This window comes from Penicillium oxalicum, chromosome VI (genome assembly GCF_001723175.1).
Source record: "Penicillium oxalicum strain HP7-1 chromosome VI, whole genome shotgun sequence".
Lineage (NCBI taxonomy): Eukaryota > Fungi > Ascomycota > Eurotiomycetes > Eurotiales > Aspergillaceae > Penicillium > Penicillium oxalicum.
Window position 1 is genome coordinate 1 of NC_064655.1, and position 234,916 is coordinate 234,916.

The 234,916-nt window shown below is 47.8% G+C and overlaps 80 protein-coding genes across 80 annotated transcripts; 38 read left to right on the top strand and 42 right to left on the bottom strand.

The window, feature by feature from the left end:
- Nucleotides 1-436: 436 nt before the first annotated feature.
- On the top strand, nucleotides 437-1,549 carry POX_f07332 (uncharacterized protein; the record flags this gene model as incomplete). Its single annotated transcript, XM_050116139.1, has 1 exon — nucleotides 437-1,549. One exon carries the CDS (start codon nucleotides 437-439, stop codon nucleotides 1,547-1,549), a length of 1,113 nt encoding a protein of 370 aa, XP_049966278.1.
- An 8,322-nt stretch (nucleotides 1,550-9,871) lies between these two features.
- On the top strand, nucleotides 9,872-13,318 carry POX_f07333 (uncharacterized protein; the record flags this gene model as incomplete). Its single annotated transcript, XM_050116140.1, has 6 exons — nucleotides 9,872-10,200; nucleotides 10,259-10,508; nucleotides 10,569-10,891; nucleotides 10,953-11,344; nucleotides 11,396-12,291; nucleotides 13,136-13,318. The coding sequence occupies 6 exons, from the start codon at nucleotides 9,872-9,874 to the stop codon at nucleotides 13,316-13,318; spliced, it is 2,373 nt and encodes a 790-aa protein (XP_049966279.1).
- A 708-nt stretch (nucleotides 13,319-14,026) lies between these two features.
- On the bottom strand, nucleotides 14,027-14,257 carry POX_f07335 (uncharacterized protein; the record flags this gene model as incomplete). Its single annotated transcript, XM_050116141.1, has 1 exon — nucleotides 14,027-14,257. The coding sequence occupies one exon, from the start codon at nucleotides 14,255-14,257 to the stop codon at nucleotides 14,027-14,029; it is 231 nt and encodes a 76-aa protein (XP_049966280.1).
- A 3,385-nt stretch (nucleotides 14,258-17,642) lies between these two features.
- POX_f07336 (uncharacterized protein) lies at nucleotides 17,643-20,455 on the top strand (the record flags this gene model as incomplete). The annotated part of the gene is made up of 2 exons (XM_050116142.1): nucleotides 17,643-18,958; nucleotides 19,771-20,455. The coding sequence occupies 2 exons, from the start codon at nucleotides 17,643-17,645 to the stop codon at nucleotides 20,453-20,455; spliced, it is 2,001 nt and encodes a 666-aa protein (XP_049966281.1).
- Nucleotides 20,456-21,178: 723 nt separating this feature from the next.
- On the top strand, nucleotides 21,179-22,752 carry POX_f07338 (Endochitinase B1; the record flags this gene model as incomplete). Its single annotated transcript, XM_050116143.1, has 6 exons — nucleotides 21,179-21,319; nucleotides 21,385-21,759; nucleotides 21,813-21,872; nucleotides 21,928-21,997; nucleotides 22,049-22,584; nucleotides 22,645-22,752. 6 exons carry the CDS (start codon nucleotides 21,179-21,181, stop codon nucleotides 22,750-22,752), a joined length of 1,290 nt encoding a protein of 429 aa, XP_049966282.1.
- Nucleotides 22,753-25,134: 2,382 nt separating this feature from the next.
- Nucleotides 25,135-25,302, bottom strand: POX_f07339 (uncharacterized protein; the record flags this gene model as incomplete). The annotated part of the gene is made up of 1 exon (XM_050116144.1): nucleotides 25,135-25,302. The coding sequence occupies one exon, from the start codon at nucleotides 25,300-25,302 to the stop codon at nucleotides 25,135-25,137; it is 168 nt and encodes a 55-aa protein (XP_049966283.1).
- Nucleotides 25,303-26,919: 1,617 nt separating this feature from the next.
- Nucleotides 26,920-27,724, top strand: POX_f07340 (uncharacterized protein; the record flags this gene model as incomplete). The annotated part of the gene is made up of 2 exons (XM_050116145.1): nucleotides 26,920-27,574; nucleotides 27,624-27,724. The coding sequence occupies 2 exons, from the start codon at nucleotides 26,920-26,922 to the stop codon at nucleotides 27,722-27,724; spliced, it is 756 nt and encodes a 251-aa protein (XP_049966284.1).
- A 1,698-nt stretch (nucleotides 27,725-29,422) lies between these two features.
- On the top strand, nucleotides 29,423-32,114 carry POX_f07341 (uncharacterized protein; the record flags this gene model as incomplete). Its single annotated transcript, XM_050116146.1, has 8 exons — nucleotides 29,423-29,835; nucleotides 29,916-30,013; nucleotides 30,072-30,190; nucleotides 30,242-31,079; nucleotides 31,129-31,315; nucleotides 31,369-31,441; nucleotides 31,490-31,909; nucleotides 31,965-32,114. 8 exons carry the CDS (start codon nucleotides 29,423-29,425, stop codon nucleotides 32,112-32,114), a joined length of 2,298 nt encoding a protein of 765 aa, XP_049966285.1.
- A 1,689-nt stretch (nucleotides 32,115-33,803) lies between these two features.
- On the bottom strand, nucleotides 33,804-34,259 carry POX_f07342 (uncharacterized protein; the record flags this gene model as incomplete). Its single annotated transcript, XM_050116147.1, has 1 exon — nucleotides 33,804-34,259. The coding sequence occupies one exon, from the start codon at nucleotides 34,257-34,259 to the stop codon at nucleotides 33,804-33,806; it is 456 nt and encodes a 151-aa protein (XP_049966286.1).
- A 1,565-nt stretch (nucleotides 34,260-35,824) lies between these two features.
- Nucleotides 35,825-37,645, top strand: POX_f07343 (uncharacterized protein; the record flags this gene model as incomplete). The annotated part of the gene is made up of 1 exon (XM_050116148.1): nucleotides 35,825-37,645. The coding sequence occupies one exon, from the start codon at nucleotides 35,825-35,827 to the stop codon at nucleotides 37,643-37,645; it is 1,821 nt and encodes a 606-aa protein (XP_049966287.1).
- Nucleotides 37,646-43,642: 5,997 nt separating this feature from the next.
- On the bottom strand, nucleotides 43,643-44,701 carry POX_f07344 (uncharacterized protein; the record flags this gene model as incomplete). The annotated part of the gene is made up of 2 exons (XM_050116149.1): nucleotides 43,643-43,895; nucleotides 44,670-44,701. 2 exons carry the CDS (start codon nucleotides 44,699-44,701, stop codon nucleotides 43,643-43,645), a joined length of 285 nt encoding a protein of 94 aa, XP_049966288.1.
- A 1,345-nt stretch (nucleotides 44,702-46,046) lies between these two features.
- Nucleotides 46,047-46,523, bottom strand: POX_f07345 (uncharacterized protein; the record flags this gene model as incomplete). The annotated part of the gene is made up of 1 exon (XM_050116150.1): nucleotides 46,047-46,523. The coding sequence occupies one exon, from the start codon at nucleotides 46,521-46,523 to the stop codon at nucleotides 46,047-46,049; it is 477 nt and encodes a 158-aa protein (XP_049966289.1).
- A 1,037-nt stretch (nucleotides 46,524-47,560) lies between these two features.
- POX_f07346 (uncharacterized protein) lies at nucleotides 47,561-48,085 on the bottom strand (the record flags this gene model as incomplete). The annotated part of the gene is made up of 2 exons (XM_050116151.1): nucleotides 47,561-47,750; nucleotides 47,808-48,085. 2 exons carry the CDS (start codon nucleotides 48,083-48,085, stop codon nucleotides 47,561-47,563), a joined length of 468 nt encoding a protein of 155 aa, XP_049966290.1.
- Nucleotides 48,086-49,569: 1,484 nt separating this feature from the next.
- On the top strand, nucleotides 49,570-51,132 carry POX_f07347 (uncharacterized protein; the record flags this gene model as incomplete). Its single annotated transcript, XM_050116152.1, has 2 exons — nucleotides 49,570-50,324; nucleotides 50,373-51,132. The coding sequence occupies 2 exons, from the start codon at nucleotides 49,570-49,572 to the stop codon at nucleotides 51,130-51,132; spliced, it is 1,515 nt and encodes a 504-aa protein (XP_049966291.1).
- Nucleotides 51,133-55,082: 3,950 nt separating this feature from the next.
- On the top strand, nucleotides 55,083-55,672 carry POX_f07348 (uncharacterized protein; the record flags this gene model as incomplete). The annotated part of the gene is made up of 2 exons (XM_050116153.1): nucleotides 55,083-55,187; nucleotides 55,247-55,672. 2 exons carry the CDS (start codon nucleotides 55,083-55,085, stop codon nucleotides 55,670-55,672), a joined length of 531 nt encoding a protein of 176 aa, XP_049966292.1.
- Nucleotides 55,673-56,202: 530 nt separating this feature from the next.
- On the bottom strand, nucleotides 56,203-57,827 carry POX_f07349 (uncharacterized protein; the record flags this gene model as incomplete). Its single annotated transcript, XM_050116154.1, has 2 exons — nucleotides 56,203-56,238; nucleotides 56,286-57,827. The coding sequence occupies 2 exons, from the start codon at nucleotides 57,825-57,827 to the stop codon at nucleotides 56,203-56,205; spliced, it is 1,578 nt and encodes a 525-aa protein (XP_049966293.1).
- Nucleotides 57,828-58,639: 812 nt separating this feature from the next.
- On the top strand, nucleotides 58,640-59,963 carry POX_f07350 (uncharacterized protein; the record flags this gene model as incomplete). Its single annotated transcript, XM_050116155.1, has 4 exons — nucleotides 58,640-58,873; nucleotides 58,925-59,630; nucleotides 59,677-59,741; nucleotides 59,793-59,963. 4 exons carry the CDS (start codon nucleotides 58,640-58,642, stop codon nucleotides 59,961-59,963), a joined length of 1,176 nt encoding a protein of 391 aa, XP_049966294.1.
- A 2,866-nt stretch (nucleotides 59,964-62,829) lies between these two features.
- POX_f07351 (uncharacterized protein) lies at nucleotides 62,830-63,365 on the bottom strand (the record flags this gene model as incomplete). The annotated part of the gene is made up of 2 exons (XM_050116156.1): nucleotides 62,830-63,168; nucleotides 63,228-63,365. The coding sequence occupies 2 exons, from the start codon at nucleotides 63,363-63,365 to the stop codon at nucleotides 62,830-62,832; spliced, it is 477 nt and encodes a 158-aa protein (XP_049966295.1).
- Nucleotides 63,366-67,989: 4,624 nt separating this feature from the next.
- On the bottom strand, nucleotides 67,990-68,691 carry POX_f07352 (uncharacterized protein; the record flags this gene model as incomplete). The annotated part of the gene is made up of 1 exon (XM_050116157.1): nucleotides 67,990-68,691. The coding sequence occupies one exon, from the start codon at nucleotides 68,689-68,691 to the stop codon at nucleotides 67,990-67,992; it is 702 nt and encodes a 233-aa protein (XP_049966296.1).
- Nucleotides 68,692-69,032: 341 nt separating this feature from the next.
- Nucleotides 69,033-69,425, top strand: POX_f07353 (uncharacterized protein; the record flags this gene model as incomplete). Its single annotated transcript, XM_050116158.1, has 1 exon — nucleotides 69,033-69,425. The coding sequence occupies one exon, from the start codon at nucleotides 69,033-69,035 to the stop codon at nucleotides 69,423-69,425; it is 393 nt and encodes a 130-aa protein (XP_049966297.1).
- Nucleotides 69,426-69,889: 464 nt separating this feature from the next.
- Nucleotides 69,890-70,911, bottom strand: POX_f07354 (uncharacterized protein; the record flags this gene model as incomplete). The annotated part of the gene is made up of 3 exons (XM_050116159.1): nucleotides 69,890-70,096; nucleotides 70,147-70,698; nucleotides 70,756-70,911. 3 exons carry the CDS (start codon nucleotides 70,909-70,911, stop codon nucleotides 69,890-69,892), a joined length of 915 nt encoding a protein of 304 aa, XP_049966298.1.
- Nucleotides 70,912-71,294: 383 nt separating this feature from the next.
- POX_f07355 (uncharacterized protein) lies at nucleotides 71,295-73,668 on the top strand (the record flags this gene model as incomplete). Its single annotated transcript, XM_050116160.1, has 3 exons — nucleotides 71,295-71,709; nucleotides 71,788-72,125; nucleotides 72,184-73,668. 3 exons carry the CDS (start codon nucleotides 71,295-71,297, stop codon nucleotides 73,666-73,668), a joined length of 2,238 nt encoding a protein of 745 aa, XP_049966299.1.
- Nucleotides 73,669-75,457: 1,789 nt separating this feature from the next.
- On the top strand, nucleotides 75,458-76,172 carry POX_f07356 (uncharacterized protein; the record flags this gene model as incomplete). The annotated part of the gene is made up of 5 exons (XM_050116161.1): nucleotides 75,458-75,508; nucleotides 75,559-75,615; nucleotides 75,669-75,725; nucleotides 75,782-75,946; nucleotides 76,002-76,172. 5 exons carry the CDS (start codon nucleotides 75,458-75,460, stop codon nucleotides 76,170-76,172), a joined length of 501 nt encoding a protein of 166 aa, XP_049966300.1.
- A 70-nt stretch (nucleotides 76,173-76,242) lies between these two features.
- POX_f07357 (uncharacterized protein) lies at nucleotides 76,243-77,501 on the bottom strand (the record flags this gene model as incomplete). Its single annotated transcript, XM_050116162.1, has 3 exons — nucleotides 76,243-76,512; nucleotides 76,573-77,034; nucleotides 77,106-77,501. The coding sequence occupies 3 exons, from the start codon at nucleotides 77,499-77,501 to the stop codon at nucleotides 76,243-76,245; spliced, it is 1,128 nt and encodes a 375-aa protein (XP_049966301.1).
- A 1,406-nt stretch (nucleotides 77,502-78,907) lies between these two features.
- Nucleotides 78,908-79,584, top strand: POX_f07358 (uncharacterized protein; the record flags this gene model as incomplete). Its single annotated transcript, XM_050116163.1, has 2 exons — nucleotides 78,908-78,919; nucleotides 78,973-79,584. The coding sequence occupies 2 exons, from the start codon at nucleotides 78,908-78,910 to the stop codon at nucleotides 79,582-79,584; spliced, it is 624 nt and encodes a 207-aa protein (XP_049966302.1).
- Nucleotides 79,585-81,892: 2,308 nt separating this feature from the next.
- On the bottom strand, nucleotides 81,893-82,666 carry POX_f07359 (uncharacterized protein; the record flags this gene model as incomplete). The annotated part of the gene is made up of 1 exon (XM_050116164.1): nucleotides 81,893-82,666. One exon carries the CDS (start codon nucleotides 82,664-82,666, stop codon nucleotides 81,893-81,895), a length of 774 nt encoding a protein of 257 aa, XP_049966303.1.
- Nucleotides 82,667-83,124: 458 nt separating this feature from the next.
- Nucleotides 83,125-84,251, bottom strand: POX_f07360 (uncharacterized protein; the record flags this gene model as incomplete). Its single annotated transcript, XM_050116165.1, has 2 exons — nucleotides 83,125-84,139; nucleotides 84,202-84,251. The coding sequence occupies 2 exons, from the start codon at nucleotides 84,249-84,251 to the stop codon at nucleotides 83,125-83,127; spliced, it is 1,065 nt and encodes a 354-aa protein (XP_049966304.1).
- A 441-nt stretch (nucleotides 84,252-84,692) lies between these two features.
- On the top strand, nucleotides 84,693-85,104 carry POX_f07361 (uncharacterized protein; the record flags this gene model as incomplete). The annotated part of the gene is made up of 2 exons (XM_050116166.1): nucleotides 84,693-84,881; nucleotides 84,940-85,104. 2 exons carry the CDS (start codon nucleotides 84,693-84,695, stop codon nucleotides 85,102-85,104), a joined length of 354 nt encoding a protein of 117 aa, XP_049966305.1.
- Nucleotides 85,105-87,219: 2,115 nt separating this feature from the next.
- POX_f07362 (uncharacterized protein) lies at nucleotides 87,220-87,738 on the bottom strand (the record flags this gene model as incomplete). The annotated part of the gene is made up of 1 exon (XM_050116167.1): nucleotides 87,220-87,738. One exon carries the CDS (start codon nucleotides 87,736-87,738, stop codon nucleotides 87,220-87,222), a length of 519 nt encoding a protein of 172 aa, XP_049966306.1.
- Nucleotides 87,739-88,487: 749 nt separating this feature from the next.
- Nucleotides 88,488-91,569, bottom strand: POX_f07363 (uncharacterized protein; the record flags this gene model as incomplete). The annotated part of the gene is made up of 7 exons (XM_050116168.1): nucleotides 88,488-88,529; nucleotides 88,583-89,357; nucleotides 89,420-89,446; nucleotides 89,509-89,917; nucleotides 89,990-90,218; nucleotides 90,276-90,520; nucleotides 90,573-91,569. The coding sequence occupies 7 exons, from the start codon at nucleotides 91,567-91,569 to the stop codon at nucleotides 88,488-88,490; spliced, it is 2,724 nt and encodes a 907-aa protein (XP_049966307.1).
- A 401-nt stretch (nucleotides 91,570-91,970) lies between these two features.
- POX_f07364 (uncharacterized protein) lies at nucleotides 91,971-92,684 on the top strand (the record flags this gene model as incomplete). Its single annotated transcript, XM_050116169.1, has 2 exons — nucleotides 91,971-92,425; nucleotides 92,480-92,684. 2 exons carry the CDS (start codon nucleotides 91,971-91,973, stop codon nucleotides 92,682-92,684), a joined length of 660 nt encoding a protein of 219 aa, XP_049966308.1.
- A 1,821-nt stretch (nucleotides 92,685-94,505) lies between these two features.
- On the bottom strand, nucleotides 94,506-95,624 carry POX_f07365 (uncharacterized protein; the record flags this gene model as incomplete). Its single annotated transcript, XM_050116170.1, has 2 exons — nucleotides 94,506-95,321; nucleotides 95,376-95,624. The coding sequence occupies 2 exons, from the start codon at nucleotides 95,622-95,624 to the stop codon at nucleotides 94,506-94,508; spliced, it is 1,065 nt and encodes a 354-aa protein (XP_049966309.1).
- Nucleotides 95,625-96,041: 417 nt separating this feature from the next.
- Nucleotides 96,042-97,576, bottom strand: POX_f07366 (uncharacterized protein; the record flags this gene model as incomplete). The annotated part of the gene is made up of 4 exons (XM_050116171.1): nucleotides 96,042-96,185; nucleotides 96,638-96,822; nucleotides 96,888-96,987; nucleotides 97,037-97,576. The coding sequence occupies 4 exons, from the start codon at nucleotides 97,574-97,576 to the stop codon at nucleotides 96,042-96,044; spliced, it is 969 nt and encodes a 322-aa protein (XP_049966310.1).
- A 317-nt stretch (nucleotides 97,577-97,893) lies between these two features.
- Nucleotides 97,894-104,706, top strand: POX_f07367 (uncharacterized protein; the record flags this gene model as incomplete). Its single annotated transcript, XM_050116172.1, has 7 exons — nucleotides 97,894-98,282; nucleotides 100,094-100,118; nucleotides 100,405-101,324; nucleotides 104,036-104,222; nucleotides 104,275-104,374; nucleotides 104,455-104,648; nucleotides 104,695-104,706. 7 exons carry the CDS (start codon nucleotides 97,894-97,896, stop codon nucleotides 104,704-104,706), a joined length of 1,827 nt encoding a protein of 608 aa, XP_049966311.1.
- A 1,673-nt stretch (nucleotides 104,707-106,379) lies between these two features.
- Nucleotides 106,380-106,532, bottom strand: POX_f07368 (uncharacterized protein; the record flags this gene model as incomplete). The annotated part of the gene is made up of 1 exon (XM_050116173.1): nucleotides 106,380-106,532. One exon carries the CDS (start codon nucleotides 106,530-106,532, stop codon nucleotides 106,380-106,382), a length of 153 nt encoding a protein of 50 aa, XP_049966312.1.
- A 2,037-nt stretch (nucleotides 106,533-108,569) lies between these two features.
- POX_f07369 (uncharacterized protein) lies at nucleotides 108,570-109,537 on the bottom strand (the record flags this gene model as incomplete). The annotated part of the gene is made up of 2 exons (XM_050116174.1): nucleotides 108,570-108,657; nucleotides 109,059-109,537. The coding sequence occupies 2 exons, from the start codon at nucleotides 109,535-109,537 to the stop codon at nucleotides 108,570-108,572; spliced, it is 567 nt and encodes a 188-aa protein (XP_049966313.1).
- A 929-nt stretch (nucleotides 109,538-110,466) lies between these two features.
- POX_f07370 (uncharacterized protein) lies at nucleotides 110,467-110,598 on the bottom strand (the record flags this gene model as incomplete). Its single annotated transcript, XM_050116175.1, has 1 exon — nucleotides 110,467-110,598. One exon carries the CDS (start codon nucleotides 110,596-110,598, stop codon nucleotides 110,467-110,469), a length of 132 nt encoding a protein of 43 aa, XP_049966314.1.
- A 981-nt stretch (nucleotides 110,599-111,579) lies between these two features.
- POX_f07371 (uncharacterized protein) lies at nucleotides 111,580-112,206 on the top strand (the record flags this gene model as incomplete). The annotated part of the gene is made up of 1 exon (XM_050116176.1): nucleotides 111,580-112,206. The coding sequence occupies one exon, from the start codon at nucleotides 111,580-111,582 to the stop codon at nucleotides 112,204-112,206; it is 627 nt and encodes a 208-aa protein (XP_049966315.1).
- A 4,171-nt stretch (nucleotides 112,207-116,377) lies between these two features.
- POX_f07372 (uncharacterized protein) lies at nucleotides 116,378-116,947 on the top strand (the record flags this gene model as incomplete). Its single annotated transcript, XM_050116177.1, has 2 exons — nucleotides 116,378-116,664; nucleotides 116,728-116,947. 2 exons carry the CDS (start codon nucleotides 116,378-116,380, stop codon nucleotides 116,945-116,947), a joined length of 507 nt encoding a protein of 168 aa, XP_049966316.1.
- A 1,587-nt stretch (nucleotides 116,948-118,534) lies between these two features.
- POX_f07373 (uncharacterized protein) lies at nucleotides 118,535-119,347 on the bottom strand (the record flags this gene model as incomplete). The annotated part of the gene is made up of 2 exons (XM_050116178.1): nucleotides 118,535-119,106; nucleotides 119,182-119,347. The coding sequence occupies 2 exons, from the start codon at nucleotides 119,345-119,347 to the stop codon at nucleotides 118,535-118,537; spliced, it is 738 nt and encodes a 245-aa protein (XP_049966317.1).
- A 4,146-nt stretch (nucleotides 119,348-123,493) lies between these two features.
- On the top strand, nucleotides 123,494-123,863 carry POX_f07374 (uncharacterized protein; the record flags this gene model as incomplete). Its single annotated transcript, XM_050116179.1, has 2 exons — nucleotides 123,494-123,505; nucleotides 123,558-123,863. The coding sequence occupies 2 exons, from the start codon at nucleotides 123,494-123,496 to the stop codon at nucleotides 123,861-123,863; spliced, it is 318 nt and encodes a 105-aa protein (XP_049966318.1).
- Nucleotides 123,864-125,720: 1,857 nt separating this feature from the next.
- Nucleotides 125,721-126,122, top strand: POX_f07375 (uncharacterized protein; the record flags this gene model as incomplete). Its single annotated transcript, XM_050116180.1, has 1 exon — nucleotides 125,721-126,122. The coding sequence occupies one exon, from the start codon at nucleotides 125,721-125,723 to the stop codon at nucleotides 126,120-126,122; it is 402 nt and encodes a 133-aa protein (XP_049966319.1).
- A 2,635-nt stretch (nucleotides 126,123-128,757) lies between these two features.
- Nucleotides 128,758-129,171, top strand: POX_f07376 (uncharacterized protein; the record flags this gene model as incomplete). Its single annotated transcript, XM_050116181.1, has 1 exon — nucleotides 128,758-129,171. The coding sequence occupies one exon, from the start codon at nucleotides 128,758-128,760 to the stop codon at nucleotides 129,169-129,171; it is 414 nt and encodes a 137-aa protein (XP_049966320.1).
- Nucleotides 129,172-131,497: 2,326 nt separating this feature from the next.
- Nucleotides 131,498-132,729, top strand: POX_f07377 (uncharacterized protein; the record flags this gene model as incomplete). The annotated part of the gene is made up of 2 exons (XM_050116182.1): nucleotides 131,498-132,387; nucleotides 132,447-132,729. 2 exons carry the CDS (start codon nucleotides 131,498-131,500, stop codon nucleotides 132,727-132,729), a joined length of 1,173 nt encoding a protein of 390 aa, XP_049966321.1.
- Nucleotides 132,730-134,737: 2,008 nt separating this feature from the next.
- POX_f07378 (uncharacterized protein) lies at nucleotides 134,738-135,373 on the bottom strand (the record flags this gene model as incomplete). The annotated part of the gene is made up of 1 exon (XM_050116183.1): nucleotides 134,738-135,373. One exon carries the CDS (start codon nucleotides 135,371-135,373, stop codon nucleotides 134,738-134,740), a length of 636 nt encoding a protein of 211 aa, XP_049966322.1.
- Nucleotides 135,374-136,834: 1,461 nt separating this feature from the next.
- On the bottom strand, nucleotides 136,835-137,359 carry POX_f07379 (uncharacterized protein; the record flags this gene model as incomplete). The annotated part of the gene is made up of 1 exon (XM_050116184.1): nucleotides 136,835-137,359. The coding sequence occupies one exon, from the start codon at nucleotides 137,357-137,359 to the stop codon at nucleotides 136,835-136,837; it is 525 nt and encodes a 174-aa protein (XP_049966323.1).
- A 2,534-nt stretch (nucleotides 137,360-139,893) lies between these two features.
- Nucleotides 139,894-140,343, top strand: POX_f07380 (uncharacterized protein; the record flags this gene model as incomplete). The annotated part of the gene is made up of 1 exon (XM_050116185.1): nucleotides 139,894-140,343. One exon carries the CDS (start codon nucleotides 139,894-139,896, stop codon nucleotides 140,341-140,343), a length of 450 nt encoding a protein of 149 aa, XP_049966324.1.
- A 96-nt stretch (nucleotides 140,344-140,439) lies between these two features.
- On the top strand, nucleotides 140,440-141,059 carry POX_f07381 (uncharacterized protein; the record flags this gene model as incomplete). Its single annotated transcript, XM_050116186.1, has 2 exons — nucleotides 140,440-140,506; nucleotides 140,554-141,059. 2 exons carry the CDS (start codon nucleotides 140,440-140,442, stop codon nucleotides 141,057-141,059), a joined length of 573 nt encoding a protein of 190 aa, XP_049966325.1.
- A 1,379-nt stretch (nucleotides 141,060-142,438) lies between these two features.
- Nucleotides 142,439-142,993, top strand: POX_f07382 (uncharacterized protein; the record flags this gene model as incomplete). The annotated part of the gene is made up of 1 exon (XM_050116187.1): nucleotides 142,439-142,993. One exon carries the CDS (start codon nucleotides 142,439-142,441, stop codon nucleotides 142,991-142,993), a length of 555 nt encoding a protein of 184 aa, XP_049966326.1.
- An 18-nt stretch (nucleotides 142,994-143,011) lies between these two features.
- POX_f07383 (uncharacterized protein) lies at nucleotides 143,012-143,619 on the bottom strand (the record flags this gene model as incomplete). The annotated part of the gene is made up of 2 exons (XM_050116188.1): nucleotides 143,012-143,471; nucleotides 143,540-143,619. The coding sequence occupies 2 exons, from the start codon at nucleotides 143,617-143,619 to the stop codon at nucleotides 143,012-143,014; spliced, it is 540 nt and encodes a 179-aa protein (XP_049966327.1).
- An 8,251-nt stretch (nucleotides 143,620-151,870) lies between these two features.
- Nucleotides 151,871-153,264, top strand: POX_f07386 (uncharacterized protein; the record flags this gene model as incomplete). Its single annotated transcript, XM_050116189.1, has 2 exons — nucleotides 151,871-152,275; nucleotides 152,416-153,264. The coding sequence occupies 2 exons, from the start codon at nucleotides 151,871-151,873 to the stop codon at nucleotides 153,262-153,264; spliced, it is 1,254 nt and encodes a 417-aa protein (XP_049966328.1).
- A 1,055-nt stretch (nucleotides 153,265-154,319) lies between these two features.
- POX_f07387 (uncharacterized protein) lies at nucleotides 154,320-154,793 on the top strand (the record flags this gene model as incomplete). Its single annotated transcript, XM_050116190.1, has 1 exon — nucleotides 154,320-154,793. One exon carries the CDS (start codon nucleotides 154,320-154,322, stop codon nucleotides 154,791-154,793), a length of 474 nt encoding a protein of 157 aa, XP_049966329.1.
- A 3,205-nt stretch (nucleotides 154,794-157,998) lies between these two features.
- POX_f07388 (uncharacterized protein) lies at nucleotides 157,999-161,608 on the bottom strand (the record flags this gene model as incomplete). Its single annotated transcript, XM_050116191.1, has 5 exons — nucleotides 157,999-159,519; nucleotides 159,578-159,744; nucleotides 159,798-160,331; nucleotides 160,523-161,133; nucleotides 161,190-161,608. 5 exons carry the CDS (start codon nucleotides 161,606-161,608, stop codon nucleotides 157,999-158,001), a joined length of 3,252 nt encoding a protein of 1,083 aa, XP_049966330.1.
- A 47-nt stretch (nucleotides 161,609-161,655) lies between these two features.
- On the top strand, nucleotides 161,656-163,045 carry POX_f07389 (uncharacterized protein; the record flags this gene model as incomplete). The annotated part of the gene is made up of 3 exons (XM_050116192.1): nucleotides 161,656-161,729; nucleotides 162,229-162,517; nucleotides 162,569-163,045. 3 exons carry the CDS (start codon nucleotides 161,656-161,658, stop codon nucleotides 163,043-163,045), a joined length of 840 nt encoding a protein of 279 aa, XP_049966331.1.
- A 3,442-nt stretch (nucleotides 163,046-166,487) lies between these two features.
- Nucleotides 166,488-167,612, bottom strand: POX_f07390 (uncharacterized protein; the record flags this gene model as incomplete). Its single annotated transcript, XM_050116193.1, has 5 exons — nucleotides 166,488-166,543; nucleotides 166,614-166,788; nucleotides 166,838-166,956; nucleotides 167,014-167,120; nucleotides 167,176-167,612. The coding sequence occupies 5 exons, from the start codon at nucleotides 167,610-167,612 to the stop codon at nucleotides 166,488-166,490; spliced, it is 894 nt and encodes a 297-aa protein (XP_049966332.1).
- A 976-nt stretch (nucleotides 167,613-168,588) lies between these two features.
- On the top strand, nucleotides 168,589-168,943 carry POX_f07391 (uncharacterized protein; the record flags this gene model as incomplete). Its single annotated transcript, XM_050116194.1, has 2 exons — nucleotides 168,589-168,638; nucleotides 168,697-168,943. The coding sequence occupies 2 exons, from the start codon at nucleotides 168,589-168,591 to the stop codon at nucleotides 168,941-168,943; spliced, it is 297 nt and encodes a 98-aa protein (XP_049966333.1).
- A 2,226-nt stretch (nucleotides 168,944-171,169) lies between these two features.
- Nucleotides 171,170-172,102, bottom strand: POX_f07392 (uncharacterized protein; the record flags this gene model as incomplete). Its single annotated transcript, XM_050116195.1, has 2 exons — nucleotides 171,170-171,815; nucleotides 171,870-172,102. The coding sequence occupies 2 exons, from the start codon at nucleotides 172,100-172,102 to the stop codon at nucleotides 171,170-171,172; spliced, it is 879 nt and encodes a 292-aa protein (XP_049966334.1).
- Nucleotides 172,103-172,700: 598 nt separating this feature from the next.
- POX_f07393 (uncharacterized protein) lies at nucleotides 172,701-172,850 on the top strand (the record flags this gene model as incomplete). The annotated part of the gene is made up of 1 exon (XM_050116196.1): nucleotides 172,701-172,850. The coding sequence occupies one exon, from the start codon at nucleotides 172,701-172,703 to the stop codon at nucleotides 172,848-172,850; it is 150 nt and encodes a 49-aa protein (XP_049966335.1).
- A 1,377-nt stretch (nucleotides 172,851-174,227) lies between these two features.
- Nucleotides 174,228-174,518, bottom strand: POX_f07394 (uncharacterized protein; the record flags this gene model as incomplete). The annotated part of the gene is made up of 1 exon (XM_050116197.1): nucleotides 174,228-174,518. The coding sequence occupies one exon, from the start codon at nucleotides 174,516-174,518 to the stop codon at nucleotides 174,228-174,230; it is 291 nt and encodes a 96-aa protein (XP_049966336.1).
- Nucleotides 174,519-175,891: 1,373 nt separating this feature from the next.
- POX_f07395 (uncharacterized protein) lies at nucleotides 175,892-176,068 on the bottom strand (the record flags this gene model as incomplete). The annotated part of the gene is made up of 1 exon (XM_050116198.1): nucleotides 175,892-176,068. The coding sequence occupies one exon, from the start codon at nucleotides 176,066-176,068 to the stop codon at nucleotides 175,892-175,894; it is 177 nt and encodes a 58-aa protein (XP_049966337.1).
- A 1,957-nt stretch (nucleotides 176,069-178,025) lies between these two features.
- POX_f07396 (uncharacterized protein) lies at nucleotides 178,026-179,133 on the bottom strand (the record flags this gene model as incomplete). Its single annotated transcript, XM_050116199.1, has 3 exons — nucleotides 178,026-178,424; nucleotides 178,486-179,016; nucleotides 179,080-179,133. The coding sequence occupies 3 exons, from the start codon at nucleotides 179,131-179,133 to the stop codon at nucleotides 178,026-178,028; spliced, it is 984 nt and encodes a 327-aa protein (XP_049966338.1).
- Nucleotides 179,134-179,962: 829 nt separating this feature from the next.
- Nucleotides 179,963-181,311, bottom strand: POX_f07397 (uncharacterized protein; the record flags this gene model as incomplete). Its single annotated transcript, XM_050116200.1, has 2 exons — nucleotides 179,963-180,534; nucleotides 180,978-181,311. 2 exons carry the CDS (start codon nucleotides 181,309-181,311, stop codon nucleotides 179,963-179,965), a joined length of 906 nt encoding a protein of 301 aa, XP_049966339.1.
- Nucleotides 181,312-181,702: 391 nt separating this feature from the next.
- On the bottom strand, nucleotides 181,703-185,165 carry POX_f07398 (uncharacterized protein; the record flags this gene model as incomplete). Its single annotated transcript, XM_050116201.1, has 3 exons — nucleotides 181,703-183,265; nucleotides 183,533-183,915; nucleotides 184,073-185,165. The coding sequence occupies 3 exons, from the start codon at nucleotides 185,163-185,165 to the stop codon at nucleotides 181,703-181,705; spliced, it is 3,039 nt and encodes a 1,012-aa protein (XP_049966340.1).
- Nucleotides 185,166-189,277: 4,112 nt separating this feature from the next.
- On the bottom strand, nucleotides 189,278-189,974 carry POX_f07399 (uncharacterized protein; the record flags this gene model as incomplete). The annotated part of the gene is made up of 3 exons (XM_050116202.1): nucleotides 189,278-189,565; nucleotides 189,616-189,851; nucleotides 189,902-189,974. The coding sequence occupies 3 exons, from the start codon at nucleotides 189,972-189,974 to the stop codon at nucleotides 189,278-189,280; spliced, it is 597 nt and encodes a 198-aa protein (XP_049966341.1).
- A 710-nt stretch (nucleotides 189,975-190,684) lies between these two features.
- Nucleotides 190,685-190,978, bottom strand: POX_f07400 (uncharacterized protein; the record flags this gene model as incomplete). The annotated part of the gene is made up of 1 exon (XM_050116203.1): nucleotides 190,685-190,978. The coding sequence occupies one exon, from the start codon at nucleotides 190,976-190,978 to the stop codon at nucleotides 190,685-190,687; it is 294 nt and encodes a 97-aa protein (XP_049966342.1).
- Nucleotides 190,979-192,026: 1,048 nt separating this feature from the next.
- POX_f07401 (uncharacterized protein) lies at nucleotides 192,027-192,401 on the top strand (the record flags this gene model as incomplete). Its single annotated transcript, XM_050116204.1, has 2 exons — nucleotides 192,027-192,044; nucleotides 192,096-192,401. The coding sequence occupies 2 exons, from the start codon at nucleotides 192,027-192,029 to the stop codon at nucleotides 192,399-192,401; spliced, it is 324 nt and encodes a 107-aa protein (XP_049966343.1).
- A 1,819-nt stretch (nucleotides 192,402-194,220) lies between these two features.
- On the top strand, nucleotides 194,221-194,607 carry POX_f07402 (uncharacterized protein; the record flags this gene model as incomplete). The annotated part of the gene is made up of 1 exon (XM_050116205.1): nucleotides 194,221-194,607. The coding sequence occupies one exon, from the start codon at nucleotides 194,221-194,223 to the stop codon at nucleotides 194,605-194,607; it is 387 nt and encodes a 128-aa protein (XP_049966344.1).
- Nucleotides 194,608-195,524: 917 nt separating this feature from the next.
- Nucleotides 195,525-196,175, bottom strand: POX_f07403 (uncharacterized protein; the record flags this gene model as incomplete). Its single annotated transcript, XM_050116206.1, has 1 exon — nucleotides 195,525-196,175. One exon carries the CDS (start codon nucleotides 196,173-196,175, stop codon nucleotides 195,525-195,527), a length of 651 nt encoding a protein of 216 aa, XP_049966345.1.
- Nucleotides 196,176-197,531: 1,356 nt separating this feature from the next.
- Nucleotides 197,532-197,975, bottom strand: POX_f07404 (uncharacterized protein; the record flags this gene model as incomplete). Its single annotated transcript, XM_050116207.1, has 1 exon — nucleotides 197,532-197,975. One exon carries the CDS (start codon nucleotides 197,973-197,975, stop codon nucleotides 197,532-197,534), a length of 444 nt encoding a protein of 147 aa, XP_049966346.1.
- Nucleotides 197,976-198,642: 667 nt separating this feature from the next.
- Nucleotides 198,643-199,137, bottom strand: POX_f07405 (uncharacterized protein; the record flags this gene model as incomplete). The annotated part of the gene is made up of 1 exon (XM_050116208.1): nucleotides 198,643-199,137. The coding sequence occupies one exon, from the start codon at nucleotides 199,135-199,137 to the stop codon at nucleotides 198,643-198,645; it is 495 nt and encodes a 164-aa protein (XP_049966347.1).
- A 3,530-nt stretch (nucleotides 199,138-202,667) lies between these two features.
- POX_f07406 (uncharacterized protein) lies at nucleotides 202,668-203,048 on the top strand (the record flags this gene model as incomplete). The annotated part of the gene is made up of 1 exon (XM_050116209.1): nucleotides 202,668-203,048. One exon carries the CDS (start codon nucleotides 202,668-202,670, stop codon nucleotides 203,046-203,048), a length of 381 nt encoding a protein of 126 aa, XP_049966348.1.
- Nucleotides 203,049-205,907: 2,859 nt separating this feature from the next.
- POX_f07407 (uncharacterized protein) lies at nucleotides 205,908-206,303 on the bottom strand (the record flags this gene model as incomplete). Its single annotated transcript, XM_050116210.1, has 1 exon — nucleotides 205,908-206,303. The coding sequence occupies one exon, from the start codon at nucleotides 206,301-206,303 to the stop codon at nucleotides 205,908-205,910; it is 396 nt and encodes a 131-aa protein (XP_049966349.1).
- Nucleotides 206,304-206,685: 382 nt separating this feature from the next.
- POX_f07408 (uncharacterized protein) lies at nucleotides 206,686-207,212 on the bottom strand (the record flags this gene model as incomplete). Its single annotated transcript, XM_050116211.1, has 2 exons — nucleotides 206,686-207,024; nucleotides 207,075-207,212. 2 exons carry the CDS (start codon nucleotides 207,210-207,212, stop codon nucleotides 206,686-206,688), a joined length of 477 nt encoding a protein of 158 aa, XP_049966350.1.
- Nucleotides 207,213-210,679: 3,467 nt separating this feature from the next.
- Nucleotides 210,680-211,165, bottom strand: POX_f07409 (uncharacterized protein; the record flags this gene model as incomplete). The annotated part of the gene is made up of 2 exons (XM_050116212.1): nucleotides 210,680-210,934; nucleotides 211,007-211,165. The coding sequence occupies 2 exons, from the start codon at nucleotides 211,163-211,165 to the stop codon at nucleotides 210,680-210,682; spliced, it is 414 nt and encodes a 137-aa protein (XP_049966351.1).
- Nucleotides 211,166-211,966: 801 nt separating this feature from the next.
- Nucleotides 211,967-212,786, top strand: POX_f07410 (uncharacterized protein; the record flags this gene model as incomplete). Its single annotated transcript, XM_050116213.1, has 2 exons — nucleotides 211,967-212,137; nucleotides 212,211-212,786. 2 exons carry the CDS (start codon nucleotides 211,967-211,969, stop codon nucleotides 212,784-212,786), a joined length of 747 nt encoding a protein of 248 aa, XP_049966352.1.
- A 3,598-nt stretch (nucleotides 212,787-216,384) lies between these two features.
- Nucleotides 216,385-216,723, bottom strand: POX_f07411 (uncharacterized protein; the record flags this gene model as incomplete). The annotated part of the gene is made up of 1 exon (XM_050116214.1): nucleotides 216,385-216,723. One exon carries the CDS (start codon nucleotides 216,721-216,723, stop codon nucleotides 216,385-216,387), a length of 339 nt encoding a protein of 112 aa, XP_049966353.1.
- A 3,269-nt stretch (nucleotides 216,724-219,992) lies between these two features.
- On the top strand, nucleotides 219,993-220,574 carry POX_f07412 (uncharacterized protein; the record flags this gene model as incomplete). Its single annotated transcript, XM_050116215.1, has 1 exon — nucleotides 219,993-220,574. The coding sequence occupies one exon, from the start codon at nucleotides 219,993-219,995 to the stop codon at nucleotides 220,572-220,574; it is 582 nt and encodes a 193-aa protein (XP_049966354.1).
- A 4,373-nt stretch (nucleotides 220,575-224,947) lies between these two features.
- Nucleotides 224,948-226,950, top strand: POX_f07413 (uncharacterized protein; the record flags this gene model as incomplete). The annotated part of the gene is made up of 4 exons (XM_050116216.1): nucleotides 224,948-224,995; nucleotides 225,052-225,443; nucleotides 225,498-226,356; nucleotides 226,405-226,950. 4 exons carry the CDS (start codon nucleotides 224,948-224,950, stop codon nucleotides 226,948-226,950), a joined length of 1,845 nt encoding a protein of 614 aa, XP_049966355.1.
- A 442-nt stretch (nucleotides 226,951-227,392) lies between these two features.
- Nucleotides 227,393-227,919, top strand: POX_f07414 (uncharacterized protein; the record flags this gene model as incomplete). Its single annotated transcript, XM_050116217.1, has 2 exons — nucleotides 227,393-227,530; nucleotides 227,581-227,919. The coding sequence occupies 2 exons, from the start codon at nucleotides 227,393-227,395 to the stop codon at nucleotides 227,917-227,919; spliced, it is 477 nt and encodes a 158-aa protein (XP_049966356.1).
- A 3,763-nt stretch (nucleotides 227,920-231,682) lies between these two features.
- POX_f07415 (uncharacterized protein) lies at nucleotides 231,683-232,251 on the bottom strand (the record flags this gene model as incomplete). Its single annotated transcript, XM_050116218.1, has 2 exons — nucleotides 231,683-232,087; nucleotides 232,147-232,251. 2 exons carry the CDS (start codon nucleotides 232,249-232,251, stop codon nucleotides 231,683-231,685), a joined length of 510 nt encoding a protein of 169 aa, XP_049966357.1.
- Nucleotides 232,252-234,916: the final 2,665 nt, after the last annotated feature.

A 234,916-nucleotide genomic window follows, 5' to 3' on the forward strand; every position in this document is an offset into this window, starting at 1 on the left:
CCCTAACCCCTAACCCTAACCCCTAACCCCTAACCCCTAACCCTAACCCCCTAACCCCTAACCCCTAACCCCTAACCCCTAACCCCTAACCCCTAACCCCTAACCCTAACCCCTAACCCCTAACCCCTAACCCCTAAACCCCTATAAGGATAGTCACGGGACTGAACAGGGCCGAACGGGGGTGCTCACGTGAGCCTTAGCTCACGTGACCGTCCTTCCGGGATCTCACGTGCGGAAGTCTATCTGACCCGCCACGAATTAACTCCACGTCCACGTGATCCGGAAGGCTTAGGCCAGATAACCGCCCCTTCCCCGCGATCCACCTTAGGTACCCCTTTCTGATTACAGTTCGTACTTGGTTTATTAAGTACTTCTATTTTCCCCTCGAGTTACAACATACCGAGCCTACCCAAAGAAAAACTGCATATCAACCGACATGTCGACGAATAACTTGGCCCTTAATGGCGATGAGACTATGCGACAGGCCGTGGATCAATTTCGCACGCGCATGGCAGCCGCTAACCGACAGTTCGTCCAGAACCGTATCTCCGAGATCGACGCCCGTGGCCTGACGGATGAGAAGGACCGAATCAGCCTAATGCAGCGATGGCGCCACTTTGAAGTCCTCGGCCGCGATGATGAGGTTAGCTATATTGGCCCCGATGCGCGTTATAAGAGCAACAAGTTCCGGCAGACACGGGAATTAGCTGCCATACCAGCGCTGTTGGAAGACGATCCTCGTCCGCTCTTTGCCTTGGACGGGATTTACCCGCCATACCTTTGTACGCCGGAAGCTCGCCAGATCTTCCTCGACACTCTCCAGGAAGTATTCCAACGGCAGGCGGAGGCGTGGATGGCCGCTGAAGGCGAGGATCCTGCTTCAATGACGGCAATCCCGCGTTGCGAGGAGCTTGGCTATCTCGTGAAGTATACGCACGAGGTGGAGGATCCGGACTTTCGCCACTCAGGCATCGCTCCCTTCACGGCTGGCCTCGATTTGCTAAGGGCTCGGTTTGAACGCCCACCCTGTATAGACGTAGCGGAGCAGCGGGCCCAGTACTATGCATCTGTGCGCAAGGATTGCACGTGGTTACAGAAGTCGCTGGAGAATGATGACGATTCAGACCTGATCAACAAGGCTAATATCGCGGCCGGACCGGATCTGGATCTAGAGGTACGCGCAGGGGTAGTAACGGGCACCGGCTACGTGGGGGATTATCCGAGATGGCACAGTGCGTACCTCTACTGCCGGAAGCGTCCCGAAGAGGATGTGGATGGGAAGAAGTTACCGGATGAAGATATACCAGACGCCCCTAAGATCCAGGAGTGGGGTTGGCGCGTGGTTTTTATGGAGCACGAGCCGGACATGGCCTTGGATCAGCAGGTGCTCTACGGAAGGAGGCCGCGCTTTGACTCGATTCCGGAGTTTCTAGACTGGTATGCGAGCTGGCCAGACTTCTTGGATGACCGCGAGCTGCTCAGTCTACGCCGCTATGCGAAAGGATGTGAGACAGATTGCGAGTCTGATTGTGAGGATCACAAGTTATAGTAATGAATGAATAGGTATGAGGGATGCCCTCTCGTCTAAATATATACCTTGAAGCTTTGAGATCTCGATCTCGGTCAGGGCAAGGTCCCGTGTGGTTGCAAATTTAGTAGGCAGGTAGACGAGAAGTCGGAGATGCTCTACCAGGTTTCTTTTCTTCTTCGATGCCCCGTCTGAGCCTGGGGTATCCGTACAGATTGATAAGATTAACAAGTCTCCCGCCAACGAAATCGCATAATTCTTGTATACGGCCGTATTCATAAAGATCTCTGCCGCATCAGTACCGATATCACTACAGCCAATCATCTGGAGTGGTCGTCCCTTCAGCTAGTCACGAAATAGGTCATGAAGACCTTGCCTATGGAGGCAGGAGTAGGATAGTCAATTTTCGTATAGCGCTAACGGGCGCAAGATAATCTAATCTATCCCCTGTCCTTAATATGCGCCATCAGATATTTCTTAAAGTGATGCTTGTGGACGAAATAAGGGATACTGGTTGGGTTGTCGATAGATTGCGTACTGTGACGGTCGACAGCGGTCCAAACAAAATTTTTAACGCCGTTCTCGACCGCTTCATCAATGAAACTCTTTCCTTGAACTTCTTCTCCGACATTGCTACCCATAACAGGCTCCAGCTCCAGCACAAAAAGCTTTGGTGTTAGTTAGGCATGCCTTAAGAACCGATGCCGCAGGATAGGCTAGAATTCAAAGATTCTGGTAGGTTGGGGGGGATGGTTATGCTGGTTGTAGGGATACTAGCTGTACTTTGGGATAGCATATCCGTATATACTTATACTTATCACTAATTCGATGAATCCTAAGTCTGTCATCCGAGCCATCAATCGTATCGAATCTCAAGATGGTTCCTATAACTAGCTCTCTGTCTAGGCTTAGAGCAATTTCTTCCGAATCTGATATAAAATCTAGGAATATAAGAGATTCTATGAAAAGGATACTTAGTGTCCCGAGGAGATACGCCAGGAGTGTGTCTCTTATAGTAACGCCTCAATAGGGTGAAATCCTAAGGAGCTTTTATAGCGCGGCCTTTGGGCGTACAGAATTCTGTTTCCTTACCGCTACTGCAATCTGGAGGGTAAATAAAAGTTGATTGTTCATGATCAGACCCGAATAGACCTGTATTTACTCCTAGTGAGATATAGAATAAGTAACACCGAGGAGAATTCCTTATATTCTCACATGAGAGGAGCATCTATTCTGATATCACAATTTGCCTTGTCCGAGAGACGATACATCTTCTTCCCTTCTTTTACCCCGGCCTCCGACCATAACCTCAGTAGGCGCGGCGATAGCGGTTGTGAATATGGTGTGGATAACGATATCCAGTTGAATCTTGCTTCACAGCTAAGCCCAGGTTGCTCCTGGGCTCACCGACCTGTTATAAAGCAGTAGGCAATATTAGTATTCTTATAAGCAGCAGCCGAGGGGCCTTATATATAAAGTATTGTGACGATAACAGGAAAGGAAAGAGGGCTATAGGGGCTAGGAGGGTCGAGGGAATATGAAAACTGACTTAACGGATTGCTAGAGCGGATGATAGCGAGGAGGGAGGAGCAGAGAATAAAAGAGCAGAAGTTCCTTCCGGATTTGAGATACTCTCCAATACCCGCTCCTCGCACATTCCAGATATGAAACGAGGGTTGTGAGACTAGGAGACCGGCTGCTAACGATATAATTGACACTCGCGACCCGAGGCAGCGTACAGCCAGGAACGACAGGTCGACACTTACGCACATCGAGCGGCGCACAGAGAAGTGCTATTAACTTCATAAGAGAAGGTAAATAGGGCGTGACTGAAGAAGGAGATCGTGTCACTCATGACGTTTCCCATGCACGCTAGTGAGGATACTTACGCCGCTCCCGTAGCAAGTAAAACATAAAGGGTTTTCGATAACAGAACCATCCTTTTTAGGTAGAATAACAGGTATTGTTTTTGAATAGGGAAAAAGAATCATGCCTGGCCTTAGTCCTACTCATAGGTCTGGGTATCAGATATAGCCTTATTATTTAGTCCCAGGACTCGAATCGAAAAATACGGTAGCTAGCCGAATCCTGCTCCGTAGAAAAGGGGAAAAAGTTCCGACGTTCAGGGGCCAAGGGCATTAACTTGACAGGAAGAAGTCCAGGGGACCTAGGAGACTGTAAGCGTATAGCGGAATAGACAATAGAAACGGACCTAGATCCATTGCACTGTATCAGATATATTTTGTATCAGTACTTTTGCTTACGCTTCTATTTTCGGAATAACTAGGTTGGAAACGCTATAAGAGTAGGTAGGACTTAACACCAAGTAGTTCACACTAGAGCTTGGATACAGGGACGAGTACACCTGCCTAGCTTTATCTATGGAACTACAAAATTAAATAATAAATACTTTAAATACGGAGTGTTCTGGTCTTGAATTCACGAGAGACATATAGTCGAATCAAAAGCCACTTTTGTTTAAATTACGCATACAATATATCAATAGAGTAACCGGATCAGCATAGTCAAGATACAGCAGGCACATTGAATATACACTGCTATAACACAGGTAAACTTGTTCAACCCTTTTCGTGACTCATTCCCGATCACCGGCCGGGGGGGGGTTCGGAATCGTATAAGCAAGACTTAGTAAACTCAAAATTTGCTTCCTTTGAAGAACATCAATTCTTGCTAATACGCTAAAGCAATTAACTAGTAGCGCGCTAACAAGCATAGCGAAATTACTTTTCCGGGATCGGGTAGTAGCTTCCAATTTAGGAAGCGGGACGGCCCTCCAGCCTGATAATCCGATATCCGTACGCTTAAATTGTAAACGGCTGTTTTCGGGGAAGTTCCGGTTCAAAATTTTATTATATACCTCCGTGGCGGCTTTTGATTACTCCATATACTACATTACAGACGGCCTTATGCCTAGTAATTATGTCCGGAATCTATCACCGTCCCCCCCCTCTCTCTCTTTGTCTCACACACACATATACTCTGACGAAAAGACTGCTTGCTTTGAAGGATAAGATTGAGCCCATCGACAATAGTAATCCACGCCAGGCCCAGCGGAAAATAACATTCCCAGAGGTCGTCGCTAGCAATCACTGTTTTTGCTAGGCATACTACCAGATACCAAACCTGGACCCGGGGCATAGGAACTAATCTGCCTAATTAGTCGCGCTTGACCGTAGAATTGCGGGTGCGCTAGGCATGCAGTAACCGTGCTAGATATAACAAAACAGCCCCAGTTATGAATGCGTAACAAAAATTCCGCCAGTTTTGCGAGTAAGGAACTCCCGCATACAGTCCAACTATATTCAATACCACGCCTTGGAGGCGGGGATGCTTCCGGCGTAAGGAAGACAGGTCCCACATTGCACGAATCAAGTCCATTGTAAAAGCAATCTGCGCCCTCAATCGGGTCTCGAAGAGGGCCAGTCGCCCAGTAGAACGAGGTAACCAGCAGAGTGATTCCACAGACTTCGGAACGCCTTTATTAGAGAGTAACCGGAATCAGTTTTCGAGAATAGTAAGATGAAACGGCAGGAGACGTACCGTTAACAACATAAAAAGTCGAGGCATCACGAGAGGGCAGAGATATACAACACGCCTCTAATTCGAGATGCAAGGCCTCGAGAACAGTATCGTTGGAATCCCGAGCATGCATATTAGGATACGTGCGATAACTTGTGGCCAGAAAGCAGTTGGCCGCCTTATTCCATAGGCGCAAACCACTGTCTCTGTAGGTATTATAGAGAATTTGCCACTCCGAGGATGCAGATACTTAGGCATTTGCACTATAATCGCAAAAGAGACAATTCTTAGTATCCGAACAGGGCCCTAGAGAGTTTAGTAAAGACAGATACAGTCCTCGCTCACTTAAGTAATATATAGACGGCGTAGCTCATCATTCAAATTGTTATCATATAGATCACTAAGGGCCAGTCCATCTATACTAGCTATAACATATTCGCCCGTCTGAAACTAGCGAAGGTAGACTGATTAGTGTGATTCGAAGAGTAAAGAAAGGTTTTTCTTTGGAGTATATCTACAGTATCTCTTAAATATCAGGTCTATAAGGACAGTCACGGGGCTATACGGGGCCGAACGGGGGTACTCACGTGAGTCATGACTCACGTGACCACCCTTCCGGGATCTCATCCTCCCCTACTTAGACTGAACTCGCCCCGAGCTTCAGGGTAACTTAGCCTAAGCTTACTGCTGCTCTGTTCGGTCATATCCGCAGGTTCCCGCCTTGGTGCGTTTATATATACACGGTAAAGTCAAAATAGTAGGGGTTTAACAAAGGAAAAGGTGCAACATCATTTTCGGCCACTCATAACTACTATATACGGCCAATAGTCGCCAAAAGCTCCTATTAGGGCAGTCCGGGGGAACAAAGGATCCCCCGCTATAAGTATAGGTAAATCCCCTCGATCGCTTCTTCTTCTCTTTATCTTTCTTCCTTATCTCTTCTAACACTATCTAGGTTATCCCGTATATTCTAAGACTTTTTCCTAGGCCGGGTAGCTTACTCCGAGTCCGAACTAGACCCTTAAGTAGCTAATAGGTCTTTAGTTCCTCCTTATCCTCTTTCTAAGCTAGTAGTTAATCCTCCTGCTAAGTTCGCTCCTGCCCCTTTATCTCCTCTCGTCCTTAAACTTCCTATACCAGACACTCTATCGAGCCCTCGGTAATCTAAGGACTAGCTTATAAGCGATTAGGAGTTTTTAGAGTCTCGTACTCCTATTCCGTCGTCTTCTCCTAAGCCTTCCCTTAGTAGCTCTATCGAGCGTTAGGTCTAGATTACTTAGTCGCGGATAGCTCCGGTAATAAGAAAGAGGGCTATCGCGGTAAAGTACACTCTGGCCTAGATTTTCGCGTATACGCGTAAGAAGGACTTCGATCCGAATACTGCGCAGACTAATAGGCTATAGACGGGCTTAGATACCCGTAGTAATCCTCTAGGGAGTTAGTTTAAGACTAACTATACGAAGGACTTCTAGACGAATAGCTTACAAGTCCGAGACGTGGACTAGAGGAACGATAACCCGAAGGATTACGGTACCCTTACGAAGGTTCGGGTAGCCTTTACCTAATAGATCGGTAAACAGGCTCCTAACGGTAAGGAATACTAGTTATATAGTAACCTAAATAGTCTATTCGATTCCTGTCGCGTTTTCGGGACTAAGCGAGAGGGTCTATTAGGGGCCGGAGGCTATAGAAATTGCTAATTTAATAGTAACGCGTCCTAGTACTCCTTACAGAGGGATAAGCTCCTCGACCCTTAGGTATAGGAATATTATAATAAGATATATCCCTCCTACGTGCTAGTTAAGGATAAAAAGGTATATTCCCCTTCGTTTATTCCCGATCTCCTTAGCTAACCTTTAGTAGCGCGATCTAAAGGGCAAGAAGCGGGCCCGTAATAACGATAGCGGCGAGGGTAGCTCTAAAAAGAAGAAGGGCTAGGATAATAAGCCTAAGAAGAGGAAGGACAAGGGTAAGGGTAAGGCTAAGGATAATAGTACCTTCTTTAAGAATTCGTGGCTATCTAGTCCCCTAAAGGATCCTTAGGTTTATAACAAGAACGACTTTACGGTCGCGTTAGAGGCCTATAAGGCGATTCTAGAGATGATCGCGGCTTTAGAGAGCGATCTCGAGATCCTAGAGGCGTACCTAGTCGAGAATAGGCAGATTAAGCTCGAGGATAACGATAACGATAATAACGATAATAATAGTAATAGCGACGATAACCCGTTCGTCTCTATTAAGAAGCGTTTAGGGAAGTAATCTCCTTTTCGTGTACTTTTGGCGTTAGTATAGGTAGTTAAATTCGATATGCTTTGTATTAGTATTAGTGCCTCGTAGGGACTACGATAGCAAGAGGTCCGTTAAATAAATCCCGTTCGTCTTAGTCGGCGTCCCGGCTATTCCGAACGTCCCCTAGTAGTAGTCTACTAGATCCTAACGAGTCCGTATCCTAGAGCTCGTCCCTAGATATAGGTACTTAGAGCTCCTCCTAGTCTATCGCGCGTTTCTTAGTCTTTCTGTTTTCCCTATCGATACGTTTACGGCTCCGATCGAGGGCTTCTGTTATAACGTTCTCCTCCCCTATTTTGCTCGGGCGTATACCGTTAGCCCGGTCCGTCAGGAATTAATTCTATTCTTCCTTCGTAAAGGTAGATAAGTCCCTATACGTAGGAGGAGTATTATCCTGTTCGATAATTTTTAGTAGCTCTCGGGGTCGTCTTAGTCGGATCCCCTATCTCTAGAGTACTACTTGTACTGCCTATAATATCTATAGGGCTCCCGGGTCCTTTACGTTAGCTCTAACTAGCCGCGAACTATTAATTAGGTTCTTTAGGACCCGTCCGTTCGGTTCTTCTAGTGTATATATACTAAGTAGGTATACTATAAGGACTTTGAAAGGTCCGAACCACTTACTCTCGAATTTCTGCACTAATTCGTTCCGAACGAGGACCTAATCTCCCTTTTCGAAGCTTATCTTCGTTACCTAGCTATCCCTGATCCTATTAGTCCGGATCGCTCGGGATAGTAGCAGTTTATTCGCTTTGGTGCGGGCGTCGCTTACGTCCTAGAGCTCTTTAGTCCGTCCTACGAATACTAAGGGTTCTTTTGTTAGGTCGTTACCTAGTAAGCGGGGGTAGACCCCGTAAACCAGAAAGAATAGGCTATACCTAGTTACCGCGTATTCCCGGACCTATATAGCTAGGGTCGCCTACGCTAGATATAGGTCCTACGCCTTCGTTAGCTTTCCTATAAGGTACTTTGTTAATATACGGCCGAGTAGACCGTTAAGATTTTCTACTTTCCTGTTTGTATAGGGGTAGTAGGGGGTAGTTAGCTAGTACTAAGTTTTTAGTAGGTTTAGGTAGTAGCTAACCGCACCCGAAAGGAGGTTTAAACTATTATCGGAGAGGATCTCGAGTAGCGCTCTGTAATTCATAAAGATTTCCTCGTGGAGGAAGGTCCTAAGCGCTTCTTCCGTAGCTTCCGGGACGGCCTTAGCCATCGGCCATCCGATCGCGTAGTCGATTACTATAATAATCTATCTATTACCGTTCGGTATTATCGGTAGTTATCCGATAAGGTCAATCCCCTATCTCTAGAAAGGCCTAATCCCTTTAGTTACTAGGTAGTAGGCCGTTTCCCGTTCTAGGGCCTTCTTTAATCCCTAAGAAACCTAGCACTAAGGGCACTCACGTGCCGCGGTCTCTATATCCGCTCTTATCTAGGGCTACTAAGCTCTCGGTCTTAGGACACCGTTTAGGCCCGGCTATCCTAGATATCCGTATTATAAGTATATCTTATTAACTAGATTACCCCTAAACACCGGTTCTAGGTAGGGCACTTTTAGGCTATCTTTATACGTAAAGATTAGTTAGCGGTCGTTAGCGTCTTCCTAGTCTTATATAGAGAGGTAATCCGAGTATACGACGGGCGGAAGCTTATAGGCGCCGAGCTTAACTACCTGGTGTACGAGAAGGAGTTGCTAGCTATTAAAGAGGCCCTACGGCTTTGGGATAAATATATTAATAATAGAACCTAAACGGAAATCGTGACGGACCACGCTAGCCTATAGTACCTATAGACGACCGTTACCTATAGTAAGCGCCTCGCCCGCTAGGTTAGCGAATTTTAGGAGTATAATCTTAAGATCCGATACTATCCGGGCACTAAAGCTATCGTGCCCGACGCCTTAAGCCGACGACCGGATTTTATTGAAAGGTTACCTACTAATATTGCACGAGATCGACCTATATAGAAGGCCGCCCTAATAGCCGTGAACGTAACTATTTAAAAGGTAGCCGAGGATAAATAGTTAGTCGCGACTGTTAACTTCTTAGATACAGGAGTGCTTCCTAATAATAAGCTCCTGTCTAAGGTAGTAACTCGATACTCCATTTAACGATGTGACGGTTAGCAGGCTGCTGGAAATGGCAGCATCTGCCGCCGTTTTACGAGTCTTGCTAACCGTTCGGCGCCTTGGCACGGGGCAATTAATTCCCACGCAGCACCCAACTTATCGCCACGCCGCCGCTCCGTTCCTCACGCTAGCCGTTGCTGCGCGACCCATGTGCAGAATGACCATGATCTGCCAATCTCGACGCCCAATTGTTAGGAGAAGGGAGCCAGAAATGGCTTCCTCCTGCTCCACCACTTTCTTTAAATTCCGAGGTCTGCCATTCCAGCTGTGGCCATTTCAAGTCCCCTTTTGCGTGTCGTCGTCCGTCCTTTTCACGCGGCCGCAAAGGGCAGAACCCTGTCTCCAAGTTTCTTGTATGTCGACAAGCTGCTGCATCACATTTCCTAATGTCTGCTTTGATGGTGTCCCGCTCCCACTCGGCTGGATCTGCTGAGATCATGGACCAGAGCCAGACTGAGGTAGACTCCGATGTGAACACGATCTTTACGGAGAACGGATCTGAGAGCGATCCCACCAGCGATTCTGAGCTTAGCAGCGAGGGCTCAGACGATGAGGAGAGTGGCTCTGATGACGAATTCCACAATGACGAGGGGCAGCTGCCACCAGAACATTACATAGCCGAAGCTCTGAGCTTGGATGTCTCTCAGCTTCGACAGAAGCGATATAGCGATTGCACCCAGGAGAAACTCGATGAAACCACGATGTACTGGAACAGGTAAGCTGTTTGTTCACAAGGAATCTCCCTTCAAATCTGACTGGCCGTCTCCTGGCAGATATTGTGAACACCTCAATCTGGATCCTCAGCAGCAATGGCGATGGATCTCAGATTCTGATGAGACAGTCCGTTTCTTGTATGGATTCTTCGGCTGGCGTTGCGATATTCGACGTGGAAAAAATGGCCGGCATTGCCCAGGGATTGGATACAAAAGCTCACTTGAGTCATTCTGGAAATGGTGGCATCTTGTTCTCAAACAACAGACCGCGTCGGGATTGTCCAAGGAAACAATTGTCAAAGTCCAAGATGTGAGGACTCAGTGTAACCCATCTGCTCTGGACAGGATGTGACTTGCTGACTGATTGCAGATCATTGCGCTTATAGCCACGCAAAAAGGCCTTGAGCTAACACGGCGACCGAAGAAAAACATGTACATTGAAGATGTCGCTGAATTCGCACGCGTGCTTCTAACGACCACCGAGACAACTTTTCTCTGTGGCTGGCAGCGTATTCAAGTCCTTTTCTACTGTCAACTCGCAGCCATCACCGCAAGCCGCCCGGGTGCTCTTTTAGGGCTTCGGTACCGTGACCTTACCCTGACGTTGATCCGAGACCCAGAAGGAGGTCGCCCCAGACTTTTCATATTCCTCACTCCGGAATTCACCAAGAAATTTCTTGGAAAGAAGGCTCCGTGAGTCTGTCCAGCTCTACTATGCTTTATGCTGGGGCGGATTGGCTAATGTGACGAATAGGAATGAGTTCAAAATCCCAGAGATCATCTTTGATCCAACGCTGGTTCTTAGTCCGCATGTTTGCTTGCTGGGCATGCTCTTCCACATCAAAGGCTTCAAGACGCGATCTTTGAACGGACCAGTGTTAGACTGCCCGGAGAATCTCTATCGTCTTCGGGTTCTAGATGGTCTGGGGCAACAACAGCTGGTCTTGAAGGAAGAAATAAAGGATAAATTCGTGTTTTGTCAGGTTGCTCGGGATGTTGACGGTTATCGAATTGACTTGGACAAGCCAATGACATCGTCTATGATACGTTTCCGTATGCGCAGAGTGGGCGAAATCACCGGCATGGAGCAAATCGCAAAGCCATATCTTCTGCGATATGCTGGAGCTAAAGCATTCAATAAGAGTGGTCAGTGTCATCAAGCCCCGTCAACAAGCAAATAACTAACAGCTCAAACAGAAGAGGTGACGGACGCCCTTCAAAACGTCATGTTGCAGCATGCGGATATTCGCACGTTTGTTCGGCACTATGAAGTAGATGTCGATGTTGACGTTCAAGGAATTGTACGGAACACAGGATCACAAACGGCCCTCGTCCGATTTGCTTGTTCCCTAAGTGCGTCGATTGATCCAGATCGGCCCTATAAGCTCTCATCTGAAGAATCTCGATCCATCAACGAGCTCCCGGTAGTTCGTGCAAAGCAGGACAAAGTTGACGAACGGAAACTGAAGTGGGAAGATTGCCATGCCCAATTTGAACTCGCCGAAAACGACCTTCGACTCTCTTCCAATCATCCGGAACAAGCCTTGTCCTCTGAGCATCATCGCTATCTGCAGAAGAGGCTGGAAACCGCCAAAGTGCGAGCAGCGGAAGCCAACCGGAAGAAAAATAGAGCTATTCGCGAACTTCGCAGCGAGAAGCAACGCCAACGGAATAAGCGTGTTCGTGAGAACTTGGAACGATATAAGAACGAACAACCCGTGATTGATCTCGAACGTCAACTACAAGGAAAGTTGGTGGATACCAAAGTTCTAGGGGCACTGGATAATACTGGCTCCTCAAGTCCAGAGTTCATTAGGGTCATTGACACCGTCTTGACTATGCCAGGTGCTACTATAGAGGCGGAATATCAGCGTCGGATCAACGCAATCAACGCGGTGGCCGCTTTTTGTGGCGTGGAAGAAGGTCGCCCTACCCAAAGGCCTAGCCAGTCTCGTCGCCGACAAGCTATTGATGAGATCGATTCTTGCCCTTCCTCCAAGCGTCGAAAGACCCCAATAAAAGACGACATTGAATCAAGACTCCAGGACGCGATGGAGTCAGTGCGGGTCAAGTCTCCCGAAGTCCGGCCTACGGTATGTTTCCTGTGTGTCGGAAATCCCAATCTCCCACTTGAGAAAAGAGTCGCGAAGCATGCGACGCCTGGTTCACTCACACGACATTTTTTGCGAAAGCATGTGAATACTTCTTGGCCAGCTGGGGGGGTTCCGTGTAATGTCTGTGACAATAAGTCCCTCGAGCATAAATCGACACTTGTAAATCATGCGGAGAGGGCCCACGGAACCGTTGTTCGAGGCCGCACCCAGGAGACGCTTGCGAGACAGTTGAATGCTGCAACTTTTGCTCCTAGAGTGGACGGACAATAACACTTTCCCGCGCTCTTGTCTCGCCTTTTGTTTTAAATCTAGCTAATATTTCCCCCTAATATGTCTTCCTTTGCCAGTTTGTCTCCCAGTTTCCCCTTGAACGCAGTGCGAACATCAGCCGTCTACCTTCAGCGGCAATGTGGGACCTTGTACTGTGACGTAGAGCCAATAGTTTTTTTTTCTTTCAATATGCCTTTTCACGCTTCTCGTTTGGCCTTGCCGTCTTCCTGACACTGTCACCCAATATCACTGAACACTGCAAAGGAGTCTGAAGAGCACAGTAAAGTCTCTTTACAGACAGACTAGAGTAGACGTAGACATGAGTTGGTGGATAAAACATACTTTCTTTGTCATAGTTTATTTCCGAAAGGATTCTTACTCTAACACTATAAGGATGTAAATACAGAACACAAAAAATTATTTCATATCACCTGGGACCGTTTTTATTGAGCGGAAAGAACAATTAGGCACCACTAGGTAGCCTCGAGTGACCCGGAAGCGCTCCGGGCACTCTTGGAACAGCCCAGAGCAGCCAGGATCATTGCCGGAACAGCCAGGATCGCTCCCGGAACAGCCAGGATCGCTCCCGGAACAGCCAGGATCGCTCCCGGAACAGCCAGGATCGCTCCCGGAACAGCCAGGATCGCTCCCGGAACAGCCAGGATCGCTCCCGGAACAGCCAGGATCACTCTCGGAGCAGACCCTGAGCACCCCTGGAGTTTCTCTGGGTGATTAAATATGTACCAGCTGAGATATTCAGTGTCCACCATGTACTCAAACTACCGGGTATCTGTGCGGTGATTACATAGGATTCTCTGAATATACGAACCATCGTCCGGTCCGTTGATACATATAATTAAATTGAGATGTGTACTGTAGACCCGTCAGATACCTCTATCACGCCTGATGTCTGTCAACTCGGAAAGCTGCCCTTTTCATTTCACATGAACATCTGCCTGCCATATTGCGCCACCTTGGGTCTTTAACCTTGAGTCTTGGTTGATTTACAGTAAACACCCCCATAATTTCAGTATTTTAGTCAATCAGGATCAACATTCTTTCATTCCATCTTCGCATTGCCCTTTTTTATTTCGTTGCTCTCATCCAGCGGTAAAGCCTTAGTACTTAATTTCCGTACAGGCCATTCCAGTTAATACAGTATTCGTCCTACTCAGATCCGTTACGAGAGGAACGGGTCGGCGATATAAGGAGAGCTAGCCACACGAAACCTCAAGGAGGAACAAAAATGGCAAGCAAACACGCAAAAGGCGGCCGCTCAAAAGCTCACGGAAGAAAGGAAAGCCCAAGCGAAGAAGAACAAGGCCAGAACTATACAGTAGAGGCAAAAAGAAAGCGAAGGAGAAGATACAAGAGTGGGCTAGAAAGAGGCTCATTGAATATAGTATGTGTGTGTGTGTAGTTCATTTACCCACCGTGATAAGGATTATGATTGAGTGGGTTCTTGAACTGCTAAACCCAAATCAGCGTGCTTGTCCCAATAGGCGCCGGCGGTACTTATGCATCGACCCATAAACTCAACTCGATCAGCCAATTTTTCGGCCTGAAGACTCGCCAACCGAAAAGTACGACTTCTGTGGCGCACGAATTGTTGCAAATTGCTGGCGAGATTTTCTTGTCCTTTCTCTGTATTCGGCTGCACGGCCATTCGAGACATTTTAAGGGGTGTGTTTCGGCGAGATAATGTGCAGATGATTAGCAGTCCTCGGGATAAGCGATGCCGGTGTCGTCGCTTGGTTTTGTTAGTTTGTGTTTAGTGCGATCGCTTATTGTCGCCACGATAACAATGTCATCGGGTCTCACCCGCCGGTAGCGGGCAATTTCTCGTTTAAGAGCTTTCTCTAACTGTTTTTCTAATGACAAGCTGATGTCAAATACCAGGATTAGCACGTTGCGAGGATGCCTTGCTGTTTGCCCAGGTAAGCCTCTCAAGTATGTGGACAGCGGACTGGAAGGGTGGGGTCGAACTTATTTACTTACGGCGGACTATAGGGGGCACTTCCCCATAACCCTTTTTTATCAGCAGGTCAGTTCACCGCTTCTTTTGCCGCCCTGGCTGCCCATTTAATATTTCGTATGCACTCTATCTACCGAGTCACACATCTTGAGCGATGGGACCATGACTCACTACAGGCTCGTTGTAGGCAAACTGGCAGACCCTTCTGCAGCCTCATGTATTAGCGTTATGCATACTAAATTGGGGTTTCTAGAGTCGCAATATTGTAATCACCGAGACACGGCCGAGTCAATGAGTATATTAATTGAACATTACCGCCGAATAGAGGCGCCGCTGATCCTGGCTTTTGGGAAAAGGTATATGGTTTGTAACCCTCCACCTAAGCACCTATGAATTCGACTGCTGGAACGGATTCCCGCTCTTTGCCTAGTCCTGTCAAAAATTGCTGAATTGAAGGAGAGGAAACAACTAAACGAGATCGGGGGCCTTAGATCCGTGGGTCAAGAAACAACCGTTGGAAACAAAGTACAGCAACACTCTAATCGCGGCATTATTCACATTTTGCGGTGACCACGCACCAGAACATGCATTTTTTTGTCCACTTTCAAGCACGGAGGGAAACAACCTTTACCAGTGCAATAAAAACAATTCATAAGCTCGCGACTAGATTTCCGCAGTCAGAAAGGATCCACGAGAATTTTTCTCAATTTAGCTGTTGAGAACCTAATATTGTTATTTCAACGACTGAAACGGCGCTGCAACAGAATTATGACCGCTTTTCGTGAGCTGTTCATGACCGGTGATGTTCGTTAGAGGTTTGGTAATCTTCCAATTTTTGTCTAGGACACTCTACGCAATACCAACAGGGTAACAGCTTTTGAGCAATGGCTCCAGGCTGTAATATTCGGGGTGAAGTGGGAGCAAATACAAAAGGGTTCAGTCTCTCGTTCTTTTAAGACCGCTGTCGACCCAATCTTTCAATCCTGCCTGCAAAATCCGCCTTCGAATCACCCCTGCAAATGGCGACTGAGCCTCGTTTCCAACCCCAACCAGGCCACTCTGCTACAAAGCAAAAGTTGTTTCGTCAGAAACAATGCCGGCGAAAATCTAATCTGATGAAAAAAGCTTGTGAATACAGCAAGATTTGTGACGCCGACGTATGCCTCGGCATCCGCCTTCGAGGGACAGGACGAATATTTTGGCTGTCAGCAGATACTGCGGGATTTTGGACTTCTCTTCGCTCACAGGTGGTACGTAGCCAGCTTTTTTCAGGACTGGCTTGAACTAACCTATTAGGGATCTCTCCTTCCACCTCCCTGTCTACTGACAGAGCAGGACTTCGAGAAGTCGAGGTAAAACCAATGGCAATACCGAGGGAAGACAAAGTACTAGTCAAATGTTACGCTCAGGTACGAGAGGAAGATAAACAACCAATGTAGTAGCATTTGACAAAACAAATCAGCATGGGGAAGGAAGAAAAGAAGAAGTGAGAGACGAGAGATGGTGGTTGATATATCTGGAAGATGCCTGACGCACGAGGCATCAACCAAATATGTATCTTACATGCATCACGTATATGAATTGTCACATCAACAAGCTCGGCCAAGACAAATCAGATTGACAAGGCAAATCCAATAGTATGGCTTTCCCAATCGAAAGAAATACAGGAGAAGTTACGGTGACTCAAGCCATTCATTGAAAGGCCTCTCTGTAATCCTACATTGTATAAGATAGTCTTCTCATGACGATGTCCAATCAATCGAAGCTGCTATCCAGCAAGTACGGCTTTTTACACTGAGAATCCCAACTATTACGCGGACGTAAAAGAAAATGATGTGATTTATTTGAATGCTCATTGGTATTAACAAGAATAAGATTTTATATCAGTACCTGCTATACTGGTAAAAAATGACTCTTGGCTTGTTGATGCCCATTGTTCAGCTACAACAGCTTTGGGTCATCGAGGTAGAACGGTCTTCTGCGTGCGCCGAGCATGTATGCGTACAGTAATCCATTTCGGTTATATCGAGAATATCCTGAGTTCCGCAAAGTTCCATGGCTGTGGGCCATTTGATTGTGCTACAGTACCGTTCGAGATCTTGAAAAAAGAACAAAACTAATGTCAATGCAGATATTCGTATTATAAGAATGAATACGAGAAAGATGAAAAATTGAGCACTGACACTGGTTTCGAGCGCACTGTATCGTCAAATTGAGCAGTCAGACGAGCGATCATCTTGTACGTGATATAGTGTTTTGCCTAATCATTCCTATTTGGTCGGGGTCCTTGGTGAAAAGAGAGAGGATGGTGGAGAGAGACGGTGGACCGTGAAAGTGGCTCGGCTCGGCTATTGGGCTACTGGTCATTTCGAACCATCAGTAACAGCTCCCTAGTCTACCTTCAGAGACGTAATCAGGCTATTGACAGTTACAGTCATTCTCGAATTTGCCTTGACCAGTGCAATCTTTAACACTCTTTCTCGGCCCCGCTGCCAAGCTTTTAGCGCGTATCATCTCTATTGGGCTAGACGCATCAAGTTGAAGGCATCACGTTTTCAACGTCACTGTACAAGCTGGGGAAGATCAACCCGGACCGCAACTTAGTGGTGTGGGCCCAATAGATGACCTGCGCTAGAGGCTTGGCAGTGGGACCAGGAAAGAGAGTTAAAGAGTGTAATGGTCAAGGCAATTTCGAGAATGATTGTACTCCTGCAAGCAAGATGTAAAGTTTCTTGGCTTTTGTCCACGGGCAAGGTACTTAACTCGTTGTACAATCGGAGAAGGGAAATAAAGCATCGACGAAGCAAGACTAGTCTCAATCCCACAACTTTTTGGGAGCTTTCCAGCTTCATTATTCCCTGGACAACCTTTGCGCGCGAAAATGAGGCTACACCGCAAACTCTCCCTCAAGATCCGGCGGTGGCATAATGTGATGTCTAGAATTCTGCTGATAGTGGGATGAGTGTTTGTAGGCTCGTTAATATCTGAACTCTCCTTACGCAGCTGTGGGTAAAAGCATAAATACTAAGGAGTCTCTCGTACCTGGATACAATTAACATGCATCCCTAAGTTGGCAATACCCATCATGGTCTCAACGAGATCTGGGGCAGGTGTTTCGAAACCCAAAACTTCCCCAAAGGAAAGTGTAGAGAAGCTGAAAGATGCTGCGAATGGAGACCTCCCACCTGCTAAAGCTCGGGTAGCCAATGAACAAGCAATTGTCAGAGATGCAACAACAGAGGGTGAACGAGGCGCAGACCAAGAGCATTCAGTCGAGACGCAGTCCAAGCCAGAGTTTGACGCGATGGAGGGTATCAGCCACGAGCCCGTTGGCGAGCCACAAGCGGATTCAAACCTGCAGGACGCCTCTGGCAGCGGGTCATCCAGGCCAACAAATGACGCATCCCCAACTGCGTCACGATCTGATACCTCCATGTCTGAACCTTCTGATTCAGATCAAGAGTCGGAGCTTCTCGCAGATTTTGAATCCCTCAGTCTGAAAAGTGGCCCGTCTGGAGTCGTTGATGGCTTCGGCGGAAAGGGAAGAAGCGCTTTCTGCATACTGCGGGATGGGCCACGTAATGCGCCAATTTATCATTTCACGCGAACCAATGGGTTCAATACCCAGGGTTTCAAGAATCTCTCGTACCACCGCATCACCCTTTTGGACTACGAGAATGAAAAGGAAGAGAAGAACTGGGTGTACACAAAAGAAAATGTTCAAGGGATCGTGGGGATTGCTATTGAAGTCAGACCTGATACACGCGAATACAAGCGCAGTCCGCAGGCGTGGGTCAAGATCAGGTGGAAGAATATTAAGCTTGAGCACAAGACGCTACTCATCAAACTTGATCCGGACGACGTCAGCAAGCGCCACTCCTCCTGGATTCCAAAGTCAGACCTTGTCAGGCTGGTAGGCCGCAAGGCAGCAGAATCCAAGATCAGTGAAGCATGGGATAAACAAGAAGAGAAACATCTGAAATCCCTGGGAAACAAGGGCCAAATGGTTGACCGCTCCCCGACCCCATGTCCGCTAGATGCTTTTGTGGCAAAAAGAGAGCAACGGGAAGGGTCACAGGGCCTTTCACCTCCCTACCGCATGACTCCACGTCAAATTGAGCCATTGAACCGTGCTGGACCAAAGAATGTTGGAATTCAGCCCCAAGAAACGGTCACCAAAGAAGAACCCGAAGGAGACACCAACTTGTTCGTTCCACCTGCTTCGCTCGTTACACAGAGCCCCCCATCAAACACCGCTGGCCAAGAAAATGAACAGAAGCAAGCTCAAGGCCCGCTTCAGTTTAACTACGATTCTTTTCTTGAGGGTGTGAAACGAAGAGAGAAATGGCACCGCTTAAGTGAAGAAGATCAGGAGCGGAGATTGGCCGAAGCCGAGGTGAGGTATGATCGCTACAGAGAGATGCGCCTCAGAAAAGGCGACATAGAAGTCGACGATGAGTAGTTTGAGTGGCTTGGGCTAGGAACAATAATCTTGTGTCGCTGGCGATATAGGGTTTTGTTCTAAAATCTTTTTCAGCGAGTTCTTGTCTAGTCTACCAGAATGGAATGATATTGCATTTACTCATAGGCATCGGCAGAATAATGTAAAGGCTACGAAGGGACATTGAACAGAAATTGAATAGCTGATTCAATCCCCCCTGCGAAAGAATGGCGCCAGTAGCTGGGCATCACGTTATAGGTGTCATTCAACTACGAGAAAAGAATCGACTCTCCTTTCGGTTCGATAAGGTGATAGTAATCAGCTTCAGGGCAGTGCGGCAGCATCTCCACGGTGTCACATGGGGGCGATGAAAGAGGTGGCGAACTGCAGGCCAAGCCTGGAAATTGGTTTGTGGATCAGATGGTACGGTTGGGCATTCGATCACGATTAAACTTTGATTATAATTTACCAACGATCGTTCAACGGTCCTGCGATGTACGTCTAGATCGTCGCAAGTGGTGGAAGACGCCGCGAGATCTACGTCCACCGTTGAGATTCTGTTTCCAGAAATTTGAGTGCTCATGGATTATTGAATCTGTGCAGTAAACAGTCACTCACATAAATATCAAGCGTGCAACACATATTCACGCTAAGAGTTCTCAACATAATTTCTTCCCCTCTTCCTGCACAATAGACAAGAAGGCGAGCACTTTCCCGGCATGAACGTACTTCACATTTGGACCATTATTTTTGTCGCTTTTTGTCCTTACAGCAATGCTTATGAGGAACCTCCTGGAATTACAACTTCCAGTAAAAAGCCTATAAAAGTAAGCCGACTCTCCTGGGTAACCACTTTTGGTGGTACAACAAACTCCAGCGGCAAAGGTGTGAATTACTTTGGCAATGTCGGCGACCCATACGGAAGCAACATTATTGACGTGTCAGATGACGTTGCAAATCGATATAAATATGTGCGATTTGAGGGACCTGTCACAGGGGAAGGCTGGACTGTGGTGATCTGGAACAAAATCGGACCCGATGGTTCGCTAGGCGGCTGGTATGGGTATGACTGCAGAAAATTCACTTTGATGCCTGGCCAAATCAGGTACATTGCGATTGATGAAAATTCTCAAGGCGCGTGGGCTGCCGCTCCCGGTGCTTCTATACCGGTTGATACCCTTGGTGGCTACGCTGCGACATGGGGTGAATTTGACTTTGGTTCAGCTATCAACTCCGGTTGGTCAGGGTTCGATGTGTCCGCTATAGCTGCACAGAATGCGGGTCTGCCAGTCCAAGGTATGAAAATATGCGACGTGCTCTCCGGCATCTGCTCTTATATCACTAAGAACGCTGCCATTGTCAATAATGCCTACGTAAGCTCCATTGCTGGAATGGGCGGTATCGGAGGCAATCTTTCACCTGGGCCACTCCGGCTCTTGTGCTCCCCAAGCCCCTGAACTATTGGCTGCAGACTTGACAGTTCACGATACCTGACCTCGTGTCCACCAGGTATGAAGAACGCATGGCGCACTCAATTCCAGGGCAACGCAAGCGCAGGCAAATGAGAGGGTTCCTCAACGGTGAAGGCCCTTTTTAGATAGGTCGCGTGGCTGGTTGGATGGGACATTTCCGCGAACTCTGTTTAGCGCCCTTTGCGACAGTAAATAGTCAGGGCCGCATTGTTTGTTGAGCTCTGAATCCTCAGTTATGCCACGTGTGTACCTGGTTGAATTTTAAGCGTTACTATCGAATTTGGTAGTTGACTTGCTAGTCGTTGGGAAGTTCTTTGGATCGCTATCAATTTCCAACTCGCTTATTTTGGAAGATGTACGAGGGGATGACAATTAGGTATAGAGTGCCATTAGATGTGGCCATTTATGAGTATTAGCCCACGCTGGCCGTGTGAGACGGAACGTTACCGCCTTCAGATAAGATGAGTAGGCTCAGTCGCGATGAAGTGAGGCCATCAAGAAGAATATGGATCGGTCATTGTCTGTAGGCAGTATGCTTTTCCTACCGGGCCTATGGCATTGCTCATTACGCGTTCTTTTACTATAATGAGGTAGTTGTGCCAGATCAGTACTAGATACAATTTTCATGGGATATATATAAGGTCGTCACTCTTTACTTCTCCTATTTAGGCTATCCAATGTTGCGGTTTCGGCCACACGAACTTTAACATGCAGCTGACGCTTCCTTTCATTCTGAGCTTCGGTTGTCTGACGACTGGATCTCTCATTGCTTCTAACAGCATCAATACTACAGGGCTTGATACTCGTGCTGTGACCGGGTATCGCTCTGTTGCATATTTTGTCAATTGGGTCAGTCCATTATTTTAAAAACAGCGTTCCTATGCAACCGAACTCACTGAACACTATTGTGGCAGGGTATTTATGGCCGCGGCTTCAATCCTATGGACCTCCCTGCCGAGAGATTAACGCATGTTCTATACGCTTTTGCCAACATACATCCGAACACTGGGGAAGTATACATGTCAGATTCCTGGGCAGATATTGAGAAGCATTACCCTGGGGACTCCTGGAGTGACACCGGAAATAATGTTTATGGATGCATCAAACAACTGTTCATGTTGAAGAAAAGGAATCGAAGTTTGAAAATTCTCCTGTCTATTGGTGGCTGGACATACTCAAGCAATTTTGCCAGTCCTCTCAGCACAGCTTCAGGCAGAACAACATTTGCCACTTCTGCAACGACCCTGTTGCAAAATCTGGGGTTCGATGGAATCGATATCGATTGGGAAGTATGTTTTGTTCAGATTGTTCCTTGTATAAGAAATATATTAACGACCCGCAGTATCCTGCCAATAGCGCGCAGGCCGACAACATGGTGGCCACGCTTCAAGAGCTGCGCTCCGTACGGGCCCTCATAGGAATCTCAGAATTGTTATACCTTGCTGATTGTGGTATAGTCTTTGGATGCTTACAGCTCAGCCCACGTGAATGGTCACCACTTCTTGATCACCATTGCATCCCCTGCTGGTAAGTCAAATTACCAGTAAACGTCTGTTGGTTTTGCTGACTCCTGGACAGGGCCATCCAACTACCAGAAGTTGCATCTCTCACAAATGAACAAGTACCTAGACTTTTGGAACCTCATGGCCTATGACTACTCCGGCAGCTGGGACACCGCCACAGGACATGATGCTAATATCTACGCGTCGACCGACAACGCTGCCAGCACACCCTTCGACACGGATCAAGCCATTAGTTATTACATTTCCCACGGAGTTCCGGCGAACAAAATTGTGATGGGCATGCCACTTTACGGTCGCTCGTTCATGAACACAGACGGGCCAGGTCAGCCCTTCAATGGAGTGGGCAGCGGCAGCTGGGAGAACGGAGTGTGGGACTACAAGGCGCTGCCTCTGTCTGGTGCGTCTGTCAATTATCTGAACCAGACAGTTGCTAGCTATAGTTACGACTCCTCTCGGCGAATGATGATTAGCTATGACACTCCTCAGGTTGCCCAGAAGAAGGCTGAGTACATCATGTCAAAGGGCCTAGGTGGTGGGATGTGGTGGGAAAGCAGTAGTGACAAGAATGGATCTGACAGCTTGATTACGACGGTACGACCTTCAACCTATCTGCTCACTGATTGGCAACCGTGACTAACCAAACCATTAAAGGTTGTTAGCTCCTTTGGTGGGGCGGGGGCCCTTGACCAGAGCCACAACAAGCTGAACTACCCCATTTCCGAGTATGACAATCTGAAGGCTGGTTTTCCTTCCAGATAAATGCTTTGCTTAAAGCCTTGCACTATGTAAAGGCTCGAACCCATGGTGTGTAGCCATGAGGACTCGTTGAATTGATATCTAGTTTCCCAGTCACAAGCCGTACCTGTAGGTCGCCTTAGGGCCACATCGAGCGGCTCGGCCTAATGTGTCCGGCGTTGTGAGCCTTAAAGCCCATCTGCACCTATACATCCTCGAGGAGTAATCCCCTACCGCCCGTAGGTACACTTATCCAGCTGAAGGAGGCTCGAAGCTTCTAGTATACGTAATAAAATAATTCTCTAGAGTAGCGCAGTGTGGCTTCATACATTATGGGAATCCGGTTTCCACACATTCAAAAGATTATTGGCTTGTCTGGGGTCCATTTCAAATTGAAGATTTGAAACTTGTGTGGCTACGTGAAATAAACTAGGAACAGTGTTTGGGCGCGAAAGCCTGCCAAGGAAGAATTGAAGGCAATGGAGGCAGAAGCTGTTCTTACTGTTACAAGTCAAGGGAAAGACCCTGGATCCAACTGTACCATTCAACGAAAGTAACAAGACTGAGGAAAGAAGGAAGGAAAGATCTATCTGGTTGGGGAAGTTATTGATAGACCGAACATCCCAATCCGGCCATGTTTGCTCCTATCGCCAGTCCTGAGATAAAACATGGGAACTCATCAACCATCCTCCTATTTCTGCCGTCCCCGATTGTCCCATTTGTAACACTTAAACCCCCCGGACTCACCGCAGCACTTGACCACCGTCTCCTTCCACCGCCTCTGCTTCTACCGCTCTCTTTGTCCACCGCTTTGTCTTTTTCCACTATCACCATTCTTTTTTTCACCGCCCTCCTATTTCAACCAGCCAACCCTTGCGCTGGTGAAGGGTACTTGAAAATTCCGGAAGTCGATCATATTCAGTAAACCCAGCTTAACCATCACGCTGACATTTCTAGTCCAGATGTAGGTTTGAGATAGTCCAACTGCACGAAAAGAGGCCGGCGATAGGTCACGGTGAAACTCCAGGTCCGGTCAAAAATCGTGATTGCCGCTTTCTCCGTAACTCGCGAGCACCAAAGTCACTAAGAACAAAGGCTACAAAGATACACGAGGCAGCCACTCTCCAAGCTCCATCAGCAGCGGAAATAGCATGTCTTCCAATCCCGCGTATTATAAAGGTTCCAGAGCGGTCCTCAACTCGCGAATATCAATTTCTTCACTGCCTGACATTTTGCGATCATGCTTTGGAAACTTGAACCTCGCTTCTTAACATCACTTTTTGTCCGATCCTTTCGTGGCTATCATTGTCTCACCGAAACATATGCAACCCAGCACAGAAGGCTCAGCAATGAAATATCAGCGAGCGGAACTGTAAGACCACAAAAATCCGTTTTCTGCAGAGTCACGCTGAACATGAGAAGTTACAACCGGCATCCCTTGAGGGATCTCCTGATACGACCATGCGTTTACTCTTCAAAGGCTATCGACCAGTTTTCAAAAGCCATCCCCTCGGCTGCGAGGTTGAATCCTTGCTACTGCTTAGCCCTCCCCAGCAAATATGTTACTATCAGGACAAGCTCTTTGGAGGATGCATCACGTTCTTGATGGATCGTATCCTTGCAGATTGCTGCAAGCCAACAGCAGGCGAACCTGCATTCACAGCTTATCTCAACACGTCTTTCAAACTGTCTGTTCCGCCAACGACGCCGGTAAGACTACATGCCTGCCCGGTGAAGATTGATGGTCGGAAAATATATTTGAAGGGGTCTCTTCAGATTACTGGGCCATGCGGGAAATGGATTGACACGATTTCAGCCGATGCATTGTTCATCCGACCAAGGTCGGGGGGTGAAATTCTTTGATCTAAGTCTCCGCCACTACTCAGGGCGAGTTACATCAGGCAAATCAATGCACCATCGAAATCAGTTAGACCTGTGCTGTGTGGGAGAGACTTTGTAGGAAGTTGCGGCTAGTGTACTGTATAGGTACTATGATCTTCTAATTGGTCAGAAAAGCTCTCTTGTAGGGGCTTCATCACGTTGTACTACAAATCTCATCGTCATCTTTGATCTCAAAAAAGAATACAACAGGAATGGTCTGTATCAGCTATGAATTACCAAGCATTTACCAGCTAATGAGAGCAGCAGAATCAAACGGAGAAAATGTAGAGATAGGATCAAAAGAGTGATGATTCTGTTGAACTAAACTATCGAGCTTCATGGGGGTTGAAATACCTATAAGAATACCAGTGACTCGGGGGTTACAAATCAGAGGTGGCGCCATACAGTGAAAGTACGTGTAAATCAAGGACTAGGGTATTGTAAACCTGTAGCCCTCAAGATACCGTATAGGTACCTGACGAGTCAATACAGTGCTTGAGAGAGTTTGCCCTCTCCAAATGTTTGCTAGGGCCAGCAGCAGTCATGTGCCTTGAGGGTTTTTTCTCCCGCTCGTGGGTTTTTCCCTCTCTCTTCTTCCTTCTTCCTGAGATAGACTTCCCAATCCCAGTTGTCTCGCCTCCAGATTGCTTCCTTGCCTTGTAGACCTGTAGGTCTATCAGTGCTAATGTCCATTTTCCTGACATCAAGTTACTCTTCTTCACGGGAGACATGCTGTATGTCTAGAAAATAGATGCTCGTTCAAAGACCAGTCCCATTAAACCCTATTTCCGATGTTGGTACTTTCGTAATATATGAGCCACGCCGAAGTTTAATGGTGCAGCATCAATGACTACGTATGTAACCTTGCAGCTATTAATTCACGGTTCCAAGAATAAGTCATGCATATATAACGCTGTGAATACTGGTACCATCTCAAGCACCTGAAACCGCTTAAGTCACCACAAGAGGGTCTCCATTCATAACGTGTAGCCATTGAGAACATTTTTATACCGTACGACCAGGTTTTCTCGAATCAAAACATGCACCATTATGTCATCGCTCCTCATTGAGCTGGCGTTTGACAGCAATCGCCTTCTCTGTCATCTGTTCCAATGTGTCGGGAAGCTCCCCTAAGCGGCGAATTTCATGTTGTATTCCTTTTATTCCTTTTTGAGTCTAACAAAAAAAGGACGTAAAGTATGTCTCCTGCGTTATTTTGCTACGGAGCCTCAGAGACTCAGAACCGAGATATAGTTTGATGAAACAGCCTTTATTCTTGCTATTCAGAAGAATCGAATCAGAAAATATCTCCTGGAGACAATGACTGCGGAGAAGCAGCTGCATCGTTTCTTCGGCTAAAGGAAAAACGCGTTCAGCCAGTATGCAATTGCAAGGCGCCCGCGGCTGTGGAAATCTTTCAATCATCCTTTCCTACCAATCTTGGTTTGTGGCCACAATAAAGTTGTAGCAATCCGGCACTTGGACCCGAGGAAATTTGGGTGGACTCTGGAAGATTTGAACAACGCTTTCGATAGGCTGACAAAATTGTCCATTATTCGCCAAAGGCGATCGGGCCTGGAACGGTCCCAACCCAGAACTGGTGTGAAGCTGCATGCATTAGCGTAAAACAACACTACTCGTACATTCCTATTGATGCGTTGCTGTGGCTGGAAGATATCGAGGATTTGGATGGCTGGTTACGTCCCTGCCAATATTTTGAGACCGTTTCGAGCCAAGGGCGAATCAGTATACCGGAGGCCGCGGAATAGGAGGCCTCCGGTAAAAGGTCAAGTGGGGAACCTTGTCACTGAAGCGAACAACAGGGCGTGAGCGGGTTCGATGTGGTGGGATTAGCTCGAATCTGAGACTGCAAATGCTTCACCTCGGAGTCAAGTTCGACTCTGCGAAGAAAAGCTTTGAGCCGCATCCTCCCATGCCGAGAGTGTCTCGAACTCGGGAATGGTCAAATGGTATCTTGACGTGGCGCAGACACAGTATGCATGTCTCAGTTATGCACTTAAACGGGTCTGCGACAGAGGGACTGGCGGTTGCATACCGCTTATCATTGGCCATAGACCCACAATAAATGACTCGTAAGGGTACGCGCCCGCCCCCGCGCTTTACAAATGAGGGGCTCCAGTCAGCACGCTTGGAAGCCTGCCATTGGGCATTTTAAATTGGGTGAACTTTTGGAATACCCCAGGTAACGACCTATTTATAGTTCTCCTGACCTAAAAAAGCCAATGATTCCCGACTCAGGAGTTGGGGATTTGTTTTCGTTCTGCTTGCCCTGTTTATCGCCTAGACAAAATGGAACTTCACCATAGCAAGGAGAAACAAACATCAGACCTTCAAACTGTCATCACCGCTCGCTTGAGTGACTTTGTTCGTGAACTCCCCGCGATGATTGAAACAGTCCAGTTTGGGAGGCTCCAATTTACAGGTGATGGATATAACGCCCTGGAAAGTGCAAGCCGAGATCTTGCAAAACTTTCAAACACTATTGCCGACGAAGTGAAGGCATTGGGGAAGAGACGGACATCCGCTGTTGTTGCAGAAGGGCGAAAGTTGTTATCCCGTGCGGAATCTACCAAGGCAGAATTAATGAAGAGCCAGAAAAACAGAGGCCAGGTCGTCTTTATCAGAAACATACAGCTGTTCTTCAACCCTCCAGCGTCATCTAAATTGGATTCTCCAGCAGTTCAGAAACGAAAGCAGCTAACCCGCGAGCGCTGTGAAAGACTGAGAAGTCTTGCCCCCAACAAAATGATTTTGTGGGCAGCAGCATTCGCTCCCAGCGTTTGGGATTCAAACGTACTTCAGAAAAGCACGTTCGACTTTGTCGTTGAATTCCTGGAGCCTGGGCATTCACTACAGTGGCCCGCTCACATATACGAAATTTTGAATACATTAGCTGTGGAGCAACCTCTTTGCAACTCATCCGATTTCAGGGAGTTTTTGAATGGTCTGTCCAGTGATTCTTATCTGAATGTTTGGCAGCTAATAGAATCTAGACATGCATCAGAGTGCTGGGGTGTACCAAACCATTCCACATTCAAGTTCTCAAGAAGGGCAGACACTGCAATCAGATGTGCCTGGCGTCGACGGCAAGTAATCCTGCAAATATTCTTCACAAACTGATGCTTATGATTAAACAGAAGGGGCCCAGGAAGTCATTGAGCGAGCATTTCTTGTCCCTCATTCCAAGTTAGACAAACTCTTAAAGCTCCATCCCCAATTCGCAGCTCGTCATAGCATTATCCTCACTATTCCTATCGCGGACCGAGTTGCAACAGTTCTTATTTCGATACCGCGTGAAGATGCCATTCGATTTGGCTGGGAGTCGTCATTGCCAGTGATCTTCAACTCAAACCCTCAACATGCTTTCGTCCAATCAACATCAGCTCGACCAACATTGCCTCAATTTGGTGATTGATGGGTACGAGCCCCATCCATATCCCAGCTTTCCGAAGTGCTTCCCATTCGACCGCGCCTGTTGACCCATTTTTAACCCTTATACAATCAAAGAACTTGGAGGATGTCGGTGGGCGAAATATAATCAAACGCTCTGTTGGCCACCCATCAAAGAACCGGAGAGTGTAAGACATCCAGCTACTGTCATATTCCATTTTGGATTCTTCAAAGTCATTTCCAAACTAAGTGAAAAAGGACATTAGCTCGCTCCCTATTTCAAGCAGCATCAATGAAAACTCACGTGTTTGACAGCTTCCGCGGCGAGTTTCACCTTGTCGTTCGCGATTTCTTGGGATATTGGCACATATTTGGTTGCCATAGCCAGCTGATGTTGACTTCCTAGCTAAGCATATAGTCTGAGTTGGTCTGCATTCATAAAATGGTATAAAATCCACACATTACAGTTCGTACTTACCTTGAGCACAGTCAATAATCGCTCTGGCGTGCCTTCAGTTATTGTAGAGGTGGTGTGGAAATGAGACACCAGGTCGCGGGGGACGTTGATCGACACGAAAAGGGTTGTAGTTGGCGGACTGCAGGCTTGTAAAGGTGATAGGACACTTGTACTGTTTTGCTCTCTTATTCTGGCGGTTCTTCCTTCCACGTTGGGTTCAGGGAACGGAGACAAGCGGGTGTGAGAGAGTGAGGGGTGTTGTCCATTAAAATCATGTGACTTGGAGGGGTTTATCGTGCCCAATATAACGTCCAACACCAAGATCATGTGATTTCGAGTTGGCTTATCAAACATTTCAAAAAGGCACAGAAGAAATTTGCCTACCTGACTTCTTTATGGCAAAGCAAAACATAAATTGGGTGAATTTCCAAATATACCCTACTTTAAACGGTATTAGCGAATGCTAGGATCGCTCCCGGATTTGCTCTCATTCTGCGGCTGCGAATACGGCTATATCATCCAAAGGCATAAATTAGGTAAACTCCTAATATCACCCGACTTCCCACAACCAATCATTAGCTAAGATTGGTATATGAACCACCCCCTCGCTCAAATCGGCGTGAGGTCTTCGCACATTTCTGTACAGATGAGGTCTAGCCATATCCGACGAAAGATAATTGGAGAGCTATGGCAGATATTGCGTCCTAGTTCATGCACATTGCTGCATGTACTAACTGCAAAGACAGGAAAATGAGATGTTTGAGACGTTTTATTCAGAATGGAGAGTGAGATATAGGCATGGGCAACTAAGGCTACCACCATATAAGAAGTGGCAATACCTCGGATCATCACCTACTTTTCTGTTAATCATTGACACTTCAGTCTCTTAGAATACCTCATACCAGTTTGCTACACCTTATCCCTCAGTCTTTTAACGTCACAAAAATGCAGTTAAGCAAGAATCTGTCCTCCTCCCAGCAAGCCTTAACGACGCCCCCAGATAGCCCGACGAAGGAAACAGCTACGTCTCAAGCTATCGTGGAGAATCTGAAGCATCTCTTTGTTGTGTTTCTTGAAAAGGTGCTCGATCTTACCAATCAGGAACCTCCAAACACTCCTGTCTCCTTGGACCAGTCTCCACCAGGCCCCGACATGGTCCGGCGGGTGCTGGAATGTGCTTCAGCTGAGCTTTCCATGGCAAATAAGCCTGCTCAGTCTTCTTCCGCAAGCGATGAACAGGAAAATGTTCCTAGGTCAGATGGGTTTGATCTTAAACATCCCATCTGTACAACACCAGAGGACTTCCAGTCGTTTGAGAAGTGGGCATCTACACCCCAATTTAAGACAGTCACGGAAACGTATGTCACCATCCCTCTACCCAATCGATCTTCTTCCTTCTGTCTCTTTTCCTTCCAGAGAGTATCTAACGCGGGTATAGATGGGACAAAGACGCTTGTAAATACAAGATCGCCGAACTGGTGGAGACCAGCGGTGGTGTGGACGACTATGCTGGATATACATTCGTTCTCCGTGAACGTGTGGGCACGTAATGTCTTTGCCTAGCGGACAGAGACCATACTAATATTATAATTAGAACGAAATTCCGAGGAGGTGACGCCGTACATAGACATCAAATCGGAAGGCCTGCGTGACATCCTGCGTATGGTGCTGCACGATGTTAAGGCTATTAGTCTGATGGAGGACAAGCCATCGGTAATTGAGACAGAGTCTTATTTCCACAAGAGAACGCTGACGTGGATTTAGATCGAGCAAAACGTCCTATTTCATTTCCTCCCGGAGCTCGACAGATGCGCGGAGAACATGGACAACAGTTCGGACCACAGATCGGCAGCGGCACAGCATCTCCGTTTGCTCATCAACCACCTTAAGCAATCATATGCAGCTATCTCACAGCGTCTCTCGTCAATGTTGCAGCACGGTCATATTACTTATGACCTTCTTTGGGCGCTTTTCAAGCCTGGCTGCTATGTTTATACCACATGCCTTGGCACAAAGGAGCCGCGATGTGTCAGATTCGACGCGGGGGAGGATATAACACAAAATAACGAGACGTGGTGGAATCTCGAATGCCGATTCATTGATTATGACGGAGTCAAGTTCGGCGAGGCCGGAATATTTCTGCGTGTGGCAAAGTTCCGGGGGTCAAAGCCGATCGAGAGCCTTGAGGCCTTCCCTCTCCACTACCATCCAAGGCACGAGCAAGCCATGAAAGACTTGGTTGAAAGAGGCCAAAAATTTCGGGATTTAGCCGGCTCGCACACTCGGCACTGTAAGGGTAGCGCGTTCTTTATGAACAAGGGAAAGGCTATCAAAGTCAATATTAACAGTCGAGTCGCAGTAGACGCCGCATTTTTTCATGAAATGCAGCCAAACTACTCACGACCGTCACTCCGCGATCTAGGGGTCAAGGACAAGGGTGGGATTGCAGTTTTCGATATAGGTGCTAAACTTATGGAGGACCGCGAGCGAGAGAAGGAGAGGATGCAAGGAGACGGTTTGGATGTACAAAAGCTAAGCAAGACCGATTTCTTGGTCGCCTGCCCAACAGTATGCTGTTTCAGCTTCAAGGAGAAAATGTTCTGTATGTGAGACGACTGACAATGTTTGGCGTTTGACTAATGTGATTCCAGTGGAGTGCGCAGTCGGTGCTCTTGGGGACGTGGATTGGTCACCTGAGTCGTTCGACTGCCTCAAGATCCCTTCAGAGACCAAGACCATCCTCTTGTCCTTGGCGAAAACCCGCCTAGGGATGATACCTACGATGCCGTTCGACGACGTAATTGATGGAAAGGGCCAAGGATTCAACATTCTTCTAAAGTATGTCGGCAAAGAGTCTATGCTATCAAGACTTCCAACCTAACTCGTGCTAGTGGCCCACCAGGAGTCGGAAAGACTTTCACGGTTGAGGCAACCTCGGAGTATTTCAAGTTCCCACTCTATTCGGTATGAACTATCTAGCTAGGCTGATTTTGGCGTCACTGATTTTTCCAGATATCCGTAGGCGAACTCGTTGTCGACCACGGAGATTTCAATGTGCTTGAGCAACAACTTGAAACAGTATTCAAGATCGCCAAACACTTTAACGCCATTCTTCTCTTGGATGAGGCAGACGCGTTCATGGAGCAGCTTACATCTTACCACGATACCCACAATCAACTAGTGACCATTTTTCTCCGAAAGCTGGAATATCATCAAGGAATTCTTTTCTTGACTTCTAATCGGGGTATCCAGTTTGATGACGCAATTCTTAGCCGGATCCATTTGATCATTGGGTATAAGAAATTGACGAGAGAGTTTCGCAGAGATCTCTGGTCAACTTTTCTGTCCAAGGCATGTACGATGCAAGGACCTGCTGTTATTGAGGAGCACGAACTCCGACGATTGGAGTCTTTAGCTCTGAATGGACGAGAGGTGGGTGTCCCAGCGCTACACTGAACATCTTACTTGCTGACTGATCATGAACCAGATCAAAAACATCGCAGCAATTGCACACGCTCTCGCTGAGGCTGACGTCAACCAGGTGAACTACAAATACTTGGAGTTAGCTGCCGAATCAAATAAGAAATTTTCAAAGGAATTTGGCAGAGAGAGGCCTGCCGATGGAATGTATGTCTAACAGCATACCTGGGAAAGTCATGTGGATACTCTGGTTCCTCAAGGTTGTCGAGCGGTTGGGCGCTTATCGCAATATTTTCGGTTAGCACATGACAATCCATAATATGGGTGCTGTTCATAGTTGAATCAAGGTTTTCATACGATTCATTGCCTCACACAGAGTCAAGTACGAGAGCCAGAATTGGACGATCAGTTCGTCATTGTCAACGCATATAGAAGCGTCTAGGTCTTGAGGCAATGTAGAGGGAGTGGGAAAACGGGCGTCGAGGACATGGTTGATTCACGAGGATTCGGGCTGAAAGTGCTTTCATGCTTCATTTCATGCATACTTGAATTGCTAATCCAATAAATTAAGCACATTGCTTTACGTTATACAAAGACGTTTCGAATCTCTCGTCTCTGGTTGACATAGTCGTCGTTTTACCGCTCGTGATCGCTTTGAAGTTGGCCGCCATTTCAATGAGAAGCGATGAAAGTCGATAATCAACGCCCGTCCAAGCTCTTTATTCCACGGGACATTATCACGCCGAAGGTCTTCGTGGATGATTCCCAAAGCTCTTATTTCCTTGTTTGATTTGTGAATGTCCCGGAGAAGCTCAGGCGTTAGCTCCATCGATGCTGTACTTTCTCCGCCCCAGCCCATCACGAGCATATGGCGAATCTCTCCAGCCCCGTGAAGAAAATAAATTTTCGCCAAGTCGATTGTACCTAGGAAAACAGGCACAGCAGACCCTTGCACCTTCCACAGAATTCGGTATACCTCCGCTTCGCCGGAGACTTCTTTCCACAGCGCCGATGTGGTTCCTTTTCCGATAACGGTGTAGCCATATACGACACAAGTAAGTTTGAACGGCGCACCGTACGCTCCGCAACCTCCAAGGGGTGTACATCGGTCAATGTTTTCGTCCAATTGTGCTTTTAGTAAACGTACCAAATCTTCGGAGGTAATCGGATGCTACGGATCATCTTTGCTTCGACGATAGAGCATCACATTTGGACATCAGTCGTCCAAAAGACCGCCAGACTACAACCCGAGTAAACATCGCTGGGTGCAAAATTGTGCATCGCGTTAGCGGGACTAGCTATCTCGGCTTTTATCATCATCTGCGTCTCTTTGTCGAGCCACGCGTTGGGCAGATAGAGAAGACGGAACATAACTAAAGGTTCGTTTGCGGCGTGTTGCTGGGTTCGAATCGGGGTCGGGTGATTGTGACGACTGTGAGTAATGCCGTATACCCGACGGTGCACAGCTGGCCTGAGACCTTGTGAGCACCCTACGACCTGTTGCTGTTAGAGAATCCGGCGGAGATGACGGCGGTTCATAAGATGAACCGGATTCCGGACTCGTGTACTGCAATGTTGTACTATCGGAGTTCGGAAAGGTCTGCGGCAGTTCTGCTTGGAGAATTTAAGAACGAGTGTGGTCAAAACTAGTCGTCCAAAGAGGAAGCCCTGGTCGTATGGAATTTCGCCATTCCTGGCCACGCACAGGTGAGCGAAAGGCCATCAAACACAGACATAGTGTTCTTGCAACAGAAGTTTTCGGTTGTTGGAAACTATTTTCAACTTCTGCATTCAACTCGCAGTTAGGGTCACATAAGAAGTAGTAGAGCGTGCTAGGTGTATCACGTGGAACATGAAGTAGGACACGAGCAATCCCGTTTGTCACATAGGAATATTCGAGTCCCTCCTAAATCATCTCGTGATATTCCTGGACAAGAGCGGAGCAGACAAGTCGCTCTGCATTGTACCTCAACTTCGCTTCCTGGTTTGTCGGTATCTTGTTTAATCTGACCATATCCTTCCATAAGTCCATTAGTCGGAGCCCCATACGAAAGGTAGCGACAGAAAGCTTGTGAGGCGGCTTATGCTCGACAGATATAAGGAGAGTCGTAGTGTTGCCGTCGACACGATGGATACAGAACTGATCAGGTCTAGGGTGGTGTACATTTGACGATTGGCTCGCACCCGCTTCAATAGTTCCGTTCTCGTTTAAGGAGTTCGTATGATTGCTGAACTGGATTCCATCGCCAAGGCCGAACTCGTCGCGAGCAGCGGGGAGTTTGCACAACTCGGTAATTATGTCGTGGACATGCTCTTCCACGGCAAAGCGCTCATAGGCCTCGAGTTCTTGCTCGCTGCTCATAGGCTTCCGACAAAGTCGTCGGCCTAGTCCTTCTAGCTCAGGCAGAGATGAGAACAAATGAGGCGCCCCCCCCTAGTGTCAACTGAAGGTAGTTATAGACGGACCTGTAGAGCTCTGACTGTTGTGCTGGGCAGTCTGCCCAGTATTCCAACCGTGTCGGGCAATATTTCCCCGTGGGAAGGGGTATTTTCCCCGTAGTCGAGCGAGATGGTGTCTCGACTCTCAGCGGTCGGGAGAGCAGGTCATGGGAATGACGTGGTTTAATCTTGAATACCGATTCCTTGACTATGACGGAGTTAAGTTCGGCGAGGCCGGAATCTTTCTGCGTGTGCTAAAGTTCCGGGGGTCAAAGCCGATCGCGACTCTTGAGGCTTACCCTCTCTGTTACTATCCGAGTCACGAGCAGGTCCGAAAAGACCTAGTCGAGAGAGGCCAAAGGTTTCGAGATTTAGCTGGCTCGCACGTTTAGCACTATAAAGGCAGCGCATTCTTTATAAACAAAGGGAAGATTGTCAAAATCAACATCAACAGCCGCGTAGTAGTAGACGCCGCATTTTTCTATAAAATATAGCTAAACTACTCCCGACCGTTACTCCGCGATATAGGGGTCAAAGACAATAATAGCATTGCGGTTATTAACATCGGTGCGATGCTTATGGAGGACTGCGAGCGAGAGAAGGAGAGAATGCGAGGAGACGGTGTGGATGCACAAAAGCTAAGCGAGACCGATCTCTTAGTCGCCTGCTTCATTAAAGGAAGCGGTCATATTGATCAGCTCGCCTCCTTGTCAGGACTGCATCATGTTCAAGGACGAAGTCAATAAGTTCTTTGGATTGTCTTTACAATTATTTGCGGTACTTTGACTTTATTAGAGTTATTATCTTATGGCCTTCTAAATCGCTACACAGATATTTACGGGCTTTCGAAGAACTTACACAAGCGGCTGTCTTGTTCATAAGCGCCTGGGAGCCGATGATTCTAAACAAAGAACACTTCTCGTGAAAGTTATTTGCAGTGCTAAATACCTAGGCTCCATTTAGGTCACCTCCATATTAATTTTCCATCACTTAGATCAGAATTTCGCCGTCAAATTCTAAATGAAGCGCTCGTGGTTGTCGTAAGGGTCGCAAATAAATCGTTGCGGCTTGTATTGGACAAGCCGTCGTCAAGGCGGAAGCAGATGTCGTTAGCGACTGTGGCACTGTTGCATTTTCCCGAGCTCTGTTGTGTTTGGCCTAGGGAGATCGATGCGGCATACATACGCCCCGCGACACCCTTTTGGTACCGTTTTTACGATGGCGACACTGCGTTTAGCCATCTCCCTGGAAGCTAATCATCGACCTGATGTAGAGGAGCCTCGCATAGAAAGGCCCGATGATCGGAAGCCTGGATATTCAATATTAATGGCTCTGTGCAAACTAGACAAACAGAGATTATGCAAGTATGTGTTGTCCAAACCCGGGCGGGGTAAAACACAAGACTTGTACTGATATAAATACGTTGAGCGACTCGATCCGAATCTCATTTCCTTCCTATCATAATAACACCGAGCAAGCAACGCAACAATGGGTCGTATTTGGATCGCAGATATACCTCGCCCAGAGTTAACCAATGTTGAGAAGATCGGGCCATCCATCATGAATGTGGAGCATTTGTCTTCTTATAATTGGATCGAATCGTCCAGCCCCACTATTGCTGTCCCCGGCTGCCCGCCTCTTTGGTCTCCACCCAAAACCCCCAAGAAAGTGCCCAAAGACTCTGGGCTCAGTTACATTGCTCAAAACGCGTTTCGCCATCCTGAAAGTTCGCTTGAGCCACTTTTTCGCTCGTTGTACATTGAAAATCCTTCATACAACATACACCAAGTTGACTTGATAACTGATCGAAACAACGTCCGCAAACTTCTGGCGTTCATCAATCCAAATCTCACTAAAAATGGACTGGAGCCTTTTACCATTGATATTGAGATCACAAGCAATACAGCAATTTTTTGCCGGGCAGAAACGGAAACACATACATTCATTGGGCCACACGATTTCAGAGGTTACGGTCACGAGTTTGAGAAAGCTTTCACCACAACTCAAGTATCCGGTAGCACTGGACATCATCGGATTATCTCCTACAACTTCGGTGGTTTGAAATTCATAGTACGCTACGAAACAGACGCATATGTTGATGAAGTTTCAAAACCTCAGTCTCAAAGTGTGGATTCGGAAAATGAGAATTTCCTGAACATGATGAAAAACCTGTCTCTATCGCGACCCGAAAATCACTCTCGTCTTCCCATCGAAACCCAATTAGTGATTCAGGAAGAAGGAAAACAGGTACCAATCAAATCAACTCTTGAGATCAAAACGCGTGTTTCCCATAAGCCTATCAACATCCAAGAAGTTCTTCCACAGCTATGGGTATCGCAAACCCCCAATCTTGTCCGTGCCTATCACAATGGGGGCATATTTGGACCGCCGGAAGTCAAAGACGTCACTCATGAGATTGCTGAATGGGAAGAAAACCATGCTAATGACCTTTGGAGATTGGTTGTATTGGTCAAGGAAATCATTAGAGTAGTGAGAGAGAACGATGGGAATGCTGTCCTTAAATATGACGGTCGAAGTGATAGCCTTGCGGTTTGGACCAGAGAAGGGAGCAGAATGTTACCGGATGATCTTTATTTGAAACTCGGTGATGAGACTGGATCGACTCAGGCTGTTGAATCGAATTCTCGGAAAACAACACTCAAAATTGGGGATACTTTCTACAATGTTGACATCTCGGCGATACCATACTTATCATCCTTTGTCAGGTTTCAACGCCTTGCCCAGCCGCAAAATACGAAATTCGTCCATGGCGATATTGCTTTGTTTGATATTGCTCTCAAGGGCCTGGAATCAGGCTATCGGCAATGTTTCCGCTCTTTACGAGGAGATATCCCCCAGTATCACTCTCTCTGTGAAACATATGACTTCCTTGGGGTCGACGTACTTGCCGGACAGTCAATTGATAATATTTTTGCCGATTTGAAGGCCTGCAAAACCGATTACGAACTCGAAAATAAGCGTTATCGAGCTGTAAGGGGCGATAAATCTCGAGCACGAGACGCGGCATTTCGACTTTTATTCCTGATAATACGCAGCGAATTCAGTGATGAAAAGAAAGATCCTGCGAAAGTTTACAACGCCGTGTTATTCGTTGTCTCACATCCAGGCACCTTCAAACAGGGCACGAGAGTTGCGGTGCGGTCAGTTTTTGAGGAGCGGTTTGTCGTGTCCAGGAAGCAAAGATGCCAATTAGATCGTTGGCACAAGGGAGTTACTATCAACTCTTCAGGCGACGAGAACACGACCGAGGATGAATCTCCTGAGCTATATTTTTCTGATGAGTCTTAAGCCAAGACAATTCGGGCGAATATTTCTTTGACTAGGGTGCCAGGAATTTGTGGTTTTGTGCCATAAGTGTGGTCGAGGCACATCTACTACTCACTTATCATACTCCTTCTATTACACTTTCTTGCCGCACGACCTAATATTCTCACGAGTGAAGCACAAATTGTATGTTCGTCATTTTGCTTATATTTGATTGACCCTAAATTTATCCTCAGGATATCTTGCTATCTACTTGTGGAACTTGCTCCATTCGATGGATTGTGGCGTTTAAGCTCCAAGTACACTACGTTCAGTCATCTCCTTGGAACCCAATCACGACCCGATGCAGAGAGACTCACATGTAGAAGGGGGGCCACTGGCCCCGCTAGCCTTCTCCCCCTAGCAACATCTCCCTCCCCTCCAAGAAGGTACTACCGTACTAGTACGGCTGAAATCGATTGATGAAATGAAATGGAATTGCTTCATACATAAATACTCTTCGCATCGTGAAGTGCCTTGACAATCGGGAGACATTTCAGTGGGGAGAAGATTCCAGACCACGAAAGACACATGATCAAATTCACGGACATTGCTCCAGTATGCTGAGTTAGCGTCCTGAACCAATCCCATTGAAGCAGCCCCAAAACGGCGACACATCCTTGGTAGCCACTGATCAATTCATTTAAACTCATGCTGCTCACTTCTTCCGATGCTCCTGTATATAATGATGCCTCGAGTTTAATTTATACAGTATTTCCGAAAATCAGTATCAACCCCTACACTCTTTGATTGTTTCTCGAACCCCAATACCAAAAAAAGCTGAACTAAATTTGGAATACGCCACGTCAGCCTCAATAGTTTTGGATATGCATAGCTTCAATTACCGGACTACCATCATAGCGGGAATTATGTTTATTACCTGTCTGTCACATCAGTGCCCAATGTCTTAGGTCTTCAGGGCCACATTGGCGTTTCTTGAGCGCCTGCGCTTCGCCGAGTCCGGATTATCTCCGGCATGTGTCGATTCAAGAAGATCCGGAGGAGCAGCAGCATGGAAAAAGGAAGAAAAGTCTGGATAACTCTGGAAACAGTTCAGCATGTCCACGTATATCAACAATTCTCTCCAGGCTAGCTTATCCCAACCATCGATGCCTATCTCAGCCACCAGTGAAGCTAAACCCGCTAAATCTAGTGGTGACGAACCGATCATAGTTCATGAGCTACGCGATGTACCCGTGGAGAAGTCTACCGAGTGGCAGCGGTCACGGGTAAGCAATAAGACTTGCCTGCACAACTTCAAGAAAGCATGTGATGTGGAAATTAGTGCTGCTCGGCGGGTCGCGTCTGACATCGGTCTTTGGGTGAAGAGACGCAGAGAAATCACTTACTGTACGGCAGCCTACGGAAGAAGACTTATTGTAGGCTGACTCAATTTCCAATCGATGTATTGCTATGCGGATGTTCATTCTCGAACTGATAAGTCATTATGTGAGCCCAACCCTCATAGCTATCGTTTCTGTTACAGATCAATCGAAAGGAGATCAATTCGGTACCGAGGACGAAGTAACAAGACTGGGGAAAGAAGGAAGGAAAGATCTGTCTGGTGGGTGAAGTTGTTGATAAACCCAAACATCCCCACCCGGTCATGTTTGCTCCCAACACCAGTCTTGATATCAATCCGACTAACTCATCAACCATCCTTCCAATCCTATCGTCTTCAATCGTCTTACGCGTAACAGTTTCAGGGTAACTACTTTAGGCTATAAGTACATATCCATCATATTTGACTGTACTTTCGCATAATTTCGTAGCCGGTAAAGGCCAAAGAACAATCAAATGAATCTAACGATCAGACAGTTGGTATCGCAGTATATCAGGCTCGGTTGCGCCTTGCACTGGTGCCTCATCACTGATATTGGCAGCGTTTCATTTCAGGGCCTACACAATCAAGCAAGCTTTGAAGTAAGGAGTCAATAGATTGACACCTTCTCTATTGCTGTTGCATACAGTAGATTTCGAAAACAGATTACCCCTAAGACACACACGCTTTCTTTCCCAGCGCCCCACTCCGACCGCACTAGACTGTATTAGGTCAGGAACAGTCCCACCATTTTTGCTTCTAAATATCTCTGGTGGATTACTACAATTACAGTACTGTAATTGCAAGTTCCGGCATTAGGCAGAAATCCGGGGGGGATATAAGGAACTCAGATACACCCGTACCTCTTTGTCCCTCCACACTCCTACTCTTACAGTACTACCCCTCACTGAGCTAGCCGTCAATGCCCATTATTAACTTTGAGCACCGAACCCGGACTTCTTTCTTCTTTTCCCGAAAACAGTCACTCACCTCGCACGATAGCTGGACCGCACAGAACGTCAATTTACCCGCAGGAAGAATGCCTTGCACGTGTCGTTTAGGCAGCTCACATCCTCTATATTCTCACAAAAAGCCGAAACCATGAGGAGCTACCTAAAGCTGAGCACAATCTGGAATACGGCAGTCATATAGATAACTCGAGCGATCACGAGACAGACTACGAGACAGAGAAGAATATGATTTTGTCAGGTACTCGAGATTCTACTCGCCAGAAATTCCTGGACTATATTGCGCAGCTACTATCGCCATATAAGGGATAGGATGGAGTTACTACAACGGCGATACGGGAAGGAGAAGACGGAGTTGAGGTTGATATTACAAGAAACGATAGTTTTCTTTCGGATAAAGATAGTAAGATTATAGGTTACTGCAATATATTAGAGGAATATCTAGATAGTAGAACTAGAGGTATATAGCATACTTCAATTCTCGGTCGTAAAATTTTGAGTTTTTGATGACTTAACGGCTAAAATAGGGATTAATACAACTACAAACTCCCCAACCGATTTCGAGCTAAAGGTAATAGACTATATATCCCGCCGGATCGATCATTAGGTTAAGGATTTCCGAGAATCTCTACAAACTATCCATAATTGTCCTAACTAGAGTTCTCAGCCATAGTTTAGGCAGGAGGCTACAATAAAAGCTTAGACGACCATAACGGATCTTACACTCAAATTTAATACTAATAAGGAAGCCGTCAAATCTAGATCCTTAATAGTTCAACAAGCTTACAACTGTCTCAACTTAACTCAACTCCGATAGTTATTATCGGACTCCTTTGGGATCTAGGGTAGCCTAAGACTCTAGAGCAAGTTAAACTTTATCGCTAGGCCGCTAGTCGACTGCCGATTATTAGGATTAATAGCCGCCTATAAGCTATAGTTACGGAAATATAGGATCTTACTAGTTTCCATTAAATCGAAGATAGCACTAGACGCTAAATACAGGCTTAGAATATCCAAGGCATAGGAACGACTTAGGCTAGGCTCCATTCCTAAACACGTGATAAGGATACTTAATTCCTTAAGCAAGAGGTTTAAAAAAGCCTATACAGAGAAATTTTCTCTGTATACTAAGATACAGCTAGTAACGCATTACGAGGAGAGATACGCGCTTAGGCCTACATTAGACTACTTTAGATACAGTAAGAAGACTTGCTTGCTCTATAAAACCTTTCTTCGCTCGCTACCGAGTCTAATTGCTACACATAGAAGGCATAGTGTTTGTTATCCTGCCTAGGCTATACCGGGCTCAAATTCAGGTACTATAGAAGCCGCCGTCGAGCGGTTAGAGAAGAGCCTCGTAGTTCGCATTCGAGGACTTCTCAATAATTTAAACAACCCCGGACAGAGAGGGCTCGCTACTAATATTATGCAATCCGGTATAGTGTCAAATTTTTCACGCTTTACTCTTGAAGAATAGCAGCAGAGAACGCAGAATATACGGCTGTTTGAGAAGAAAGAAAAGATCAAGCATAATGAATTACTCATTCTATGAGTTTACATATTATTATTTTAGAGAGCGATTAATAACTAACTAATAATAACTCAAACAGTGAAGGAATTGTCCCTACTACAAAATCGCGATATCGCCCACTCGAGAATTTCGAACCTCAATATTACTATGCGATATATAACACGAGCCCAGGGATTCAATGTGTACAGTGTCAAAGCACTTACTATTACTCCAAAGACTGCGAGAGAAGTGACTTTCGCTCACATAGCCTTCTCTGCAAACAGTTCGCTACTCAACTTGATAGGCCCTCTCCGGGACACAAAAGGGCCATATACTTTCCAGCTAAGAGAGAGAATCCATCTTTGATATAGATCCCATATCGACGTCGACACGACGAGGACGGTATCAAATAGACACAGGTTAATCCGTATCCCTACCTTAGAACTAATCAACCGGTTAAAGGGATAATACACATCGAACATAACCCGGTACGATATCGAAACCTAGGCGCCGGATTTACAGACTAGGCCCTATACAAAGAAGGATACTATATCTCTTTGCTATATCGTGAGGCCTATTTAAAGGACGGGTCAGCCACAAATAGAAGTATATTAGCTTCTTTAAGAGCGTCCTATACGTCCACCCTCTCACATGAATATCGCGGTCCTATAATTACCATACGAGAAGTTCCCTATGAGGACTATACCGATATAACACTAGCCGACTTCCGACATCTAGTGGATGACTTAATAAGCTACCGAAGCACGAATATCAGGGAAAGCGTCCCGGATCTGCTACACCGCGCCCCAACAACGGTCCGCGGCGTAAAGATCTGCTACCACGGCGAAATAAAGCTTCATGCTTCAGAGCCTTTTGTTTCTATCAATATCACCCGCGCAAACCAGATATCCCTAGGCAGCGGATCCCTCTCACCGATATCTGTCTGCCTTAGTATAGCTATACGGCTTTAGAAGGACCCGGACACTAAGTTCTGCGATGACCCGCCCGGATAGGAAGGGGGTATAACGGCAGACAGTAATCCTAATATTACGTTCTTGATGATAGAAACTAATACATCCAAAGACGAGTAGGGCTAGGCGCTAATATACTAGAATAGTGAGATAGGGAATGTTTGGGCTGTTCGGGAAGATAGGCAGGATCTGGCTATGAATGATATCGCAATAAAATGCCATTTTGCGAGGCGCAAACTGCAGCGTATATTCGAAGACGTAATGGAATCGGGCTCGAGCTTAGTAGATAGGCAGAGGATCTTGGATTTCATTACTTAGGACAATATAGTTACTTATTAGGACGAGACTGGCGAGCATTAGCAATTTGGCTCGTAGGAAAAAAATAGACTCTACTGCAGGATAATAATCCAAGATCTTATCAATGAGAGTCTCAAATTAGGGTTCAATACTATAATTGAAACAGACATCGTGACTGTAGTCTAGTGGATCTGGACTATAGAAAACAATCGAAAAATTTAGTGTTAAGACCATTTAGGAGACATGAGGAGAGACAAGGATCTATTATTAGAAAAGGCTTATATACGCTATGGCTTACTGTACTCCGGATGGGTATGGTTTCAAACGGTACGACCCAAGAAGCGGAAGCATCTGAGGGGTAATCTCCCTCGAATTCTGCCTAATGCCGGAACTTGCAATTACAGTACTGTAATTGTAGTAATCCACCAGAGATATTTAGAAGCAAAAATGGTGGGACTGTTCCTGACCTAATACAGTCTAGTGCGGTCGGAGTGGGGCGCTGGGAAAGAAAGTGTGTGTGTCTTAGGGGTAATCTGTTTTCGAAATCTACTGTAAAAACTTTTCGTCCACGCTGCTCTATTTGGTATGGGACAATTCACTTGCTTACAACGCTGATAATACCTCATAATCAACTACAGGATGTCTCACACACGGCCACAAGCCTACAATCTACCGCGAGAAGGAGGGTTGGCAAGAGACTTCGAATTCCAAAGCTAGAGAGGAGGAAGAGAAAGGAAGTGAGAGAGAGGAAGAAAAAGAAAACGAAAACCCGTCGCGGTCTCCATCGCGCCTTCCTCCACTACCCGTTCCTTCCTATCTCATGTTTTCTGCTGAAAACATCGACACCTCGTAGTCCGGGAATCTAGCGCAACTGCCCGCCTACCACTTCTGCTTGGGATGTGTACATGCGATGTGTCACAGGATGACGCAGTCCCCCGAATACTGGCCCCCAACTCCAGGTACTCCGTTAACATTGCCAGCGTAACTAGTATAGGTGTTCCCCTTCGAGTCACGATATCCCATACCAGCTTGCCCTGCAAGAGGTCGAGCCATTGGGAAATATCCACTGTTTCCCAGGTTGGGCGTATTTTTCTGTTGGGCAGACGCCAGCAAATCTTGAAACTCTGGGTTTGGTTTGATATTGTTGATATTGTCTTCGGGCATTGTGCTAAGGTCTAGACGTCAGTCACCACTATAGACCCAGATGAACACACAAACCTTGTCTGACTAGTCCGGTGTTCGGTGCACTATGACAGACCTCGTGCAATGATCACCAGGAGGTGTTATACTGCCTCCTCACTCTAATGGATACTCCCGCCTTTTATATTTGCCACTGATTTAAACCGACACCCATTTGACATCTAAACTGCCACGTATACTGCATATAAGAAGGCGCCAACTACGTCAATTCTGATACGACTAGATGTGCTACCCAATAATTTCACGTCTCCTGTCTACCCCGCAGACAACTCGTCCCACATCTCATTCGCTCTATCTTTACAGAGGATCGCAAAGAGCGTCCAGGAGTTTGGGTTATCTTCTCTAGTCTGTACCGGAGGAAAACGGAAGTTTTTATATTTGAAATTTGATGGATACCGTACCTGGCCATAGCTAATCGACTGTCTGGGCACCAAGCTCCCCCATCAGTACCACCACGTTCACTCATACCAGAGCCGCAGTTGCCAAATACTGTGTCTCGATTTCTACAATGATACCAGGAATATCCTCCCAACCTCTTGCGAACACCTTCTCTATCTGGCCATTCAGCAGCGAAACTGCGATCCTGATTGAAAATGCCCTGTGGGCTTAGTCGAGTTCAAAATCGAGAGAAGATAAGGTACCTACATATAAGAGAGTGTACCCATGGGTTGGCCGGGTGATGGTGGACTTCTACAGAATTCCCTGTCAGCTGCGAAATACATAGAAAGGTCGGAGAACATACCTATGTGCAACGACAAGCTTTAGGTTACCCATTCTTGCATCCGTTCGAATTTCTTGGGCCACTAAGCATTGTTGCAGTGTCGGCCCCTCTAGAGATATGAGAGATCCTTCCCGGAGTGCACAACGGGTCACGGCTGTAGCGTGTCTGGGCCATTGTTAGATTATTTTGTGCCAGCTATGTTAATGACTTACAGCGGCACTCCTTGTGGTGAAAATGACTGCCATTCAACACAAAAGTTGTACGTCAAGTCAGCCACAAGTCCAGGCGAACTCGTGCTCACGTCCACGATTTGCCTAACTGATGTTGCTGATAAAACTAAGCGTGAGTGAGGCGTTATGAACACGATGAGAATGGGGCATGTTTTTTGAGGCCTCATAAAGGCCGAAGTGGACTTTTACCTTTCTGGTGACTCACAAAGGTCCTACACTCAGGCACATTTCGGCATGTCTGTTGAACCTGGAAAGCGTCGAGGATCTTGGCAAGGGTCTTCTGATGCACTGATGAATTCCGAAGACGATCAATGTTGCGTGCCTCGATCTCTAAGCTGACTCTCGTGCAATGCTCAAGCAACTTCCCGCGTAGTAGATGGCAGAGAAGTATAACCTTGTCTTTGTGTCATCAGCTTTTAGAATCCAGTCAGGAATAATCATCGTACCTCTTTTCAACATGCGCCGAGGATTCATCAAATTTACATCCTCTGGCCACCATTCTGGTCTTGGACCAGAGTATTTCAATTCTGGCTCAAACAGTCCAATCCATATATATGCCAAATCTCCACAGATATCGTACGTGAAATCGCTGAGCCAATCTTCGTAGGATCTGGCTGGGGAGGGTTGATTATGTTGAAACGAAGGAGAGCTCATCTCGGATACACAGAAAATTGAGGAGTCTTTCGTTTGATAGATTGTACTTATATAGCCCTTGATTTGCATTGCTGTTGTTCATTCCAATTGCTCATGTAGGCGCCTAACCTGGTGCTTTGATCAATCATCCCTTAATGGTGCTTGTTGCTTCGCTAGTGGTAACACATCTCCGGCAATATTCGGCCTCCCATTATCTTTGACTAACTAGACCCAATCACAAGCCTTTGAATGTGACAAGGGAATGGACGAGGTTTGTTTTTCAGGTGCAACTCAACCACACTAGATTAGCTTTTCAGGTTGTTTCCAATCTGGTACAAACCATGTTACGATTTCATGTATAAGCCCTGGTCTATGTAAGTCTGCGGAAGCAAGCTAAAACACTAAGAACTAGTAGTCGGTGGAGCGAATGAATCAAAGCTCTCGGTCTTGGTTGTTGTTGGTGGTGTGTGACCTAACATAGGAGAAGGAGAAGGCAAAATAACGTATCATTTGTGGAGCATTATTTGGAGAAGACCTAACTAGGCACATATTGCTTCTCCAGCTTCAGATGGGACGACGGGGTAATCGCGGCTCGCAGTCCAGCCACCACCTGCTCCAACTCCTCAAGGCGTCGATTCTGCTCCTGAACCTTCCCAACCAGTTCCTTGAATTCGTTATGAACACTACCTTTATCATTTGCCTGTGACAGGGTTTCACTAGGGAAAGCATCATGGCAACGATCGACAACCGCAGCGGGTAAACGGTTATCGTGAACACCTACAGTAATCCAGGGATTGACTAGCGTAGAGGAAACGCGGCTAATATCTTCAGTATGTCGATGCAGACGGCGTAGGTGTTCTCGTAGGTTCTCCTGCCGCGTAAATCCGTTCCCAGAACCACGACTGCAGTCCGTGTAGGGACATATATTCGTGGTTCCCGTGTTGGCGTGTTTTCTATGAACCTCACGCTGATGGCGTAAGAGACCACCGTGGTATGTGAAGCCTTGACTCATGTTGCAGCCAGGCTTGTTACACATGTGAGGACGATCATGTTTATCCATATGTTTACCAAAGAAGATCGGATGTTAGCATCAGGAACTTGTCAGACAGCGATAAAACGACGCAGAACTACCCACTTCCAGTCACGACGGTGGAACGTCCGCGGTATTAACTGACAGTCCTGATGGTCGCAATAAATTTGGCCGTCCGCGTTCCTGGGAACGGTGCGGGCGTGCAAGCGCTGACGCTTGTCGTCCATATCGATTATGTTTAATTGCTTGTTAATCCAGCGCCCCACGGAAGATAGCGGGCAGCTAGCACAGCTTCACGTAACTTAGAAATGGGTATTAGGACTGTCGTGCCAAGGTACACTCAACTCAACTCACGATAGTATAACAGGCCGGATATGCTGGCGAGACTCAACAGTTTGGTCCAGGTGGTTCTGGGTGGTGCTTGAGGGTTAAATATGTCCCCGTTTTTGCGGTCTCTCACAATGTCTATACAAGGTGACGTTGACTAGCCTCCCTGTGGTTAATAGGCCTGTCCAAAAGCATGAGTTTAAATTCAACCGAATATAGTACCTTTACACCAGACTACCAATGGGCTCGATCAAGGTAAGGATCCTCTTACTGGTACATTCGGGTTAAGGGTTTAACCTACACAATTTACTTTTACAAGGATGCGAAGCATTTCCCCTTTCCTAATTTGCTTTGACGACAAACAATCCCAGGGCACGAGTTGTTTCGCCCCATAAATCTTCACCTGTAATTCGAAGACGTGTCGAATGGGTCGAGGTTTCCTATGAATCCACGATCCATCACGGATAACACCTCCGTTTCCACTAAGATATACCACCAAAAAGAGGTCAGGGGCATGGACAGTGCTGTGATTGTACATAATGCCGCAAAATATTTGAACTCCCTTATTTCACGCAATACAGCAATATTCTTCAACCTTGGCTAACACAAACTATTAGATTCATGATGATCCAGATGATAGATTTCTTCATGATGACTCACAAACATTTCGAATTTTTGGCTGTTCTCACATGTCATATTGACGGAGTGACCGAGGGCGGGGCGTTCGAGAGAGGAATCTTGCTCGCTCCTAGAGCAACAATCATCCCCCTGGTACAGATTGGGATGTTGGGAGGTATCGAGGGAAGCTCGATAATATCACTATCCATGCTATTGTTGGATTTTGACGTCTCCCTCCGCTCTTGCTTTGTAGGGTCTCTAACTCTGCGGTCCTTCTAGGTGAGCAGACGGCACTAAAGGGGTTGAGCTCTGTAGGCTTACTTCCATATTATATATTCAGCTTGACTAGTACCCCTATTTACATTAACCTTTGATTTTAATGAGTTATCTGGCTTGCAGATAGGGTGAATGGTTGGTTCATATGCGGTGGCTTCAGCCTGCACATATGGAGTTCTGGTATCAGGAGTCTTTCGGCTAGAGTCATCGATAGGCCCTTGCTCATCTTCTCCATCCCATGAAGAATCGTCATCGCTGTGAGAGGAAATCAAGGACTGTATCCAATTAGGAAGTAGAAGATAGACATTAGGAAGACAATTCATGATAAAGCCGTGCAGACGTAGGTGAGAGGTTAAAGTTGAAGATAAGCAGATGTTGGTAGAGCCTTTCAATGAGAGGTACACTGTATTTAAATATTTATTTCCACCAACATTCGTTTTCTATGATTTCTGAATGACTTGAGACATAAAATTGGCGTTGAAACTGCGTTCGATGAATTTCGACAAAAGAAACTCAATTCGTAAAAACATTTTCCCCAAGTTCCTGGACTTCCTCTTCAAAGTGCTCACAGATACCACAATACCTAGTTATATGCCCACAATGACATCTTGAGTCAATAAAGTCCTGTGTTGTCTCGCATTGGCAACACCACGTTCTCGGTTTCTTCTGCACCCTGGGCTGCTTTTTTCGCGGCCGATTCTTCATGTGTTCTAATAACCTCGCAGTTGCCGCCGCTAAGTCTTTGTAGTCCGATTCGCAGTTCGAGTCGGCTTCAATTACAGGGCTTCCAACCTGCTCTGCCTTTCTTGGTGGGTCAGCGCCTTCATTTTTCTCCTTTTTCGAAACATGGGCGAATTGGTTGTTGATTTCGTCGTCACTCTTGCGCTTCAAAATCAACGGTTGTTCAGGGGCCAAAGAGAGGGCACGTCCAGCAGAGGGATATGCTTCTGCTCGGTTATTTGCTGAACCAGACATAGGTATCTAGAGTGCGAGTATTAAATTAAGTACTGGCCTGACTCAAAGGGTGTTATAGACTTGCTCACGAGCGAGGATGTAATTTTGACAATCCCGGGATATTGAAAAGCGGCGACGGAAAAGTAGGAGACAGGCTTAATGGCATGTAAGTACACTTATTGCAGCAGCAGTGATAAATACATCCTTTCTGTGCCAATCTTTCTATTCATCACCTAGCCATTTAAGCCGCTCCTCAAAGTAGGGAAAGACACACGCGGGAGGTCTACCTCCAGGCCCTTCTGCTTGCGTATTCGCGCAATTATTTGCAGTAAACGTGTTGAAAGCCGAGTACTTTTCCATATTCAAGACCATGCTTATGTATTGCTAACCTAGTCACCTAGGTATAGATCTGAATTTCCGTTTGGATCACAGGCCTGTTCGTTTGATGTGGTCGTCTGTGGAGGTGGGATCCTTGTGGGCTAGTCGAGGGGGACTGAGCTTAATTTTCCGCCTTAAAACTTAACCAAAGCTTGCTGGAACTTATGCTGTGGATGGAGGACATGAGCAAGTGTAGCTTGAAAACATAGTGTCACTATCTTGGATTGACGTTAGTCGAAGAGCGACCGAAGGACAGGCGAGATTGCCTAAATCTAGTTGTGGAACCGTGCGCGACTGTATGTAAGGTTTCAAATACGGAGCACATTATTCCTGACTAGGTTCCGAAGGGTTCGCGCAGCCCCTTGGAAATCGTTTCTGGTTAGCGCCCTGCGTGACCAACCTGACCACCGTCTGTCTGCCTTACGGCCCTCCCTCTGAGAACACCTTTTCAGCCTTTCTCTACATCTTAACTACGATGCCTCTCCAGCAGGGAAAAGACCAACCCTCATCTACTCGCAAAGATAAAGGCTTTAAGCGACTCACGAATGGTCAAGTCATTGAGTTCCTAAGGACCCTCCCGGAGAATCATCCCTTTGCCGTCCCGGAAAACGACGAGAAGCGGAAGTTCCTTCGACAGCTTTATGTGCCGCTTCGTGACTTATTCAGTACCACCACAACTTCTTCTCGTGCAAATCGTACCAGAGTGCTGGCAATCAGTCATCTTGAAGTACTTAAAAGTCTGCACGCTCGATTCCCGGATTTTGAGGCAGACCCTTTGGAGTTCTGGGAAAGACTTACTGAAGCACTGCCGCAATACAGTGAAGATGGGGCCGACAACAGAGCGAAAATTTTCCTGGAGAGTGCGGTCCAGTTGGACACCAACATCCAGGAGCAGCTCATACTTCAAAGATTTGTGTCTCTCGCCGCTTACAGGCTTTTCCAAAGAGCAATTCCCACATCAGGCACTCGCATCATGCCAGAAACCCTGAAGCGATTTCTGATTCACGTGGGCATATGGAGCTCCGATTGTGGCGATCAGGATCTCTGCAAATACGGAGAAATCATCAAACGCGGCCAAAGACACGAACGCTTCTGCCAGATACTTATGGCTAGTCAATCAACCGATGAGGATACACCGGGCAATAATGCGAGACGCGAGACTGGGGTAAAATGGGAATATGACAATGAAACCTATGGCCCTCTGTTCTTCTCCTCTATTCCAGACACCATGTAAGCATCAATCTGACGGTGCGATTCATCATTACTAACAGGTTTTAGCTGGGATGAAAAGGGTCTCCTCGGAGAAGACTATAAGATCAGTATAAAACATCTTCGGCAAATTAAAGTCCAGGAGAAGTCCAGAGAGGCAAATGCCTCACATATGGCAAAAGTCCTGCTAGATTTCCACACAGAGTTTGTCTGGGTCAACGAAGTATCTCCCAGCTCGCCCAGGAAGAGGAGGGAAGGTGAACCGCGAAAAGCGGCAACCAGAGGAAAAAGACGAAGAGCTGAATTTCTAGAACCCTCCTTCACAGCCGCTACTACTCACCAGCAGGATGTCCGACCACCAGGAGAGCCCATAATCCAGCCTCGGCTCTCTGCAGAGCAAATACGTGAGGGATGTTGCCAGACCAACGTGGGACTTTATTCGACCTCTACGTGGCGAGCCTCAGAGATCAGACATCCTGATACAGGCCCATCTCGTCTGCCTGGAATCACGCAGCATGAACGGGGGGCCACTGGCATCGCGCCTGGTCGAGCTAGATTGGAAGATGAACAGTCGCGATTCGACACACTAGTTTCGGCAGCATGCTCCACAGACCCTGCTGAACAATTACAGGAAGGGGCCGGCAGAGTGACTACTGCGGACTTCATTCCGCCACTTGCACAATCCCAAGAAACTCTCCTTGACATTACAGCCCTTGATTTCGTTGTTCCCTTGCTTGACGTGGCCGATCTCGAATTTGTTGACCCACAGTCATCCATGTTTGCACAGCTTCATTCTTTCGAACAAGATATTTCCCTTGTCCCTAATTGAATATGATAACGTATGATGGAAACCGTCTCATCGATTAATAATCTTCTTGACTTTCCATACTAGATACAAGACATTTCCCTCGGAGATCTCCACGCGGACGTTCTTTGAGATGCACATCTTTGTTCCGATTACCAGGGGATAACTTCGATTCCCATCTCTAATGCTACAACCCTTACTCGGGAAAATTGGGATCAGTTCCCCCTCTTTGACTTCCCATCCCGAGTGTGATGTCCGAAAGGCAGCAACGCTAGAATCCTGCAATTATCAGCCCCGACTCTCGCTCGGGAAAGGACGTAGAGACAAACCTGTGCGAGCTGTTGTAGAATCTGTCGTAGTTTCGTTTCCGAACATTGTTCTACAAGGCTGAAGCGTGGGGAATGTTTCCATTCTGCATTTGGATTGGCCACCAGCCAGCTCTTCAGCTCCTCCACAACCGTTCTTTCAAGAGGTTGAAGATCATGCTGAAGAACTCCGGGGCTTTCGGGCCCGCTCATAGAAGTAGGTGGAGGGAGACGAAATCCTATGTCGTATAAGCATGTCTTTCTAAGAGACACTACGCTCGCCATAACATACAGGAAGTCTCAAATGCGCTTGGAAGATGAGTATATTCCGCGCTAATGCGAGACGATGACTGTATTGCCAGATCAGGAACACTGTGAGCGAGTAAATCAATGTGAATTTTTAGTGGGTGATAACCCAAAATCCTCACCTTAGAACACCTGTATTTGCACCATATATCATCGGGACCTTAAAAGTCTCGAAGAAGGAGCAACAAGTTTTGAGTCATGAAGAATGATGGGCCAAATCTGAAATGCTCAACATTGTGGCTGGCCTAGAAGAGGGGTTTTCGAGTGTCCCGCGTTTTATCACGTGCACTGGGAGAGTTGTTGTAATGCAACAGGAAGGTGGATCCCGGAGGCAGGAGATACTATCTCCCGCCTAGATTAGTCATGTTTTGAGCCCATGCAAGTTGCCAGTTTGCGGTTGATGACTATGTTGAGTCATCTTCCTGGAAGCCAATCATTGGTCCGATGTACGGAGAAGAGAGCCTCGCCTATAGAAAGGCCAGAGCTGTTACAACCAGGAAGAGATTCAGGGTCAACTTGTGCCATTCGACGAGAGTGTCTAAGCTGGAGATGAAAAGGAAGAAATGAGGGTGCGTCAGAAGGAGAGGATTTAAGTAAACAGCAAACAGGCAAACATCCCAAACCCCCAACCAGATACCTGAGGCACCAGCCCCATGGAATGAAGCTATTCCCAAACTTCGAAGTCGCACTCGTCTAGTCGTCACAAGAGCCAGCTTGCTTTGTACCCACGAGCATCACTTTCCGGCCCTCGGAAAAAATGCTAACACAGCTAGTATCAATTGATTGAACAATACCGAATTGACTCCTACCAAAATCCTCTTTGGCATACTGAAAAGCCTTGACAATAGGGAAGTCAAACAGCATTCTGCTCTAGTAGTGCTACGAGTTGCCAACTGGTCACTGTGATTGAGTGTTGAACAGGGGAATAACTTAGTACCTTGTTGTAATAGGGGAAAGATCCAAATTTGACTGAGAGGTTTTGTTGTGCTCATACTTCTATTTTTGGAGCAAAGGGGCCTATGACAAATTTGAATTATGATTTCGGATCGGCGAACGATATTTTGAATCACGTTGCAATCAGCCTGCACTGCATTGAATTGCGAGCGTTTCGAGAGTAGTGGAAAACGTCTATATGTCATTTGTTTGTGCCATGATGCATCAAAGAAAGAATATGAAAGATTTAGAGAGGTCGACTCAAGTATAAGAGGGTCATCCATTAGTGTCAACTTGTAAGCGCTAGGCTCATCTTACAATTGTTAGTTGCAGTCTGCTCCACTAACAATGTGATACGGAGGTAGTGCAGGCGCATATTCCCATGAGGATGGCTCGCTCTATTGGTGACCCAGTCTCTAGGCGGAGTATTGTAACTATGGAGGAACTCACGATCTTGAGAAGCAAAATTGCTATTAGCACGTGATCAACCAGCCCATAAAATAGAGACACGGTTGAACGGTCAATAATTTTGGTCAAGTCTCTATATGACTACAAATTACCTGGATAATTCACAGCGAGCAGATTTGAACAAATTCATATCTTGTTAACCTACATATCAGTAGTTGAGATGGTAATTCATCTTTTGAAAAACTTTCGAAGGTACTCTAGCAGCGAAGATGAGCTACGTCGCATGATAAGGGTAGGTCAGTAGACATCTGCTAGCACTGTCAGCTTTCTTATCTGTTCGAGCTGCTTACAGTAACGTTATCCAATATTCTAGAGAGCCTTACTTCCAGTTAGTTATTTATAGTAACGATGAATCATTTACTCACTTCTTAGCGTTCATACAGGACGATATGACATGACAGGGGTTTTCGGGGCAGGCAATCAATTTAAGCCTATCGTAATTCAGATTAGGTAATTATCTTTTGAGTGCATAAAGCAGAATCGTTTTCGAATATGGTAGTACATAGCAGTGCCAGGCCAGGAAAGCCTAATTCGCAGATGACTAGTAGTCAGACTATTGCTAGGCGCGGAACTCTAGCTCTAGGCATAACTCGGAGGTGGTTGAAAAACAATTTCAACAAAAGTCCATATGGACGACCAGGGAACCTGTTATCACAGGGTTTGTAGATGGGCGGTGGAAAGCAGAGGGCGGTAGCAAGTAGAGGGTGGTGGGACTAGATTTAACAATGCCAGCCCACGTCTTATTGGCGGCCGTTGAATTCGGTGTCAAAATTTGCTGAAGCTGACATTTCAAGCTTAGCGTAGGAGATATCTTATACGCGTTTGTATTGTAGCCTAGCGAGATCGCTAATGGGATCCTGCTCCCCCACCGCTGCCCGGAAGCGAGCATTGGCCGGATATGACCGCTCACCTCGCTTTCCTCTTGGAGAGCTCAATGGATTGCTAATCCGTTTCCTAGCCGTCCACACGACTACACGTCCCACTTGTTGGCCCATCCTCTCCTGCTGGCCACCGTTCAACGTTCACCGTTCACCACCTTCATTTCCACCGCCCTCGCCATAAACCATTAGAAAATGGCTCCATGATCCGGTAAAATGCTTAAAATCCGATAATTCAATTATTAATTCAGCAGTCCATCACAATCCAACAAAGTACAGCTTTTCTGAGATTGGTGGTCTGAGAGTATGTGGATGTAGTTTATTGCCGAATCTAGCCTAGTGGGGACTTTCAACCAATTTAACCAAGGGGATACGTCACCCGGCGGTGAAAGAGAGGATGATGAAAGAGAGTCGGAGGGGATATATGGAAAATAATGTGGATCAGGCGAAACGGCAGTAAAAGAGGCTTGTGGGTGCCTCAAAATAAGGATCGGTCAGCGTAGAAATGCTCTGACAATATTACTGTTTGATAGATTTGTCTCCATCAGGTCATTTGGCCCATATGGGCTCCATAGCTTAGATAGATCCTTTCACCTCCAGAGTTTTTTCCAACACGAAAGAAGTTCATCTTTGGCAAGGATGTTTTTCAGTATTTGTGCGAACCGCATGGAGTAGAGTCCTTGTTCACCGCTGGTGAGGCTCTGCCCGACCCATCGCATCACCACAGTTCACCAGCCTCATACCTGTCGCATAGTATTGATCACCAAATTTCGCTATATCCAATGTCTCAGCTTCGATATTATAATGGCGCAATCAAGACACATACTAAGCTTAACACTTCGCCGCGTTTACCATTATGATCACCTTTACCACTGAGACTTCGGGAGGCAAGATGGTGAGGGCTCCAATTTCGGCGATGTTAGGATTTCAACGGGCTGTGAAGCCGCAGAAATTGAGATCAACAATGAGCATCGGGCAGTTGTTCATATATTTCCAAGAATGTTTACTTATAAAAGGGTCCTAACACAAGGATTGCAATATTGTTTTTCCATTAGAGTGAAAAGCTTAGGTTTCGATCACAGAGATGGAAACCAAAGAGGAAGTACCGGTAGTCCAAGAATTTTGCGAAACCCATCCCGACGCGAATGATCATCAGCCATCGGAAGCCGCGCCTTCAGATATCACAACGGTAAGTTTTAGATGCCTCAACGTGAGTCCTGAAGAAGAAGTTCTGACTAACAGCAACAGCTTAACCTACTTCAAACTAATGACCAACACACTCTGATGATACGGCCATTCCAGTCTGTCCTGGATACGCTGGATAAGCTGGAGCGCGACGACCCGAGGCTAGCTTTCCAGGCAGCGAGGCTGGTGGGGCTGTTTCGGCGGTTGTGGGAGTCTTGTGTCACCAAGCATGTGGACGTGCAGGGACTCGAAAATACAAATGCGGCTCTCAGAGCTGAGAATGTCCAATTGAGCCAAGAGGAGGGACGGTTGAAAAAGCGCGAGGAAGAACAAGCTACTCGCCTCGCATCCTTCCATGAGGGCATGGAGCACGCCAGAGAACAAATGCTCGAGGCACTAAAGAACTGGAATATGTACGTGTCCAGCGACGTGAGGTTGGCTTCGCAAGAAATTTCGGCGAATGAGTTATGCAGTGGCGCACGACACTGATTGATGAGGGTCCCTTACTGTATTCATAATACTGTCTATGACTTTTAACATAGCTCTTTTGCGAAAGGCAGCAAGAAGATTGCAACATAGAGAGGTTCAATAATGCTGATGGAATAGTAACATCGAGTCCCCCGTCGTTTATCGTATAAGCTTTATGTATATCTCTGTCGCCCGAAAGGTATATTACCGACGTCAGAGCTATATTACTTTTGAATTGATTCATTGTTGGCACTCTCCACCTAGATGCTTATTTAGATGTTCCGCAGTCTGCGCTCCGTGCGCAAAGACGCACTTCGAATCAGATGTGGGGTTTAAATGGAGCAAACTTAGAGCAAATATTTCGGGCTTAGTAATGATTTATAACCGATAACGTAATTCCCGCATGACCGGGTCACCCGGTTGAGCGGGTCACCTACCCCCATCAGAATATTTCAAGATCTATTATCTCAACCAACACCCATTAATTCAACTAAATATAGCGATTTTTACATGTATTAATCCTGTGGCCAATTTCCCTACACCCACTACACCTAGGCGGGGCCCTGGTAGGTGGTGGATTTGCCTGACTAGGCAATTCGCCCTGCACATGCGATACTACCCTATTAGCTTCTACCGGCTGGTTTAGCTGTTTAATTAGCTGTAGGCCCTCTTCGACGCTTAGACCCCCTTCGCAGGGTATCTTCCTATTCGACCGATTGCGCTTCTTGACGATTCTCTCGTTCGCTATGCGTAGATTCGCGTTCTCCTGCGCAAGCAATGCAGTGTTATATAGCGCTTCGCTATGGCCCTTGATAATCCGATCTAATAGAGCATTTGATGGGCTCGGAGGGCTTTTCGACCGCTGCTTTAATAGATCTTTGAGCATTGAAGCTTGCTTATGTAGCTGAACGACGGTTCGAGGCGTTTTTTGCGTGAATTGGCTAGATCTGCTGCTTGGCCGGCTGCTTGGTGGCGTAGGTGTTCGTAGGGAGATATTGAGCTTCGAAAGCACTCTTTCTGCATCGACTGGCACTAGGCCACTAGCTGCAAAGCTATTCTGAATGATAGATAGCTTTTGGAAGGCTTCTAGCCGCGCGTGTTGGTAGTTTTCTAAGAAATCGCACTTGTCGATATGGTTGTATCCCGTACGCGCAAGATCGCTGACAAAACGGCTATACGCCCTCTTAATAACTGCAAAGCAGCCAACATCTAGTGGTTGTAGTAGATGCGACGAATGTGAAGGCATACAAAGAGGTATAATATCGTTTTCTGCGCAGATTCGGTCGAATTGGGGCGTAAGGTGGCTACCATGGCCGTCAAGAATTAGTAGACGAAACCGGCCGCGTATACGCGAATTCGTTGATGGAATAAAGATCTTTTGTAGCCAGCGTAGGCTAATCTCATCGGTAGTCCAGCCGTTATCAGAGACCTCAAATCGCCAGTCTTTTGGTAGGTTATCGAACCAACTAGCAATAGCAACTTTGCCCTTAAAGATTATGCATGGCGGTAGCGAATAGCCATCTGCGCAGATTGCTTCGATAGCAGTAACCCATTCACGATTTCCTGGCTGCAAAAGACGTCTCCGACCGTAGAATTCAGCTCGCGTAACCACTTTCTGCGAAGATATAAGGCCCATTGCGAAGCCTGTCTCATCGAAGTTGTAGATATCCTCCGGTTGTATCCCGTTCTCGTCAATCACGTTTTTTACGGTCGCAAACCAGGCTCGTAGGGCTTTTGGGTCTTCGTTTAATGCGCGCTGGTAGTCGTATCGTACCGAGAAACGTGTTCGAAGCTCATCGCGACGTTCAACAAACTGAGATGGCCAATTCTTTCCAACAGTAGGCGGAGGCTGGCTACCGCGTGCAGCTAGTAGGATATTCGCCATCTCTCCAATAGTAGCAGGTCTAGGCGCTGCTCCACGTGAATCCATAGATATTATCCATTGTGTAAGTGCATCCTCTTCTAATTGCGTCAATTTATAGCGATTTGGGCGCTTATCAACACGTGCAATTCGGCCGTCGGCGCGTGCTTGTAGTGTAGAGAAGGGTATTTCGTATAGCTTCGCTGCCGCGCGAAGAGAGGTGATACGGCCATCTTTGATATCGGAAAGGGCTAGCAAAACCTTGCCCTCCTGATTAGCCAATTTCTGCGAGGATTCAGAGCGAATTGGTGGCATAGTAGGTGGTTGAATTTAGTATGTAGGTAAGAAGACGCGATTTTGGATGGGGTGACCCGCTCAACCGGGTGACCCGGTCATGCGGGAATTACGTTAATGACTCGCCATCGAATTTGTATTAAGAAGGAATTTGAGGGCAAACGACAATCAAGTGGGAGCAAACTTGGAGAAAATACTTAGGAGTTAGTAATCATCTATAACAGGCACTGAAAAAATCTGTATTAAGAGGCAAGAAGTTGAGGGCCAACGACAATGAGATGGAGACATTGTTACTGATGCCGCTCGTTATTTCCACGAAACAAATAACGTGCACCTGCAGTAACCTTTTTCCAGGCGTCAGACTGAAGACGTTTCACAGCAGATATTTGAGGATACTTGTTATATGATCTAGGGTCTATATTTGGGACAATCATCAGTCCTCGCGCATCCAGTCTCCCTGTATTTAGACAGACGTGATCGCCCTCACACCGGTACAGACTACGAAAATGTCCTTAGCAGGATCAAGAGTCCACCGGTGGTTTTCTCATATATCCATTCCCGAGGCTTATGCGCTTTGCGTGGCTCTGTTGTTTATTGCTTGGCTACTCTACTCGGTTTGGCGGCATGGTTGGTCCTGGTGTCGGGAGGAACACCGGCAGGATCGACGCAAATGGCGCCTCAGACTAGCGAAACTCTGGTGGCGGCGTTTCTCTTACTCCATGTTGCAAATGCTCACGTGGGTTGACATCCCCACATGGAGCCAAGCCAGCGTACTGGCTATGATGCTTGCGGGAAACATCGTTGCTTTGTCTTTCAGGGCCACATCTTGGACCATGGTCCAAAATCGAGCAGGGTGGCTGGCGGTTATCAACATCGCTCCGCTTTGTACAGGACTCAACTTCGGACTTCCGTCTGATCTGTTCTACGTCGACCGGCATTCTTTCGCCTGGTTTCATCGATGGACGGGACGTATCTTCGTCTTTCATTCCCTCCTCCACGGTATCTCGGCCGCCTCGAGGGTTCATCTCTCTGTCGTTACATCTCCCCGATATCTCCTCCCAATTCTGGTAAGCTACATCTAAACTCCAAATGCAGCCTCTACTAAATGACTCTCGCAGGCAGGGGTTTGTTTCATTCTGATCATTCCCGCCAGCTGGCCAGCTCTTCAAAGACGCCATACCCAGGTTGCTTTAAAGATTCACTACATTCTGGGGATTTGGGGCGTCAGTGCCTTAGGATACCACCTCATCGAGCGAAAGTCTCAGGGACGTTGGTATTTGCTGGGAGCAATCTGCCTTTGGGTGATCGTCAGCGGTGTCACGGGTGGATTTAGCCTAATTTCGAACAGGCCGTGGACTCATGATCGACCGGATATCCGTATGAGTGCGTCCAGTGGGCTGTTGTGGCTAGAACTCAAGCTGTTGCCACGCTGGAAAATCCGCCCAGGGCAATATCTGCAGCTATGGATGCCACGAGCTGGGCCGAGAGCCTGGATCCACCTCCCTCTCCTTTACGTGGTCATATGCCACAATGACGATACGCACAATATTGTCCGCATGGTTACTCGGCCTCACACGGGTCTCATGCAATCCCTGTACGAAAGAAGCCGGGTGTCCTCGAGCAGCTTCCACCTTCCCACCACCGTGCTTGGTCCGTACGGGCGTCCCGTAGATCTGTTGGAATATGGTACCGTCGTGATGGTGGTCGAAGATATCGGGTTTTTCCGAGTACTTTCATATATCGAGATGTTGGTGGAGGCCAGTCGTCAGCGGAAAGCGTTAGTCCGAAAACTAGAGATTCTCTGGCAGGATGATGCGGTTGCAGGTAGGTCATTTTCAAGGTATACGGAATTTGAGCTAATCACATACAGCTTATCCTCCCTGGGTCAAGAAGTGGAGACAAGAGATTCTGAAAGCAGATTTCCGTGGCTTCAAGGTCCGTATTCGAGCCAAGAGTCAGTTAAGCATAGGCTGATTCCTTTCTCAGATTTTACAGTTCAAAATCTTTTGCGGCGAGACCACATCTAACGATGATCTGCCGACCTCGTACCGAGAAGAAGATCGGCTTTGCTTTTATCGTCATTCAGTGGACATAGGGAAAGAGATGAAGTGCTACATAAGAGAACGACGGGGGGATATGGTCGTGGCCGGTGAGTGACGGTCGTGACTGACTAGGTTCCGCTGGCAAAGCAGATCTCTCTAATGCGTGTCATGCAGTGTGTGCGGGGGAAAAGATGCGCGAGTCAGTGAGGGATTGCGTGCAGCCCCATGTTGGCAGCAATCTTAGATTATTGACCTTTGACCTGGGGCCGAGTCGTGTGTGGTCTGAACATCACGCAGCCAATTGGCCGGTCTCAGCAGACACAGCAGCCGTGGGATGACCAGTCTCCAGTTTCCGTCAGTGTCCTGAACGAGAATAAACAATATTCAAGAATGTTTTTACACCTCGCTCCAGGCATTCACAGAACATGAATAGGGCGATGGAAACAACATCAGAGCTTAAATGTCAGGAAAATGGTGATCGGCATCGTATTGACTTAAACAGTACCTCTGAGGTTTCGAGGATCTGGTATTCGGTATGGAGATTACGCGGACTTTTCGCCACCTTTCGCAACCTCAGACATATATCTTCTAGGTCACAGGTATTCTCGAGGGTATTTTAACCCCCTCGACCCCTGCAGTATCAAAGGTCGAGAATCAACACTCTTTTGCATCTCTTCGTATTTCCCCTTATTGATTCCGTTGTCTTTCGCCGGCCAGTAAATCCACTGCATTACCATAGCTATACAGAGCATCCCTGATATTAATTGATAGGGTTAGCCCTCCTTTCTTGTCATTTTCCAAACTACACAAAAGCTTAAGCACTCAGGATCCTCACTAATTTCCACTGAGTATCATAATCCACAAGCTCCTCTTTTTTCCGTCATAATGTCAATCTGCTGGAAGTTCCGGAATGGCTACCGCCGGTGTATCCACCTCGTACTATAGAGCTTACACCTCATCCGCCGGGGAGAACAGATGCCGATCGCTGGAAAACTGATCGGGTCACTAAAGTGCTTTCTGTGGTAAAAGACAGATCGGCGGCCGTGGCGGATCTGGGACCGAAGTGCATCAATTGACGACCGTTGTGGTTTGTGGTCCATCATCCTCATGTGGCCGGAAAAGGGTAACTGTGGGTGGGCTCTTTTCTGAACATGATGGTAGCCGTTCCCTTGCCGTTCTGAGCCTGTGTCCGTTAGAAAGTTTGATCAATCGCGAAAACCCAGGAAGATAGAGGCCATATAACTATAGTACCTGCTGTTGATCCACAAAGTGGTACTTAGAAACCAACGCATAACGGAAACAAAGGAGGGATCATAGAGAATTAACTGATTTAGACGATGTGGGAAATGAGACTATTAGTATCTAATCCGTCCTCTAGGGGCGAGGACGAAGACCAGACAGAATTAGACTCTACCAAGGGTAGATCATGCCAATCAATCGAGTACGGAAGACTTAGTGATGATTGAGGAAGCCCTTGGCGTATAGGCAAGTTCTCCCCTTCGGACAAACGGATGGGTTGTTCAAACAGTTGTAGGGTTTCATTCTTAACGTTATAGTGAAGCTTTCATGGTGATGAAGGAGAGAGCTAGGGACAACCAGGTGGTTCAATTGCTCTTACCAGTGTACGGTTTCACCGACACCGTACCAACTGAAATTCAACATTCTCATGAGGCTTGCGAAAGGGACTTAACATCTCGTTTAAACAGCTACGCAGGTCGCACTTGGTTTTACCTTTACCAGGAGATTTATTAGTTAAATTAACACTGTCACCGAATTTGAAGAGTAAAGTAGTAGAGACGACCGCTAACTAGTCTCTTGCGATATTCACTGACTAGTCCCTTGAGATATCTCGAGTTCTCCTCAAATCGCGCGATGCTAGGGAATGAAAGGTTGTTGAACTAGTTGTTTTCGTTGAGAAATGTCTGCCTAACCTAAAGGGACAAGCATCGATGCACAAGTCAAATTGTAAAGTTCTCCACTATGTTCTTAACAATATACCGTGGTTCAAGCATAGATAATGCTCTCACGGAACACGGAAACAAACAGCTTTTCTCAATTTCCGTCCGATAGTAATTCGATTCCAGAATAGGGCGAATGATCAATTGAAAGCGATAGTTGGCGTGCTCTCCAAAAGTAGCCTGAGACAGGACATCCTCAATCTGCTCGCGCGTCCGCCGTAAATTCCCGAGTAACGATTCTATGCGGGGAAGGAAAAATAGATATTGCGCCAAGACCTCCCCGGTAGCAGCATGAAGTTTGCTAAGTCGAAACTCCAGCCACTGAAAGTCATCTAAGAGCAGGAAAGTAGAGATGTAGAGAAACAGATCGTCGGCACATGTATGAGGGCACAATAGGTCTGGACCTGTCCAGAACGAGTAGCGACCGGCTGAAGTACCTGCTTCAAAGAAACATTCCACACGTGTGGACGTTGCGATAGTTGGGGCATAAAAGGCTTGCCTATTATATGGAAGGATGGTATCGTGACTGTCATTGTCGGATCCAATGGATGGTGGTGCGCTAGGTATATCATCGAATTCCGCCCAGAGAGACTCAAGATCGATATCGAATGGCTCGATCAAGAGGCGGTCCTCAGAAACCGAGTCCATTATGCTCAAGAATATGACGATAGTCTCTAACTGAGATGCAGAGGGGTTATAGGTTATATAGGAATGCAGTATACTATAACATTAATAAAAACGCAGTGTGAAATTGATATCACTTTCGTTAGCCTGATATAGCGTGATCCTTTAAAATAGCATATCTAAGGAAACTGGAATTTAGATAGGTGAGAATACTTATGAGAAGATTGTGCAAAGTCTACTTTCTGCTATCGTATCATTGTCCACCGTCGTAAATCAGTATAATTAACCGTTTAAAGTATTCACCCACCTCTAGGTTTTCTAATACGCGCCTCCTACCTAGTACTGCTCCACGGAAACACGTTGCAATACTCGCGCTCAGTCTTCCGTTAGCGCGGTCGATCAACGGGTGATCAACGGGACTCGCAGTGATTTAAGCACCCTGACCACCGCATCCTGCACGGAATCGAACGCTTCTTGGCGGTCCCACAACACCAGCTCCTGGTCGGCGCAAGCCTGGTACAATCGATTGTTCGCGTGGATCAGCCAACCGTTCTCGGCTTGCAGCCGTCGCTGCTCCTCCTCCAAACGGATCTTACGCGCCGAATCGATCACGTAAGACTCCCACAGAAAAAGATAGAGATCAAAGAATTCCATTGTTGCGGACGTAAGCGGAGGATTCTCGTCCAGAATTCGTTTTATTTCTTCCATAAGAGACAATTTCATGCCACGAGGTACTGCCTATACCCCGTTAGTGGCCTCGGGGAATTATACTTCACGGAAAGATCTTACCTACTTACCCTGATTCTATGTGGAGCACTCAGCGTCTTGTCTCTGGTTTGCTGCTCATTTGTGACTTGGGAGTCGTTTGCTTCAGAGTCGTCTCGTCTTCTCTTGCACGGGCGGTCGCCTCCAGCGACCGAGGTAGGGGCATCCATCGTATGATTATTTGCATGTAACCCTGGTCGAGTAGTATAGGATAGCTAGGTTTGTGATTATTTTGACCGCTTTATATTCCCGCTCAAAAGTTCTACTCAATCGATCGCCAGAAAGGTGGCAACTTATCTGCGCAGTGGTTCACCAGAATTTCACCGGATACTCATAATTTAAAATAGTCCCGCACATACAGGTGTTCAACAGAAAAGCTCGGCGTAGTCACATAACTCTGTAGGTGCAATTATTTTTTTCAGTTTGAGGATGTATAGTGTACAACCCACGTTTAACGTGCGAGGCTAGTTGGAATAAGAGGTAGCGTTGTAGAATTGAGGCTCATAACCGTCTACGAAAGAGTCAAGTATTCTGGGTAGGGATGTGCCTATCGCAGTAGCATTCATCGGTGAAAAGATCTTGATCACTATTACTGAATGACCATTCCCGGCTAGGCCACAATCAAAAATCGTAAGGTGACTCCATCAAGCCACTACTCGGGCATGGGGCAAGGTACAGGGCGCCATTGCCCAAGAAGCCCCCCCAGGTACCCAAATCCGTTAACTCGATCAGTACGAAGTCCAGGTATGCATCAGGTGCTTGAGATTCCTTCAACGGATCTCGACGTCGAACCAAGAAGCGCTAGGCCTCGTAGCGATCGTCGTGCGAGAAATTAATGCCAGCACCTCCAGAGACGGTATACCTTCCGGGCCGAATGCCCAGGTTACGAACGATACAAACTCCATGGCCTCGGCCAAGTCCGGAAGAAGCGTGCTGTTTTGAAGGGAGGCTATGTGAGTCGAGTAGGACAGGTCGTAGAAAATGTCATGGGCCTGGTACCGGGCGACTGGGTTATCGCCCTGGAAGCAGACTTCAGGCGTGCGAACGCTAGAAGAGCTTGGCCGCTCCGTTTCCGATAGAAGAGCTCTGATCGCTCGTGCGAGGCTCTGGTGCAGTCTCTCAGGTCCGCTAAACCGTAGATGCAATAACCGTAGCTGGGATCCTTGCCGAACTGACTCAAAACATAATTGCTATTGAAGTTAATACATCACTTCCGGGTAATTCTAATAGAAGCAACTCACGGCAGCTCTCAGACACAGTGATAGTGCTAAGGATGTGACTTGGCGCTGGTCAATCACGCGACCCAAGTTCCCGACCCGGCCTGGGGTAACATCTTGATCTTCCTCAAATAGTCGATTGTCATCTACTGGCGCCAGTTGCCGTTCATATATCGGTATATAAATGGCTCTAGAGTGGTATAGTGCGCATGCATGCCTTCCACAAAGGCTGAACCCTGGGGTGGGAAATTCAATATATGCAAACGAAGCCTCCGTGGCCCATGGAAGGACAGGAGAAACTCACTGATGGCATTTGCATGTCCGTCGTCTTCTTGGAGGAAATCGAAACAACCCTCCAAAGAGTCGAGCTGTATTCTAACGTAATCCACGGTTAACCTGGTCACCCACCCAAAATCGCGTCTCTACCACTACACACTCCTCTTGATCAGGTAGCCATGCCACCAAAGCGCTCTGAATCCTGGCAGAAATTAGCCAACTAGGAGGGCAAGATCCTACTAGCCCTCCAGGGTGTTAAAAAGGGACAAATCAAATCTCTACGCGCCGCAGCGAAGCTATACGATATACCGTTCTCTATATTACAGCTACGGGCTACAGGCGTGTCCTCACGCGTCGATATACACCACCATCGCCAGAAACTGACTCAACTCGAAGAGGATTCGCTTACTAAGTGGATCCTCTCTATAGACTCTCGTGGAGCAGCGCCTAGGCCCTTTACCGTACGAGAAATAGCGAATATCCTACTCGCTGCGCGTGGCGAGACCCCTCCGACTATAGTAGGCATAAATTGGCTATCAACCTTTATTAATCGTCGTGATGAGCTCCGCTCGCGCTTCTCGAGACGCTACGACTACTAGCGCGCCCTAAATAAAGACCCAAAATCGCTACGAGAGTGGTTTGCGACCGTATAACGTATTATCGATAAGAATGGTATCTAATCGGAGGATATCTATAACTTCGATGAGACTGGATTCGCGATAGGCCTTATATCGTCGCAGAAGGTAGTTACGAGAGCGGAATACTACGGTCGGCGAGGTATTCTATAGCCAGGAAATCGCGAATAGGTTACTGCTGTTGAAGCAATCTGCGCAGATGGCTATTCGCTACCGCTATGCGTGATCTTTAAAGGCAAAGTCGCTATTGCGGGTTGGTTTGATAACCTACTAAAAGACTAGCGGATCGAGGTCTCGAATAATAGCTAGACTACCGATGAGATAGGCCTTCGCTGGCTACAAAAGCACTTTATCCTACACACGAATTCGCGCGTCCGAGGCCGTTTTCGGTTATTAATTCTTGACGGCCACGGGAGCTATCTTGTACCCTAATTCGACCAAATATGCGCGGAAAACAATATTATTCCTCTTTGTATGCCTTCGTATTTATCGTATCTACTACAACTACTTGATGTTAGATGCTTTGCAGTTATTAAGCGTGCGTACGGTCGCTTTATAGGCGATCTTGCGCCTTGCGGATATAACTATATCGACAAGTTCGATTTTTTGGATAATTACTAACGCGCGCGGCTAGAGGCCTTCTAATAGCTAGCTATTATTCAGAATAGCTTCGTGGCTAGTGGCCTAGTACTAGTCGATACAGAAAGAGTACTTTCGAAGCTTAATATCTCTCTACGAACGCCTACACTAGCAAGCAGCCGGCCAAGTAGTAGATCTAGCTAATTCACGCCAAGAACACCTAGAACCGTCGTTTAGCTATAAAAGTAAGCTTCGATGCTCAAAGATCTATTAAAGCAGCGGTCGAATAGCCCTCCGAGCCTATCAAAGATCATACTAGATTAGATTATTAAGGGCCACTGCATAGCGCTATATAACACCGCGCTACTAGCGCAAGAAAACGCAGATCTACTCGTAGTAAATAAGAAGGTAGTGAAGAAGCGTACTCGGTCGACTAAGTAGATACCTTACGGAGAGGGTCTTACGGTCGAAGAGGGCCTACAGCTAGTTGCGCAGCCAGATTTACTAGCGGAAGCACCTACGGTAGAATCGCATGGGCAGGGCGAATTGCCTATTCAGGCAGACCAATCAGCAAAGAGGGCTCTGCCTAGGTGTAGTGGGTGTAGGGAGATTGGCCACAGGATCAATTCATGTAAAAATCGGTACATTTAAATTAATTAATGCGTCTTGGTTAAGATATCCTGATTCAAAAATTACTAATGGCGGTGGGTGACCAGGTTAACCGTGTGACCAGGTTAACCGTGGATTACGTTACTTGGCGCCTTTGATAACAAGACAAGTAAGCGAAACTTAGTCGCTATCTGCAATTAGTCAGTTACACTGCGATTGATGAGAACGAAAGAAAACTGACTCAAAGGTACGAAGGCTATGCGGTTCGAGGCATAAGAAAATTCGCGAGATTTGTCGCTCTAGGTCGTGCAAGAATTGTTGATGGGCGTCTGCATCGCTCATGGCATCAGGCGAACACCCATTCATGCCAGTCATCCGGAAGATATTACAGTATGCACACGGGCTAAAGCGGACTAACTGAATTAGTGCCGGGATACAAAGATGCCTCGTATGCCGTAAGCAATATTGAGCCCGGCCGGGGTCGTGATGGAGGAAAAAAGAGTTGACGTCGAGCACATTGAGCGCCCATTCGCTTGCAGCACGGAGAGTAATGGACCGGTAGATTACCGGAGTTAAGATCGCGTGAAGTCGGCGAGATACCCGGCCGACAGCATGCAAACTGTTCGGTGGCAACTAGCTAGGTAAGACTGGAGTAGGGCAGGAATATCAAAGATGAGCACTGTTACAAAAGCAGCAATTTGATAAAAAATTTCTCCTGGCAATATGTCCAGCATTTCGTAATAGTCAAGCTCGTGAGCTCGGGGATATTCAAATTTGCGACAGCCTATCGTTCACCAAAGAGGCTAAACTTGCTAGGCTCTATAGAGAATAAATACTAGATGACGCCTCCTGTGCTAGAAGATGCGAACTTAATCATAGTGGCGGTTGAACACAGCCATAGATAACGCGGAGTACCAAGATTACGGTGCGATTTCAACGAGCACAACCGCTTCAGCGGCTAAGCATGTCTGGTTTTTAGTCGGTGGTTGAATATGTACATAAGTCACCAGAATAAATCTCGTTTAAGTAAACTAATGACTGCTATCTAGGCAACAATAAACCACACTGGATTAACGGCTTAGGGTGCAAACTCTCAACGGTGAAAGGTTGAGACTATCCCTCAAGGCCGGCCGCGGTTCTTAAACCCTATTATCTAGACTATCCGTTCTTGCCCTTTATATTCATTATTTACATCATCGTTGTCTACGCTTCGATGAAGATAATCGTGTTAAGAAAAAGGAATAAAAATCACGGAAATTGTTTTTTTAAGCTCATACGTGGGATTTGCTCTGTTGCGGTTTGACCATCGGTAAATGTATAAAGAGGCAATATACCTTACTGCAAATAACCATCTTGCTGTTTCCGAATAAACATGATTGGCAGGTCTCTATCACGACCAGCGACTATCATCATTGACTAACCTGTAAATCGAGAACGAGAGAGCACAGGAAAGTTTGCAGAACCACCTCGGGCGCCATTCAAAGTGAGCTCTGTAGAATAGCTTGAGAGTATCTGGCAACACTATAGGCCAACGCTATGTGCATCACGTAGAGGCTGGGCTGCCATTCTGAGACAAGGCGCGTTCGCTCCAAGGGACGGAGGAGGTAAAACACGGCACCCATTGTATTCACCACAGCCATACGACCAAAAGCAATTGCCAGTGCGGGGGTAGCACTTGGGGCTTCGGTGAACGAGTGGATTATCGGAACCAAGGCAAGGATGCCAAGCGAGGTACAGTAATATGGAAACCGTACCCGAATCATAGTAATGCTGGGGTCGTACGCGAAGATATCCACCAAGCTTCCCACGAAAACAAGACTGAACATAGCCAGATATCCTAACTGTAGCAAAGGCTGAGTAGGGAATAGAAGAACCACGGTGGGTAGGGTGGTAGTCCAAATCAGGAGCAGGACACCTCCAAATTCTAACTTTTGCCAGTAAGCCGCGTAATCCCTCTGGATGCAGGCAATCAGTCGATAGGATAGAGACAATAAGCACCAGCCGATCACACCGATAGCGAAGAAGATCACAGAGAGTGCCTTCACGATATCGGCAGGCGTAGACGGGAAATTGAATATCAGGTACTGGATAGCGAAAAGAGAAAAATATGACACTCCAAAAATGTCGATAAGGCTAATAACCAGGCAGTCACGTAGATTTTCACTTTGTGCGTGAGACATTTTTGCCAGAAACTAAGAGCAATGCTTTTTAGGACGATAGTTGAGCGATCGACAACCTTTTATATTGCTAGGGCTATAGGATGCTCAGGACCTGTTCAACCTAATCTTTAGATTTCCTTCTGACCATCTGGCAATGCCGACTGTCTAGTCCAGAGAAGGAAAAGCGTGACGTGGAGTGCGCCCTCGCAGCCTCAGAAAATAGCCTGTATCGGACACCATCCCATCAAGTAATAGCAGCGGATATCGGTGAAGCTGAGGTTGCGTTCCATCGACTATTTAACCTGACTGTTTGAATAAACAAGAGAGCTCGAAAACATGCGCATTCTATTCTCTTCTTCACAATGGATGGAATTGTGGAAGTCGTCCGCCAGATCGGTAGACAGCAGGGCGAGAATGCTTACTACCGTGCTTGTTACGGCCTTCTCAAACGCCTACAAGAACTGATCGAACAGGCATCAGAAGAATTGCTCCGACATCAGCAGTCAGGTCTACAAGGTTCGCCAAGCCAGAGCTCTGATCATGCTTACAAAATCCTCCGGGAACTGCAAGAGTCGACGTTTGATCTGGTTGACCAGGCCTGTGATGCTCAGTCATCTTGTGAGGAGTTTTGCCCGATCGATCACCGGTTTTCTGCTCGCCATGTCTTCCCCCGCCGTGATCCTAGTCCGGTGGACCATTTACTTGTGGAACCGTTGAGCTTACACAGGACTGAGAATCCGGAATTGCCTTTCTAGCGTGAAGCTCCGCGGTGCGAGGCGTCGTCGGTCGGTCCTGTCAAAGGCTGGCGTCAAGGATAGTGGGTAGTAAAATACACCCTGAATAGTCTAGTTTCATTTGTGTCGTGATTTCTTTATTTGTAATAGGGGATTCTTGACACTCCGAGAATCGGTGGTTTTAGCCCCGTCTCCCTACTCAAGTAAGCAAGGACACCCTAACATGTCCTTGCAGCATCCGCTCTTTTCTTCTTCAACTGAATTCAACTCATCTTTTTGAATTGGGTCCCCTTGGTAGACTAGCCCTATTCTTGCAAACAATGCCATACGGTATCAGCTTGCTGTTATAGCCGGTAACTTCAGTATCTTCCCCGAATTGGTTGGTAGCACTACATCGAAGAATGCCTTAATGATCAATCGATATCCCGTTTGTACTATTTACTATTTACCATCTACCAGTGCTCGACGGACCTAACGCGGACCCTTCAAATGCAACAACAAACCAAGACAATAATCCACGTAAGCCAGGAGAAGAACGAAAAAGCAACGGCCAGCCAGGTCGCGGCAAAAATACGTACGCCGAGTGACGCGTGGGCACCGAAGCTTCCCAGCACCACTTTGACGGCACCCGTCAGGGTCGTATATATCGCCGTCGTCAGTGCGGAGGCTATGACGATGAAGATCAACCCCACCTAGAAATACTCAGTATCCGCACCATCGTGGCTGCTGTGTTCAAACGTACCGTCGAAGAAAGTACTTGTAGAATCTTGGTCCATCCGCCTTTTCGTTCACGGAACGTAGTCACGAGTCCCACAGCGAAGGAGAGAGCAGTGGCTGTAAAGCCCACGATATAGGCAGAAGTGGCCCACTTGGACAACTTGAGGGACCCGGTGAGACCCTTGGTGTCGTCGCTGGGGAACAGGTCGTTGATCTCCGGAGAAATGGACCTGAAGATGTCCAGTAAATTGAACGAAAACGACGTTGTCGGTCTGGTGCAGTTTGTCGGCCGCGCATCACTAGTCTGTCCCTGGCAATAACCCCAAAGCCCGACCGAATAATACGCAGGCAGATTGACTTTCAGCTCACGGGCAATCGACTCAAGGCGGCTCTGGGCTTGGCTGGCGGCGGTCTCTATTGCGGCCGATGCCTGAGACACACTATCTGCTGCACTGTTCATCGTCTTTGTAGTCTCACTCGCGGCTGTATCTGCAAGACTCGACACATCCGTACCACCAATGCTCAGCGATCGCCGCAGGTCAACTTTTCCGATTGTGGGGAAATCACTTAGATTCACCTACTCGGCGATGTCAGCCTAAAATGTTACACTATAGTGTTAGACCGAAGCACCGACCTTCATAAAGTACAGATCTTTCGGGGACGATGGAGAGGTGCATCCCGCGAACACGACCGCAAGGCAAATAAGTACCCCAGTAGTCAGAGCGAGAGAACCGACAGAGAAGATAAACTCAAGCTTGTTACCAGCGTGAAGACGCATCTTGCTGTACATGACATGGAAAGGAATATGTGTATCGCACGTCTCTGAAAACTCTCAATCGATCCCCCGGTCCTGATTTATAGTGTTTCTCGCACTGGCTGGTGTGTAGGTGCATGCGGGCGCAGAGACCAGATCATTTATGACGCAAAAAAATGAGGGACACAGTGGCGGAAATCTGGGCCCTCAATTATGGCCGGTGTCCATTTCGGAGGAATGGTTTGCCGGTCAAACATTTTCGTATCAATGGTGGAAAACGTTGTCTGTATGCGTGTGCATGGTCCGTGATACGTCGTCTTTCCTGCTTGATAAAATGGCAATGTAATCCCAGTGTTCGCCTAATGGGATTCAGTGCCGACGGCCTCACAGCTATACGAAACGATTGATAATCTATCGTAATGCCCCCTGTATCTCAAGACTATATGGACGAGATTCAGCGTGGCTTGTTTGAATCGCGTCGAAGATGTTTCAAAGCCACTGCGAGGGTCGACATCTCCCGCCTCGTGTTCGAGAGAAGCTTCAAAAAGCAGATGGATAACCAGAAGAATTTCGAGCGGTTTCGACGCATTATGGACATCCAGGGATGCCAGCGATTCATGCAGGACTGCCATGTTCCTGTGCTGATCCCGGCTGCTGACTGGGGCTCCCGCGTTCGCCTGCGGTATTGCGATGGATTACTGGACTGGCTAGACGTGGATATTGATTACCACCTTCACGCGCAGGATCATGAGACGATGATTACAGCCGCGCGAACAAAGCTGGGCCCTACAAACCAATGGTGGATTGTGGATGTCTACGTGTTTGAACAAACAGGTAGGCAAATATTGTGACTCCCCCATAGCTCCAATGACGAATGCATTGCTTAGAGTGGCACGCCGGATGTGCTGATAGGTCATGGCCGCGACGGAAGTGAATCCGCACAGGATATGTTCATTCGCTCCCTCCGAGAACAATATTCCAATGACCGTCGGCCTCCGGACGGCTTGGTCTATGAGCGAATCCGGCGCTATGAAGGATATCTAGAAGATCCCGTCAATCGTTTCGCAGCGAACAATTGGTGGGCCGTGCTGGAGACCATGTGTGGAAGCAAAAAGGCAAAATACCTCCGAGCGTTCTTTAAGCACCCGACGCTACCCCAGAAACTCGATAGGCTTTTACCAATCGAGGGGTTATGGGAGGGTATGCGGATTGGCTTGCTCCACAAAGTGCTTGCCATGCGCTGCGACCAAGTGAGCCTGTCTGCGTCCCGAGAATCATCGTCTGTCCCGGCACTGACGATGCTCACAGGCTATCATGTGTTACTGGGATCGGATATATCAAACTTTTCTAGATCTGGTGGGAGGCAATTACCAGCATCTGCGTCTCATCGACGGCTTGACCGTCCGTCTAATCCAGTCGCGAGTCCCGAAGGTTTCGCCGAGAGACTTCAGGTTCTTGGAGAGTGAACTGGGACAAGGCAACTTGTTTCGTACCATCCCCGCCCATGACCGCCAAGCTGTTTGGGAGCGGTTGATCAATATCGATTTCCCAATCCCCTCTCTCGAGACGTTTTTCAAGGATAGGCTTTACCTCGAGGTAGGACGGAGCGTAATGCAACAGGTGTTCCTGCCTGACCCCAATCGTAAGGTCACCATTGATGAAAGGGTCTATGAGCACTTCGATACGCACATCCCGCTCACCACATCGTACCGACATGAAGCGCTCAAGTCAGATCTCTGGGAGTTCTGGCGGTTCAGTTTTCAGTATGGATTCGAGATGACCGAGCATCGGCGCCGCGTGTCACCTTCTCGGGAGGAAGGCCATGCCAGGCCCACCACGAGTCAACCTTCCACTGAACAGCGTGCATTGCTGTGGCAGCATTTCTTCCGTCTTGTCCGGCAGAGAGGCTATCGTGTCCATGAGCGTCTGGGCATATCAGCAAATTTGCCGCAGGATCTTCCCCCTCTCCCGCACATCCAACCTGTTTTCCCGGAAACGGACATGGAGATTCCAGTAAAGCGCAGGAGCGGGAAACCATACACGGACTCGATCGATGCAGATCGCTTCGCGCTGTCAGCGGAAGCGCTCCAGCAGGCCTGGACATTTCCACGAGTCACAGCAGGCTTTCTTCGCCAGTCAGTCTTCTTTATGTTCTTTTTCTACCTCACTGGAAGCCGGAATGGTCCCGGTGTTCGGATGTGGCCTGAGGGGACTCAGGGCCCTGCTGTCGTCACCTCACTAGGAGTGGAAGGATCCACCGCGGAGCCTACGCCTCGCTTTGCGGCGGCAGAGCCTGTCAACACTCCGCTACCTGATGCTCCCAGTGACCTCCTTATCCAGCAACCACAGCCGACGGTGCCCACCATCGGCCAGAGCATCCTGGTACCTGAAAGCTTTGTGATAGACGTTTCACTAGATGACACCACGTATGAGATACAGCTTCCTCAGGATCCAGACATTTTGACCGAGTTTTTCAATGGCTTGGGAAGAAACTATTTTCATATTTCGAACCCCGCGGAGCACGGAAGAGGAATGAGCACTGACGATTGCTGCCGCTACTACCGTGAGCACCCGGATGGCCGGCTTCACGCAATCATTATGAGCAGGCCCTATCTTCCATACTCCCAGTCCATGCAGGAACCAGGGACTGGACGGCCAGTAGTGGAGACTACTGAGCTTCAAGAGGCCACGGAATGGCTTCAAGATGCGATTGCAACGCTGGGTCGACTGCGCGCTGCAGCCCCCGGGACGGGTCAACCTTCATCTGACGAAGATTGGAGCTCTGAATCGTGACTTGTATGGAGCCATGTGCGTTCAAGCGGCTTAGAAGATTATGCGTGTACCTTCAAAGTCGGAAGTTGCGAGTCTATAACTACATACAGAAGACGTAGTTTGGGCTATTCCATAGCGTCATTACTTCTATTCATATTAGCTTTATCGCAATATACAACCCTTGCGGTGTGTATCAAACATGTATCAAGTTCGTATTCCTTCTCTAATCCAGATTTGCCCTAGCATTTGCCTCGGTCCAGTATATAGAATGCAGGAGGCATACTTTTCACCAGACGTGTCGCGTCATATTTCATCAATATGCGAACTCATTCGGTCCGCTGAAGTAAATTTTACGAGATACGGGTTAGATCGTTAGGTTAATTTGAGATGTCGCTTAAAAACATTCTAGATAGATTCTTCCTAAAAGTGACCGCTTCAAAAGGTTTGGGGTTAGCAAGGCATTCGGCGCTTGCCATAACAAAGCCCAACTAGTTTTCAACACTTCTCACCCGAGTAGACTAGAGGAAAATCCTACCTTGACAGTTACAGTATTCTAATGTGGTCCAAAGGTAATAAAAATGGATTGACTACCGTATTTTCGAATTGACACGTGTATTCTGGCTCCAGGCAGTAAGCCTCCCATCGTTGCCCGTAGTGATGCCCAGACCGTTTCATACATTCAAGGGCACAACACACAACTAGAAGAGTACCCCGGTGTTGTGCCATCTGAGCAATGACACGGCCCACCGGCATCGTAATCCGCCTTTCTGAATGTCAAGTCAGTTGCTGAAGTCTTTGAAAGCGACTAATGTTGTGTGAGGACCTACTTTATCAGACATGTTGATCCCGTCAGCGTTCCTTGAGTACTCGAAGGACTTGGAAGGGAATCACTTGAAGTGGATTGATTAACGGTTGATGTTGAAGTCGTAAGGGCAGAAGAAGGGGTTGACGATAGCGAGCTCGGACTATGAACTGCGGTATTGGTCGAACCGGCAGAGTTGGTCGAACTGGCAGAGTCGGTCGAACTGGCAGAGTCGGTCGAACTGACAATGCTGATTGAGGGCCGGATCAAGGTAATGCTTGCAGTGCTAACCGACGTTACACTGCTTGCACATTCGCAGGCAGGTCCCTGTCGTACTAAGAGAGTCTGTCCATTTTGACCCGATGAAGGACCATGAAAGAGAATTTCCAATTCAGTGCAGACAAAATCTGATCCATTGAGACCTAGACAAGTCAGTACTTGACCTTCAATACTTCGGAAAACTTACAGCTTCTGAAACTAGACTCCACCCGTGAGACACAGTTTGTTGAAAGGTTGTAGTCATTCTGTCTCCCCTCGATACTGAAGCGAATAGAGGGTGTGGAGCCAGAGACGCTTGTCCACGCTTGGAGAAAGTTGCATGTGTGTTCAGAGAACTGGCTGATCTTAAGTTGTGCAAAAGCTTGCGTGGCCAAGGCCACAAGGACGATCTTAAGATACATCAAGGCAGACATGAGCTAGTCTAGAAATTCATCTTTAATGTTCAGAGGCCAGGAACACTCTTTATACGTGGTTTTTCTGAATGGCCGTAACGGGAATCAGTAACATTTAATCAGTCAGTTAAAGTTAAAAGATGCGTATCGGCTCATTTTGTTGAGGCTAGGAATGACAGCATAAAAGTGCGTCAACCTGTAGAGACGGCTGCTGTCATCTGGGGTTCCAGACCACGCCTTCCCAAAGACACTGGCCAAGGACAGTATAAAACCTAGAGCTTTCCATCTAGCTGGGTTTAAATTTGTATTAGGAAGACAGCCAGGAGCGTCAGTTAAAATGATTGTTCTGCAAAAGCTGTTTGCGTTCTTCCTGTTCTTTGCTTTGACGGTAGGCTCCTCACCGGAAGTCATCTGCTCTCCTGTAGCTAACGAAAGCAGCTCGCAGGACCGACTACTGCGGGTCGAAACTCGTACCGGAGTTTGCAGGCGCGGGAGGTACAATAGCCGATACGTGTTTTAATCCTTCCCCTCATTGCTCACCCAGACAGGACTTGACACCGCCGCACTATGCCGCACCATCATTGCCTGCCGGGATTGACACCGACGTAAGTTATCTCTCTTACCACTTTGGGCCCGAAACTGATACTACTGAACTATACAGGAGCAGCCCACATGCTATTATGCTCGCGGAATCGCATATGTCCAGCCGACTGTCAACAATATCCAACACCTTCTAGACGTTGGAGAGCAGAATTGCACGGCAGAAGCTAATGACTGTGTTCGTGTCTCATACCTAAACCAGTCAGGGCTGTTTTTCTGCAACCACGTATGTGACTCATGAACCCGTCAATCACAAGTAGGGCAGAATCTGACTTGCGAAGAATGCTGCTATGATCACCACTAAGTGTCAGAACCTTATCAATCTGGCCTACAAGCTACATTACAGTTGCCAGATTTCGAATTATTACACCTTCGGTATTGTCGGCGGCACAGTCCAGAATGGCTCGGACTCGGTGGGCTACTATTTACGAATCGGTGGCGAGACGCCTTGAATAGGGGAGTGGCTCAACATATATTAACGGGGGAATATGATGGACGGAGTAAAGAGTCTTAGTGCTGAAATTACACTCTGATATCATCCCTGAATGCCCCATCGTAAGCAAGAAAACTGAAGATTGGCTTGAGAGCCTTGTTATTGCCTCTTCTCAGGTCAATCATCAAAGGGTACAAAAATGGCAGCGATGGTTCTTTGTGCAGTTGCAGTCGGTACGTACGGTGATTATCCGATGGATCGATAAAGTTTGCCAGTGTGGGCTCGAGAGGAATTCCAGCGAGACGAAGACCAGTCAAGATCGCGGTGAGGGTGAAGAAATTGTTTAGTCTTAACAGGCGCTGTATTTCTATTAGCCTCAAATGTCGAATGTCGACATCTCTATGTCTCTATGAGCTCACCTTGGCGAGTAAGATCAGTTTCTGGTGGACCGAATCTACAGCAGCGAGCTCCCGGGCATCCTGAGACAGTTGATCCCACGCCTTCCCTAACAAACGGACTGGCCCCGCGTAATCCACCAAATTGGTCACACAGAGCGCTAAGAAGCCTTCCAATGCCGCCTTCGTGAGTCGTGCTGCCACCGCCTTCACAGGATGCTCAGTCATCAACACAAGGAAAGGCATATCCACAGAGAAGTGATCCCCTCGAGCAAACTCAGGACTGGTGCGGAAACGTCGATAACGAACTTCAAGTGCGGACAATCGGACAAGTATGTCCTTGTCCGGCCGGGAGATCAAGCTTTTCAAAGGGTCCAGAATCAATGAAGCGTCGAGTTGAAGGCTTTGATACTCAGGTCCGTTTTCAGCTCTTTCGAGAGCATGGCGAACACTCTGGTGCAGAAAGTAGTCTGTACGCCCAATAGCCTGGGGTGGTTACATGCGTCAGATTGGGAGTGCTGTAAGGAGGGGCATCAATATCCACTTGCCTGTGCGACTTCATGGTATTTTGTGGCTTCATGAGGAAATCGATGCAAAAAAGTAAACAGCGAAAAAGCCAGTCGATCATGGAAGGTTTCAAGGATCACGAGGGATGCGGCGGGTAAGCCTATGACCTGCTCTACCCATGTTTCTAAGCGGATGTTTTTGAACATGACCCAGCTATCTCGTAGGAGCTGCATGGTGACATGCTGTCTATCTTCACCAGGGGAAAAGATCATCCAACTATCACAAGGAGAATCTGTGTGCATGAAGCGATATGGTGGCTTGAGTGGCGATAACTGCGGAATGCCATCCAGATTGTCCATTTCATGAGCCCTGTCTGCTGCCCAATTGCTCAGGGGCCAGGACGCGGAGGGGATCTGAACCGACAAGCGAAATTCTCTCGCATCCATCTTGATTGAAAGTCCTGCTCGACATCTCCAGGGTTGTAGCAAGACACCTCCTTTATCATTGCGGTTTGCCAGATATTTGTGATATATAGCCTGAAGAGGGAAGCGGCGGACGTTGAAAGCAACACCGTTGGCATAACTGCACGACTACAGAGTGTGGCCACCTATGTGGTTATGTAAATGTCAACAGAACTTATCTTTCCACCACTCATATCATGTTCTACTATCTTTTCAACGTCTCTGAGTGCCTGTTGACTGTACCTCATCGTTGGAGAGAGGGATACATCCTGGCGAAAAGCAAAGGCAATGAATAGAATAGACAAGGTCGGGAGTTTTCAACATATATTGAAAATTGTTTTGTGGATTACACCTCACCTCGATCGAGTTCAGTTTAAATGTCAGACATCATCTCTCACATTTTCCCATTACACGTTTGGGCCATTCTCAAAATAATTACGCATTCAGCGCGACGTGCAGTACTTTTGGATGCGATGTCCCGCATCACATTCGTGTGGAGCACTAAGACCTGAGGAACGTGTGATATTGAGTATTAGCTAACTGTAAAACGCATGCGTGGGTATGCCGCAGCCCTGAAACGATGTAAGTGAGGGGAAGGAAAGGAGAGGCCGAGAGAGAAGGTGGTACATCTGGTACATCTCTGAGAGTCTAGAAGGTAACATTCCAATCACTTCGTGGTTCATCAATACTGAAGGCGTCACACGCCTCTACGCACAAGAAGCAGGGAAAAGCAGAAAAGGAGCGCGAGACATCACCTTCCGAGCTCTGACATCTATGGAAAGACGAAGAAGGGGAAAGCAGAAACCAAGGCCTCTTATAGGCCGCAGAAAGGAAGCATCCGGCAAACGCTGGCCCTGGCAACATCCGCGGAGACAACCGCCAGAGGAGGGAATCTCCATCAAATACTGCCATGGGTGCTTGATCCGTAACGCGTGATTTCTATCGATCGAATTCCCCAGTTCAATCTTCTTCGGCTCCGAGTATTACTTAGAGAAGTGGCCTAATTACAAGACTATATGTTGATTTCTCTTCTTGTCTGGATTTAAGACTGCGTCTTAGCAATTATCCGGAGCTACAGATGTAGAGTAGCTCTCTTTTCGTAATTCTTTTACCGGTGGCTATTGCCGCTATTGTAAAGCTATAAGTCTTCAAAAGAGGATAACTTCCGGAGTTCGTGATGCTCCGCATTCAGGTTTGCTCATATAACCTCACCTCTTCTTATCTGCTAATACTTCCTTTCTCTTCCTCCCCTCTATCTCTCCTTGCCTCCAATAAATTTCAGCACATAATTCGCTAACTCGTGACTGTTCTCCTCACCCTGTCGCTTATTATACTATCGTCGAATCTGATGAATTCTGTCGATTCATTATCTATTACAGACCACCACCTCGATGAGTGCTACAGTGGGTTTCATATGGGCTCTTTTTCTTAGCTACAATGACTTACTCAATTATAGAGCCCTATCAACATAGATAGCGAGGGCGACAGTGAAACCGAAACCGAAGACCATATGATATTGGATTCGCCTCCTGCAGGCGTCGTGTTTCGAGACTCTGCTAGCGCGACTCGGGATAACCCCGTTCGTCCCACTAGTCCTAGGGTCAAGGCTGAGACTTCTGCCACGTCTGCGATGAGGAATATTCCTCATGTCCCTGCTTTGTCCAATTTGTTAGCGGAACGTGGAGCTCCCGCGAGCCTCGAGTTGAAAGCTCAGATGCGCCACTATCTTAAGAAGTTCCCTGGGTGCGATGAAGTTACGGAACACCTGCGTGTTGATTTCTCGAAGCCCGCAATCTGTGTCTGTTGCGCTGAGAATATCGCCCGGTTTGGTGCTTACCCAAGTCTGTGCCACTTTCGCGACGGCAGTACCAAGTGCCACAACTGCGCCGCCACCGGAGGGACTTGCTTTCAATTTCCAGAGCCTAAGATAGCAGTCCTACGCCGATTGGTACCATGGGATCCTTTCACTAGGAGCTTCTGGTTCAGTAATAAATTTCCTCGCGTTCCAATTGATATTGGGATGCTTCGGCGATACGTTAATAAGCTTCTGGATTTCTTTGATCTATGAGAGCTGGCTCCTACTTCGTCAGCAGGAAAGCAAAAGCGAGCAGATCGATGGACAAGTCGAGCCACCTAATCACTCCAATAAAAAGACCTCGGGTGCTGAACTCCAGCTCTGATTCCCAACCACAAGATGACGATGTCCAGACCTGTGCCGTTATCAAGACGCATCCTCTACTAGAATCTGAACTCTAGCCTAGGGTAGGGATGCATCTACTGACAAACTCGACTCAGATTGGAGACGAGTTCTCGTCTATATTTCCAAAACTACTTGGCTTACTTATGTATACATGCGTTGCTGATAATTCTCATGTTTATACATGCCTCTCAGGTCAACTCATTTTGACTTTACAGATATAATTTTCCATACATGCTCTGTTGAATGCAAAAAGCCTACATGCAGGTGCCGTGGATCGTCTTAGGCTTATCCTCAACACAACCCCTTAGATCTAAGACGAGGTGCTGCACCTTCGATCTCTTAGATGGTGCTGAGGCTTTCAACCCCATCTGGCTGCAGGGATGATCTAACTAGCGCGGATGCTCTGACCAGGGTCCACGGCAACCATAACGCATCGCTGCCTGTCGGTTTCAAACCAGGGCCACGAGGAATAAGATCTCCAGGCAAACTCCACTTCATTTTCTACTAGTGATGGTCCGTACAACCATCTTATGCTATCTCAGAATTTCCACATTATAACTATCGCACCCCCGAATTAAGCTAGGATATGACTTAAATCTTCTGCGTTGTGTCAATCTTATTGTGATTAAGTGGTAACAGGTGACCCAATAGCCCAAGCAGAATCTGTGCCAATCTCATGTATTTCGATCATGTCTCGTTCTTTTTCTCTCACCATCTCTCTTTCTCTCCTTCCATGCTTAGTATGCTACTATGTTGATATTGTCCCTTCGTACCTGAGCTGGAACAGAATCTTTTAGTTCATCTTGGAATATATGCCTGAGAGTTCCTTGTATTATCATAAAAAAATATCTTGGAAGAAGACTCTTACTGTACTCATCACTTGGGCTAATCAATTGTACATTATTTCTTCTATAAAATCCTGTTCTATAGAGGTAGGGCAAGGGCTTTCTAAAGGTTATTTTCGGAGATTTCCTATCTATCTAGGACAGTAAGATGCTGGGGAATGCCGTGTCCTTAGCATATAATAACTAGAGCTCACTCTTACCTCACCTTCTCCTCTACCACCCCCACACTGAAACAACACGCTCCTCCCACGACGACTTTTCACCCATTAGACCTACGTACTTTGCGTTTCCACGCCATCTTGATTGTCGTTTGCTAACCCACTCATCAACCAGACATAGCGGTTTTCAAGGTACATATGACACAGCTTAACCTTAATAACATACGCTAAAAGATGAGCCACAGATGTCTCTGACGTATACCGTAGACGACATCATCGACGTGTGGGACGATATGAACAACCCACTTCCGTGCTGGCAATGCCTCGGGGAGATTGCACAACTGTCGGGACATATCCTCTGTCAGAACAAGCGAGCGGTACTCACCGCTAGCGGCTGATAGATCACATTCATTTGCTCGGTGTACGTAATCTTGCGCTAAGCTGCGGCTCTGGTGTCGAGACGGATTCAGGGGTAGTTGGAAGAGAGAGACACAACTATCTACATCAATCAATTGACTTTCTGCTTTTGGAGCATAAACGCTGTCCACTTAACTGTGTACACAGAACCTAGCTGGTGATACCAACAACAACCGAATATGTTCCTTTACCAAGCCTCCTTTAACAACTGTGACATCGCCTCTGGCTACCCTCATCCGTGCAGCGAATGCACTCGGTATAAATTCCGCTGTCGGACAATCCCGACTGCCCTTTGCCCAGAAGTATGGTACTTGCTCTATGGTAACCATGACTTCTCTGATCAGCAGATCCGTGATAGGTTGTGGGAGATCGTACAATCATACCAGGAGGGGCCTCAACAGCTTGGGGAGGATGAGGCCTAAGAGCAGGACAGTTGCTAAAGTGATCCAACGATATGAGGGTGTTTTACTTGTTGATTTATGGCCATCCTGGCCATTCTTTTTTTGTGCATATGCCTATCCAACAGAAGATTTAAATACAATATTTAGCAATTCAGGGAGCACACGCACACGTGCACGCTGATTACTTCACTTTTCTCACTACGTTCGTTTCAGGGCATAAGCTAGAGCCTAACGGTGTGTTACAGTAGGAACTCCACAGTACTATACTTGTCTTGACTATACTGGAACACGAAGGTCTGCCAAAAGGTTTCGCCAAAAGAAACTCTAAGTGATTCAATCATTGGATGAACCTCATTCAAATACTTGAAGCTCTTGATACCCATTTCTCCGCCACTAGGACGCCGAATTCCAACAAGGCTCTGCCCTCTGTTGACGTCAAGCCATTCTGTATGTTGTCCGGGAGGAGCCCAACAAGAAGAGGAGCTGCACGTAACCATTTTTGGTATTTAGGGTGGCCCCGCGTCACAATAAAAAGTTCTGAGTTGCGAAATCTCTCTGCAAGAGAGGTTCCACTTCCACGCTGATGCTGTAGCATGTGTCGAATGACGTGCTGAGCGAGTCTTCGCGTCCCGCCCAATATGCGAGACCCTGCTTTGTTGGCGTGGTGACCCTTAGTCTGCACCTTGAATGCCTTTGGCACGAGTTTGTTCATGGCCCCTTTCAGGATTCGATGGCTTCTATGCTCGGCAACCAAATTCCTCCTCGAAGCGGGGATGTTTGGTGACGGGTCTCCCGAAGCGGTGTTGTGTTGTCCTAACCCTGAACTCAGTGCTAAGATCGCTTTGGGTGTCAACCTTGGCCGGCTCTCAATGGTCTGGCTCGTCGTGAGAGGGCAAATAACTGCTGGCAAGGGGTCCAATGATGCTTTTGCACTGACGATACCAGTATCCTTTGCCAGCAGAAGGGCCTTGTCAGGAGAAGGGAATAGTCTCATGTGTTTGGTGGACCTTTCATTGATATCCTCGATGCACTGTCCAGATAATAGGCCTGATTCTTCGTTCTCTGAACGGGCAAGCCCAGATATATCTGCCGAACAGTTCGGCCCCCCCGCACACAAGGGAAGCTCCATGCTACCCAGTTTTTGGATCAATTAGGTACGCAGTGAAATCCTCATAAGGCTGCAGTCGGGCAAGCAAGGATATTAAATGCTCTTGTGGAGGTAATGAGTGTTGAATCCTAGATAAAGTCGCCAGTCATCTAGTGCACACGTATCAAGTAGCTGTGACAAAAGTTTTCAGTCGTGGTCAAGTAGAAATAGCCGGAAGATGAGGCAGAAATAAGCTGAGACAAGGGTACACTTTAACCGCACTGTACTATCTCACTCGGTGGTCTAAATAAAGTGTTGGATTTCTGTGGGATCGAGCGGTGATGGGCTATTAGGTGGTGTGCGTGAGCTTTATTGCGTTTACGTTTTGCGGATTTATTAACATGCGACCCCAGACAAGAAAAATTAACATAATAACTCCACCTTGCCACAATTTTTTGAGGTCTTGGTAGGAGAGATTGAATCACGCCATAGTCCGGCTCTTAACTATCGATTGAGAACCGCGATATTTCTTTTTCGCTTCGATAGTAAGTTGAGTTAGACTCCTCCTCGTGCGATTTAACTTCATTCGAAGCAGTAGATCGCGTCTTATCCTGAAACTTCACAAAATACGCATAAATAAAGGGCTGTAGAATATATACTATGGCAAAGAGGAAACCTGCACCCGATACTGCGCCTAAAGCTGCTCCTAGAGACTTTCCTGGTATCGTTTGCGATGCGCGGGTATTACACATGGTGGGATCATATCCCGCCGGGCTGGAAGGGTTTGCGGTCTGTGACACAGTCTCCGTCCCGCCGACGTCGGGAACTTCCATCCCAGTAGCTGTCTCTGTTGTTATGAGGCTTGAAGAGACTGAATTGATCCACGAGTTGGGCATGCTTGTTGTTTCTGTTCCGGGGTGCCCAGGCACTTTGATCAGAGACGAACCTGTGGAGGGGGTGAGATGAAGGTGGGAATGTGATGGATCGCGCATCGTATCGTACACTGCAGATGTGAAATGCCTCGCACTAGTTTCCGAGGGAAGATCCGTCATTACTGTGGGTCGAATCGTCGTGTCCATATATGGGGGTAGCAGAGTATCTGCACTGGTATAGGTGCTAATGATGCCGAGTAATGTGTCATTTGCCGTGTCATTCTTCGTTTCATAATCTAACATGGAAGCGGCAGACGTTTCCCACGGTGATATGCCGTCGCTAAGACTCTGACCGCTTTGTCCATCTATCTCAATAGCTGTCGATGCTGAAAGAGAACTGTTGACTGTAGAGACAGACGTTGTCGAAAAGTAATTGGACACAGTGTCTGTCGCTTCCTGGTCAATGTCTCCGAAGAGAAATGAGCTGCGGCCTGACGGCTCATTTGTTTTGTCGGAAGGCAAGGGGCTCTGGGATGTCGTTATGCTAATAAGAGCTGCAAGCTGGGAGACTCTTGATCCGATTGATGATTGTGGGGTCTCTTCTGGGCCGCGAGACGAACGAGATCCTTCTTGCAGGTGGTATCTTGAGAAAAGGAGATTAGTATAACAATGTCCCTTCTTGCCTGTCTCGAGAGAGCAACTGACCGAGTCCGGGAAACTTGCAATGAGATAACCGATTTTGAATCCAGATACATGCTGCACTTGTCCAAAGGAAACATGTGCTGACCTCACCAGTCCTCTCAGTGGGGCTCTTTATAGTCGATGTACATAACACGCGTAGAATACTCATCCTAGCAGCTAAGGAACAGGTTGGAATATGATGCAGCGCTATATTATCACGTCAAGATTATTGCATGCTTCTCACAGCTGCGAATGCCGTATTGAAAAATTATTCACGAGAAATCGAAGGATATCAAAGTTGAGGGCGGTCGACCCGCTTTACCGCGGGGTTGTCGGTGGATGGGCCAACACTGCTTTCAAGTGTCTGTCGAAGCAGAGGTGGATATGGTCTTCGCCAACCGATTCTGGATACAGTACTCCAGCTGTATAGTCCAGTTGCCGCCATTTCGTATAAAGTCATGAGAGAATCAGCATTCAAGCAGTGCAGTTGGGATTTCGGCTCCGACCGGAACCCCATGGCTTCCAAATCCAGTCGTGTGCAGAAAGAGCAGCTTCGCAAGCGGCGCAATAATCTTCTGCGACGCCACAATGACTTCTGGCGCCTATATTCGATCAAGAGCTGGTTGATTATGGAGGCGCCCGACGGTCGGGTCTTCACTTACCATTCTCATCCCGATTTGCCCGCTCCCACTCCGCAGGAAATGGTAAGGCATATCATAAACTCCAAAACATGCCAGACTGACAGTCAGGTATTGCCCACAGAGCGAAAGAGACCAGCCTCCTGTCCACAGAACGCCGTTGGATTTCCTCGATGAAGCGGAAGAGCCAGACGAAGAGCCGCGCAACATACCCGCTTCAGAATCCAGCGATGCTATCTGGAGCGCCATATTCTTGTATCTGAATCGCCGTTTCCAAATGGTCATGTAGAAATTGATTCAGTTATCTCGGAATTAAATGATCCGTTCCGAATATTGTATAGTGCTTAGCAGATGCCGGGGGTGTTTCCAGGATTGAATCTCATTATTGGTCCAACATTGGCATGCGGTCAGCAGTGTAACCGCCAAAGTGTACATAAAGTTAGGTCAACTCGTTTCGCCCTTTGGATATCACAGGACTCGTCTTATAACCCTTTTGAGGGAATCCCGAAATGTCTTATAGGCAAGATATTGTGTGGGTGGCATACGGGAAATGTTAGAGTGCTTCCGTAATTAGTGACGCTGCCTATTCTTACATTTTTTCCCTTACCACTAATGCCAAGACCTACTAGGATAGAGGTAGATCGGTTCCGGCATATAAATAATCCCCTGTTGTCTTTCATCCCATGAATGTAAGAACCATCTATGGAAACTAGATCTTTCCAATGGGTATGTATGTAGGTTAAACAGAGTGCTGGACGGGGTCTTAACGATCTAGCTAAGTGGCCCTTTGCCTATGATCCCTATGTCTAACAGGTAGTATAACTAGAGGCTTAATATACTGGAGCATTCAGACTTAGCATACAATGCTCTGGTTATACAGCAGCTCGGGGCCCTTTGGTCAAAATGAACCTGTTTGCTACACCCGCCCTTTTCTGTTTTGTGCCACCCACTTGGGATGACTAACATGCAAAAATATGGAATTGGAAGAGGCGTGGATAGAATGCGACAGGTTCGGCCAGGCTTATTGGTGGTATCCTGCCGTACCTTCGCCTAGGCTTTCTTCTTGTCCCTGCTCATTCGAACGGAGGAGCGAGTAGTACTGGTGGCATATTCGTAAGGAATCTAAAACCAATCAAGTCCAATGGATTGTGAAGCTCGAACCTACTGAATCCAATCCAGCATTACGAGGTTTCAATAATCTATGAAACGGTGAGCCCGAGGATGCCGGATACGCACCCGTTGGTGGGCTGTGAGATGCGGCGCATGCTCTGAATCTCATTAGTATGTACTCCATCCCAAATGTGGAGTGGCTAACCTGGCACTCTGAGTGTGCGGTGAGCATCTTTCGGTGATTGCATCTGTTTACCATCAATAGGAATGCCCAGACTGGCCGGGAACGCTCTAACAGAGTAGGAAGCAATGTTCCGATCTCCTGGAGGCCGGATAGCCAGACCAGCACACTAGTGACGATTAGCAAGCTTTATCACCACGCTAGGGAGCGATTTCATACGACAATCACCATCATCATTAGCCAGATCCAGGTAGACCCTTGACTCATGGTAGATATGGTAGATTGCCGACCGGGCAAAATAAACGGGGCTCTCTGTGTCAGCGTAGCGCTGTTTAAGTACCGGAGAAATACAAATATTAATACATGCCTTGGCCTGCCGGGAACCGCAGGAACTTGATGGCTTTCCATTTACACTCAATAGAAGCCAGGTATCGTCACTCGTTAGCTGAGACTCACCGTACTGCCTAGTTTATTCGACACTCCTAGGCCATAGAGAATCCCTTCAAATCTTCCCTATCCTGTATAAAGATTTATGCACAAGAAGAGCTATTTTTGCAGGGAGGGAGAGCGGAATCTGCACAGCGATCAAGAAATTGAGGCTTTCATCTCACGTATTCACCATGCTACTGTGCACGAGCTTCAGAACCACTCGGCTCTCGGCTCTCAGTCGAAAGTTGCGGTTTTTGACCAAATCCGCACAGCTTACTGCAGTGAACTATTAGGCAGGTCTATTGTAAGATGTTTCGATGTTTCTTTCAATTTACTAGCCAGGATGGACAATCACCTTCGGGAACTTGGGTAGAAAAACGCAAATTATTTACAGACCTGTCATTCTTAGCACATGAATAAGTCTAAATCAAGGCTTTCGGTGACCGTGAGAAGAGTAATATTACATAAGGTAAAGACTTATGCCTCCGTGTTCAAACATTTCCTTAGGTGGAGCTATGACTAGACACTGAAAACCGTAGATTTGAATATCAAGAAGATCTACAAAGGCAAGCTTTAGATGCCGAAGTATAACTAAACCCACGGGTGGAGTAATAACGAATCTGGTCAGTTTAATCTGAAGTCAACTAGGATGTCGTCCCTGTCTAACATTCCACACATGCACATCTAAAGCCACCGTTCCGCCGGCCTCCAGATCCGCGAGATGCTCCATTGTCGCTTCCATTCCTGCTCCGCTTGGGCATCTCGCACGCGCGATTTATCCAGAGCAGCGCGGAGTCGAACAATGATTTCTCGAATGCTGCTCTGGCCAAGTCCACTAGCCCCTAGCTCGAGCATATGCGCTACGGCCAATACATCAGATAAGAGCTCGCCTAGGTTTTCAAAGCATGAGCGGTAAAACTGATTCTCGGTCTCCTGCTGATCTCGCTGGCGCAGCTTCTCGGCCTTCAGCTCTGCGAGTGAGAGCGGATTTCTGGCTTTGGTATTCTGCATCCGCGTGCGAGTCGTCTCTAGAGCCATTGTAGATCCGTTCGCCACTGCAATCTGGTGGTCCAGCGAATTAATCTCCGGGAGGTCATGGCGTATCGGAAGAATGATTGGAATCAGATCCCATGTGAGCGCACGCTTTGGAACGTCAGGTGGCCGACTGTATATACTCGAGGCATCGTCAGCGCTACTATTCATGGTCGCAGTTCCAGTCACAATATATTATAGACGGCGTCGCGGATGCCATCCTAGGTTAATATAGTGCGCAACCCGACGGCTTATTTGTATTTATTCCTTTAGGGCGACTCGAGCGGCTTCGCCACCATGAAACCATGCAGCCACGAGTCAGAAAGGCACTATTACCAGAAGTTGAGGCCCACCCACGTCCACACAAAAAGAGACCCGGCCAATTTTTACACCTACATTACCATCCGGCCCGGACTAGATTCTGGTCCAAATCAACTGTAAAATACTCAAGGGGTATCTCGAAACCAGCTTACCCGTGAATGTACACGTTTTATATCTCTGCCTGTGATCAGAATGGCTCTGTCCTTAACTCGGCTAAGTTATAAACATACAAGTCATGAGTGGAAGCAATGCTTCGTCTTAATAAGGGTGGGGCAGGTTTCGAGTACGAAAAAGAAACCGTTCGTGGCAAAGGAAGACTTTCCCTGTAAATGTGGCTTTCCCATATCTAGACAAGTTTTCTCGGACGGTAGTAGCTCAGTACGTTCAATTAATCTAGAGGCATGAGCAATTTCGATTGAGCGCCGTCCTCATAATTTTCGGGGTAGAATGCCTAAGAAATTGTCCAGACTTGTTCGCCTTTGAGCACAAATCAAAAAAGGCAAGGCTTCGCTCAGTGTCAGTCGCTCATCAACTCCCCTTCGACCAGCGAAGCCAATCACAAGCGACGCTTTTTTTGTTCAAATTTTGGTTTAGAAAAACTAATGGATCTCTTCTTCCCATTGAAACAGTAACAGCTTCGCCTAGGAGGCCAAGAAGCACTGAGATGGTCGACACGGCCGAAAGGAGCATATACCTGCTGCTCCTGGGTGATCTGTTGAACTGATTTGGGGAACCCGCCAATCCGTTGGTGCGAGCTGCCGCTAGACAATTCAATACAAAACTCTTCCGCGAGGCTGTTCACGGTAAACGTAACCTTCTTACGGTAATACCCACAGATGCCACACCCGTCATTCTCGGCCACACGGCCGAGGTTATGGCACGATGAAATGCGCAAAGTGGCATCAGGGAATTCCTTTCCAACGCACCGTAAGATTGTTTGAACTTGCCTTCTTGCGCAGAGGATAGACCCGCGACAGTGAAAGATCCCTCTTTTGTGGATAGGAATTTCGTCTAATTCAAAGAAGAAGGTGGTGGCTAAGAGCGCGCGGACGAGCTCATCCGCCACGGTGAACGGCAACCCGGACATCTCGGTCAAGCTGTCCACATCATCGAGGCGTGGGACTTGTCCACATAGCGCATGGTCCAGGCGGAAGACATCGGGCTGGTTGTACTCAGTAAGGTAGTTGAGAGCTTCATGGAAGCCTTGATGGCCGTCCATGCAGGGCGAAAAGATCGTTGCTCGAATCATGCGCGACAGAGCGCCTTCCATGAACACACCGGGTGTGCCCTGCACATGCTCGTGAGGATCAGAGGCATACCCTGTTCCCACTGAGAGGGCCAGGTCCGGTTTTTTGGTTGAGGGCCAGATGATCGTCGATTCTTTCAGAGCAATAGCGAGGGGATTGTTTGCCCGAACACCGCCGTCTTGCAGGGTGCCAAGGCCAGGAAGGGACTTAGTTCGGAAGAAACTGTAATCCGTCAGCACGTACTTCCACCAAGAGGCCCAAAATTCAGTCAAAGCAGTACGCACAAGGGGGCCGCAACGCTGCACTGCGCTCTAATCCAATGTTAGCTGAGCTATGGACCACGTCCTATCCGGTGAGAGCGGCAGCTACTCACACATCTACAAGAGGTGGATTCTCTGATTCGGATTGAGGAATAAAGAAGATATATGCCGCGTCAGCTTGCCGTTGGCCTAGGCCACGATAGTTGGCCAGGACGCAAGCCTTCCCGTCTGACGTCCGGCTCGCGACCACGGCCACCCGGCAACCGGCAAAATTTGCAGTCGGAACGTCGAAAATACAGCGATTTGGATCAACGGCTTTCTGAAGAACGGACTCTAGTTCAGAACTGTTATACCAACCGCCTCTTAGTATCTGCAGCGTCCATCTGATGATACTGATCCCGCGGAGAAGGGGAGCTGTCGTGGAGGAAGGACGGAAGATCATTCGAGCAAAGCTGGGGAATTTGGCGAAGCTTTCTTCCACGGAAGCATTATTAAGAAACAGATCTATAGCTGATAGTGCACCTGTCTGTTTGTCAGTTTATATCCACTGGCGTGAGGGGGGCTATCAAAAGCTCGCAAACAAAATCTACACACCAACGCTGGTGCCGTTGCAGTAATCCGGGACCTCCGTAATCGACATTCCTTCCAGTCGATTTTCAATTGCTCGCAAGAGACCTAGCTGGATCAAGCCACGAACCCCTCCGCCGTCTAGACTGAAGATGACGGGCCCTTTAGTGGGCGGAAGACGGCGAATCGTCAGCATAAATCTATCCCCGCAGATAGGACACCGAGAGAGATCGGTATGATATTCCGCGGAAGAACTCTTTATGCCGAATATCACGACACAATTATCGCAGATTGTGTGTCTACATGGCATTACATGTTCTGATCGCCGGCACATGCAGAGAAAGCAAACTTTCGTGGATCGGAGTCCGGCCCATTGTCGATAAAAATCCCTCAAGCGCTTCCGTCGTGCAGCGGCGGCGGTGGTAATTGGAGTCAGGCCAGCAAATGCGTGAATGAACTGATAAAGGACACTTTTGCAATCCACATACAGATGGGTGGCCGAGCTCTCATGACATGACTCCCGATAGAGAGCGTTGAACACTAACTCCGGGTGGAAAGCTATCCAGTGTGTCAGCGTTCAGCGGGAATGGGCTGCGGATTAGGGCCTTACGATGCATCTCGGGGGGGTAGGCATCCATTAACAATGCAGAGGCGATGAACTCGGCTGCCTGACTTGCTGAGCAGGCGACATCTCGCGCCTGGCTTAAGAACTCACCAAGACACTCTCCGATGGCTGTGTTTGGCGCTCGACCTGCCCTCGCAAACAACAGACAGTCAAGAACGGGAGGACACCCGCCTTGTGCATGATTGTACAGTCGCAGTGTTTCATGCCAGAGCGCCTGGAGGTGAATGGCTGAGAACTCTAAGCTGTCGGTCTTCTGTGCTTTCTTGACAACCTGAACCTCGTCCAAGAGCAGAAGCCGTAACGGCTCAAAAGCTACCGCATCTGACAGACCCTCGCGGCTTCGAAGGTCTAGCATGCTCACGTGAGGGTGGGAGAACTGAAGACAGGTTTGCGGGATGGCTTCGTTCGCGCCATTGGGGTCCTGGGTCAAGACAATCACCACACGCATCAACTGTGGTACACGTCGGCCGCCCACCGTTAACGCTGGGGGCGGCTGATCAAGCAAACTGCGAGCTCGCTGGATCTCACTCCCAGAACTCACAAACAGACAGAGGATGTGGGTCCAAGGGAAGATGCAGTTTGTGATAATGTCCTGTTGGGCCTCGGCGAGAGTGCGAGTGTTTTGCCCTCTAGGCAAGGCATATCTTTGAAAGTCTGCAGCACAGCCTTTGAGCCACGCTGTGTCGCCTAAGCCATGCAGACTAAAGGGGTTACTCTCGAGTAGAATTGTCGGCGCTGCCGTGTGTGCTGTGGAAGTACTGATGTGTAGCCGGACAAGGCCAGATGGCCCTCTGCGCGTGACGTTGTTCCGAGGAAATAGACCTCGGAGAGCATGCATACGCATGCCATTGCCAGCAAAATAGATGACGGATGGATATTGCTCTTGCGGGTAACTCATTTCTTGAACGATGGCATCAAACCGGCCCGTGTCCACCAGGGACCGCTCTCCGGCACCAGCAACTAGGTCCAGCCAAGCTGCCATTGGGTCCGGTGGGCGACTTCTCTAATACAGAGAGCGACAGGTTGGGACGTGCTTTGGCTTCTAGCATTTATATAATCCCCTAGGGGAGGTGAGACGGTAATATCCTCGACGACCCGCACACCGCACCAGCCACTACCGGCAAGACTAATTGAGGTCACTAGCCGCAGTTTGTGATGTATGATGCAAAGCCGAGTCCAGATGTGCGGAACTGATATCTGTGGCCCTCATGTTTATGCGCCTCGAAATTTGCAAAGGATAAGCCGGATAGGTCTTTGAGCATAATCAATTTCATTGTACTATAAGGACAGCCTGCAGGGCATGTAAACATAAGAAGAACTCTGTCATTCATGGGCTCTCGCAGAGAAGGACTTTAACGTCAGCTGTCCTTGCCCGAAAACACCATGCAAGCCATGGCCTCCAGTCATGAGTCTAGCTCGCCCAGCCTCTCACGACGACGGACCGAGCCGCCAAAGGAAGAAACGCGGGATGATATGAGTATAGTTGAAAGATCTAACACCGTTAACAGCGCCCAAGATACAGAGTACGTGAAAATGCTCAAGGACGAGGCCCAAATGGAAACTGGATACAATATTAGAGTTAGCGCGGCGAACTGGGCTTTACTGGCGGGGTATCTCGTCGTACCAGGCACCTTCGCGTCATTACAAAAATCGAGTCAGGTTGAAGACGCCCTAAGCAACAACAAGGCAGGCCAGGTCGTGATGCATACCATACAAAATCCGCCTTTGCTCGCTATTGCCTGCTTGTTTTTTGTAGGTGCAATCACAGCAATGTACTTCTTGATACGAGTTCGCAAAATTCGAAACTGCTATACGTGGCTCATCAACAAACTTTTTATGTAAGTGGTCCAGCGATGCAACATAACGGAACCAGCGATGCTCACCACAAAAAGGCCAGCTATGCTTAATGCGGCGGCAGGGCTGCTCACTACCCTTATTAACGTCTATACGTCCCGTGGCGGTCACTGGTCTGTGATGTCAATTATCACAACAGTAATCACCGGTCTTACATTTTGCGTTTTCTTTGCCTTGCTGATATTTTACAAGTTCTTCAAGCTGCGAGGTGTCCTTCAGGAGGATAAGAATGGAATAAGATAGAGTGACTTTATAGAGGAGGCTTCTAACAAATCACTGAGACTAGATGGTCTTGCGGAGCAACGAGCAACGAGCAACACACATTTATAGTCTGTGGACACGAATTGCTCGGGACCGCATGCCCTTCAATTTAGTGTATCACTGAATTCATTGAAGAAAAGATCAGTATCCGTAAACCTGGGGAAATCCATCACGTTGCTCCCGTCGGAATCTAGCGTTCATACAAAATCCGGACGGAGACACGTCCGGCTCATTCTTTGAGTCGGCTGTTTGCCCGGTATTTTGTCGGTGTCAGTTTGCTGCAGACTTGGCAGGTTTGGGGATATTCTGTAGCTTCTTTGTAGATTCAAAAGTTCTTATCAGTTTTCTCTCGTCGTTTCCGAACTAGTGAAGACTCCTACCTAGATGTTCAGGGTCTTTCGGCGCTTCAAATTGAAATGCCGGTTCCAGTGCGTTGCTATTCGGTGCGAATTCCATTCCCGAACTGGGATAATAGTCTCCAAGCCAGAGAGCAAATTGCAATGCTCTGGTAAGCTCTCTGGCATGAGAAAACTGAGCTTCCATTGTTGGTGAAGAAGTAAGGAAGAAATTGAGAGGGAAAGCTGTATGGAGGATAAGACTCTCTTTAAATAACGTCTCTGTTATCGACAAATATGATGTCATAGATGATTTTTTTCTACAGAATGGATGTGAAGAAACTCAAACCCTTCGGTTCCTAGGGCCGGGCCCCTCTAGGTGGGGGAACTGCGCTCTCCATCAACATCCTCGATGATCTCAACCATGGACTGGCCCTTCTCCTCTTTTAAGCCAGAATGTATGAAAGTTCAGATGGTTCGAGGTGGTGAGATGGATGGTTTATCGAATATTTCCGATACTCTCGCAGCTATCTTGACTGTGACTGAAATCAGAGTCCTACGCTTGCCAACTTCTGTTGAACCAAGGAATACCGATGCTTAGGAGATGTAGGACGGTCTCCATGAAGATACCCACGTTATGCAAAGAGATTCTGCTGGAATAAGATCATTTAAAGGCGTATTATTGTTGGAGTTCACGTCAGCTCGACCGGCTTTTCCAATCAGCCGGCCGTCAATGTTGGCCTGCGGCTACCACTTCGTGCTCATGACGGGCAATCTTGGGCGGTAATCCCACGGCCTTGTTCTGTATTTACTGTAAGAAATATATTGCCACCGGAATCTTCTTCCAGGAGCCACGGAGTTTTCTAAATATCAGCCCATCTACCCTGGCTGGGCTTAGCGGCGTGAGGGTCATGGAGTTGGTGGTCGGAGCAGCCAACGCTTTTCGTCAATTACTGAGATGGTTGCTTCTGGGTTTACGGTGTCGAGGAATGTCGGTGCTTCATTAAGAAGATGAACTTCTATAGTACATTGACCACGTCTCTGCGGGCGGAGAAATGCTAGAATTAGAAAAGCACCTCTCCGTGGTTAGTGCTCTTACGTCTCTATAAAATCTATCTGTGCGATCGATCTCCTTCTGAATAGCACTTTTCACTAAACCTGGTTCTATCCAGCGCACGGTATTGTTTATGGAGGGCGCGGCCAGCCTCCTATCCTCAAGCAGTGCGTTGACCCCTTGGAGATTTCCTCGCTTGGCTGCGAGAAACAACGGATGCTCTAACCAATTGATTCCCAAGTTGGGATTGAGATGACGGTGCAGTAATAGTGCCCTCACAATCTCCAGATTCCCGTCACGCGCGGCGATACATAGGGCAGTATCCCTAGTCATACAGGTGCGCTCATTGACTAGTAACTGCTCACTTTGCCTCACGAGCAGTTGAACCCCTTCAAGCGCTCCTTTTTCCACTGCCTAACATAGAGGTGGATCTCCGCCTCTCGGATTGATGTTAATGCCGCGGAAGTTGAGAAGCATCTTCAAAGCATCAATTCGTCCCAATTGCACAGCGACTTGCAAAGGAGATCGCCGTCCAGCTAGAATATTCACGTCCACCCCTGGTGTCGCAAGGCAGGCCTGTGAAATTGACGTATCCATTCTCCATACGGCGTGATGTAGAGAGCTCGAGGAATCCCCATACTTGCCGCGACTACCGACGAAGTTAATGTCCACGTCTTTGTGCCCGGGAAACCTTCTGGTGATTTCCGCGAACTGCGAGCGTGAAGCCACCCACAGCGGCGTATTGCCATCCCTGTTGGTAGAATTCGCGTTGATACGTGGATGGCCAAGAAGCAGATCAACGAGCTCCAGGGGTTTCATCCGGACTGCAAGATGAAGCGGCGTGTCACCATTCTGATCATACCTCTCGAGATCGAGGTTCTTCTGCCCGAGGAGTAGCTTGACGGCATTCAGAGACCCATGGGCCATAGCCTGATGTAGTGATAGGTCATCGCTGTCCAAGTTATGCCGGTCGAAGGCTGATAGGCAAGCCGGATCGACCGACATCACCTCTATCATCGAGGCCTTGTTTGCGTGGCAGGCCCAGTCTCTTGGTGAGTAGCCGTGATGATCCTTGATATCTCGGTCTTCTCCATGAGATAACAGCAATTTTGCCACTCTAATTCGGCCCCCGAAAACTACTAGGTGAAGCGGGGTTCGGCCTTGTTCATATCGGATGTTTACGTTAAGCCCGGGCCGCTTTAACACGCTCTCTACGGACGCATAGGTCCCCTATTTGACAGCATACCACAAAGCACTCTCCTGTGCCCGGTTTTGGAGGTTAACTTTCAAATCTGGCTGATTCAGTAGAAGTTTAATCACCTCCCTCGACGAATACTTGATCGCTCTCATCAAGGCAGTTTTCCCCCGGAAGAAGGCGTTAATATTGGCGCCGTACAGCAGTAAATCCTGTGTAAGAGCGCAAATATTGGCTTTAGCCGCTAGATGGAGATGGCTGTTGCGATATTTGACGTTGAACTTGAGAACAAGGGGGCCGCATTCGGTAGCAGAGATCCAGGCATGATCTTGCGACATAGTGTAGTGGGGGTGGAGTTATATAAAAAGTGCTGTATCGTCGGTTGAATACTCGCTGGTGGTGTAAGCGGCCTTATATAGCAATCGATATAGAGTCATGAGAATTGGTGTGCAGTAAACGGGGCTCGGCGTACGACTGTAAAGATCCTATTAATAAACAAAGCTCCTAGGAGGGCTTGGATGGTTTCCAGGGACGCACCAAAGACGCCTGGGGCTTGATAAGGGCCGCTGGGAAACCTTCAGGTGATCCTAGGGACCAAAGTACAGCTCCCTGGAGCCTGTGAATCTCCAGGATCCAGCCAGTGGTCCTGACTCTGGAAAATGGTTATTCGCAAGAATCGGATCTCAGATCGCTTTGAGAAAGCGATCTCGAAAACCCCCTCAGGGCGATTATAACCTATACAGTGTGCTCGAACTTCACTTCTTATCAACTCTCCCGAGACTTCGAACTAGATCAGCGATCACATCGACAAGAACGACTTTGCCATCATCTTGTGTCTCGACGGTCCGTTCCATCGTAACGGCGGGGTCTTCTAGAGCGTGCTTTGTAAGGCCCACTCCCTAGCCAAAGGGCTGTGATCAGAAACGGTGGGATTTTGTCAAATACTTCTAAGTAACTGAGAACCATAAGTTTAGGAAGCATAACAGCCCCTAATATCGAAGGACATGAAGTTCTTATGCGATCTGTCGGTATTCGATCTATCTTGCCTTGTGTGCAATGAGACGCTAAAGGTGAAAAAAAAAGCCATCCGGTCTTCCAGCGATTGTACGCATTTACAGTTCGAAGAGAATACACTAACTTTATCACTGTCTCTTCCTCGTGCATTCCAGAACTTAATGAAAACGCCGACTCAGTCTCGTCCGGTACGGTCGAAAAATTCGACTCTATGGCAAGCGGTCTTATTGGCGACATTCACGAGAGCTTTTAATTCCCCATTTGCCACTGGCAGCTGAAGATACGGACTCTGAGGCTATTTAGCAACCGCTCCTGATGTGGAGTGTATATGACTCACATGAGATAGCTGTTCCGCGTTAAGACTCCTTAGTGCTCTAGGGAGTTCCTGTATAGCGTCGCTCCATGGAAACGGGGGGGGATTCTTTTTCATTAGCCGTTCGACAATGTCCGCTAACGAAAAAAGCTTGATGCTCGCTGCGTCCATTTCTGGAGCTGTGATCTCACAGCTGTGTTCCAGATTTGCTGTCGGGCCCGTGTTAGCGCAACATTCTTCCAAGAAGCGGCCGAATTTCCCCACCGGCACTTACCAATCTTGACTTGACCTGACGGAGTGAGGAGGATGGATTCAGCGGTCAGAGCAGCCAACGCTTTTCCTCGATCACAGAGATACTTGATCCCCACCAAGACCTGCCAGACCTTAGTCATGATCCTTATCCAGTGTCAGAGCTCAACTTACTGGCTTGACGATCGCGGCAATTTCAGCTTCTGTGATCGGACATTGTGAAGCCAAGATGTGATTGACTGAGATCTCCACGGGTTCCCATACTAAGAATGCATCATCTCCATGATAGTAACATTCAAGCAGGCTCAAGAAACTCGGGTGGGAGCTTTGGCTCATTGTTTCAATCAGTGGGGCCACTGGGCCGTTCTGGTTCACCCATTGCTGAATGTTCACGAACTCGGTCTTCTTAGTTATTCGACGGGCAAGGCATAGGCGGTGCCCTTGGAAAACCCCCACGATGGGCTCGTATGTCTGCCAGGGATCCTCGGATACTTGGTGAATCGCATAGTGTGATACGCGGTGATTCAGCCCTATAGCTTGCGAGGCATGACGACCTTCTGCCTCTATGACCACACGTGGAGCAGAGTTCTGACTCAGCATGCCCTTCCAATTAGGTTTGTCTGTATTCCAGACACGCGAGGCACGAAAATCCTGATTTGAATTCATCTCGACGGTGAAGTACGGTGATACATCAACGTGCCGGTTGCTCAGCATGCGTTGCTCAGTGCAGCGCTCTCTTATATATATCCTAACACGAGGAGCTAGCGGAAAAGTCTAGCCCTGCTATCCCAAATGACTAGATACTATGATGTGGATGCGGCCGCGTAGACGCAATTTATTGATGGCCATTAATTACTATTTCCCGGACGACCCACATGTACTTCCACTCGTAGCCTGACCTCATTTAAAGGCGAAGACGATGATATCTAATTATGGCCCAGGGCAGGTGAGTGGGCCCGCCTCAAAGCAAGCATCGTCTATTTATGCGCATGAAACCACCATTCAATGCTTTTGCATACGGTTTGGCAACAATGTCAATGTCCCCTCCAAAGCTTTCGCATTCCTCTAAGAAGACCATTGACCGCGAATTCCATCTTCTGGGTGCTCTTAGAGAGATCCATTCAGACCCAGATACTGTTGCTTTTCTTGACCGTGCCCAGAGTCACATCGGTATGACTCGTGTGTCTAGCCTTCGGGGGCCCTTCCAAAGGTCTCTTATGCATTATGCCGCAATGGGGAACTGCACGGAAATGCTTCGATTTTTATTACGGGAGGGTGCATCGCAAAATGATCCTGATGGAAACAAGCGAACGCCCCTCTCGTGGGCCGCTGAGTACGGTGCACTAAACGCAGCCATAATTCTGGTGCAAAGTGGTGCCAAAGTGAATCAGACGGATGACATGTTCGCAACACCCCTGACGTGGGTCATACAATTTGGGCCAGGAGATCAATCAGCCATAGCCGCATATCTAAAAGAGCATGGAGCAATAGAGAAGGGTTTCAAAAGGCGCTGGATCTGGGCGAAGTTGGGACTGCTAGGAGATCGAGCCAATGGCGGTTTTGCAAAAATATGAAGCTAGAATTGGTCTAACTTGAAGAGTCGCGAGCGTTAGTTCCAGGCATGTCCGAGAGGAGCTATCTAGAGTCAGGAGTAGTAGGGGTTATCAGATTTCCTGAGAAATCCGCGTTCTGTGTATATTGCGTTATAAACAGAAAACAGGAGATCTGTAATTTAGACCTGTTGTGATTTCCATTGGTGCACTATATGGTCCACTTCACTGCGTCCCAATAGAAATCGATCGTTCTCACGTGATTTCGGCACCCATGCTGCAAGACTGCCACACGCTACCGTCTATATTTCCTTGGTGTTAGAATCTAGGGGACGAAGAAGATAAGAGAGAGGGATTATGAGGCTAAGTTCCCTAGAGGCGAAGGAACCTATCTAAGCTATGGAGACAAAACTATCAAACACTTGGGCTATATTATCTTAGCACAACATTGACGGTCATTGAGAAAATATTTTCAGACGAATTCCAATGGTATTCCTTACACCTATTTACCCAGGATATTTCTATGCCTCCATTCATTTTCCCAGTCTTCGCCGAAATTGTTCGACTACAGAAACTCCACCTCATCCCAGACATCCTGTGAAACGTCCTGCCATTCTCCCGACTTCAAGTTTCTGAGCATCTCGTTATCAACAATATCAAACTTGTGGCCTGCCTATCTGCCGCTAGCCAGATATGCACCACGTTGGATATCCGTCAAGGTATCAGTCGACCAACAAATTCGCATGAGAACGAGATGACCGATGGTTATTTCATATTTGATCTTGGATCCAAGGACATATTCATGGGTAGTGAAGTTCCTCAGCACTTGATTTTCCGAACAAGTGGCCCTTCCAGGGACGACTGAAGTCGATTCCTGCTCCGCGTGATCTCCGTTGACCTCCATGTAAGACTACCACTCAAAGTCTCGCTCGATTATATCGAACCGTAGTTCGCTAGGAGTTGTATTGAGTTTGGTGGAGATGAGAGGGTAGCTGTATACTTGCATTGCAACGGGGAGGTCCTTCGGATTCAAGGAGTCACCAATGCAGATAAGCGGAGCGCGAGGCCAGTCCTCCTCAATAAGGTCGCCGAGGATGTCCGACCATGAAGAAAAAAGCATTTCCGGTAACTTTCTAGTAAACAATCTTGCTGTAACTGGCATTTGGAAGGGCAAGTTACCAGCTAGTGTTGACACATTGTTGATTGGTAAGTAATCCCTTGGCCGAAGGAAAGAAGGGAAGATAGAGGGGAGACTGAGGCAAAGCTGAAAGCGAGCTGAGGATCAAGCCTCGAAGCAGCTTTATGCATTTACAGCCATGGGTAAGAGGTGAAAGGCATCGATAAAAACTTTCGAGTACAGAATACGCTTGAGACTCTCAGGCGAGGTTTAGTAAACATCCAACGGTACTGTGCAGTAATGTGTGTGTGTGTGTAAGTCACTACCCTAATTCGTTTCAATTGCACCGCCTTGAGATCCCGGCAGCTTTCACTAAGCGCCCAGGAGCAAGCGGGCACTGCGATGGAAGTAGAAAATGTCCACAAGTCTATATAACACATCAACCCAAATGCATACCCTCATTTCTGAAAATCTAGTCTTCTTCAAGCTGTACCACCAGCTCTTCAACATGTTGTTGCAACTATCAACAGAACTTCTATTCTGGATTTGCTAATACCTCGGCAGGGGCGAGATCCTGAATCTTTGTCTCGTATGTCGCGCAGCTTCTCGGTTATTTCACGACGCGCTATTTCAACAATCCCAGAGCAGCAGACAACCAGCCTTATGGCGTGCTGTAGCTCATGGAAGGGTGGATATTGCTTCGGAGATCATGGCACTCACCAGGCCAGATGTTAATGCCACATATAGGGGGCTTACGGCACTCTGCGTGGCAGCCGAACGACGCGATAAAGCGGCCATTGATTTGCTGTTGCAGCAACCTACAATCAATCCCAATCATTCAGTCTTCCCTTACCTTAAACTTCTTTCTCTTGCAGCGGGAAAGGGGCGACCTTGGTGTGGTGGAGCAATTACTCCGTTTCCCCACGATCGACATCAACCGCCAGGACTCCCGGGGAATGACACCGGCCATGCACGCACTTATGTCTGGTGAATTTTATAACCTGCAGCTTCTACTCATGGATGATCGGACAGATGCGAACATCACCAATATCTGTGGCCAGACGTTACTGCACTTGGCTGCACGCAGGGCCAATGCTGTAGCAATTCAGATCCTGGTGCGCCATGCACGTATCGACGTCAATTGCCGCAACGCAGAGGGTGAAACTCCGCTTCTTTTGGCTGCAAAGCAAACCTGCTGCGATAAGTCCGGCCAGGCAGTCCTTTCCTTACTTGACTCTGCCAACGTCGATATTAATACTCGAGATATTAGCCGTCGAACCCCTCTTTGGTACGCTGCGGAGGGGCACGACGATGATTTGGTGTGCGTCATTCTGCAGAGGTTAGATGTAGACTTCTGCGGCGATCAGGACTCAGTAACTCCGTTGACACTTGCGGTTCGGAGGGGCCGCGAAAGCATTGTGAAACACGTCCTATGCCATCCTAATTTTTCTATCCCGGTGACTGGAGCTGCGGTTTCTCCAATGTGGGATGCATGTCGTTTAGGGAACCTGAATCTCGTCAGGGAGCTCTTGCGCTGGAATGTGATTGATGTCAATCAAATGGGCCCTACGGGAACTAGCCCTCTCCAGGTGGCTATAATAGGGCAACATGTGTCGATCGTTCGCCTTCTCTTAGGCCAGGGAGACCGAGTGTCAGTCAACGACCGGGGACCACAAGAATGGTCAGCGCTTACATTCGCTGCTGCGGCTGGGCACGACGAGATTGTTTCATTGCTACTAGGTAACCCTCATATAGATGTCAACCACACCGACGATCTGGGAAGGCGGCCATTGTGGTGGGCCGTTCATGGAGTGCATTTGAAGACTATACATTTGTTGCGGAGAGATTCTAGTACTTGTATAGCATGGATCGAAATCAGTTTCATCATTTGAACACAGAGATTATTTCCCAAGGGCCCGCTTTCGAGCACGCTAAGCTATATATAGTTAGTTCTGGTTTCATGGGCTGGATCGTATTGAAAGATCAATTCATGGACCATGACTGTTAATATAGAATGACGTCATTTTCCAGTTCGCTCATATGACCATATCCTACTTGGCGACGATATTCGCTACTTTCTATTCAAGTATTATCATGCTCAAGCATATACAGACACGTTCAGGTTTGCCTTCAATATTAGAGACAACAGAGTTGTTCTTTCAACTCTTCTAAGATATGTCCAGATTGACTATATATAGTTACTCTCGTATTTTAGATCATGCCTTGGTTCGGAACGGTAAAATCGAAAAGAGCAAGTAGGCTAATGTTACGTATTATTGTTTCTGAACTTGTTATAAGTCTGTCTAAAGGTCGAGAGTTTTAACCGATCAAGGGCTTGAACTGTATAGCATAATAAAAAAAGGTAGTGATATAATATAGTAAGGGATTTTTGACAGCCTACAGAATTATGTTTATATACTACTTGTGAAATATAGATAGTCACAAGTAGATAAGGCGGAAGTAAACTACTTAATAAAAATATGAAGTATAAGTCGTAACAAGTACTATATATTAGAAAGAAAAAGGTTGTCACTAGTGCTAGGGAAAGAAACTTGAATCAATAGCCCTTGCATCTGGTCGCCACTCGGCCGCACCAGCCTTTTCGAGAATTTTCACCACATCTCCAAATCGTTTGTCCCGCGCTACAGCTAGTGCAGTGCCATATTACCCACGTTCGTTCAGGTTCGCACCGGCATTCATCAACAAGATCACTATCTCTGTATTTCCATACTACGCGGCTCCTAGCAATACGCTACCATAATAGCTGCCAGCTATATTTATATCTGCGCCTCGATCTAGGAGCAACTGCACTAGCTCCACGCTCGTGCGTCGAGCAGCCGCCTAAAGTGCGCAGCCATACCAGGAGAACCCTCCAGCATTAGGATTTGCTCCTTGGTCTAGGAGTGCTCTAGCAATTTCCGAATTCTCCCGCTCAGAAGCCTCGTATAATTAACGGTCCAAAGATCGTTAATCCATGATTTTCTTTGAAGGTTAACTAAAGGCTTTGTAAGAGTATATCCTGATTTTGACTTCTAAACCACATTTTTCGTATTAGTTAACGATAAGATTGAAGTCGTTCGGGATATACAGCACTTACTATACAAGTTTAGGATTATTTGAATTTAGGGTGGGAATTTGAGAAACATAGGAAAAGGGAAGCTTTTTAAGATTTACCTACTTTTGCTGCCCCGCAGCGGGGCAGTATAGAAGGTGAACCTGGGCATCACAGTAGGGCCACACCCGTATTCCTGATACTGCATGTTTTCTGTTTGCCTTATTTGCATTATCAACGTTCTCGAAGCCCTCGAGACCATACCAGATTATTACGGATGCTACATTTAAGCTGCTTTTTTACAGCCGTATGGGAATATCGCCAAGAAAGGGGTTCGAGGGTCGGTTAACTGTAATAGGTATAGCGCAGTTTAAAAGAGACATTGGGAAAGAATCTCAGTGTGAAGGTGGTGAATCTGATTTCGATCCATGCTGTAAGAGGCGTAAATTGAAAATGCTTCTGCGGTGAAAACGGCTGGCCAGGGCCGATATAGATATTGCATTCTTTTCGCCCCACAATATATCCAAAGCTATTCAAAAGTGAGCATTCTGTTTAATGAATTTCTCCAATATAAACAATTGGTGAGAGGCTCCCAGAGTAGACCCTGTAGCACTTCATTTGACCGTCTTGGAATTCCTTTTCAGAACTGCACAAAGATTTGCCAGTCGATATTGAAACACTGTCTCCTGGTGAGAGCGATCTGACCCCAAGGATGCCAGTCTCTGGTGGATCCATTTTGTCTTCATCATACTAATAGGTACAGAGTTCGGCTCAACAGAAGCCGGTAGAGGACTATATAAAAGTTAAATAAGGCTTCGGAAACGAGTTGTCCACTTGGGTCAATACTCACCAGTAGAAAATGGTTGGCCCTCGCTGGAAAAATGATCAAAATCAACGCTACGTTCTTGTTTCGCTGACCTGACCAACGATTTGGTAGTCTTAATTTCTTGGCACTGCAAGCTCCACCAGTGATGATGGGTAGATATCGACGGTATTCGCGGGAGGTAGTACATAGAAGGGCACCATCTGGGTTGGAGCTATCAGTGCTCACATCGGCTTGTCAGAACACCCGACGGCTGAATCACAGCATGGTGCATCATGCCATGTCTGAACACCACTCACGAATCGCACACAAAAAGGTACAGAGCCAGCAAGGGCTTCTTGCCTGCCCACAGTCCGGTCATCACATGGATGGTAGCGAACTTCTGGACCGACCGGACAAGCAACACTCAATCAGCAACCCAGTAAGGAAAGCTATCAGAGGCTCTCCAAAGGCGTTGCTTCTCCCCGTTCTTTGCCAGTTGCCCAACATCTCAACAGTGCTGCTCGTGGGGCAAGAGTGCCATGGGACACGTACTGGCCGATCATGAACTGCGATATCGCAGGCCCAGTGATCATTGCTGAGCATCGCTCCGCCCATCGCGGCTGCAGGCGATCCGACGCTATCCTGCCAGGAATGCCGAACGGCCTATTGCACGATTCGAATATGTCCACCACTCCAACATCCTCTCCTCCCGGGAGTGCTATCTGGATGCTTCATTTGTCTACGCATTCGTGGAGGACTTTCCACTCTCACTCGGACACCTTGTGACCTCCACTATCTTCCCTTCGGAGCTGGAGCTGGGTGCAATTCTCGCTCAGGTCTGCATCAGTTCTAGGGCTTATATGTGGCATTCTTGCTGATCACCCACAGATACTGGCTGGCTTAGAGTTCCTTGGCAACTTTGGACTCGCGCATCAATCTCTACCATGCAATGAGATTCTCCTCGGTTTAGACGGAATGATCAAAATTGGTGAGTACTGCTTGTCTAATGGTTTGTCCTCAGGCGGGAAGCTGCTGACTGCTTGGCTGCATGTCTTGAGACCTGTACAGAATGCTCCCCGCGCGAGTCACATGCACGACATATCGCTGCCATCTCGCCTATGGCCATGTTGCTGATGCAGAAGGGGGAGAAAGGTGCAGGAACCGCCGGGGTACACGACGCGGGTCGATGGCCGGTCGATTCGGACGCTGTCAGTTTCCTATCCGCAGCATCGGTAGCGGGGTCTATTTTCACTTTGCGACAGGTATGTAAGGTATCTGCAGGCTGTGGTTGTCTCTAATCCTCTCCAGCATCCCTGTTAGGGTGTCTGTATCGCAGGACAGAGAACCTGTTGGCTAGGCAGAGAGTTCAAGTCTATGGGGTCTGATTTCAAAGACTGAATCTTGGGGTCCGGGTAGACTCCACTAGTTTCCACAATATATACATGGAGGTTCCCGCGTACCGAATCCCCACAGTCCCACATAACACCTTAAGGGTTGTTACCCTAAGGCGGCGCGGGGTCGATTCGACCGTGAATCGTCTTGAGTCACCACATGTGACTTGCGCTGTGACAATCCCCTCGTGTTAAGACGTCGGCCCGCTTCGGAACTCATTCGATTGGCACGGATACTACTCGTCACTGCAGAGGTAGACTGTATAATGGGAGTCTCGCTCTAGGCCGAATCATCAATCATACCTATCGCCGGGTTCAGGCCCGTTTAGGACATTACTTATCATGTATCAAAAAGGGTGCGATGTTGCAACAGCAACTGGCTAATCTGTAGGCCTCTTGACATGCTACATCCTCTGCCGTTCATGTGGAAGCGGCATTGAATTGTAAATGTGACGCGTCGATTAACAAAGTTATCGATAATGTTGACTTGGCACTGTTGGTGTCTGTTTACGCGATTATGCCAGCGAGCGGGAGTGGGGCGATAAGTTATCACGCGTCGGTGCTTGATAAGCCAGCAGTCCCGGATTAAATTAAGGCCAGGGGTTCAACTTCATTTAGGGAGTTGAACCCAGGTTGAACCCCCCGCACCACGGTCCTGTTTTGCCTTCACCAGCACTCCCTCTCTAGACTTCATTCACGCGTCTATTCGTGACTTACGTGGTTATTTAGCTTAATATTACATTTAGGGTGGCTATCGAGTAATTATATGATGGGCAGACCCTATTTCCTAGGTGTTTAATCAGCACGTAGCTGAAACGATAATCTAGCCTGTGTATACATATATCAATACACTACAACACTGTCAAAGGAGCGCACCAGCCATCACGCGGTTCTACATATAAGGTCTGAAAGAGCTACGCAGTAACGCTGCGTAATATCATATTCGCCTGGAATTGCACAACGTAAATATTGTAGTGGGGGATTTGGTTGCATGTACTTAACGGCGGATGTTCGGTAGTAGGAGATGCCTGAGAGCCTTACCGTCGAGAAAGGTTAACTGGGACCTAGCTTGCGGGATGGATCATCATCACACTTGATCAACAGTTTGGACGGAGGATTCTGGACAGTCTTTACAGTCGGATTCCTTACACTTGCAATGTCACACTCTTTTTGATTCCTGCCTTTGGTACCTGACATCGGATCTCACGATTACCTTGGAGGATTTCAGGACTTGCGTGCTTGTGGGTTTGGTTTGGTTCCTCTATGACTCGACCTGTCTGGTGAGATCAGACTACCGTGAGCATTCCCCTCTTCAATATCTACTTTATCAACAGTATTCGTGTTACGGCGTGGCCGAACAATATTGCGATACCATACTATATATACCGGACTCTGGGCGGTATCCGCAACTGCGGATATTAGTGATTTTTTATGGTCTTCTTGGTTAGTGTCCGCCCAGAACGCTTCCGTAACAATTCGCGCAGAATCAAGTACTGTAAAGCCGTCTAAGCCTACTGAATTGAAAGCCACCCAGGAATAGGAAGTACGGATACTGTAACGGGCCAGAGCCCGATGTTGATCACGTGTGTCACGTGAAGGCTTCTATACTTGGCCCTCGAGACCCCATGTGTTTTTACTTTTCCTTAAGCTTTCGATAGGCAGATTGTCGGCCACGCCCAATTGAATCAAGTTCGGCTTGAGCCCTTCACAGATACCAATATTTAGCCGCACACGACTAGCCCCTACACTCACCATAATGCCTTACTACCGGCTTATCACATTATCTGACTTGAAAAATTTGTAGTTCAAAGCTCAGAGGTAGAAAATTACTCAACGGTGAAGGTGACTATGGGTGGGGCCAAGTGGGCCGGTAGCCCAAGGGGAGGAAGCTGGAACCGTTGAAGCAAGCACCGACTTACTCAGGAATTTGCTAGAACTACAACTTAGGATCCTCGTAGAACAAGATGGCGGCGAAATAGCTGACTGGAGAGTTGATGAATAGAGAGGGATGGTGAATAGAGAGGGATGGTGAATAGAGAGGGATGGTGAATAGAGAGGGATGGTGAATAGAGAGGGATGGTGAATAGAGAGGGATGGTGAATAGAGAGGGATGGTGAATAGAGAGGGATGGTGAATAGAGAGGGATGGTGAATAGAGAGGGATGGTGAATAGAGAGGGATGGTGAATAGAGAGGGATGGTGAATAGAGAGGGATGGTGAATAGAGAGGGATGGTGAATAGAGAGGGATGGTGAATAGAGAGGGATGGTGAATAGAGAGGGATGGTGAATAGAGAGGGATGGTGAATAGAGAGGGATGGTGAATAGAGAGGGATGGTGAATAGAGAGGGATGGTGAATAGAGAGGGATGGTGAATAGAGAGGGGTGGTGAACAGAGGTAGAAGCACAACCGTCACGAATTCGGGCGCCTGCCAGAGCGGACAGTACTAGCGTATCGGAAATTCACTCTAATCCGAATGACTAACGTGGTTGCTTTCTTGCTGCTCCTGAACTTCGCCCTAGGCGGATCGGAAGCTCGTCTCTACTGTATATCAACCGAATAGCCGAGGACAGATTCCTAATCGAGCATCGCTACAACTACTAAGCGTCAATTATCCTAGTCGCAGTCTCGCAGATAGCAAATAGCAGTAACGAGAAGCGCTCTACATGGAGGAGACAGTGTCGAGATGCTATCGCTGCCTATGTCCGTAAGTTTGTGGCGCCTCCACTGGACCCCACACTGACCCCTTGACCGTAAATGATTACCTTGGCGTTGTGGTCGACCCTGCCCTGGTTCGACTCCAACCGTCTCTGGAGGATGGATATGCATAGTCTGTCGCGGAACCAATGGCCTTCTTGTTGAAATCACCTCTTAGCAGCAGCAGCGTGAAAAACTTACAAATAATCTGCAAAGAACTCGGCTAGTTACTAGAAGCAACTACGCCTGCCGACGGGTTTTAAACCAGAACTAAGCCAAATCACCCGAGGACAGATATACGTTGAGTATTTTTACTGCGGCTATTCTACTACTAACGGACTTGGAGTCCTAGCCCCCTAGTCCGCACGAGGGAGTGAATAGCCCCTTAAGTTCGAGAATACGCGATCTCGAGTCTGCTAATAGTGGGCTCCACGATAAGCTAGACAGCCTGCGGACGACGCTTGAAGAGTCTAACAGGGAGAGAGAAGACCTTAAAGGTCGGATAAGTGACCTCGAAAGCGAAATAGAGACGATGCGATCTCAAAATTGCTCAATTAAGGGCGACTTAACACGTACAGCCCATGTCCTCCCGAAGGCTCTCCATTTGTTACAGGCCACTAAGAGGGTGAATATCACGACGAGCGCCGAAAACCCGTCAGTTGCCGCAACGCATTATGACTGGTCACTAGAGATTGGAAGTCGCCCTGTCAGGCTCGCTAGCGTTTTGGATATATAGATAAATTATGTTTTAAACCACGATATCTCTTTCATGTTCTCTATCAGCATCCTCCTTGTACAATACTTCTTTACACTAGTTAGCCCCTTTACGATACCTCAACTCACGCTTTTAAAACTCTAACCGTGATCTTTGAAAACCTTAACTATGATAGCGACGTTGATGGCATCTAAGACTCCATTCGGTTTTGAAAGTCCTCCCACAATTAGATTATCGACACCAAAATGCGCCCTGCTCAGTGACGCGAGAACCCGGCAATAAAAACCGCCGAGATAGGGTCGGAGCGAAACCAAAGCTCTGTCCGTGGTCGCCCACGGTAGACATAGTAAGATTTGGACGAACCGTATCTGCGACTGGGCCGCTATGGGGTCGATAATTTGCCGCATGATGCACAGTATGAGAAGACCTGGGCAGAGGCAACGTGCTCCCATCTGACTTCATGTTGGTCACTAGAAAATTCAGTATTAGCAATGTCGGCAGTCCTGCTGAGCTCAAGCCATCTTCAACCGACTGAGCATCAGTAGACGGCTGGCCTGTCGCGTCGATAGTCAGATTCACCAAACACTAGAGCGCAGTGGGGATTTTTGTATTCATACCTTTCGCTCCACTAGAAATTCCGATAAGGGACGAAAAACTCGGCAGGTTTCGGATTGGCACATGCTTATTGGAGTCTGGGGGTGACGGCGCGTTGGACAGAGAAGGCTCGACAGAACGCTCTAATAGGCGAGATGTTCAGCAACTGCAGCGCTAGTAACTGGCATAAGACATTGACAATCCGTTCTTCCGACGAAGGAGGTCAATAGGTCCTCGAACCATGGAAGAGTGAACGGGAACTAAAAGAATTACTCACCTGGCGCTCCAATCAGGCACTTCGGGCACTTCAGAAATTTCATGCTCTTCAGGCTCTTCAGATACTCCAGGTACTTCGGGCACTTCAGGCACTCCAGGCTCTTCAGGCTCTTCAGGCACCTCAGGAACTTCGGACCTCTCCGGTAGTGCGCGCGTATCTTCCACCATCAAATTAGTCTCGGTCTGTTCTTGAGACGGCTTCGGCTGCTCAGACTGGATCGGGGAGGAAATTCCCGTTGTAAATTCTTCATCGTTGGCATCTCCGTGTGATTGCCGCGAGAAGCTTGCACTGCTGTGACTGTATTGTGAACATGACCGTAGGTCGATAACGTTGCCAACATCATCCAATGATGGACGGAAAGAGTTCTCCGCGTCCACCATGTTCCCCTGTGTATTTTCGAAGCATGATAAGCTTGACTCCACCTCGTCGTTAAGACCATCGGATTTCATAGCCTCCCAGGCTCCCATGATTCGCCTCATAGCCAGGGAGAACTAAGTCGGATCAACTGTTGATTTCTCGCTAGAAGTTGATAAGACAGGCCTGGTCTCCCTAGCATCGTCCGCAGGAGAGGGCTTTCTCTTCTTATAACTAAGGTGACCGAGCCCTAAGAAGTATAGCTTCGTCTGCAAGGAAGAGTAGCTCCGCTATATACCAGTATCTAATTAGTACTTCTCCTCGATAGATTTCTACGATAAGCCCGAATTCTGTTCGAACCAGTCGCCCAAATTGTTAGCTTCATCATCAGTCCACACAACGCCTCGACCGTTTGCTAGGTTCACTATTAGCAAAAAACCCTATACAGATACTTCCGGATTCAACTCACCCTTGCGCTTTTTCCTATTACGTGAACGGGAACACTAGGCGCTCTGTAAGGACACAACGGGCGCAGTATACAAATCGGTAGAACCTTGATAGCTAGCGTCTTGTGAATAAAACGTCCTCAACCGTCTCTGGCACTAAACAAAATGGTTAACCCAGCATATCTAGGTAAAGCAACCGCTAGCGGGAGAACGAACACTAGATAACTGTCTTTCCATCGTGCTATCTGATCCATCGCAAGCCGAATAGCGTCGATCTCTACGCTAACATCACTTGAGTACGACCTCGGATTGATAATTTGACAGGGAATCGTGGAGGTTATTATGTCGTGATCAGACTTCGACAACTTTACTAATACCTTACCTTCGCGGAGGCAAAGCTAGTAGCTCCTATCGTCTTGTGGAACCGGTTCATAGATAGGAGTACGGGCAATCTCGGCCCAGTCTACAGGGATTGTCTCCGTCTCTGCGGCCTTCACGACCTGCGATTGAGGTGTGCTAAAAAAATTGCCAAGCTTATCCGCTTAGACATCGCTAGCAAGTGGCACATCAAACAAGTGCGCCATCAACATATTGGTTTGCAAGACAAGCTAATACGAGCGTAGCAACTCAAGCGTCGAATACAATCGTTTGCCGGATAGCTCAAATTGCCGCAGGCAGATACGGTCTGCAAGGGCATCCGAAATCGACCCGGAGCCTTGCTCACTGTGATTCACCAGCATTTTTGATGGTAGGACGTTGCGGACTCAAAATATCCTTGGAACTTGCCCGAAGGGTAACCTGATAGAATGCCAGCTGCCTTATGCAAGGCACCTTAGGGATGAAAGTGTTGGCAGACGGTAGGAGCGCGTATGAACGTACGCATTAACACGTGACAATCGTTTCATATATCCACCTTGGCATTTTTAGCAAGGTTAGGGGAGAGATCAACCTGTGCCGGGCCGGGCAATACTTGATCGAATACGGATAACGGAAAGTATCGTACGAACCATGGAACCTATATGGGACCTCTAGGCCAAGGGTGGATAGCCCAGAAACGGAGATGAGCACGGGATTGACGGGGCGCGCCGCACGAACCGAACCTATTGAGTCATACGGTCTAAATGGACGACTTGGTCCGAGCTTGACTATCGGCCAGGCCATCACAATGTGACTACGTGATGGGCTCGAGTAGGCCTTGCAATTACTCGCGAGTCCTCGGCTCGCGCTACTCGCGAGTCTTCGGCTCGCGAGTTCGAGTCAGAAAGTCCGGCTCGCGAGCCGTACGACGGTAATACACTAGTAATCGAGCCAATCGAACCGCGAGTTTTTCTGGCTCGCTATATATAATAATAAATTACCGGCTCGATTTTACAATACCGTACGAGCGGGAAGACTCGCGAGCCCTTGACTCGCGAGTTCGAGAGTTCGAGCCAGAAGTGCGAGCCGGCTCGCCGCGAGTAATTGCAAGGTCTAGGCTCGAGATGCCCTTATAGCATATGAGCATAAGTGCAGTGCACATTAGAAGGTGAGAAAATTGAAACATCCAGATACTGTACAAATAGAGAAAACTATTTAGGCTAATAGAACATAAGTGGATCTCCCTTTGCAGTAGTTAATGTATTAACTAACGTAATCCACGGCCGAACCGGACACACGGTCGAGCCGGACACCCACCCCAAAATCGCGTCTTTCTACCACTCTACCTAATTCAACAGCCTACCATGCCACCAATTCGCACTGAATCTTCGCAAAAATCGGCCAATCAGGAGGGCAAGATCCTTTTAGCCCTTGACGATATCAAAAATGGCCGTATCAAATCTATTCGCGCAGCGGCGAAGCTATACGACCTACCAAGTTCTACCCTATGCGATCGCGCTAAGGGTGTGATTGCGCGCGTCGATACACGCCCAAACGGCCATAAATTGACACTATTAGAAGAGGATTCGCTTACTAAATGGATACTCTCTATGGATTCGCGTGGGGCAGCGCCTAGGCCCTCTACTGTTCGAGAGATGGCCAACATCCTTCTTGCAGCGCGTGGAACCAATCCCCTATTAACCGTTGGCGTTAATTGGGCATCAACATTCGTTAAACGGCGTAATGAGCTTCGATCTCGCTACTCAAAGCGATATGACTATCAGCGCGCTCTTAATGAGGATCCAAAGAGTATAAAAGAGTGGTTTTTGATGGTACAACATACAATTGAGGAGAATGGGATTCAACCAGAGGATATCTACAACTTTGATGAGACAGGCTTTGCGATGGGCCTTATATCCTCGCAAAAGGTGATTACGCGCGCTGAATACTACGGTCGGCGATCGATTCTACAGCCTGGTAATCGCGAATAGGTTACTGCGATCGAAGCAATATGCGCTGATGGCTATACGCTGCCGCCCTGCATTATTTTCAAAGGCCAGGTTTATATCGCTAGGTGGTTTGAATTGTCGAATATCCCTAGGGATTGGCGAATCGAAGTATCGAACAATGGCTGGACCACCGATGAAATCGGCCTTCGCTGGCTTCAAAAGCTCTTTATTCCATGCACTGCTTCGCGTGTACGAGGGCGATTTCGGCTATTGATCCTTAACGGCCACGGTAGCTATCTTACACCTCAATTCGATCGAATATGTGCCGAAAACGATATTATACCACTTTGCATGCCTTCGCATTCGTCTCACCTACTACAGCCGCTTGATGTTAGGTGCTTTGCAGTACTCAAGCGTGCGTACGGTCGCTTCGTGAGCGACTTAGCCCGAACAGGCTATAATCATATCGATAAGCTTGATTTTCTTGCAGATTATCCTCGCGCGAGGATAGAAGCTTTTCAGCCGAAGATCGTTCAAAGTAGCTTCGCAGCTACTGGTATCGTACAAGTTAGTGCCGAAAGAGTGCGTTCTAAGCTTAATATATCGCTTCATACGCCTTCGCCACCATCAAGCCGACCAAGCAGCAGATCTAGCCAGTTCACACCAAAAACGCCTCGAACAGTGAAGCAGCTAGAAAAGCAGGCTAGAATGATGAAGGATCTAATAGATCAGCGGTCAAAAAGTCCTCCAAGCCCATACAAATTAGTGGTTGATAGGATTCTTAAAGGCCACTATGAAGCTTTGCATCACACTGCATTGCTATTGAAGGAGAACGCTGATCTACGCGCAGCGAATGAAAAGAAACGTCAAAAACGCACTCGATCAACTAGGCAGATTGCACACGAAGGAGGCCTAACCATCGAAGAAGGCCTACAGCTAGTTCAGCAGCCAATTCAGCTAGTAGAAGCTAATGAGGTAGTATCGCATAAGGAGGTTGATCTGCCTAATCAGCCAGTTCAACCGGCTAGGAGGGCTCCACCTACCTGCAGTGGATGTGGCCAAATTGGCCACAGGATTACTTCATGTAAAAATCGTATTATCTAGTTGAATTGATAGGTGTTGGTTGAGATATTCGATTTTAAAATATTGTAATGGGGGTGGGTGTCCGGCTCGGCCGTGTGTCCGGTTCGGCCGTGGATTACGTTATCCGGCTGTTTGCTGAGTCACATGTGGAGTTCCTTTCGCCGTTTTACCGCTTCGAGCCGGTCTTGAATCGTTCTCCACAGCCAAACGGAGCGATCGGGTTGTGTGTATTGCTGGAGAAGCTGGAGACGTTCATTGAAATCTAGAGTGGTATGAGCAGACTTTCTCCACGTGGTTTATGTGCCTGGGCAACATCTCACCTGAAAATGGTCGCTGCCTCCATAAGACTGTCGTTGAGGTAGGGTTGCTGACCAATCGAGAGTACTCAAGGAGCAGTCGTTGGCTATATTTTAGCGTATGCTGTGCCAAAACCGAGAACGAAGGTGGCTGCCCAGAGGTGGCCTGCTGCCCTCGGTATGTCGCCCTGATAGTCGCGTCTCTTTTCAACAAGGCACGTTGGAGCTTACGTCGAAGATCGTTCTGTTTCCCACGCAGAGATTCTCCTGACCGGAAGATGCGGTATTGTCTGAAGTATGCCCGCGACCTTGCCTTCCAAGACAGCTTCCGGTGGCGAGACAGCCAAGGAAGCAAGTTCCTTTCTTCAGCCTGTGACCACCTGACTGTGTTTTCCCGACTCATCGTGACATAACCATGAAGGGACAAGCTGGTACAAAGGTCTCGCAGAACCACCAGAGAACACGCAGAAAAAGACGGCATTAATAGTGCCGGTGAGGGGGAAGTGGAGGACGTGACATTATATAGCCTGGGAACCGATCTCGAAGAGCAACCGTGGTTTCAACGGACCATACTGGATTTTGGTTTCTGTGTTATAACCCTCCGGCAGTATAGCAGTGGGGACTGGTGTAGATCGACGCCTGCCTCAACGATCGCCTTTGAAGCTAAGACCGTCTGGTGCACTAGGTCTCGAGATTTGAGAGCAAAGACACTGACGACATCGGTGAAATCACTAGACCATTTTTATCATCACCGGCCTCCACGCTCAGTACTGTACCGGATGTAAGTTTCTGAGTCGGTGAAATCTCGGCTAGTCTTAGACGGTCCACGACATGCCAGAAAATACTAACATAGCTTGGCTCCACTACGACAGTCTTGCTGAGAAATACGCATTGCTTTCACCTTGCCCATGCTTGTGTGTAAAGATCAATTTCCCCGTCTCTGCGCCCCCAAATCAAGAAAAAGGTGCATCGAGAAGGTCATAATGATTTCAACGCGATTAGACCATATTAGATTAAGTCTGGATGCAGCTTGGACGATCGATGAACGTGGTAGTTTAAGCGCTTGGTTATCGGCGTCATCGGAGTACAGAGCTAAGAGAGAAATTTTTATAATGCAAATGTTGAATTTTACGAATTGAATACGTTTTCGACTCTTCTTCTTTATAGGCACAAGAACGGAGCCTAGAATATGTAATGCATCCAGAAGGATTTAATGCCATCGTTCGATTTGGAAATTGCGCCGGCGCTACTTCCCGTCCGAGAAGAGACGGACGCTCGTCAGTTCTACTGTGTACTTAACGATACTCCTTGATTTTTATGGCGCACGTCGAAACTCATAGGTGCGTTGCCAACCCGGGGAGTGAGACTGATATTTTCGCCATTCTGGTGATCCTGGCTGGACGAAAAGCTTTAGGCCATTAGGAGGTGAGGACTGGGTGGGTCTCACGAAGAATGCGAGACATCACGATCGCCGATCACTACTGTGACTGGATCGGCCGCTACCGAGCTAGTCGATCGTACTTCTTTTGCGCGCTAGCGTTATGATTGGCTAAGGGAGATACATTATCCTCATTTCATTTCCGAGGTGGGGATGTTTTCGGGCTTCCCCCGTGTGTTCATGATCAGAGTCGTGCGGTATAAGCAGGCACTTCCGGCTTTGGTGGCCGATAAACCTCAATTCAGTACTGTTGAAATTGAGCGATATGAAAAGCTTCACTGCTTAAGAAGCGGTATTCGCCGTGGATATGATCCTGCTCGTAAATAAAGTTACCCTGGTAGCCTCATCGTTTTGGGAGACGTTGAGATTGCAGCGTTCTGATAATGTCTTTGACGGGGACGGCCTCTCTCTGTCCAATAAAAGCGGCTTCATGGCAGAGACTCTTGCCAAACCGAGACTGGCGCCTACCTTTCGAACAGTTCGTATTCATAGAGCCAACAAAATTAGCTCTAACGGGCCAAAATAATATGGTAAAAGCTCAAGGTTGCGGGACGTTAAGAGGATCATGTGCATGGACTGGTTCCGGGCATAGCCGAAGGCTGGGCGCGTTTAACGCGTTCACCTTGTGATCGAGCCTAATATGGCTAGTCATGCCTTCGCAATCCCTGCGCACACGAAAATTTGGATTGGCGACTGTGCATCAGCGGTCCACCGGAAGCTCTCATCAGCAAGCCGTACCAAAGTTCGGGCTTAGAAAAGCAAGCACCCATGCGGTAGAGCGTCGGGGCGCAGTCGCTCGCGTTCAATAACCCGAAGATTACTACAGATGGAGATTCGGTGGTAAAATAGGCAGGGTACCGGTTATGTTAGTTAGCATAGCGTTGAGCCTTCCAAAATTGCCTCAGGCGACTGATGCCGCATCATTCGCCGCTTGGAAACGTTTTGCCAGGGTAAATGAGATGAGACGGTGGACACAGAACCCTCGGTGAAGAGCGTGATACTCAGCGTTTAGTTTATATGAGCACTGCACAGATCTCTATGTCAAGAGGCCGTCTTCTAGAGGTAGATCAGCTTGCTGCCTTGCTCATTATAGGGATGTAGGCTATCGGTAAAAAGAAGTCCGCGAGGCATTGTGATGCTGTAGTCTTTCTGGTGGTCCTTCGAGGCGGATACAGAAACCATGTTCCGGCCCGCATAACTATCGTCTGAGACCTGAGAGGGACTTCCTTAGCTCACTCTAGCTGCATATTTAGCGCCTCAGGGACTAACGTGCTCACACCTATGTCGGCAACTGTTATAAGCAGGGAATCTCCTGGCTTCAATCAATCGCGGCGTTTTCCTGTTGTTGCACTCTGTCCATTCTTTCTATTTGCCTCGTTCTGGGAACAAACACCAAATGGTCGCTCTCCGGAAACGTATTCGAAGCAGTGGAAGATATGCAGATCAGTTCAAGGAGGCGCTTCAACCAAAATCCTCAAGGGCCAGCATTTGGAGCGACCAAGGCTCAGATACGGAATCCGCTGGTGAGGACGAGTCTCATCAGCCCGGCTTTTCGCCAGAGCCGGACGCAGGAGATATCTCAATGACCGACGGAAACGGAGATCAGCCAAACGTCCGTGGAGTATCTCAAGACGTGCTAGCATCAGCCACGGCAGATGAACTGGCTCTGATCGGCATGGCAGAGTAAGGAGACACTCACATCCCCCCACACAAACATGTGCCCCGGCAAGCTAAAGGACATACTAGTATATGGAAGCGTCAAGAGTGTGTGATCAATCGTTGGCGATGGAAAGGCAGCACTGATGAAGCGTTTAGGCATTCCGAACGGTCACTGGAACATCAACATGGGTGGAATGACCACTTTATGCAACAGCTTGCCGAGTTACGGGAGTTGATAGCGAAATCGTGCGCTGACGGGGCGGAACTCACTGCCCGGGTCTCTACGATGGAGGAGAAGCTGCTATGACCATGTCAAAGCAGATGCGGATAATACGGGGACGAGCATGTAGAGTAGGTTGATATGGGTCTGATATAAATCACTGTCGAGGTCCTTCGCAAATTGAAAGACCACAATGTAGCAGTGCAACATAGACGTATCCGGAGCTTTAGCCCTTGCCTTGCCCGACATTTCTCGCAACTATCGCGTCAGTAGCCGTAGACCACGCGAACTACCTAAAGGGTTGATAGTGTTGAGGCACTCCTATAGCGTCTATTTACCTGCCACCACTTGCCTTACCACCAGGACCATATACCAAAGCGTTATTTCTGAGTGACTGTTAAGACGGCTTTATGACTTTGTACAGCAGTCCACGTTAGTCGTTGCAAATCTAGAACAACTAGGTAAAAAACGTCGTTTACCCGAGTAAGGGTATAACGATATGAGCGTGTATATCTCCGTTACGAGTTGGTGCGGTTGGCTGCCCGGTGCGGTAGACGAGTGCCTGAACAGGTGTCTAGGGAACCTCCGGGGCTATTACAGACGGGGAGGCTCCGCTCGGTGTGGGTCAGGATATGCGATCAAGACCATTACCCCTGAGCCCGCTTGTAGGACCTGGACAAACACATCCCTGGTAACGAGCACACGACCCACAATTCCAGGCATTTGACCCTCGAGAATACCAAGTATGATCGATTGTTGCGTGTTTGGGTTGGGGGGGTCCCGGCGGTACTAGTTCTCCGGCACGAAGAAATCCGACGACAGCCATCCCACTTTCTCTGAAGGCAGTAGTCCAATGGTGCTTCTGTCTGGTCCGGAATTTGAGTTTACCCTCGTGTTGGCCCGCTCGGGGGATGTTTGCGCCAGTTATTCTCGCGAGGGGTGCAGTCCAGTCTCAAGCTAGAGGATCGTCAAGATCGCAATTTACACGCTCTGCCGCCGCTGGCCCCACATTCGGTCTTGGCACCTTCAACGATGCGAATCGATCGCGGCTAGACTTCCGCTCTTCCGATACTGTAACTCCAAGCATAGGCCTCCATGATCACCGAGCCCCGAACGTGGGGATCGACGACGCACCCGGACACGAAAGCTTAGCTATTCGAGCCGTTATTATCCAAGGTCGCTCACCCTCGACCGGCAGGCTTATCTGTTTAGTTCCAGGCGGGCGAGCCTTCAGCTTTAGACTTCCAAGACTGCCAGCAAGAGCCCTCGCAGGGCATGCGAACAGCTAGCTAGAGTGTGCTGGTCACCGAGTAGATGCAGTCCGCCTGCCTGTGGATTCCCAGCTCCAATCCTGATTGGCTGTGTGCTGATTTACGTTCCACAGTGAACATGTCGGTGGTTGATTCTAGCGTTTGGATTTTTCCCGCTCATTTACGGAGTACAGGACTAGGGACTGCGCCAATGAGAGGTTTGGTGAGCTAGGATAGCACGGAGGCTTGCTATGGGAACATTGGGAGGGCAAGAGATATCTTTTGAATCAAGCAGCCGAGTCTTAGGCAAAACTAGGAACTGATTCTTTCATTCTTTCAGAATATTTCTCGATTATAATGGAACCCGAGATCCGTTGCAGACGTTATGTTACATGACTCCTTAAGTAGCAGATTTGGAAAATTCTCATGATAGCAAGCCGCAGTGGTCAAACTGAGACGCTGCCTGGGAAGTGTTCATGGATGGGTTGGCTGGCGGCATAGGATGGGAGGGAAGGGACGGAAGGGAGTTCGAACCCAACCTCGCTGGTGGAGCGGTCGAGTTGGTCCAGACATCCTCATATAGCATCGAATCCGGCAGATGCATACCATTCTGCTTATTCTGGAGAGCGTCAAGCGATCTGCCGACCTCGCCAGCCGTCAAGAGTAGACTGTTTTGTGCCTGTTGTAGCACCGGAAAAACCTCATTCCACGCGACCTGGTGCTGATTGGTGGTGCTGGCTGCATCAAGAGCCTGCTTCATCTGGAGCAGCCGCTTCTCCAGTTCGCTTTTCTCATCCAGAGCCTGTTTCCCCTGCGCCCTGAGCTGGTTGATTTGGCCCGTCATGTGGCTCATATCATTGCGCAATTGCTCTAATTTGCGCAATAGTTCCTGTCGTTCTTGGTCCATGTCAGTTCGTTGCTTCTCCGACGCCTCATCAGCCTCGGTGAGAAGCCCTATGCACATCTTGTAGACCTTGTCGGCCGCTGGTCCTTTTGCTTTTGAAGTACCCTAGCAATCGCAAGTCAGACACGGCTCCATCCCGTAAAATGTGACCATGAGCAGTTACCTACCGCCAATCTTTGAAGCTTTGCGACACCAGACGGGACCTGATCTTTGGATCCTGCCGTGGCGGGCGGTAGAACGTGTAGCTCGGATGGAGACGTTGCTAGAAGCGGAGCTTTTCGCGGGCACTGGAGGGGCCGGGATCGTCGGCTTGCGCGACGAGGGTTTCGCCATCCTATATCGACCAGCCAGGGACGGACTTTTTCCTTTCAACGAGGAAACTAGGAGTGAAAGAGATCACGGATCAGAGCAATGGCAGGATATAATTTGATATAAATGGCCCTTTTGAACATTATTCCAGCCCTCGGAAACACCGTTGATAATTCGTATTCTGTAGGACGGCCCTAATATTTGTGAGGCTAAGGGAGCTTTCACCGCCCCACAACTTGGGGTAAAGCTTAAGGCCCACCGCCCACGGGGAGGGCCGGTGGTGAGGTCCGTGTTTTGCCCACTACGCAATTTGCTTTTCGTCGGATCCTCTTTGCCATCATCACCGTTATTACTGTACCCACTTGGAGTAGCTCGTTGCCTGGTCTCCACTGCCGCCAGACGGCGCTGAGATCGCCCCCTGCTAGCTCCGAACTTGTACCTTGGCTGGTAAATCTCGCAGGGGATGTTGCGGTGGAGATAACTGAGGTCGTATCGATGGCACCTCTCCGAGCATGGAGACCGGTGAAAAAGGAAAATACGCTCGGTAGTTGGCCGATTAAAATGATTTTCGGTATACTCACCCTCCGATTCGCTGGTGATAGAATTTATTCGGTTTCAACGGAACGCTACAACGACCGTACTTTTGCGATGACCCACCAGAGCTGATGTGGTTCGGGGCTGGTTGATCATCTCCCAGACCTGCCAGCTACCTTATGGTGGCTAGTGGTCTCTCTCCGCTGATTACTCGGCTTCCTGAGTTTTCCGGAAATTTCACCTCCCCTATGTCTCTAGTCAACAGATAGCGATGGCGCGAGGAGACACCTCGCACAAGCACAGTCCATTAGCGGCCGAGGCGTTGCCCAACCACGCTGCGACGCGGACAGGTCCGAGGCATCGCTTGTTTTTCTTCCCGCCGCCGAAACCACCGGCCATCATTCTTTTCTCACGCGTCGTGCGAGTGCTCCTCCCAAGTACGTTGGAACTCCTGTAGTCCCATTAATTCCATCGCCTACCACTACTAACTCTGTTCACACCAGACATCCAGGTCGCAAGGGTCAAGTCACGCTCAGTCGGACGAGGAGAGTGTACCGAATTCTGGTCGGATGCCTTTGAGTCTCGCAGAAGACCAAAGCCTCCCAGGCGCCGAACCATGAGGGAGACACAAACATCAAAGGATAAACGTCGCGCTTCCAGCATCCAAGCCATTGAAGACAGGCTTCGCACTAAGTGCCGAGAACTGTAAGTGAAGAACCGACAGCTGTCGCTTGAGCTAGCTCTTTTGCGAGCACAATTCGACGAAACACAGCGGCAGCATGAAAAGGCCGGTGCAGATTCTCAAGTGAGAGACGAAAGAATGATAAGCTCTTTACGTCAAGCTCATGTACAAATGATGTCCACGGCCATGGCGCTTCGTGGCCTGTTGGCTGCCCAGTCTAGCCAGCTCGCTCCACAGACGGCTGGTAAATTAAGTAGAAGCTAGCTGAGGAGGAATATTTTATTCCGGTTTCAACAATACTATCCTTCTAGGGGAGCATCGCAATTGCCTCTACATTGAGATCACTCAGGAAGGCTCAAGTTCCGTAGACTCGAACCAGCGCCGATAGCTGTGTAGCGACGGCGCCCCTTTCATCATTCTTCACCACCCTCATAAGATGGACTATTGCCGTGGTGTCGCACGGGTGGCGAGATTGAGGACGTCTGGGAGCTAAATTCCTAGTTGAGGATGCTTTTTCAACGGTCCCACCTTGGTGGTCCTTTGGAGTTACCCCAGCCACTTGAGGGCTGGGGCCTGACGTCAGCGTACTTGGGCTCTACGCCTACTGTAGTGACGGAATATAAAAGGGGCCAAAGGCTCCAACCTTTTGAGAACCAGGATTGCGCTCCCTGTCCACACACTATTGTGTTAGCGGACCAACTGCACATCTCCCTCACGACGTGATGCCCGTGTTGTATCAAGCCATCCCGAGGGCGGCTACCTCATTAATCATAGCGCCGAGGGCGGCTACCTCGTAAATCATTGCGCCGGGGGAGCGACACCTCGTTATCAATGGCGCATCACCTGAGGGCGGCTACCTCTTTAATCATAGCGCCGAGGGCGGCTACCTCGTAAATCATTGCGCCGGGGGAGCGACACCTCGTTATCAATGGCGCATCACCTGAGGGCGGCTACCTCTTTAATCATAGCGCCGAGGGCGGCTACCTCGTAAATCATTGCGCCGGGGGAGCGACACCTCGTTATCAATGGCGCATCACCTGAGGGCGGCTACCTCTTTAATCATAGCGCCGAGGGCGGCTACCTCGTAAATCATTGCGCCGGGGGAGCGACACCTCGTTATCAATGGCGTATCACCCGAGGGCGGCTACCTCGTAAGTCATTGCGCCGAGGGTCATCAACCTCGTTAAACCGAGAATGAAGAGGGTGTCAACCTCGTAAAACCGAGACACCTCTCCGACGGTGGGCACCTCTACGTGGTGCTGAGGACTAGTACCGGAGCTTCCGCTGAGCACGGGAAACCAAGACCTGCCAAACTTTGCAATGTAGCAGTATCTGAGATGATGATACGTCAATTAAGGTACGGGTGGACTGTGCTACGGGTTCCTGAAGACTTTTATAACTAGATAAGGGCCTTTTCGTCTCTCGAAAAAGAAGACTAGAGTAATGGTACTAGTGAAGCTGCAATAGGTAGCTGAAGAACATCGCCAATGGAATGCAACGACGTCCCGTATCATAGTAAAGCACTTCCTGACTCGTGACATATGCTACTTTTCTAAATTGTGTTTGTGTCGCCAGGGAGATGGTTGGATGACATTTACTCTGATCATCAAAGAGATTACTGGAGAGTATAGTCAGGAGTGAGAGACAAGGGCGGTACTTCTCTAGAACGGTAACTTCACCTAGCCTATCATCCATACCCGCCAGCATACCAGTCTCTTCACCAGTTTCTTCACTAGTCTTAAGAAATATCTCTTAGCACTATTCACTTGTAGAGTGTTCGCGGAGTCGCTTTCTGTCAAACTATCTATATGTTAAGTTCTACCGCAAGATAGTATTTATTTATTAGCTTCATACAGAACGAATGGGTAAATGTACATGCAACATGCTAAGATGTTGCTTAGAGTACGTTTCTAGTTCAGTGATCATCTACCTTTCTAATTAGCATTTTAACAAGAGCAAAGTAAATGAATGCACTACTCGAATAGAGTAACAGTGATGTATTTAGAAAGCGGCTATAGTTTGGATAAAACGCCATTCTAGGACCAGCGTAGGTCTTAGCCATAGTTTGGGAAGAAGCTAGCATCTTCAAACAATTCATCAGGCTTTAATAAGCTGTAGTTGGTACATGAATAGGCGAAGTTTAAGGGGTAATTCTCTTCCGCCAGAGTAACCTAAGGTAGCAACCTGAATACGATATATGTGCTCTATGCTATATCAATTTCCTGCGGTTGTATACTTATGCCATATACGTTAAGGCCCTGTTTTGTTTTTCTCTCTAGGCTTTTGCTATATAAGTTACTACTATTTTCTTACTTATTTCACCACTCTTTTTCACCACTCTTTTTCACCACTCTTTTTCACCACTCTTTTTCACCACTCTTTTTCACCACTCTTTTTCACCACACTTTTTCACCACACTTTTTCACCACCCTTTTCGCCGCAATACCTTCTCTCTATTCTGATATTCTCCCCGTCCGTCTTAGATTATACAAACATCCTAGTCGATATAGACAATTTTGCTACTCTGAATAGCAAAGTCCTCATTAAGATATACTGTCTACGTGAGCTAGGAGGTGATGTATGAGTTTAAGGAGAATAGTAGCGCGTTCTATCTCACCGTTTAACAAGGATCTATTCACTATCATATTTTACCTTACATTTGATATAATTCGAGCCACGTATACCGGTAGGTGTATAGGTTCACCGATACTCCGTTCTTCACGGGGATAGGGACCGCGCGGTTTTGTACAGGCAGAGAACGTCTACCTTGTATCAAGCGTTCCGAAGAAATGTTCGTAGGCTCGATCGGAATCACGTCTTGATACTCAACCGTATAGATATCTTTACAATATTTAAAACACCTAAGAATCCTTAACAATTGAACTGTAGCGATACCAGTATCTTCTGTGCTCCCTTCCTAGCTTATATCTCCAGTGATCGCCCCGAACATGAGAATGGATGAACCGGTAGGATGAATCGCCCTCCTCAATTTACATAGGCCCTTTATAACAATAACAGGGAATCCTCCGCACTGTGACAAGGCTTGACTCTCGAGCGCTCCGAGCCGAGCAGGCATATGCGAAGCTTGAGCAAGAGGTCAAGACTCTGCAAGAGAGCCTAAGACAGTCTAGGGAGGATTTTGATCACGTTGCTCGCCTGCTAGAAATTTTCTACGACCTCAATCAACGAACCGGGGCTGTCGTGGACTACCTTCTTCGGGAGCGTGGGGTGCGAGATAAAGAGGGGGAGCCACAATCTATCCAGATCATGCTGAGTGCTATATTGAAAGAGCTAGGGGAGGACGAGGATACCGAACAAAGTTAACACCAGTGACTTGGCCACCCGTTATAGTCCACCAAACATGGTGTAAAAAATAACCGTGCCGCTTGTTTACTGTATTAGCTTGGCCTACTCTTTTCTCTGGACAATTTAATATGCAGAACTTTGCCTGAGTTCAAATAAGATCTATTGGTGTCGCTATAAACTTCTAGAGCTAAACAACTCCTCGAGATGCATGACACTATATCGATAAGATGTGCAATGTCGGTGCTCATTCTTTGCTTAGACACGCTTATTCAGTCAATGCAATGCAGTTGTGCGGCTTTGATTGCTCAGTTTGATGATCAACTAGCTTCGTCTGTTCTGGAAAATGCCATCACTGCTGATGAGCGTGATCGCAGGCGTCGCTCGGCCGCTCCCTCCCCAGAGCCGTGCCCGCTGGCGGCAGAAAGAGCAACGATGCCAAATACAATCTCTGCTTCCGCCCTCGCTCGATACAATACACCCGAATCCTAGCTCGTTCGTGATCAGGCCTAGACCTTAGGGAAAATCAAGGCTCCACTAGTATGACTGCGGATTAGTTATAGGTGGTCAGCGTGAGAAGGTGTGTGGACATACGTGATATGCTGTACATAATCTTCTTATATGAAGATAGAGAGGCAAAATCGAATCAAAGGCGTCATTTCCCGGTAAATACTGAGATCGCCTTGTCTCTTCGCTCAGCCAACGTTCTGTTTGCCTCACAATCCCGCTTGAGTTGATCTCAGGCGGGAATTGGTGATTCTCACGATTTTCTGTGATGGAATAGCGCGACGAAGAAACCTGTACTAGGTGTTACAGATATTCTCCTGCACAGATGGTACGGCTAGGTCGAGCTGCTCTTGGTAATTCCGTAATTGACCCATCCACCGGCTCGCAGATTCTGAAACTCGACCACGATTGGACCTACAGGCCTCACACAGCAAATGCTGGGCTGCGTTGGAGACGTGCCTGTATAATTGGCTGTTTGGAGAGTTCTGTGCCATGTTGAAGCAAATCGCGCCGTGCCCGCGCGACTCTTTAGGAACCTCATTCGGGCATCCATCCCCCGCATCCCACACGCACTTAGTCCGGTGAATAGGATCACCTAAGACGTGGCCAAGCAGGCCGCAAAGTTGACAGGGCTCTGAACTCATCCTAGAAATAGATAGGTATGAGTGAAATAGGATACCCGGCCTAGAATGTCAGGTCTAGGAGGACAGTGATCAGGGGATAGCGAATCCTACTTATGGAGATGGAGGAAAGCTAGTCTACTGAGTTTCCTAAGGAGGGCATCAAGTTCCTAGGAGGCTAGAACAGGTTCAACGGCCATTCTAAGCTAGATGCTTAGGTGAAGTGGAGCTTATTACGGAATACGCGGATCGTGAGCCCACGGTGAAAGCCTGGTACAAACGTGAGTAAAGAAAGCAATGCCGTGGCGTGAAAACTTCACTTGGTAAACTCAATATGGGTCAGTGCTATGTCTCTTCTTGCTATAGTTGGCACGCATTCTCTGCGTTATTATCACTGACTGTCAATATCCAAACCCCAAGTAGTCGGAATACTGGTATCTGAGCACCGCGCGGCGATAAATAGCTGCATTTTTGAGGGCCTGGTAGCTTCGACATTGTCATGGAGCATTCAGCCACTTCATCATTTAGCAATGCAGTATATGAACAGTAATGATTTATGGGTACACAAGAAATATACGGAGAGATCCAACAAAGCAGAGTAGGCCGCGACCTACCGCAACAAAATGCGGTTATCAGGTTCCCCGGGGAGCAGATATTCGTTAGTACGCAACATATATCTAGTATATGTAAGGACTGATCTTTCCCTGCTCTGAAGTAATGCGGCACTATTCTCCACGAAATACGATCTAAAATGCACTATAAAACTCGGCATCGGGCCTGCCACCATACAAGCGATACCTCTGATACCACGCCTCTGATCAAAGAGGCTATACAGCGAGAGGTCCAGACCTCCTATCAGGGAGCCTGTGGAAACCATCAGAAGCATACGATGACTTCGGGAAACGCCGCAGGGCCGCAGACGATGATTCGACTGCGATTCAGCCACAAGATTTCTACACCAGAGGCCTGGTGGGTTCCTTGCCAGACAGAGGGACCTAAAACAGGCCGAATGAATAGAGACACGGGAAACAGTCGTTATATGAAAGAGAACATAAAACAAGAATGTGATCGTTTGGGATGGATGAGTCGGCTGCGTCCCAAGCCCCATCGGCAGAAGTTCATCCAGGAGAAAGGAGGACCGAATGCTCACTAGGACGTTCTGAGCACAATCCGGCCTTGCCCCACCTTCTTACCTGGCCCGTATTGCGCCCAGAAAGAGGCCCAGCTATTGAAATCTATCGTGTCATCCTTATGATCCTGTTCCTGTCTCCGCTACTTCTGACCTACTCGCACACTCGATGTTCACGGTTCAGTCGGAGCCTTCTTCCTAGCATTAATGACAGGGCTCGGAGCGATTACGTAGTATTTTTCTAACTTAAATGGGTGATTTGAGAGGACAATTTGACGCTGCGCCGTGTAGGGAATTACGTATGAGCCCTAGTATGCTGCAGTAGTTCAACTCAAAAATGACTCCCCTTTATCGAGTGTATCAGGAGAGCTTTTTAACGAGGCAGATGCAATCGGACATGCGTTAAGGGCTAGGCTTCGAAACGCCACCCAGCCGTCTTAGGTACGCACTAGCTGAATGAAGAACTTCAGTAGTAACCATGAGACAGACCCCTGATAATCATCCAAGCTCTCGGAATTGCCATTACATTTTGCGACGTCTAAATTCACTACAGCCTGCAGATATCCTGAGCATTGCAACACGCTTCTTTCAAGGGTCATGAAGCAAGCTATGTCTGCTGACAAGGTCCCGAGGCTGGTGATCCGGCCCCCAGGAACAACGGTCTCGGATATCTCTTTGACGGTATCCACCTGCACTTGGTAGAATATCTGATGACTGCAGTAACTATGGTTGTTGCGGTGGACCCAGTCCTGCAAAAACGGGCAACTGTTTACCTGTGGACGGATGGAAGTTTCCCAATCTGGCGTGAGGTACTCGCGGATTCTGGTTATGCAGAAGAGATACAAGAGCTCCAACCTAAGATTGCTGTGAGACTTAACTATTATACATAGTCTTCCGATTCATCGGGGTCGATCGTTCATCGGGAAAAGGATAAAAGAAGGGTCAGGATCAGAACAGAACAGTCACAGGCTTCAACATTGAACTTTTCGCTACGCACGAAATTTGCTTTATGACCGTCCGACCACCTACAGTACTATCCATTCAACAATCTTTCGTTTGAGAAATGCACCGTTGTACACGGACCATTAAGTGCGAAATGGCAGGTTGAAGAGCTGGAAACCCTTCGCTCACGTGGTTGGACTGTACATTTTCTTACGGAGGGACAACCTAGTCCTCCATCTGACCTTCTCTGGACCGCCATCGCTGGTCTAGAAAGAGGCTCTCAATTGCTGGCTTATGATACTAAGGTTGTTGTGCGTCGCAGCTTGGAGCTTGACAGTTTCTTCGTGCGAGACCTCGAGCCATAGGCAGTGCGCGGATCTGGGATTAAACTTGAAATGATGGCTCTGATGAGCTGTACGAACGAGATCTGAGACATAATGAGACATGTATGATGATTGTTGTAAAGTAACAAATTCGAGACTATTAAATTTGCAGTTACGGACCTATGATTATATTCTCCACAGGGGACTAACTCGTGTTCAGTCGAATGATTGATCCCACGATGTATACCCAAACGCGGTCAATAGCGTCTCAGCTTTACGTGGAGCTTGGCGCGGGGTAAGCTTATATTGATCCACCGTCTTTCCTGCATTGTAGTAACATCACACTCACGGTTGAGCCTACGTTGGAATACTGGCTTATAAAAACAGCAGCGACGTTCCAGCCTGAACTGACGCAAACGACTTGCGTACTATTGCCAGATCAGGCATTTCCACTAGCATTGGTCGTGATTCTCCCGACATATACTGCTGGGCGCCGACGAAGCCACAGTGGCTGTAGATATCTGAAAGCACCTAAACAATCACGCCCGTAAGTCAGAGCCTGTATATACGTTGTGTGACATAGCATAATGGAAAGGTGGTACAATGATGGCTATTGCTCAGGCAAACAAACACCCAAGTGAGCTAGGGGCGTTGAGTATCTGTCGTTGGCTGCTTGACGAAGCCGCAATACCAGAGGTGGATTGACAGTTTGCAAGCAAGGACGGGAGATCTGAAGTACCGGTAAGGATGCAGGACGCCAAGCGGTGATTGTGACTCGCCGCGAGGCTTAGACAGAGGAGTGTGCGCGGGTACGCGAGGTACGGGAGTCCTGTCCGCAAAACCATTCGCGGGTATATGCTGCAAACACTTCAATAATCTGAATCCAGATCAACGTTGATTATCAGATGACCACGCAGAGAAACTCTTCTGGTGGTCTTTGCGTGACGAATGCGGCAGAATAGTGTTCTTTTATATGTTGGCGGACGTTGATTTGACCGAAAATGTGGATGCATTGCAACCGGTCTGGAAGGGTATACGTTGCTCACGTATGGAAGACGGGCAAGGCTACTCGATTTGTAACCAAATTATACCGCAATGCCGTGTGAAATCTCCGCCTTAGCCTGGCTGTCCAGAGCAGCAACCACGTGACTGTGAGGAGCCGCCTGAAGCGTGCCGCGTCCCTGATAATCAAAGCGAGACTGTGGGCTACTTTCGGCCCCATGGCTCGGCTGACTGCTTGAGCTCAGCCATACTAGTACCGTCGAGCTCTTCCTGGGTCAAGGTGACCAGCCAAAGGCCAAGGCCTAGAGTGATGCAGACCGATAAGCCGAAGTTTCTTTTCAGTGCCCGAGCGTGGTGTTCTACAGTCAGAAATATTGGTCCTGGCCTTGAAGATGCAGGCAGTGACTGGCTTGCGGGACCCGGTCTCCAGCAACACTCTTCGGAAATTCGATGGCAAAGAGTCCAGATTAGTCCAAGCTGGATTGAATTCGGCGATGCAGGGTGCCTCGATTGGATATGTAGAAGAGTGTTCTGTCAATCTGCGCAAGTATAACGCAATTATGCTCCACCAGGCGCTTGTAGGTCTGCAATGGTTTGGCTCACCACCGCGAAGCAATATCGACAAAGGTCTTCGTGCAAAATTGGCCAAATATAATGTTCAAGACATGGCCAACCACGTCTGGTTAAGCCTCGATATCTCTATCGGCCATGGGATTCGATATCAGAACCAAGAGGCAGCATCGAGCTTCATTTGTGAGCCAAACTTAGACGGGAACGCGTTTCCCCCGAGTATGAGGCTAGAATAGACCGCCAAGCCGCAGAGACAGCCTTGTGCTGTTTGAATCAGAAGATCTGCGAAAGGGACTCGGCGACTGAGATCTATAGCCCGCAATTCTGCGTACCCGTAATGCGCTAGCTCGTTGTCGCTTTATCGTATTGCGTTAAATTTGACGGAATGGGCGGACATTGCGAGCAAGATGGAAAACGACGAGCCCATCTCAACCGAAACTAGCTGCTTTGAGAGTTTGCTTGATTCGCCGGTAAGAGGTTGGCAGGATATGCTGTGCTTCTATCGTCCTATATCCCAACACCGACAGTTGGCTTCCATCAGGCGATGGCTTGGTGCAGTATATTCCGGATTCTCATCCACGGGGTCGAGACTGACAGACCAAGGAGATGCCTGAGTGGTAGCCCTTAGCGAAGCTCCTGGACACCGACCGGGACGGATAATGCGACAAGCCAAGGAGTGGATTTGTGGGACGAGCTTATCATCATTCTCCTTCATCGCATCCTCATTGCTACAATCTTGCGTAAGGGGTCGTCGTGGGATAACGCGTGCCACGCACCTCTAGCTTATTATTGGAACACAGCAGGATAGGTGGATCCCCGGAGGCAGGAGATACTATATCCCGTTTAGATTAGTCATGTATTTGAGCTCATCTAAGTTGCCAGTTCGGAGGGTTCTTACAGCAACTCAGGGCTCTGATTTATCTCATAGGTGCACTCGTGTGATACACTTCGCTCCTTTCCCATATTCAGCGAAGACCAGGCCCGCAGGCGGCGCAAGCTGTTTGGTACCTCAAGCACCCATGTGAACTGACAATCCTAGGCTTCCGGTGAGGCTGGGTGAGACTTACATCTTGGCGAAGTGGTACCGCCGCGTAGCAATGTTCTTCCCTAAGCATCTCGGATTGGAATGACATGAAGCGCCCCGGCTTTGATGCACGATAATCTTTGCTAGAATGTGAAAGGTCCAGACACTCCTTGCCGCCTACAGCGACGTGATGCGAGATGTATTCCACGGGATCAGCCTGCTAAGAGTTAGCTGAAACACTCTTTGTCTTGACCCGCGGGGAGCTTCCCTCGACGCTTCCTCCATAGCCGGAGGGCGATTCTAGGCGGTAGACTCTATCATGTTAGCCGCAAATGTCAAGGAGAGCTCTGAGGGAGAGGCGGTGTTCGCAAACATTAATCACTCACCAGACGATCGTGCATACAGACGCGGTGTTGCACTGGACCAAGTCCGTTGCCGGACGAGAGAGAACCCACTTTACGGCCGGTATATATAGACTTGGGACAATATCATCTGACAAATTTCATGTGCAAGTTTGGCTGAAGTTACACAGGTGGATGCTTGCAGGGCCTGGCAGCAGAAAATGCGGAACGAAACGGCCTCAATTTTCTGGAGAACATGTCGGCCTCCATTTTGTATGGACATTGTTCGAAACCTGGCGATCAGGAGCCGATTATCGGTGATCATAGGTCGATGACAGCAGGATGTCCCCCCCGGCTAAACTGTTGTACATGCAGCGGCGACTGCAGTGCCGAGGCAGAATGTGCGGATGGAGCCCCGAAGAATGACCGCGTCTACGGTCGCAGTTGATATTCACTTCCGGTGATCTGCCAATCTGCCTCAAGATTGTGAGGGGCGACTCGCAGAACACCGCCTGGCCCCGTTGGACTCACTCTGTGTGCTCAGGAGACTCGAGAGATCATCTCGCCGTCCTCTACGTTTGGATCGTTCGGCTTGGTACCAAGGAACAGTGTCATACGGCGTCTGGTGGAAACCCTTCCACTATCCTTCTGGTGCGTTGACTGTTCACAAATCATTCAACGGGATCCAAGAAGGGAATCGCACCAGAAACTGGTTAATGCAATCTACTGCCAAGGGTCAAGCTTTTGCCTTCGTTCGGATGAGACTCGTGGTCGGATTCGCTTGTTGCCATTGAACGGCTGGGCATATTAAGGGCCAAGTCAAACGAGAATGAGAAAAAGCCTGGTTCGTAGTCAGGCTGTTGCATGTCAGTGGGCTCATTGTGCGAGTCATGAGTAAGAAACGCTGTGGAGATTTCTCAACATCTTGACTATCTTAGTATCCAGACGCTGCTTCCCGGGGCCGATGGCGCCCCGAGGATTAAGATTATGATTCCCAGGGACAGCATTGCCCATCCCAGGAGCGGCCCAGTAACTCCCCGGGGACTTATCGGCCCCAGAAGCCCCCAGCCAGCACGCCAGGATGCTTCAACTGAGATGCCCGTGCTCGATGTATGCTTGACAACAACCTGCACATGCCACCATTCACCGTTCGGGCAATGGTGAACGAAGCTTTAAAATTGGCATTTCCCCGCCCAGATGGCTGGTCGCTTCAACGATTTCACAATCACCGTCGACACCATCATGCCTACCAACACCCATGACTATACACAAACCGAAGCGCTCTCAGAGTGGCGGCGTGCTATGCTCCGCGAGATGCGAACCCAGCTGAAGGACAATATGTGCTCATGGACTGCGAAGACGACCGAGAAGCGATGCAGATCTCTGATGAGCAACGCATCTTTGCAAAAGGCAAACGATCTCCTGGACATATTGGAGGAAGATGCCTTTGGTCTCTCTGCCCTTGAATCTGTGCTTCATGATCTTGCTCCATTGGCCCTCTGCAAGCGCTGGCACAGACAGTATGCCGAGGAGCTCAGCCTAAACTGGTGCAAAGCGGCAGGCCAGGACTTCGCACGCCGATTCGAATTAGATCCGACAGTGCCGGTGACCACTTCCGCATCGAGCATTCTATCTCGGCGCGGGGACAGGACGTACGGGTTAAGGGCCGCAACTCCTATTGATAGTCCTCCTCTGAATTCCGGATTGGAGACTTTTACCACACCAAACATTCGGTCCCGGCATAGGGACAGTGATTATGGGCTCAGAACCATTAGCCCCTTGGATGGACTCGATCGTACCGTCTCCGCAAGTAGACTGCGGAAGAAGACCCGACTGGAAGGGATCACCCCGGACCGCCCAGCTCTTCTACGTGCCAGCAAGCACGGCTCCCGCAGCGGTCACTGCAGGATCGTCGGAGTCGGGTTAATCGCCTGTGATGATATCGAGGAGTGCCCAATCTGTTATGACTCGTGCGATGAGACAATCTACACGCAGTGCGACTCATGCGAAGGAATGTTCCACCTACAGTGCATGGATGAGTGGCTGGGAAAATGCAATACTGGAACTCGTATCTCATGTCCTATGTGGTAAGCTTGGAAATTACCGAACTATTAACACCTGGTAGCAGACACTGACTATACACTAGCCATAACGAAGATTTCGAGGTCATATACGTGAGCGCGACCCCTCTAGCCCGCGCAGCGCAACTCCCTGATACGCCTATGCACTCGCAAGAGGTTGCTGCAGAGCAACTCGGCCGGGAAAGCATGCCGACTATCATCCAACCGCCACTCGAGAGCCCCGAAGTTGCCGAGCGAACATCAAGCTCCTCTCACCCATCGTCATCGAGAAGCACTCCTACAGAGCCAGCTCGCCGATCAGGTCGCGAACGGCGTCGGCCTAATCGCTTCGGCTACAATGAGTCATGAATATTTATACCATTCTTCGCATTTCGCATTTCATCTGAGTCCTTTGAAAACCCCATTCTTTTATCAACACGTAGTTAGTAAACGGTAGCTGAAGCCAGTCACCTGTAGCTGAAGTCAGTCACCCGTTAGAATCAAGCAAATTCCATAGAGCGTTATCTTTCTACTTTTTGTCTGCATGCACCCTTGCAATGCTGGAATAATTCGTGCATCCCATAAGCATCCAGAACACCATATAAGTCTGTATGAGTGGTTGCGTCCATCAAAAGAATACTTAATGCACAGGCGCAGCTTAGCAGCTAGGGGGCCTCAGTTTTCAAAGTATATGAAAGACATGGAAACACTGTGGGGACTCTCATTCTATGTGAAGGGATTTATTCTGCTAGGTCTGAGCTTTACGCTGAGACTTGTACAGCCAGGACCACTGTACTGTAGATCTAGGCGAAATAAGCTCAAGTTGACTTCCCGGAATGCTGCTGGGATCCTTTCTACATACAGCTCATGCCACTAGCTTAACCATTAACCAATGGCAGACGCAGGAGCAGTTTCCATTTTCCAATACAGCCTCAGACATAGATATATTTGTTTGGTAGAACAATGTACGACAATTCCCGGTCGCCTCGACAGGCACTCAGTCCTTACTGGCGGATGGTACTTCCACCTTGTCATTGAACCCAAGATAGACACAAAACAGGCTCCATTATGTCAAGGTATAGTCCCTTAGGTAGCTGTTCTGGTGTAATACATCATTAGTACCTGCGCGTAGTTTAGCCTGAGGAAGGGGGCCAAGAGGTCGGCAAAAGTACATTGTAATCCATGGAAGGAAAGGGCCACTAGAAGAGCCCAGGAAATGTGTGTAACACTGAATTTATTGGATAGAAGTCTTCCTTAACGGGGCGATCTGAAGCTGTCAAGTTACTGATACATCCAAGCCCTGAGAGGGGATGATGAATGGTTCTAAGAACAGGGTCATCAGCCACGATCAATTTCTGCGAATCGTCCATCGCGAGAATTGGTGTGCAGTAAATAGGGGCTCGGAATACGATTGTATAGATCCTATCAATACCACATTAACATATACTGTACAGTACCTTATAGTGCTGTCGTTCAGAATTTGCCGCTTATCTTCAAAGGACATAACTTCCTTTAAAGCTTGCTATAACGGCCACAGTCATGTTTTCCCTTGAGAGGTGCCAGGGGATGTCCGTCATGATTTTTCGTGTTCCTGATCCAATTATCGAATGCGTTGTATGTTGCCGGGCTTGTATCATCTCCCTCGAGTCTCCCATTGGGAAGAACGATAACGAAGGTGTAATTCGAGAGATCGGAAGACTGTCCTACCTCCCGGGAGGTTGGGCGTATCTGCATTATGTCGACGGTCATCTAACAAGTGGGATGAGTTATGTCAGCAGTGTCCAGCAAGTAGAGCATAATAGGTTAAGCCTCAACAATACCATATATCGGATTCAGTCGTCAGTCCCTGTGATCCCTGAAGTAGAACTGAGAAGGCCAGACGGAGGGTGGAGTTGTCATTACCAAGGACATGTCTGTTTTATGACACGCGAGACCATTGCATTATATCGCCACATATCCCGCGTGCTAAACCTATCCTAGGCTTGAATACATTTCATCATTGAGATGAGACTTGGGCCGCCGCACTATTTGTTGTGAACCATTCAATCCGTAAACAAATTTTCCATAGCGAGCCCATGATGCATGTTAAAAGTACCGGCACAGAGGTAGATCAATGATGATGCCGTGAAGGATCTATGATGTTCCCAAAACCGAATTCACACTGGTAGATTCCCTTCAATCAGCCTGTACAGTATAATTCCACTGCGGCTCATCCTTGCCGATGGTGGCGCTGGTACTATAGATTATGCATTCCCTTAAACGACTAGGATTAAGCTGGAACTTTACTAGCGATCTTAATGTAATGAACCCGGCCCCTTTTGCTTTAATCACGTCAGCAGCTAGACGAGCTTCGTAATCATAACTGGTGCGATAATGATCACCTGGTAATGGACGTGTATTTCTGCATCCTGGGGGGAGAGGTCTCAGAAAGGCTGTTGCTAAATCTAATTGTCTGACGCGATGACGCGTATTCGCGGCGGTAGTACATACTCCTGGAGACCTCATACCAAACCTGGGCCTGAATACGTCTAAGATAACCGCCGTTGTCCTTGGTCTTGGCTCCTGTTCCATTCTTGATGTGTCTTTGCCACATTTCAGCGTAGGGGTCTTTGCGATCCAAGAGCTCTTTATGCGTGCCGCCCTCCACTACTTTGCCCTCATGAATGGCTAAGATCTGGTTGGCGTTGATGACTGTGCTCAAACGATGGGCAACGATGATCACTGTACGGCCAGCAGCAAGTTGTTTGAGAGAGGGCTGAATATGCTCTTCCGTACCAGTGTCAATTGCGGCGGTGGTTTCATCCAGCAGGATAATGCGGGGATTTCTTAGCAGGACGCGAGCAATTGCAAGACGCTGCTTCTCGCCACCGCTAAGACATGACCCATGAACTCCAACATTTTTATTGTAACCCTCCGGGAAAGCCATGATGCTGTCGTGGACGTGGGCAGCACGGCAAGCATTGTGGATTTCTTCGACAGTTGCGTTGAGGTTGGCGTACCTGAGGTTATACATCACGGTGTCATGGAAAAGAATGACTGCACTAGTTAAAGCTAAATACACGAACATTTAAGCAAGCAAGGCCTTTTACAGGTCACCTAGATTGCGTTGCACTTACACCTCGTGGGGACAAAGCACCATTCTAGGATCTATCACATCACCTGAAAGGGAAGGTGCTTCATTATATGTAATTCCCCTGCCAATAATTTGATCGCTCAATTTTAGAATATTTCCCTTTACAGGGACATGGACCTGCAGTGTGACAACTAGGGCTTAATTGCATTAGCTTGATTTTCCAGCAGTGAGGCTATGAGCGCTTCCTAGGAATCTGGACAGACCTGCTTATACGAAGTCTAAGAACAAACCTAGGTGCCGAGTTGGTCTTCTATTGTAACATTGGTGTCAAAAGCGTAAAAAAAAGTACTGGGTATGAGCCCGGGATCAAAGCCCCGGTTGCCGAAATTCCCGTTGCTGGCATGGGGCAAAATGTCGCAGGTCTGAGAATCACGCAGCCCTCTGGGACGGCGGCACAGGTGATTGGCGCCTCCCTTGTCAGCAAAATGGCACCTTCACAATTTGATCAAGTAGAGTAACATGGGCTTAGTGGTTGTCTCCAAGTAAGTTCACTTGAATATTCAATAAATCGGGCCGTAGTCAACTCAGCTGGACGTCCACCTACTCAGTGAATACGATGTTTCGGCGAAATATGTCGTGGCTATTCTCAGCTGAAAGGTTCGTCATGCATTTTCAGGTTGAGCTCCTTAATAGACGCCGCCGTGGTTCATTGGAGACCAAATACTTCTCGGAGCTATTCAAACTTCAGATCAAAGCGTCTAAAGCCAAGGAACACATGGATTGGATGTGCCTAGAGGATTATAAAAAACATAAAGAAGTTGCGAATAGCATGGTCAGAAAGGTCCACGTTCATGAAGAAATTGACCCTCGCTCATGAGACATCTTCCCTCAAGAGTACCCGCCACACGTCGGGGAAGAAAAGCAGGGTCCAACTTGACCTCGTTGCGCTAGAAAGGGACTTCTCTCAACCAAGATCTTGTATAGACTCCAATTCAAACCTATGGAATGGAGAGGAAGAGATATATTCCTTCGAGCCAGAAGCCCTCTAATTTATGCGAGGATTTGCCGTAAGCTTAACCCATGTTTGTTGGACACCTTCGCCCTGCAACTTTGCGTGGCACTTCATGAATATCTTGCGTTCCATTAGTTCCACAGGACATTGCTTAAAGTTTTTAATTGTGTGCAACCTCAAGTCTGCTATAGATGGATGATGAACGAAAGAGATAGTTACGAAATTCCACCGACCCCATCCAACGTTTGTCAATTTGAACACCTTGCATCCCAAACAAATCGCCTCAAATACTAACTTTACAGAGACGTCAGTACCTAGAGGCCGCAAATTTCAATTCATGGGGACTATTCTGACCTTCGCTTTCGTAGTCCCTCTTTCCTTCTATTCGCTCAAGCCGCGATATAACGCAGGGCCTCGATGCTCCCCGAATTCATTGACTGCGAAATCACACTTGACTGGATTGTCCTCGGCATGTTCTCGTCGTCGCGGCTGTCGGGTTCATGTTCCCAAGGCCTAGCAGGCGGGGTTCCATGATATCGGTCCCGAATGTCTCTGAAGTCATCCATCAAAGCTCGCGCGCCCTCATTGTTTACGCCCAGTTTCCAGGGGCGAAATGAAGTAGGAAACTCGACTTGCTCAAAATCGACAACCATCACTTTACTTGCGTCAGATCCTCCGTGGTCGCAGTACATGGAATTATTCAACTTTTGATCCCAATATACTGTAACAGATTCACCACTGCCTCTCATCCATACTCCGCAGCCAGAGATAATGGCATATAACCTGTAGAGTCTTTTGGATCCGCGCCAATCTGGCCCGTCTCCAGTAATAATCTCACCACCGCCCCACGACCATATCTTGCGTGTGTCCCTCGAATCCGCGGCCACTCGGTCCGTCTGAGGGAGCAGTTTCATGATCGCTTCACATGCATCGAGAGTGATTAGGACCAAGCAATATTTTGGGTGACAACGGTATCTCAGCAAAACTGTCCTACTTGCAGTGATGCAGTTCGATCTGGTAGTTCATCCAAAAAACATATATGTTTTGAGCAGTACAATGTAACTCAACGATCGAAATGGACACTATTGCAAACACAAACCAATCCTGTAAGCGCTAAACGCCTCAACGCATAGAAACACTCTCAGTTCATCCAATGTGGAGCTAGCCACGGGGGAGGCAAGAAAAGTAGCTGTTGGGTCTTTTCAGCATCATCATGACTTTCTCCAGCAGACTGATCAAATCGAGTAGTCGATTTTGTCACAGTGGCCCATTTCTTAATGTCACGCAGGAAGCGACGGGCAGCCGTAGAGCTGTCCACGTGGCCGTTCCGAACTGTAGTAAAGGGGAGGGACATTGGTCAGGTAAACAACGTTCGCTTGCAAGAGCTACAGTACACAACGTATAGTGTGCTTGCTCAGCAGTGTCGAACTATCGACTGCTCCTAAAGAACGCTTTCATCGATGTAGGGTAAACCCGCGCTAAATTTTTACTAAAACAGTTCTCGCTATCTCAAGCACCGATATTAGCAGGAGCTTTTTATCCCTTGCAATGGCCACTCCTACTCACTAGCATGCAGCGCATCGTAAATTGATATGATGCATTGGCCCACTCGTTAGTAGATTGAGTGAGCGGTATAACTTACTTTGTGGATTGAACTTGCAAAGAGCTGGGAACGGAGGTCAGGTATTACACGGAGCCTGCTGGTCACTGTGAGCTTGTGGTTATCGAAGGGACGATATTTACTCCATTAGTGGTGGAGCTGACGGTTAGCGGGACGCGGGAATCGGCCACTGATCTACCGGCACCAAGATTACATGATTCTTATACATTGCCGCTCTGAAGTTGATGTATCGCTTTTGCTTAATTCATTCGCTACTCCCATGGTCGATTTACTCCTAATTATCCCCAGATACTATTACTTAGTAGGTATCTCCCTTCTTCCTTACCTTCTAAGTTTCCTACCAGGCTAATTTATCATGTCGCAAAGTCAGCACTCTGACTTCACATCCTCCCTCTATGATGGTGAGATAGACAATCTTAGCTATCTAACATCATCAAACCACCTGGCCACTCCATCTGGCAGTCAATACGCACTCGAAACCTCCGACCAAGACTTTCTCCGACCGAATATCCCTCTGGCAGTCCCCTCTTTCTTTACACGCGTTGGACCCGACCGAAGGAAGGCCTTTATTCTCTACGATAGAATGGCGCATACCGACTGGGTGGGCTGGTGGCTACAGACTGATTTCGGGAGAAAGAGCAAGATTAACTAGGATTCGACGCGACATGCAGAGATTTGGAGCCACTACCACCAGGTTGCTCATAGTGCAGATGGTGCGCCAAAGGTCATGTGTCAGCGTTGTGGAGCTATTCTTGAGCACCCTTACACTGTCAATCTAAAGGCAAAGGGCAAGATACAATATCATGGCACATCAACAATGCAGAAGCACCTCAAGACAGCTGGGTGTTTGAAGAGTGAGCGAGGGAAGAGAGCAGAGATAACTAGATTTCTGAAGAACGGTGTACGTTCCTATACTTTATCCTGTTTTTCTACTAGAACCCACTCCTAGCTATTACTACTTTGCTAACTTATTTTGGGTGCTAATATTAGGGAGAACCTTCAACCGATGCACCTTTCTCGCAAGAGGCTTGGGAAGAAGACATCCTGCAGTTCCTTACGCTCAATCGGCTTCCACTTCATCTTATCGAGCATCCGACGTTTCAACGGCTTATTTCTCGGGCTCGCTACGCCCCATCACTGCTAATAATCCCCTCTGCCGATACAATCCGCCGTCGACTAAGGAGCCTCGTTCAAGACCGGCAAGAGCGTACCCTTCGGATACTACCCGCTAGCTCAAAAATATCGATTGCACTAGACTGCTGGACATCTCCATTCTCACAGGCGTTTATAGCAATCACAGGCTATTTCATTGATGCTGATTGGGTCTACCGCGAGGTACTACTTGGGTTTAAGCCTCTTTACGGGGCCCACACTGGTGTGAACCTGAGTAGCGTCGTTCTTCAAACTCTGATGGAACATAACCTTGAATCACGAGTGTTTGGGTTGACAACGGACAATGCGTCTAATAATAAAACCTTAGTAGATTCTCTTCAACAAGCTCTGTCAGACGGTGTTATTATTACCCGGATTCCATGCCTTGCTCACGTTATTCAGCTTAGCCTGAACCAGCTGCTCGATCGTATTAAGGCGGTCCCACTAAATGACTCCGCCGTGACAAAGTGGACAGAAAAGAAATCAAGACTAGCCCAGTCGAACGAGCAGCACCAAGGGCGAGAGATATTATATACCTTGAATAAGGTCCGCTATCTCGCGATCTATGTGAACGCAAGTCCTTAGCGCCGGGAGACATTCTATAATCTTCAGACGTCAAGCGTGAAGCTAGTGCCTATCCAAGATGTGAGAACTCGATGGAATTCAACTTTCCTAATGCTTCGTCGGGCAAAGCGTTTACGCACTATCTTTGCGCCCTTTTGTGCGGAGTATGACTACGAAGAGATGCTACTTCAGGACGAGGAGTGGCGTCAGGTTGACTATCTCCTTTGTATTACTGAGCCATTTTTTGACTATACAACTCAGCTATCAAAGACCCGAGACGTCATAGCGCATTATGTGTTCAAGATTTATAACAAACTCTTCGAGCACCTTGAGCAGTTAATGAAGCAGCTACGACGAAAGCGCGCTCCATGGAAGCAACAAATGCTTCATGCATTAGAGGCTGGTCGGACGAAGCTTGATGAGTACTACTCACAAACTGATTATATTCACGGGCACATCTATGCAGTCAGCACGATGCTGGCACCAGTAAATAAGTTCAAGTTCTTCCTTATAAAGGATTGGGATCAGAAATGGCGCGATACCTATCGCAAGTCCTTCTAACAAACTCTTATTCCATATCAAGAGCAACTTTCAACTCTCAACCAGTCTTCAGATGGGTCTCACTCGGTAGCTCGGCTTAGCTCAAAGCTTGACAAGATGTTGGATGAAAGTGTAGCACAACTAAATGCAGCTACTGACGAAATTACCCAATACCTTGATAGTGGTACGTTTAAACTAAGTCTTTACTAAATTATACTAACTGGTTAATAGATACTGTTCATATTGCGCCCCTTTCATTCTGGAGAGAGCACCAAACTCGCTTTCCAGCAATCGCTGCCCTTGCGCGGGATGCACTCTCCTTCCCTGCAATAGGTGCATGTGTTGAACGGCTCTTTAATACTGCTCGGGATGTCTGTCATTATCGTCGAGGGAGAATGAGATCGCAGACGATTGAAGAGTTAATGATGTTTCTGTGCACTTCAAGGTTTGACATAGAAGAGCAGGAGGCGAAGCTTCTTGAGAAGTTCTTCTCCTATGAGGAAATGGAAGCTGCGAAGGAGGAGAAGGATGAAAAGCTTGACGAGGTTGAGATAGACCCAATTAGTGATGCTAAGGAGCAGGACACTGTAATTAATGACGAGATAGGGCTAGACGCGGCAGGCGAGGTAGATGAGGCCCAGCTACCGCTGCCTAGGAATAACACCCAGGACACCCAGGTACGGGCCTCGGGGCGGAAGCGCAAGAGTCGAGATGATGATATCTTTGAGTATCATTAGTTAGATTTAGGCCGCAATAGAGATATGTTGTTCTTCTCACGCTTTCTCCTTCTTTGCAGTACCTTAGCCTTTATCGTTCTCGTTTCCTCCTACCCTCATATTAAGATCGACTGGGTTCAGTTGTAAAGGCAATACTCAATATTACAGGCAGAAAATGCATAATTTATGTAGTCGCGGGCCCTTGGCAAGTATGTTACGTTTGTAACCCAAGTTGGGGCCCCGGACCCAGGCTGGGTTACCCAACTGTAACCCGGACCCAACACTGGGTCGGAGTCTTCGACCCAAAACCCAACCCAGCCCGGGTTGGGTCCGGGTTGGGTCCGGGTTATATTGGGTCGTGCGGAAGTCTAATACTTGCCTGCTATCCTAACTTCGAATCCCAAGACCTGGTCTCTCAATCGTACCGTTGCTTGCAAAGCCTTACTGCGGACTAGATCCTGTTGAGTGTCTTGCAAGACGTGCCAGAAGTGCGCGCCAAGTAGGTCAATCACCAAGTGTTACCACTGAGTGAATCCCCTACCTGTAGGTTGGGTTTGTCTTTGGAGTTGAACCGTGGAGTGCAAAGTGCTCAAGGTAGTAACCAAGTAGCAATGTGCAATTGATCGCGAAGAACTAAATAAATGATGTTAAACGAGTGTCCTTATATACTTAGTCATTCCTACTCCTGGATCTACTCCCTGGGGGTAGATCTGGAGTCGCCGTATACTCCTGCGTATACTCCTCGGAGTCACGCCCGGAGTCTATCCTAATCACGTGACAAGCTGCCGGTCACTCGCACTTGGGGCGTAAAGAACTGATATCACAGGCTTATGCCTAGTTCGCCGGCAGAAACTTCCGCTGGCCTTATCCGACCGCCTCAGGTATCACGTGTATCTAAGGACAACCTCCCGCGCCAGGAATCGTGCACTTCTACTTCACTAATCACTATCACTTCCCATCAAGGACTTTCTGCTTCGATACTATCCATTTTTCAATCACCAATGGCTTACTAGATGCCTTGCCATCTAATACCGAGGAAGGATATTCTCCTGATGTTTTCCCTTCAACGTTTCCTTTGCGTCGAATACAATCATAATGTGGTCCAGTCAAAAGGGACCTCCCCCCTCACCATCCACTGCTTCGTTGGGCCCATTCAAGCCAGTCAATAGCAACGTTTTTTATCGGTGTTCGACACTTTTAGCGATCCGAATCCTTAAGCGTATTCGACCTCGAGAAGGGAATGTCCTCATGTTGACGGACGGACTATGTGTCAAGTACGGGCGCCGCGTTCATTTATCTGAAGCATCAACAATGCGGTTCATATCGCAACATACATCCATCCCGGTACCAGTACCAGAGTTTTATGCGCATTTACCCATTCCGGGAGGACGTACATTGTGATGGAAAGGATCAAGGGTGACATAATCGGCAGAGGATGGGTGAAACGAAGTGAGGATTCAAAGGCGAAACTTCTTTCGCAGTTAGCAGGAAAGGTTCGCGAGATGCGGGACCTTCAGCCCTCGCAAGGCACTAAGGTTGCTTCTGTTGATGGCGGATCGCTTTTTGACTGTCGCATTCCGGGGCCTTCCTTACGTTTTGGTCCCTTTGATACCGTTCAGGATTTCCATCGGCATTTACGTATGGGCATGGAATTTGATTCAAGGCTTGACCCTGAAATTCAGGAACTCATCAAACAACAAAGCAAGTCGTGGCCTCTGGTGTTTACTCATGGCGACCTTAGCAGCCTCAACATTCTTGTACGTGGGGATGATATCGTTGGTATTATTGATTGGGAAACTGCTGGTTGGTATCCATCATATTGGGAATACACCTCTGCCTACCAAGTCAACCCGCAAAACTCTTTCTGGGTCAATGAGATTGACAAATTCCTGCAGCCAATGCCCGAAGAGCTGGCGATGGAACGGGTCCGTCAAATTCACTTTGGAGATATTTGAATAATCCTAGCTTGTAACTCAGACAATGATTTCCTTCTGCTCTATCAAGTCATATGTTGGAACCTTTTTCATATCAAAGTTGCCCTGGCCATCAAAACGGTGCTGGTCTTTTTTCAGCTGACAATAATCCATCGCCCTGCTGCGTACTTTTTCCCACTCAACGACGCTCGTGCCTAGAGCCTTGGTATCAAGCTTAAGCATTTCCAGGGCCTCCTTTACCCAGAGGACACAGTTCCAACCTGGTTGGCCTTGCCGAATAGGCGTGTTCCGCAGAATTTCGACTAGGCGATTTCCTTCCGCTACCTTCCCAACCATGATACGAACAAGTAGCATGCTAGTAGGGGCAAGTGGACATTCGCGCTCCTCGAAGAACCATTTAGAGCCCCCTGTCAATGCTAGCCTCTCCTTTGCGTGGTAACGGACCCCCATACCATCCTCTGCTTCAACTTTAGGCCCCACGATCAAGGCCCAGTGGTATCTAGCTCAGACGGGACATCAGTCTTTTAATTAATATCCGCTAAGGAAGCTTCTGCACGATGAACTCACGTGTCTTCTTTGCCTTGCATGGTAGGATTGCCTCCGCGTGCGTAGAGAGCAACATAGAGACGGTCTTTGTTAGATGGCATTGTGCAAGCGATCTTGGAAAATATAGCTAGAGCTGGCGCTAATTAGGCCGGATAGTGTTCAAGGGATGCTTAAGAGCGATAGATTATTCTCTATAACTGGTTTACAGGTGGACTTTCTTAAGGGTTTTATATCTATGCATCTCCCTAGTTTACCTAACACTTTAACAGGAGTCATAACCGCTACCTGCGTGATAAGAGGTGATAAGTAGTGACTTCGGCTTATCTTCCAATCCGTATCTCCTCTAAGAATAAAATCAAGTTAATGAGCGCTTAATCCATATCTCATGCTCACCTAGAATATACATGTGAGGCAGGGAATATGTATTTCTGTAGTGAAGGAGCTTCACTATTCGCCTTCGTTTGGAGCGACAGGTTGTTTCAAATTGCTGCCTAGTTTATTCCTTTTTCTTCCGTTGTCAGTTCATGTCCTCTGTTTTTCTTGTTTCAGGGCCACAGGGCACAGGGTGCGTGCGAAGCGCGCGCCACCAATATTCGGCGTAATGCCCACATTGTTAGCGTTTCGCCGGTACGTGATCAAGCGCATTGTGAGTTGCTAAGAGAAATCCTATCCCCGATGCAGTACGAAAGAGTTCCTTCTCAAGTTCTGTGGTTTTTTTTAGGCGTGTCCGCCTGTGCCGGGTGATATTTCGTGATACGTTCCTCCTGGTTGAGACAAGCTCCTTGAGGCCTGTGCTCAGGAGAACTACACTAGCGTCCCGACTGCAGTGAGTGGAGACTGCTTATTAACCAATCAGTCTCAAGAGAATAACTGCGTGCAGTTATTCTCTGTACGTTGAATGGCTATATGAGCTCTTAGCCAACACGAGAAGATTCGACCTTCGAGAAAGCCACTCAAGGCCCCGACACTTCACGCACAGAGTCTCATGCACCGTCTGGTCCTAAAATTTTCTCAATCCAGGCATGCTCCCTTGTCCCCGGATAGTAAGTATACCCATACTGACTTAAAGCTGTGCTACTACGCTAGCGCCTTCACTATAGCGAGTGGATTCTGCTCTTTAACCAATTGTTTTGAAGAGAATAACTGCGCGTACTTATTCTCTGAATGCTGAATGGCTATCAGGGCGCGAAGAGGGTTCGTTGGTTCTTACATGCAAGAATAGTTAGGATTTCGAATATCCCAGACAAGAAGGTTAGTTTTCGCTCACCAACAAGCAGAGCTTACCCTAAGTTCTCTCGAGCCTAGTAGAAATTCTTGTTCAAAGGAAAGAGCTCTAAATTACGAGTTCCTAGCCACACAATGGTCCCCTGTCCCCCTTAGAGAACCTATCAAATGAAGAACTACTAGTGTGTGTTGTTGAGTCTCGGGACTAGGAGAAATTGGGTATTGTTCTGTACTTAATTGGCCTTTGTCGATGGCATCGGATTCTAATTAAGGCCTATAAGTAAGAGTAACGTGACACAGCTTAGCACGGCGCCATTCTATGACCGAACAAGCCTCTAACAACTTCTGCGGGAATTATGACCTCGCCTTCTTTGGATGGATCATATGCACTTTCGTTCGACTACCTCACTCAAGTGCCTAACTGTGAGAAAAATATTCTTCCACTTGACTTAAATGGTAAAGCTGACGAGGACAAAAGCTACCTTGATCTTGGAGATACAAGATATCAGTGGACCTAGCTTCCATCCAATCCACTCAGCCTTGTCTAGCGCTTGCTATTCGCTTTTCTATAATACTCAGCCGAGTCGGCCGTGTGCATATTGGCTTGCCGAGATACACATAGCTTTTTTGATGCGCGCGAGAATTTGACGTGGGCAAGGGACGATCTTTGCAAGACCTTACGCAACTGCTTGAACGAGCAAATACACGACATCCGCTCTGAAGTACCCATTGAGGTTCGAAACTTGACTGTTGTTGCTTTTTATCTACACCAGAAAATCTGGGTTCAAAGAGCGGGGGAATCTTTGAAGCCTGTTATCGACACGGGGGCATTCGAAGAAGCTTTCTTGGAAGCATTGATTCCTATTGGAAAGAATTGATGAGTACGATGGTCTTCAGCAATGGCAGATGAAAGTCACCATACCGTCATTACAAGGGCTTCTTGCAACTGCAGTCGGAACCCCAACGATCTTGTATGCATGTTCAGACAGGCATGCTATGTTTACTCTCCTGACATCTAGCGTGGAATGGTAATGGACTGGAGCTAGTTAATGAAACTATAGTCAATATACTTGCTGCCGACTCACTTTCCCCTGAAGTCCGCGCTACTCAAACACACTGATAACCAGGACTGGTTCTTCGAGCTCTCATAGCGAGAAAATACCCATATGACTTATGCTCAGTCTGACCCTTACGTATTCCTCGGCTCTTGATTTAAATTGAGATACTTACTTCCCGTAAGGCCTTTCCGTCAGAGGTCGTGAATGAGCCAATAAACAGCTTTGTCATTGATGAAACGCACTATTACTTTTAAAAAAGGACAGACATAAATATCACCAAGTCACGGCATCTTCAAACAGAGCATCGGGTCATTATTCATTTATTTCACCGTTGATTAAACAGGACTACCACGCGGAGTTAGCGATTTGAAGAGCAGAGCACAATATTATCAGTCAGCCAAGACCTGCAGTGTGCTGATAAACCAACAACATGTCTGCTACTCTTTTTGTAAGACCGGCTGATTGATATTAGTTTTTACACTATGCTAATCTATTTCACTAGACTTTGCGTATTTGGCTCCCACGAGAGTTTTCATCAGCTCAGGCCCTTGTGCGTAGCCTCAACGTAAGCGGCATCGAAAATGATATTCGAGCATCAGTCGTCAATGAATGCAATTGGTCATTGAACACATTACGGGATATGGTTCTTGTTGATCTCACTGTAACCCCTTCGGGCTTTGGAGAAGTGATCAAACTCTACCCGATGATGCTTTTATTGTTCCGGTGCGATGCAGAAGGAGAGCCTATTGTGAGCAGTTTGCTGGAGATTGGTGATCATCTAGAACCATCGAAGTATGAACTGTCACTGAAGCTTTACAATAACTAAAATGGCACACAACGACTACATGCTCGGGTGCCCCACCCCAGATCGCCTGGTTATTCGCTGGTTCGAGGAGTCACGTCTTACTCTAGTGAGCATTGCACAAGCTGCCTTATACTAGGGCCTATGATATGACGACTCAAAATAGTCCACGTGCGCACTCTCACACCTGAGACACGCCAAGGTGATTGTTTCTATTCGAGGCAGTCGAAAGGGTATTTCTTGCTTGAAAAGGCTGCGCCTTCTGTTTTCATAGTCCCCATTTTATTTGCCCTTGTCGATCCAAAGTAGGCTAGATGCAAGTTATTCCTTGTGATCATACTTGTTTTACACGAGGCGTAGAGAGCGGTCTTTCTTTCGTTGACATGTAGTGTAAAGCAGATAGCTCAGTATATAATCTCCTATTCAGCTTTAAATTGCCCTCTAATTTTCGTTATATCCTCCAGCAGCCTGAATTACCTGTTATTCAGGCCATTAAACGCACCTCATGTCTTGCTTCCTTACAATATCCCCCCAGTCCTGGCTGGCGTGGGGCACAGCCAATACGCAAGTTCTACTGCTATCTGTTGAGCTTGATTTGGGCAAGAGAGCCGGAAGTGGATCTTGACGCGCGGTCTTTGATACGAATTCAACACAAACATGCATAGATAGTGCAGCATGTAAGTTGAGAAACTTGTTCTCACCTTGCCTGCCCCTCAAAGAAACGGGAGGCTCATGTTCGCCGCCAAAGCGCCCCGAGATAAACTTCAAGAATTATCATTGTTCCCACTCAATGGTGCTAATGCCAATTTTTGTCAGATACTCGTCGCCGGCCTACTTCAACCCACTTTGTTCAGTCTTCTACCAGCGGCAGCATTCTCGCTCTTCCTAATATGGAAGACAGTTTCAATTACAATCATATAGGGCCTCTGGAAGGGAATGAGACTACATGGACGCCACCATCTTGTGAGTAACTTCCCTTACTATACTCAAGTGTGCGAGACTATCTGACTATTTCTAGTTGACCCTTTGAAAGCGGTCAATCATTCTGAAAGCGCTGTGTATCGCTAAAAGTCTTTGTTTCGTGGCTCTCTTTTAGTTATACATAGTTCAGAGAAAACTGGGATTTTCCCCTATACGCGGGACTAGCACTAAGAGAATGGCTCAAGTGAGTCTCCGTAGTGCTAATATCAAGGTATTATTTTGTAGAGGGTAAATCGCCTAGTGAACTATGTCATATTCAATATGTCATAAAATCAAAAAGCATACATAAGCCTAATAAAGTATTTCCGGAAAGAGACCTTCCACCCATCATCCAATGACCTACTAACCAACTACTAACTACCTACTGGCCACCTACTTAGCTATATACTTACTTTTTTGATTTTCCTGATGACCCTATAAGTAGGGCGTCTCGAAAGCGACCTAGACTACAGTCTTGAGTCAAAGAGGCTTTTTCATTCCTTCCACACCCTCTTCTCAAATGAGTCCCCACGTTTCGCTTATAATTAGCGCTATAAACAATTACTGTGAGCAAATGATCCTTCAGACTACAGATCCTAGGCTAATGCTTTATAGTCAACTGTCCAGAAGTGCACTGCAATCCTGCCACGACTAGCTTCGAGATTATCTCTCAATATATCAATGAAGCTTTCTCGAGTCGTAGTCACGAAGGATCTATGAGGCTACTCCTATGCGAAACTCTGGATGTTAGTCTGCTTAAGGCTCCTCAAAGTATTTATGAAAGCCTCAAGACGAGCGATGGAGAACGGAATGCTTTCTTTATCTTTGCTATATTCCTCGAAGTTGGAATTATGCCGTCTCCGCCCCTCTGTCGATCAATAACCAAAATATTCTTGAACGAGCCTGGAAGTGATGTGCTAAATCACATCCTGGAAGGAATCCGGAAAGCGAGGATAGAAGCAAGAACGTCGGAAACCCCCTTCTTTGCATGCAATGTTGCGAAGCTGTTCAGTATCGGGACAAGTGGAGAAGGTTAATTGAAGTGTCAGCTGAATCGCCTTCGAGCGCTATAATGGGCTGGAAAGCTTGCGGGTCTTAACATAACTTAGGATACATCAGCATTCTTCGGCGAAATAACCCAGTATTTGCAATTGAAGGCGGAGATTCTGGACTTTTGCACTTACGTTCGGCATCTTAGCACCTTCAGAATTTTGCTACAGAGTAGAGGATCAAATGCTTTGTTTTCAGTCTAGCATTTTCGGGAATTCATCAGGATATCAATCGGAAGGCGGTGAAATTGTGTCCTCAGGCGCCGTTCAATGGCGAGACGTAGGAAAATATGTAGTTAAATCGTAACAGCCCCTGAAGCCGCACGACGCAGAAGATTAGCCGTGAGGCAGGCCCCATCTGCGATTTTATCAATTAGACTGGATTTGCTTGGTCACACTAATATGTGGTAGTTTAGCATCGAAGTCCAGAACAACCTCTTGCAGTCAATAATAGTGGAAAGTTCACCCTCGACTTCTTGAATGTTAGTGTACGCCCTAGGCGCAATACGCGCGCGCGCACACACACACACACACACACACAAAACATTCATTGACACCCGACGTCGAAGCCGGAATGGCAACTATCACCGATCAATCAATACAGGTTCCAATGTGCAAATGCTGTATCTCCGGGTGCCCATCGGCCCCGGGAAACAACGTGTGGATACTAGCATAGTCAGATGTTGAGACAACTCCACCACATTTCTTAAACATGACCCGCAGAACGGCCAACGCACATAAAAACAGCCTGAATACGAACCAGGCTATATTCACGTTCTCGTTCGACTTGGCCTTCACTATGCGCAGTCTTCCAGGGGCAATAAGCGAATCCAACTACGAGTCGCTCTGAACGAAGGCAAACTATAGGCTCTCGGCAATAGCATGCATTGCATCAACCACTTCATAGTGTGATTCCCCTCCTGAATCCCGTGGGATGATTCGTGGTCAACACACCGGAGGGATGGATAGGGGACGATTTTTCATCATGAGCCGTATGACACTGTTCCTAGATCTAAATGTAGAAGACGGTGGAATAACCTCTCGAGTCTCCGCCTCTTCGCTTCCACGGGCCGCCGAATCCAGTATAGTTTGGTCCTCGTCGCCCGGACCATCTCTCGCCGGCTCCTAGGTGTTGCCCCATGATCTATTTTGGCTGTTTGGTTTGATCAACAAGACTCTAAGCTCGGTTCGGCTATCAGAATAGCAGGCAAGGATGATAACCATGGCAGTGAAGCGCGGGATATCGGGAAACAGCTTTCTCAAGCGATGGAGACGGATTTTGACAGACCTGGCATTGATCGACTCGAGAAAGGGGCGGTATTGCTCATTTCCATTGACATGATTAAGTATGGGCTGAGAAAGATTTTTGAACGGAAGTCTGATGCTTATGTATATCATCCCTTTTCTTTCAGGCTGCGATCTGCTCTCGACGTGAGCATGAGTACATACTACATGCTTACTTCGCGATTTAACCAACCCGTCAGATAATGACATCCACCAGCCTCAGTAACAGCAATTCTCAGGATAGGCAGGGCTGCTCCGGTGTACCGAGAGATCCTGGACCCGTCGAGGCCGTTCTTGGGAGCAAAAACTTAAAACTCACTCTGGATTGAGTGAGCATCTCCTAGGATGCGCTTTGCATGTCCTAGGAACCACAAATTCATCCTGGGGGCGCCACCCGCCGCAGCAATCATCGGTTTGATCCTGGAATGATCACAATGTTGCCCATCTCCTCTAAGTTCCAAAGTCATGATTCAGAGAACGCCTACGATAACAATAGCTAAGATTGTCAGTCATGAAGATCTGCGCTGGACTTAACAAAGAACGCGATATGAGCTGATCTTCTTGATTGATAATTTCCCGTCTCGTATGTATCTTGTGAAATCGTAACAATATAACAATATCAAATGCAGAATTGGCCGCCTGCTCGTAGGGACGGTGTTTCTAGGACAATCTTGCTCTAGGACTGTGAACTTAGTTTTACAGTAATTTCATACTCGCTCTGCGGACGAGACTTTCGGGGGTTCACTCTGCAACTCTCTTCGACGTCAAGTCCATTGCAGCTAGCCTACAACTTTTTACAGGCCCGCATCGTGCCACTGCTAGGACGCTATCGTTGTGGGAAAAGAGCAGCGGTTCTTATGCACGAGAGCCGATTTACACTGATAGACCTACAGGTCTACAAGGCAAGGAAACAATCTGGAGGCGAGACAACTGGGATTGGGAAGTTTATCTCAGGAAGAAGGAAGGGGAGAGAGGGAAAACCCACGAGCGGGAGAAAAACCTTCAAGGCACATGACTGCTGCTGGGCCTAGCAAACATCTGGAGAGGGCAAACTCTCTCATACACAGAACGGCCCGAAAGGAAGCCATGTAGTCCCAGCGGTGGGGTTCCCAGTCCCTGTAGTGAGAGCATAAAACTCAATCGCATGAGGGCGTTGGCTTCCCAGGACGCGGCTTCAGTACTGGGTAGGGGAATAGCTGGTAAATTACCAACGTGCCTCCTTGGTTTGTCCAACTTGATACACAATGCGGCTAAAAAAGGTACGACTATCAGGTAAGCGAGTCGCCAAGGCGCTGGCCTTGAGACGAATAGATGGGCCCCAAGCCCGCTTCCAGTAAATTGCCCCATAGCCAATCAAAATCATGAATTCGCGATGAAGGACAAAATAAGAGATGAGATGTGGAGATGTGACAAGACCGGCTCTGGAGGTATTATCACCCTCGCAATGAAATTATACAAGTCCTAGTATTATACCAATCGCAACTCTTCTGCATCAGCTTTCCAGCTCCTCGGCCTTGCCCAAACCTATTTACATTTTCCCTTTCCCTGATTGTCAAGATAATTTTTGCTCTATTTCCTACTCTCCTTTGTGTATTGACTCCTAGTGGTTGTAAGTGATTAGTGGACGCTTCGTGCCTGTATCTCTTTTCCACCACAAGTCCCCCTCAGTTGAGAGGGATCGACACGATACTACGGTCGACGGATCTCATTATATTAGCCTGAAAAGCGAAGCTGTGCATGATTCCTGTTGCCTCTTGATTTGTTTTTGGAGGCATGGAGAGCGCGCGCTCAGTGCTGCGTGACCGCGATCCTCCTAAGAACGCCGAAGGCTAAATCTATTGCAACCACACTGACTGTCAGGCTCCGCCGCCTACGTTCCCTCGTCCCTGTAAATGGAAGTAAGCTAATTCAGTTCCTTTTCGACGCGTTCTTCGCTGACTCTTGTCCGTACTAACTCGTCATTATCAGCAAACATATGGATAAACACTATCGGTCTTTCAAGTGCCACGAACCTGGTTGCGACACGATTCGGGGCTTCACCTACTCTGGCGGCCTTTTAGGCCACCAGCGTGAGGTCCACAAGAAGAACAACGACTCCAAGAAGCCCTTGATGTGTCCCTTTGCCGGTTACAACCGGAGCACTGGCAACGGATTCACGCAAAAAAACAACCTTTGGGAGCACTTGCGCCGTCGCCACAGGCACACCATTGAGGTTCCAACAGCCTCCACCCTTAAGGATATGTCCACCCTTAAGGATATGCTATGGGAGCGCGCCAACTCTGGTCTCAAGCGCAGACAAGATTCACCCAACGGCGAGCTTCTGGATTTCGATAAGAATGGCGACGATCTCCGCAACGAAGTCAAGCGACTGCGTCGCGAGGTATAGGAGAAGGATCACCGTCTGGAGCAGCTAGATCGCATCGTTACCGATGTCCAGAAAGCCATCCGTCAGCTGTCCATGCCCGAACACCACAAGAACAGTCTCGGACACTCTTTTCGGCCCCACTGCCAAGACCTTAGCGCGGATCATTTATTGAGGCTTCCCCACACCGAGTTAACATCTACTACCCCGCTCAATATGGCCTTAACCCCAACCAAGCTCACAAATATCCCAGGCCCACCTATATTCTTGGGTCTGAGCTCTCTACCGGTGACCTACATACAACAAGCACTGCGATAATGTCTCAAAGCTCAACTATCTGCGATCTCCCAACCGAGATCCTACTCATTATAGCGCATCATCTTGATGCGTTCAGTCTCATCTGGCTGCAACGCTCCTGCCAGCTCTTTCGTGGAATAATACCGTCTCCTACACACCTGGAGATTATAGAGGCGGAAACTACCCAATTCGGTACTGAGAACGATTTGTACGCCTGTCAAGATTGTCTAAGGTTGCGACCCAGAGCGAAATTTGCGGATAATATGGTGAAAAGGAAAAAGGCGAAGTGGGGATACAACGCGACGGAACGGTGGTGTGTTGACTGTGGTATCAACCCGCGCCCCGGGACTAATAGATACACCGCAGGCAATATTATCACCGTTTTGGGAGAACCATATGTTATCTGCTTGGAATGTCGAGAGTTCAGAAAGGGTGCTTCAGAAAACGGGAAACCGTTATTCGTGTGCCAATTCTGTCGGCGATTTACGAGGGCAATCGAGGAGCGTGCGGAGGCTGAAAGAGCAAGGCGACAAAGGGCCCAACTACGAGCTGAACAGGCTGAGCGAATAGCTAGAAGGCGTGAGATGTATGGCTCGGCTTCCGAAAGCGACGAGATCCCGCCTAGTCCTACATCCAGTGAAGAGTATATGGACATGATCCAGGCCGAAGCTGCTATGTACATGAATAGCCCCGGGCCTGGGTCTGATTGAACATGCCTTGATAGGACCGAAAGCTACAGTGTTGTGGATACATGTGCAGGACGGTGATAAGCTCTCACATGGACCAGCGACACAGACAAGAGAACCATTAACTGTATGCCCGTGCTCGGTTCTCATGGAACTCTCTCAACAGACTGGAATTTCAAGTCCTCTTGATTTTAGGGAATATTGATACGCGTATCCGGTAAAGTCTGGTACAGTCCGTCCCGAAATCGGTGCAACCACCTGCACTCTTCTATTGTTTTCTAATCTTGATTACCAATTCACGCTAGTACTTATTAACAAGTAGTTTTTCCGCTGCACCACTGCCCATAGGTATTGTAATGTTTCTTACGTAGAGCACCTGCCATCAAAGTGGGTGCATTCGCTTGTAATATTACAATACATCTCACACCTCAGTGCCCCACCATAAAATAGCTAAGAAACACCAGATGCTAGTTAAATGTACTGTATTGCCACCCTCCACAGAAACGAGCCGAACCCACCATTATGTCAACCAATCTCTGACATGTGATGATGATGCGAGTCAACTTTCGTAGGTAAAGAATACGTCAGCAATTTTTCATCATTAATCGCAAACGAATAACCTTATTTCTATATTGGTCTATAAAGAACCGTACTTTAGGTTTCCAATGCAGAACAACAGCTTCGACAAAGCTTGTGCAATGGAGCTTTTGCAGTGTATTCACCCCTTTCTTGAGGAAAGAGGTCTTTCTAAACACTCATGGGCCGAAACCCCCAATGCTGCTTACTCCGGTCCCCTTCTTCGGGTGTGGGACAAGTTCTCTGGCAGTCACCCAGATCAATCAGGAATAATGCAGGCTCGTTTGCCTCGGGAGCAGTTGGGCTCACAAGAAAGCCGAAAAAAATACCTAGCCACACACGCCGACTATCGAATATGGGAGCCGACACCATTCATATCATTTTCTGCGTCGGCATCGGGTTTATTAAGATTTCTGTCCAGGCGAAAGGGGCCAAGCTTCCCTAGAACACTTACGGCTATAAATCCAAACGTCCGTATCGCCTATGGTCTACCGATGATCGAAATGGAATCAGAATTGAAGTATTACGAAGTGCAAGACCCATACAGGAGGGCTTATTCTTATTACAAAGATGAACATCTTTGTCTTTGGGAGGTTGCGCCCGATGAGGTTGTAGCACACTGGGACTGGGACGTCCTTGTTGAAAATGATCATTGGTACGAGGACGAGATACTACCGGCATTCAAGGAGCATAACGATCGCTTCTTGCGCAGAAGTCGAATTAAAGCGACGTTTGATATGTCAACACTTGAAAGTGCTTTGCCCAGTATGCTCCCTGGCTCAATTGACAGAGACGCACTATCTGGGTCGGATCTGGACCATGCGAGCCAACCGGACCCATTATTCAATGAGGATTGGAACCCCTCAAGCGGGGAGGAAAATTGGCAGTTCGAAGACGATTATTGGGACACGGACGACGAAGCAGAGGAATCCAAAGCAATTGATGATGCATATAAGATTCTGGAAGGCGACTGGTGAAAGACGATCCTTGCAGAACAAGAAATGGGAGATATTAAGTTGCCAGGTGTTATGCCTGACCTTCCAGCCTGGCCCTCAATGAAGCAGTAGGTCTTCCGCCATATCAGTACAGAGCGTCAAGCAGAGAGAGCTATGGCTGACAGACTGAGTATGATGATAAGCGGGTTCATGGGTACAGTAACCATATCTAATACACAAAACATGGGAATTATTCCCAACAAAGGCGGCATACAATGTCATCAAAAATTCGTTGCAGCGGTCCTCAATTCAGTGCGGTCGCCTCAATAAAGGATCTGCGCTAATTTCTTGGCAGTGGGGCCGAAAAGAGTGTGTGAGAGTGTTCTTGTTGCACCGGTTTCGCAACACACTGTATGGAATGAAGCTACTATGTCTTCGGCAATGATTCACTCTGCATCCGCCCCAGGTTCGGTCCAGATGATTTACTTGGTTCTCTATTCCTCGGTTGAGATAAACGAAAGGGAGACCTGGCTATGTAATGTTTAGAGATCCAGTTCAATTGGTTTTAGCGATGCCATGGCTGCGGGAGAGGGCAGTATGGTCTGTAGCAGAAAGTAGCCTGCTCAAGGACTTGCACCCACAGCAGTGCTGTTTGAACTGATTTTACGTCTTTAAATCTATGCGTTAGACAGATCGATGACTCGCAGTAGTTCTTACTACTTGGATTTGGAAGCGCCGCGATTCGCGCGTGGCCAGGTTAGTGTTTAGAACAAACCCCACTCCTGGTGGGCAGAAGAATTCTTTCCCAGCAATTTTTGTAATGCGGCAAATGACTGCATTTCTTTCTACCGTGTCTGTTTCCATACGCTACAATATGGATGATCGTTGGAAGCAGGATTGTGAAGGTGGTTGGAATTTGAAAGACGCTCTGGCGCAGCCAAAGTCTGAGCCACTGATGTCCCTATGAAAGCTTTCACATCACCACTCAAAATCTTGAATGCACTATTTGATTTGATCTTAAGATCCCAGGAGACTGTCCTGCGACTGCGGGGGTTGCCAGCACTATTTCTACAACCTGAGTATCGGCACGGGCCAGAACATGCGTGGACTCTGTGTCCTGACCTGATTTACAGTTCAATTTTGACTAACCTGTTGAATTACCTGATACAATGGCGCTATGTATCGCCTTGCATTAGCGTTTCGAACTGAATTGATCTACTGCCATCAGCTCTCATCCGTCGCCCCTGCCAGGTCAAGGCTGATCTTGTTCTTAAGCACAGGTAAGATCCCTGTCTGGTATTTCCACATGCTCCCATAGTAGGCTGTATCATATCGTTAAGAGCACAGGCCACATCCGGTCTAGATTATAGTATTTGATAAATGGCCTCGATCAGAGCAGACAGAAATACCAACAACTTAAATAGTCCTTTGTCGCCTCTACTGGTCTCTGAATAGCCCTGTTCTCTAGAAAGAAATTTCATATATCACTCAATTCTCATCATTCAATCCTCGCAATTTTTGATTGATATGTGCTTATCTGAGCCCCCTTTCAACATGGCCCGAGGTGCGTACGACACCACTGGTGTTAAAGAACCAGGAGCACCACCACCGCCACCGAAATGACTCAGCATCAATACAGCGATATTACATCAGTACGTCTGTACAAGCCACACTGTCGACATAGATTCTGACCAATAATTGATCGGCATAGTTTGAATTTAATGGTCTCTGAGGGTCGACATATTAACTTGCTGAGTTAACATGCGGCCGTCCATGCTAGGTTTTGCATGGAATCTATATTAGTATCAGGGCTGCTATTACATTTGGTTGCCTTGTGCTGAAGAGAATTGACATTTTTGGCATCAAAGAACGGACAGCCATTGAAAGACCCATTATTCCCAATTTTTAAGGCTCTCAAAATGATCAAATCACTATGGCCCGTTTTTTTGTGTATATATGGTGTTGATGTACTATTGTGTGGTTGGCAACGACAGGGATTATATCAGGCTTGGTTTTCCGGCAACAATCTAATCCATATCAACTCAATCAAACCAAACACCTGAGCCTTGCCTGAGCTACACAGGTTCTCGATCTCTTGCATCCAGTCGCATTATTTTCAAGGTTTCCTCGGCCCTTGACATTTCCGTTTCCCCTTCATGTAAAGAGTCGGAGAGTGCTTGCAGCTTCCCACAGCTCCACTTGGCTTTTACCACAGCGGAGGTCGCCTTCATTATCTCCTTTCACCCGTTCCAGGACTGTACTTCATAAGAACCATCGTGGAAGAATCTGATGTACAGGTAATCTGGGCGGCATTCAACGTTATCGAATATGGTAGACTCGCCACATCTCAGCTTGTTTACTTCAACTTGTCGCATATGATATATCTCATATTTGTATGACAGTAAAAGGAAATTTGTTTTCAACCGTTTTGTTACGAACCTCAAGGAGCGCGGGGGCCGCAGCTACTTGAGGGACGGCCGTGGGCCAGTCACTCCGCAGACGCCAGGAACTAGCGCTGTCACATGCGTTTCGGTATACCTTGGTGAGCCCGGAAAGGCCCCAAGGCGAACACTCAGAGCAGCAGCCAGAGTCGGCCTACGGTTGACTGTCGCGGGAAGTGCGACGCAGGAATCGGCCGCTAATCTACCGGCACCGAGATTGCATAACCAGCTTCACTAATTTGCATACTATTGTTAATTCTGTGCCCTATTGATAAGACTCTAGCCTGAAAATTGGGTGCTATTTAGTAGGGTATCGTATGTACTCTTCTTCCCCCCCCCTCCCCCCCCTGGCGTAGAACCTTCCAGATCTTGTTAAGGGGTCTGTATCGCAGGACAGAAGGCCTGTTGGCTAGGCAGAGAGTCCAAGTCTATAGGGTCTGATTTCAAAGACTGAATCTTGGGGTCGGGTAGGCTCCACTAGTTCCCACAATATATACATGGAGGTTCCGCGTACCGAGTCCCCACAGCCCCACACAGAGCCTTTGGGGTTGTTACCCTAAGACGACGCGGGGTCGATTCGATCGTGAATCGTCTTGAGTCACCACGCTTGACTTTGCGCCGTGACAGATCTTGTCACTAAGTCAGCCATCTAATTATAGCAAATCAATCCGGAGGCTCGTAGAACTTAGTGGCACATTCCATTAGCACCAAAGGACCATATAAATTCTACTTTTCTCTCAGGCCCTTCTTTTACAAAGAGATTAGAAAATAGAGGATGGAATGGGAATGGAAATTATGGACGACTGCTATAGACGAAATCTTAGGAAAGAAACCCGTCCTGATTCGTGTCCTAAGGCAAGTGAATCCCCACTAATCGCGGAACACGTAGGCCGAAAGTCAGGAGGAAGCCAGAGTACATTTTTGCCGTTCATGTTGATCCACCGTCCTTGCTTAATGAAGATCGCCCGACTCTTATGGGTTGAATTAGAGGCAAGATTTTCGTGCCCGGATTGAACATCGAGGGTGCCTAAGTTGGTGATTAGATATGAACCCTCTTGAGAAAAGTCGAGTTCGTTGACGATTCCCTTAGTGGTCAAGGTCTCTTGCAGGCCGCCCGTCGCCGGGTCCCAGAGCCGCACGGTCTGATCGTCAGAGCCGGACGCTAGCAGCCGGCCGTCGGGCGAGAAGGCTACCGAGTAAACCCTGCCCGAATAGCCCTCGAGAGTCTGCTGTAGGCCGCCCGTCGCCGTGTCCCAGAGCCGCACGGTCTGATCGTGAGAGCCAGACGCTAGCAGCCGGCCGTCGGGCGAGAAGGCCACCGAGTAAACCCTGCCCGAATAGCCCTCGAGAGTCTGCTGCAGGCTGCCCGTCGCCGTGTCCCAGAGCCGCACTGTCTGATCGTCAGAGCCAGACGCCAGCAGCCGGCCGTCGGGCGAGAAGGCCACCGAGTTCACCCAGCCCGAATGGCCCTCGAGAGTCTGCTGTAGGCCACCCGTCGCCGTGTCCCAGAGCCGCACGGTCTGATCGTTAGAGCCAGACGCTAGCAGCCGGCCGTCGGGCGAGAAGGCCACCGAGTGAACCCAGCCCGAATGGCCCTCGAGAGTCTGCTGTAGGCTGCCCGTCGCCGTGTCCCAGAGCCGCACGGTCTGATCGTTAGAGCCGGACGCTAGCAGCCGGCCGTCGGGCGAGAAGGCCACTGAGTAAACCCTGCCCGAATGGCCCTCGAGAGTCTGCTGTAGGCTGCCCGTCGCCGTGTCCCAGAGCCGCACGGTCTGATCGTTAGAGCCAGACGCTAGCAGCCGGCCGTCGGGCGAGAAGGCCACCGAGTTCACCCAGCCCGAATGGCCCTCGAGAGTCTGCTGTAGGCCGCCCGTCGCCGGGTCCCAGAGCCGTACTGTCTGATCGTGAGGGCCGGACGCCAGCAGCCGGCCGTCGGGCGAGAAGGCCACTGAGTAAACCCTGCCCGAATGGCCCTCGAGAGTCTGCTGTAGGCTGCCCGTCGCCGTGTCCCAGAGCCGCACTGTCTGATCGTCAGAGCCAGACGCCAGCAGCCGGCCGTCGGGCGAGAAGGCCACCGAGTAAACCCTGCCCGAATGGCCCTCGAGGGTCTGTAATTCTGCACTCCATTTTTCATTAATTTGCGGGAACTGGCGTATCCAACTTGGAAGCTCCGACTTGAACTCTCTACGAATCATTGTCGTTCGAGGTGCAAACACTAGCCCTGCGCAATAAATTTGAAGTGGTGCTTCACCGGCGATTTGGTGATTTTTCAGAACAAAGCGCCTTCCATCACGCAGAAAATCCGACAATACAGAATTTTCGTCGCCCTATGTCAATTAGGGTAAGACTTAAATGGCTGTGTACTATCATACTTACTAGTATTACCATGTGGAGGAGATCAAGCATACCCACTACCTCCGATATAAGACCTAGCAGACTCATCGCCTCTAGCCAATGCAGAAAATGCCTCCGGAGGAATAGTAGCACATCTTCTATCCGGAAGATAGATCCTGACTTTGCTCGAGATGGTGTATCCAGTAGCGACAAGAGTACTGTAATTCCGGCGGTAGATATTGGCAGATATCTTGGGGAATGTCTGCCTTACACGCCCCAGGATTTGCGAGATTGCAGATATCTTTCCTTAGATGACGTTGCATGGTTTTGAGACAGCAGTGAGCAATTTCTTTGTGCTTCCTTCGCTCATCCACAAAAAATTTGCTGTTCGACCGGACTAAAAAATCCCGAAATGATAGATGTAGAATCCGAACGGGCCGATCTCGGTCACCGGGAATACTCAAAACAGAGCGGAATGAATCCAATCGATTGCTGATCTGGCCTGTTCCTATCCCAAGAAACATTGACAGTGAATTAATAGAAAGCGGAACAGCAAGAAGGATGATGACACCGACTATTTCCTGGAACTCGTTCAGGAGCTGCTTCTGCTCCGATTCATCACACTCTTGATCGCCAAGAAGTCGCGTCAGAATTGGCAGGTATGTCTTGTCCATTCTCGACACGTATTTAGCTTGGTCCGTAAGAAGCTCTGCAAGGCGCAATTTGGGTTCCACTTTGAATTTTCGATGTAACGGCATACGGTTGCAGCCGAAATAAACAATGGAACGGACATAGTGACCAATTTCTGTATAACGTCATCGCCGGGCCAGTGTTCAGAAATATTTCTGTCGTGTTTGATCTTCGCAAATTGATGTTGTAGGAATAAGTGTATATCGTGCTCTGTTACTTCTTCAGATATCTCATGAAGAGCTAGGTCCTGATATTCATGATCCGCGATATCGGAAAAGCCGAGGTTGATTGGGAGTTCAGGCCTACTAGTCAAGAAGATCCGAAGGCGAACCGCTTTTGCCTGCTGGAGAAGAGGCAGTAATCGAATTATGTTTCGGACATCTTGATCATGTTCACACTCGTCCAAGGCGTCGATCACTATCATAGCGGTTTGAGGTTGTCGACCAAGTTGGTCAAGGTTGAGCAGCGGTTGAAGGAGCAGTTTCTCAAACTGCTCCCTGAGCGACTTTGATGCAATGTCAGGGTCATCTCGGAGTGCCTTTTGCACGCCAGACCTCAGCTCAGAAATCCTGAGCATCAGTTGCCTTGTTAGTGTAGGAAAAAACTTCTTCGCGTTCCCTCGGTCTCCTTCACCCCTCTTAAAGAAGAAGCTGGCACCTAGATAATTGGTGTCCTTGAGCAACCTTGCCACAGTCCGAGATACTGTGGATTTTCCTGTCCCAGCCATTCCCTTTAACCAGAAAATGCATTTTTGGGACGGCGACATAGCCCATTCCATTATCTGCTGGAGGAGCTCGGTCCGAGTGCCTTGGAGACATTGGACTTCGTCTCGATCGGAGAATGACTCAAAACCTGCCTCTATCGCACCTTCCAACTTCACAAGATCCATATCCTGAGCGACGCTGACCATGAGAGCACTATGCATTCTGTGAGTCAATTTAAATTGTCATATAATCGTGCTCGATAAACGTACGTCTGATCCACCTGTAAAGACAAGAGGAATGAAGATTTATGTCTCTCGAGGTTCTGAATAACGCCTTCCATCTCTGCGCGCTTCAGGGGCCACCTTAAGGCTCGCAATCCTACTTTCCTCATCAGCTTCTTTTTCTTTCCCGGATCAAGTCTCGCTTCTAAGGCTCGGAGGTCGGAGAGGCAATCGGTGATATTGCTGACTAGTCGTGAGGCGGTCGGTAGAACCTTTCCTTCGTTGCTTTGAAGGAATTTATGCAGGTCTTGGAGTGTCCCTTGGAGGCCTGTAATCGCCTGTTGCAAGGTGGAAATTTCGTGCCGCGCATCTTTCACCTCTTGAATGTAGCCTCCGCAAAGCTTCACGAGGCTTCCTGTCAGTTGAATGACCGCGATAACACTCGCCGCTGAAGAAAGAGGATCCATTTTATAGGGCACAGCATGAAAACCTATATTCAACGTAGATAGGAACGATGGCAACTCAAGTGGAAAAATTCGGGTTCAGGATTTGGTTGGGCTTTTCTGGCGAGATAAAGAGCAAAGAGGGGTAAGTTGGGTGCCAGGCGTGAGGCTGTGATCTGAAATGCGTCTCACGTGTAATTTGACTTACTAATCATGCGTTTCCTTGCAGGAAAGATAAGACTAAAGATACAGGGAGACTTGTTCGAAAGAAAGGAGGATATCATTCATTCAGCAAATACCCCGACTTAATTCTACCATACTCGAGAGAAAATCGACAGCGTCTAGTGGGTATAGTAAGTAATGTATAGAGGGCTATTTAAATACACCTATTTCTTCACCTAGCGCCTTGGCGGTGGGGCCCGCAAAGAAAGTGAGAGTCTAAATTGGTGAAGCTGGTTTTGTAGGTGTCTGTAACGGAGAGAGGATATGCAGAAGACAATCGAAATTGTACAGCTTGTTTCAATTTGCTCCTCTATAAGTCCGCAGGTCCGTTTCTCTGACATTCGTACTACTTGAGAAGGGACAGAATCCGTTTCATCCACACAGAAAAGCTAGGGGGGTTCTCTATGTTGAACACATCCCAGAATAGCTTCGCATGCGTGCCAAACCTTGCCTTCAAGTTTCGAGCCACAGCCGACTCTGCCTCACCCACTGCGAGCCCGCGACCCTGGCACCTACCGCGACCGCTGTGTAGTGTCTCGGAAATTCGATAGAGCAGCAGCTAGGAAACGTTTCGCGGAGAATGGGGAGTCTTGTGCAGACGATGACGGGAATCTGTTGAAGGATGAGTCCAGTAATCAATTTCAATACTTGGAGGTTGCCTATATTCTCCCTCATTGTTTGACGACGGTAGCTTCCGAAGATACCGATTTGGTATGTCCCTGATTGGAATTGGTATTTCGATGGTGCTAATTTCGTGCCCAGAGCGATTCAAAGAAAAATGCGCTTCGGATCTTGGACATGTTCGATCTAGGAATAATCTATCTCATTGATGGTCCCAAAATCGATAGTCGTATCAACGCCCTCACTTTAACGCTGGACTACTACCGGCTATTCGGCGAATTCCAGATCTATTTCGAACGCACTGGCACACGACACCAGTACAGGATTGACTCGACAGAACGCAGTCCTTTCTTACTTGACCCCTTGTTTCCCGTCACACGATTGCTGACCCTAAGTCCTTATCGCACGGTAGATCCGCCATCCTCCCGGCTTCTTGATGTCCACCGCGCTATCGCACTTATTATGAAACTTAGCGGTGCTGGCGAATATATCGAGAGTGTCCTTCGTGATATGGAAGAGCTCAATACAGGAAGTCGGGGGGTTTATATGTTAAGGGGTCTGTATCGCAGGACAGAGAACCTGTTGGCTAGGCAGAGAGTCCAAGTCTATGGGGTCTGATTTCAAAGACTGAATCTTGCGGGTCTGGTAGTCTCCACTAGTTCCCACAATATATACATAGCGTTTCCGCGTGCCGAGTTCCCACAGCCCCACACAGAGCCCTTGGGGTTGTTACCCTAAGACGACGCGGGGTCGATTCGATCGTGAATCGTCTTGAGTCACCACGCATGACTTACGCCGTGACATTATAACACTTAATTACTCTAGTAGCACTACCGAGTTATACTAAAACACATATTTAATTTTAAGGGGAAATATTTCTGTGTTATAAGTGATATATGTTTTATTTTAACACCGTGTTAGTACCTTCAAAAACATATTACCTCTCTGAAAGTATTAAATATACTAAAACATGTTGTTACGCGGTGCCGACTGGTCACTGTGAGTAAAACTGCCTTAGGGTTATACTTGCCTAGTTCCACTGCGAATCCCAAGAGTATCTCGCAACCGTACCGTTGCTATGCTAAGCCTTACACGGACTCGGGTCCTATTGAGTGTCTTGCAGGACGTGCCAGTAGTGCGCGCCAAGTAAGTCAGTCACTTAGTATGGGGTACTAAGTAAGCTCCCCTACTTGTAGGTTGGGTTGTCTTGAAGGTGAACTGTGAAGTGCAAAGTACTGCTGGTAGTAACCAAGTAACAATGTGCAATTGATCGCGAAGAACTAAATACATGATAGCTAAGTGAGTGTCCTTATATATCTAGTCCTTCCTACTCCTGGATCTACTCCCCAGGGGTAGATCTGGAGTCGCCGTATACTCCTGCGTATACTCCCCAGAGTCACGCTCGGAGTATATCCTTAGTCACGTGCTAGGTTACCGGTCACTCGCACTTGCGGCGTAACCCTAACGCCAAGGGCTCATCACCCGATGAGTTCGCTTTTCGTAACTTTAGCGTAAACAAGGCGCGTCACGTGCTACCGCGGGCTCGCCTTGTTCTCGCGGGTATTAGTATCGTAGGATTATCCGCGGTTTCCTACGAACTATGGGCGTTCGTATGATAATCTCGTTCCCGTGTCGTCCCTATATCTTAGAGTAGTGCTTATCGTGCGGTCTTCCCCGTCCTAGGATGGTCGGTTCGATATCGTGGCCCTCGTAGCGGGTCTAAGGTTATCACGTATCTCTTGGTGACAGTGGGAGCGCTATAGTTTCGGCTGTGTTCCTTGCACGTGACCTTTGGGCGGTCATAGCTTGCGGAACGGTTGGCTCCTGATGGCCTATTTGTAGGTTGCGACCCCTCATGTTGCAGGGTTCGTAATAATTAGGTCTAACTGTTGTTGAAACGGCTGAAAATATGCTTGTATATAGGAAGCTTATATACTGAAGCATATAACTCTACTAAAACTAGTACTTTGTATACTTTAGTAGTGAGATCTATTAGGGAGGTAGTAGCTTTGGTGGTTTTTGTGGATAGAAAGTTAGAAATATATATTAGTATTGGGGTGCCGTGTGTTACGGACCTCAAAGAAGCGCGGGGGCCGCAGTTATTTGAGCAACGACCGAGAACCAATCATTCTGCGGACACTAAGGATTAGCGCTGTCACGTGCGTTTCGGTATACTTGGGTGTACCCCAAGGACTCAAGGCAAGGGCAGTCAGGGCGGGAGCCAGAAACGACCTACGGCTAACCAACACGAACGATACTCCGTTAGTGGAGCTGACGGTTAGCGGGACGCGGGAATCGGCCACTGATCTACCGGCACCAAGATTACGGAAGAAGGACTCATCAAGTGATAGGAAGGACTAGATATATAAGGACACTCTTTTCAGCATCATGTATTTAGTTCTTCGCGATCAATTGCACATTGTTACTTGGTTACCACCTTGAAGCACTTTGCACTCCACGGTTCAACTCTAAGACAAACCCAACCTATAGGTAGGGGATTCACTCAGTGGTAACACTTAGTGATTGACCTACTTAGCGCGCACTTCTGGCACGTCTTGCAAGACACTCGATAGGATCTAGGCCTTGCAATTACTCGCGAGTCCTCGGCTCGCGCTACTCGCGAACCGGCTCGCAGGACTCGCGAGCCAAGGACTCGCGAGTTCGAGCCGGGAAGGCCGGCCCGCGGAAAATTACTCGCGAGCCGAGGACTCGCGAGTCTTCGGCTCGCGAGTTCGAGTCAGAAAGTCCGGCTCGCGAGCCGTACGACGGTAATACACTAGTAATCGAGCCAATCGAACCGCGAGTTTTTCTGGCTCGCTATATATAATAATAAATTACCGGCTCGATTTTACAATACCGTACGAGCGGGAAGACTCGCGAGTCCTTGACTCGCGAGTTCGAGCCAGTCTTTCCGGCTCGCGAGTAATTTTCCGCGAGCCAGGGACTCGCGAGTCTTCCGGCTCGCGAGTTCGAGCCAGAAGTGCGAGCCGGCTCGCGAGTCGAGTCCAAAAAGCCGGCTCGCCGCGAGTAATTGCAAGGTCTACCCCATGGTCCTTTGTGGTCCCCCGGGCGGTCCCCCGCAGTTGTATAATTCTGCCAAGACCTTCCTATTTCGGCCGCATAAAATGATGATTCAACCTCGTTTTTTACTGTTATTAAACACTGTTTTAGGACTTACACGAACATTGATAATAAATTAGTGTTACGCGGTGCCGACTGGTCACTGCGAGTTAGAATGTCCTGGGCCGATACTTGCCTGCTATCCTAACTTCCAATCCCAAGACTTGGTCTCTCAATCGTACCGTTGCTTCGCAAAGCCTTACTACGGGTTGGATCCTATTAGACCTTGCAATTACTCGCGGCGAGCCGGCTTTTTGGACTCGACTCGCGAGCCGGCTCGCACTTCTGGCTCGAACTCGCGAGCCGGAAGACTCGCGAGTCCCTGGCTCGCGGAAAATTACTCGCGAGCCGGAAAGACTGGCTCGAACTCGCGAGTCCTTGACTCGCGAGTAATTTTCCGCGGGCCGAGGACTCGCGAGTAATTGCAAGGCCTACCATGGGGGACCGTGGTGCGGTCCTAGATGCCATCAAAAAAGCCCAAGGACCGGATGGTCCGGTCCTGGTCCTGAGAATTAGGACCGGACCCGGTCCTTGCCGAGGCCTACCTATATCGAAAACTACAATTCTACCCTTATCCTTAACCCCTAGGTCGCGGAGTAACGGTCGAGAGTAGTTTAGCTATATTTCATGAAAAAATGCGGCGTCTACTGCTACTCGACTGTTGATGTTAACTTTAAAGACCTTCCCCTTGTTTATAAAGAATGTACTGCCTTTATAGTGCTAAAAGTGTGAGCTAGCTAAATCCCGAAACCTTTGGCCTCTTCCGACTAAGTCTTTACGGACTTGCTCGTGCCTTGGATAGTGGCGGAGAGGGTAAGTCTCAAGAGTCGCGATCGGCTTTGACCCTCGGAACTTTAGCACACGCAAAAAGATACTAGCCTCGCCGAACTTGACTCCGTTATAATTAAGAAATCGGTATTCGAGGTTAAACTACGTCTCGTTATTTTGGATATTTCTTCTCCCGCGTCGAATTTGACACATCGCGGCTCTTTTGTGCTAATGCATGTAGTATAAATATGGCAACCAGGCTTGAAAAGCGCCCAAAGAAGGTCATAGGCAATATGACCGTGCTGCAGCATTGATTCGAGACGCTGCGAGATAGAGGCATACGCCTGCTTGAGGTGGTCGATGAGCAGGCGGAGATGCTCCGTATGTGCCGAGTTATGGTCCGAACTGTTGTCCGTGTTCTCGACATATCTGTCGAGCTCCGGGAGGAAATGGAAAAGGACGTTTTGCTCGATCTAAATCCACGTCAGCGTTCTCTTAGAGATTTCATTCCGTCTCAATTACCGATGGCTTGTCCTCTATCAGACTAATAGCTTTGATGTCGTGCAGCACCACACGTAGGATGTCACGTAGACCTTCCGATTTGATGTCTATGTAGGACGTCACCTCCTCAGAATTCCGCTCTAATCATGCAATTAGTATTGGTAAGGGTCCCTTGCGCAAAGATATTAATTACATACCAACTCGTTCGCGGACAACAAACACACAATCAGCATAGTCGTCCAGATCAGTGCGAGTCTCGGCGGTTGGATCGGCTATCTTGTATTTACATGTCTCTTTGTCCCAACTGTACCTGTGTCAGAAATTTCCGAACAAGAACGGTTTGCATGGCTAGCTCATACGTTTCAACGACTGTTTTGAATTGGGATGCTGATGCCCATTTCTCAAACAATTTGAAATCATCTGGCGTAGTACAGATTGGACGATTGAGATCAATTTCATCTGCCACCTGAACAGCCTCTTCCTGTTCATTGTTGGCAAGACCAGACTGAGCAGGATTAGTTGTCACGAAGGGTCTAACTGAAGCACCTTCATCACTTGCGAGTTTCACCAGCAACTGCTTCAGCTGAATCATGTCGGGGGCTGCTAGGGACTGGTCGTGGGAGGCAGGAGTGTTTGGAGGTTCTTGGTTGGTAAGATCGAGCATCGCCTTCTCAAGAAACACACCAAAGAGATATTTCAGGTCGTTCAAGGTAGTTGGAGGCATAGTCGACTCCTTGGCTGGGCTATCGGGCGGCGTCAACCTTTGGTGGCAGGGAGAGGAAGTCTTCAATGCCATGCCGTGAGGTTTGAAAAACTGAGAAATAAGGGTGCAGTATGGGAAGCTGGTATGGAATGTTCAAGAGACTGGAATGTCGATGATGACCAGAAATACAGATGAGAGCCCGAGGAATTTCTCATTCTTATACGTTCGTAACCTGTCGTCCACGCCGATGGCGTCGAGCGGTAGGACATTGTGCCGCGAGATGCACGGTAGACGCCTCGAACATCTTCGATTGTTTAGACACCTTCCAGCTTGGTATCAATATCGACAGGCGTGCATGATTTGTTGTACCCGTCATTACGTACGCAGCTAATATAACTCTTTCTATGTCTAGTTAAGACTTATGGGTATTGGTTCGTGCATTGTCTTATTCAGTTGTGCTTGCTCTTATTCACTCGTATCTGCTCTTGTTAACTTATGTCTGCCTCCCAATTCGTTCAGCATGCGCGGCTGAGTTCAGTGATTCGATTCAGCACGTGATGGGCCTTTAGACGTGTCCCTGATTGAAAGGTCCTTTCTGTCTATATAGAAAACAATCCTCAGAACGGAAACACACTCTCACACAATACAACGCCATATAGTGGAAGCCCTCTTTTGGCTTGATACGTAATGCTGCCCGAATTGCTCCCTTCCGATCGGGCTGGTCTGGCTTTGTCAGGTCGCAACAACCGAGCCCCGCCGATACCCCGCCAAAAAAAGCTCACCACTTCACAATCATACCCTTCCAACCTCGGACGTATACAGTCTGCGTTGCTGTTCAGGTTCTTGACCGAAACCCGTCATCCTTTACCCACCTGCTTCCGGAATACTAATCTGGCCCTGCTCCCACAGTTACAGTGAAATCCTACTCGCGAAACCAATCTCCAACGAGCCACAAAAATACAGAAGCGCAGTTAGATGACTCCTAAAAGATTATTCTGGACAAATTCGAATATCTTCTACCGGAAGACTTCCCAAATCATGGCTGAGAAAAGTGAAGTGATAACACTGGATGCCGCCCCTCAAGACGATGAGCGTCTTAGGAAGATGGTCCAAGAGAAGGTGGGTAATGTCCTGCATCTTTTAATCCTCTTACTAAAATAATAAAACAGGTCAAAAGAAATGTTGCCCTCGACAAAGATTGGACTGTCGGCGGCAACCTCGAAAGCATCGATCATTCAATACCCGCGCTGCTTTTGAGGAAAGATGGTGCATGGGGTGCCGTTAGGGTCGACACTAGCCCTGTGTTGAATGAGGTTTCAGGGCCAGGAATGGACCCTGGAATTGCCTTGATTCTGATCAAACCTGGCGAAACCTGCAGGTTTTATCAAAGTCCCTCAGTTCGATACTTCCGGTACGCCAGTTAGATCACGCGCGACTCGAATATATTTGACCAACGCCTCACTTGCTCTAAGAGAAAGTTCAATGCGTGCGGTCCGCTCTGAGGAGTCGTCGAGGTTTATATCGATCCATGGCAATGGCGATCCAAATAAGGGACACATCAGTTTCAACCTTGGCGAACCAAGTTCATACTTTTGGAAAAAGTTCAAAAGCTCCGCGAACTCAACATCGACAACCGTGGGAGGAGGCTGATTCGTGGAAGAGTAATCCTTCGGCATATCTGCTATTTGCATTAGTGATCTTTTCGTTGAGGAGCGATGTGAGCCTTACCTGCTGTATATTTTTGTTTGAATTCATCATTGCAGACTTCCTTAGCCTTGATGCTAAGGCCATTCGGCCACTTGCGGATGGTTTTCCACCATTGACACACTTCTAGCACAGTTTCATCCGAGATTCTTGACAACCTCGTGATACTTATCGCTGTGGCAAAGAGGAAAAAAACCTCTTCTCCCAAGCGTCGAAGAATGTCAAATAAAAGCTTTCGCGCCCGCAATCTTCCGAAGCGTTGTGCTTCGGATAACCCAGTCAACTCAGGACTTTCAAGCAAAACCAAGCATAACTGTAGTCGCTCATCTTGATCATGGAGCAAAGGACGGTTCTCTTCATCGAAAGTCATTAGTCCCTTTTGGAGAAGCTGCAATACTCCAATCTTCGGCAGAGCCATCTTCCGTCGTCCTGATGACGTCATACTAATTGTTAGGAAATATGAGGTATATGTAGGTAAGAAGTTGCACGAGGCAATCAGAGAGGATAAGAGAAATGAGGGGAAAAAAGTAAGAAATAAAGTAGGACAGGGTAGGATGGCGAGGGGAACGTAAGGGTGAAGACGAGCCTGTAAGAGTGAGGACAAATATATAAGAGTGAGAACGAGAACGTAGGAGTGAGTAAGAGAGGGTTTGCGCAGTGGCGCATCTTGAATAGAATTTCATGCCTAGCTGCTCCTCAGTAACGTTTTCTTATTGGTCCGCCAACATAGCCCCCACTTTGGTGCGGTTCATAGGCATATGATGCTATGATTGAAGAGGGTCGTGCGGATGCTATTTTGACGAACCCTAGACCGTTCAGCCGCTTGTACTTTGTCAGGTTGGGGCGGCTTCAGCGCAGACATCTTGCTAAACAGGATCACGCTAATGCAGTAGTGGTCACCTTCTCGCTCTGAGAATATGCCAATCTGCAGCCAATGATCAGAGGTTCCGGATATGGTGCAGCACTGGACGCGCCTTTGGCCGTGATATTCGCGTCTCCTAGACAGGGTTCCCCACTCTGTCCAACGTGGCCATGTCGAGGTCAAAACCCCTTTTTTCCTTAATTTGTAGTTGTCCAGATAGGAACTGCAGAGAAGAGCACGGCTTTACTTAAGAAGCCCGCCTGTCCCCTTGAACCTCGTGCTCAACCACTGCCTTTGTGACCGATCAGTAAAATTTGCTGCTTCCCAAGCGCCAAAAACTGCTTATCTGAACCGCTTCTCTCAATCGTATACCCTCTTGTTGGAGTCATTTCAAGTACAGTACACGTGCCCTCTATTCCAGATCGGTGGACTCCTAACCTAATACCTGCATAGTCTCTGCCTCCGCCATGACTTCTGAATCCGATATAACTGTTCCCGTGGACGCGATCACTTGTTGTACATGCGGACAGGACAAGAGCTTTGTGCACGCAGACTGTGGCGCTTGTTATTCTTGTTGCAATTGCTCCAAGAGAAAGGAGTGAATGATCAGAGACGGGAGGCGAATAGCTGGAAGGGTATTTTTTGAACTGTCACTGAAGCTGCTTGACCAACAACCGGCCATACGGATCCTTCTGAGGATTGGCTCCCTGGGCTCTCCTAAAACAGTTTACGAAATCCACCGCAGCGCATAAGGGATGGGAGAGACCAAGTAGCAGAAATTATACATATACAAAAGACTCCCGTTCTGAAACCCATTTCGTATTTGCGATGGCTGGAATCCGCCATCCCTGGATATAAGGTTCTGTAAACTTAAGCTCCTTGGGAATCCAGAGATTGCTGGCGCCTACAATACAAATGTAATCCTTTCAGTGCAGAGCATATCTCAACATCATCAGAATGGCTCGGAAGGCTATAGGTATCATAATCAAGCCACATCTGCCTTGTTCTCGGAGATTCAGCATCTGCTAATGGTTTCCTGTGAAGTGCCATGGTCAGACAGATTCGATTATCGAAAAAAGAGAACTTACTCATTGCTATTGAACACTTCAAAGCCGGTGGAAATAATGAGCACAGGCCGAGCAAGATCGGCGATGATCTGCTTGACTGGGGCGGCAGCAAAGGGTGATATTACAATCGAGTCCTCGTCGATTTCCGCGAATCCTCCGGCACCGTGAGTCCCAACAATTTCGAATTCCTTCTTGGTCAGGATATCTTCTGCAACCTCTGTATACTCTGGGTCCTGGGCAAGTAACGGCAATGTTTCATTGCCACGGCAGAGTTGAGCAATAGTAAGAGCCATCGAGTGCTGGATCATGCAGCCCATCACATTTTTCACCTCCGAGTTCTCATCCCAAGAGTCGTGCTGCTTTTTCAGCCATTCAGGCGCGGAGCGGCAAAAATCACCGAGCCCGAAGCAGAGAACTTTCTTCACAGTCTTTTTACCAAGTACATCCTGGACCAAGGCTGCCAAGTGCTTGCAGGTCTTGCTATTCTGCCACAACAAGTGTTTCTGGTCAAAGACTTGCATAGGCTGTGCTATAAGCTCTCGAAAGTTTCGCGCAGTCTGATTGCTCCAATCCACAATGTAAGAGCATAGGTAGGTTTCGATTGGGCCGTTCGGTTGCGTTTTCACAAGTTGCCAATATTCTTGGTACTTGACATGGGGTTTCCTAAGGAAAACTTAGATTGCAGGCTGAAATTGGGTCGGAATACCATATACGAACCAGATAGGATTCTGTACTTGGAACATGGGATTGGAAATTTGGATTATGCCTCCATCGATTCGACGGACCGAGAATCGCTCCATCGTATAGGATTGACGCAATTGTTGTTCTATGTCTTCGAGATCCTTTCTCGTCCAAAGCCTGGCACCAGAACTGTACAGATCTGCGGCTCTTTGGCTACTGATCCGCCAATCTGTGCACCCGTAGTCGAGTGGTTTTAGGGTTTGTGGCATGGTGTCGTAGCTGCTGGTCGAGCAAGGGTGGGAACAAACCATGTGGTGAGTTGCCAGGAGGAAAAGCCCAAGATTGTTTGGAAAGGGGAAAAGTTTTTCGTGTATGAGGATCAGAAAAAAAAGGCTACTGAGCTGTGATACTCGATGATGGTCTGCTTTTGTGCATGGGTACCAATGTCGGATACAGCGGCAACGTTTGCTTTCAAGGGTCAAGAAAAAATCGACTACCGTGGGAGCTCTGTCTCCGACTACTTGACTAACTGCTTAGTTTAAGTAACAAGTAACTAGGTAAGGGGTCAAAAAAGCCAAGGCAAGAGGAAAAATAAAATTCCGATCATGGCGGCCCTGCTAGAAATCTCCCTTCCCATTTGGGTTAGCGCCCGGACGTGCTCAGAGTATATTAGTTACTGGCCCAATGGGAACGCAGTGTGCTTCCCAACTCTCTCAGGTCCTAGTCTCGGGCCACATCAGGTGTTACACCACATTTCACACCAAATTCTACACCGCCTTTATCCTCTTGAGCGAATCCTCTTGAGAGCAATTTAGTCCTGTGACGTCTAACCAAAGAGCAAATGCCAGATAAGAAAGACGACGTCATATGAAGCCCCTCTTCGTACTGCACCCTTCCTATAACGGTCGTCCTAGTCCTAGCCTAGTCATGAAAACGCACAAGGCATACAGGGCTCTATGTGCAATAGGCTCTTTGTGGAAGAGGGCGTCGTATGAAATGGAGGTCCAACAAGACTAGGGAGTCCAGGAAGACCAGGGAGTCAAGACCAGAGGCCGTGGTCTCGTTGCCTGCTGCGGAAGTGGGTCACTGCAGGAGTGACGTGACCCACCCACTGCCGACCGCAGTGGGCGAAGACACCTCACTCCATTGGTCAACTAGGCTCATTGCCTGCTGAAGCGGGTCACGATCGAGAGTGATCTGAGTCACTACTGCAGTGGCCTCCTATTCGTCGGTCGTTGTTTGGCAAGACTCCCCTGCGGACACTAACCGTGGCTGAGCTTGGGGCGGGCCGCAGGGAAACCTATTCCACAGTGATTTAAGAGTTGCTCTTTCCTCACCCATTCAAGCTTTGAAACATGCAGACTTCCCACTCAACGTTTACAGTATGTGTGTGTGTGTGTGTGTGTGTGTGTGTGTAATTCATTTACCCTGACCCCTCACCGAAGTGATATGCAGGCTACCACAATTATATATACATCTAGAATACATGTTTCGTGTACCACTTCCAAAACGAACTTAGAGCCTCGTCGGGGCCTGCCGTGGCCTAGTAGCCCTTATTGCTTGTCTTGCTGCCCTCATGGCGCGCGGCTTTGAAATCGCTGTGACGCTTCAGCGAAGTCCAAGACAGCCTCCACCGTCTTAGCACGTGAAGCAGTTCCCCTTTCTCCAGATCCTCCCAATAAGGTTATCATGCTGTTAAACGCGTCCCCGACCTTCCCCCGGAGCTCTCGGCGTAGATCTCGGAGTGAAGGACAATCTAGCAGAACATGTATCACACTTTCCCGCCCCACCGCCAAGACGTTAGCGTGCGCCTTTTACCAATTGCATCTGCTACAGTATACTGTATCAGCGAAGAATAGTACCCCGTACTTCGAGAAACCACCGTGTCTCCTCCCGCGGTTACTACATAATCTGCGCAAAAGCTTTCCGCACTGCCAACCGGACTCGGTCACAGCCATTCAATTTCCGCTTGTGCTGGCATTGTACTGAATGTACTAGTGTATTGAGTCATTTTTCAAGTATTTTTAAATCACAAGAGATTCATCAAATCCTCATTGTCGACGATGCGTAGTAACTAGACAGATACTGAATTAATGCGTGAACAAATCAGCTGTCACCTGTGTATGACCCCGCACATTAGGTAGAGATGCGGCCAGAGGATGGATACAAGCCGATTTTCTCCATGACTTCATTTACCTGCTGTACATCTTCGTTGGAATCAACCCAAACTGCACCAAGAATAGCTTCCATGGTGGTGGCCAATGTGCTATCTGGCACATGCCTTTCTAGGTCTGGTCTTTGGTGGATAAATCTCTGCAAATCCAAGACTCTAGCCATAGAGGCTAGCTGCTTGTTGCAGGCGTAAGTCTGAAGCAGACTTGTCCCTTGCTCTGTTTATATTAGCCTGATGTCAAATCTTGAAGAGGTAAACATACCTGTGGTGTTGCCTTCACGATACCAACGACGAAGCAGCATAAGGGCGAGTATTTTGTCTCCTACTAAGGCGAGCCGCTCATTTCCTGCTGATGATAGCCCTGACTCTTCTAAAGCCTCTTCCAGCAATCCTTGGTCATGGAAATGATGTCCAATCACTTTCTCAAATTCTGGACTGGATTCTTGTCCCATAGTCTTCAGTCTGATTGTAGTTTGTACAGTAAAAGGTGCAAACCGATTTTTGAAAGTCATCGTGAGCTATATAAAAGATTTCATGGGGTCTCTGTAATAATGACGTTAGTATGAGCATTAGATAAAGGTGAACTGTCGTTCGTATCTGGTAGTCTACTTCATACCATGGTTGAAATGGCAAATTATAACCTTATCAAGCAAATTGGTAGGCGGTCTGCAAGGCAGAAATGCCTGACGACCAGCTCCTTAACTAGAGCTAGGTTATTAAGGCGAGGAACTATAAGTGATTTTGGAAATAGTGTACCTGACCTGTGAAGATTGAGATCTTTCTGATGGGAGAGGATTCTATCGTAGAGGTTATCTACTCAGCGGGACTACAGTACCCCAATAGAATATCCACGCTACGGTCTTGGCAGCGTGTTACGGACCTCAAAGAAGCGCGGGGGCCGCAGTGAAAGGCGAAGCCTCAATAACGGCTCTACGCCAAGAAACCCTACGCCTCGGACAAACCCTCGAGGTTAGGGGATGGAATTACAAGGAACAGCTCCACAAAAAGAACGCATCAACAAATGGAAAGGATGGAAAGGATGATGAAAAGACTAAGATCGGCAGGCTACTGAAGCGGGGTTCACTTCCCGGTGTTACCGCCCTCGTTAGTCAGCGGTCACCTGGTCCCGTAATTCTGCGGACTACATGCGAATACATGAAACAAACGCAAAACCGCTCCTGCCGTCACAGCAGCTATTTGAGTGACGACCGTGAGCCAATCATCTACGGACACTAAGGATTAGCGTTGTCACGTGCGTTTCGGTATACTTGGGCGTACCCCAGGGGAACCAAGGCAAAGACATTCAGGGCAGGAGCCGGAAACAGCCTGCGGCTAACCGACACGAACAGGACCGCATTATCGCCCGTATTGCTGTCTTCCTCTTTAAGATCCCTTCTATATAGTTAGAATTGGGATTAGGTTCCCTTTAAGGTGATCGAATTCTTGTTCCCATTATTCTTTCTAATAGAAATTGGCATTGTTGGATTTTGTTGGTTTTTCTAAGGATTTTGGGAGGTTTAGGTGGAATTCTGGGTGTTACCTCCGTTCTTCTTGATTCTGTTGTTGTACATTATGGTCCACCCTTCTGGCGGTGGTCCATTTAGATTGTCTATGTTCCTCTATAGGGCATTCACCCAGATACCTTTGATAGGCTTCCAATCTAGGGTTCGCGATATAATAACCAAATAGGCGCAGTCCTTAGTAGCATGGCCTTTTCTTCCGCAAAAGAGACAGTTACGGTTCGGAGCAACCTAATTTAGGCCTTCAGTCCATTCTTTTGCCCATTCCTGTAGCGATTTACCTCTCGGAGGCATATACTTCAACGGGAGGTATTTATATTTGTCTGACGAGAGTTTTGAGGATTTTCCGGTTATCGTGGTTATTGTTAGGGGGTCTGTATCACAGGACAGAGAACCTGTTGGCTAGGCAGAGTGTCCAAGTCTATGGGGTCTGATTTCAAAGACTGAATCTTGGGGTCCGGGTAGACTCCACTAGTTTCCACAATATATACATAGAGGTTCCGCGTACCGAGTCCCCGTCGCCCCACATAGAGCCCTTTCATGGGGTTGTTACCCTAAGGCGACGCGGGGTAGATTCGACCGTGAATCGTCTTGAGTCACCAAGTATGACTTGCGCCGTAACAGTTATAACGCTCGAGAATTGGTCATTCACAATTTCCAGTTCATAGATTACCTTAGTGAAGGTTCGGAAAAGGTCTAGGGCGGTAATCTTTGCAATATTTTCGTATCTGTTAGAATAGTCTGCTAGTCTAGCAGCCACAAAGGTTAGGATATCACTTTGTAATTCATCAAGAAGTAGGGAAACGATCATACCTAGGGCAAGTTGGACTTCTTTCGTTGCTTTGGTGTAGGCACTACGAAATTCATGCACAAAATCGATTACCGATAGGTAGTCAGCTCAGTAGGTTCGTAGAACCCTGGTCTGTGAAGGGCTGTAGCAGAATTGATTCAATTGTACTAGGCCACATGCAGTTTACAACAATCTGGAGGAAAGAAAGAAGAAAGGACAGAAGTAGTCGCGGTCCTTAAGAGTGTCGATCCCTTATGCATGGAGTCCTCTAGAACCTCGTGATGGAATCGCTCAGAATCCTTCTACTAAGACGATATCCGAAGGCCATGGCACATGGTTTACCACCGGGCTCTGGCCCGTCACATGGTCACCTTCTTTTTGCTAGGAATAAAGCCGGTGGTATAGAGGGCCTTTTTCAAGCCAATAACATATTCATCAGCGAATTTGCATCGGAATCTCATAGCTTTAACCATTGCATCGATATCCTTCGAAATAGACTGTTGGAGCCACATCTATATGGCATGGGAGTGTTTGACCCAAGTTTCTGCTTCGTCAGATGTCACTTTGGGCATATCAAATTTTAGGTCAACGAGACGATGGAGTCCTTTCTTTTTAAGGATTTAGCATACATCTCTGAACCAGTCCTCGAAGTCTTCTGTTCTTTCCAACATTTCAAGTAGGTTAAGGGTGAATTCTTTAGGGGCGCCAGTAAGTTAGTTCACTAGCTAGCCTCGGGATTTCAGGTAAAGAACTTGCTGTAGTCCTCGCGAGATGCAGGGAATTCCTTAACACCGGCCGCTTGGCCAAGGTCTTCTTCAGCTATAGTTGGTATTTAGGAATATGATGATGGAGGTTTGGGTAAATTTGATGATTTAGGTAGGATTTGGAGATGGACTTTGGTAAGAAGGAAGGTTTGTGGGGGATGTGTGGTGTTAGTGTGTTGTTGATGTTGTTGTGGTGGGGTCTGAAGTGAAAGATGTTGATGTTGTGGTGGTCCTAGCAAACATCAACAGACGCGTCTTTTCTTTTTGTTAATATTGAATTTGGCTTCCACAGCCTGGTTGAATTTGTTGTATTTGATGAGTTTCTGGCTTCCACAGCCTGGTTGGATTTGTTGATTTGTATTGAATTTGGTAATTTGAATTTGGTGATTTTGGTGATTATGGCTTCCACAGCCGAATTTGATGAATTTGGCGATTGAAAATTTGAGAACTTGTGGTTTTCACAAATTCAGGCCTCACTATTGCGATCGGGCTCATAACCCGATAGACCTACAGGTCTACAAGGCAAGGAAGCAATCTGGAGGTGAGACAACTGGGATTGGGAAGTCTAGGGAGAAGGAAGAAGAGAGAGAGAAGGAAAACCCACGATGGGGGAAAAACCCTCAAGACACATGACCGCTGCTGGGCCTAGCAAACATCTGGAGAGGGCAAACTCTCTCAGGCATTATGCCTCGGAGGACTCTGACGGTGATAGCTGGTTGAATTGGAGGGCTAGACTGGATGAATGCTTCTTTAGTCGTGAATTTGAGGATTTGTTAGCTTAAAATCTTACCACTTGTCTCGACCTGACTACATCTTGGCAAAGTAAACATTGGGTATAACCTAGTTGGCTGCATACGTCTCAGTGGGGAGTCACTGTACTTTGGGTTCGAATTATGCTCAATAGAAATGCAATAGTATAATACAGCAAGGAACAGGAAGTACAGTCTAAGACCCGAAGCCAACAAAGAAGCAACTGACAAAAGGACAATCAAGTGATGGCTTCTTGTAACCCGTGGAGCAGGTAGCCTTCGTAGCAGCTGTTGCAATATCCAATGGGCTGAATTGCATTCCAGGTGTTGACTGATAAGCGTCCAAGGTGTAGAATTTGAATGCACCAATGGCCATCTCTGTGAACATTGGCTCGCCTCGTTGATATTGAAGTAGGACAGGGAAGAGGAAATGCAGTGCGCCCTCCATGTTCATTTCCATTAGGTAATGTCTGTAATCGTCCTTTGGATTGAGAAGGTAGCCGAAAGTTTCTAGGGCCACAGTCCTGTAGCCACTTGCTTGGATACCCTGGATGACAGCTGTCAGGGAATAATAATTGCGAAAACGGTATAGACACTGTCAGAAATGTTAGAAATCAACAACAATATCCATAGTTAGGGGCAATGCTCTAGCTCACGTTCGCAAGGGTGTCAACCTGAGAACAGAGACCGATGTTCGCAGCCACAATCTCCTTCACTCCTTTGCTAAGAAGGTCCCATTCCTTGTTCAGGATAGACCGCGCCTCGTCACCCTCTCTTGTAAAAGCAGACCGAAGGTACTCGGAAAATAAAGCTTTGGCCTTTTTGGAGATAGCTCTGGCCATAGTGGGGATATCCACCCATCGAATTTGCTCTAACAGGTCGTTTTTGGTATCCAGTGGGCAACTCCAGTCGACATTGAGAGACATGTAGAAGTTATAGAAGCGAGTCCGCAAAACCTCGAGCTCTTCCAGAATATTTTGGGCGGTGTCGGGCTTGGACAGGAGCTCTGTGAAGGGCTTTGCGATAAGATGGAGTGATTTCCTTAGTTGCGTATCAAGACTTTGCGTAAGATCTTGTGACTTGACGTATCTTAAGCCGACCCGTCCTTTTCTTCGTGAATTCACTCTTTCCAAGGCGTGTTCAATTGCGGCGTACACGAAAGGGTCAGCCTCGTGTTCTTTGAGTTCCTGCATGCTATCAGAATACTTCATTTCAGGGCAGATTGGGCAACGAGAGCAAAGATGGCTTACTTTCAAGATGTCAGATAACCGTTTGACTGGTGCTCCGATAAAGATGGAATACATTCTCGCCTCTAGGTGTTTGTATTTGAAAAAGAAGGAGTCAATGAAGTCCGATGAAATGCCAAAAGCTTCAAGAAAGGCTCCCCGTATAAACTCGTTATAGAAAACCTTCCTGAACTCTTCCAAGCTGCTTTCGGAGAGCTTCCTTGCAATTGTCCTGGGGGCCTCTTCCAAAATCTGAGACCGACTGAGCTCCCTGAACTTTGAGTCTGGTAAACCGTGTCGTTGGGAAGGCGGTTCCAATCTATTCAATTGGGCATATTCCTCGTTGAAGAGACAATATTTGAAGAAAAGTGAATGTGGCCTGTGTCTTTGATCCAAGAGCTTCTTAGGTCGCCAACATATTGCTTTGTCCTGCAAGCTTTCTTCATTCCCGGCGATTTGCTTATGTGGGGATACCGTAGAGTCGTCCACCAGTGTCTGTTCTGAGCTCAAAGATGAACATGAATGATAGACCTACAGGTCTACAAGGCAAGGAAGCAATCTGGAGGCGAGACAACTGGGATTGGGAAGTCTAGGGAGAAGGAAGAAGAGAGAGAGAAGGAAAACCCACGATGGGGGAAAAACCCTCAAGACACATGACCGCTGCTGGGCCTAGCAAACATCTGGAGAGGGCAAACTCTCTCACCCCCCCCAGGACCAGCAGCAATGTGAATAATAACAACATGGTGGTGTGACATAATAAAATTTGGAAGGGGAGGGTTAGTTAGGATCTCTCATGCGCAATAATCTGGTACGATCATTTTGAAAAATCCCATTGGGCTTGGTTTTGGTAAGCATGTCAGCGGCATTGTCCTTGCTCGGGATACTGGTCAGTTGGATGAGGTTCTTTTTAATGAGGTCTCTGATCAAATGGTATCTCGTGCTGATCCAGGATAATTTTTGGGCTGACTTTGGGGTTCATGACGGTCGTGATGGCATTGTCGGAATCACAAAATAGGGTGATTGGGATATTTTTGTCGAATTCTTCATCTTGGTTCAATGGGGGCATAAGTAAAAGGTCAGCAGCAATTTTGGCAAGGTAAAGTCCCTCTTTCGCTGCGGTCGCAAGGGCACAGTATTCGGCCATAGTCGATGAGGCTGCCACGATGTCTTGTCTTTTTGAGCTCCATGAGATTGGGGCACCAGCAAAGAACCAAATGTATGCTTCGGTAGATTTTCCATCCTCTGCATCAGCGTACGATGAGTCGACAAATCCTTCCAGACCCTTTGAGGGTTCTTTTCCAAATGGGATTCCTAAATTTGTGGTGCCTGCAAGGTATTGCAACAAAACTTTGTACGCCACCATATCATCTTTCTCGGGTGTGCGTTGCGGCGCTGTAGTTTGGACACGGTCGCTGCAATATCCGGGCGCATTTTGATTGAGAGCCAACCGATCTTTCCCATCATTTTGGCATAGGCACCCTGATCGAATGCGTTATCCTCTGTTAGATCATTTGATGGGGGATTTTCCAAGAGGGATTCATTGGAATTGGCGAAGGATTGCAATTTTCATAGCCCTCATCATGGATTAAATTTGTCAAATAAGCCTGTTGGCTCATAAAGATGCAGCCAGAGGGTTCTTCAATCACATCACATCCAAGAATCTTTTGAATGGGAGGGTCTTCAGCTTTCTTTTGTTCGAGAGGCCCTTTTTCATGAGTTCAATTGATCCTCATGTCCAGTTGCAGGATATCGTCCACGTAGATCATGACAAATATGGTATGGTCCTTGTTGGTAAAGATGCATGGTTCAGAGGGGATTGGAAAGGCCTAGGCTAGACAGGTCATCTTAAAAGTTCATGCCATAGATGCCCTGCTTGTCGCAATCCATAGAGCGCTGGTTGAGTACACACGCAAGGTCTTCACCTTTTGGGCCAAATTGTTCATGTCCAGTTGGTTGTTTCATGAATATGATGCGGTTGTCTATCGCGGCATTGAGGTAGGCTCCAATTACATCCCACTGTTCCTTTTCCAATTGCGGATAGCGCCATGGTAATAAACAATTGGCTGACGCATCTGAGACAACCGGGGCATATCTTTCGTCAGGTTGGAAGTCTACGCCAGGACTTTGGCGGTTGCCACATACGACCCATCTGGCTCGGAATTCCAAGACATACCCTTCGGTATCTTGTTTGATGTCGTAGACCCATTTGCCTGGGAGGATTTTGGTACCTTTTGGGGGTTCAGTCACCAAGGTCATTGTGTTGGATGCTTCAAATTCTTTAATTGGGTCTCTTCAGCTTCAAGCCATTGGTCGGCGAATTGGGATTTCATGGCTTCCCTATGGGTTTGAGGGATTTTGACCATTGCCGACCGTATTATCTCAGTGGCTGTGCTTGATATGCCAGGTCCAATTGAGTTGTCTTCGGTAGATGCAGCGAAACATGAACTTCCTTTGTTCTTCTTCATGATCTTCTTCAACTGGTCCTTTTGCAGTGTATCTGACCATACCTTCCATAAGTTGCTCGGGACATGTCTCCGCGAACTTCTTCTTACTGGAGAGATGGAGCGTCTCCGGTCGCTCGTGAAATCTGGTGATTTGTCGTGATAGTGTCGATAGGGTCCGCTGATGAAGCTTGTGACATCGGTGGCTACGGAACCTCTGAGGAATTACTACTGGAGGGGGAGTTTGTGGTTGAATTGATTGGATGGTGTCTTAGACTTTTCAATGGTAGGATTTGGGTCAGATTCTGGTGTGGGTGGGAATTGTCCTGGTATAGTCCTTCTCTCAATTGACGGGATTGGACTATTCGGGTTCCAGCGTGAAAAAATTCCTCCCTGGTTAGGAATTGGGTCTCTAGGGATTTGGATTTCAGGATCCGGTCGAGTATCAGGGGCTCTTTTCCTCGGTTGTATCGGTAAAATTTTGCGATGTTGGGAAGGTTGTAAAATTGGGATATTTTGGTCCTCTGGCATGGTTGGTAGCACACTTGGAGGATTGGAGCGGGTTGGGGAAAAATTCGTCCCTCGCGCAATTCTGGGTCTTTTGGGAATTGGACTTGAGGAGGTGGAAGATCATGTCCCCTTCCTCTTTCCTGTTGGAGAGGTGGAATTTTTGGAGCATGGGAAGTTTGTGAAATTTGGATTTCTTCGTGGGTATCTGGGCTCATATTGGAGTGGGTGTTGCGGTCGGGATCTTCATGGTGGTCGTCATCCGCGCGGGTAGTATTTTGGGTAGGCCCATTTGATCGTTTCACGGTTATGTCGGTTGTCTTTTTGACATTTTGGATCTTCATATCATGGAGCCTTTCTTGCATAATCTGTTCAATTCGATCATCTAGGTCCAATGGCAGTGTGGATGGTTCTTCCCAAAAGTCCACATCTCTTCTGATCATGACTTTTCTCTTGCATGGGTCGTAAATCCTGTATTGGTGGCCATTCTCACCATCATATCCAACCAGGTATCCAATCCATGCCCTCGGGGCCATCTTTTGTCCTTGGGTTCGTTGTTCTTTTGGAATATGGACATAGGCTTTGGAATACCAGATGCGTAAAAACCCCAAATCGATTGGTTGCTTCACCCTGGAGCCATTGGTATCATGCCAGTACTCATTCCATCTTTCCAAAGGGGATAATTTTTCATTTGGTTTGCGGATTCGGTTCATGATGTAGGCAGTAGTAACCACAGCTTCAGGCCACAAAAATGCGGGAGCTTGGGGCGTAGCTACCATGAGGGTTCGGGCCCCCTGCATGATGAGATGTCCAGAGCTTTCAGCAACACCATTTTGTTCATGGGTGTAAGGGGCGCTTATTGAGAAAGTGCAACCCTTCTGCTCAGCCCATTCTTTGAATTTGAAGAAACTTCTGTCTCCATCTGTGCGGATTTCGGAAGGCCAAGTGCCAGTGGAAGTGAAGATACGCTTCAGCATTTGGATTAGGACATCCGAGGCTTGGCCTTTTGTCTTCATTGGAATAGCCCATCTGAACCTGGTGGCATCGTCAACTACGATTAGGACGTGTGATACATTCCCGATTCCAAGGGGAGTGCATGGCTGGATATCAATGTGGATGAATTCCCATGGTATCTCAGAGCGTGTCTGGTTTGTGTGGGATACGATCCTCTTGGATTTTGCAATCTTGCAAGCTTCACAATTGAAATGTTCGTCACCATAGACCTCCTCACCGATTTTGTGATGGTTGATTTTTGCGGTGGGCTGTCCAACATGACCTAGACGGCAATGGGCTACTTCTGGTGAAATTGTGGCAAAGGAATATGCGGTCGCTACAATTGGGGGGCCTTCTTTTCGTACGCCATGGATGGTTTGATTGAAGTGGCCTTCAGAAATGGGACACCTCGTTTCCTGTATGCGTATGCCATGATCTTTTGTTCATCATCTGGGTTGACAAAATATTCTCCCAGTCTTTCCAGCCCATTTTGTGGTCCTTGTACATTTGGGTCGTGGACAGGAGGTTAAAGTCACCCATTGGCATGTATTCGCATTGTACATCAAGGGTTTTGGTGCCTTCTGGAGGATCAATTCAATTCGAGCGATCGCTTTTCCAAGAGATTTGACAGTTCTTCCATCAGAGGTCTGGCATTGATAGCCATGTGGGTCACTTTGGAATTTCACAATTGCATTTCCATCAACACAAATCGAGCGTGATGCACCTGAGTCAACGATCCACTCAGTAGAGGGGTTTCTTTTGATTGAGGCCATAGCAAGCTGGGGATCTGGGCGGTCGGCGAAGTCGAATTCTACTGCTGTGAGGGCGTAGTAGTACTCATCTTCTTCTTCACTAGCCTGCATTGCCATATTTGCGCTCGCATTATTGTCCGCATTGCCTCCCGTATTGGTATCTTCCTCTTCAAGATCCCTTCTATGGTTAGGATTGGGGTTGGGCCCCCTTTGAGGTGATCGAATTCTTGTTCCCATCATTCTTTCCAATAGAAATTGGCATTGTTGGATTTTGTTGGCTCTTCTGAGGATTTTGGAAGGTTTGGGTGGAATTCTGGGTGTTACCCCCGTTCTTCTTGATTCTGTTATTGTACATTGTGGTCCACCCTTCTGGCGGTAGTCCATTTGGATTGTCCATGTTCCTCCATGGGGCATTCACCCAGATACCTTTGACAGGCTTCCAATCTGGGGTTCGCGATGTAATGACCAAATGGGCGCAGTCCTTGGTGGCATGGCCTTTTCTTCCGCAAAAGAAGCAGTTACCGTTCGGGGCAACCTGATTTGGGCCTTCAGTCCATTCTTTTGCCCATTCCCATGGCGATTTACCTCTCGGAGGCATATGCTTCAACGGGAGGTATTCATGTTTGTCTGACGAGGGTTTTGAAGATTTTCCGGTTGTCGTGGTTGTGACGCTCGAGAATTGGTAATTCACAATTTCCAGTTCATGGATTACCTTAGTGAAGGTTCGGAAAAGGTCTGGTGCTGTGATCTTTGCAATGTTTTCGTATCTGTTGGAATAATCTGCTAGTCTGGCAGCCACAAAGGTTGGGATATCACTTTGCAATTCATCAAGAAGTAGGGAAACGATCATGCCTGGGGCAAGTTGGACTTCTTCCGTTGCTTTGGTGTAGGCACTGCGAAATTCATGCACAAAATCGATTGCCGATGGGTAGTCAGCTCGGTAGGTTCGTAGAACCCTGGTCACCTTCTTTTTGCTGGGAATGAAGCCGGTGGTATGGAGGGCCTTTTTCAAGCTAATGACATATTCATCAGCGAATTCGCATCGGAATCTCATAGCTTTGACCATCGCATCGATGTCCTTCGAGATAGATTGTTGGAGCCATATCTGTATGGCATGGGAGTGTTCGACCCAAGTTTCTGCTTCGTCAGATGTCACTTTGGGCCTGTCACATTTTGGGTCAACGAGGCGATGGAGTCCTTTCTTTTTAAGGATTTGGCATGCATCTCTGAACCAGTCCTCGAAGTCTTCTGTTCTTTCCAACAATTCAAGTGGGTTGAGGGTGAATTCTTTGGGGGCGCCAGTAAGTTGGTTCACTGGCTGGCCTCGGGATTTCAGGGTAAAGAATTTGCTGTAGTCCTCACGAGATGCAGGGAATTCTTCAACCCCGGCCGCTTGGCCGAGATCTTCTTCAGCCATGGTTGGTATTTGGGAATGTGATTGAGGTTTGGGTAAATTTGATGATTTGGTGATTTGGATAGGATTTGGGGATGGAATTTGGTAAGAAGGGAGGTTTGTGGGGGATTGTGGTGTTGTTGTGTTGTGGTGTGGTTTGAAGTGAGAGATGTTGATGTTGTGGTGGTCCTAGCAAACATCAACAGACGCGTCTTTTCTTTTGGTGATATTGAATTTGGCTTCCACAGCCTGGTTGAATTTGTTGATTTGATGAGTTTCTGGCTTCCACAGCCTGGTTGAATTTGTTGATTTGTATTTGGTGATCTGGTGATTTTGGTGATTATGGCTTCCACAGCCGAATTTGGTGAACTTCGTGATTGGAAATTTGAGAACTTGTGGTTTTCACAAATTCAGGCCTCACTATTGCGATCGGGCTCATAACCTGATAGACCTACAGGTCTACAAGGCAAGGAAGCAATCTGGAGGCGAGACAACTGGGATTGGGAAGTCTAGGGAGAAGGAAGAAGAGAGAGAGAGGGAAAACCCACGATGGGGGAAAAACCCTCAAGACACATGACCGCTGCTGGGCCTAGCAAACATCTAGAGAGGGCAAACTCTCTCAATGAAGGTATGTTTCTGACACCTAAAGGGGATGACATATTAGCTCATCATATTATGGGAGAAAGACGAAATGCCATAAGTACATGGCATGGACATACCTTTGTCTCCGCTGTGAATCGGTACGGTGGTGGCCATTTCGATTAAAAGATAGCGTTGAGGACAGTGCATGATACGGCATGGGTACAAAAATTATACGCGCAAGCTCCTCGCCAAGAAATCTCGAATCACATGCAGGAGTAGTCTGGGGTATAAGCACCCCCTGGACTGCAGTACTTTCCAAAGTAGGTCCAAACGCATCGAGTCAGTGAGAAATCACTAACCGGCGGGAAGTCCAGAATCGCTGGATTGGCATTAAGCAGTTAAGGCTGCGACTACGAGATCAGCGTTCGCACAGTCTAGTCGCGTGGGCCCCACTCGACGATCAGCCTCCACAATATGGTTCCTAGGAGTCTGACCATTACAGAACATTTCAGTACAATAGATTTCGCAGAATGAAAACTCTTGTTTTTGGGTTGCGAGCAGTAGGAGTTCCGGGGATTGTCTGAAACCAACGGTCACGCCTCAAAACGCTGGCGACCGCACGGGCCTCCGGTCCTCCGCAGCTTCTTGTTCCACCGTACTTTTCCCGCCATGCTTCGGCTATGCTACCTTTCTAGTTTGGTGCTAATGCAGGTCTGGATCCTGGAGCTGCCGGGATTATTTTGCGTAGCCGACAACATTGTTTGTGTGACTCTGACTAGGCATGAACTTTACCTGTGGCCGAACATCTGGCCGGGACACTCGGTTAACTGACCCTCCCGAGGCGGCTGTTATTCCTCTCCCTACACCCTCCAAATTTCTATTTCTACCTCGTCAAGGCTCTAGCATGGCGTCCGTTCAAGTCCACTCCATGGAAGACCTGCCTGCAACAGGAACCAAAGTCCAGCAAGTCTCGCATGATTATGTTCTATCTTGGCAATGTTTCGAGGAGAGTGTGAGCTATGCAGAGCACTCGATCTCGGTCCCAAAATATAACGACCTCGACTACACTTTAGCCTCGAATATCATCACGCATGGGGGGTTAACAACGCCATTGTACCCGTCGACTTCATTAGCAACGCCGGTGTATTCCTGGTACTGCATGCCGCAGCTTCAACCAGGCTCAATAAAATCAGAGCAGCTTGTCCACTCTTCTTCTTTGCCACTAAAAAGCCGCGACGAACGCTCAGCGATGACGACCGACGTCAGATTTGTTCATACTATGAAAAGCACCGTGCAACGAATACTGCTATCGGTAGTAGGCCTAACACTCCTGACCTCTACATTTAATCCGACTAATGGGTTTACTGACCTCTCTGTTTGAACAGAAGTGTTCGATGTGGATAGAACGTCAGTTGTTACTCGTTATTCATGCCCCCTTTTATGCTCTTTCCTAAAATAATGCTGTAGCTGTAGCACGGTCTCGAAAATCTTGAGTCGAAGAGAAAAATATCTCAGCCTCCGCCGTGAAAACAAAGGGCTTTCTCGAACGACGAAGCGTAAAGCCCCCAGTATTAGGAAGACAGTTCTAAAATAGATGAGGAAAAGACAGCGACAAGGGTTGCAAGTGAGCGATGTGATGATTGAAGAGAAGGCATATTTCCTAGCTACTATTTGTGGCTGCCGCGAGCTCCAAGGAAGAGTAAACTTATCATGCTGGCTAAGCGAGCTCAGACAAGAGGCCAAGGCTCCAGATACAAAGCTGCCTGAGCTGAAGGACTGCCCCCAAAGCAAGTGTGAGAGCTCGTATCACTTGATCGGTGACTCCGTTATTGTTTCTTATGACCGGAACTCCTTTGATTCCCCTGTTTATCCCAACGAAGGAGTCCTTGACCTACCTTGTCCCCTGCAGGACTACAAATCATCCGAGATGGACCATCAGCCACGGACGGCAGAAGGACATCGGGGCCTATTGGAAAATCAGAACAACCGAAATATATGATAGTTGGGTCTCATCAACGACACAGTGCTGGTAAATTGGCTCAATTGGATATCTGCTGATTAAATTCTGGGGTGCTCGCCAGAGACAAAGCTCGGGTTTGGTCCAGGTTGCACTCGAGATGCTAGCCTCAGCAAATTGAGGAACAAATATGTAGGCATCACTTTGGAAAAATGACCTGATGTGAAAAATTAGGAGGAGTCTTATCAATAGTGTTGGTTGATGTGCGCACATACCTGATGCGCTCTCTCAACACCACTTTGTCTCTGGTGCCAACTAACTTGGAATGTATGGCACTATAGAAGCTGAAAGTATGCTCAAATTCACTGATACGACTTGCATCAGGGTCTGAAGTTTTCAACCACTTCAAGATGTCGAGTAAAAAGTCAAGATCTTCGTCTTTTCTCACACCAAGAGAGGTGTGAAGGAAAAGCCAATTTGAAATTAGTTGCTCCACGGTTGAATCTCCCTCCAAGTGTAAGAATGGAAAGACAGCTTCGCTGTCTACAAACTGAGCGCATTGATGGGTGAGATTCAGAAATGGAAGGTATGCCTCATGAAGCCGACATTCTCCTGGGAGGTCGACGTCACAGAGCCGGCTGGCATCTGTTTCTTGAAGAGCTTGCCTTGATGACTCGTTTTCGTTGATGAGATCACCTTCATCTCCCCAGGCATATCTCAAAAACCCAAGCAGCTTCTGTGGTCGGTGTTTATTCAGGTAGCCCCAGGTGGAAGAGAGACTCTGACCATCCTTGGCGATAAGCCTCAGGGTTTCCCGTACGCTGACAATCGTTTGTAACCACTGAATTCACGAGGAATGTATAGCACTTGGTGTTTCTGGGGTGTCCTGGAGGTAACTCGGATGAAAAAAAGGCACTGTCATGCTGGGCAGGCTATCGGTCGGTCCCAGGAGAAGCTTTGGGCCATACGGATTGTTTGATGGGTCTATCAGTACTACCAAAATTGCCGATACCGGACCTATCTCCAGTCATCAACATGAACCATACAGTGAGAGCGGATGGACGCACATTGCCCCTGCCCGGGCCTTCTCTTACTGTGCATCATGTGGCAACTTATTCGTCCCATAGCCGTATAGTCGCAGATACAGGTCGTCCCAGCCTTGCCATGTCTACCGCGGGGGACCACAGACAGAGCTTTGGCTTCGCTCCAACACCTTCTCAGCAATTCTCATCGCTAGATTCTCGCTTCACTGAGCAGGGCTTATTTTAGTGTCTACAACCTGATTATCGGAGAATTTTCAAAACCGAGTGGAGTCTTAAACACTATGAACGTCGCTATCACAGTTAGGATTGCAAAAGTATGGATCTTGCTATCGTTCAATGGCAAGGCTCTCATTTACTATAGTAGGTTGGAGGATTTTACAAGGAGGATGCTAATAGAGGACGTGAAAGCCATATCGCGGTGTAGATATTTTAAGCACGCACGCAAATTTCAAGCGAGTCTGAGAGCATAGCTCGACTTCCAATCTCTAGCGACTAGTCGGGACGCGCTATAGCAACTCATGTTCTTCTGGCGCTCACATAAATCGAATCTTCCGTTAGATTTCTTCTTGGTATACCTGCAATAATTGGAGAGCATTCGAGAGAACATTGGCGGTACGGGTCAAATCACCCTTCATTGAGCGATTTTGAGACCGCATTGTCTCTATTTCGTTTTCGAGGTCACTTATCCGAACTTGCAGGTCTTCTCTCTCGCTTTTAGACTCTTCAAGCGTCGTCCGCAGACAGTCCAGCTCATCGTGGAGCTCACTATTAGCAGACTCAAGATCGCGTATTCTCGAGGTGAAGGAGCTATTCACTTCCTGGTCTCTATTGAGGGTCTGCGACTCCGAATCCGTTAGTAGCAGAATAGCCAGAGTGGAAATACTTAACGTACGTCTCCCCTAGTGTGATTCGTCTCAGTCCTTGTTTGAAATCCGTCGGTAGGCGTAGTTGCTTCTAGTGAGTAGCCAAGTTCTTTGCAGATTATTTGTAAGTTTTTCACGCTGCTGCTGCTGAGAGGTGATTTCAGCAAGAAGGCCATTGGTTCCGCGATAGACCATGCATATCCATCATCCGGAGACGGTTGGAGTCGAACCTGGGCCGGGTCGACCACAACGCCAAGGCGATCATCTGCGGTCAAGGGGTCAGTGTGAGGCCCAGTCAAGACGCCGCAAACTTACAGATATGGGTAGCAAGGGCATCTCGACACTGTCTCCTCCATGTAGAGCGCTTCTCGTTACTGCTATTTGCCATCTGCGACTAGGGTAATTGACGCTTAGGAGTTGTAGCGATACTCGATTGGCAATCTGTCCTCGGTTATCCGGTTGATATACAGTAGAGACGGGCTTCCGACCGGCCTAGGGCGAAGTTCAGGGGCAGCAAGAAAGCAACCACATTAATTGTTCGGATTAGAGTGGATTTTCTGATACGCTAGGGGCAAAGCTAGTACTGTCCGCTCTGGTAAGCGCTCGAGTTCGTGCCGGTTGTTGCTTCTACCTCTAGTCACCAACCCTCTCTCACCAACCCTCTTTATTCACCAACCCTCTCTATTCACCAACCCTACAGTCACGCATCTCGCAAACTATCTAATTCTACCGGAATTCCCTAATGTGCAATTCTAGCAAATTCTTGAGTATGCCGGTGCTTTATCTCCGACCAGTGCACGGTGAATCTCTACTGTTGAAAGGGGCTTGCTTCAACGGTTCCTCCCCTTAGCATGTCCGGACTACCGGGCCCACTCGCCCCCACCCAAACTCACCTTCACCGTTGAATATTTTTCTACACTATGAGTTTTGAACTTCAAATTTTTCTAGTAAGATGATGTGGTAGGCTAGTAGTAAGACGTTATGGAGAGTGGAGGCCCTAGTCTTGGGCGTTTAAATCTGCTTTGGTTCACTTACTGCTTGGACGGCTTTACTTGATTCTGCGCAAATACTGTTGATAGATATTTACGTCGTGCGATTCTAGTCGCCCTTGGTATTATGTGATGTTACTGTGCGGCTCCTTCGGGCCTTATATGTGGAACCGTGTGACGGCTCGTTGTTCTCCTCTAGCAGTGTTGGAGTGAATAAATGATAGGTTCTATTCGGGACTGTTGCGTGAGAGCCCCTTGCGTCGGGATCACGATATTCCGCGCTAGACATCGCACACAAATATCGCCTGGCCTTGCCCTCTCTCGAAAAGAATATCGCCGTTTCGAGGGAGCGCCGGGCTCTCTCCACGACGGTTTCTTCCCGCCCACCGCGGAACCCTCTCATGTATTTATCACGTATGCTCCCGCATAGCTACTTTTCCTCCTAAAATATATGGAGTGCCACGGGCCCGCCTGCAGGCCTCACGGCGCTGTAGCCCTCCGTCTTCGAGGCCTACATCGCCAGTGTTCAGACCGCAGGTGCCCCGTACGGGCCAAAATATCTCATCCGTCTCCTGTGCTAGTGTAGCAATGGCTGGAATAGATATATATTAAACAGGGGGATGCACTGACGGCAGTCCGAGCAAAACCGACAGGTCGAGAGATGACGAGACTTATTATTTTGGACCCAACGGCATTATAAAAGAAGTGAAGGTCCGTCCACAAATTTAGGTGAGCCGCAGCAAGCTCAAATTGATTGTTGAAAGCAGATGCCAAAGTAGTTGAAACAGAGAGCTAAATTCGATTTGCATCAAGTAGTACTGCTTGATTGTGGTTATCACAAACTCTCATACATTGACAGCTCTGTACCTGCCTTGAAACCACTCGTGTTCACCACTCGTGTTCACCACTCTTGTTCACCACTCTTGTTCACCACTCTTGTTCACCACTCTTGTTCGCCACTCTTGCGCATCACTCTCCGCTTATTCTAATGTTTGTCGTTGTCCAAGGGGACGTTAAAGGCGTAACTATGTCAGAGAACGCAAACTTCTCAGGCAGGTGAATTGGTCAAAGCTGGCGGATAATGTACGATGGACTCACAATAGGGCGTTATATCCCTTCACCGAGGTATTTCCTAGTTCACCACAACTCTGAGATCATTCAAGCTTTACCTCTGGAAAGACCCCCTCAAAAGAGTGATGCTCACTGACTTCTAGTTCTTCGTAGTAGATGGAGGCTGCAAGAAACACGTACAGGGAAAGAATATTTTCTTCAACCAATCGTTCGGAGGAGTCCCCACAGGCTCATTCGGATTAGATCTTGATGTTCCACCGGACAGATACATATAGCCATATTTAATGCAATCGGCACTCTGGAAAAACACTGAATGCCACTGTACCACTATCTTTCCTACGCTCTCTTTAAACGCAGCGTCACGCTTGGTAATCACGAACATGAAGATGGACGATCAGGTAAATGCAATGCCCTCCATACTCTGTGGAAGCATTCTCTAACCATGACAGGGTATTCTCCGTACCGTGGCAAGGCTTGACTCGAGAGCCCTTCGAGCCGAACAGGCATACGCGAAGCTTGAGCAAAAGGTCAGGTCTCTGCAAGAGAGCCTCAGGCTGTCCAAAGAGGATTTTGATCATGTTACCCGTCTTCTGGAAATTTTCTATGAGCTCAACCAGAGGACTGGGGCTGTTGTGGACTACTTGCTGCGGGAGCGTGCGGCGCCAGAAAATGAAGGGGAGCCATTGTCTATCCAGGTTATGCTAGGAACTATTTTTAAAAAGCTTGGGGAGGATGAGGAAACCGAACAAAGTTGAGGCCTCTATTGATGCTGATCCTGTAGCGGGCAACGCACCTGACGGAATCCGCAATTATGGTGCTACGGATCACCTATGCTTGAAATGAGTCAGCCTTTCGCGGTATGTTTTACGCACACGGACTTTTTTATTATTTTATTGAAAATATAACGAGCTTGCAATGGAAGTCAACAGCTAGGAAAACCTCAAAATGCATGACAGTGTTTCGATACAGAGCAGCATGACAGAACCTTTTATTTGCTCAGACACTCTACTTCAGTCAATGCAGCCTAGTGATATTTCTTTGATTACCCAGTTAGATGGTCAGTTTGATTTTTCTGACTTAGAAAATGACAGTGCTGCTTATGAGCGTGATCGCAGCCGTCGCTCAGCCGCCCCTTCTCCAGAACCGCGCCCGTTTACAGCAGAGACAACGGTAAGTTAACCGTATTCTCCACTGGACCTATGCTCACGTAAACAGAACTGGCAGAACGATCATGGCCCTATCGCTACTGACTTGGATTAGTCACGGCATGTCTGTGCGAAGAGCCGTGAGACGTCCATGACGTGCGGGTCACCGCATTTTCAGATACATATAAGAAGAAACGATTCGATTCAAGGGGTGATTTATCCACGAATTGCTAAATTGCCATACTTCTTTGCTTAGTGTATATCCAACATGTCTCTTAATCCGGTACCAGTTGACTTTGAGCGGGAAATGTGTGATTCTTACGTGTCAGTGTGACAGAACGGTGGGCCAAAGAAAACGGTCCCAGGCGTCATAGTTTTTTCCCTGGCGCACGAGTGCATCAAGTTGCCTTTCGCTCTGCAATAATTGGTTTGCCCATCTGTTCGCACATTCTGTAACTCGATCCCGGTAACCACGGCAATTCTCGCACAGGAGATATCGAGCTGCCTGAGTGACGTTTCTGCGGAATTGGCTTTCGGAAGAGACCCGTGCCATCGTCAAACAAATTGCCCCATGGCTCCGCGATTCTTTAGATACCTCATTAGAGCATTGATATCCAGTAGCATTCCACAAGCATTGGGTATGGTGAAGCGGGTCCCCCATAACACGACCAAAAAGGTTGCAAGTTTGAGAGTGCAGGGAGATCATATCAGTGACCTGAAGGCGAATTGGATAGAATTTAGACATGTGGGATAGTGATCGGTGGGTGGAAAGTCCTTCTTATAGAAGTCTGTACGACACCAGCCTATTCAGGTTCCGTGGAGATTTCTTAACTACTGGGATTCCAACGCAGCGGGAAAGAAACGTGACCATTCATCTTCCGCTGGCGGGCTGAGGGTTTTCAATTTGGGTGCTGAAAAGATCATCAGCGCACGATGCAACCTGAGCACCGACAAGAGGAAGGTAAAACTAGTCCTGACTATCTTCCCAAGTAGGCTTCATAGAGTCCATACAGCCGTGTGTCTTGTTCTCTTCACAATGTGCGCTGTTTCCCGACTGCCGACGTTCAGCCCCGATGGTCAGGAAATGAGCTACGTGCAACTGGGTTGATGAAGGAGCACTGCGTGGCGACAACCGGCTGAGTCATTTGAGGCTCTGATCATTCAATAAAATTATGGGGCATTAGCAGACAGTTTAAGTAGCTGGTATGTTTTGTGCGGTATATAGAGAGGCTCGATGGAGGGCTACTCGCCAAATATGCCGAAGGATCTAACCAAACCGAGAAAGCCGTGACCTGCCGCCACAAAATGAGGTCCACTGAAATGCTTCTCTATAAGACAATTGCGTGATGATTACATGTTCACGATATGAATATTTAAGACTCGGGATTTCTCAAACCAACCAGAAATCAAACCCCAATACCGATTAAAAATGCATCATAGAGCCTTGCGGGCCGGTCACCGCACAAGCAATGCATCTGACGCGACACCTCTGATGCCACGTCAGAAGGAGACTCATCTTGGGAAAATGGTCCGGTACTCCCCCCAAGAAGCCAGTAGAACTCGCCAGAAGAGTTCTATGGCATCAGGCAATGCTGTCAAATCCCGCATCATGTTCCGACTGCCAGTCTGTGACAAACTTCCTGCGCCTGAAGCCTGGTGGGGGCCTTGCCGGACTGAGAGGACGAAAAGAGGTCAAATGAGCGAAGAACCAGGAACCAAGTCCCCGGCCGAAAATGAGACAGGGACAAGGATGTGGTTGCTTAGAATGGCTGAGTCGGCTTCGTCCGATGCCCCATCGGCGGAAGTTCATCATTGAGGGAAGGCACTCCGTGCGTTCCGGCCTCTAGTTGCTTTGCGTGGGACACAGCCAAACCATGTTGCCTAGAATATGAGGCTCAATCCATATTTCAGTCAGATTGTTCATGCTTAGAATTTCTTGTGCCCGTAGGATCGTCTTTTTTTGCCCGCACTGCGTAACTAAACAGAGGTAGCCTCAGAAGTAACGGTGCTTGGGATTACCGCTGCAGGTTGTAACATCTATACTGACTACTACCAGCAGATATCCGGACTATCGTAGCCCACATTCCATTCAAGGCCTGTAAGACAAGCGTGCGTCCTGAAATCCCGGGTGGGACTACCGCCATCTTCACTCTGAGACCTCTCTTTCAAACCTCCCGATCCCAGAGTAGCCGCTTCGACCAACCTTTAGCGATAAGGGCTCATCTGATGCTGGAGTTTATAGCTAGGGTCGGGAGCGCATCCCAAAGGAAGACAACCATTTCACCTAGGTAGATCCCAGGCGTTTCAGACAGGTGGGTGCAGAGGGCTTCTCCTGTAACATCCGTTGTCACGGTGCCAATTATCAGAAGTTCTAGTCATATTTCAGGATTGACAAAAGGAGCGAAGCGCGGCAAGCATAGAACTCAGCGAAGCTACGCGTGGCAATACACTAAAGAGCGTCACGACAAAAGAGGGTCATGGACTAGGCGGGCACAATAGCCGCGAGTAGAGCCAGGTTTCTTGCTTTTCTATATCTATGAACCTGTTAAAATGCACCGGAACAGGCTCCTCAAACTTCTGCTGGGTGAAATAAGGCTTCAGAGTAACGCCTTTGCCATTTAATCGAGCTTGGGCTTTGCGGCCTTCTAAGACTAGCCGATTAAGCTCCTCGTGCGGTACCACCACACGTGGCTCGTCGTGCGCGTTGAACCCCAAATTCATGTCTGGCAGCCACTACGCAAATTTTCGTAGCGACTCGATGGTCCCATCTTCCTGGAAATTGCCTTGGCCGCCATTCTTGTAAATTGGCAGACCATGATGAATAGTTACCTCCATCAGGACGTTTGGGCGTCCTAAGTCCTCTCGGGCGCGCGCGCGGATCGTGCTCGGAGCGAGGCCCCAGAAGGGAAGAATGGCATGATATATATTGTGGAACTCGTCGATCATCATCGTCTGGCGCTCCGTCACGAACTCGTACCATTTATCAAAATAGGGAGGCGGCGGCATCTGGTAACGCCGGCGGTATTCGGCAACAGCTTCATCGAGAGACTGGGATTGAGCGTCTCGGGTCGTGTTAAACGATTTCTGAGCATTTTTGGCAAGTCGAATAACAGGGTGGTCACAGGAGTGTCCGTCACGGATGATGCATGGTCGCTGGAAAGTGACGGTGACGGTAGCAAGGTACATAATAACCAGCGCGGCCAAGATTCCGATCAATACCCAGGCCTTTCTTCTCACACGCGAATAGTAGTACATAGACTTTTCCCGCACCTCTTCCAGCAGATGGTAGGTGTAGTCATTCCAGAAATCCCTGCGAAGTGGTTCTATCCCGTTCTGTCGCGTCTGGGACGAACCCATCAGCAAGCGACATAAGGTCGTCAGCATCTTGAAACCTTCGCGAGCCAATTTGGGGAATGAAGTGCATAGCTTGAATAGAGGTTATAGTAATCACAACCCGTGAAAATATGTATTGCAAAGGATTAAGAGAATCCGAGAGAAATTCGCAAACACAAGTAGCATGGCCATACACCGGTGGTTACCTGAGTGAGGACTTATCGTCGCCGGAGTGCCCTCATTCCCTATCGTTGTTCCTTTCACCACCCTCTCCCACGTAGGCAACACCCCCAGTGGGGGCGGGTCTGCCTAAAACACCAGATCCACATGTCCTCACCATGGAACTTGCTGCTCACCCTGATCCCCTCGTTCTGTGGGCGTGCTAAAGGTCGATTTCACTGCTGGGTTGGGCTGCACGGACATAGCTTTGGCCTGTGTTAGTCACCAACGTAGGTGATGATAGTTCGACATCAGTTGAGTCTGTCCTTTTGCCTCCCAGAGTCTTGTTGACTAAATGATGGAAGCTCATCATCGGGCCAGATCCTGTCAGGTCGTGTAGAAGTAGGGAAAATCTATAATGAGACTGAGATGTTGCTCGGATGTTCATCATCTTGTCTGATTCGGCTGTCTATTCTCAGATCAGACACGAATTACTCCTACAATACTAGCTAGCAAATCGGCCAGCTCAACAGAACTTGGTGGGTAATCATGCGCACTGCGAGGATGTTCCTTCGCTCTTCGTTGATGTAAATCTTGGACCAACCGTGGAGGATAGCAAATATTGCCTTACCCGCAGTCGATAATATTGACAGTAATTCAAAAGCTGTGCTCTAGTACCAGTCATTTTTAACTTCAACACGGGACCGAATTTCCTAAATTATCCTAATAAACGGGTAGTCCAATTCTGGGACAAGATCGTTCCCCACTTATGTTTTCCGTGAAGACAAGATGAAGCTTTACCTACCTGTCTCTTTCTAACAGGAATGGCCTGCATCAGCTATGAATTACCAAGGATTTACCAGCTAATGATAGCAACGGAATCAAAAAGGGGCAATGCAAAGATGGGCTGAAAAAAGTGTTGATTCTGATGAACTAAACTACTGAACTTCATGGGGGTTGAAATACCCATGAGAATACCAATGACTCGGGGGTTACTAGCCCGAGGGGTCCAGATATAGCAAGAATCTATAAAAATTAAAGAGGGGGTTATTAAGGGGTTGCAGATCTCAGCCAGCCATAGTTGCATCTGACGAGTCAATACAATGCCAATATCCATTATCCTGACACTTTCTTATTCTTTCTGATAATATACCAGGTGAAGTTCAAACTGATCTCCAAACAATTTTATTGTTAATTTAGAAATGCGGAGATGATTTTTGATGCTGTGGCTTTGTTCTTGATGTATGATCAAACAGGGTAATGACGAAGGAAAAGACGTTGTGTTTCCGCCCAAGGACCGTCAGGAATCATATCATATGGAAATTTTCCATCATCAGACGTAGCACATCGGTCAGCTCCCGCATTCAGTGACTCTCCAACTATTTCCCACGTCCATCTCTTCGTGACTGCTATCTGTAGGGGCGTATATCCGGCAGAGTCACGAGCATTCACATCAGCTCCGTGCCGAATGAGAAGTGCAGCCATTTCTCGTACTTCCAGAGGAGAAAGAAACCTTTCATCGAAAACATGGTGAAGTGCAGCTTTCTTTTGCAAGTGTCTTGAATTGACCTGCGCCCCGCGATCAAGTAGGATCTTTGTTACTGAAATGGAGCATTTGCGGACGGCCAAATCAAGAGGGGTGAGCCCGTCGATGTTCCGGAAATTAACATCAGCACCTAATGACAGTAACATTTGGACTTTCGCTGTCTCATTTTCCTCGTCACCAAAGATGCGTTTGATGGCGTAGAAAACCGGTGTTTCACGTTGCTTCCCCCCCCACCCAGTTCACGTCAGCTCCGTTTTCAGCCAGTCAGCTTATCATATCGAAAGAAGAATATGGCGATAGAGCAGCTAAGTGAAGAACACATTCGCCGTCGGAGTTTTGCGCCATAATATTTGCTCCAGATTGAAGGAATGTTTGGGCTTGTTTTATGCGTCATTGAGAGATCGCATAGAGCAAAGGTGTCTGCTGCTTAGAGTTTCGCATATCTATTTCAGCTCCGTGCATCACGAGCGTTTGGATTATGGTTCTGTTATCATTCCTTAGGTTCTTAGGGCGGATCGTGTAGAAACGAGCTGTCCAACCATTTCCAAACCGGTAATGATTCTGAAAGTTTAGGTTGGCGCTATTCTGTGACAGTACTTGAACAGCCCGTAGGCATGAATGTTCAGTTACTACCTGAAGGGGAGTTCGTCCAGTGCCGTCTTGCGAATCCACATCAATGCCAGAATGCAGGAGTGCTTTGATAACTGCAGATATTGCGTTCTTCGATGCCGCGACATGCAATAGATTCATCCCGTTGCGTTCCAATATATGTGCATCAGCTACAAATTTCAGGAGTAGAGCCGCCTTGGACGCCTAGTTTGATCGTATGGATTCCAACGGAGGAGACAGCTTATCAAACGCGACAGAATTAACCTTGGCTCCATGGTGAAGCAGCATCTTGGTGATAGCGATGTCGCTGCGTCCACTGGTTGCCAGTTTCAATGGCCTTCGAGAACGGAGGTCGGCTATATCTGGAGATGCTCCATTCTCTAGCAGAAGCTGCACAATACGAGTATGATTGTGACTTATCGCCTCCAAAAGCCCTGTTGATTGCTCGCGGCCATGTGATCGGACATTGACGTCTGCGCCAGCTGCCAGCATACACTGCACCCCTTTTTCGTTACCATGACTCGCGTACCACACGAGGACAGACCCTCCATCAGATTTGATGTTTTTCTTGAAAAACTCGCCAATAAGAACGTTGTACAGCTTATGGTTTGCTCGTAGAAATCTGAATAGGTCCGTCATAGAATGTATATGGCCTGAAATGAGGGATATTATTTCCGAGGGCAGAGCATTGAGAGACATCGTGGCACATTTCCAAAACTGAGACTTCGAACTTCAAATTTAAGGGAAAGGTAAATCATATACAGGCGAACCTTGTTGCAATTCAGAGAGCATAGGACCTAGCTATCGGCCGATCTTCGTAGGAAACTAAACTAGCTGGACGAGCTTCACCAAGGGAGAAAAGTCAAATATGTCATCCACCTGGTCCGGTGAGTCAACAAAGAACTCGTTGGTGAAAACAATATTGACCAAATTCCCGTGTCCCGTAGGACTTGCAAGAGTTATCAGCGGCAACCTAAAGCGCTAGGACCGAATAGAAGGTAAATGTAAATGCTAACGAATTTACCGCCTCATCGACGTAAATTTGTCCCACTGACCAAAAGACAAATCTGTCTCCGGTCTAGCAAGCCGTGCAAGTCATGGAGGCTCGCAAGATGAATCTCGGCGTGGAACATTCTAATACGCTGAAGAGGATGGATAGCCTATCGTGAAATTATAGGAAACACGGCCGATGGGAGGAGGCCGAGCAGCTTTTTGTGCAGGTCATGGAGGTGAACATGACGAAGCTCGGTGCGGACCATCTCTCCACTCTGACGAGCATGGCCAATCTCTCTTTTACCTTGAAATATTCAGGTCATAAACCCGCGCCCTTGATTTACTACGAGATTGCCTGGCCAGGCAGGAGCGAGTACTGGGGCTCAATCACCGTCAGGTCTTATCTGATTCTGAAACATGGCTGGAATGGGAAACAGAGAAGTAGGCAGATCTCCCAGGAATGAACACTGGATTGAAACCCGCCGGTCCCGAGGAGAGTCACTTCTATCAAATTTCTGCTCTGCAGTCCTTCCGCTCGTTGTGAAGCGCCGTTCTCGCGGTAGCTCTGCAGACATCTAGAAGCTCCCAGGACCTGGGTTTTATCAGCCCCTATCAGTTGCCTTACCTGTGCTCATAAATACAAGACTGGAGGGCTTTCATGTTAACTGCCTTCTTTCATTTTCTGCTCATCCTAAGGTCATTATGGAATCTGAGGCTATTCAGTACTCAGCTTTAACCACACTCTTGTCTGTCGTTCTCGGGGCAAGGGTATTTTTTTGTATATACGACTACCGCAATACCGACTATACCGACTATACTTTGTTGATTTGGCTCAATGCATAATGCTATTGAGCTGTTCCATTGTGAGCTTGGCTTTGACCTGCAGAAAATCGAGTGAAAAGAGCGTTGCGACCTTGAGAGCCCTCATTTCGATTCTAATACCGGTGCCATGGGTAATACCCATGAATGCTGTGATGGCAGACCAGAGCTAACTGTTACGACTTAGTATTACCAAGTGAAGCTTCAATTGAGCGGATTAGAGGGAGAGACTCGCCTTGTTGCGGCTGGCTTGGCAGTCTTTGTGACTTCTTGTTTGATTAAAGTCACTGCTGCCATGATCGGTACCTTCATTTACCCCTCAATGTGGTTTATTGTGGCCTTCCTGCTGTGTGTTGACTACCTAGCAATGTCTTTCTTCTACTGGTGGTTACGTCAGCGTACCCTGCAGGGATATCAGACTCGAGCTCAAGTAAGCCACATTGCAGCCGTACTCTCATTTGCTTCCGTTCTACTTTTAGTCGTCACCAGCATCGGAGCCATCTTGCACAGTTGGTTGTTATCATTAGAGGTAAAAACTCCAGCGTATTTATAGTGAATAGACGTGCGCTGATCTAAGCAGCTCCAGATTCCTATCATCTTAACCGCCTCACTTTTGTTGCTTCTTCAGAGTGGAGTGCATCAAAACAGGTCCAGAAACATTTTTGTGGCATCAACAGAGAATGCATGAGTGCTGCTGGTTTCGGTATATACGATTATCTTCAACCTCGATATCATCTCTCATGTAACATGTTTGTTCACCGAATCTTTATACTGAGAGAAGTTACGTACTCACTTTCTGATAGTCATGCACCTTTAAAAGTAGCCTCTGACCAAGAGTATGTGATTTTGAAGTGATGGAGCGGTCTACAAAAGTCGACATGTTGATGGGATTGAGGCCTGAGAGGCAAATTGAGGGAGCCAATCGTCGTCTTTAGGATTCCATGTGGATTTATCGTTGTGCGACATATCTAATCCAGGCCGTCAAGAATCGGAAACTATCGGACAGATATGAAGAAATTGCTGATTTTTCCCAAGCGTCGCATGAGCTTTGCCCTTATTTGAACAAAAAAGACAGAGCTCGTACCAACTCAATAGCGACAGGGCCAGATCGGCTTTACAGTTCAAAATCTTTTGCGGCGAGACCACATCCAACCATGATCTGCCGACCTCGTACCGAGAAGAAGATCGGCTTTGTTTTTATCGTCATTCAGTAGACATTGAAAAAGAGATGAAGTGCTATATGGTCGTGGCCGGTGAGTGACCGTCGTGACTGACTAGGTTCCCCTGGTGAAGCAGATCTCTCTAATGCGTGTCATGCAGTGTGTGCCAGGCAAAAGATGCACGAGTCAGTGAGGGATTGCGTGCAGCCCCATGTCAACAGCAATCTCAGATCATTGAACTTTGACTTGGGGCCGTGTCGTGTGTAGTCTGAACATGACGCAGCCAATTAGCCAGTCTCGCCTGACACAGCAGCCGCGGGATAAGCAGTCTCCAGTTTCCGCCCGTGTACTGAACGAGAATGAAGTCGACATAATTCAAGAATTTTTTACTTCTCACTCCAGATTATTCGCAGTACAGGAAAGGAGCGATGGAAACAAATATTAGAGCTTAAATGATACGGTCAGCCATCCTTTCTTGTCATTTTCCAGACTGCAAAATAGCTTAATTGACTCTAATAGGATTCGCGCTAATTCCCACCGAGAATCATGGTCCATAAACTGCTCCTTTTTCCGTCATATATCAATCTGCTGGAAGTTCCGGAATGGCTACCACCGGTGTATCCCACCTCGTACTATAGAGCTTACACTTCGTCCGCCGGCGAGAACAGATGCCGGTCGCTGGGAAACTGATCGGGTCATTAAAGTGCTTTCTATGGTAAGAGGCAGATCTACGGCCGTGGCAGATCTGGCATCGAAGTGCAACAATGGACGACGGTTGTGGTCTATTATCCTCCTGCGGCCAGAAAAGGGTAACTGTGGGTGGGCTCTTTTCTGAACATGATGGTAGCCGTTCCCTTGCCGTTCTGAGTCTGTGTCCGTTAGGAAGTTTGATCAATCGCGAAAACCCAGTAAGATAGAAGACACAACTACCTGCTGTTGATCCACAAAGTGGTACCCAGAAACCAACGCATGACGGAAACAAAGGAGGAATCGAAGGCAATTCATCCGATTTAGACAATGTAGGAAACTGGATTATTAGTACCTACCCCGTGCTTCAGGGATGAGGACGAAGAGCAGACAGAATAAGACTGTAGCCAGGGTAGATCAATCACGCCAATCTATCATGTGCGAAAGACCTATCCATGATCGGAGAAGACCTTCGCGTGTGGGAAAGTTTCTTCCCTTCGGACAAACAGATGGATTGTTTAAACACTAGTAGGATTTCATTCTCAACGTTATGTTGAAGGTTTGATGGTGATGAAAGAGAGAGCTAGGGACAACCAGGTCCTGCCCTCGCAGTCTTCCACCTCTGCGGCTGCACAGGTTTCTGCTGACTTCCAGTCCATGCAATCTCTAGGTCCGCTTGAGATCCCTGGACCTAGGGATGAAACAGTCAAGGAGTATGGTGAATTGCAAGTGTCAAATGTCACTGATGACACTCTCAAGGCTGCATTTCGAGAGATCTGTGACATGATGATCGATAATGGTCTTGATCTTGAGCAGGTCTACAAGGATCAAGACCCGGCATTCTTTATCGGAAAGAGCATTAAGATAGGTATTGCTCGACGGTTCGTAGAAGACATTCGGCGCTGGGTTGAGAACATGAAGAAAGCAATCCCCATTTATGAGATAATTTAGCAACTATCCACTTTGTCGTTGGCGTACATGGCGTTTAGGAGGTTTAGTTTAACATATTGCTGTTGACCGCAGGTGCAATTGACATATTATTGGTTTCACGAGTGTTGATTTGTGTAGCTGCAATTGTTGTTTTCAGGCTAATACTGTAATTGAGGCCAGGAGAAAAAGTAGCTTAACTCGTTCAACATCATTTCCACGAACCATTACTACGGCGTTTATTGACGGACTTAGACCGGATCTCCACCATCAGTGGCGCTGACTTTCACTAATAGTGTAGGGATAGCTATCAGAATACTGAGTAGTTTATAGTTTTCCGCAGAAATGTGAGGTAGCACTGTGTAACTACGGGTTTAGCAAAGTAGGTAGAATTACATGACATTCATTGCTAAATTTGTTGTAGAAGAAGCTCCAAAGTCCCGGCGCTATATAGAGCTCTTCTTCGGTCGTGTTAGCCTTCGCTCGTTGAGCCCTACCACAAACGTAACCCTAGATTGAACGCTCTATTTCTAGTTATCTTCTTTGACAGATAATTACTCAATCTTCGGAAGTTCATTTTGAGCCGTTTTGACCATCTCGTGACCATCTTCCTTTAACCTCTCGTTGTCATTCTCCCTAAGCCAGAATGATCCAATATTCAAACTCATGTCCCTCGCCTTCCATCCCTCGTTAAATCCTTATCGAATTGCCCTTCGCCATACATCAGCGTAGGCGTCTTTCCAATTCTCAATAAACTCTTCTGCTTCTTGCTTAGTGCTAAAACATTCTTGGCACGCGGTGGTTCCATTAATCGCCTCTTTCGCATCCCTATATTATGTGAGTTATCTATGTTGGACTATCAAAATAAGGAGGCTTACTCCCAAGAAGTGAACACTCTAGTAGTCTTGCCACCTGCAACGGCATAGTATTTGTCTTTTCGCAACGACACGATTTTGGTTTTAGCTGATTTCTTAACAAATATATCAACGTCCTCGAAGCCTCTATCTTTTATTGCCTTGCAAGCATCCTCGAGTGTGTCCCACTTCTTATGCTCGGCGCCTTCGTATTCTATGACTCTTAGGTGCGCTTAACTCCTAGGCAAGTAGCATATTAGTGCATCAAACGTCTCTTGCCAAGTTAGATCCAATCCTACTAAGATGAATATATAGTAGGCTTGTCAACACGACCTTTGTAGACCGCATAGAACTTATCGCTTTTGCTAACTGGTGGAGCCATAGGCGTATTACTTCGATAATTGCTTGTCTTAAAGCGTCAAATCCTATGCACTGTGAGAGAAAAGAAACTTCAAGAGTATAGCAACAGTCCTGATATCATATAAACAAGATTTGGGGCATATATATAGTTATCTCAAGGGCGGCTGACGGCATTTGGCTACATTTAGCTTGTGAATGTTCGATGAGCTGGCTTTATGTGTCACGACCTACTGGTGGCCCGAAATAGAACCCCTTAAGGCGTACCTACGGCGCTATTGGCTTAGACAACTCCATAAGAGCCACGTTGCAAAGTTTTGTGGTCGAGAGTATTTTACAAGAACTCATAAACGAAAGCAGGAAAATATGTTTTCGTATACTGTATAAATTCGTGCACAGGGAAGTTGAGCGACAAGACTACACGTGTTGAAATCCTTCTTATTACGCGATATATATCTTTAAGCTCGATACATCATCTGCCTAGCAGGTTTATCGAGCGCTTAGGTGACTGAACCCTGTACTTCACTCACCGAAGTTCAATCACCTTACCCCTCACTCCTTCACCCCCTCGTTATGTCATGCTAAGTAATCAATATCACTACATCCTTGATGCTGAACTGGATCAAGACATTTCCACGCTAGCGGAAGAGCCATCCCAATACCCATTAATCTTCGTGAGTTATTGAACATATACATTCTCCACGATGTGCTTTGATGCTATATACTAGAAGAGGTCCCCGGTATATGTTGTAGCCAGCTGCCTATACCATAGATAATCCCCCACTCTGGATCATATCGTGGTTAAGCTCATGCTCTAGGGTAGCTTTGCGCCATCTCGGTTCGATTTCTCGTGATTAATTGTTAAGAGACGACGTCCTTCGGAGGGCTTGAGGGTAAGAGACATCAGATATATTCAATTTAAGCAGTACATAAAGTGCCGTATAATCTCGTAAAAAGCAATACATGCCCAACTAACAGGGTACTACGGATAAGTCCCCAATATAGACTAGTGTGTTTTGGCAGTGGGGCTGGATAATTAATCGAAGCTTTCAGGTGGTGGCACCAGTTTCGGGCGTACCTAACAATCTTTTAAGACTTCTTCGATTTTCAAGCCTGCGTACCGAAAATGACCTCTAGCACTCTCTTCTTTTGCACCGACCACATCAATACACCATCCAAGAAAGGCATCAAAGCCTTGATCGGGGTCTACTTCATAATAACTCCAGTTGCGTTTGATAAAGGCTTTGAGCTTAGCGAAAAACTCTTCAATCGGATTCAAGTCCGGCGAGTAGGGTGGTAGATAGACCAATTTTACCCCTGCGTCCACACATATCTGCGCCATCCGCTCTGAATAATGAAACGATGCATTATCCATAACCAGAACGGATTTAGGTTCGGGCCATCTTCCACAGTGCTAAAGAAGCTGCGCTATGAAGTCCTCGAACACTGTGGCATCCGTGGACCCGCGGAAGACACGTAAGAAAACGATTCCATCCTGGGAATAGGCAGGCAGTATTTAATATCGCTAGTCGCGATAAAATTGTGACACTTGCATAGGGGACACACTAAATGGTGACTAGCCTGTCCGTCTGAATCCAACCCTTTTATCACATCCGGATTCATCAACGTAAACCAGCTGATACGACTGAAAATCCGATAAATTATGCAGATACTATTCTCGCGAATCGGCATCTCGCTCCCTCGCTTGCTGCCGAGTGCTCTTTTTAGACCAACTTTTGGCAACAAGGGCTCGTCTGATGCTGGAGGTTGTGACTAGGGTGCGGAATTCATCCCAGAGGAAAACAGCCATCTCATCGAGGTATAAACCAGGCTTTTCAGACAGGTGTTCGCAGAGGGCTTCGATCATCAGTGGTGTCACAGTCCGTCTCCGTCCTATTCGAGTTGGGGGTGCGTGCACACTACCAAATTGTCGCAAGTTTGCGCGAATATTTATAATCGTAGCCTGGCTGCACTCTGCTTCTTCGGCTATTTTAGATGTGCCAAGTGACTGGCTCTCTATTATGTCGCGGATGAGATGCAGCTTGGATGGTGGAAGTCTCGGTGCCATTTTGTGAGGTCAATTATGACATTCTAGGGAGATAGACGGGTGAAGATGCCTCCTGCTTGAGGTGGGTGGTATGGCAGAGAATTACGATTGTATGGCATTTACGAGTAAGATACACAAGGCAAGGTCCCACCTTGGTCATGTAAAATACAATGTCTATTCTTGGAAATTATAGATCGACCACCATTCCAAATGTGCACTAGTGTGTTTCAGATTAGGGTTCGCAAATCAAATCGCAAGAGTGTGGAGTTAAAACTGATTTCGAATTCTACTGTAAAGTATTCACCCCGCCTCTGCGTTTTCTAACACACGTCTCCCACCTAGTAAATCGCTCTATGGAAATGCGTTGCAATACTCGCGCCCAGTCTTCCGTTAGCGCCGTCGATCAACGGGTGATCCACGGGACTCGCAGTGATTTGAGCACCTTGACCACTGCCTCCTGCACGGAATCGAATGCTTCTTGGCGGTCCCACAACACCAGCTCCCGGTCGGTGCAAGCCTGGTACAATCGATTATTCGCGTGGATTAGCCAAGCGTTCTCGGCTTGTAGCCGTTGCTGCTCCTCCTCCAAACGGATCTTATGCGCCGAATCGATCACGTAAGACTCCCACAGGAAAAGATAGAGATCAAGGAATTCTATTGTCGTGGACGCAAGACGAGGATTCTCGTCTAGAATTCGTTTCATTTCTTCTATAAGAGACAGTTTCATGCCACGAGGTACTGCCTACGTCCCGTTAGTGGCTTCAGGAATTATACTTCACGGAAAGATCTTACCCTGATTCGGTATAGAGCACACAGCGTCTTGTCTCTAGTTTGCTGCTCATTTGTGACTTGGGAGTCGTTTGCTTCAGAGTCGTCTCGTCTTCTCTTGCACGGGCGGTCGCCTCTAGCGACCGAGGCAGGGGCATCCATCGTATGATTATTTGCATATAAGCCTGGTCGAGTAGTATGAAATAGCTAGGTTTGTGACTACCCCGACCGCTTTATATTCTTGCTCAAGAGGTCTACCTAGTCGATCGCTAGGAGGTAGTAGCCTGTCTACGTAGTGGTTTACCGGAATTCCACCGGTTGTGGATACTCATAGTTATTAGATAGTCCCGCACATACGGATGTTCAACGGAAAACCTCAACGTAATTACATAACTCTGTAGGTACAATTATTTGCTCAGTTTGAGGATGTGTATTGTACAACCCACGTTTAACGTGCGAGGCTAGTTGGAATAAAAGGTAGCGTTGTAAATTTGAGGGCTTATAACCGTCTACGAAAGAGTTGACTATTCTACTGTTAAAGACGGGTAGGGGGGATGTTTCGATCGAAATAGTATTCATCAGTGAAAAGACCTTGGGCGTGGTTACTGAATAACCGTTAGCAGCCAGGCTACTATCAAGAATCGTAAGGCGACTCTATTAAGCCACTACCCGGGCATGCGGCAAGGAAGCGGGCGCTATCGCCTAAGAAGCCTCCCTAGGTATCCAAATCCATTAACTCGATCGGTACGAAGTCTCGACATGCACCGTGAGTTTGAGATCCCTTCAACGGGTCTCGACGGCGAACCAAGAAGCGCTAGGCTTCGTAGCGATCGTCGTGCGAGAAATCTCCCAACACCAGCACCTTCAGAGACGGTATACCCTCCGGGCCGAATGCCCAGGTTGCGAACGATACAAACTCTATGGCCTCGGCTAAGTACGGAAGAAGTTTGCTTGTTTGAAGGGAGGCTCTGTGAGTCGAGCGGGACAGGTAGTAGGTGACTAGGTTATCGCAAACGTCGGGCGTGCGAACGCCAGAAGAGCTTGGCTACTCTGTTTCCGATAGAAGGGCTCTGATCGCTCGTGCGAGGTTTTGGTACAGTCTCTTAGGTCCGCTAAACCGTAGATGCAATAGCTATAGCTAGGATCCTTCCCGAACTGACTCAAAACATAATTGCTATTGCTATTAATATATTACTTCCGGGTAATTCTAATAGAAGCGACTCACGGCAGCTCTCGAACACATTAATAGGGCTAAGGAGGTGACTTGGCGCTAGTCAATCACGCGACCCAAGTCCCCGACCCAGCCTAGGATAAAATCCCGGTCTTCCTCAAATAGTCCACTGTTATCTATTGGCGCTAGTTGCCGTTCATAATATATAAATAACTCTAGAGTAGCATAATGCGCATGCACGCCTTCCATAAAGGCTGATCCCAGGGGTGGGAAATTCGATATATGCAAATAAAGCTTCCGTAGCCCATAGAAGGACTGGAGAAACTTACTGATGGCATTTGTATGTCTGTCGTTGTCTTGGAGGAAATCGAAACAACCCTCCAAAGAGTCGAGCTGTATTTTGCTTAGCGCCTTTGATAACAAAACAAGTAAGCAAAGCTGGTTAGGGCAATGGCGCAAACTCAAGGAGCGGAGAGTGTCGAATGTGAAGTATTCCTCGGATAGGAAACATGTCGGTAGTGTGATTTGCGACAAAGATAGTTCTGTGAGGCTAGGAAAAGCCATGAACCTAGGCATATAGGTGACTCTATCACCTAACTGCCCTAGCCTGATAAGGTGGTCCCAAGAGAGGTGGCTTGCAAAGGCAGATGCAGAAAACTCAACAGACAGAGTATGGAGGTGCGAATGATTAGAGCGAAGGCACCGCCGCAGTTATTCTACCTCTTCTCTATGCCGGATTCCGTTCCACTTCAAATCCTGCACACTACGGAGCTGTGACATCGCTCCGAGGCCGTGTTGGGCATGGAAGCAGGTGCCGTCCCTAAGGAGGTCCAGATGCTCGACATACGGCTAGTACCGACTAAGGTATCCGTCAGGGCCGAAAATACTTTTAGGGACACATGTACCGAGTCGCCATCTGCGATTAGTCAGTTTCACTGGGATTGATGAGCACGAACGAAAACTGACTCTATAGTCGATCAATCGGCTGCTGTCTGACTCATATTCCGAGATAGGTGCCGAAGTTGATGGTGTCCAGAGGTGCCTTCAACCATGACCGAACCTGAATTTTTGATGACAACTTCAAAAACTGAAAGATGACAGTTCTGCTTTCACCTGCATGATACTCCCAGGCATCATGATCGCAAGAAAGTAGACAGGTGAAGACACTGGTGAAGACTCTAAGCACGAAACGCAAAGCAGATCGAGGTACTTTACTGGGTAATTAGAGCCATCGGTCACACCCCACCAATCAATTTCTTCCATGAGGTTCAAGAATTGCCATCTTCAAACCACCTTACTATCGACAAAGACCACGATTCAGGAAGCTGCACGATTCACGCTACTAGTTGTACTTGGATGCAAAGTTTGATTTTGGTGCGTTCCATTAGTCTTGACTTCGCGTTATCTATGCGGCACTACAGTTCGTAATCTAATCACCTCATGGAAGTAGTCCCACATCAGAGATGTACAATACTAACTAGAACAGAAAAAGGACTATGGGTGGCAGAATAAATTCATTACAGGCTGTGAGTACCGTATGCAAATCATCGATTTTGGTAGGTCTTCGCTTCCCGTGCTCAGCAGTAGCGCCGGTACTAGTCCTCAGCATCACGCAGAGGTGCCTACCATGGCAGAGGTGTCACTTTTACGAGGTTGACACCCTCGGCATGTGTTTGCTGGTCAAGGTACACATGCGCCCTCCGCCAGGAACCCGTAGGCGCCCTTGAGGCTTTGCTTGTTGATGACGGGGTTGCACCTTACCCCGGCTATTATTTTACGAGGTCGTCGCCCTCAGGTTAAGTGCTTTTTGGTAACAGGGTGTGCTCCCACGGTAGCATTGTTAATGAGGTTGACACCCTCGGGATGACTTCATACAACACGGGTATCACGTCGTGAGGGAGATGTGCAAGTAGTCCGTGACACTGTGGTTTATGGACAAGGAGCGCAGTCCTAGTTCTCAAAAGGCTGGGGCTTTAGGCACCTTTTATAATCGTCACTACTGTAGGCAGAGAGCCCCAGTGCGCTAGATAATCTCAGCCCCCAAGGGGCTGGGGTGACTGTGGAGACCGTTGAACGTCCCTCAGTCGCAGTCCCAGTCGCCCTTGGTTGACCGCATGTGTGGCGAGAATGCCCTCGGATACAACCCGATTGCTTTAGCGGAGTCTCTATCTTGTCCAGTGGTAAAGAACATTTAAAGTCGCTCTATCTTTACGCAGCGAGTACACGCCGTGAGTACTTCAGAGCGACCTCAATGAGGAGACAACTGCTATGGAAAGATCTTTTGAGATAGATGGTATTGTTTGACCCGACTATAATGTCCTTCCCCTATTGTCCTTCACAGGGTCTGTCTGTTGAACGAGCCGACTAGACTGGTCGGTCAACAATCCGCGAAGAGCTGAGGCTATGGAGATGATTTGTGTATGAGCTTGAGATAAAGAGCTTATCATTCTTTCATCTCTCACCCGATAACTCGCACTGGCCCTCTCAAATTGTGCGCGCAAAAGACTTGCTCGAGGGACAACTGTCGGTTCTTCCCCTTTAGTTCTTCGTACCGAGTGCGAAGCCTGTCTTCAACGGCTTTGGTGCGGGAACTGCGGCGTCCTGCCTTCAGTGTACGTAGTTTCCTCAGGGGTTGACGCCTCAGGGTGCCCTTAGCGTTTGAGGTTACCTGCTCGTCTGGCTGAGTATGATATGACCTTTGAGGGTCAGATGTCTGGAGGGATCACAGTTAGCGGTGATAGACGTGGAAATGGGGCTTCAACGCTCTACAGTAATTCCAACGTACTTGGGATATGCACTCGCATGGTTCTGGAGAAAGAAATGGAGGCCACTGATCTCGGTGACTGAAAGAGGACATGTAATTTTTTGAATCCTTTTGAATGATGGGACGATGGGTCAAGGTTGTAGCCGCCAGTGGACGGTGCAAAGACTCCTCTCGCGTCATCCGGTGCCTCGTTGATTAGAGACACGATGATGTGAACTATCCGAAAATTTCAGAAAACCGAGGACTTAGCAAGATATTGGACCATATCGTGAGGGGCAAGTCCGGTGAGTGGTCGAACGCCTGGGAACCATCCCGGTTGTTTTGTCGAGATGCTAAAGTACGGCCTTCGCGTGACCTATGTTGGGTTGTAAGTGCTCCGTTGGGTCCGAGGTGAATGCAGTGGCCAGAAATTCAGAGGTAATTTGCCAAAAGTTCCTTTCCTCGGCCCATGGTAGGGTACATTTTCGTTTCACCCATCCTGTGTGTTGTTTATGCGGCCTCGGATCTCCCAAAACGCCACCACTTGCGCGATTTGTCGTCTAGAGGGTAGATTCGGAGCTAGCATTGAGCGATCCTAGCCGTTTCCGAGCTGTGGAGATTGGGCAACGAGCTTCTCTAAAAGGATAAGTGAACGGCAGGCAGAATTATGCGGTACGATGGTAATAATGATAATAACAACCAACTCCAACGGTTGGAAAAACACGAATCTAGACCTCCTGCGGCTTGTGGGTCCCAAGCCTTACCCCGAGTTGTGGAGGCGTTGAAAGAGTGGAGCGTTGAAATCCGCTTTAGCCTCACCAACGTCGGGCCGGAGAACTCCAACTTCAACGATGTTCAGGAGAGCTGGAACGATGGTTAAAGAAACACGTTTAAGCTTGAGTCCTTCCGCTGTGCTAGTATATTCTCTCTCCAATCTAAGGATTTGAATCTCAGGTTTCCCGTTGAAGGGGGAAAAATCCGCTCCCAGCCGGTCGATCCAGCATGGCAAAAGCTTCATCCTCGCGCAAGCCAACGATCCCAGCCCCTCCGGTCTCCACAAAGAGCGGCTCCATTTCTAGCAATGCTGCCAGCCGAGTTACACGTTCTGCGCCTACCGGGGCAGCTTCCAGAGGTCCGTCCTCGTCTGGTGTGGCAAAGCTCCAAAAATTGGCAGTAGGTAACAGCTTCCTCTTCATGTTCCAAAATGGCTACCACGGTGTCTAACTGGAAAACTGGAAACTACTAGAACGCCTCCAGAGGGAAAGGATCGTCGACCGACGAGTTCTATCAGAAATGCATAGAGCTCCTCGCAGAGGCCGATGAGACCTCAAGAAGACAGCAAACCGATATGGAGCAAGAACGTCTCGAGGCATCGCAGAATTTGCAGCGACTGCGTGATGATGCAAGCCACATGAAGAGCCAAATCAACCGGCTCATGGCCCAGGAGAAGAAGACTCTGGATGAGAAAAGTGAATTGGGCAAGCAGCTACTCCAGATGAAGCAGGCCTTGGATGCAGCTAGTACCACCAATCAGCACCAGGTTGCGTGGAATGAGCTTTATCCGGTGATACAACAAGCACAAAGCAGTGTACTCGCGACGGCCAGTGAGGTCGGCAGAATGCTTGAAATTTTCCAAAATAAGCAAAATGGCCTGTATTTGCCGGACTCGACGTTGTATCAGGATGCCTGGCCGAGCTCGGCCGCTCCGCTTTCAGGGTCGGGTTCGAGTTCCCTTCCATCGCATGCTGTGCTGCCAGCCCACCCATCCTTGGGTACGTCCAATACACCATCTCAATTCGGGCATTGCGGCTTGGTACCGTGATTTGTTCAAACATTTCGAAAGAATCAACTATATTCCTCTCTTTGCCTCGGGCTCCAGCTGTTTGGTTCTAACAGACTGTTGAGCAGCTTGCCCTCCGATTGAACATGTGAGGAAGCCTATGTATCATCCGAGTTCAACGTACTTTCCCCCGGCATCCATAGTCCAGTACTCTGAATATGCCTATATACGAATAGGAAACTTTAAAACTCTCCAAGCATTGATCTGTGCTCCATAACCCGCAGCGAAATAGGGTTAGAGCTAGGAATTTCCGGGCCGGTGGACTGCATCTACATAGTGATTTGAAAATTTAGCGAGGCGATATTCTACCCTGCGCGACTCCGACGGGCAGTTTTGGGGACTGGGGTTGAATACTCAACCGCCTGAAACTGAATATCGAGCCTGCTGGTCGAAGGTAAGAGATCGTGACTAGTATTCCAACATTCAGCTTCTGTCGTATTCGGGTAAATTGACAATCGCCATCAGGTGTGGTGATTAGAGAGGCCTATACTCGGAGTAATCGGAAAGAGCGTAAGTCTACTCCGTAGCCGAGGTCGGTTTGCATCATTGAATGTGCCGAGACCAATAGCGGGCCATCGGCGGCAGAGCATGTGAGTGCGAACCTTGGCGATCCTACAGCTTTTGAGACTAAATGGCAAACCTCGCAAGGATGACTGGCGCCAACGTCTAATGGTTAAACAGGAAGGTTGATTAAAATCAGCCAAAACCACCTGTGGAGATGGGTTGGAAAGTTCTTGTTTTTCTTGTTAACTGGGTTAAGAACAGGGGCCGGAGGGAGACGCGCGCTGGGTGGGATTGAGTGTGCAATTTGCTATGCTTTCAGTTTCCGAAACTGGGCGCGTCCACTGTGTTTTCAAGTTCCAACCGAAGGCGAAGCGACCGTCAGTGACTGAGAGCATACGTAACTCAAGACCTCGTATCGATTAATCTTACCGACCGTACCTGACCAGGATGCACGACCCTTATGTCTTGCAGCGAGCTGTTGATCACGTGGGGTGAATGTACAGCTAATGAGATGGGCTTGGAGGCATTGATGTTGATCAGTGTCTCTGGCTGGCCATCCCGCCAGACTAGTCCGAAAAGAGTGGAAGTCTGGCCAAGGTGGCCCCCAGGTGGGGCGATCGAAATGGGCCAGAAGCTTGCCGCGCGGCACCCACAGCGCTTTTGCCCTGGCTTCCTTCGTGGCTCATCCTGGCTGTTTGACCCACTCCCCAAACTACAAATTCTTTTATGGTTCAGCAATTTCCAAGGCCAACCGGCAATCACCGCGGTTCGCGAGACTGATATGTCATTACAGGGTTAAGAGTTCGAGTGGAGATAGTGATATGAAACCGGGCCAATCCCACATGGCATAGAGACAAGGGTTTCGAGGAAGGAAGGGGCAAATGCGACTCTCCGTAAGGATGAGCGGGGACCAGAATCCTGGAAGTACCGTGGCGCACCCAGCGCTATGCGACTCTCAATGATCTGGAATGTGAGAACCACTCGGAAGACTAAGAGGGCATTTCGGGGTTAGCCGCCTCTGATACGGAGCTCTGTGTTTGTAGAAACTAAATCCTCAAGCTGCTCGTCACCAAACACCTTGCGTCCAACATGTTTACCCCATCATGGCTAGCGGAACAGTTTGCTAGCAGCAAATGATCCAGCGTTGGTCTCTCGAGACAATCTCTTAAGGCTTAATTTCTTATCTGCAGGAGTATCTCGCGAGGGGGTGTATTCGGTAGCGTCAACCGTGTCAATGACTGCACGCGAGCTAAGCCTCAGGTCGTAGAGTATACCGCTTTTGTTTTTGCTGGTCTCAAGTCTAAACTTGGTACGGCTCACGGATGACAGCTCCCGGCGGGACCGAGGATGCACCGTTATCAGTTCAGATCTACGCACATCCCATATGATCGCAAAGGCATAGCTAGGTACAGTGGACCCAGCCACAAGGTGATGGCGTTAAAACGCCACCAACTATCGGCTCTGCTCGGGACTGATGCGTGTACAGGAGCCTCTTACGTCGCGCAAGCTTGAGCTAGTATCGCCGTATTTCGGTCCACTGGAGCTGATTATGTTTGCTCCACGAACACGGACCCTTCGAAACGATAGACGCCAGTCTTGGTTTGGCAGGAGTCTGCCGTAAAGCCGCTTTCTCTCGCCACTAAGGACGTTCGCATCGTAAGACTTGAATGGCCTCATGATCGATTATCAACAAGCTACCTTGCAATATCACTTAACCTCTCCTGGAAAACATCCAAGGCAGCCCGGGTAACTTGATTTCAAGCATTTTCATATCCATGGATAGATATCTCCTCGCAACAAGTGAGGCTTCTTGTATGTTCCTTCCTCCTCAAGTTCAACAGTGAATTTAGGAACCACAGAAGCCGTAAATGGCTGCCTGTCCCACGGGGAACCCCGAGGACAGCCACCCTGGAGATGAGACGCTGTTCATTTATTTCCCTCAGCCAATCATAATTCCAGTGGTAGTGAGAAACGATCAAACAGCTCCTGGAAATCTATCCTGTCCACTCCACGGACCCGCCTGATACTCGGCTCCTATTGGCTAAGAACTTTGCATGGAGCCCGGATCACCCACCACACCAATCCTATTACAGGGGGCGGCGATGCGCCGACCATCATGATGTTCTTGCAGTAGGCCAAAAGAGAGCGATTTTTTCGTATCGTCTGGAGAGCGTCCGTCTCTTCCTTGACAGGCAGTACTACTGCTCCGGCGCGATTCCCAAATTGAACGACAGCTTTAGGTCGTTCTGGATGCGTTGCCATATTCGGAGCTCTATGCCTACAGAAAATTACGTGGAAAAACTTCGGTTTGTTAAATTTAAGAATTTGATTACTGATCCTTCTAATCTCTGAGCCGTCTCCGATGCTAACAGCGCTTGGGCAAACACGTTCAGCGATCGTCCAAGCGTCATGCACCCCGACTTATCTGACATGCTTTGGTAGCTTTGAGATCTTTTTGGCCACCTCGGCGCATGCTATCCTTTCATTGATCGTTAAGGCAGTGCAGGCAAGGTGAGGCACGTATTACTCAACGAGAACTAACGTGCTGCGGTAGTACCCTGGACTGACAAATATTGTCTACTCTGTTGGCCATGGTTATGTTCTCATTTCTTAGTCTTCTTCAATCCGCAAGATACCTTTGCTTCCATGGCAAAACCCCGAGCACTGAGGCACCCCATGTCTGTGCAGTACTTTGTCGTCTGTCACGCAAGGTAAAGATTGAAGTTCCTTCTAGAATTTTCGATATCGTATGCCCTAGTTGTTTACATACATCGGACGCAAGATTGGCTACTCTACATATTAGCCGTGGTTATGTTCTCATTTCCCAGTCTTTTTAAATCCGCGAGACACCTTTTCTTCCATGGCAAAAACCCGAGCACTTAGGTCCCCCACATCAGTGCACGATTTTGTTATCAGCTGTCGCAGCTCCGTGAGTTGTCGCTGGAAGTGGTTATTCCACTCTTTTTGATTGTCCAGCGACTCTTGTGAATACCTATTCGCTTCATCAGTGCTCTCATACCGTCGCCAATGATTGGATTACGCACTCTTGCCGCTTTAATAAACTAATAGATATAACTTAGCGGTCTGCGATGTACGTTTGATTCATGGAAAATTGAGGGACATCATACTCTGCCATTCCGACCAGAGCCAGTTCATCGGCCGTAGCTGAGGCTAGCACGCCTTGGGGAAGTCCACTGGAGTTTTGTCGATCTTCTGTTTCTTCGGCAGCTGAGCTATTTCCCGCATCCGGTTCTGGCGAGAAACCCAGTTGATGAGGCTCATCCTCACCAGCGGATTCTGGATCTGATCCCTGGTCGCTCCAAATGCTGGTCCTCAGGGATTCCGGTCGGAAAGCCTCCTTGAAACGGTCTGCGTATCCTCCATCCGTTCGGACCCGTTTCTTAAGACCGATCATTCTGCGTTTGGTCCAGGAAATGGACGAGTGAGATAGTTATAAAGATGTAGAACGACGAAGACAAGGAATGCTCTTATCTTTATAACAGTCGCATGAGAGGCCGGCGTAGTCAAAAGTACCAAAATCCCTGAGGCGCTAATTATGCAGCTAAGATGATCTGAGAAAGCCCCCTCGAGGTACACGTAACAGGAGATGCAACTGGATCTTTTATCCGCGATGGCTACAAGCCTACAGCTTCAGTGCTTCTTGTACTTCTCAAACTATAGCCCATAGCATTATCAGGGGCCGACGAGACTCGAGCAAAGGATCCAAATCTAGATGTGCAGACCGACGACCACGTTCACATTTCACCGGTATTTTCGCCACTGAGTTACCCCGGTGTAACGAAGGGAACTGTCCTGGCAGTAAATGGCACGGTGTGGGGCCTTTCAGGCAATTTCCGAAGACTCTCATCAACGAGACCGTTGTCCTAGCGATGTCGCATTTCCACCAGGACGGCCCTGAATCCTTCCGCTATACGTTTGCTCTCCTACGTTTGTATTTTGGTATGGCTTACGGATGAGAGTTTCCGGTGGAGGTGGTGATGGACAGTCGCCAATTCAGATCAGCGCGTACCCCGATCGCCAACGCGTCAAGCGCCCAGGCTCCGGCTCTACTTAGAACCAGTCCGTGCACATGATCTTCCAACGTCCCGCAACCTTGAGCTAGCACCGCGGTAGTTCCGTCCATCCGTCTACGAGAGCTAATTCGGTTAGCTGCATGAACACGAACGGCTCGAAAGGTAGGGCGCCAATTTTATTTCGGAGCATTGCCGTCAAAACGCTCTGCTTATACACAAATGCAGCCGCATCAGAGAGCAACGGCGGCTGGAAAGAGGGCCAATCCCTGATATTCAAAGTGCATCCGAATGACAAAGACAAACGATTCTAGCGAAATGCACTTATCCGCATTAACGGTGATATTGCCAAGGGCGACGATTCTTTTTCGCACGGCGAGGCTTTTCTGCCTCGTTTGTGGTGATTTTAGAGTAAAGAGCTGTAATGCCCACGTGTACACTACTGGCTGGTTTGATCGGGCGATTCTAGACAGGGGTCCATGGGGAAACTCCGAAGGCACCCACCTCGGAAATGAAATGAAGTTGAATTTATTCAACGCAGCCAATCATAACTCTAGCGAAAAATGAAGTATGATCGACCGGCTCAGTGGAGGCGGGGGCCAACCCCGTCAAAGAAAGGATCGGCGATCGTCATGATTCGCAGGCTACTTTAGCGCCGCTTAGCCCTCCTTCTACTGGCTAAGAGCTTTTTGTGAAGCCAGGATCACCGGCACAGCGAGAAAATCTTTCTCACCATACCCGGCAGCAAAATACCCATGAATTTGTGCATTGCCGTCCTCAAATAAAAGAAGAAAAAAAAGTGTGTGAGAGAAAATTTTCGTATCAAGTGGCCTTAGCTTCGAGCCTGGTCGTTGAAGCAAATGTCGATCGACAGCGATGCTCTACAGTTATACCTTCAGAGAGACTGGTACAAAAGTCCGAGGCGCAGTATGACCCTGTTGAAAGTACGAGAGCATAGTCTATTCTTCGACATCTCTTTCGAGGCTATATAATACCGCCCTCCATTTTTTTCTCACCGGGGCTATTGATTCTTTCAGTATTCTCTGGTGGTTTGGCGAGTTCCATGTGCTGGTCTTTTTCCCTCGTGTGATACTATCACCATGCCTCGAGAAAACACTGTCAGATGGTCTCGGACCGAAGAAAAGAACTTGCTTCCTTGGTTATCTCGTAATCAAATGTTGTCTTGGAAGGCGAGATCTCGGGCGTATTTCAAAGAACACGGCATCCTCCGCTCAGGGGAATCTCTGCGTGGAAAACAAAACGACCTTCGACGCAAGCTTCAACGTGCCGTGAGATACGGAGCAAGCCCCGCTACGCATGCGATACGACAATTTCAGCATCGAGAGCAGCCTGGGATATCCGGATTGGCGCCTTCGTTCCCCATTTGGGCACAGCGTACGCCCGAATTTAACGAACGACTGCTACTGGAATATTTTCGGTCAGCCGGCGACCCCAAGATTACTATGTTTGCAAGGAAGCAGCGACCATTTTCCGGTGAGATCAAGCCCAGACACAGAGATCTCATGGAGACTTACTCATGTCACTCTAGGATTAAATGAACGCCTCATGCCCCTCCAGCAATACCTACAGCCTGATCGCTCCGTTTTGCTCTGGAAAGCAATCCATGACCGGGTAGAAAGACACAGGGAGCACCATATGTGACGGAGAAGAGTTGAACCAAAGGTCACCGCCAAGGAAGCATCCACAGTTGTTCGATTGGCCCAGGGAATTTCCACCAGGGAATTTTCAATTTTTATTCACTGTGAAATATCTGTGTATTTTTTTACCTTTATGTTTTTTATTTTCTCATTTTCTAACTTCCGGTGGCGTATGCTACACGTTGTAGGGGTATCACGGTGCGCATGAAAACCAACGGTGGAGTTTATCAATAGTCACAACCAAATAGCCTGGCCGTGGGTCAAGCTCGGGCCAAGTTGTGGAGCTGGATCGTTCCGCGACGACATGACGCATTAGGTTCACGCGGTGCGCCCCGTTAATCCTGTGCCCATCACTTATCTCCGTTTCCAACCCCCGTTGAAAGGCGAAGCCTCAATAACGGCTCTACGCCAAGAAACCCTATGCCTCGGACAAACCCTCGAGGTTACAGGATGGAATTACGAGAAACAGCTCCACAAAAAGAACGCAACAACAAATGGAATTGATGGAAAGAATGATGAAAAGACTAAGATCGGCAGGCTACTGAAGCGGGGCTCACTTCCGGTGTTACCGCCCTCGTTAGTCAGCGGTCACCTGGTCCCGTAATTCTGCCAAATACATGAAACAAACGCAAAACCGCTCCTGCCGTCACACCGTCGTAGCCAGGGAGCCCCATGCAGGCCCATGGTTCTAACGGTTCATTTGACAGTCCGTGTTCGATGAGCGGTAGACTTGCTCCTCTATGTCAAGTGGAGCGACCGTTGATTAGCGATGGCGCTTCCTTCCCGACGTTAAATAGCCTGGGTAATAATAAAGAGGGTCCTGTTACTCGCACAACAAAAAAAGTCATGTTTTTTAACGCGCTCTGTCGCCACCACCATCGCCCCTGAGCCTGACTTGCAGCTACAGTAGCAGCAGCCGTTCTACCAGATTTTATTCACCCACGAGAAACTTTCCACAAGATCATTCGAAGTCCGTGATATCTCACGATTAGAAAATGCCGGCACATTACAGTGAGCAGGGCTCGGGACCAGCGTTGAATGCGGTGACAGACCGTATACGCCGGGAGTACTTTGAGCCATCTCGCAAGAGACTGCAATCCACTCTTGAGTTGCTTCAATCGCATCAGTATGTCTCGTTCCTTGCACCTTTTGTTGCACCGCTGGTGGGCCTTTTCGAGGTGCCTCTCGTGAGCGATGTTCAGGTCGAAAATTTGCACCATAACTTCAGCACACCCCAACCGAATCTTTTGAAAGCCTCGACGGGCAGAACGAGCCCTGTGCAATGGGCAGACATCGCCCGTCTGCATTCATATGACCCGGTCCCTCAAGAAGATGGGAGCTATCATATTCACATTCCAGGAGACAAGACGGTAGTAAAGCGGTCAAAATTCGATCATGACATGTTGATCAGCACGATTCCTCGCCAAATGATCGATCCAATGTCATACGCAAGCGACGTGAGCGCAGAGATCGATGTCATCCGGCTCGCCATGGCTCAGTTAGCACTGTGGAAAGATCTAGCGTCCCAATATTTGTTCTTACTCCACCGTGGACTTTTACTGGATAAACCGAGCTGACCGACCTGTAGATGTAGTAGAGAAAACTGTTGACGTGGTTCTTGTTAATCTATCCTACAAGCTGCGGGAATTGCAGGATCAGGTGACGGTGTTACATCTGAAGAATACCAGCCCACCACAATCTACCGATGGTCACGCCGCCGTGCCAGCTGTGCCTGCTGTGTCTTCTGTGCCTGTAACCCCTGTGTCTCCACACGTGTTCACGACCATCGTTCCGTCACGGGGAAAAAGCGCAAGAGTTGGTTCGAATCCGAGAATTCCAGTCAAGGCAAGTATAGTACTGTGGAGTTCCTACTGTAAAACACCGCTAGGCTCTAGCTTATGCCCTGAAACGACGTAGCGAGAGAAGTGAACTAATCAGCGTGCATGTACGTGTGCCTCCTGAATCGCTAGACATTGTATTGGAATCTGTTGGATAGGCAGATGCATAAAAATAGATGGTCAAGATAGCCATAAATCAAGCAGTGAAACACCCTAATATCAGAGGATCACTTTAGCAACCGCCCTGTTCTTAAGCCTCATCTTCCCCAAGCTGTTGAGGACCCTCCTGATAAAGTTGTAGGATCTCCCACAACCTATCACGGATCTGCTGATCAGAGAAGTCATGGTTACCATAGAGCAAATACCATATTTCTGGGCAAAGAGCAATCGGGAGTCTGACAGCGGAAGTTATGCTGGGTGCATTCGCTGCACAGGTGAGGGTAGCCGGACACGATGTCGCAGATGTTAAAGGAGGCCTGGTAAAGGAACATATTCGGTTGCGCAATCTCATGGAGGCACTGCCAGCACGGTAAGGGGTCGTTTATATCGTCCCACATGTAGATAAAGTTGTCTCCTGTATATGTCCGAGACATCTGTGGCTCAACTTTTAGCGTCTGTTATTAAGCCTTAAGCTGTGTCATACATACCTTGACGACCGCGATGTCTGAGCGAGTGAGAGAGTCGGCAAACGAAAGATGGGGGACATACGCAAAGCATGTAGGTCTAGTGGGTGAAGAGTCGTCGTGGGAGGTGTTACACTCAGGCGCGAAGATCTCAAATCGGCATGGCAGTATTCAACGAAGTATCAAGGCTGAAGAAGAAAAGGGGGAGAAGAAGGAAACACCTCAACAATGCATTTAAGGATGTCTCCTTCTTCCTTCATGCATTGTTACCTGATCTTTCACGTAATCTCATATTCCTCATCGTCTCAATCGTGACATGAGGAGTGTGTTGTTCCAGTGTGGGAGTAGAGGAGAAGGTGAGGTAAGAGTGAGCTCTAGATATTATATCCCAAGGACACGGCGTTCTCCAGCATTCATCCACTGCCCAGAAAAAACAAGAAATCTCCGATACTCCTATTATTTGATAATAAGCCTTTAGAAAGCGCTTGCCCTACCTCTATAGAGAAATTCTTCTACCCGAACTTTATAGAAGAAATAATAGACAACTGACTAGCCCATGAAACGACGCCAGTAACGGTCTTCTTCTAAGACATTTTATAAATATAACAAGAAAACTCTCAGGCATATATTCCAAGATGAACTGAAAGATCCTGTCACAGCTTAGGTACGAAGAGACAATATCAACATAGTACATAGCATTCAACGAAGAAACTAAGCATGGAGAAGGAAAGAGGGAGAGATAGATGGCGAGAGAACGGAGAACGAGACACGAGCTTAATACATGAGATTGGCAAAGATCCTGCCTGGGAATTTGAGTCACCTGTTACCCACTTTTAATTAAAATAAGATGGACACACCCCAGAAGATCCAAGTGATATCTTGGCAAAATGTGGGAATTTTGAGATTTCATCTCAGTGTCAGTAGCACGGACGTGTATACTCTTGCCGATGCAGCCGCTAGTGAGGCGACAAAGACGGTGAACAGCGCAGCGGAGAGTGTCTCAGGCATCGGCTGCAATACAGACCGCCGCCAGCCAAGCCCAGAGCCGCCTTGAGTCTATCGCCACTTAGCTGAAAGTAAGTGAATCTGCCAGCGTAATATTCAGTTGGACTTTGGGATTACTGCCAGGGACAGCCGAGTGATGCCCGGCCGAAAAACTGCACCAGACCAACGACGTCGTTTTCATTCGATTTGTTGGAGGACTTCAAATCTATCTCACTCGAGATGACCAACAAATTCAGAGCAAATACTGAGCCTCCCAGCCTTGACAAGGCGGACCGACACGTTCGCATCGCGGAGCGTAACACTAGAAAGGCAGTTCTGGATGCTCAGCCCCGTGCAAGTTCAACGGTTCCACGAGCGAATGGTCAACCGGTTTAGAATCACGGCGCGGGACGACATGGCAGGCAGAAAACCGGTCATCAACCGGGCAAAACTCCTCACAGGATGATTGAGCATCACAGGCCTGGTCAATCAAATCAAACTTCGACTCCTGCAGTTCCCGGAGGATTCTGTAGGCATGAACAGAGCTCTGACTTGGCAAATCCAATGCACGTGATTGCTGGTGCCGGAGCAATTCTTCCGATGCCTCCTCGATCAGCTCCTGTAGCCGTTTGAGTAGGCCGTAACGAGAACGGTAGTAAGCATTTTCGCCCTGTTGTCTACCGACCTGGCGGACGATTTCTACAATTTCATCTATTGCGAAGAGAACGAAAGGCGCAAGTGGACTCATAAGGCCTCTCGTTCATTCAAATAGACAAGCTAAATAGTTGTATTCACACCTACGGTGGAACGTAAGTTCAGCTTTACCGATGTATACTACTATCACTTGATGGGCTGATGTCCAACACGAGTTTATTCATAAGGCTGCGAAGTCACACTCCTCTTCACCCTTCTCCTTCCCTAGGGCTGGATCAGCCAGAATTGTCAGACGGTCAGAAGAAGGCTTTTAACGATTAAGCTAAATAGGGCCAAGAGGCCTCTAGCTAGGTCAATATAAAAGATTGTCAAGCGCTCAATTTTTGTTCAAGAAACCGTTGCTCCTAGCTAGCGGCAAAATGTCTAACACAGAAAGGGAGAATCTACGTAATAGCGTGGTCATCACGCTCATCGGCGTTTTTGGTATGTCATATTTTTCTCTTTTTACCGCCAAGTATCTGATATTCTATTTCCCTTCTACGCCTGCCGACATCGTGAAGGCGCTCTCCGTGATCTTCTTCGCGATTAGTGTAATTAGCTAGTATCTATTGTCTCTATCCTATCGACTAATTGCCGCCATCTAGAGGGATTATGCGGCTTGCTAGCAAAGGTCAGAGTTTGGAGGTGTCCTGCTTCTGATTTGGACTACTACTCTGCCTATCGTGGTTCTTTTGTTTCCCGCGCAGCCTTTCCTATAGTTAGGATATCTGGCTACGTTTAGTCTTGTTTTCGTGGGAAGCCTGGTGGATCTCTTAATATACGACCCTAGCTTTGCTTTAACGCGTGTACGTTTTCTGTATTACTGTACCTCGCTTGGGGTCCTAGCCTTGGTTCCGACCATCCACTCGTTCACGGAAACCACGAGTACTGCCCCCGAACTAGCAATTGCCTTTGGTCGCATGGCTGTGATGAATACAATGGGGGCCGTGTTTTACCTTCTTCGTCCCTTCGAGCGAACGCGTCTCGTATCCGGATGGCAGCCTAGCCTCTATGTGATGCACTTCGCCTTGGCTTATAGTGCTGCCGGATACTCTCAGGCTGTTCCGCAGAGTTCACTCTGAATTACGACTGACGCTCGTCTGCGATCTTGCCTGCGGTCTCTCAATCTTGGTGATTGACAGGCCTAGTGAATGTTCTTTACAGCTGGCCGTGGTTGAGACCTGGAGAATCACCACCATCGAGGTGGTTATTGTATTGCCTGTGTACAAAGTACCGGTGTTCAGCTCGCTGTAGAACAAATCCCACGCATGCGCCTGGACAGAGTGTTCTCTACGGTTGTTCTTGTTTCTTGATATAGTAGTGTATTCATCGACTCGTAAACAAGGGCTGCGTAAACAATCATGTAAACGGGCAAGAGGGTTTAGTGATTGGCTGGGAATCGTGGCCGACATTGAAGGATAGGCTTGACTGTTCACTGTCGAGTGAGGGTTCATTTGCATCCTGGGCTATCATTCCCTGGGTTTGGTTGATTCACTGAATAACAGTCAGCAGTTTGAATAGTCGAGCTTTGCTCCGTAGCTTGCCCGCGCGTGAATATGCGGCCTGACCGTTGACCGGGCTTCATCCATTGGTGGACGCCGTTCTTTCCGTTGAAATCGCACTTTCAACACATAGATCCGCTTTTTTCACTGCCGTGCTCAACCATCACTATGACCGCTGCAATCCTTAAGTGCAGGAGATGTCCACCTGGTATTACTGTCTATAGAGCCCAGCTAGCAAGAGTCAATATTCTTGAGAGACGGACTACTGCAATTTTGAACATCCCTCTAGCCACGTATTTGACGGTACAAAATGTTTGACACCCTGCCGAGCGAAATTCTCTATCATATCGCTGATTTTGTGAGTGATCCCATGCCTTAAAATTCCATTGCCCTGCTCCAGGCTCACAGAGTTAGTTACCACCCAACAGTGTATGCGCCGTGGGCCGGGTGTCCCGCCGGCTTCATGCCATATTTACTCCGATCGTTTACCAATCCATCACACTCCGTGCTACGAACGAATGGGCGCTCAATGTGCTCGACGTCGACTCTTTTTTCCTCCACCATGACTATGGCAGGGCGCAGGACTGCTTGAGACACACCAGGCATCTTTGCTTCCAAGCACCGATTCAATTGGTCCGTTTCAGTCGGTGCGCTTACTACAGTATCTTCCGGATGACTGGGATGGACGGATGCTCGCCTGATGCCATGAGCGAGGTAGTCGCTCACAAGCAATTCTTGAGGGACCTGGAGCTCCAAGTCTCGCGGATATTCTCATGCCTTAATCCGCATAGCCTTCGTACCTTCGAGTCAGTTCTTATATAGGCTTTTCCGGCACAGTGAAACTGACTATGTAATCGCAGATGGAAACTCGGCACATGTGTTCCCACCAGTATCTTTGAGGCCGACGGATATCTTGCTCGATACCAGCCACATATCGAACACTTGAACCTTCTTACGGATGGCACCTGTTTCCACGCCCGGCACGGTCTTGGAGGGCTGTCGCAGCTCCGAACCGTGAAAGATCTGAAGTGGGATGGTATCCAGCATCGAGAAGAGGTAGAATCACTGCGAGGGTTTCTTCGATGTAATCATTCGCATCTTGAAAGCCTCTCCGTTGGGTTTACCCCATCTGCATTTGCCAACTCCCTATCTTGGAACCATCTTGTCGGGCTAGGGCCGGGCGATGGAGTCTGCCGCACGCCGACGTCAATGACGTTCCCCAGCCTGACTCAATTATCTTTATCACAAATCACACTACCGTCGCATTTTCCATCTGATGAATGTTTCACATTCCACACGCTACGCTCCTTGAGTTTGCGCTACTGCCCTAACCAACTTCGCTTACTTCATTTGCTATCAAAGGAGCCAGACAAAATACAGCTCGACTCGTTGGAGAGTTGTTTTGATTTTTTGCAAGACGATCACCGACATGCCAATGCGATTAGTCAATTTCTTCTTTCCTTTAATGGGCTCCGCAATCTTTACTTGCATATGTCAAATTTCCCGCCTCTGGGTTCAGACTTCGTGGAAGGAATCCGTGCGCATCGAGCCACTCTGAAATGGCTTGTGTACCATGAGCGACAACTGGCGCCACTAGATGACAGTGGACTATTTGAGGAGGATCGCGATGTTAGCCCGAACTGGGTCGGCGAACTTGATCACGCGATTGATCAGCGCCAAGTTACCTTCCTGGCACTATCTATATGTCCGAGAGCTGCCGTGAGTCTTCCTTGTTCGGTCATCGAAATGCTGTATTAACAACGTTAGCGAACATGTCTCGAGCCAGCCCGAGAACACTCCCAGCTTCAACTCTTGCATCTACGGTTTAGCGGACCTGAGAGATTGCATCTTAACCTCGCTCAGGAAATCAGAGCACTCCTCTTGGAAATACAGCGGGCAAGTTCCGTTGGGGTTTGTGCGCCCGGCAGTTACTTCCAGGGCGACAACCTCGATACCCACGATCCATCTCGCTCAACCCACATAGCTTCCCTTCAGAGCAGCGCACTCCCGCACTTGGCCGAGGCAAAGGCATTCCTATCATTTGCAACCTGGGCATTCAGTCCGCAAGGAATACCGTCCTTGAAGGCGCTGGCATTCGGAGACTTCTCCCATGAAGATCGCTACGAAGCCCAACGCTTCTTGATTCGGCGTCGAGATCCGTCGAAGGAATCTCAAGCAACCAGTGAGTATCCCGATTTTGTACCGTTCGAAGTAGCGGATCTGGATACCTGGGAAGGCTTCCTGGGTGACGGCGCCCGTTTCCTTGCTGCATGCCCGGGTGGTGGTTTGATGGAGTCGCCTTACGATTTTTGATTATAGCTTTGGCGGGAATAGTTGTTGAGGAACCGCGATCAAACATTTTGAAAATGCCATTGCGGTGGAGATATTCTTATCTGCCTTAGCAGAGCGGTCAACTTTCGTAGATCGTTGTAAGCCACCAAATCATTTAAACCGGCCTCGTATAGTAACGAGGTATTACACTACAGATCCCCAAACTAATTGAATTAACCACACATACAAAGGGATTTGGTACGCTAGTTTTCTGTTGGCCCCAGTATGTGTAAAGCCACTTCAACATCATTAGCGTCCATAAACGGTGAATCCAGTGACCCACCACTGCGCAGATGGTGGGTCACGACTTTTTGGCTATTGTCTAGATGGATATTTTGGTCAAGAATATAAAGTCGTAAGGGTAATCACAAAGCCTATCTATTTCATACTATCTCAACTAGGCTTGCTTGCAAAAAGCCGTACGATGGATGCCCCTGCCAAGGTCGCTTTGGGGAGCCGCCCGTGTAAGAGAAGACGGGAAGACCCTGAAGTAGACGACTCCAAACTCGCCAATGAACGGCAAACACCAAAGGAGAAGATGAGCACTCTGACTCGGATCAAGGTAAAATCCTTTCGCGACGTAAATTTCTACAAGACACTGATAGGGCATAGGCAGCACCTCGTGGCATGAAATTGTCTCTTGTGGAAGAAATGAAACCACTTTTGGATGAGAATCCCCCTTTTGCGTCCTCGACAATGGAGTTCCTTGACCTCTACCTTCTTCTGTGGGAGTCTTATGTGATCGACTCGGCGCGCAAGATCCGTTTGGAAGAGGAGCAGCGACGGCTCCAAGCCGAGAACGCTTGGCTGATACACGCAAATAATCGGTTGTTCCAGGCTTGCACCGACCGAGAGCTGATTTTGTGGGACCGCCAAGAGGCGTTTGATTCCGTGCAAGAGGCCATGGTCCAGGTGCTTGAGGCACTGCGTGTTCCGTTGATCAGCCGTTGATTACCTAATCACCCACACACGACCGAACAATTTCCTGTGGGGCAATATCGGTACGGTGGGGGCGGCGCGCGTGTTGAGAAAATGGGGGTTGAATCTTTCAAAGACAGTAGTCAATTGTCTTCGAAGATACAGTAGCAGGAAATAGGCTTTGAATATAAGCAAAACGTTCTAAAAATTGTGCCCAGTTCTTTTCGTGTATTATGTTCAAGAGATAGGCGACAGTCCGCCGACGGAGCTGATGCTAATTTCATACTTCATAACTTTATAAGCTAGAGTATGCTGCCGCAGTTTTCTCCATAACAAAAAAGGGCGCTTTTCATTTGAGTTGAGGACTGCATTCTGTTAAATTTCATCGCTATGGTTGTCCCTGCCTCTAAGAATCTCTTGTTCGTGTCATTCGATATCGATCTCGAGTCACTATGGACGGAATTCGATGATATACCCAGCCCCCCACCGTGCATTGGATCTGACAAGGACAGTTACGACATCACCCTTGCATATCACTGGCAAGCTTTTCATGTTCCAATCAATGCAAAGCCCACTCGTGTGGAATGTTTCTTTGATGTGGGTACTGCATTCGGCCGCTACACGCTCTGGACAGGTCCAGACCCATTGGGCCCTTATACATGTGCAGACGATCTATTTCTCTATATCTCGACTTTTCTGCTCTTAGAAGACTTCCAGTGGCTGGAGTTTCGACTTTGCAAAGTGCATGCTGCCACCGAGGAGGTCCTGGCGCAGTATCCGTTTTTCCTTCCCCGAAGGGAATCTTTACTCGGGAATTTGCGACGGACGCGCGAGCAGATTGGAGATGTTCTTTGTCAGGCTGCTTTTGCAAAAAATACAAGCTATCGCTTCTAGTTGATCATTCGCCCTATTCGGGAACCGATGTACCAAAAGAGTGGAACAGATATAGGGTCTTTCCTTGATTGCATCTATACTCGAACCGCAACGTTTTGTTGAAAACATAATGGGAAATCCTTCAATGTAGCTTTGAGCATGAGTACTCACTTGTCTCTTTCGATTAGACGTACATAAATGAAAATAATTACTTGATGCACGTGATCTATGTATTGATAAGCGAAGAGCTCGCACTCTTGAGTACATATCGGCGTGGGAACGACAGAGGTGGAGAATAAAGCAAAACAGCTATCAGCTATCTCTACCGCTTCATTATTCATTTCCAGCAGTGTCAATGTTAATCATTCAATTAAACCCCCGGCAATGGTAAGACCCTGAGCTACCCACACAGCCATTGAAGTGGGTTGTCAGGTCGACGAAGTGGACCATAAGCCTCATAAAAACGGTGAATTTCGGTTGTCACGGTATTGGTGACCATACACTGGTCAATATAGTTGGAGTCACCAGCTTGAACCAAGCTCTTTAATCTTTCCGGTAGCACGGAAGATCGTTCACCGCAACTGCCACCGGTTAGAATCTCTAGATCAACGCTTCCTTCTTGCTACGCTGAATATGCGTGAAGTTTTCACCTTTTGAGCTCACATCGGAGCACCACCAAATATCGATAACAGTCACGTACAGTTGTCTCAACGATTTCCATCTCCTCGGCCGGAGAAAAGAGACGTCCACGCGTCAAGGGCCAGAGCTCCCTCCTATCGTCAGTATGGTTTTGTGTGGATATTGGCATGATCTACACCTGCTGCAGTCAATTCTGGTCTGAATTCTGTCCTCACACAAAGATCGGGCTAGATACTAATACTGCCACTTCCCACATTGCCTGAGTTGCCCACGCTTCCTCCATTTCCTTCGTTATGCGTTGGTTTCAAGGTATGACTATGTGGATTAACAGCAGGTACTGTATATATCTTCTTGAGTCCTAAGCATTGATCGGAATTTCTGATGGACGCAGATTCAAGGTGGCGAGGGAACAGCTACCATCATACACGGAAGAGAGCCCGCCACCAATTCCTGTATCGCAGCCGTATGAGATTAGTGCACCACGGGCACCACGAGCACCACCAATTGACGCACTTCGATGTCAAATATGCCACGGCCGTCGGTCTGTCTCTTATCACGAAAATCATTCTAGTGACCCGATTGGCTTTCCAGCGGTCGGTATCTGTTCTCGCCGGCGGACGAACTGTAAATTCTATAGAGCGAGACGGGATGCTTCAGCCATGGGCTTGCTGGCCATTTCGGAACTTCCAACAGATTGACGCATGATAGGGAGGATTCCTATGGACAGGAGAATTTAGGAGAAATCAGTGTGCCGTACGGATTTTATCGAAGAAGCACTTTATTAAGCTTCTATACAGTTTAAAACATGACATGAATATGTTTGTTTGTGGCTGCCAGTCACATGGTTCTGTCTATTAGATCCTCCAGCCCTCTTGTTAGATCTTAGCTTCTTCAACGATCTGTTGTCTCCTCTCCTTCTTCCCTTAGATTCAAAGGATGAATAGATGTTAGCTGTAGTCGAATATACTCCCAGCACGCGCTACAACGGGTTTAGGGGGCATCCATCCGGTCACCCCATGCCCATACTAACTTAGCAGACCTTGCTAGGGGCTGCGACTTGGTAATGCTCGTTCAGAGTACTGATGACCAGCGTTGGGGCTGATTCTCTCTAGCCTGGTTAGCCTGGTGGGCCCATGGGGCCGGTCTAATGGGCGGCGTCATGTTCGGACCACACACGGCATGGCCCCAGATCAAAAGTTGTCAGAACAAGAAATGACCGTATGGACTAAGAATGCCGCCTATAGTGCATTTTTGGTCTTGCGGTATTGTGCCCCATGTTCTGTCCGACAAAAGTCAAAAATTTGAGGCTGCTGCCGACATGGGGCCGGACGCAACGCCTCACTGATTCGCGCACCTTTTGCCCCGTACATACTCCATGACATCAGAGATATTCTTGGGCAGAATATGGGGCATGTTTTGATCGTTTCAAGGACGTAGTCTGTACCAGTGGGACGGCGATTCGTCTGCTTAAATGCATGAGACTCGCTGCCCGACGATTTAAATAATTATGTTAAAAAATTATTTTAAGTCATCTAACAAGTGTTCTCAATTTTCTTAAACGCCTTCACGTTGACATCCACCAAAGACTAACTGCGACTTTACACAACTCGTTTCCCGGAAAATCACGTGCCGTATAGTAACCATTGATAGCAGTACCTGTCCATTTACGTCATGGTTGGCGGCCATCAATTTCTTATTTCTGGATATCAAATGTGATGGCCAGTCACTAAGAGTAATATATCATTACTCATCCTGAATATTTTCTCCAAACTGCTTCTTGGTTCGCATCTCATATTGGTAGGTGCATCTTTGCGCAGACTGCGGAACATTTTGTTGAGGTTTCAGCAGTCTTCAATGTCGCTGAGGGTAGGTCGTCCTCCCTGAGGCATACTAGCCTTATACGGAAACGTGGTCTCAGGGAAGTGTGAATAGCACACTTCTACTCAGAGGTTATCTTAGATTGTGAAAGATCTTCAATATAACTCAATAGCTGGTATATGGTGTCTGTCCTCCTAGATCCTGTCCCTCATCCCAATAAGGTCTAGCAATCAACCAATTAAACCTAATATTGCTCTAATCTGTGTAAATATATGTCAGTTGAGGCGACGCCTCGCCAAAGATATACGTGAATATACGACGAACGAAGGTTCAAGTTGCCATGTCAACAACATCATTGATACTCTTTGCAATCTCTGAGCTGCGTCTCGCGAATCATTTAGGTTTGGATAGTCATAGACAAGTTTATCAATACATTAAGAGGCACACATAGATTATTGTCAGTGCATCAAGCATTCGCCGTCATTTCTTGCGAGGGCAATGTCACATCATCTGACACATACATATTCCAGTTCTTCAGTGCCTCAAGCATTTGTTCTCTGGCATGCTCCATGCCTTCATGGAAGGATGCGAGGCGAGTGGTTTGATCTTCCTCACGCTTTTTCAAGCGACCTTCCTCCTGCCTCAATTGTACATTGTCGGCTCTCAGGGCTTGATTTGTATCTTCAAGAGCCTGGGCATCGACATGCTTAGTGACACATGACTCCCACAGCCGCCGAAACAGCCCCACCAGCCTCGCTGCCTGGGAAGCTAGCTTCGGGTCTTCACGCTCAAGCTTGTCCAGAGTGTTAAGTACCGATTGGAACGGGCGTGTCATCAGCGTGCGTTGGTCATGGGTTTGAAGCGTGTCAAGCTGTAGCGGTAATTTAGAACTCTTTTTGCAGAACTTCCCTTGAGGCATCCAAAACTTACAGTTGTGATATTCGAAGTCGCTGCTTCCGATGGCTGATCATCATTCGCATTTGTATGAGTTTCGCGGAATCCCTGGACTGCCAGCACTTCCTTTGGGGTCTCCATCTCTGTGATCGAGATCTGAGCTTATCACTTTGGTGGTAAAACAATATTGTGACCCGGTGTAAGACTTATAAGTCTGTACTCTTAGAAACATATTAGTTCCAGTTTTGGTGTGAATATACAATTTCCCCATTCTCGACCTCAATTTTACAGCGGAATTGAGACGGCGCTACTCAACGGTTCTGCAGTACGTTGAAGTCCCTACATCGCCAAAATATACAGCCCTCACCATTGAAATATCGATGTTGAGACATCGCGTTTAATGAAACCTGGTTGTGCGACGCGACAGGTACGAGGCCGGTGAAGACATCTCAGTACAGTGCGGTGAGGGGTTGAACGAGGCTGCACTTTATCAGCAGTGCTGTCAGTGAATGACTTCGCCACTGGCCCCGCAATAACGCTACGCGGTTCACTTCAATCTAAATACAAATCCCCTGGTCTAAAGGTGAAGCCAACATTGAAATCCTGTGATGCGTACATAATTCTTGCTCAAGCGACTCCTTTCCTTATGGAAGGACCAAGATTTACCTGTCAACATTTCAACCATCCAATAAAGCACGCTGTGAATTTAAACTAAGCTCATAATTTTCTATACCTTGGAATTCTCTACTCTGCTCTCGATTTTTCAAGTTCAAGATTTGCTTTCAACGAGTCTTGACAGCTGAAGAATGTTTTAAGATGACAAGATTTAGACCTGGAGGCGGATAGAATACTTTCGCTCTCATCCTTGGGTATATGAGGGACCCCAACGATGGTTTTATATTTTCCGTTTCGGTGTCTCCAGTAGTTTCCTTCCAAAATCAAACCATGTTGCCTTCTTAAATTGTGATGCAGTGAAGAATTACTAGCAACCAAAAACATGACATTGTTTGACCAGTGGAGTCATAGCCTGAAAAATAATCATGGCACGATACAGTATGGTACAAGGGTTGCTGATGAACATTTATGTGACAAGAGCCTATTCTTTGAGAAAAGAGTACATTCCGCAACGAATATTGAAACTGGAGAGAAGAGAGAAGCGAGAAGTGCTGGATCTGAGGTGCCTGCGATCATACCCCTCGGTCTCCGCTAACCAGTTCGCTCGAAACTAAACACTCTACCCACATACTGTTTCCTAGCGTCACGATTCGCCTCGCTAGACACACTCTTCTTAGCAGGCCTGATCACTTCCACGATGCCCATAAAACCAGATGCTGTTCAATTTCATGCCCATGCTCGACGACGATCCTCCTAGTGATAGTGCTGACAGGCAGCTTAATTGTATCGCATGGCTTGAGGGTGTTAGTCTTGTAGCCGTAACATGGATATTGACCGTAAACGTACCGCATCAGCGACATTGCTGCGAACGGAGCAGGATGGACAAATTTCGGTGATAGATGCTTCTGATGAGGTACTGGAAAAATAGGACAATCGTTCTGTGTCAGAAACAATAAACACACGGTCGTCTGTTGTTTCCGAAGGAATGTCATCTGACGCGCTGTCAGAATCGGCAAGATAGGATAAATCAGTAATATGGACGTGAGATGCCTGAGATATCACATTCATATCCGCCGAAGGGGATGAGCTTGAATCAGAAACGTCATCAGGCAGAAGGGCCATTGTAATGAGAGTGCAGAATACCGTGAAGGGATGGGCGTGTTCGGCAAGGTCTGCTTGGGGTGCTTAAAGATTGGAATACTTGTTCTACAGGGGTGTTGGCAGGAAATCCGCGAGAAACACAGGAGAATCATTGATCAATCTTGAATTTGTGAATGCAACAGGGGGCTAGTTCATCAAGAAGCGGTGGACTGGCCGCAGTTGAGGAATTTCGAGTTCCATTTTAGCTGAAGTCGTCATTACCAGAACAGTAACTCCTGGTGTACGCTCGTTCCGGAAATCCAATCCACTCTTGGAATAATTCACGACTCTGATAATGGGCTTCCTAGGATAAAGCATGCAATACCTTTCCAAGAGAGATCATAAAAAGTTGAAGCTTGTCTGGTCAGCAAATACGAACTCGGAATGTTCACGGAGAGCCAGAGTTACAGTACCTCCAGTGACAGTAGCCAGTGCCCACGAATAACACCGACGAGTGCGACGACCAATAGGACACATGTCAGCCCAGTGTAGTAATATGTGACGGACAGTACTTGTGGCCGAGCTGGAAGTTGATATCCGATGCGTCCAACTAGCCACCAATGAAAAGAAGCTATGTTCAGGAAGTCTATGAACACAACGAAGGGTACGATCGACCACAGGGGGAAAAAGACGAAGCTTCCGACTATGATAGCTGTCAATTTAATCAGGCTCGAGGAGGCAGCAAAAAGTGGACAGCAGACTCTCAGACAGCGAGAAATAGTTGATGGAGGCTGCAAGTGAATGCTGATTCGAAGATACTGCAGATCACATTAAGCACGAGATTCATAAGAATCTACACGGGGGCTCACGAACTGCCTGTAACGATAAGAATACACTGACCAATCCGGCGAGGACTCCCATGATAGTCTCGTTCGCTGCGCACCAGCTTGATGCCGCCAAAACAGCCCACAAAATCAATATTGCCACAAACAACCCACGGTCAAGCCACTGGTGGGACGCATGATTCTGAAATATTACACAAAGGAAAGGAATTCGAGTGCAATGTAGGAGCAGCGAGACTGTTGCCAAGGTCGAGAGTAGCACAGGGAGG